Source organism: Pristiophorus japonicus, chromosome 3, assembly GCF_044704955.1.
Source record: "Pristiophorus japonicus isolate sPriJap1 chromosome 3, sPriJap1.hap1, whole genome shotgun sequence".
Classification (NCBI taxonomy): Eukaryota; Metazoa; Chordata; class Chondrichthyes; family Pristiophoridae; genus Pristiophorus; species Pristiophorus japonicus.
Genome location: NC_091979.1, coordinates 227,354,458 through 227,642,815, shown reverse-complemented (window position 1 = coordinate 227,642,815; position 288,358 = coordinate 227,354,458). Strand labels below are relative to the sequence as shown.

Sequence of the window (288,358 nt, the reverse complement as noted above, 5' to 3'; positions counted from 1 at the left end):
TGACAAATCTTCTAGAATTTTTTTGAGGATGTAACTAGTAGAGTGGACAAGGGAGAACCAGTGGATGTGGTGTATTTGGACTTTCAAAAGGCTTTTGACAAGGTCCCACACAAGAGATTAGTGTGCAAAATTAAAGCACATGGTATTGGGGGTAATGTATTGACGTGGATAGAGAACTGGTTGGCAGACAGGAAGCAGAGAGTCGGAATAAACGGATCCTTTTCAGAATGGCAGGCAGTGACCAGTGGGGTGTCGCAGGGTTCAGTGCTGGGACCCCAGCTATTTACAATATACATCAATGATTTAGATGAAGGAATTGAACGTAATATCTCCAAGTTTGCAAATGACACTAAGCTGGGTGACAGTGTGAGCTGTTAGGAGGATGCTGAGAGACTGCAGGGTGACTTGGATGGGTTAGGTGAGTGGGCAAATGCATGGCAGATGCAGTATAATGTGGATAAATGTGAGATTGTCCACTTTGGTGACAAAAACAGGAAGATAGATTATCTGAATGGTGACAGATTAGGAAAAGGGGGAGGTGCAACGAGACCTGGGTGTCATGGTACATCAGTCATTGAAGTTTGGCATGCAGGTACAGCAGGCGTTGAAGGCGTTCATAGCTAGAGGATTTGAGTATAGGAGCAGGGAGGTCTTTACTGCAGTTGTACAGGGCCTTAGTGAGGCCTCACCTGGAATATTGTGTTCAGTTTTGGTTTCCTAATTTGAGGAAGGACGTTCTTGCTATTGAGGGAGTACAGCGAAGGTTCACCAGATTGATTCCTGGGATGGCAGGACTGACATATGAGGAGAGACTGGATCAACTGGGCTTGTATCCACTGCAGTTTAGATGAATGAGAGGGGATCTCATAGAAACAAATAAAATTCTGACAGGATTGGACAGGTTAGAGGCAGGAAGAATGTTCCCGTTGCTGGGGAGTTTCAGAACCAGGGGTCACAGGCTAAGAATAAGGGGTAAGCCATTTAGGACCGAGATGAGGAGAAACTTCTTCACTCAGAAAGTGGTTAACCTGTGGAATTCTCTGCCGCAGAAAGTTGTTGAGGCCCGTTCGTTAGATATATTCAAAAGGGAGTTAGATATGGCCCTTACGGCCAAAGGGATCAAGGGGTATGGAGAGAAAGCAGGAAAGGGGTACTGAGGTTGAATGATCAGCCACGATCTTATTGAATGGCGGTGCAGGCTCGAAGGGCCGAATGGCCTGCTCCTGCACCTATTTTCTATGTTTGTATGTTAACATCTAAGAGCCGAGTGAATCTCAGAGGTGCCCTGTAATCATTCCATGTAGCTATTTATTTTAATATCTAATGCGAAGCGAATGAGCTGTTTAATCAGTTATCAGTAGCCTGGTTTATTTACAATCACCCCCTGCTCCTCCCGGCCCCTCCCTCCAAGAAACCTGCTGATACTCACTTGTACAGTTCAGCCAGAAACACATCCAGGCTCTGCAACTCCTCAAACAAAGCTGGAAAAGAAAGGAGAGTCACTGCTGGGCTACAGAAAACACGCGGGGAGGTCATGCAGGGCGGCGGGGTGGGGCCGCAGAGGGTGGGTTGTGGGGGGGCACAGTTCCCAGTGTCCCGAGGGGTCGCTGGTCTCAGGAGAGAAAACTGAAGGAAAACAGGCGCCAGATTGAGCGAGGACGACCCAGCACCGGCTCACCGGAAAGCCGAGGAGTTAATGTTAGTCGGTCTGTGCCGCACTTACTGCTCTTGTCGGTCCAGACATGCAGCTCCTGTGCGAGCTCTGGGATGACCAGGAACGTTCTCCAGCCCTGTCGCTTCTTCGATTTCAGGATGTCGCCAAAGATGTGATCGCCGATGTACAGAATGTCTTTGCCTTTCGCACCCAATAGGTCGCCCATAATATCCGAAGAACCTGAAAAACAGCCCGCCAGAAATCAGACGTCATCTCCCTTTCACCTTTGACCTGTCAGGTTCACTGACATTATTGGGTTCAGCATACTAGACATCTCTGTAGTGATTTCAGGCAACTCGGAGTCCCCTGAAGAGACAGTTAAAGGGAATCGCCACTCTCAGGCATCCCCCCTCCACAGCCCAGACCGCCCCGCCCCACCCTACCCCTCACCATTTCTCCCAGTCCGTTAGTCCCGGTTGGGGTACAGCTTTCCCTGGGATTAGTCACTCTCCAGGTGCTCATTCCTCACACTGATGGGGCTTTGCGGATTGGCTAATCCAGGCTGGAGAACCCAGCAATTAGCCTCCGCACCCTGACTGGGAGGGAAGGAGGGAAATTAAAGTGATTTATAGCGTCACCAAACTCTGGCCAGAGAGAGCAATGCCCCACACTGGCAGGACACAGGATGTAGTGTGGCACAGGTTCGTGCAGAGACCGATGAACACTCTCCCCTCGGTCCCTTCCAGTGGGCCCAAAGTCCGGCAACTGGTAACCGGGAGTGAAAGCAAAGTGCTGGACACTCACCTCCAGAGTACACAATCCCGTGCTGCAGAGGTCCCGTATGTGTCCCGATCTTCAGGTGGCCCGTCGACTGTACAAACAAACAAAAGTGAAATGCAAACTGGATCTCTGTCGGAGAATTCGCTCCCCCAACCCTGACACAGCCACCTCCCCTGGACGGAGGATGGCCAGATCTTTCCGTAACTAACCCAGCTTGTCAAAGATTGTCAGAGACGGATTGTCAGAGATCAGACTCGTATTCAGTCTCCACACCTGGAGAATGCAGTCAGTTTCACCGTAACAATACACAGAATCATGCGGCACAATTTCAAAGTTTGCAGATGACCACAAAACTCAGAAATGTAGTGAACAGTGAGGTGGACGGCGGAGGATAGAGACAGGCTGGTGGAATGGGCAGACACGTGGTAAATGAAATTTAACGCAGAAAAGTGTAAAGTGATACATTTTGGCAGGAAGAATGAGGAGAGGCAATATAAACTAAAGAGTACAATCCTAAAGGGGGTGCAGGAACAGAGAGACCGGGGGAATATGTGCACAAATCGTTGAAGGTGGCAGGGCAGGTTGAGAACTTTTTGTTTCCAGTGGCAAAAGGGCCGGTTATCAGCCTCTGGTTACCGATCCTCCTGCCACTGGGAACAGTGTCTTCCTATTTACGATCAAATAACCTCATGATTTTAAATACCTCCATCAAATCTCCTCTTAACCTTCTCTGCTCTAAGGCGAACAACCCCAGCTTCTCCATATAGCTGAAGTCCTGCATCCCTTGGTACCAGTCCCGTAAATCCCCCCTGCACCCTCTCCAAGGCCACGACATCCTTCCAATCCTTCCAGAATTGAACACAACACTCCAGTTGAGGCCTAACCAGTGTTTTAGAAAGGTTTAGCATAACTTCCTTGCCTTTGTACTCTCTGCTTTTGTGTATAAAGCCAAGGTTTTCGTGTCCGGCACAGTCATTCAATTTCGTTATCCTGAGCAAGAAAGAAATGGCCCAGAAATGTCGTCTGTTGCGGAGTCGTGTCCCTGCGTAGAGTCCCTGATCCCTATCCGACTGCTCGCTATCCTCACTGCACTGTGGATTCAGTGTGCGTGCTCATTCAACCCCCACCCAAAATAATAAACTGAGCTTTAATCCGCACTTACCTTGTCCACTTGTCGCAGGACCGTCCCCTCACTAAAAAACAGCGGCTTCCGAGCATCCACTACAACCAGGTCGAAGTACGACTGCCAGGGGCGGTGGGCAGTTCCGGGCTGCAACAAAACAAACAAAGTCAGCAAGTGCTGCGACCCACCGGGCCACACCACATCTAAAGAGCGAGGGGAGGAACAGACACACTGATCACACATGGAAACCCAGGGAATAGCAAACACGGCAGCCAACCTGCGCACAGCAAGCTCCCACAAACAACAGTGCGATACTCTATTTCAGCGATGCTGATCGACGCCGCTCTCCCGTCCTCCAACTTACAATAGAACTCAAATATCATTTATAAACCTACACTATTTAGTCGCCACATTTCCCTCAGATCCATCCCATCGGCTCCCCCACTTTGTTCTCCTGTAGTTTAACTTCACTAATGCTTCCTTTTATTTAAGGTGTCAGCCATGGCTCAGTGGGTAGCACTCTCGTCTCTGAGTCAGAAGGTTATGGGTTCAAGTCCCACTCCAGGGACCTGAGCACAAAAGTCCAGGCGGACGCTCCAGTGCAGTACTGAGGGCGCGCTGCACTGTCGGAGGGGCAGTACTGAGGGAGTGTTGCATTGTCGGAGAGGCAGTGCTGCATTGTCGGAGAGGCAGTGCTGCATTGTCGGAGGGGCAGTACTGAGGGCGCGCTGCACTGTCGGAGAGGCAGTACTGAGGCAGCGCTGCATTGTCGGAGAGGCAGTACTGAGGGCGCGCTGCACTGTCGGAGAGGCAGTACTGAGGCAGCGCTGCATTGTCGGAGGGGCAGTACTGAGGGCGCGCTGCACTGTCGGAGGGGCAGTACTGAGGCAGCGCTGCACTGTCGGATTAGATGTTAAACCAAAGCACTGTCTGCTCCCTCAGGTGGACGCAAAAGATCCTATGGCACTATTTTGAAGAGAGCAGGGGAGTTATCCCTGGTCTCCTGGCCAATATTTATCTCTCAATCAACATAAAAAAAACAGATTATCTGGTCATTGTCACATTTCTATTTGAGGGAGCTTGCTGTCGTGTTTCCTACAGTACAACAGTGACTATACTTCATTGGCTGTAAAGCACTTTGAGATGACCAGAGATATGAAAGGCGCTATAGAAATTCAAGTTCTTTCTTTCTGTCACTCATCTCACTTTTAATTTACCTCCTCCCCAAAATCCCGTTCTTTTGTAAACATAGTCCTGGTTAAATATCTGCTGCAAATTCCATGTATCCTCACTTAACTCAGTGTCCTCTCCCCCGGATTCCACCTAACATTTAACAATTCTCTTTTATACTGTACGAGTATTCTAAAATCTGTTTTTTTAATACTCAGATTTTCTCATTCTCCCTCCTTGATTTCCTCATCCCTTTCTTGACCATTTTCCTTAATTTATCATAATTTCTCTTATTTTCATACCTCTTGGCCCAGGTACCCTGTGTCTAATCTCATTTATCCATGGCATTCTGAAATTTGTAGTAGTCTTCATTTATTTTATATATATATTATATATTATATATATATAAAAATATATAATATATACATACATACAACAGCCCTGGGAGCCAATTTCTCTCCCCATCCCCGACTTTTCTAAAACCTGCCCTGTTCCCTGGTTTTTGGAGAATGAACGTTATGTGGTGGTCACCAATCCCAAGGTGCTTTACCTACATTTAACTTCTCTAACTGAATCAAGCTACGCCTCTCCTCCTGGACTCGAACAAACTGATCGAGAAAGGAGTCCTGAACAGATTTAAGGAATACCACTGCCGTTGTCCATTTACCGCCGCCCCGCCACACGCCCGGGTAAACACAATCTCCCAGAACAGTCATTGTTATTCCTACTCATCCACCCACTCGGCTGACAGATTGCTTTTCCCACTTCCCTGCTACAATTCCACACACACGTCACCTACCTTGGGGCCATGTGCAAAATCAAACATGTACGTCATGATTTTCTGTAAAAGAAAGAACGAACGAATCACCGAAACATCAGCAACACAGCTGGAACTGGAGAGTACCCAAGGTCGACACTTCCCAGGGGGGCGCAGGAAGAGAGATGGGGGGGGCGCGGGAAGAGAGAAGGGGGGGCGCGGGAAGAGGAAGAGGAGAGGGAGATTAGGTTGGGGGGGGGGGGGGGGGGGGAAGTGACGAGATAGGGAAAAGAGAGAGAGAGAGAGACTGGTGGAGGGGGGAGGGGGTTTGAAGAGAGAGACTGGGGATGCAGGGGGGGGGGGGGGGGGGGGGAAGACGGGCTGTCTCCATTCCGCACTGGTCTTGGGGCACTCGCAGACAGGCCACTGCACCACCTCAGACTGCGCCCAGTCAGGCTGCTGCCTGCAGAGGCCGATAGAAGCCATGAAAATTTGCCCATGTGCTGTTAGAAGAATAAGGATCATTCTATTAAAGGTTAAAACAACCTCAGCTTCCCATTGGAGACTGAAGGATGCTGGGCATCTCACTGCTTGATCGATGCAGTTATTTGCATTATGCTGCATGAATAAAATCTTGGTGTTAACATCAGTCTCCTTGCACATCTCGAGCTTGCTGAAAGGTGCTGTTCTGTGCCTCTGCTCAGTCACAAATTCTGGAATCCAACCAGTGCGGATTTGTTAATGCTGTCAGCCAAAGGAAAAATGGTTTAAAGATGGTAAATTGGCTAGTTCAGGAGCCAGCCCTGAATCCAGACTGTGAAGGAACATGCTGGGAACAGATGGAAAAGAAAGTTTTTTCATTTACAGCACGGATTCAAGGAATGTGCACAAAACTGATCAAAGAGGTAATTAACCCCTTCTGGACATTTCGCTCTGACACACTCACTGAGCTCCCTCTCAGAGTTTACACAGCCTCAGCTCTCGACAGCCTGGCGCCCCACTTCACAGGACAACAGCACTGGTGACAACCACAGCCCAGCGTTAGCACAAGGTACGTCACGCACAGCTCACGGATGGACAGGTCAGAGTGTGCCGTCACTAGTCCCAGTGAGCGAGTACTCACATTGGTGTAGGTGTAATCGCTGTTTGTGACCAAAAACACTTTGCCAACTTCGTTCATCCTGCTTAGCAGCAGCGCCAGCTTTGGCTGAAAGAGAAACAAAGCTTAGCGTCAAACACCGCCCGGCTCCCCCAAACCACCCCACCCACCCAGCTCTCCTTCTCCCCTCCCCAGCCCCGTCCGGCTCCCCCCACCCCTCAGGGATCTGTGCACCTGGGTGTCATGGTACATCATTCATTGAAGGTTGGCATGCAGGTACAGCAGGCGGTTAAGAAAGCAAATGGCATGTTGGCCTTCATAGCGAGGGGATTTGAGTACAGGGGCAGGGAGGTATTACTACAGTTGTACAGAGCCTTGGTGAGGCCACACCTGGAGTATTGTGTACAGTTTTGGTCTCCTAACTTGAGGAAGGACGTTATTGCTATTGAGGGAGTGCAGCGAAGGTTCACCAGACTGATTCCCGGGATGGCGGGACTGACATATCAAGAAAGACTGGGTCAACTGGGCTTGTATTCACTGGAGTTCAGAAGAATGAGAGGGGATCTCATAGAAACGTTTAAAATTCTGATGGGTTTAGACAGGTTAGATGCAGGAACATTGTTCCCAATGTTGGGGAAGTCCAGAACTAGGGATCACAGCCTAAGGATAAGGGGTAAGCCATTTAGGACCAAGATGAGGAGAAACTTCTTCACCCAGAGTGGTGAACCTGTGGAATTCTCTACCACAGAAAGTTATTGAGGCCAATTCACTAAATATATTCAAAAAGGAGTTAGATGTAGTCCTTACTACTAGGGGGATCAAGGGGTATGGCAAGAAAGCAGGAATGGGGTACTGAAGTTTCATGTTCAGCCATGAACTCATGAATGGCAGTGCAGGCTCGAAGTGCCAAATAGCCTACTCCTGCACCTATTTTCTATGTTTCTATGACCTGCACTCCAAGGTCCCCCTGTTCCTTGACACGTCTCAGTGTCCTAACATTTATTTTGTATTCCCTCGCCTTGTTAGAATCATAGAAATTTACAGCACGGAAGGAGGCTATTTCGGCCCATCGTGTCCGCACCAGCTGACCAAGAGCTATCCAGCCGAATCCCACTTTCCAGCTCTTGGTCCGTAGCCCTGTAGGTTTCGGCACTTCAAGTGCACATCCAAGTATCTTTTAAATGTGGTGAGGGTTTCTGCCTCTACCACCCTTTCAGGCAGTGAGTTCCAGACCCACACCACCCTCTGGGTGAAGAAATTTCCTTCATATCTCCTCTAAACCTCCCTCCAATTACTTTAAATCTATGTCCCTCTGCCAAGGGAAACAGGTCCTTCCTATCCACTCTATCCAGGCCCCTCATAATTTTATGCAGCTCAATCAGTTCTCCCCTCAGCATCCCTTGTTCCAACAAAAATAGACCAAGTATCTCCACTCTTCATAGCCAAAATTCTCCAGTCCAGGCAACATTCTTGTAAATCTCCTCCGCACCCTTTCCAGTGCAATCACATCTTTCCTGTAACTGGTGATCAGAACTACACACAGTACTCCAGCTGCAGCTTAAACCATGTTCAAGCATAACCTCCCTGCTCTTGTATTATATGCCTCGACTAATAAATATGCCTTCTTAACCACCTTATCTACCTGCCATGCACTCCAAGGTTCTTTTGTCCTCTGCACTTCAGTGTCTGACCATTTAATATGTGTATTCCCTTGCCTTGTTAGCCCTCCCCAAATGCATTACCCCACACTTCTCCGGACTGAATTCCATTTGCAATTGTTCTGCCCACCTGACCAGTTCATTGATATCTTCTTGCAGTCTGCAGCTTTCTTCATCATCAACCACATGGCCTATTTTTGTATCGTCTGCAAACTTCTTAACCATTCCCCTACATTAAAGTCTAAATCATTGGTATAGAAGGGATCGAGGGATATGGGGAGAAGGTGGGGATGTGGTCGATAAGTTCAGCGTCTCTTAGTGCAGTCCGTGGGGCAGTTGAGTCGGCGGTAACTACAGGCCACTGCTATTGGTCTATCTTCTCTTTCCTCCCCTCCCCTCCCCCCACCCCCCCACCCACACCATTGGAACGTGTCAGGAACCATTCCTGCCCTTGTGCAAACAAAAGCTGATCATACCATGGCCTGTGGGACTGCCTCTCTGCAGCCTGCCTTCAAATGATCCACTTCCTGAGACTTTTAACACACAGAAAGACAGAGAACCAACACAGCACACACACTAACTTACCTCTTTAACAACATAGCTCGCCAGGTTTTCCAAAGTCTTCTCTTTCAAAGACCCCTAAATAAAATGCGAGAGTCAGAAGATGGGTACTGCAATGCAGTCTGATGTGTGGAGAAAGCACCGCTCTAACAGAGTCACTTAACTGTAGATAGATGTAATTTATAAAACTGTTAAACATTAGATTGTGCTGCTAGATTTGGTACAAGTAATCATTCTCTTTGGTTATAAAGATCACCGGGGCAAGATCTACTTCACTACTGTAATATTCTGAAATGCTGCACTTCTCCTTTACACCACTTCATGGCAGCATTTGATTGTAGATCTGCATGTACAAGAGTGGATGTGTGCACAGCATATCTGTGGGAGACTGATTTAGGAGTGTGCGTGAGTGAGTGAGAGAGAGAGAGAGAGAGAGAGGTAAGAGTTGAGAGGTGAGAGTGAGTGAGAGGTGAGAGTGAGAGTGAGAGAGGTGAGAGTGAGAGTGAGTGAGGTGAGTGAGAGGAGAGAGAGCGAACGAACATGTGGATGTCAAATGAGTTCATCAACAGACGAGACCACGAAGCCTTGATCAAATAAATCTATTGATTATCCGGTGTCCTGGCCAATATATATCCCTCAACAAACATCACTAAAACAGTTTATCTGGTTATTTAATGCCTTGCTGTGCATAAATTGGTTGCCATGTTTCCATGATTACACTTTGCAAGTACTTCATTGCCTGTGAAGCACTTTGTGACACCCTGAGGTTGTAAAAAGGGTTGTATAAATGTAAGCCATTATACCCATCTCATCCAGGTTGCAGTTGATGATTTCTGGTCAACAATCAATCAGATACTGAATAGAATCTAGAAGTGTTTTAAACCAGATTAGTTACCTTGTAGTGGACCCAGTCAACAGCTTCCCGCACATCCTGGAACATACTCTTAAAGGACATGAAGAGATCGCCATCTTTAAATCCGGTTTCACAGCTGTGTGAAAAGAGCATCAGATGAGGCAAACTCCCTTAGACACCAGCATCCAGGAGAACACACAATAAGACATCTCGGAAATCAGCAAGCAGATTCCATTGCTAAACCCTGTACAATCTGCTTCATCATGGACTCCAGAAAGAGCGAGGGGGGGGGGGGGGTGCAGAGAGAGAGAAAGGGACAGAGAGAGAGAGAGCGCGCGCGAGGAAGAGAGAGAGCGAGAGAGCGCGCGCGCGAGGGAGAGAGAGAGAGAGAGAGAGCGCGCGCGAGGGAGAGAGAGAGAGAGAGAGCGCGCGCGAGAAAGTAAGAGAGAGAGAGAGAGAGCGCGAGCGAGGGAGAGGGAGAGGGGGGGAGGGAGAGAGGGAGAGGGAGGAACAGAGAGAGAGGAACAGAGAGAGAGAGGAACAGAGATAACAGAGAGAGAGGAAGAGAGAGAGAGAGACAGAGACAGAGACAGAGACAGAGACAGAGACAGAGACAGAGACAGAGACAGAGAGAGAGAGAGAGAGAGAGGAACAGAGAGAGAGAGGAAGAGAGAGAGACAGAGAGGAGAGGAAGAGAGAGAGAGAGGAGGAAGAGAGAGAGAGAGGAGGAAGAGAGAGAGAGAGGAGGAAGAGAGAGAGAGAGAGAGAGAGAGAGAGAGACACAGAGAGAGAGGGAGGGAGGGAGGGGGAGAGAGAGAGAGGGAGGGAGGGAGGGGGAGAGAGAGAGAGGGAGGGAGAGAGAGAGGGAGGGAGAGAGGGAGGAAGAGAGGGAGGGAAGAGAGGGAGGGAAGAGAGGGACAGACAGACGGACGGACACAGACGGGTGTGTGCTTGTTCCCGACCAGGCCGATGCTCACCTTGTGTATCGAGGGCAATTGGTGAAAAAATCAACCAGGCAAGCAAACAGGTAGGTCTCTGTGGAGAGAGACAGACAGTGAGAAATGAACTCAGAACAGACGCCCTTAGCACCTAAAACAGCAGCATAGAGCATCAGAAAGGAGGGATTCAAATTCCTGGAACATTGGAACCGGTTCTGGGGGAGGTGGGACCAGCACAAACCGGCCGGTCTGTACCTGGGCAAGACCGGAACCAATGTCCTAGGGGGAGTGTTTCCTAGTGCTGTAGGGGAGGGGTTAAACTAATAAGGCAGGGGGATGGGAACCTATGCAGGGAGACAGAGGTAAGTAGAATGGGGGCAGAAGCAAAAGATAGAAAGAAGAAAAGTAAAAGTGGAGGGCAGAGAAACCCAAGGCAAAAAGCAAAAAGGGCCACATTACAGCAAAATTCTAAAGGGGCAAAGTGTGTTAAAAAGACAAGCCTAAAGACTCTATGCCTCAATGCAATGAGTATTCGTAATAAGGTGGACGAATTAACTGTGCAGGCAGCAAGTAACGAATGATATAATTGGCATCACGGAGACATGGCTCCAGGGTGACCAAGGCTGGGAACTCAACATCCAGGAAGGATAGACAGAAAGGAAAAGGAGGGGTAGCGTTGCTGGTTAAAGAGGAAATTAATGCAATAGTAAGAAAGGACATTAGCTTGGATGATGCAGAATCAGTATGGGTGGAATACCAAAGGGCAGAAAACGATAGTGGGAGTTGTGTACAGACCACCAAACAGTAGTAGTGAGGTTGGGGATGGCATCGAACAAGAAATTAGGGATGTGTGCAATAAAGGTACAGCAGTTATCATGGGCGACTTTAATCTACATATTGATTGGGTTAACCAAGTTGATAGCAAAGCGGTGGAGGAGGATTTCCTGGAGTGTATTAGGGATGGTTTTGAGAGACCAATATGTCGAGGAACCAACTAGAGGGCTGGCCATCCTAGACTGGGTGATGTGTAATGAGAAAGGATTAATTAGCAATCTTGTTGTGCGATGCCCCTTGGGGAAGAGTGACCATAATATGGTAGAATTCTTTATTATGATGAAGAGTGACACAGTGAATTCAGAGACTAGGATCCTGAACTTAAGGAAAGGTAACTTCGATGGTATGAGACGTGGCTAGAACAGACTGGCGAATGATACTTAAAAGGTTGACGGTGGATAGGCAATAGCAAACATTTAAAGATCACATGGATGAACTTCAGCAATTGTACATCCCTGACTGGAGTAAAAATAAAACGGGGAAGGTGGCTCAACCATGGCTAACAAGGGAAATTAAGGATGGTGTTAAATCCAAGGAAGAGGCATATAAATTGGCCAGAAAAAGCAGCAAACCTGAGGACTGGGAGAAATTTATAATTCAGTAGAGGAGGATAACAGGTTTAATTAGGAGGGGGAAAAGAGAGTATGAGAGGAAGCTTGCTGGGAACATAAAAACTGACTGCAAAAGCTTCTATAGATATGTGAAGAGAAATAGATTAGTGAAGACAGACATAGGTCCCTTGCAGTCAGATTCAGGTGAATTTATAATGGGGAACAAAGAAATGGCAGACCAGTTGAACAAATACTTTGGTTCTGTCTTTACGAAGGAAGACACAAATAACCTGCCGGATGTACTAGGAGACAGAGGGTCTAGTGAGAAGGGTGAACTGAAGGAAATCCTTATTAAGCGGGAAATTGTGTTATGGAAATTGATGGGAATGATGGCCAATAAATCCCCGGGGCCTGATAGTCTGCATCCCAGAGTACTTAAGGAAGTGGCCCTAGAAATAGTGGATGCATTCCAACAGTCTATCGATTCTGGATCAGTTCCTATGGACTGGAGGGTTGCTAATGTAACACCACTTTTTAAGAAAGGAAGGAGAGAGAAAACGGGTAATTATAAACCAGTTAGCCTGACATCAGTAGTGGGGAAAATGTTGGAATCAATTATTAAAAGGTGAAATAGCAGCGCATTTGGAAAGCAGTGATAGGATAGGTCCAAGTCAGCATGGATTTATGAAAGGGAAATCATGCTTGACAAATCTTCTAGAATTTTTTGAGGATGTAACTAGTAGAGTGGACAAGGGAGAACCAGTGGATGTGGTGTATTTGGACTTTCAAAAGGCTTTTGACAAGGTCCCACACAAGAGATTGGTGTGCAAAATTAAAGCACATGGTATTGGGGGTAATGTACTGACGTGGATAGAGAACTGTTGGCAGACAGGAAGCAGAGAGTTGGGATAAATGGGTCCTTTTCAGTACGGCAGGCAGTGACTAGTGGGGTGCCGCAGGGCTCAGTGCTGGGACCCCAGCTATTTACAACATACATTAATGATTTAGATGAAGGAATTGAGTGCAATATCTCCAAGTTTGCAGATGACACTAAGCTGGGTAGCAGTGTGAGCTGTGAGAAGGACGCTAAGAGGCTGCAGGGTGACTTGGACAGGTTAGGTGAGTGGGCAAACGCATGGCAGATGCAGTATAATGTGGATAAATGGGAGGTTATCCATTTTGGGGGCAAAAACACAAAGGCAGAATATTATCTGAATGGCGGCAGATTAGGAAAAGGGGAGGTGCAACGAGACCTGGGTGTCATGGTACATCAGTCATTGAAAGCTGCATTGAAAGCAGGTACAGCATGTGGTGAAGAAGGCAAATGGTATGTTCGTCTTCATAGCTAGGGGTTTTGAGTATAGGAGCAGGGAGGTCTTACTGCAGTTGTACAGGGCCTTGGTGAGGCCTCACCTGGAATATTGTGTTCAGTTTTGGTCTCCTAATCTGAGGAAGGTCATTCTTGCTATTGAGGGAGTGCAGCAAAGGTTCACCAGACTGATTCCTGGGATGGCAGGACTGACATATGAGGAGAGATTGGATCGACTGGGCCTGTATTCACTGGAGTTTAGAAGGAGAGGGGATCTCATAGAAACATATAAAATTCTGACGGGACTGGACAGGTTAAATGCAGGAAGAATGTTTCCGATGTTGGGGAAGTCCAGAACCAAGGGATAAGGATAGGCCATTTAGGACTGAGATGAGGAGAAACTTCTTCACCTTGAGTTGTTAACCTGTGGAATTCCCGACCGCAGAGAGTTGTTGATGCCAGTTCATTGGATATATTCAAGAGAGAGTTAGATACGGCCCTTACGGCTAAAGGGATCAAGGGGTATGGAGAGAAAGCAGGAAAGGGATACTGAGGTGAACAATCAGCCATGATCTTATTGAATGGTGGTGCAGGCTCGAAGGGCCGAATGGCCTACTCCTGCACCTATTTTCTATGTTTCTATGAAAGGAAAGCAAGGGGGGAAATACTGTAAGATATTGAGTGATCAATATCCGTCACCAAGGAAAGCAGGGGGGAAATACTGAGAGATATTGAGTGATCAAAGGCTGGGGAAGCTTTTCATAGCCTTTGCCAGCATGGAACGGAAATGCTGAGAAGGCAGCTCGGATCAGTGGCTTATCATAGCATCGAGCTGGACACAAGCATGGGACTGTCCATTGGTCGCTAAAGTATGGTGTGTACCTTCAAGGCATCCTCCTATCTCCCAACAGCTGGTCAGAATGTCACTGACTGAAGTCTGCGGTACGGTGTGCTGCAAGAGGCAAAATGCCAACTCAAGAATGATACAGCTGTCTACCTGAAGGAGGTCTGTACAAGGGCCTGAATACAGAGCTCCTGTATCTTGCTGACAGCTCCAGCAATGAGCAGCTTGTGAAACATGAAGCAGTGGCCGTTCCCCACAAGACATCATCAGAGTCAGACCAACAGGATGCTGGGATTTCCCCCAGGATTTCTGGGACTGCGAGCTAGGATTCCACCAGTTTGTAATTAGGGTCACTGGTTTATAGTGAACTCTAAGCCAAATTTCACTTTACACGAGATTGCAGGATTTTTGTACATTTTGATATCACATTCCACGATTCCAGTCACACTTCTGTGAAACTGCCAACCAGTGACCTCAATAACTTTCACATCCTCCCCTCTCCTCTCGGGGCACTGATTGTGATTCACTCCAACTTACAAACATAACTTTGCTCCCTCTGCTTCCCTCAACACCCCAAGTCCTCCTCAAGACCTACTCTGCCCCCTCCCGCCCCCCCACATCTCCCCCCACCCAACCCCCAAATCCTCCTCCTCCTCCCCCCCTCAAAATCCTCCTCCTCCTCCCCCCCCCTCAAAGTCCTCTCCTCCCCCCCTCAAAGTCCTCCTCCTCCTCCCCCCCTCAAAGTCCTCCTCCTCCTTCCCCCCCTCAAAGTCCTCCTCCTCCTCCTCCCCCCCTCCCTCAAAGTCCTCCTCCTCCTCCTCCTCCTCCTCCCCCTCCCCCTCCTCAAAGTCCTCCTCCTCCTCCTCCTCCTCCCCCCCCTCAAAGTCCTCCTCCTCCTCCTCCTCTCCCAAACATCAGAAATGAGGAACATACCGGGCAGATTGAAAAGTGTGTTGAGGATGTAGAAGCGTTCGGTGTCATCCCGCTGAATAAATTTGTTTGGATACTGTTCCCTTATTTCTGGGCTGCAAGAAAAACACACGTCATAGAATACTATTTTCTGCTCACATACAATGACAGCACTCCCTCACCATCGTAAAAGCAGGCTTCACCTCCACCAGCTCTGCCTCCCCCACACAACCGCGCTTAGCCCAGGAGTGGCCATGAACAACACGGATACAAGATGGGCCAGAGGGAATGGGCTGTGGAAACGGCCCTGCCCAGTCTGTGCACACTGTCTTCACTGGGGTCAGAGTATATGCATGCGAGAGGGAATTATTACAGGAAATAATCACTCTCAACGTTGAAAGAGTTATTTAAAATCTCGTTTCAATGCTATAATTGGTTTATTTTTGTATATATTTTATTATTTTCTGATAACACCACAGGGCTTTGGCTCCCAGGCACTGTCCAGCACGCAGTGTAATAAAGGAACCAACAGATACTCGGCACTCACCCCTTCATGAAGTTGAAGCCATGGGCACAGACCAGGATGTTGCCGTATGCATCGACCTTCAGTAGGTTCCCATACAAGGTGTCAAAAATCAGGCCCCTGCACAATGAACAAGAAAAGATCGCTTTCAATATTCATAGAAATCAGACCGTGTAACTGAGGCACACAGGCAAGAGAGGATGTTACCTACTGTGGGCCGTGGTGGGGGTGCTTCAATTGGCTACAGTTTCCTAAGCTAGGAGGAGAGAATCAGCCAGAGTTGGCACTGGCAAGCCCTATACTGTTGAGCCTTGATTACCTGGACCACATGGGCCTTTGCCACTGAGCTGCAGCATGACAAGGTAATTCCTGCAGGAAATACTCTCCGTGCTGATATTCCTACAGTACTTCACCTCCTTCATAAACACTGCACATTATACATCGCTCTGACCTCGGAATCAGCACTAAATCCAGCTATGGTCACATCCCGACAACATGGACAGCAAATTTACAGCATCTGGTTAACGCTGCACTGCACACACTGCCTTTTTGCTCTTTGCAATATTAACTTGTATAAATCTACAGAACTCTCTCCTCCCCACCCCCTCCAGGCCCGTCTCTAGGGCTGTAGAGAGGGCTTTAAACTAAATAGTAGGGGGAAGGTTGAGGTGAGCACAAATTTAAAGAGTCAAAAAGAGAAAAGGACAAGGCAACAGTGCTGGGTAGCGATAGGGGCAATGATAACCAGAGTGTGACAGGAAGGGACAGAGCGTATAAACATTAGAGTGCATAAGAACGTGGGGTCAGAGTGGGGAAAAATGGTAAAAAGATCAAATTAAAAGCTCTTTATCTGAATGCACACAGCATTCATTCGTAACAAGATAGATGAGTTGACGGCACAAATAGAAATAAATGGGTATGATCTGATAGCCATTACAGAGACGTGGTTGCAAGGTGACCAAGGCTGGATGCTGCATATTCAGGGGTATTTGACTTTTCGGAAGGATAGGCAAAAAGGAAAAGGAATTGGGTATTTCTGTTAATAAAGGATGAGATCATTGCAGTAGTGAGAAATGATATTGGCTCAAAAGGTCAAGATGTAGAATCAATTTGGGAGGAGATAAGAAATAATAAGGAAAATAAGTCACTGGTGGGAGTGGTCTATAGGCCCCCTAACAGTAGCTACACTGTTGGACACAGTATAAATCAAGAAATAATGGAGACTTGTAAGAAAGGTACTGCAATAATCATGGGTGATTTTAATCTTCATATTGATTGGACAAATCAAATTGGCCAAGGTAACCTTGAGGACGAGTTCAGAGTGTATTCGGGATAGTTTCGGTTTCTTAGAACAGTACATTGTGGAACCAACCAGGGAGCAGACTATTTCAGATCTGGTAATGTGTAATGACACCAGATTAATTAATGATCGCTGAGCAAATGATCCTCCAGGAAAGAGTGATCATAGCATGGTAGAATTTCAAATTCAGTTTGAGAGTGAGAAACTTGGGTCTCAAACCGGTATCCTGAACTTAAATAAAGGCAATTACAAATGGATGAAGGCAGAGTTGGATAAAGTAGACTGGGAAAATAGATTAAAGTGTGGGACGGTTGATGAGCACTGGTAAACATTTAGGGTAATATTTCATAACTCTCAGCGAAGATATATTCTAGTGAGAAATAAAGACGCCAAGAGAAGGATGAACCATGGCTAATTAAGGAAGTAAAGGATGGTATCAAATTGAAAACAAAGGCATACAATGTTGTGAAGATTAGTGGTAGGCCAAAGGATTGGGAACTGTTTAGAAACCAGCAAAGGACAACTAAAGAAAAATGAGAGAGAGAAGACAGATTATTAAAGTAAACTAGCAGGGAATATAAAAACAGACAGTAAGAGCTTCTATAGGTATATAAAAAGAAAGAGACTAACTAAAGTAAACGTTGGTCCCTTAGAGGATGAGACTGTAGAATTAATAATGGGAAAGGACAGAGGTACATTGAACAAATATTTTGTATCGGTTTTAACGGTAGAAGACACTAAAAGCATTCCAATAATAGATAATCAAAGGACAATAGGGGAGGGAGAAACTTAAAACAATCACTATCACTAGAGAAAAAATACTCTGTAAAATAATGGGACTAAAGATGGACAAGTCCCTTGGGCCTGATGGCCTGCATTCCAGGGTCTTAAAAGAAGTGGCTGCAGAGATAGTGGATGCATTGTTTGCAATCTACCAAAATTCCCTGGATTCTGGAGGTCCCAGCGGTATGGAAAACTGCAAATGTCATACCCCTATTTGAGAGGGGGAGTCAGAAAGCAGGAAACAATAGACCAGTTAGCCTCGCATCTGTCATTGGGAAAATGCTGGAATCCATTATTAAGTAGCTGGACATTTAGAAAATCATAATACAGTCAAGCAGAGTCAGCATGGTTTTATGAAAGGGAAATCATGTTTACAAATTTGCTGGCGTTGTTTGAGGATGCAACACACAGGGTGGATAAAGGGGAACCAGTGGATGTGGTGTATTTGGATTTCTAGAAGGCATTCAATAAGGTGCTACACAAAAGGTTATTGTACAAGCGCTCACAGGGTTGGGGTAATATATTAGCATGGATAGAGGATTAGCTAACTAACAAAAAACAGTGAGTCAGGATAAACGGGTCATTTTCCAGTTGGCAAACTGTAATTAGCGGGGTGCCACAGGGATCAGTGCTGATACCTCAACTATGTACAATCTATATTAATGACTTGGATGAAGGGACTGAGCGTAATGTAGCCAAATTTGCTGATGATACAAAGATAGGAGAGAAAGCAAGTTGTGAAAAGGACACAAAGAGTCTGCAAAGGAATTATAGATAGGCTAAGTGAGTGGGCAAAAATTTGGCAGATGGAGTATAATGTGGGAAAATGAGGTTATCCACTTTGGTAAGGAAAAACAAAAAAGCGAATTATTATTTAAATGGAGGGAGATTACAAAATTCTGCGATACAGAGGGATCTGGGGGTCCTTGTACATGAAACCAAAAAGTTAGTATGCAGGTACAGTAAGTAATTAGGAAGGCAAATGGAATGTTAGCATTTATTGCAAGGGGGATAGAGTGTAAAAGCAGAGAAGTCCTGCTAAAACTGTACAGGGCATTGACAAGACCGCACCTGGATTACTGCGTAGAGTCTTGGCCTCCTTATTTAACGAGGGATATACTTGCATTAGAGGCAGTTCAGAGAAGGCTCACTAGGTCGATTCCGGAGATGAAGGGGTTGTCGTTTGAAGAAAGGTCGAGCAGGTTATGAGGGGCTTGACAGGGTAATGCAGAGAGGATGTTTCCCCTCGTGGGGGAATCTAGAACTAGCAGGCATAGTTTCAGAATAAGGGGCCTTCCATTTAAAACTGAGATGAGGAGGAATTTCTTCTTGGGCAGAACAGGGAAGTGGAGCTGAGCTCATGATCAGATCAGACATGATCTTATTGAATGGCGGAGCAGGCTCGAGGGGCCAAATGGCCGACTCCTGCTCCTATTTCTTATGTTCTTATGTTCCTACCTGGTAGGGAAAACGGGATCGTAGACAAAGTTGCAAAGCTCCTGAGGATACCCAATGGAGATCAAGCGTTCGACAGTCAGATCAAAGCCCAGGGCCTCATATTCTGGAGATTTGTAGACTGCACCAAAACAAAAGGAGAATGTTTAATCGGGAATCCGACAATATTTAGAGAGCCTCGTGTATAGAGACCCTTAATAGCCCAGCAATCAAAAGCCATGGTGCACATATATTCAGTACAGCTGCAATCAGATGTGAAGCACATATACCCTACAGCAGCAAAACACAAGTCCAACACACTGCACTGAAGCACTGACACCTGCCACAGTGCACACACAGTAATTCACTATTTACACGAGTGGGACTGACATATCAAGAAAGATTGGATCAACTGGGCTTGTATTCACAAGTTCAGAAGAATGAGAGGGGATCTCATAGAAACGTTTAAAATTCTGACGGGTTTAGACAGGTTAGATGCAGGAAGAATGTTCCCAATGTTGGGAAGTCCAGAACCAGGGGTCACAGTCTAAGGATAAGGGGTAAGCCATTTAGGACCGAGATGAGAGGAAACTTCTTCACCCAGAGAGTGGTGAACCTGTGGAATTCTCTACACAGAAAGTTGTTGAGGCCAATTCACTAAATATATGCAAAAAGGAGTTAGATGTAGTCCTTACTACTAGGGGGATCAAGGGGTATGGCGAGAAAGCAGGAATGGGGTACTGAAGTTGCATGTTCAGCCATGAACTCATTGAATGGTGGTGTAGGCTCGAAGGGCCAAATGGCCTACTCCTGCACCTATTTTCTATGTTTCTATGATCCCTTACGGTGGGACTTGGTAAGGCACATTGTACTCTACAATGATCTCCAGAATATCGGCGCTAACTAGGGTTGCCAACCCTCCTTGATTGGCCGGGAATCTGCCCGAATCAGCATCAATCTCCTGGTGACCATTAAATTTTAATAAAACCTGAGCGCTGCTTCCAGCAACCCGGGAGAGCAGAGATTAAAATTCCCCGCCCCAGGAGCGCCCACTCGAACAACAGATGCTGATGTGAGATGCTGTAAATGGTTAATAACTGTTAGCCTGGGGTTAGGAGTCAGAACGAGGTTAAACCGTCTTAATTTTAATCAATCATTTCCAAGCCTTTTCCAATGAGCGTGTCACCGGCTGCTGGTCAGTGCCAGCCCAACACAGAGTCCGGAATCAGGGAGCTCGAGAGTGGAGGGGAGAGACTGGGGAATGGGGGCTCGGGGCTCGGAATGAAAGAGTGTGTGGAACGGGGAGCGCGGGGGGGGGGGGGGGGGGGGCTGCGGGGGAGACTGACTGGGGAATGGGGTATGTGGTTTGCCAGAGAAGAGCAGGAGCAACAACAGCAAGGTGGCGAGTGCGAGCAGCACTGAGGACAAAAAAAATCTGCAAAAGGACTTAGATAGGCTAAGTGAGTGGGCAAAAATTTGGCAAATGGGGTATAATGTTGGAAAGTGTGAGGTCATGCACTTTGGCAGAAAAAAAAAATCAAAGAGCAAATTATTTTTTAAATGGAGAAAGATTGCAAAGTGCCACAGTACAGCGGGACCTGGGGGTGCTTGTACATGAAACACAAAAGGATAGTATGCAGGTACAGCAAGTGGTCAGGAAGGCCAATGGTATCTTGGCCTTTATTGCAAAGGGGATGGAGTATAAAAGCAGGAAAGTCTTGCTACAGTTATACAGGGTATTGGTGAGGCCACACCTGGAATACTGCGTGCAGTTTTGGTTTCCATATTTACGAAAGGATATACTTGCTTTGGAGGCAGTTCAGAGAAGGTTCACTCGGTTGATTCCAGAGATGAGGGAAGGTTGAGTAGGTTGGGCCTCTACTCATCAGAATACAGAAGAATGAGAGGTGATCTATCGAAACGTATAAGATTATGAGGGGGCTTGACAAGGTGAACACAGAGGATGTTTCCACTGATGGGGGAGACTGGAACTAGAGGTCATGATCTTAGAATAAGGGGCCACCCATTTAAAAACAGAGATGAGGAGAAATTTCTTCTCTGAGAGTTGTAAATCTGCCTCGGAGAGCTGTGGAAGCTGGGACATTGAATAAATTTAAGACAGAAATCGACAGTTTCTTAAACGATAAGGGGAAGTGGAGCTGAGTCCATGATCAGATCAGCCATGATCTTATTGAATGGCGGAGCAGGCTCAAGGGGCTGTATGACCTACTCCTGTTCCTATTTCTTATGTTCTTATGTAAAATTCTGAAAGAACTGCTGCCACACAACAGTGCATGTTGGGAATAGCGGAGGCACTCTGTTCCAGCCGCAAGGAGAAGCAAATGTCAAAGTCCCTAAAAACCCGCGGCCCCCCCCCTCACCCCCCCCCCCTCTCCTCACGCCCCCCCCTCTCCCCTGCCTCCCTCCACCCTCTCCTCATGCCCCCCCCCTCCACCCACCCCCCCGGCCGGGATCCCTGCGGTGCGTCCGTTCCCGCAGAAACTGCAATCACCATTTACCTCTTCAGGAAGCAAATCAATCTGGTTCTCCAGTCGCATCCAGACACAGAGACTGCAATACACAGAATGAGCGACATGTGGGCCTGAAGCCCCTGAACACACGGCGGCGCCACACCCCACCACCCCCGCCCAAAACAGGCACACGCGCGCCCCCCCCCCCCCCCCCCCAACCTCGCATGCCTCCTCTCTCTTCCTCCCCTGCCCCCGTGGAAAACATGCAGGAGAGGAACCAAGGGACACATATCAGGCAGAGGAAAGCTGGGGCCGGGCTCCCTGTGCAGAGTGGATGTTGTGGGACCAGGCTCACCTCTCCCTGATCCCACCACAACTATCAGTGCAGGGTCGACCCAGCCCAAACACAGGCCTCCGTGTACAGGGACTCCATGGAGCAGTGACCAGTGGTGAGGTCCGAGGGATTGTGATACAGCACACATTGCCGTGTTCACACTGGGGCTTGTTTTCAAGTTTGTGAGGAGGAGCTGAGGCCCCTCTCAGCACTGTCCCAAGGGTCAGCATGTGGACCCAATTGCTTAAACAAGCCTGGTTTCCACACATTCGCAGCTGTGCCCAAACCATCTGGGATTTGATCTGGCTGCTCCCATGGACGTTACTCATTGCATAATAGCTTCCAGCAGCCTGTAAACACCAGGAACACAGAGTAAATCCATACTGCACCCTCACACACAGAATAAACCCATACAGCACCCTCACACAGAGCAGTGTAATGTAGTCAAGTTTGCTGATGATACAAAGATGGGTGGGAAAGCAAATTGTGAGGAGGACACACAAAATGTGCAAAGGGATATAGACAGGCTAAGTAAGTGGGCAAATATTTGACAGATGGAGTATAATGTGGGAACGTGTGAGATTATTCACTTTGGCAGAAATAATAGAAAAGCAAATTATAATTTAAAATGAAGAAAAATTGCAAAGCGCTACAGTACAGAGGAACCTGGGGGTCCTTGTGCATGAAACACAAAGTTAGTATGCAGGTACAGCAAGTAATCAGGAAGGCAAATGGAATGTTGGCCTTTATTTCAAGGGGGATGGAGTATAAAAGCAAAGAAATCCTGCTACAACTGTAACAGGGTATAGGCGAGGCCACACATGGAGTACTGCGTACAGTTTTGGTCTCCGTATTTAAGGAAGGAGATGCTAGCATTGGAGGCTGTTCAGAGAAGGTTCACTAGGTTGATTCCGGAGATGAGGGGGTTGACTTATGAAGATAGGTTGAGTAGGTTGGACTGAAACTCATTGGATTTCAGAAGAATGAGAGGTGATCTTATCGAAGCATACAAGATAATGCGGAGGCTTGACAAGGTGGATGCAGAGAAGATATTTCCACTCATTGGGGAGACTAGCACTAGGGGACATAGAATAAGGGGCAGGCCATTTAAAAATGAGGAGTTTCTTCTCTCAGAGGGTTGTAAAATCTATGGAATTCTCTGCCCCAGAGAGCTGTGGAGGCTGGGTTATTGAATATATTTAAGGCGGAGATATACAGATTTTTGAGCGGTAAGGGAATAAAGGGTTATGGGGAGCGAGTAGGGACGTGAGCCGAGTCCATGATCAGATCAGCTATGATCTTATTAAATGGTGGAGCAGGCGCGAGGGGCCAGCTGGCTACTCCTATTTCTTATGTTCTTATATTCTTATATTCCTTCTCACTGGAATATATTTTTGTTGAGAGTTTATGAAATATCTCCTTAAATGTTTGACACTGCTTATCAACTGTCTCACACTTTAATCTATTTTCCCAATCCACTTTAGCCAACTCTGCCTTCATACCTTTGTCACACTGCTTGTCCAGCATCCAGTACTGGATGAACAGAAATTTCCTCCAACTAAATTGCCTCCACTGCGACAGTTCTGGTCACCACATTACAGCAAAGATGTGATTGCACGCAAGAGGGTACAGAGGAGATTTACAAGGGTGTTGCCAGGACTGGAGAATTTTGGCTATTAGGAAAGATTCGATAGGCTGGGGTTGTATTCTTTGCAAGAGAGGAGGCTGAGGGGAGACTAACTGAGGTGTATAAAATTGAGGGGCATAAAATTGAGGGGCCTAGATACAGTGGATAGGAAGGACCTATTTCCCTAAGTAGAGGGATCAAAAACCAGGGGGCATAGATTTAAAGTAATTGGTAGAAGGATTAGAGGGAAGTTGAGGGGAACATTTTTCACCCAGAGGGTGGTGAGAATCTGGAACTCACTGCCTGAAAGGGTGTTAGAGGCAGAAACCCTCACAACATTTAAAAAGTACCTGGATACGCACTTAAAATGTTGTAAACGGCAAGGCTATGGGCCAAGAGCTGGAAAGTGGGATTACGCTGGATCTCTCTTTTTCGGCTGGCGCAGACACGATGTGCTGAATGGCCTCCTTCTGTGCTGTACATTTTTATGATTCTACAATTAAACATTGCAAAAACTGAAGCCATTGTCTTTGGTCCCCACCACAAACTCCGTTCCCTAGCCACCGACTCCATTCCTCTCCCTGGCAAGTATCTGAGGCTGAACCAGACTGTTTGCAACCTTGGTTTGATTTAAAAAAAAATTTTTTAAATGATCCTCCCTACTTACGACATGAACTTCGGACCACACATCCGCTCCATCACCAAGGCCACCTACTTCCAGCTTCGTGATATTGCTCGACTCCAATCCTACCTCAGCTCATCTGCTGCTGAAACCCTAATCCATGCCTTTGCATCTTGTAGACTTGACTATTTTAACACACTCCTGGCCAGCCTCCCACCTTCCACCCTCCATGAACTTGTCATCCAAAACTCCGCTGCCCATATCCTAACTCGTGTCAAGTCCTATTCACCCATCACCCCTGTGCTCGCTGACCTACATTGGCTCCCAGTTATGCAACGCCTTGATTTTAAAATTCTCATCCTGGTGTTCAAATCTCTCCATAGCTTCGGTCTCCTACCTATCTCTGTAACCTCCTTCAACCCCGAGATTTCCGCGCTGTTCCAATTCTGGTCTTTTAAGCATCCCCGATTTTAATCGCTCCAACATTGGCGGTTGTGCCTTCAGCTGCCGAGGTCCTAAGCTCCGATTCCTTCCCAAACCGCTCTGCCTCTCTCTCCTCCTTTAAGACGTTCCTTAAAATCTATCTTTTTGACCAAGCTTTTCGTCATCTGTCCTAATATCTCCTTATTATGGCTCAGTGTCAAATTTTGTTTGATAATCGCTCCTGTGAAACACCTTCTATAGTGCCTTCAACATGTTTTACTATGTTGAAGGCGCTATAGAAATGCAAGTTATTGTTGTATGGGGGTTGTACACTGCGTGTTTGGGAGTTTGAGTTACGTGAGTCTCAGTGAGAAACAATGCAGTGTTGTTATTGATCACATATTTGGGGATTTTACCCAGCTCGGAGTCAAATGTGAAACTTAACACTTTGTTTTCCATGTTTACATTTCTAACGTGACGATGAATAGAAATATCCAACAGCCACAAACGCTGTGTGATTTAAGAGTGTTGCCAATGCTGAATCACCAACACCCTCATGTAGTCGTTTGCATTTCATGGCTATTCACAGTTCCTCGTTAAATTATTTGCAGCCACTTACAGTTGGTGGTTAGGCCCCGCTAAAATAGATTGGATACCCCAGGCCTTGGCCACAGCCCAGAATAGACAAGCTTGGCAGAGCTAGTGAGTGCAAACGTCATCTCTATAGATAAACAGGTCGTATGGCACTGAACCAAGGCATCAGTTTGTTGATTCAGGTATAAAGGCAAACAGCCACGTCTCCACTGCCTCACAACAGTCTCCATGAACCAAACTGAAGTACAGTTACAGACACCAGATTAGCAGGCAGGGAACAAGCAGTCTGAGGATTCAAACTCAAGGGCAGGAAGTCCGTGACTTCAAACCAGTCATTTCAAACAGTTTTGCATATGGATCCCCTGTAAATATTGACATACTCCTGGGGATCCTCCTGTAAATACTGAGACACTCCCAGGGACCCCCCCCGTAAACACTGACACACTCCTGAGGACCCCCCTGTAAACACAGACTCTCCCAGGGACCCCCGCTGCAAATACTGACACTCCTAGGGACCCCCCCTGTAAATACTGACACACTCCCAGGGACCCCGCTGCAAATACTGACACTCCCAGGGACCCCGCTGCAAATACTGACACACTCCCAGGGACCCCCCCCCCCCCCCCCCCCCGTAAACACTGACACACTCCTGAGGACCCCCCTGTAAACACTGACTCTCCCAGGGATCCCCGCTGCAAATACTGACACTCCCGGAGACCCCCCCTGTAAATACTGACACACTCCCAGGGACCCCGCTGCTAATACTGACACACTCCCGGTGACCCCCCCCTGTAAATACTGACACACTCACTATGCTGGTGGCAGAAGTATATTTAAACTGAACAAATCCCAAAATTCTTTGAGACTGCTGACCATGTGGAGCCCCTCGGGGAGGTGGGTCCTGTTGGGCAGCCTATGTTCAAACATCATCTCCCTCACACTCGGCATCCGCTTAATTCTCCACATTTGGTGAAACCTCAATTCTAGTCTCAACACCAAAGCGGAAACCTCAGGGTACTCACCTTCTAATAAAGATAAACACAGCAGCAGGAAGCAAGTGACGCACGCAATGTTACGGAGGTGCAGGATGTGGCGCACTTAGTCATCACCGACTCTCACAGGGCGGCTGAGGTTGGAGGAAAATGTTGTGGCATATTCTGCCCACTGGACAATGGCAGTGACCTTACCACATGCCACTAAATAAATGGACAAGAGGGGCCTACCATCAGGGGCTTGCTACCCCCTGATGTTCCAACAACTCTGGCTGTCATCTCCCTAACCTTTGCCCCAGAAAGACATTACACAACCTGGTTATCAAATTTATTTTGCAAGTTTCCTTCCTGGGTACAGTTGCACGGGCCCATTCGACCTCCACTACCTCACTCAGATGGTCCTTATTCCTGTGTCAGCATGGACAGCAACTGCTGTAAGCTAATTAACCACTGGGGCATCAGAGCTAATTAACCACTGGGGCAACCCGATCCTATACTCACCTGACAGGACAGCTACACACAGCTAACTTTGCCTTCCTTAATACAGGGCGTTGAAATTAACTGTACCACATGCCCAGCATCTATAGCTCACTCGCTAGACCATCAGGAGATCATCATAGAAACATAGAAAATAGTACAGTAGTAGGCCATTCGGCCCTTCGAGCCTGCACCACCATTCAATAAGATCATGACTGATCATTCCCTCAGTACCCCTTTCCTGCTTTCTCTCCATACCCCTTGATCCCTTTAGCTGCAGGGCCATATCCAACTCCCTCTTGAATATATCCAATGAACTGGCATCAACAACAGTGCGGCAGGGAATTCTACAGGTTAACAACTCTGATGAAGAAGTTTCTCATCTCAGTCCTAAATGGTCTACCCCTTATCCTAAGACTATGTCCCCTGGTTCTGGACTTCCCCAACATCGGGAACATTCTTCCCGCATCTAACCTGTCCAGTCCCGTCAGAATCTTACATGTTTCTGAGATCCACTCTCATCCTTCTAAACTCCAGTGAATAAAGGCCCAGTTGATCCGGTCTCTCCTCATGAGACAGCCCAGCCATCCCTGGAATCAGTCTGGTGAACCTTTGCTGCACTCCCTCAATAGCAAGAACTTCCTTCCTCAGGTTAGGAGACCAAAACGGAACACAATATTCCAGGTGAGGTCTCACCAAGGCCCTGTACAACTGCAGTAAGACATTCCTGTTCCTATACTCAAATCCCCTAGCTATGAAGGCCAACATACCATTTGCTTTCCTCACCGTCTGCTGTACCTGTATGCCAACTTTCAATGACTGATGAACCATGACACACCCAGGTCTCGTTGCACCTCCCCCTTTCCTAATCTGCCGCCATTCAGATAATATTCTGCCTTTGTATTTTTGCCAGCAAAGTGGATAACCTCACATTTATCCACATTATACTGCATCTGCCATGCATTTGCCCATTCACCTAACCTGTCCCAAGTCATCCTGCAGCCTTTTAACGTCCTCCTCACAGCTCACACCGCCACCCAGTTTAGTATCATCTGCAAACTTGGAAATATTACACTCAATTCCTTCATCTAAATCATTGATGTATATTGTAAAGAGTTGGGGTCCCAGCACTGAGCCCTGCAGCACTCCACTAGTCACTGCCTGCCATTCTGAAAAGGACCCGTTTATCCCGACTCTCTGCTTCCTGTCTGCCAACAAGTTCTCTACCCACGTCAGTACATTACCCCCAATACCATGTGCTTTGATTTTGCACACCAATCTCTTGTGAGGGACCTTGTCAAAAGCCTTTTGGTTCTCCCTCGTCCACTCTACTAGTTACATCCTCAAAAAATTCCAGAAGATTTTGTCAAGCATGATTTCCCATTCATAAATCCATGCTGACTTGGACCGATCCTGTCACTGCTTTCCAAATGCGCTGCTATTTCATCTTTAATAATTTATTCCAACATTTTCCCCACTACTGATGTCAGGCTAACCGGTCTATAATTACCTGTTTTCTCTCTCCCTCCTTTTTAAAACAGTGGTGTTACATTAGCTACCCTCCAGTCCATAGGAACTGATCCAGAATCGAGAGACTGTTGGAAAATGATCACTAATGTATCCACTATTTCTATGGCCACTTCCTTAAGTACTCTGGGATGCAGGCCCTGGGAATTTATCGGTCTTCAATCCCATCAATTTCCCACTTTATACGGATATCCTTCAGTTCCTCCTTCTCACAAGACCCTCGGTTCAGTTAAATGCACAAGGACCTCCCCCACCAGTAACAGGAACACAGCTGCCCGTCTGCAGGAGCTTGTTGGGATGTCCCTGAACAGAAATCCAGCTTTGGCTGCACTTTACAAGAGCTATTTCTGCCACTGTCGCTAACCTCATTCATCACCTTACACACCTCGCAGATTCAGCGCTCTGCGTACTCAGTTCCTGGAAAGATTAGTGCTCGTGTTGGAATGTCACAGCTGAACACAAACACAATCAACTTATTTGTGACCTTTCTAATGATCTAATTTTATCGCTAGCACTGGAGAGGCTCAGTGAACTACAGCAGGCTTAAAAAAAAATTCATTCATGGGATGTGGGCATTGCTGGCAAGACCAGCATTTATTGCCCATCCCTGATTGCGCTTGAGAAGGTGGCGGTGAGCCGCCTTTTTGAACCGCTGCAGTCCGTGTGATGAAGATGCTCTTACAGTGCTGTTAGGGAGGGAGTTCCAGGATTTTGACCCAGCGACGTTGAAGGAACAGCCGATATATTTCCAAGTCAGGATGGCGTGTGAGACTTAAGGTGATGGTGCTCCCATGCACCTGCTGCCCTTGTCCCTCTAGATGGTAGAGACTGGGTTTGGGAGCAGCTGTCAAAGACTCAGCCTGAGAGACACCTACTCCCCCCAACAAGCCACGGCCTAAAGGTGTCTCGCTTACATTACCCAACAAAACAGTGGATAATTACCCAGAGCGCCCCCCCCCGGCCCCGAACCCAGCTGAGCTGAGCCCCCACCCCCCCCCTCCCCAGGAGCTCAGCGGGGTCCCCAAGCATTCCCCCCCCCCCCCACTCCCAAGCCCAGTGGGGCCAAGCACCAGCGTGGATTTGTGAAAGGTAGATTATATCTGACAAACCGGATTGAATTTTTTTTGAGGTGACTAAAGTAGTGGACAGGGGAATGTCTATGGGTGTTATTTATATGGACTTCCAGAAGAGATGTGATAAAGTCCCTCATAAGAGACTAATTAATTTAAGTTGAATTCCATGGAATTGAAGGAAAATTATTGACCTGGTTAGGAAATTGTCTGAGCGGCAGGAGACAGAGTAGGTAGGGATAATGGGTAAGTACTCTAATTGGCAGGATGTAACTAGTGGTGTCCTGCAGGGATCTGTGTTGGGGCCTCAACTATATATATTATTTATTAACCACTTAGCTGATGACATATATAAGCAGTGTAAATGAATACATAACATTACAAAGGGATATCGATAGATTAAGTGAATGGGCAAAACTGTGGAAATGGATTACAATATAGGCAAATGGGAGGTCATCCACTTTGGACCCAAAAAGGATAGAACAGGGTACTTTCTAAATAGTGAAAAGCTAAAAAAAAAGTAGAGGTCGAAAGAGACTTGGGATCCAGGTACACAGATCATTAAAGTGTCATGGCCACAAGAACATAAGAAATAGGAGCAGGAGTAGGCCATATGGCCCCTCGAGCCTGCTCCGCCATTCAATGAGATCATGGCTGATCATCGACCTTAATTCCACTCTCTTGCCATATCTCCATGTCCCTTGATTCCCATAAAGTCTATAAATCTACCGATCTCAGCCAAATATACTCAGAAGACTCAGCATCCACAGCCCTCTGGGGCAGAGCGTTCCCCAAGTGAAGAAATTCTTCTTCATCTCAGTCTTAATTGGCCTATCCCTTATCCTGAGACTATGCTCCCTAGTTCTAGAGACTCCAGCCAGGGGAAACAAACTCTCAGCATCTACCCTGTCAATCCCCTTCAGAATCTTGCATGTTTCAATGAGATCACCTCTCATTCTTCTAAACTCCAGAGTAGAGGCCCATTCTACACAATCTCTACTCATCAGACAGCCCTCTCATCCCAGGAATCACTCTAGTGAACCTTTGTTGTACCACCTCCAAGGCAAGTATATCCTTCCTTAGATAAGGAGACCAAAACTGTGCACAGTACTCCAGGTGTGCTCTCACCTAGGCCCTGTACAATTGTAGAAAGATTTCCTCATTCTCGTACTCCAAACCCCTTGCAATAAAGGCCAACATGCCATTTGCTTTCCTCATTGCTTGCTGAACCTGCATGCTAGCTTTCTGCATTTCTTGCACGAGGACACCCAAATCTCTCTGAACATTTAAAAGTTTCTTACCATTTAAAATATATTCTGCTTTTCTATTCTTCCTACCCAAGTGAATAACCTCACGTGTCCCTACATTATACTCCATCTGCCACCTTACTGCCCACACACTTAGGCTATCTATATTCCTTTGCAGACTCTGTTCTCCTCACAGCTTACTGTCCCACTTGAACATGTCATGAACAGGTACAGAAAATGATCAAAAAGACTAGTGAAATGCTGGCCTTTATATCTAAAGGACAAGAACACAATGGGGTAGAAGTTATGCTACAGCTATACCATACCAGGAGTACCGTGAGCAGTTCTGGGCACCGCACTGCACCGTAGGAAGGATATATTGGCCTTGGAGGGAGTGCAGCATAGGTTTACCAGAATGATACCCGGATTCCAAGGGTTAAATTACGAGGAGAGGTTACACAAACTAGGGTTGTATTCCCTGGAATTTAGATGGTTAAGTAGTGATTTGATTGAAGTTTTCAAGATTTTAAAGGGAACAGATAGGGTAGAAAGAGAGAAACTATTCAACTGTTTGGGGATTCTAGGACCAGGGAGAAAAAAAGTCTAAAAAATTAGAGCCAGACCTTTCAGGAGTGAAATTAGGAAACATTTCAACACAAAAAGGGTGGTAGAAGTTTGGAACTCTCTTCCGCAAACGGCAATTGATGCTGTGTCAATTGTTAATTTTAAATTGGAGATTGATAGATCTTTGTTATCCAACGGTATTAAGGAATATGGAGCTAGGTAGCAGATCAGAAAGCAAAGACTTGCAATTATATAGCACCTTTCACAACCACCGGACGTCTCATAGCACTTTAAGACCAATTAAGTATTTTTGGAGTGTTGTCACTGTTGTAATATGACTGGCTCCTCATCCTCCCACAGTAACCAGGTGGAACAGGCTCGAAAGGCTCAATGGCCCCGCTCCTGTTCCTATGTTGCAGAGCCCCGAGCCTAGCAGGGTCTGATTCCAGAGGAGCAGGTGAGTGCAAGGTTAACAAGCTACTGCTTGCCAACGGTTTCAGATATGCATGGTTACCCAATAAAACCACAGGCGCTCTTGCAGAAAGGCAGCTCACAAAGCATTTCCTTGCACATTGTAACTAACTGTCAATCTGTGGTCCATAGGATCACAACTCCAGTCTGCATGGACACCACTGCAGGTCAAGGCTATAAATAGAGCTGGAGCGCTGGGCCCTGGAACATTGTGGGCGAAGGTGTGGCAAATGACGTAACGGGGCCCAGAAGAGCAGAGGGCCCAGGGGCAACACGGGCCTGCCCACACTGCGATATGTGTGTACACTAGGTTCGTGCAGCAGAGCAGGTCTTCAGTCGTCCTGGTTCAAGACTTGCCACTGGATAAAGGCCCAGCTCTGTCGAGCATGTGTGGTGGCTGATGTGCAACGGTTAACACACGTTTAAAAAAAAAAAAAACCACGTACAGGCATTTTCCACCCCCTCAATTGGAGGTCAGGACTCGAATATCTGGTCCTTCATTGAAGCATCTGTGAACTATTGTGGAAGCAAGTCATCCTCGTTCGAGGGACCGCCTATGATGATGCATGGGACACCGCTGTGTGCGCCACCATCATTATCAATGATCCTTTCAAGCAGTGCAGGGTTATAAAACACCTCTCAAATCGCTTACTCCCTCAAAGATCTATCCAATTATCATTTAATTTTCCCCCATTATCTGCCTCCACTCTATCCCCACCCCCAGCAAACAGTTCCACATTCTCCACTCTGCAAGTAGTTAATCTAACCAGTCTGTGAATCTCAAACTGAGCCTGTGTCTATTGTTCTCAAGCTTGTGGCAAACAACAAAAACAGTTCAACTTATTGATTCCCTGAATACTGGAACAACATTTGCCCAGAGCCTGCCCTCCCCAGAGTAACCAATCCCAGCTCCACCCCCCTCCCCAGAGTAACCAATCCTGGCTCCTCACCCTCCCCCAGTTACAACCCCGGCTCCTCACCCTCCCCAGTGGCCAATCCCAGCACTTTATCCTCTCCCCAGAGCTGAGATTTCATTGCCCTTTTCTGCACTGCCTCCAATAAATCCATACAGACCCCCTACGTAGCAAGCCCAACAAGAGAGCGGGGAGAATTCTTTTCACCCAGAGGGTGGTGGGGCTCTGCCTGAAAGGGTGGTAGAGGCAGAAACCCTACAGCATTTATAAAGTATTTGGATATGCACTTGAAGTGCCGTAACCTACAGGACTATGGACCAAGGGCTAGAACGTGGGATCAGGCTGGATAGCTCTTTGTCGGCTGGCATGGACACAATGGGCCGAATGACCTCCTTCTGTGCTGTAAATTTCTATGATTCTCTCACCATCCCTATCTAGGGGTTTAATTGCCCTCTCTAATATTTTACCCACAGTAAAAGTGAGGCTCCCTCCTCAGCAGCTCCCTGGGTTGTATTGAAGATCGGTTCTGTGTTAGTGACTTTACAATGCTCAGGCACTACTCCCATTTCTAATGATTCCTCAACGATAGCACTAAGGACATGACTGGATTCAAATATCACACTGGAGGTGAAATTGGTGCACCGATATTTGGCTCCACTACACTGGGAGCTCGGTGATCATGATGCAGTATTTACTAAATATCTGAGCGACAGCCCACAACAGAATCAACCCTACACTTCATTTCTAATCACAGCTGGAACATCAACTGAAGCACCACCGTATTCTCAATCTAACACTGGTGCAAACAACCCCTCACCGGGTGCAGAAACATCAGTGCCTGCTTTACTCTCATTCACTGAGCCCTGTGACACAGCACTGCTCCACTGTACACTCCATTCACATAAATTCAACCATCACTGAGCCCACACCAGCCTTGTATTCATTACTAACCATTACCGTATCCACCTCAATCCTCTCAATGGTTTCTCTGGCTCTGGTGCTTCGCGTTCCTGCCAAGCTTGCACCTGCTGTTTCTGAAACTACAAATCTATCGATCACTCCCCGACACTGACCTCCTTCCCTGACTGGCTCCATCACTTACCAAGTCCTCAGCATCACTCATTCACCCACCGCATGCAGCTTGTGAAATCAGAGCAACTACATGTGCCTCAATTTTAAGGGATGCAGAAGTTTGTGGACAGTTCCCAGACCCTGCTTTATCTGCACTTCATCATCATCATAAGCAGTCCCTCGGAATCGAGGAAAACTTACTTCCACTCCCAAAGTGAGTTCTTTGGTGGCTGAACAGTCCAATACGAGAGCCACGGACCCTGTTACAGGTGGGACAGATATTCTTCAAGGGAAGGGGTGGGTGGGGCTGGACTTACACTTACAGCTCACTCATCATGCAACCTCCTCCAGCAGGGCACAAATGAAGGGCTGCCGCACACTGCACCCAGTGCCCTCCAGCAGAGGACAGGCCAGGTGGGGCATAGTCTTCTCTTGCCCACAAACTGTAGGTGGAGAAGGGCAGTGACCCAATTGCAAATGCTTCAAAAAGACCCTGTTTACAAGGCAGCTGCACACAGCAGCTACAGCAATCTCCCAGTTTATTAATGCTGTCGGGGCGAGGGGGGGGGGGGGCAAGATCAGCTCCTCTGGGATGGAGAATCCTCACCTAAACCACGATGGTATCCCTTGGGGCTGATGGCCACCTGATGGGTCCCAAGCAAGAACTACTAGTTTATATAATTAGAATATTGTCTTGTTTCCTGGTCGGTCAGGGACTGTCTCCTAGCTGCACAACTCAGAATGGTTAAAACTGATCTCCATGAGCTAGCCAGAGCCAACGCTCTAACCTGCCCGGAGAGAGCTGGGAAGGGAGTTACCTCCCGCTGGAGAATTGGGTGCACAATTCCCGTTTCCCCACAAAGAATCACTTTTGTTTCTCCCGCTTACAGCAGTTGCCCTCCATCTTACCTCCTACACCTGGGAGGGGGAACGAGGCCGCAAACTCCTCCTCGAGTGCGACAGCAACCCTCCTTTCTCAGCCAACAGGAAGTGCGCTAGCTGTGGGGTGAAACAGATAAAGTGTTGGTCCCCTTCCACCAAGCCGGAACCGTAGTAGTGTGAAGCCAGCAGCTTAACCTTATTTCTTGGCTATCTAGTTTCCACTCATTCTGTGGTATCCAAGCTGCTGCTGAAGTCTCACCTTCTGACGTTGCTACTCCCATTGACTCACTGTTCTAAGGGCTGTGTCCTCTCTCCCACACTGCTCCTCCTTCATATCAATGGGCTCTTACACTTACAACCCACTCTTTTGCTGATGGTTCTACTCTACATTAATCTCTCACACTCCATGCACACAAGCACCAGTCATTTTGCAGCAACTGGCTGAATCCTGACCTGCTCGAAGCCCAGTAATGCAGCACAAAAATCTTCTTTACTACAATTCTTCAAGGGCACCATTTCTTCCCGTATCTCACATCCAACTGCTTCGTCCTCTTGTGCATCAACCCATAGTCCTTTTCCATCTAATGACATGCTTTGTCTCAACATGTCTTCCTAGCTCAAGTGAACTCCCACATTTCCACTGCTAAGGCTACTAAAAATGTCTTTACCCCACTCGACAACTCAATTTGCTATGAAGCACAAATCCATCCAAGAGACTGCTCCAAGCACCTCACACAGGCCTGGCCAGAATACCAGAAAAGGCTTGCTGTCTGATTGGTAATCCTTTTCTAGCCTCAACCTATTGCAATCTTGGTCTATATCTATCCCCACCAGGATTAATGCTCCCCTAAATTCCAAATGTTCCAGTCTATGAGCTATTCTACACTCCCTCCCATCTTCGGCAACATGTTGAAATCGAGATCCAGCATACTGTCTCCCATTCCAACTTCTTCTTTCCACAAACTCAAAACTATGAAGTTTCTTCCCTTCTATCACGTACAGGCTTTTGAAAACCAACTTGGCATCACCGAACCAATACTTCTCTATTTATCTCGCCTTCGCTCACTCTTTCCACACTTGCTAGTGTCCTAGACGGTGAGCTTTGGTCAGTCATCAAGATTTCTCAACTTAACAGAAAATGGGGCCACTTTGCAGCAGAGTAAAACCAGGGCCGCTGCCTTGCGCTCAGTCGGTCACAGGCTCGCTACACACGCAGGTTAACCACTCGACAGGTCAATGTGTCCCTCCGCTGACCTGTACGCACTAATCTGCTTCTTAGTGCAGCAGCTTCAACAAAGCAATAATGAATAAAATACATCAGCGAGGTTATCACACAAATGATTGCTTCTGCACAAAGTGAACCCCTCACTGCCACGAGACATTGTTACTTTAATATTCTTCTTGAAAAATAGGTGTTTTTTTTTTTATATAATTCATTCATTCTCGGGATGTGGGTGTCACTGGCAAGGCTGGCATTCATCACCCATCCCTAGTTCTCCTGGAAAGGTGATGGTGGGCCTTCTTGAACCACTGCAGTATTCTTTGTAGCGGGTTTGATACAATTTAGTGGCTTGCTGGGCCACTTCAGTGGGCAGTTAAGAGTCAACCACATTGGTGTGGGACTGGAGTCACATATAGGCCCAGACCGGGTAAGGACGGCAGGTTTCCTTCCTGTAAGGGCATTAGCGAACCAGTTGGGTTTTTAACAGGGTTAAGAGGATATCTGATAGCGGCGTTCACAATTACAAAGGGATTTTATGAGGTAAATTGGGGAATACTATTCCCAAAAGGAGCAAAGGATGACGTGAGGAGAATTATTTATTTGCAGAGGGTTAGAGGAAACAGTAGTGGAACAGAATTCATTACAGCTTTTAAAATAGAAGTGAATAAATATTTGAAAAAGAACATAAAAGGATATGGGGAAAGGGCAGGGTAATGGATTAAGAGGAGGGCTCTTTCAGAACTGGCACAGGCACGATGGTACGAATGGCCACCTTCTGTGGTGTAAAACGGCACGATTCTGCACAGCAGAGATGCTAACCAGTGCACTGATTTACAACAGTCAACACGAGACCTTCAAAACTTTCACTGGTCAGAACAAAGAAAACAAAAGAAAGATAGACTTGCATTTCTATGGCGTCTTTCACGATCTCAGGACATCCCAAAGCGCTTTACCGCCAATGAAGTACTTTTGAAGTGTAGTCACTGTTCTATCGTAGGAAAACATGGCAGCCAATCTGCACACAGCAAGCTCCCACACACCGCAGGAGATAAATGGTCAGATAATGTTTTTTTGGTGTTGGTTGAGGAAGGAATGTTGGGCCAGGACACTTCTTCCAAAAGTGCCAACTGGGTCTGTTACGTCTTCCTGAGAGGGCAGACAAGTAGGAGAATTAGGAGCTGCCCCAGCAGCCCACCTGGATCAGGCAGTGTGTACTTGAGCCAGAGAGCAGGCAGGTCCAAGGTTTGATCTCCACTCTGTGCTCTGTCAGCTGCAGGTTCAGTACACAACCAGGACTGGCTCTAACTCTGGCTCAGCATCTAACTCCTAGGGAGGGCAAAAGCAGATTAGCCAGGGTTTCCATGTGATTATTGTCCAGAAGCACATGTGTATCGATAGCAGAGGGAGACAAGATGGGGCTTGGCTGTGAAGCCATCACAATTGAATAGCCTGCCAACACTCAGTGTCTATGCCCTTTACACATTAAGAGTGGCCAGTTTGGTAAGGTACTGGAAGGACCCTAGTCCTATGGAACTCGGGCAAAGAGTCAACTGTTTCAAGAGAGGAGGAAGGGGAAGAGGTGAATAGAATGATGTGGAATCAGTGCAGTTGGCTTTATCTGGATGCGAACACGCTGTAAAACTAACTGCCTTAGTATATCACAGCCATGTACATTGTCCTTGCCATCAGGGCAGTGTACAGCGGGACCTCGATCACGTACCATCCTGCTCCCAGGAGATGGTCGCGAGCCCGCTCTCTCTCGGTGAAGCAGCACCTCGCCCATTTCGCACTTAAAAACAGTCACATGGTCCAGATTGGGAACTTGGAGTGAATGGAGAGCCAGTCTGGGACCAAAATGTTGCAAAACTGCACCTTAGAATCCAAAAGCTCTCAAATAGCTTTTCATTTCTTGCATCTTGATCACCCAAAACTCCAGCTTCAATAAAGGCACCATCAAGGCTTTTATACCAACTGTAGGCCCCTTCACCCCCTCCCAAAGACACTCAGCATACAACGCTCTATACATCCTAAGGCAGGCCGGAGGCATGGGGAGCACACCCCACCCCCGGCTGACCCCCTCCCACGGCAGGAGGCACAGGAAACACGCGCGCGCCCCCCCCCCCCCCAAAACCCCAGGTGGGAGGCACGGGGAATGGGCACCGCCTCCTGAACCCCGCCCCCGCCCCCCCCAGGTCAGAGGCACAGGGAACAAGCTCTCACTGCTGACGCCCAGGGCTAGCAAGGAACAATGGTAGTAAAACATGGAGCACAGCGCTCAGAGATCCGCCCGGTGCTCAGGGATCACTGGGATCCACCCCGTACTCGGGATCTGCCCTTTCACGAGAGCCCTGTTTCCCAGGGATCCCAACAAAATAGTAACAAAAAGTGCCTCAACAGCCAGTCCAGCGTTTGGCTGAGTTTTAACCCCTTCAATTCTGAGCAGAGCAGTCAGGGCCTTGACTCACACCAGGGCTCATCTCTGGATTAAATACTGCCCTTAATGTGGAATTGAGGTGCTTTCACTCAATAACGAGTACTGTGTAACTAGGGGACAGAAGAGTGGATTGGGTCGGTTTATTTTGTACACACTGTGGAGAGACACACCTTTGCCCTGCATTGAGTGTCTCAGCGGCTCCTCTAGTTGCACAATGAAGGGTACCTGGACACGTGGTGCCTGCCACTGAGGAGTGACGAGGCGTAAAGATACAATCTGCTCCTCTAACTCACGGACCCCACTGATCCTCCACCAGGCTTGGAGCACACTACATGCTTGCAGGAAAAACTTGCAGTAACCACATGCTGAGTGCTCAGATGGTGCTGGCAGCGTGCAAACAGCTGATTAATCATTAACACCTCATGTCTCCAGTTACTGGACGTTTGAAGCTAGCCACAGACGAAAGTTTTAATTTCCTCCAAAAAATGTTGACTTTGATATGAAGTTTTTTTCTATATGGCTTTGGCTGGGTACAGTTCCACAGGAACTAGCAGCCCACAATGCCCAATTCACCCGCCAGGCTCCATTTCTGAGCACAGACAGAGGGTATTCACAGGATGTGTAGAGAGAACAGAGTATAAACATGTCTTTACCAGCTACCCGCACTTTCCAGAAGAAGTCACTAAATACAGACACGGAGATACAGATCAACAAAATGGAGAGAGAGACTCACAGAGTGAGACAGACACAGAGAGACAAAGACATACACAGATAAAGGAGGGAAAACAGAGATAAAGAAATAAATGGAGATAGAGAAAGAGATGGGGAAAGAGACAGACAGACCGAGAGAGACAGACAGACAGACAGACAGAGAGACAGAGAGACAGAGAGACAGAGAGAGAGAGAGAGAGAGGAGAGAGAGAGAGACAGAGAGACAGAGAGAGAGACAGAGAGAGAGGAAAGATTACACAAAGTCTACAGCACAGCAACAGGGGATTCAGGCCAATAGGTCTATGCCGGTGTTTATGCTCCACACGAGCTTCCTCCCACCCCTCTTCATCTAACCCCATCAATATATCCTTCTATTCATTTCACCCGCATGTGTTTATCTAGCTTCCCCTTAAATGCATCTATGCTATTTACCTCAACCATTCCCTATGGTAGCGAGTTCCACAGTCTCACCAGTCTCTGGGTAAATAAGTTTCTCCCGAACTTCCTATTGGATTTATTAATGACCATCTTATATGTATGACCTCTTATTTTGGACACCCCCACAAGTGGAAACATTTGCTCTGCGTCTACCCTATCAAAACTGTCCCGTCCTGCGACAGTTGGAGCTGGTACTCTCCACTCTCCACTCTCCACTCTCCACTCTCCACTCTCCACTCTCCACTCTCCACTCTCCACTCTCCACTCTCCACTCTCCACTCTCCACTCTCCACTCTCCACTCTCCACTCTCCACTCTCCACTCTGTGTAGGAGGGAGGGCTTTAGTTTCCTGAACAATTGGGACCACTTCTGGGGAAGGTGGGAGTACAAGTCGGACAGGTTACACCTCAACAGAGATGGGACCAATGTTCTCGCGGGTGGTTTTGATAGTACGGTTGGGAGGGCTTTCAACTAGTTTGGCAGGGGGATGGGAACCCAGGAGAGGGCTCTGAGCTAGTTAGAGTGGGTGAGAGCTCAGATGAACAGAACCCCAAGAAAGAATGCAAAAGGCAGGAGGCAACAGAGCAGAGTAGCACTGGGGTAAGTGTAAACCACAAGGTGATAGGAAGGCACAATATGTATGAATATAAAGGGGCTGCAGGAGGGGTCAAAACTAAAAAGCATGGTTTAAAAACTCGTATTAAAACACTCTACCTAAACGCACACAGCATTCGAAATAAAGTAAATGAGTTGATAGCACAAATCATTACAAATGGGTATGATTTGGTGGCCATTACTGAAACGTGGTTGCAGGGTGGCCAAGACTGGGAATTAAACATACAGGGGTATCTGACAATTCGGAAAGATAGACAAGAAGGGAAAGGAGGTGAGGTAGCTCTGTTAATAAAGGATGATATCAGGGCAGTTGTGAGAGACGATATTGGCTCTAATGAACAAAATGTTGAATCATTGTGGGTGGAGATTCGAGATAGTAAGGGGGAAAAGTCACAGGTGGGTGTAGTTTATAGGCCCCCAAATAATAACTTCGCGGTGGGGCGGACAATAATCAAGGGAATAATGGAGGCATGTGAAAAAGGAACGGCAGTAATCATGGGGGATTTTAACCTACATATCGATTGGTCAAATCAAATCGCACGGGGTAGCCTTGAGGAGGAATTCATAGAATGCATACGGGATTGTTTCTTAGAACAGTATGTTACAGAACCTACAAGGGAGCAAGCTATCTTAGATCTGGTCCTGTGTAATGAGACAGGAATAATAAACGATCTCCTAGTAAAAGATCCTCTCGGAATGAGTGATCACAGTATGGTTGAATTTGTAATACAGATTGAGGGTGAGGAAGTAGTGTCTCAAACGAGCATACTATGCTTAAACAAAGGGGACTACAGTGGGATGAGGGCAGAGTTGGCTAAAGTAGACTGGGAACACAGACTAAACGGTGGCACAATTGAGGAACAGTGGAGGACTTTTAAAGGAGCTCTTTCATAGTGCTCAACAAAAATATATTCCAGTGAAAAAGAAGGGCAGTAAGAGAAGGGATAACCAGCCGTGGATAACTAAGGAAATAAAGGAGAGTATCAAATTAAAAACCAATGCTTATAAGGTAGCCAAAGTTACTGGGAAACTAGAAGATTGGGAAAATTTTAAACGACAGCAAAGAATGACTAAGAAAGCAATAAAGAAGGAGAAGATAGATTACGAATGTAAACTTGCGCAAAACATAAAAACAGATAGTAAAAGCTTTTACCGATATATAAAACGGAAGAGAGTGACTAAAGTAAATGTTGGTCCCTTAGAAGATGAGAAAGGGGATTTAATAATGGGAAATGTGGAAATGGCTGAGACCTTAAACAATTATTTTGCTTCGGTCTTCACAGTGGAAGACACAAAAACCATGCCAAAAATTGCTGGTCACGGGAATGTGGGAAGGGAGGACTTTGAGACAATCACTATCACTTGGGAGGTAGTGCTGGACAGGCTAATGGGACTCAAGGTAGACAAGTCCCCTGGTCCTGATGAAATGCATCCCAGGGTATTAAAAGAGATGGCGGAAGTTATAGCAGATGCATTCGTTATAATCTACCAAAATTCTCTGGACTCTGGGGAGGTACCAGCGGATTGGAAAGCAGTTAATGTAACACCTCTGTTTAAAAAAGGGGGCAGACAAAAGGCAGGTAACTATAGGCCGGTTAGTTTAACATCTGTAGTGGGGAAAATGCTTGAAGCTATCATTAAGGAAGAAATAGTGGGACATCTAGATAGGAATAGTGCAATCAAGCAGACACAACATGGATTCATGAAGGGGAAATCATGTGTAACTAATTTACTGGAATTCTTTGAGGATATAACGAGCATGGTGGATAGAGGTGTACCGATGGATGTGGTGTATTTAGATTTCCAAAAGGCATTCGATAAGGTGCCACACAAAAGGTTACTGCAGAAGATAAAGGTACACGGAGTCAGAGGAAATGTATTAGCATGGATAGAGAATTGGCTGGCTAACAGAAAGCAGAGAGTCGGGATAAATGGGTCCTTTTCGGGATGGAAATCGGTGGTTAGTGGTGTGCCACAGGGATCGGTGCTGGGACCACAACTGTTTACAATATACATAGATGACCTGGAAGAGAGGACAGAGTGTAGTGTAACAAAATTTGCAGATGACACAAAGATCAGTGGGAAAGCAGGTTGTGTAGAGGACACAGAGAGGCTACAAAGAGATTTAGATAGGTTAAGCGAATGGGCTAAGGTTTGGCAGATGGAATACAATGTCGGAAAATGTGAGGTCATCCACCTTGGGGGAAAAAAAAAACAGTAAAAGGGAATATTATTTGAATGGGGAGAAATTACAATATGCTGCAGTGCAGAGGGACCTGGGGGTGTGCATGAAACTCTTTTTGGAGTTTATCTGCAAAACAAAAAACATTAAACCGTGCCACCCGACCTGGGTGACACACCAGACATTTACAAGGCCCTTTTTTCCTTTTTTTGTTTTTTTTGTGTTTTTCTTTTTTTTTTTGTTTTTTTTTGGGCACTAAAATCACATGAATCCCAAAAAGTTAGTTTGCAGGTGCAGCAGGTAATCAGAAAGGCGAATGGAATATTGGCCTTCATTGCGAGAGGGATGGAGTACAAAAGCAGGATACAACTGCTGCAACTGTACAGGTTATTGGTGAGGCCGCACCTGGAATACTGCGTGCAGTTTTGGTCACCTTACTTAAGGAAGGATATACTAGCTTTGGAAAGGGTACAGGGAAGGGGACGATTCACTAGGCTGATTCCGGAGATGATAGATTGAGTAGACTGGGTCTTTACTCGTTGGAGTTCAGAAGGATGAGGGGTGATCTTATAGAAACATTTAAAATAATGAAAGGGATAGACAAGATAGAGGCGGAGAGGTTGTTTCCACTGGTCGGGGAGACTAGAACTAGGGGGCACAGCCTCAAAATAGGGGGGAGCCAATTTAAAACCGAGTTGAGAAGGAATTTCTTCTCCCAGAGGGTTGTGAATCTGTGGAATTCTCTGCCCAAGGAAGCAGTTGAGGCTAGCTCATTGAATATATTCAAATCACAGATAGATTTTTAACCAATAAGGGAATTAAGGGTTATGGGGAGCAGACGGGTAAGTGGAGCTGAGTCCACGGCCAGATCAGCCGTGATCGTGTTGGGTGGCGGAGCAGGCTCGAAGTGCTAGATGGCCTACTCCTGTTCTGATTCTTATGTTCTTATTAATGTTGGGGAAGTCCAGAACCAGGGGTCACAGTCTAAGGATTAGGGGTAAGCCATTAAGGACCGAGATGAGGAGACACTTCTTCACCCAGAGAGTGGTGAACCTGTGGAATTCTCTACCACAGAAAGTTGTTGAGGCCAATTCACTAAATATATTCAAAAAGGAGTTAGGTGTCGTCCTTACTACTAGGGGGATCAAGGGGTATGGAGAGAAAGCAGGAATGGGGTACTGAAGTTGCATGTTCAGCCATGAACTCATTGAATGGTGGTGCAGGCTCGAAGGGCCGAATGGCCTACTCCTGCACCTATTTTCTATGTTTCTATGTTTCTATAACCTCGAAGAGGTCACCCCTCAGCCTTCTCTTTGAGAAAAGCACCCCAGCATGTTCTGTCTTTCCTGGTAAGTATATCCTCTCGGTAAGTATATCTTGCTGTTCAGAGAAGGTTCACCAGGTTGATTCCGGAGATGAGGGGGTTGACTTATGAAGATAGGTTGAGTAGGTTGGGCCTATACTCAATGGAGCTCAGAAGAATGAGAGGTGATCTTATCGAAACATATAAGATAATGAAGGGGCTCGACAAGGTGGATGCAGAGGATATTTCCACTCAAATGGAAACTAAAACTAGGAGACATAGTCTCAGAATAACGGGCCACCCATTTAAAACTGAGATGAGGAGAAATTTCTTCTGAGGCTTGTAAATCTGTGGAATTCTCTATCCCAGAGAGCTGTGGAGGCTGAGTCATTGAATATATTTAAGGCAGAGATAGACAGATTTTTGAGCGATAGGGGAGTAAGGGGTTACGGGGAGCGGGCAGGGAAGTGGAGCCGAGTCGATGATCCGATCAGCCATGATCTTATTGAATGGTGGAGCAGGTTCGAGGGGCCAGGTGGCCTACTCCAGCTCCTATTTCTTATGTTCTTATCCTGAGATCATCCTGGTGAATCTTTTCTGAAACTTCTCGAGTGCCTATTTATCCTTTTTAGAACATGGAGACCAGAACTGTTCATAGTATGCCAATCTCTTCAATTTTCAATTCCAACCCTCTGGAAATGAACCCCAGAGCTTGGTTTGCTTTATTTACGGCCTTAAGCTGCTTTGTTACTTTCAATGATTTGTGTATCTGTATCCCCAGACCCTTCTGCTCCTCTACCGCAGTTACGCACTTACTTTCCAAGCAGTATGTGGTCTCCTTATTCTTCCTACTAAAATGCAACACCTCATTCATCTATATTGAACTTAATTTGCCAATTACACAGCCAATTTTAATCTAAAACAACAACGAAGCGTAAACAGGCATTCAACTCAAAACCACCCTGTAATCGGCACACACGCACATCGCAGTTATACAGCCCCTTATCACATTCCAAATCACTTTACAACCAGTTACTTTTGAAGTGCAATCACCATGTAGACAAATGCAACAGTCAATTTGGGCACAGCAAGGTCCCCAAACAGCAATTGAATCAGTAGCTTAGGTACTCTGGTTGGTTATGGTTGAGTGAAGAATGTTGGCCAGGACATCAGGGAACTCCCTGCTCTTTGAAGAATGCCATGGGATCTTTTACCCCCACCTGCACAGGCAGATGTAACCTCAATTTACCAACTCACCTGAAAGGCGGCACTTCCAACACTGCAATAATACTGCAGGAAATGAGTGTCTCAGAGCCAGAAGCTGAGCTCATTCAGAGATGCGGAGGCCAACTGTAAACCCCACCCCCCCCCCCCCGAAAATTGGTGTCCCAGCTAAGACAGCACAGGCTGTTATCAAACTGGGGACCCTCTATTCTGTACGGGTCTGTGCAGCTCAGTACAACCATTTACCCAGAGCCAGTGAGCTCAGTTTAGAATCATAGAATCTTGCAGCACAGGAGGCCATTTGGCCCATCGCGCCTGTGCTGGCTCTTTGAAAGAGCATTCCAATCAGTCCCACACAACGTTCCCACTGAGTTGCACAACCATGCAACAGTCTGGAGTCCTGCGCAGGCCTCACCGACTGGAAATAACCTCGCACCAGGAAACATTCAAGGGAACATTGGCTCCACACCCCAGCCTTTTCCCCATAACCCTGCAAATTAGTCCTCTTCAAGTACATGTCCAATTGCCTTTTAAAAGTTCATGTGGAATCTGCTTCCACCACTCTTTCAGGCCGTGCATTCCAGATCGCAATAAACCTCGGAAGAAATTTCCCTCATTTCCCCTCCAATTCTTCTGGCAATTATTTTAAAATCGATGACCTCTGGTTTTTCCTTTTGTCCTCGTTTTGTTCCTCGAGGAGCCATTCAGCTCCAATTCAGCTTTCCTCCTCCCAACAGAAAGGCTGAAGCAAGGTCACACCTGTTAGTTGCCCTCTCCGAGCATGAAGAGATAGCAGTGGAACAGGCAGCACCAGCTCCCAACCAAACACCTTTAGTTCCGCCCACTGCTCAAAACAGAAACACAGCCACAAACAGCAGGCAGACCACACACGTGAAGCTTCCACTCCCACTTTATAAACTCTGCCACACAGCTGCCCGTTCCCATCCTAATACTTCTTTGCCCAAGACATACCTGGAAATATCAGCCTATGCTCACTCCTCAGACATATCAAGCACAGTGTTAAATGGCACAGTGTAATAGCAGCATGAGATTGGACTGTGCCGAACTTAAGACCACTGCAATCCAACTGTATTTAATCTGTTACACCCCCTAATTCACCAAAAACTATCCGTTGCCTCCTGAATTTTCTCTCACAATCCACATATGCACCACTCTGGGAAGTAACTCTGAAGTTTGCTGTGTGGACAGTGGACACCCTCTCCACTCCAGTTAGTGACCACGCTGTATCAAAAAGAAAGACTTTCATTTCTATAGCACCTTTCACGGCCACTGGACGTCTCAAAGCGCTTTACAGCCAATGAACTTTTGGAGTGTAGTCACTGCTGTAATGTGGGAAACACGGCAGTCAATGTACGCACAGCAAGCTCCCACAAACAGAAATGTGATAACAAAAAAAAAAGATTATCTGGTTATTATGAGGATTTTAGGGATAAATATTGGCCAGGACTCCTGCTCTTCTTCGAAATAGTGCCATGGGATCGTTTGAGCGTGCAGACGGGGCCTCGGTTTAACATTGCACCTCCAACAGTGCAGCGCTCCCTCAGCACCGCACTGGAGTGTCAGCCTAGATTTGTGTGCTCAAGTCCCTGGAGTCGGACTTGAACCCACAACCCTCTGACTCAGGAGGGGAGTGTGCTACCCACTGAGCCACAGCTGACACAGTTAGTGAACACAGTGTATCACACACCCTGATCACACCCTTTCTACCTCCAGTTAGTGAACACACTATCACACTCCCCGATCACACACTTTCTACCCTCAGTTAGTGAACACACTGTATTCCACTCACCCCGCCTCATTACACTCCACTTGCGTCAGTCTGAGAGGCGGATTTGGAGTTATCGTGTTGCAACTCTCAGGTGTCAGTGCCAGGTTTCTGGCCAAAGTTCACAAAGGAAAATGATCTGCAAACATCCGCTGTGTTGTTGAGCTGGAGGACCTTGCTCGCCTTCAGTTTAGGGGTTGGCCCTTGGCTTAGTGACGAGCATGAACAGTGAGCAAATTGCACAGCTCTGGGCCACCTGCAACCTGAACTTCCCCCGTGGCTCAGTGCAGTCTTCCATTGAACCATATGAACCAGGATGCTTGATTAGCCGATCTCAGTTGGAGTATTACAATCGGGCTCAGTACTTCTGTGCCAGGAGATCCCAGGTGTCCCACACCGGATCAGTATCCAACAATTCCTGCTGGATTGCATCTGGCTGCGAGGCCAGCCACAGTTGAATATCCTGCATCCTGCCAACATTTACTATTGAGGCTCACACATTAATGATGGCAACAGCCACTTGGATGGGGTCAACAGGTCCCTGTGGAACTAAGATTCAGCAAAAGGCAGGCGAGGGGAAAACAGCAAACTGAACTGCAAATATGAACTCTGCTTTATGGGGCTTCCGGTGAGGTACTGCAGTTTGACTATGTTTATAAGCCAGCGAGTTTCAGGTTTTCAATTAGTTTCACTGTATAAATAAGGTGCAAATGCTGCAACGCGAAAAGGTAGCCTGCTGTAGAGAGGCAGTGCACGAGGACATGCAACTCCAGGCAGGGTATTTGACCCATACACACACAGTCATTGCAGACAGCGGCTGTGGGCCTTACACAGCCCCAAGGTCAGACAGATATTATTTTCTGTTGATTATTAAGAGATCTGCAAGCTGATAACGACAGGCTGCATCCTGAAAGCTAAATTACCCACCCAGCCGGACCCCGCAGTCAGCACCAGTCTGCCAGAAGCTGGCAAAGCCATTTCCTCCAGAGCAGGACCAAGCCAACAGGCACGTGCCTAATGCCAGCTCACCTTGACAGCCTCAATTTGAGAGAGAAAGAAAGACTTTGTATAGCACCTATCGTGATCAAAGCCCTTTAAGGCCAATGAAGTACCTTTAAAATGTAGTCACTATTGTAATGTATGAAACACAGCAGCCAATTATGCGCACAAGATCCCACAAACAGCAAGGAGATAAATGGCCAGATAATCTGTTGTTTAGTGATATTGGTTGGGGGATAAATATTGGCCCCAGGACACCAGGAAGAATGCCCCTGCTCTTCCTCAAACTAGTGCCGTGGGATCTTTTACACGCTATATGGCACAAACAGGCCATTTGGCCCAACCAGTCCATGTCGGCGTTTATGCTCCACTCGAGCCTCTTCCCATCTGTCCTCATCTAACTATCAGCATAACCCTCTATTCCCTTCTCCCTCAGGAGACCATTTCAGTCCATTGTGTCCACGCCGGCCAACAAGAGGCTATCCAGCCTAATCCCACTTTCCAGCTCTAGGTCCGTAACCCTGCAGGTTACGGCACTTCAAGTGCACATCCAAGTTCTTTTTAAATGTGGTGAGGGTTTCTGCCTCTACCACCCTTTCAGGCAGTGAGTTCCAGACCCCTCCCCCCCACCTCTGGGTGAAGAAATTTCCCCTCATTTCTCCTCTAAGCCTTCTAACTTACTTTAAATTTATGCCCATTGGTTGTTGGCCCCTCTGCTAAGGGAAGTAGGCCCGTTCTATCCACTATATCTAGGCCCCTCATAATGTTCTACACCTCAATGAGGTTTCCCTCAGCCTCCTCTGTTCCAAGGAAAACAAACCCAGCCCATCAAATCTGTCCCCATAGCTTAGATTCTCCACTCCTGGCAACATCCTCGTAAATCTCCTCTGTACCCTCTCCAGTGCAATCACATCCTTCCTGTAATGTGGTGACCAGAACTGCACACAGTATTCCAGCTGTGGCCTAACCAGTGTTTTATACAGTTCAAGCATAACCCACCTGCTCTTATATTCTATGCCTTGGCTAATAAAGGCAAGCATTCCGTATGCCTTCTTAACCACCTTATCCACTTGGCCTGCTACCTTCAGGGATCAATGAACATGCACTCCCAGGTCCCTTTGTTCCTCTACACTTCTCAATGTCCTACCATTTAATGTGCATTCCCTGTCCTTGTTCGCCCTCCCCAAATTCATTATCTCACACTTCCCTGGATTAAATTCCATTTGCCACTGTTCTGCCCACCCGACCAGTTGACTGATATCTTCGTGCCGTCCGCAGTTTTCTTCATCAACCACACAGTCTATTTTTGTATCATCTGCAAAACTTCTTAATCATACCCCCTATACTCAAGTTATATTAAATGCATCTATACTATACCCTGTGGTAGTGAGCTCCACATTCTCACCACCCTCTGGGTAAAGAAATGTCTTCTGAATTCCCTATTGGATTTCTTGGTGACTAACTTATATTGATGGCCTTTAGTTATGCTCTTCCCCACAAGTGGAATCTACCCCACCCAGACTCTCACCATCCAAGTAATAAGTGACTTCCCTATTCTTCCTACCAAATTGTAATACCTCACATTTATCTGTGTTGAACTTCATTTGCCATTGCCAATTATATACCCATTCTACAAATTTATTAATTTTCTCCTGTAATTTGTTGCAGTCCTCAATATTAACTATCCACCACAAATTTAGAATTTTCTATTCCACGTCTCCAAGGCGGCAGACAGGGCCTCAGTTTAACGTTTCATCCAAAAGACAGTCCCTCCAACAGTGCGGCGCTCCCTCAGTACTGCCCCTCCAACAGTGCGGCGCTCCCTCAGTACTGCCCCTCCAACAGTGCGGCGCTCCCTCAGTACTCAACCTCTGACAGTGCGGCGAGGCTCCCTCAGTACTGCACTAGAGGGTCAGCCTGGATTATGGGCTTAAGTCTCTGAAGTGGGGCTTGAACCCACAACCCTCTGACTCACAGGCAAGTGTGCTACCCACTAAGCTACAGCTGACACTTGGTTTAACCAATACCCATTCTCACGGGAGAGAAATTGTTCTTTTATACTGAGGTCGATCAAGTCAGGGCTGTGAAAAGCAACAGGGAGGGACTGCCATCCAATAGCAGTTATTCTGGGATGGTTGGTACTCCTGATCGCCACACACAATGTCAGATTTTCACCTTCTAAGCAAGATATTTGCCTAGGTTAAAGCTACGATGTTAGCACACAGAGTACAGGCCTGTACACAGCATCCTCCTATACAATTGTATAACTGTAGCTGGTTCTCTGCTGCTGCCAATAATGAGGCCCCTGCATTCCACGAGTTCCAAGAACTGAGTTTGAAATCCCCAGACACTGTACGAGACACTGTGTACTTTTTGTCTGCCTGGTTTTGGTGGGAAGAGATTAGGGAAGAGCACAGCTGGTGCTAGTGAATGCGAAGCAATCTGAATGGTTGGCAACTGGACTGGGGGCTGGAGTGGCCATTCCGATACAAACCCAGGGTGGCTGTATTGTGCAATCTATTCGGACTGTGACACTTGCATTGGCTATCGGAAGACAAGGAAGGAAAGAAAAGTTTTCAGCTCCTACAGTTTGCTCACTTATTTAGTTCCTTGTGTAGGACCAACTCATCACTCCCCCCTACTCTGGCCCACCCCACCCATCCCCGGGGCCCTGGCCCACCCCGCCCATCCCCTCACCGGGACCCTGGCCCACCCTCTGTCCCCTACACTGGGACCCGGGGCCCACCCCCTTTCTCCTACACTGGGACCTGAGGCCCCCATCTCCCCTACCCTCCAGGGCCCTGCCCCCTACCCTACCACACTGCCCCCCCCCCCCCTCCCCCTCCCCACCACACTTCCCATCCACACTGGGATCAGGCCGCCCACTGCCCTCTTAATTTAGGGAGCTATCTATTTAATTTCTGGGCAAGTCATTGCACTCCATTCCAGCTTAAGGTGGTCATCAAGGTGTCAGCTTCGACCGCAGTATGGGTTATTGTGCTCAGAGTCTCTGGGTTGGGGGGAAATCAGTCAGGGTTCCCGCCCTTGCTGGGAAGTGCCTGTGTGTAGATGTCACACGAGGACAGAACCGGCTCTGCTGTGATGCCCACTACAGGCGAGTAGCCAGTCACCGCCTAGCCTTATACATGAAGACTGGTCTGGTGAGGAGCAGCACTGGAGGCTCCCAGTGCTCCTAGAACCATGGAAGTGGGAACCCCTTCAGGAGGGAAGAAAGTTCGGGGAGAAATGTAGCAATAAACACACTGCATCTGATCAGCGTAAATCGGACAGAGCTTAGTACAGTAAATAATTGTGGAATTCCATTAGAACCAGCATTGCTCACCTGCTAAGGTGTAGTCCATGTCAAATCCAAAGCATTTAATCTTCTCCATCGCCAAACTACGGTTAACAAAGACTCTGAAAAAGGAAAAACAAACTCACCATCATTACCAGGGAAGCAAGAAAAAAAGGGAAGAGCGAGCGAGCGAAAAGGGGAAAGAGAAAGAAAGTATTAGAAAAGGGAAAAGAGATGTGAGCGAGAGAGTAGGGGAAAGAGAGAGAGATGGAAAAAGAGAGCGAGAGAGAAAGGTGAGTTCTGGCCACCTAGTCAGAGGGAAGATATTATTGCCCTATGAAGAGATGGAGGGGTAATAAAAACAATCCCAGATATCAGGAACCTGTTATGAGGGGGTTACGAATGTCAGGTTTGTGTTCTTTCAAAAAGAGGAGACTTGGATTTTTTACATAATGGAGGAGTAGGCGAATGCTGCCCAGGGAAATGATTGACTGTGGGGAAGGAGTCAAATCCCCGGTACACAAGTGGAAAATGAAGAGGTTCGGAGTAAAAAGGGCAGTCAGGCAGAGGTTTTCCACCCAGAGGGTCATAGGGAAGAATTGTGAAATATGTTGCCAAGAAGTATGTTGGAGCAAACAAGATAAATGAGGTTGAAAGATGAGTCGATGAAGAGGGTGGATGAAGGGACAGTGTGAGGGGAGTTGGAGGGGTTTGTGGGGACTATGTGCTTATGGAAGTCCAGGAAAACAACAGGCAGCAGGAAGCGGCGAAATTTGTGGAAGGATGATTATTCAATCTCTAAAGCGATGAAGCTGGTTCACCACGAGCATCATGAGGAGTTGGAGACAGTTAATGGAGTCTCTGAAAACTCTTTCAAAGCAGGAAATTAGTGGGATTTATAGTGACCTTGGATTGAAACGTCCTTCATTAAACTTCCACCAGCTCAACTGAAATGTGGTGAAACTCTCCTCAGGTAGTTCAGTTTCAGGCTTCACTACAACACCAGCTTGTTAGGAAAAATGTCGGGGAAGATATTTTCCAGGGCATCATTGGTGAAGCTTCCTGCATGGCCATTACAATGAGCACTGAACTATCAGCTTCCGGGAGACCCAGACTGCCGTGCGCTTCCTGGGGAATTGGCCAGGCGTGAGTCAGAACAGACCAAGGCTGGGATCAAGTACACCAGCTCCAAGTGAAGCTGCGCAAGTACTGAATAAAAGCTAGCCAATGAGTCGCGGAACCAAACAGTCCCGGTGAAGCTTCACGGCTGGTATTCAATCGAATGTTGGAAGTACAGCTGCAGCAACGCTCACATTCTTGGCCTTGCTCCTCCCCGAGCCAGCGGCCCTTGCGGTGCTGCTCCTACCCGAGCCAGCGGCCCTTGCGGTGCTGCTCCTACCCGAGCCAGCGGCGCTGCTGATGCCATGGTCATGATCAGGCTGACCTCCTGTCCATATCTCTGATGTTGTAGAAGTCAGACCCTGATGTGGACTGAGACACACATCCATTTGCTTTATATTGTCTGAAGACCTTTTATGTAATGTTGATGATCTGGGAATGTGACATTTTCCCTAACAAGCTGGTGTTGTAGTGAAGCCTGAAACTGAACTACCTGAGGAGTGTTTCACCACATTTCAGCTGAGCTGACTCAGGCTGGGGGAGGTTTAATGAAGGACATTTCAATCCAAGGTCACTGTAAATCCCACTAATCTCCTGCTTTGAAACAGAGTGTTCAGAGACTCCATTAACTGTCGGCTTTTCCCCACAACGCTCTCTTATTTGAAAGGTTTTTCAGACCTTGCATCCTGGGTACTAAACACACCACACTACCACATACACCGCATGGATTGCCTTCTCTCCTGGTTCTACAGCTGTCCTCCAGTAGCGCACCTCAGGCACTCATCCGGTGTGAGCCCAGACTGAGTGCAACTAGCAGGCCCAAACCTATCCTCGCACAACCGCCACACACACACCTGCATGGATAGTGATCAGGAGCAAGTAACCTCACCAAATTGTAGATCCCCAACCACTTCCATCCCTGCAAACAGAAATGACCTAATTCAGTGGATCCCAAGAGTGGAGTATGGCCCCTTCTAGTCTGTTTAAGTCAATGCAGCCCCAGGCAGTGCCTGTACATATAATGTTATCAGAGGAATGGTGCACCTGTATTTATCCCAGACCGGTTGGACCCACATCAGATGGGTGACTGGGAGATTACAATTCTTCTAATTTTTAAAAAATTCATTTAGGAGATGTGGGCGTTGTTGGCTAGGCCAGCATTTATTGCCCATCCCTAAACTGTCCTTGAGAAGGTGTTGATGAGTCACTTTCTTGACAACTGAGTGGCTTGCTAGGCCATTTCAGAGGGCAGTTAAGAGTTGACCACATTGCTGTGGGTCTGGAGTCACACAAGGACGGCAGATTTCCTTCCCTAAAAAGGACTTCAGTGAGCCAGATGGGATTTTATGACAATCTGGTAGTTACATGGTCACCATTACTGATACTAACTTTTTATTCCTGATTTACTTAACTGAATTTAAATTCCTCAGCTGCTGTGGTGGCATTTGAACTCTTGTCTCCAGATTTCCGGATTACTAGTCCAGTAGGATTTCTACTCCTACTGTTCCCTTAATTCTGTCCTCATTTGGTATCAAAAAGGCCAAATCCAATTGGATTTGTAAGCTGATTATATAACCAAATTCACAGAAGGGCTGTACAACAGAGCAGGCTCGAGGGGCCGTATGGCCTACTCCTGCTCCTATTTCTTATGTTATACACAAATCCCCAGGAATAGTTTGCAAATTTAAATTCAGATCAAGGTGAAAAACCATTTGTTCCAACAAATGTTTGACTATACAGCAGAGTGGATTAATCAGACTGCACTTTCCATCGCAAACACCACGCACAACTCACACTTCTATTCAAGCCGACACAACAGGGAGGCATTTTGCACAGAAGTTCACCGATCCCAGCCAGGGCTGCAGTAGCAGTTGGCCCCATCCATGGAATAGAGGGGAAAGGGTGTCTGATCGTTCACCAGTGACCCCCAGTAAGTGCGTGAGCACATTGGAAAGAGGACTGGATCAGGCTGGGCTGTGACTTTCTCCACAATCGAGTACCGTGCTGCCAGTGTCCAGACTCACCACAGGACTTTCAGCAACATGCCACCATATCCCAGCGAGACTCGGCGCCTTTGGGAGGAGAACGATGGCCGAAAAAACCACAACACATGTTCATATCATTCCAAGTTCCCTCCCTCCCACATCACTCAGTCTCTCGATGTTCCCTCCCTCCCTCCCACGTCACGCACAGTCTCTCGATGGAACTGACTAACCCTGGAACCAAATTATGTTCCTTTGAAGACCCAGGTTTAAGCCGGCTCAATCACAGAAACATAACCTTCAGATTCTGTTCACGTCTCTCCGACCACAATCTCTCACACACATACCTGAGTGCAATCAGTTACTTTACTCCAGATCACTCTCTTGGTTCAAGCTCATTTTTCTGCCTGATTAGCAGCTTCAATACTTGCACTGGAGAAACTAATCAGCAACCAATGCATTCTGATGAGCTGTTTCTTCTCACACAGTATTGACTGACCCGAGCTGAATGCTAACTGCAGCCCTGAGCATCCAATTGTTGCTGTGTCTACTGTCTGCACGCCCCTCGGTCACCCGCTGCCCAAATATCCCCAAGTGTCCCTGGCATCACCCGCTGCAATTCTCGCACCCACCCAGCTGCATTGTTTACTTCCTGTACTCGGATACAGTTAATGATGCTTGGTCTGGTCTGGCTTTAATCATCAATTATGTACAACTAGTCTCTGTGAGCCAATCCCCAGGCCCTACATATCTGGATAGGCTTCCCAAAGTCCCCCCCATCAGCCACTCGCATCTCCCCATAGACTAACCCCAACGCCTAGTCCCTCCGAATAGGCCTCTCTCCGTTACATACCGGTGGTAGGCCTCGCGTCGGTATTTCTTCATGGTACTGCCATCCATGGTCCCAGAAAGGTCAGCATTGAGTTTCTCGCTCCACGAAGACATGTTTGCTTCAGTAATCTGGAGAGAGAGAGAGAGAGAGAGAGAGAGAGAGAGAGAGAGAGAGAGAGAGAGAGAGAGAGAGAGAGAGAGAGAGAGAAAGAAAATGTAATTCCATGGCAGAAGCACCGCCGCAAATCACTAACCAACAGCCTCAAAGAACGAGAGACTGGGACTGGATTGGAGAAAGTAATCATTGTGCAGTATTTATAAAGGTTCGTCCAGTAACAAAGGTCCTTGTGGCACAATCTCGCCCATCTCCGTTTTACTGATAAGAACGAGGGCAGCGTCCGTTGAGCGGGGGCAGCCTCACTCCTACTCTGAAGATAAATCTTACTGATAGCTGGAAAATTAACAGTCACACAGCAGTGTTACACACCTCACATTAATCAGCCATTGTGGGCACAGCTGCTCGTTTCTGATGCGTGTTTACAATTGGAACGGTTTGGAGCACCGGCGCCGTTCTTGTAGTGGAGAGCAGTTCTGGTCACCAAGGGCCGGAGCACAGGACACCTAAACATCCAACTGTCGCTAACAGGACAAACTTATCGCCAACTCCAGCACATTGGCTGCTGGCATTATGGCTGCATCATCCTTTGAATGTGGAGTGAAACGCAGCACATCTGAAGGAGAATCTGCAGACTATCGGAGGAGCTGGGTCGAAGTGGGTGAGGCTCTCTCAGCAGTAACTAATGATCAGTTTCAAATGAGAAGATAACTCCAGAGGCTCACTGCTCTGACTCGGACTATGAAGGTTATAGCTGCTCTGAATTATTTTCATCACTGGCTTACTCCAATCAACTGCTGAGGCCAAGCCAGTGTGCAAGATGTGACTGCTGTACGATACCAGAGGTCACAGGCTCATCAATCACAATTCTATTCAATGATGGCCTTCTCCAAGTTTTTGGGAGTCATCCATTGCGCACAGGCCCACACACTTCCATTCAAATCATCGAGCAAGAGGTCTGCAATGCACAATGACGGACCAGGCACATGAGCCGGACAGAGAGCGCTAAGCTCCGTGAACCGGACAGAGCACGCTAAATTCCGTGACCAGTTGGAGACAGAGCGCGCTAAACTCCGTGACCAGCTGGACAGAGAGCGCTAAACTCCGTGACCAGCTGGACAGAGAGCGCTAAACTCCGTGACCAGCTGGACAGAGAGCGCTAAACTCCGTGACCAGCTGGACAGAGAGCGCTAAACTCCGTGACCAGCTGGACAGAGAGCGCTAAACTCCGTGACCAGCTGGACAGAGAGCGCTAAACTCCGTGACCAGCTGGACAGAGAGCGCTAAACTCCGTGACCAGCTGGACAGAGAGCGCTAAACTCCGTGACCAGCTGGACAGAGAGCGCTAAACTCCGTGACCAGATGAACAGAAAGTGCTAAACTCCGTGACCAGCTGGACAGAGAGCGCTAAACTACGTGAGCTGGACAGAGCGTACTAAGCTCCGTGACCAGATGAACAGAAAGTGCTAAACTACGTGACCAGCTGGTATCAGAGTGCTGCAGCATTCATAAACACTTGAAGTGTTTTCATTGCACAAACAATTTCTTGGTTAAAGACCCAAGTGGCCAACACCCAGAAGCTCATGCCAGGTGTCACAACTCTGATCATTTACAGGAGGACCTGAAACTAGCAGGGCAAGAATGCATCAGCCGACTGCAGCTGCTCAGCAGTTACAGACAGTAAGCAACAGGTGTATTTTAGTAAGATGAGGAGTTTTGCACGGTGTGATGTTCATTGTCTGTAAGGGGAAAGGTGGTGTGAATTTATACAGAGCCTGATCACATCTCAGAAACCCTCCAAAGCATTCACATGAATCACTTCGAAGTTTAATCACGTGGTAAATAGACAAACTTGCCAGCCACATTGCACACAGCGGCATGGTACAGGTAGATGAATGTCCAGTTAATCATATTTTGGTGATGACTGAGGGAGGAGTGTTGGCCAGGACACCAGGAGACTCCCTGCTCAATAGTGCCCTGGATCTTCAACATCCACCAGAATAAGCAGATGGGGATCCAGTATAAAGTCTGTATTTGCTCAATAACAACAACTTGTACTTAACCAGCACCTCTAAAGGAGTGAAACATCCCAAGGCGCTTCACAGGAGTATTACGAGACAACAATCTGACACTGAGTCACATAAGGAGAAATTAGGGCAGGAAGCTTGGTCAAAGAGGTAGGTTTTAAGGAGCATCTTGAAGGAGGATGGAGAGGTAGAGAGGCAGAGAGGTTTAGGGAGAGAGTTCCAGAGCTTGGCGCCCAGGCAACAGAAGGCACGGCCACCGATGGTTGAGCGATTATAATCAGGGATACTCAAGGGAGCAGAATTAGAGGGGGAGGGGAGGACTGGAGGAGATTAGAGAGCTAGGGAGGGGTGAGGCCATGGAGGGATTTGAAAACAAGGATGAGAATTTTGAAATTGAAGCATTGTTTAACCAGGAGCCACCTCAGTGCTGAAACTGAGATAGATCAAATGCTCAAGTTCTGGGGTAGGTTTGAATGGAACAACTGGCATCAAGTCAGTGCCAACATTCAACATTACTTTTTGGCCAGGACACTGGGGGAGTTCACTGCTCATCCTCCGATAGTGCCACTGGATATTGATCATCCACCGGAACGGACCACTTGATCCAGTGTCTTATCTAGAGGAACAGTAGCCCCTCAGGACTGCCCAAGTGTGTTTACTGAAGCCCTATATTGGGACTGGATCTCACAACCTTCCGACTCAGGGGTGAGAGGCCAAGCTGTCACTTGCATAATGACAGATATCATCGCACAATGAAAAGCCACATCTGACCTACTCCTCATCAGTGAGCAACTCACATAACATGAGCCACAATCACAAATATCCAGAATGCATTTACAAGTCTCCCAATGGATCGAATATCAGCTGCTCATCAAACATGGGTTCCAATGTACTCACTCATGTTACCAGCTCCTATTAATCTGTCAACAGAGTTTCCCCCTCCAAGATACATGGCTTCCACATCGCAACCGATCCCTCACTCGACACAAGCTCCGTTACAGCGCACTGGGGAAGAGTATTTACCTGTCCCGTCGCAGGATCTCAGCACAAACCTTTGCAGAGGCAGGTGGATGATTGCAGGCGATTGCATCGCCAAAAGAGCATAGACACTCAAACCAGGAGAGAGGGAAATAGCAGAGACACTCAAACCGGGAGAGAGGGAAATAGCAGAGAGAGGGAAATAGCAGAGGCACTCAAACCGGGAGAGAGGGAAATAGCAGACACACTCAAACCGGGAGAGAGGGAAACCTTGTTGTAATACTGTACCACACAATCATTACAAACTGATGGAGGAGGGGGGATGTGGTGTGGCAGGGAGCGGCGAAAGAGAAGGGAGGAAGAGAGAGAGGGGGGGTCTTGGGTCATAGCTGACCTGATGCCGAGCCCCCACGATTGTTGCAGGAAGGGCACAGGTTCAATCCAAGGATTATGCGGTGTTAGCAGACGCCAGCCAGGACAAGGGCAGCAATGCAACAATCGCCTCAGGGCCACTGCAGCTGTGTGTGTCAGATGGGAATAGGTTCAGGCTGGTCTGTGAAGCCCCCCCATGGTCAGATAGCCTGCCAACACTCACTGTCGGGAACACAAAGGAACAACAGTCACTCAGGAGAGGCACTGGAATATGGCTGGTGTCTGTGGAATCATATTCTAGCAAAGGTCAGCACTTTCTGGATGAGGGAGGGAGTAAAGAATGCTACAAGCTGGAATCTGCAGACAAGAGCCGGGTGGTCCTCACTATCAGATCCGTGACAAACAGCTGGTGGTGGGCGGCTGTGACACAGCAAAGCACAGCGGGTTTGAGAAAGTAAACCAGGAAATCTATTTCCACTGGTCTATGAGTAGAGTGCAACAATCTCATCTCCAAAAGATCAAAGGGAGGGGTCATGAGAACTATCTATTGATTACATTTTAGAGTTGTTGGAATGGCCGGCCAGAAACAGCGCGGGAAATAGAATCACAGCTGCTGGGCTCTTTTATCTGGAAAAGAGAAGTTGGAGGGGTGACCTGATCGAGGTCTTTAAAATTCTGAAAGGGTTTGATAGGGTAGAGGAAGTCCACTTATAAGATAGTCACTAATACATCCAATGGGGAATTCAGGAGAAACTTCTTTACCCAGAGAGCGGTGAGAATGTGGGACTCGCTGCTGCAGGGTATGGCTGAGGTGAATAGCAGAGATGCATTTAAGGGGAAGCTGGATAAACACGAGGGAGAAAGGAATAGGATATGCCTCCTCTAGCCCTGCAACCTCAGATCTCTGTACTCTGTCAATTCTGGCCTCATGCGCATCGCCGACTTTAAAATTGCTGCAACATTTATTGGTGGCTGTGCCTTCAGCTGCCAAGGACCTAAGCTCTGGAATTCCCTTCCTAAACCTCTGTGCCTCTTTCCTCCTTTAAGATGCTCCTTAAAACCTACCTCTGCATTAATATCCCCTTATGTGGCTCGGTATCGCTAATATGAAGTGCCTTGGAATGTTTTACTATATTAAAGGCGCTATATAAATACAAGTTGTTGTTGATAGGGTGAGATGAAGCAGGGTGGGAGGAGGCTAGTGTGGAGCATAAACACTGGCACGGAGCGGTTGGGATAAGTGGCCTGTTTCTGTGCTGTAAAGGTCAGCTGTGGCTCAGTGGGCAGCACTCTCACCTCTGAGTTAAAAGGTAGTGGGTTCAAATCACCCTCCAGGGACTTGAGCACAAAAATCCAGGCCGACACTCCATGCAGTACTGATGGAATGTTGTACTGTCGGAGGTGCAGTCTTTCAGATCAGACATAAAACCAAGACCCTGTCTGCTCTCTCAGGTGGATGTAAAAGATCCCATGGCACTATTTCAGGGGAATTATCCCTGGTGTCCTAGCCAATATTTATTCCTCAACCAACATCACTGAAACACATTATCCGATCATTATCACATTGCCATTTGTGGGAGTTTGCTGTGTGCAAATTGGCTGCTGCGTTTCCTACATTACAGCAGTGACTATCGTTCAACAGTACCTCATTGGCTATAAAGCACTGGGGTACATCTGGTGGTCGTAAAAGGAAATATATAAATGCAAGTCTTTCTTTTTTAATAAAAGACTGAAAAGGACCATCAAGTCAGGCACATATCATATCCCATGATACCTGATATCCCCCATCAATGGTTTCATCTATCAATGGTTTCATCAGGCACTTACCCACCTCTCTCAAATTTACTGATACAGCACAGGTCAGTTATAGAATAAAGTTCCCTCTACACTGTCCCATCAAACACTCCCAGGCCAGGTACAGCACGGGTCAGTTACATAGAAAATAGGAGCAGTAGTAGGTCATTCGGCCCTTCAAGTCTACACCGCCATTCAATTTGATCATGGCTGATCCTCTATCTCAACACCATATTCCCGCTTTTCCCTCATACCCCTTGATGCCTTTAAAAGCTCCCTCTACACTGTCCCATCAAACACTCCTTGGGCAGGTACAGCATAGGTTACATACAGAGTAAAGCTCCCTCTACACTGTCCCATCAAACATTCCCAGGGCAGGTGCAGGTACAGCACAGGTTAGATAGAGTAAAGCTCCCTCTATGCTGTCCCATCAAACACTCCCAGGGCAGGTACAGCACAGGTTAGATACAGAGTAAAGCTCTCTCTACACTGTCCCATCAAACACTCCCAGGGCAGGTACAACACAGGTTAGATACAGAGTAAAGCTCTCTCTACACTGTCCCATCAAACACTCCCAGGGCAGGTACAGCACAGGACTAGATACAGAGTCAGAGGCTGAACTCCAAGTCATAGTCAACATCTTCAGAGGCGTACGAAAGCATGGGCCTTACACTAAACATCCGTAAGACAAAGGTTCTCCACCAACCAGCCTGTCCCCACCAGACAGCACTACCCCCCCAGTCTTCAAGATCCATGGCGCGGCTCTAGACAACGTGATCCACTTTCCATACCTCGGGAGCCAGTTATCAACAAGAACAGACATCGACGACGAGATTCAACATCGCCTCCAGTGCGCCAACACAGCCTTTGCCCGCCTGAAGAAAAGTGTTCGAAGATCAGGCCCTCAAATCTGCCACCAAGCTTATGGTCTACAGGGCTGTTGTGATACCCACCCTTCTATATGGCTCAGAGACGTGGACCATATACAGTAGACACCTCAAATGGCTGTAGAAATACCACCAACGATGTCGCTGCAAGATCCTGCAAATCCCCTGGGAGGACAGATGCGTCCTCGATCAGGCCAACATCCCCAGCATCAAAGCACTGACCACACTCGACCAGCTCCGCTGGGCAGGTCACATTGTTTGGATGCCTGACACAAGACTCCCAAAGCAAGCGCTCTATTCTGAACTCCTACACGGCAGGCGAGCCCAAGATGGGCAGAGGAAACATTTCAAGGACACCCTCAAAGCCTCCTTGATAAAGTGCAACATCCCCATTGACACCTGGGAGTCCCTGGCCAAAGACCACCCTAAGTGCAGGAAATGCATCCGGGAGGGCGCTGAGCAGCTTGAGTCTTGTCGCCGAGAGCATGCAGAAAACAAGCACAGGCAGCGGAAGGAGCGTGCAGCAAACCAGTCCCACACACCCTTTCTTTCAACGACTGTCTGTCCCATCTGTGACAGAGACTGTAATGCCCACCTGTGAAGCTCCCTCTACACTGTCCCATCAAACACTCCCAGGACAGGTACAGCACGGGTTAGATACAGAGTAAAGCTCCCTCTACACTGTCCCATCAAACACTCCCAGGGCAGGTACATCACGGGTTAGACACACTGGGTCTGTTTTCTCCCACACGCCAGAAAGTTCACATAACAGAGTTTTTGTAGAGCCTGTTTTTATTTTTTTTGCTGTATAGACAGATAAAAGCTCAGCATCTGCAATAGAAAGTAGCAGCACTCTGAAAGGCAAAATAAACACTGTATTCTAGAGGGATGGCCTGTTCCAGAAATCAGTTGGAAACCCAGAGGCTTCCTCAGAGGATTAAACTTTTGAACGGCAACCGTGGCACAGACAGGGAAACTGGATTAAAGGGGCGAACAGCTGAGCTGTACAAACCAGGACGGCTCCTGGTTAGATCCCTGATCGGTGCCCAGGTAGCTGGGCAGCAATAATGGGTTATAACTGGCCCGGGAGCCCCAAGGTTGGGGAAGGAAATCAGGTAGGGTTCCTGTTCCTGATCATTATCCAACGACCCATGCTGCAATATGGGTGCTGTGGGCGGACAAGAGCATGCCCAGCTGCTGTCCCACCAACATGGCTGAATAGCGTGTTGCCACTCACTGTCAAGACTCTCGGATATAAAGGCTGGCCATTCAGGCCAGGTACCCTGGGATGCCTGTTGTGCATAAAACCCGCAGTCCGGCATTAGATCACATCCTCAGGAGCTGGGGAGGTTAAAGGAAACTACAAGGATAAAAATAGTAACTAAGTTTTTCACATGTCTCTTACTTTCTAAAAATAGAAAACTAAAAAAACAAAATAAACGCATCGCTGCAATTGAGAGAGGCTTGCAATCTAGGTCATAAAATTCCATTCCTGAAACCACAAGGACATTGGCAATCATCTCAATGACAAAGGAAATACAGGACAAATACTGACAGGCATGTGTGAGCGGGTCAGAGATGTTTCACCTCCACCAGTCGCCTTTCCCCTCCCTTGCAGTGAAGTCCTCTTTGCCCAGCTTGTACAGAACATGCCCTGACCATTCCCAAACTCCCTGCAGGATGATTTTGACTCTGACGGTGTAAAACGGGTAGTAGTCAGTCGGCAGCCCGCTTTACATCTCTTCATTATGGAACTAAAAATAGAGAAAGCTGTAAATCAGACTACTGACTCACTATCACCTGTTTTACACTAACGCTCAAAGTCAAAAAACCTCCTTGGAGTGAAGAGCGGGTAACCTTTGCTCTGCATCAGGGATCAGCTGCTCAGCAACTGATCAAGAATTGTGGCAGGAGGTTCAGAGGGAAAGTGAAAAAGAAAATAAATGAGGCAAAGAGAGGGTATGAAAATAGAATGGGAGCCAACATAAAAGGGAATCCAAAAGTCTTCTATGGGCATATAAATAGTAAACAAGTAAGGAGGGGTGGAGTCGATTAGGGACCAAAAAGGAGACTATGCATGGAGGCAGAGGGCATGGCTGAGGTACTAAATGAGTACTTTGCATTTGTCCTCACCGAGGAAGATGCTGCCATAGGCATAGTGAAGGAGGTGGTAGAGGAGATACTGAATGGGATAAGAATCGATAAAGACGAGGTACTAGAAAGGCTGGCTGTACTAAAAGTAGAGAAGTCACCAGGACCAGATGGGAGGCATCCTAGGATGCTGAGGGAAGTGAAGGAAAAAAAATCACAGAGGTACGGCCATACATAATCTTCCAATCCTCTTTAGGAACGGGGGTGGTGACAGAGGACTGGAGAATTGCAAATGTTACACACTTGTTCTAAAAAGGGTGTAAAGATAAACCCAGCAACTACAGACCAGTCAGTTTAACCTCGGTTGTGGAGAAGTTTTTAGAAACAATAATCAGGGACAAAATAACAGTCACTTGAATGTGTGGATTAATTAAGGAAAGCCAGCACGGATTTGTTAAAGGCAAATCGTATTCAACCAACTTGATCGAGTTTTTTGATGAGGTAACAGAGAGGGTTGATGAGGGCAATGCGGTTGATGTGATGTACATGGATTTCCAAAAGGCATTCGACAAAGTGCCACATAAATGGGCTTGGCAGCAAGGTTGAAGCCTAAGGAATAAAAGGGACAGTGGCAGCATGGCTAACGATAGGAAACAGAGAGTGGTGGTGAACGGTTGTTTTTCGGACTGGAGGGTATACAGTGGTGTTCCCCAGGGGTCGGTTCTAGGACCACTGCTTTTCTTGATATATATTAATGACTTGGATGTGGGTGTACAGGGCACAATTAAAAAATTTGCAGATGACACAAAACTTGGAAGTATAGTGAACTGTGAGGAGGATAGACTTCAGAAAGACATAGACCGGCTGGTGGAATGGGCAGACACGTGGCAGATGAAATTTAATGCAGGAAAGTGTGAAGTGATACATTTTGGTTGGAAGAATGAGGAGAGGCAATATAAACAAAAGGGTACAATCCTAAAGGGGGTGCATGATCAGAGAGACCTGGGGTATACGTGCACAATCATTGAAGGATAAGGGGTAAGCCACTAAGGATAAGGGGTAAGCCATTTAGGACCGAGATGCGGAGGAACTTCTTCACCCAGAGAGTGGTGAACCTGTGGAATTCTCTACCACAGAAAGTTGTTGAGGCCAATTCACTAAATATATTCAAAAAGGAGTTAGATGAGGTTCTTACTGCTAGGGGGATCAAGGGGTATGGCGAGAAAGCAGGAATGGGGTACTGAAGTTGAATGTTCAGCCATGAACTCATTGAATGGCGGTGCAGGCTAGAAGGGCCGAATGGCCTACTCCTGCACCTATTTTCTATATTTCTATGTTTCTATGTAAGGCAGGTTGAGAAAGTGGTTAAAAAAGCTTACGGGATCCTGGGCTTCATAAATAGAGGCATAGAGTACAAAAGCGTGGAAATGATGATGAACCTGTATAAAACGCTGGTTCAGCCTCAACTGGAGTATTGTGTCCAATTCTGGGCACCGCACTTTTAGGAAGGATGTGAAGACCTCAGAGAGGGTGCAGAAAAGATTTACGAGAATGGTCCCAGGGATGAGGGACTTCAGTTACGTGGATAGACACGAGAAGTTGGGGTTGTTCTCTTTGGAGCAGAGAGGATTGACAGGAGATTTGATAGAGGTGTTCAAAATCATGAGGAGTCTGGACAGGGTAGATACTGAGAAACTGTTCCCATTGGCAGAAGGGTCGAGAACCAGAGGACACAGATTTAAGGTGAGTGGCAGAAGAACCAAAGGCAACATAAGAATTATTTTTTTTTTTTTTAAACACAGCAAGTGGTTAGGATCTGGAACACACTGCCTGAGAGGGTAGTGGAGGCAGATTCAATTATGGCTTTCAAAAGGGAATTGGATAAGTACAAGAAAAAATTTGCAGGGCTGCGGGGAAAGGGCAGGGAGTGAGACTGGCTGAGAGTCAGCACAGGCTCGACAGGCCGAATGGTTACAACACAAGAGAAGGCTGTGGTTCCATGAGGCAGGGGGTCGGGCTCAGGGGGAAGGGCTCGAGGGAAGGGTGCTAGCAGCAATCCCCAATTAACAAGAATTAAAATGAGCATCAGTTATGATAAGCACTGTAATCTGAATGTGCTTTTGTTTAAATTGATTCTCGGGATGTGGGCATCGCTGGCAAGGCCAGCATTTATTGCCCATCCCTAGTTGCCTTGAGAAGATAGAGGCCTTCTTGAACCACTGGTAGCGGGTTTGATACAAACGGAGTGGCTCGCTGGGCCACTTTGGAGGACAGTTAAGAGTCAACCACATTGGTGTGGGACTGGAGTCACATATAAGCCCAGACCAGGTAAGGACAGCAGGTTTTCTTCCCTAAAGGACATAAGTGAACCCAATGGGTTTTTACAACAATCCCACAGCTTCATGGTCACTTTTTTCTGAGACCAGCTTTTTATTTGCAGATTTTTAAAACCGAATATAAATTCTCAAACTGCCCACAGTAGGATTTGAAGTCTACTCTCTGGATTATTAGTCCAGGCCCCTGGATTACCAGCCCAGTAACACATACCCACAAAACCCCTTTTTGGTGGTACTGAGACAACAGAATGACATTAACACAGCTCTGGATTCTTGCACCATCCCACAATAGAACCAGTGCAGCAAATAACCTGCGTGACAAACTGGCACACAGTTTATGACTGCTCAACCAACAATGAAAAGACTGAAAACACCCTACAATTATGCATAATATGATTGACTTTTTATGGCTCTATCATTACTGTCCTTGCAATGTTAATTACGCCATCTCATTATGTTTATGGTGCTGTATTGCAAAACCCTCTGTAAACCTCTCCTCTGTACAGTGCGCTTTTTGTACAACTCACAGGTTTCATTAACAGCCGCTACTGTATATCGAAGCTGGCACCACATTTGCTGCAGTGTGAACTGCTATTCCGTCACACTGTGCCAAAGTACATACACTCCTTATTGAACAGCCTGATCAGAGACTCTGCAATGCAGATCTGCAGCTGCTGCTCAGAGACATCGAGCGAGCTCAGGTGACTGCCCTCCAGTTTGGTCCTCCTCGGGGAATCTGTCTGCACACAGCCTCGAGATTAGAAAAGCACAGCAAGGGGAGTCACAGACCCAAATGTACCTTGCTGTTCTGTTCCAATGCTCCTCCCAATGACTGCTCTACCATCCGACCCTCTGATCAAGGGCCAACAAAAATGTTAATGGTCTCAGGCCCCGATTTGTAGAAAATTACTGGTCCTTGTATCTCTGGTTCAGAGACTCAAGAAAAGTTCAGCTGACTCATTGAGAATCAGGATTACCATCTTGCATAACAATTTTCAACTGTAATCTTAACCTCAGCTTCCATTTCCTTTTTTTAATTTCTGACACCCTCCTCTCCGGAGCTGCTGACTCTGGCTGGGGTACAGTTCCACAAGAGTCCGCAGTCCTCCAGTATCACACACATTCTTCACCTGCAAACCCAGACAGTGACGGACGAATCATTCATGAGGGCACTATAGCACAGCCTGATCATGTCCTCACTCATCCCCACTGGTCTCCCTCTCTCCCTCTCTCTCTCTGGAAATCAATCTTTGACCACAGTGATTGCACAAACACAAATTCATTGCATGGAAAGCACTTTGCAACATTCTGCAAGTTCTTTGTCAGGAGCAGAAACCCTTGCTGATTTACAACCTCCCTAATCATGCTGAAGGTGCTGAGACCAACTGCTCACATCAGGGATCAAACCCAGGGCCTTCCTGGGTTGTATGGCTTAGAATCACACCAGGCGTGCCATTAACCCCACCCCCCACATCCTGAGACTGTACCCCCTAGTTCTAGACTCTCCAGCCAGGGGGAAACAACCTGTCAGCATCTACCCTGTCAATTCCCTTCAGAATCTTGTATGTTTCAATGAGATCACTTCTCCTCCTTCTAAACTCCAGAGAGTATAGACCCAATCTACACAATCTCTCATCATAGGACAACACTCTCACCCAAGGGATCAATCTCGTGAACCTCTGTTGCACCACCTCCAAGGCAAGAATATCCTTCCTAAGATAAGGAGACCAAAACAGCACACAGTTCTCCAGGTGTGGTCTCACCAAGGCCCTGCACAAATGTAGCAAGACTTCCTTACTTTTATACTCCAACTCCCTTGCAATAAATGACAACATACCATTTTCCTTCCCTATTGCTTGCTGTACCTGCATGCTAGCTTTGTGTTTCTTGCACAAGGACACCCAAATTTCTCTGAACACCAACATTTAAAAGTTTCTCACTATTTAAAAAATATGGATTATTCTGGATTAGTAGTGCAGTAACACAACTGCTGCACCACGATACCTATATTTCTGTATCCTTGATAGATTACTTACTGCCGTCAGCAACAATAGAATCAAAAGTGAAAAGCTTAGAGTGTACCCCAAATAGTTCTTCCACTCCACCTGAATCCCAGCTGTGCATCAACAGCGAGCAACTCTTGGATATTGTCTCCCAGTCCCAGATTTAGGATCAGGAGTTGCATCAGATTCGGATTGCTGCAAATTTTTGCACAATCCAATCCGAGAATCTCCCTGCAGTGAAGTGAATACAGATCTTTCAAAGTTAAATCGAGGGGGGCACAGGAGATGAATGAGTTACACGGGCATTTATTCCCTCACTTTTCCTTCATTCCGATAAGCTTGGCATCACATACCCATCCACTTCTTGATACATCCCTTCTCCGCTGCGAACCCTTTTATCCCCCCATGGGGTTGTGCCCACAGACCGGGCCCCTTTCCCTGGGGCTTCTCGATAAGAAATGGAAAGGCTGAAAGATCTGTCAACCATTCAGTGATGCCTTGTGGGCACAGCAGCCTCCGCCAACAAAGTGCTGACCGAGGTATCATTGTGCCCAGGCCAGAGTCACAGTGGGGAGGAGGGGGGGAAGGAGAAATCACTTCAGGGGCCTGTAGAGACAGGGTGGAGGGGGCACAGGAAAAGCATGACAGGGACAGACAGGCCCGGGGGTGGGGATAGGGACTGACAGGGCCTGGAGACAGGGGTCTAGGAAAAGAGCCCAGGTTCAGGTATGGAAAGAGAGCCCATTGGTCAGGAAGGGGGGAAGGTTAAGGGGCTGGGGGGAGGCAGTCCGGGGGTCAGGGGTTGGGGTAGCTTAAGGAGGCGTCGGGGACAGTCCGGGGGGGGGGGGTAGGTTAAGGGGCCGGGGTGGGAGGTGGGGGTAGATTAAGCGGTGGAGGGGCGTAGATTAAGGGGTGGAGGGGGCCAGGGATGGGAGCCCAGGGGTCAGGAAGGGGGTTAGGTTAAGGGACCAGGCTGAGTCAGGGCCTGACGGGGCCAGGGATGGGAGGTCAGGGGTCAGGAAGGGGGGTAGGTTAAGGGGTCGAGGGTCAGGGTCCGGAGCCCAGGGGTCAGGAAGGGGGTTAGGTTAAGGTCAGGGGTGGGAGCCCGGGGGCCGGAGGTCAGGAAGGGGATTTAAGTGGTCAGGAAGGGGGGTCCGGGGGTGAGTCAGGGTCTGACGGGGCCGGGCTGTCATTTACCGCAGCGCACCTCTGTCAGAAGCAGCCCCGGGGCCGCCTGAACCCGGGTGGGGTTAGGCCTTGGGGACAGGTCCCGAAGGCCGGGCCCGGTGCCTCGGTTCCCGCAGTGGAGAAGAAGCCGCCGCTGTGCCGGAAGCGGGATCGGGGACCCGGCACAGGCGGCCTCAGTTCCCCCCGCGCTCCGGCCCGTACCCGTTACCCGGGTAACCGCCCCCCGGATCACCCCCGCACCGCAAACAGCGCAGGCGCCACCCGCAGGCCCGCAGGCCCTCTGACCCCGGAGACCCGTCCCCCTGGCAACCGCCGTTACCCGGAGACCCGCTGCCCGTGCGCGCGCTCACCCGCTGCCGCCAGGCCACTGAGCTCAGTGCGCACGCGCTGTGCTACATCTGCATACAGGCTGACGTCACCGGCCCGGCATTGGGAGCGTGAATTTAAAGAGACAGGCCCTCTTTTCCTTGCTAAAGGATTTAAAGAGACAGGCCCCCTTTCCCTTGCGAAAGGATTTAAAGAGACAGGCTCCCTTTCCCTTGCTAAAGGATTTAAAGAAACACGTCCCCCTTCCCTTGCTAAAGGATTTAAAGAGACAGCCCCCCCTTCCCTTGCTAAAGGATTTAAAGAGACAGTCCCCTTCCCTTACTAAAGGATTTAAAGAGACAGGCCCCCTTTCCCTTGCGAAAGGATTTAAAGAGACAGGCTCCCTTTCCCTTGCTAAAGGATTTAAAGAAACACGTCCCCCTTCCCTTGCTAAAGGATTTAAAGAGACAGCCCCCCCTTCCCTTGCTAAAGGATTTAAAGAGACAGTCCCCTTCCCTTGCTAAAGGATTTAAAGAGACAGGACCCCCTTCCCTTACTAAAGGATTTAAAGAGACAGGCTCCCCTTTCCCTTGCTAAAAGATTTAAAGAGACAGGACCCCACTCTTTCGTGCTCAATGATTTTAAGAGACAGGACCTCTTTCCCATGCTAACTGATTCAAAGAGACAGGCCCACTTTTCATTGCTGGCGGATTTAAAGTCACAGACCCTTTAAACTTGCTAAACTTAAAAAGCAGTGAAATGGGACCCTGTCTCTTTAAGGTGTTTAGCAAGGGAAAGGGGGCCTGTCTTTTTAAATCCTTTCCGTTGCTTTAAACTTGCTAAAGAGACAATAAATAAAGAAAAAAGAAAAAAAGAGACAATGGCAGCACAGGCAGTGTGTCAGGACTGCAGAATATGCAAAGTTGTGAACACCCAGATGAATACACATGTGGAAAATGTCTATCATAGTATCATACAATATAGAAGGAAGCCATTCGGCCCATCATGCCTCTGCTGGCTATCTGAAAAAGCTGTCCAATTCATCCCATCCACCTGCTTGTTTCCTGTGGTACTGTAATTTATTTGCCTTCAAGTATTTATACAATTCTGTTTCAAAAGTTACTGTTGAATTTACTTCTACTTCCAAGCAGTGTATCCCAAATCACAACAACTCACTGTGTATAAAAATATTTCCTCATGTTGCCTCTGATTCTTTTGCCATTCACCTTAAATCTGTGTGCTCCGACTACTGACCCTTCTGTCATTGGAAACAATTTCTCCTTATTTTCTCTATCAAAACCATTCATCATTTTGAACACCTCTATCAAATCTCCTCTCAACCTTCTATGCTCTAATGAAAACAACCCCAGCTTCTCCAGTCTCACCACATAACTGAAGTCCCTCATCCCTGGTACCATTCTAGTAAATCTCTTCTGCACCTTCTCCAAAGCCTTGACATCCTTCCTAAATTGTGGTGCCCAGAATTAAACCCAATACGCCAGCTGAGGCCTAACTATTGTTTTATAAAGGTTTAGCATAACTTCCTGCTTGTGTACTCATGGGATCCTTGCCTCTATTAATAAAGACAAGGATCCCATATGCTTTTTAGCAGCCTTTTCAACTTGTCCTGCCACTTTAAAGATTTAGGTACATACAACCCTGGTCTCTCTGTTCCTGCAGCCCATTTAAAATTGTACCATTAGTTTATATTGCTGCTCCTCATTCTTTCTACCAAGATGTATCACCACTCTTCTCTGTGTTAAATTTCGTCTGCCTTGTGTCTGCCCATTTCACCAGTCTGTCTGTGTCCTCCTGATAGGCTATAGGTGCACCAATGTTAGTGTTCTCGCTCAGGCTAACATCTCCAGCATCAAAGCATTGACCACACTCGATCAGCTCCGTTGTGCAGGCCACGTCATCCGCATGCCCAACACAAGACTCCCAAAACAAATGGTCCATGCGGAGCTCCAACACGGCAAGTGAGCTCCAGGTGGGCAAAGGAAATGCTTCAAGGACACCCTCAAAGCCTCCTTGAAAAAGTGCAACATCCCCACCAACACTTGGGAATCCCTGGCCCAAGACCGCATAAAATGGAGGAAAAACATCCAGGAAGGTGCCAAACACCTCAAGTCTCTACATCGAGAGCTTGCAGAAATCAAGCGTAAACAGCAGAAGGAGCGCACGGCAACCCAAGCACCCGACCCACCATTCCTTCAACCACCATCTGCCCCACCTGTGACAGAGACTGTAGATCCCGCATACGACTCATTAATCACATGAGAACTCATTTTAGCATGGAAACAAGTCATCCTCGACTCCGAGGGACTGCCTAAGAAGGAGAAGAGATGTCTGTTACTATCCGCCTCATTGTTTACTACATTTCTGAGTTTCATATCATCTGCAAACTTTGAAATTGTGCCCCCTATACCCAAGTCAAAGTCATTAATATATATCAAAAAGAGCAGTGGTCCAATACCAACCCCTGGGGAACACCACTGTATACTTCCCCCCCTCCCTGCCCCCTTCAGTCTGAAAAACAACCATTCACCTCTATGCTCTGCTTTCTGTCTTGCAGCCAATTTTGTATCCATGCTGCCACTGTCCCTTTAATCCCATGGGCTTTAATTTTGCTAACAAATCTATTATGTGGTACGTGGGAGTCAAGGGTTATGGGGAGCAGGCGAGGAAGTGGAGTTGAGTCCATGATCAGATCAGCCATGATCTAATTGAATGGCGAAACAGACTCGAGGGGCCAAATGGCCGACTCCTGCTCCTATTTCTTACGTTCTTTTTTTTTTCAAACGCCTTTTGAAAGTCCATATACACAACATCAATCGCACTACCCTCATCCACCCTCTCCACTACTTCGTCCAAGAACACAATCAAGTTAGCCAAACACAATTTGCCCTTAACAAATCCGTGCTGACTTTCATTTATTACCCCTTTCTTTTCCAAATTTTGTCCCATATTATTGTCTGTAAAAGTTTCTCTACCATTGACGTTAGGCTGACTGGCCTGTAGTTGCTGGGTTTATCACTCTCCCTTTTTGTAACAGGGGTGTAACATCTGCAACCCTCCAGGCCTCTGACACCACCTCTATATCCATAGTACCTCAGCCATGCCCTCTGTCTCCACAAGATCTCATTTTTGGTCCCTAATCAGCCCCACACTTCCTTTGATGACCCTTTTACTATTTATATGTTTATAAAATACTTTTGGGTTCCTTTTTATGTCAGCCGCTAATCTATTCTCAGACTCTCTCTCTGTCCCTCGTATTCCCTTTTTTAGATCTGCTCTGTTCTTTTTATATTCAGCATGGTTCTCTACAGTATTATGAGCCTGACATTAGTCATAAGCCTCCTTTTTCTCTCTCATTTTAATCTCTATATATTTAATCATCCAGGGAGCTCTAGCTTTGAATGCCCGTCCTTTCCCCTTCACAGGAATGTGGCTACTCTGAACTCGAACCATCTCATCTGTGAAAGCCTCCCATTGCTCAATTAATGTTTTACCTTCCAATGTTTGATTCCAAACCCCTTTTTAACTCAGTGAAGTTCACCCTCCTCTGGTGAAGTATTTTTATGCTTGATTGTTCCTCGTCCCTTTCCATAACTATTCTAAAGTTGATGATATGATCACTCTTCCCCAAATGCTCCCCCACTGAAACATGCTCCACTTGCCCCACTTCAGTCCCCAGAACTAGACCCAGCACTGCTTCCTTCCTCATTGGGCTGAAAACACACTTATCGAGACAATTCTGTAGTACACATTTCAGGAATTCCTCCCCCGCTTTGCCCTTTGCACTGTTACTATCCCAGGTTATATTAGGATAATTGAACCCCCATTATCACTACTCTGTGGTTCTTGCATCTTTCTGTAATTTAACTGAAAATTTGCTCCTCTATTTCCTTCCCATTATTTGGTGGCCTACAGTAAACGCCCAGCAGTGTAAGAGCTCCTCTAATGTTGCTTAATTCTAATAGATTCTGCATTTGGTCCCTCAACTACATCATCCCTCCCCAGTACAGGGACAGGCTGCACCTGAACCGGGCTATTCTGCTGGGACAGGCTGCACCTGAACCAGGCTATTCCGCTGCGACAGGCTGCACCTGAAATGGGCTATTCCGCTGGGAAGGTCTGCACCTGAACCAGACTATTCCGCTGCAACAGGCTGCACCTGAAATGGGCTATTCCGCTGGGAAGGGCTGCACCTGAACCAGACTATTTCACTGGGAAGGGTTGCACCTGAACGGGGCTGGGAGCAAGGTCCTTGTGGAAAGGATAAATAGAGTTGTCGATAGGACTTTAACCAATGAAGTGGGAGGAATGCCCGGGTGGGAATATAAAGTAACCTAAAGATAAGGAAAAAAGGGGGTAAGAGCGAAGGTCAGAGGGCAAGCAGTAATATAAATACTCCAGAAACAGGAAACATTATAATAAATAAAGCAAGAGCGATGAAAACTAAAAACATATTAAATTACCTGTTTAGCAATGTACAGAGTGTCAGCACATAAATCAACTCCAGCAGGACAGACAGGCAGGGTGGGTATTGTGTTCCTAACACAGATGAGACTGCACACAGGGAGGTTAAAGTAACAGTGACCTCAGTCCTTATTAAGACACTCCAGAGTGAGGAACAGGCCTTAGGGGCCCACTTATATACAGTGCTCCCAAGGGATGCTAGGATCCCTTGGGGCTTCAGAGGATGCATTCCCTGGTAGCGGAACATGGGAGTGCATGCTTTACAGATATACAACATCACTCCCCCCCCCAAAGTCAAAGTGAAAACTATTTACAACGTCGGGAGCCTTTCTTTCCCTGGTGGACCGCCTCGATACAAATGTCTGTTCTGGTGTGTTGGCTGTGCCCTCGCTGGGCTGGCATGTTGTTGCCCCTGCAGGGCTGCTGGGTGAGCCTGACCTTGCTGGGCTGTTGGGCGTGATGGGTTCAATTTCCTGGTCCGGGGTGGTGTCGTTGATCCTTTGGGTGTGTGTTCTGGGCTCGAAAAAGGTGGTGTCTGCTGTGGGTTGTTCAGGGCAGTCTGTGAACCGCAGCCTCGTTTGGTCCAGGTGCTTTCTGCAAATTTGTCCATTGTCTAGTTTGACGACAAACACCCTACTCCCTTCTTTAGCTATCACCGTGCCCGCGATCCATTTGGGACCATGTCCATAGTTTAGCACATACACAGGGTAAGTCAGATCAATTTCCCGTGACACAGTGGCGCGACCATCGTTTACATTTTGTTGCTGCCGCCGGCTCTCTACCTGATCATGCAGGTTGGGGTGAACCAGTGAGAGTCTGGTTTTAAGTGTCCTTTTCACGAGTAGCTCAGCTGGGGGCACCGCTGTGAGCGAGTGGGGTCTCGTGCGGTAGCTGAGCAGTACTCGGGTTTGGAGTGAGTCTTCTGTGACTGGTTTAGGGCTCTGTTTGATTATTTGTACTGCCCCCTCTGCCTGCCCATTGGAGGCTGGTTTAAACGGGGCCGAGGTGACATGTTTGATCCCATTGCGGGTCATGAATTCTTTAAATTCGGCACTGGTGAAACATGGCCCGTTGTCACTGACCAGTATGTCAGGCAGGCCGTGGGTGGCAAACATGGCCCTCAGGCTTTCAATGGTGGCGGTGGCGGTGCTTCCCGACATTATTTCACATTCAATCCATTTTGAAAAAGCATCCACCACTACCAGGAACATTTTACCGAGAAACGGGCCCACATAGTTGACATGGATCCTTGACCATGGTCTGGAAGGCCAGGACCACAAACTTAGTGATGCCTCTCTGGGTGCATTGCTCAATTGAGCACACACGCTGCATTGCCGTACACAGGACTATAAGTCAGAGTCGATACCAGGCTACCACACATGGGATCTAGCTATCGCTTTCATCATTACTATACCTGGGTGTGTGCTGTGGAGATCCGAGATGAACGTGTCCCTGCCCTTTTTGGGTAGCACTACGCAGTTACCCCACAACAGGCAGTCTGTCTGAATGGACAGCTCGTCCTTTCGCCGCTGGAACGGCTTGATTAGCTCTTGCATTTCAACGGGGATGCTGGCCCAGCTCCCATGCAGTACACAGTTTTTTACTAGGGACAGCAGAGGATCTTGGGTGGTCCAAATCCTAATCTGGCGGGCCATGACAGCTGATTTATCATTTTCAAACGCTTCCATGACCATCAACAAGTCTGCGGGCTGCGCCACCATCAACAAGTTTGCAGGCTGCGCCATTTCCACCCCCGTGGTGGGCAATGGTAGCCGACTGAGAGCATCCGCACAGTTCTCGGTGCCTGGCCTGTGGTGGATGGTATAGTTATATGCTGAAAGTGCGAGTGCCCACCTTTGTATGCGGGCTGAGGCATTAGTATTTATCCCCTTGTTTTCAGCGAACAGGGATATGAGGGGCTTGTGATCGGTTTCCAGCTCAAATTTGAGGCCAAACAGGTACTGATGCATTTTCTTTACCCCGAACACACATGCTAATGCCTCTTTCTCAATCATGCTGTCGTTCCCTCTCGGCTTTAGACAAGCTCCTGGAAGCATAGGTGACAGGTTGCAACTTCCCCGCAACGTTAGCTTGTTGTAATACACACCCGACTCTGTACGACAACACATCACATGCTAGCACAAGTCTTTTACACATGTTATACAATGCAAGCAGCTTGTTGGAGCATACAATGTTTCTGACTTTCTCAAAAGCAATTACTTGTTTTTTTCCCCATACCCAGTTCTCACCTTTACGCAATAACACATGTAGGGGCTCTAAGAGGGTGCTTAACCCCAGTAGGAAGTTACCAAAATAGTTGAGGAGTCCCAGGAACGACCGCAGCTCTGTGACGTTCTGTGGCCTGGGCGCGTTCCTGATAGCCTCTGACTTTGCGTCTGTGGGCCGAATGCCGTCAGCCGCGATCTTTCTCCCCAAAAACTCCACTTCTGTTGCCATGGAGATGCATTTCGACCTCTTCAGCCGCAGCCCTACGCGATCCAGTCGCTGGATGACCTCCTCCAGGTTTTGTAGGTGCTCGACGGTGTCCCGACCCGTGACCAATATGTCGTCCTGAAAAACTACCGTGTGTGGTACTGACTTGAGTAGGCTCTCCATGTTTCTCTGGAAGATTGCTGCAGCCGACCGAATTCCAAACGGGCATCTGTTGTAGATGAACAGTCCCTTGTGCGTGTTGATGCAGATGAGGCCCTTCAAAGACTCCTCCAGCTCCTGTGCCATGTAGGCCGAAGTCAGGTTGAGCTTGGTGAACGTCTTGCCTCCTGCCAGTGTCACAAATAGGTTGTCTGCCTTAGGTAGCGGGTATTGGTCCTGTAGCGAGAAATGATTAATAGTTACTTATAATCACCGCAAATCCTGACCGTGCCATCACTTTTGAGTACTGGAACAATCGGGCTGGCCCACTGGGGAGATGATGCCTCGCATTGCAGCCTGTCCAGCTCAATTTCCACTCTCTCTCTCATCATGTGAGGTACCGCTCGTGCCTTGTGGTGAATGGGTCGTGCCTCTGGGACCAAGTGGATCCGCACCTTCGCCCCGGAAAAGTTTCCAATGCCTGGCTCAAAAAGGGAAGGAAATTTGTTGAGAACCTGGGTACATGAGGCCTCATCGACATGTGATAGCGTTCGGATGTCATCCCAGTTCCAGTGGATTTTGCCCAGCCAGTTCCTTCCAAGCAGTGTGGGGCCATCGCCCGGGACAATCCAGAGAGACAGTTCATGCACCGTGCTCTCATAGGTGACCTTGACGATGGCGCTGCCCAGGACAGTGATGAGCTCTTTGGTGTACATTCTCAGTTTCGTGTGGATGGGGCTCAGGGCTGGTCTGACTGCCTTGTTGCACCACAGCCTCTCAAACATCTTTTTACTCATGCTGGATTGGCTAGCGCCAGTGTCCAGTTCCATGGCTACGGGTAAGCTATTCAATTTTACAATTAGCATTAGAGGTGGACATTTCATCGAAAATGTGTGCACCCCCTGTACTCCTCTTTCTGAGGCTCGAAATTGCTTTGATCCACCATGGACCGATCTTCCTCTGCCACGTGATGGTTAGCAGGTTTTGCAAAGCTTGCAGCTCGTCTGCAAGCTCGTTGGAGGTGCCCCATTGTTCCACATACCCTTTGAAGCGGCATGAATAGGCTGAATGAAAGCCTCCACAATGCCAACAAGGTGTGAATTGCCTTGCATTCATCCTTTGTTGCGGACTCTGAATCATCTGGGTCACCTGAGGCCTACCGGTTTCTGCCCTGTACATTTCTGCTTGCAAACACAGTTCCAGTTAATTTATGAATATTGCTAGCACTTGTGTGCTAAGAGATTTGTTTGGTGTTATCACTGGTGGACATAAACGCCTGTGCTATCGCAATGGCCTTACTGAGGGTCGGTGTCTCTACAGTCAAAAGTTTTCGTAGGATGGTCTCGTGGCCAATGCCCAGTACAAAAAAGTCTCTGAGCATTTGCTCTAGTTAGCCATCAAACTCACATTGTCCTGCAAGTCGCCTTAGCTCGGCGACGTAGCTCGCCATTTCCTGACCTTCAGATCGCTGGCACATGTAGAACCGATACCTCACCATCAGCACGCTCTCCCTCGAGTTAAGATGCTCCCGAACCAGTGTACACAGCTCCTCATACGACTTATCTGTGGGTTTCACCGGAGCCAGAAGATTCTTCATGAGGCTGTAGGTCGGTGCCCTGCAGACCGTGAGAAGGACCGCTCCCCTTTTTGCAGCGCTTCCTTCTCCATCCAGCTCGTTGGCTACAAAGTACTGGTCTAGCTGTTCAACATAGGCTTCCCAGTCCTCACACTCCGAGAACTTCTCCAGGATGTCCACAGTTTGCTGCATCTTTGTGTCGGATTCGTATACTCATCGCCAGTTATTGTGTTCCTAACACAGATGAGACTGCACACAGGGAGGTTAAAGTAACAGTGACCTCAGTCCTTATTAAGACACGCCAGAGTGAGGAACAGGCCTTAGGGGCCGGCTTATGTACAGTGCTCCCAAGGGATGCTGGGATCCCTTGGGACTTCAGGGGATGCACTCCCTGGTGACGGAACATGGGAGTGCATGCTTTGCAGATACACAACAGTGGGGACAGTTACCCAAGTGAGGGATCTGTACACAGCACATAGCATGAGAAATAAAACAATTGAGTTATAAACTCACATTCAGCTTAAAGGATTTGCTGTAGTAGTGATTCCAGCATCCTGGCTGCAAGCTGGATGTGACTGGGCGCTAAAGGTTTTATACAGATTCACTTAGCATCTCAATTTTAATATTCCATGCCTCTTGCCATAAAACCCAATGTTCCTATTTGCCAGGAACGGTAACATAGTGGTTATGTTGCTGGACTAGTAATCCAAAGGCCTGGACTAAAGAACCGGAGATGTAAGTTCCAATCCCACCAGGGCAGCTGGGGAATTTGAATTCAGTTAATCAAATAAATCAGGAATAAAAAGCCACTATCAGTAATGGTGAGCATAAAACTATTGCATTGTCGTAAAAACCCAACTGGTTCACGAAGGAAATCTAATACTGCCAGAGTGATCTCCTGGAGTAGTTTTGATTGCCTGGATGGGTCGGAGAGGAATTTTTCAGATTTATTTCCTCAATTGGCTTGGGTTTTTAATCTGGTTTTTTGCCTCTCCCAGGAGAACATATGGCTCCGGTTGGGGTGGAGTGTAAAATGTTGTGATGCATGGGGGTATCGCAGTTGTGTGGGGCGGACTGGTTGGGCTGGGTGCTCTTTACCTTTCTGCCAGTGTTCATTGTTCATAGGTTTCTATGTCACCTTCAGGGTTGCTGACTGAGGGCCGTGCGGCTCTTTGTCGGCCGGCGCGGACACAATGGGCCGAAATGGCCTCCTTCTGCACTGTAAATTTCGATGTTGCTAATGTCCTTAAGGGAAGGAAACCTGCTGTCCTTACTTGTTCTGGCCTACATGTGACTCCAGAACCACATCAATGTGGTTAACTCTTAACTGCCCCCCTGAAATGGCCCAGCGAGACAGTCAGGTGTACCAAACAGTTATACACAGAGTGCAGCGGCTCACTACTAGCTAGGTGGGCCCACAACCCAGGAACGAATGTTAAAACATTAGCTTTTTATGACCTTATCCATTTGAGGTGCTGCTTTTAATGTCCCGTGAACCTGTCCCCCAAATCCCTCTCCTTTTCCACATCACCCAACCTTCCCTCATTCACAGTATCATTACTGCTTTTATTTAACCAAATGAAACACTTCACACTAACTGACAATGAATTCCACCTGCCACTTTTTAGACAATTCCCCATCTTATCAATATCACTTTGTAGTTTCCTTTGGACTGAAGAATTAACTATATTTCCTATTTCAGTATTCTCTGCAAATTTCAACATCTCTCCCTCTAGCCCTATATCCACATCATTGATAGAAATAGCAAACAGAAGTGTTCCCAGACAGAACCACTGTACCACTTCCAACCACTCCAGAAAACTATCTTTAACTCCCACTCTCTGTTTCCTCCCTTCTAACCAGCTTTTAATCCAGTTGTCTAGCCACCTTCTAATTCCATACCCTGTAATCTTCTCCACTCGTCTCCCGCCTGGTATCTTGTCAAAAGGCTTTCTGAAAGTCCAGCTCATTCTGAAATCTGAAGTCGTTTCCCTTTTTAATGGAATATATTTATTCCGGACCTTTGCAATATTCTTTTCAAATACATCGCACTGTTGCTCTACAATCCTGGGAGCCAATTCCTCCCCCCTCACTCCTCATCTTCCTAAAACATCCCCCATTCCCATCTGGTGCCCTTGTTTTGGAACTTCCTTTGTCCCCTTATATTTGGACCTTAAAGCTTATCATGTTATAATCACTGCTCCCAAAAGTGCTCACCCACATTATATCTACCTCACCTATTTTATTACTCATAAATATATCAAGCAACGCCTCGCTCCTTGTAGGCTTAGGAACATGCTGATTAGGAGGGAGTCCTGTACTTAAAGAATTCTGCTGCCCTTTCTCCATTTACTTCCGCCCTGTCCCCCTCAACGTGCAGGCAATCAGAACAGTCATTGTTATTCCTACTCATCTGTCTGATGTATTGACAGATTGTTGACGGATTGCCCCTCCCGCCTCTGATTGATTTACCTTCCCTTTTCCCTTCCTTCCGAGTTTTAGTGATTCTTCACCACTAATTATCCATTTTGCCAGTTCTGACAAAGGGTCATCGACCTGAAACATTAACTCTGTCTCTCTCTCCATAGATCCTGCCTGACCTGCTGAGTGTTTCCATTCAGTGAAGCACATCCTTGCAGAATAGCTCCCATCTTCCCCAGAGCACGTACCAATGCTGATAAACACTAATTTGGCAGGGGGATGGGCACCAGGATGTAGCATTAGAAAGAAGAAACAAGGAGACAGATAGCACTAGAGGAAATAGTACAGTATTGAATGGGGTCAGACTAGGAGAGAATACAAGAAGGTCTAAGACTGGTTTACAGTGTATGTATGTGAATGCCGGTGTGATAAATAAAGTTGGTGAGCCGCAGGCGCAAATAGACACAGGGGAACATGATGTCGTGGTGATAGCAGAGCCCTGGCTCAAAAAGGGGCAGATTGGGTACTAAATATTCCCGGATATAAGGTGTTAAGAAAAAATAGGAGGTGGGGTGGCAGTATTGGTTAAGGAGAACGCTACAGTGCTGGAGAGAGAGAATGTCCTGGAGGGGTTAAGGACAGAAGCTAATTGGTTAGTTTGAGAAACAATAGAGGTGCCATTACACTACTAGGTTATTCTATAGGGCACCAACTAATGGGAAGGATATAGAGGAGCAAATTTTCAGGGAAATTACAGAGAGATGCAAGAACTATAGAGTAGTGATAATGGGGGGATTTCAACTATCCTAATATAGACTGGGATAGTAATAGTGTTAAGGGCAGAGAGGGGGAAGAATTTCTGAAATGTGTTCAGGAGAACTTTCTCAATCAGTATGTTTCTGGCCCAATGAGGAAGGAGGCATTGCTGGATCTGGTTCTGGGGAATGAGGTGGGTCAAGTGGAGCAAGTATCAGTAGGTGAACATTTAGGGAACAGTGATCACAGTATCATAAGGTTTAGATTAGCTATAGAAAAGGACGGAAAGCAATCTAGAGTAAAAATACTGAATTGGAGGAATGCCAATTTCAGTGGGTTGAGAATGGATCTGGCCCAGGTAAACTGGAATCAAAGATTGGCAGGCACAACTGTAATCAAACAAAAGAAAGGTATTATATAAGCAGACTATAGATATACTCTCTGTGTAGTCACTGTATAGTTGCATAAGATGGAGACTTGTTTACCTGATGTACTATCATTAAGGTTTACACTGTGTATATACAATGCTCGCACCTGGAGGGTGCAGCTGGTAGAGACCGGGGTTTCCTACCCTGGTGGCAGGGGCTGTATAAAAGGGTAGCCACCATGCGGCTGCCTCACTCTGGAGTTACAAGTAAAGAACCAAGGTCACTACACTTTGAGCACAACACATTGCCTTGTGGAGTCATTAATAAGTACACTACAGACATAATAAAAGGGGTAATGCAGATATTGCTATCGAGGAGGAGTGTGATATTCTGGATGAAATAAATATAGTGAGAGAGGAAGTATTAAGGGGTTTAGCAGCTTTGAAAGTAGATAAGTCCCCAGGCCCGGATGAAATGCTTCCCGGGCTGTTGAGCGAAATAAAGGAGGAAATAGCAGAGGCCTTGACCATTATTTTCCAATCCTCTTTGGATCTGGGCATGGTGCTGGAGGATTGGAGGACTGCTAATGTAGTACCCTTGTTTTAGAAGGGAAAAAGGGATAGCCCGAGTAATTACAGGCCTGTCAGCCTAACCTCAGTGGTGGGAAAATTATTGGAAAAAATCCTGAAAGACAGGATAAATCTGCATTTGGAAAGACAAGGATTAATTAGGGACAGTCAGCATGGATTTGTTAAGGGAAGATCGTGTTTGACTAACCTGATTTAATTTTTTGAGGATATAACTAAGAGGGTCGATGAGGGTAGTGCGTATGATGTAGTAAATATGGACTTTAGCAAGGCTTTTGATAAGATCCCACATAGTAGACTGGTCATGAAGATTAAAGCCCATGGGATACAGGGCAAAGCGGAAAGTTGGATCCAAAATTGGCTTGGAGGTAGGAAGCAAAGGATAATGATTGGTGGATGTTTTTGTGACTGGAAGGATGTTTCCAGCGGTGTTCCGCAGGGCTCAGTACTGGGTCCCTTGCTTTTTGTGGTATATAGCAATGATTTAGATTTGAATATTGGGAGTATGATTAAGAAGTTTGCAGACAACATTAAAATTGGCTGTGTGGTTGATAATGAAGAGGAAAGTCATGGGCTGCAGGAGGATATCAATCTACTGGTCAGGTGGGCAGAGCAGTGGCAAATGGAATTTAATTCAGAGAAGTGCGAGGTGATGCACTTTGGGAGGGCTAATAAGGAAAGGGTATACACATTAAGCGATAGGTCACTTAATAGTGTAGATGAACAAAGGGACCTTGGAGTGCTTGTCCACAGATCCCTGAAAGTAGCAGGCCAGGTGGATAAGGTGGTTAAGAAGGCATACGGAATGCTTGCTTTTATTGGCCGAGGCATAGAATATAAGGGCAGGGAGATTATGCTTAAATTGTATAATACTTTGGTTAGGCCACAGCTGGAGTATTGCGTGCAGTTCTGGTCGCCGTATTATAGGAAGGACGTGATTGCACTAGAGAGGGTGCAGAGGAGATTTACTAAGATGCTGCCTGGAATGGAGAATCTTAGTTATGAGGACAGATTGGAGAGGCTAGATTTGTTCTCATTGGAACAGAGGAGGTTGAAAGAAGACCTCATCGGGGTGTACAAAATATTGAGGAGCCTGGATATAGTGGATAGTAAGGGTCTATTTCCATTGGTGGAGGGGTCTATTACGAGGGGGCATAGTTTTAAGCTGGTTGGTGAAAGGTTCAGAGGGGATTTGATGGGGGGCTTCTTTACGCAGAGGGTTGCGGGGTTATGGAACTTGCTGCCTGGAAGAGTGGTGGATGCAGAAACCCTCACCACTTTTAAGAGATGGTTGGATGGGCACTTAAAGTGCAGTAACCTGCAGGGTTACGGACCTAGATCTGGTAATTGGGATTAGACTGGACAACCTTTTGTTGGATGGCACAGATATAATGGTAAGTACTGCAGGGAATAGAATGCGGCCAGGGTGATCTCCTGGACTAGTGTCGATCGACTAGATGGGTCAGAGAGGAATTTTCCCAGATTTTTTTCTCCCTAAATTGGCCTGGGTTTTTATCTGGTTTTTGCCTCTCTCAGGAGATCACATGGCTCCGGTTGGGGTGGAGTGCAGATGTTTTCAGTATAAGGGGTGTCGCAGTTGTGTGAGGCGGACTGGTTGGGCTGGGTGCTCTTTGCCTTTCCATCATTGTTCATAGGTTTATATGTAACTTTTATGGCTGCTGATTGAGGGCCTTGCGGCTCTTTGTTGGCCGGTGTGGACACAATGGGCCGAAATGGCCTCCTTCTGCTCTGTAAATTTCTATGTTTCTATGTTTCTAGGTGGTGTGTTTCTGCTGTTGCATTTGGGAGCTGGTGGACCCCATTGAGGTCCACGGCGACCACATCTGCAGCAAGTGTCCACGCTCGAGGAACTTCGGCTCTGGGTCGATGAGCTGGAGTCCGAGCTGCAGACACTGTGACACATCAGGGAGGGGGAGAGTTACCCGGACGCTGTGTTCCAAGAGGCAGTCACATCAATTAGATGAATTAACTCAAATTTGGTCCGTGGTCAGGGACAGGAACGTGTGACTACGAGCGAGCCAGGTATGGGGACCCAGGAGATAGTCACGGAGGAGCCTCAGCCCTTGCTCTTGTCCGATAGGTTCAAGGCTCTTACTCCCTGTGTGGACGAGAGCAGGGGCTGCAGGAAGGATGAGCAAACTGACCACAGCATCGTGGTACAGGGGGCCATTCAAGTAGGGGGAGTAAAAAGAAACATTGTAGTGGTAGGGGACAGTATAATAAGGGGGATAGATACTGTTCTCTGCAGCCGAGAGCGTGAGTCCTGAAGGCTATGTTGCCTGTCCGGTGCCAGGGTTTAAGGACATCTCCTCTAGGCTGGAGAGGAACTTGGCGTGGGAGGGGAAAGATTCAGTTGGCGTGGTCCATGTAGGTACTGTTATGTTCATAATAAAGTAATGTTACTGAGTGCTGTAGACGTGATTAAATGTGGCTTTAGTTCCTTTATTCTAACTCCAGGGATGCTGGGATCTCTTGGGACTCTGACAGATCCGCCCTCTGGTGGTGGTATAATACTGGTTAAATAGGGTTGCATACATAACATCACTCCCTCCCAAAGTCAATAGTACACTTATTTACAGGGTGAGACGATCTGGGGCCTTTCGCTCCCTCGTCAATCGTCTCGGTACAAATGTAGGTGTAGGTGAGTTGGTTGGTTCTTTGCTGGGCTGCTGGGCAGCTGACCTTGCTGGGCTGCTGGGGATGGTGAGTTCAGCTTTGTGGTCAACCGTGATGTCAGTTGCCACTTGTGTGTGTGTCGGAGGGTCGAAGTTGGTGGTGTCCTCTTCGGGTTGCTCGTGGCTATCTGTGAATCGCAGTTTGGTTTGGTCCAAATGCTTTCTGCAAGTTAGTCCATTTGCGAGTTTGACCTGAAATACCCTACTCCCTTCTTTGGCTATGACAGTTCCAGAAGCTATTTGGGACCATGTCCATAGTTGAGTACAAATACAGGGTCATTGACTTCAATATCGCGTGACAAATTTGCGCGATCATGGTACATGCTTTGTTGATGCCACCCGTCCGCGATGTGATCATGGAGATCAGAGTGGACAAGAGAGAGCCTTGCTTTGAGCGCCTTTTTCATGAGCAGCTTGGCTGAGGGAACCTCGGTGAGCGAGTGGGGTCTGGTGCGGTAGCTGAGCAGGATTAAGGACAGGTGGGTCTGCAGAGAGCCTTCCGACGCGCGTTTCAAGTTTTGCTTGATGGTTTGGTCTGCCCGTTCTGCCTGGCCGTTGGATGTGAGCTTGAACAGGGCAGATGTGATGTGCTTGATCCCATTGCGGGTCATGAATTCCTTGAATTCAGCACTGGTGAAGCATGGCCCATTGTCGCTGACAAGGACAGCAGGCAGGCTGTGCATGGCAAACATGGTTCATAGGCTTTCGATGGTGGCAGTGGACGTGCTTACCGACATTATTATACACTCAATCCATTTTGAATAAGCATCCACAACAACCAAAAACATTTTACCTAGAAACGGGCCAGCAAATTCATCGTGGATTCTAGACCACGGTTTGGAGGGCCATGACCACAAACTTAGTGGTGCCTCCCTGGGTGCATTGCTCAGTTGAGAGCAAGTGTTGCATTGGCGCATGCAAGACTCCAAATCTGAGTCGATGCCGGGCCGCCACACATGGGATCTGGCTATAGCTTTTCATCATTACTATGCCTGTGTGGGTAATGTGTAGGTCGCGTATGAATGTTTCCCTGCCTTTCTTAGGCAAAACCACATGATTACCCCACATAAGACAGTCCGCCTGTATGGACATTTCGTCTATGCGCCGCTGGAACACCTTGATCTCTTCATGCATCTCCACCAGGACAATGGACCAGCTCCCATGGAGGACACAGATTTTTACAAGGGACAGTAAAGGATCCTGGCTGGTCCAGGTTCTGATCTGGCAGGCCGTAACGGGTGACTTTTTGGTTTTAAATACATCCATCACCAAGAGCAAGTCTGCAGGTTGTGCCATTTCCACCCCGGTGAAGGGCAATGGTAGCCGACTGAGAGCACCAGCGGAGTTCTCTATGCCTGGTCTGTCGCGGATTACATAGTTATATGCAGACAGCATGAGCGCCCATCTTTGTATGCAAGCAGAGGCATTGGTATTAATCCCTTTGCCCTCTGAGAATAGCAATGAGTTGCTTATGGTCAGTTTCTAACTCAAACTTAAGACCAAACAGATATTGGTGCATTTTTTTTACCCCGTAAACGCATGCCAGATGCTGTAGGCCCTTTCAGCCTTGAACAAACTGCTGGACGCATAGGTGATCGGTTGCAATGTTCCTGATTCGTTTGCTTGTTGTGACTTGGTCTGTATGACCCATGTAAACCGACCCCGTACGAAGACGCATCGCAAGCTAGCACTAAACGTTTACATGGGTCACACAGAACAAGCAGTTTGTTGGAACATAACAGATTTCTGGCTTTCTCAAAAGCAGTCTCTTGTGGTTTCCCCCATACCCAGTCATCTCCCTTGCGTAGCAACACATGTCGAGGTTCTAGCAAGGTGCTTAACCCGGGTAGGAAATTACCAAAATAATTGAGGAGTCCCAGGAACGACCGCATCTCCGTCACGTTCTGTGGTCTCAGTGCATTCTTGATGGCCTCCGTCTTGGCGTTGGTGGGTCTGATGCCATCTGCCGCGATTCTTCTCCTTAAGAACTCGACCTCTGGTGCCAGGAAAACACACTTTGAGCATTTCAACCTGAGTCCTACGCGATATAGCCGACTTAGAACCTCTTCCAGGTTCTTCAAGTGTTCGATGGTGTCTTGACCTGTGTTCAATATGTCATCCTGGAAAACCACGGTGCGCGGGACCGACTTTAGCAGGCTCTCCATGTTCCTTTGAAAAATAGCCGCGGCCGATCGAATCCCAAACGGGCATCTATTGTAGATGAACAGACCTTTGTGCGTGTTGATGCAGGTGAGGCCTTTCGAAGATTCCGCCAGCTCCTGCGTCATGTAGGCCAAGGTCAGGTCCAACTTGGTGAACGTCTTCCCTCCTGCCAACATCACAAATAGGTCACCTGCCTTAGGTAGTGGGTACTGGTCCTGCAGCGAAAAACAGTTAATTGTTACTTTATAGTTCCCACAAATTCTGACCGTGCCATCGCCCTTGAGGACCGGAACAATCGGACTGGCCCACTCGTTGAACTCCACCGGCGTGATGATGCCCTCTCATTGCAGCCTGTCCAGCTCAATCTCCACTTTCTCTCGTTTCATATATGGCACCGCCCATGCTGTGTGGTGGATGGGTCATGTACCGGGAACCAGGTGGATCTGCATCTTCGCTCCCGAGAAACTTTCGATGACTGGCTCAAATAACGACGGAAACTTGCTCAGAACCTGGGCACATGAGGCGTCGTCGACGGGCGAGAGCGCTCGGATGTCGTCCCAGTTCCAACGGATGTTTCCCAGCCAGCTTCTGCCGAACAGTGTGGGGCCATCTCCTGGTACAATCCATAGTGGGAGTTCGTGCACTGCTCCATCATAGGAGACTTTACTGCTGCGCTGCCAATTACAGGGATCAACTCTTTAGTGTAAGTTCTCAGCTTGGTGTGAATAGGGCTCAGTTTGGGCCTGTGTGCCTTGTTGCACCACAGCCTGGCGAAGGCCTTTTTACTCATGATAGACTGACTCGCACCTGTATCCAGTTCCATGGATACTGGAATTCCGTTCGGTTCAACTTTTAACATGATCGATGGACATTTCGTGGTGAGGTTTGTACCCTGTACACTTCTGCCTCCTCGGTTTGTGTCTCTAGTTCAATTTGATCCACCATGGATCGGTCTTCCTCTGCAACGTGGTGGTTTGCAGGGTTTGCAGCTCGTCTGCACATTCGCTGGAGGTGTCCCATTGTTCCACAGCCTTTGCACGCATAGTGTTTGAAGCGGCATTGATGGGCTCGACGATCACAGCACCAACAAGGTGTCAACTGCCTCGCATTTACACTTGATGGCGGACTCTGGGTCATCTGAGATCGTGCAGCTGTAGGCGTGTACGTTCTGCCATATGCATTCCTGCCTGAAAACGTCATTACTTTGTGTACAGTACTTGCCCAAACCTCTTTATGCTGCGAAATTTGTTTGGCGTTATCGCTGATGGACATAAATGCCTGGACTATCGTTATGGCTTTGCTCAGGTTCGGTGTTTCAACAGTCAATAGTTTGCGAAGGATAACCTCATGGCCAATGGCAAGCACGAAAGAGACTCTTAGCATTTGCTCCAGGAATTCATTGAATTCGCAATGTCCTGCAAGGCGCCTTAGTTCGGCGATGTAGCTCGCCACTTCCTGGCCTTCAGACCGTTGACATGTGTAAAATCGATACCTTGCCATCAGAACACTCTCCTTCAGATTTAATTGCTCCCAGGCCAGCGTACTCAGATCTTCATATGATTTGGCTGTTGGTTTCATCGGAGCAAGAAGATTCTTCATGAGGCCATAGGTTGTTGCCCCGCAGACGGTGAGGAGGATCACCTTTCATTTCGCAGCGTTCTTGTCCCCTTCCAGCTCGTTGGCCACGAAGTATTGGTCGAGTCTCTCCACGAAGGCCTCCCAATCATCCCCTTCTGAGAATTTTTCCAGGATACCAACTGTTCTCTGCATTTTCACGTGATGGTTCGTTATCTCGTCGCCAGTTGTTATATTTATAATAAAGTAACGTAACTGAGTACTGTAGACATGAGTAAGTGTGACCTTAGTTCTTTTTTCTAACTCAAGAGTGCTCGTACAGCATGGGAGGCCTGCTTATATACCGTGTTCCTAAGGGATGCTGGGATCCCTTGGTACTCCGACAGGTACAAAGAAATATAGAATCATAGAAAGTAGTTGCAGGAGTAGGCCTTTTGACGCTTCGAGCCTGCACCACCATTCAATATGATCATGGCTGATCAAGTAACTTCAGTACGCCATTCCTGCTTTTGCTCCATACCCCTTGATCCCTTTAGCCGTAAGGGCCACATCGAACTCCCTTTTGAATATATCTAAAGAACTGGCCTCAACAACTTTCTGTGGTAGAGAATTCCACAGCTTCACAATTCTCTGAGTGAAGAAGTTTCTCCTCATCTTGGTCCTAAATGGCTTATCCTTTATCCTTAGACTGCGACCCCTGGTGGCGGTATAATACTGGTTACATAGGGTTGCATACATAACAGGGGTGGAAATGTATTTTTATCTAAGCTGTACCACACTGTATTTTTGTGCCCTTTTAATATAAAACAAAATGGAGTCCTGGTCCTTCCAGAAATTTCTGCAACAGACAGTCTGTTTGCATAAACAGCTAAATCTGGCTTGAAATGGCTGATAACTAATCAATGGCAACCAGGCAGCTAGGAGACAAGTCCTGTTGAGACAGGTACCACCCATGGTGCTCTCCTATTGTCCATACAACACCGGTTCCACTCCGCCCCACCCTTTTCGAGATACTCAAACCACCAGCCATTATCTCTTGTACAGACCGCATCCATTTGATGCAAAAAGATAACTGACCAGGAAACTGGACAATCCTGACACAATGCAATGCCAATAATAGCTCATTACCACACTCTCATCGAGTAATGGCCGACTAGCCAACTGACAACCCTGACAAAAGGAAATATTTGGAAACCATGTCAGGACAAGGATGTAGTAATTAACTCTTTATCTGTATTCACTGACTGCAAGACAGAGCCAATACACAGGAAGAGGCCATAACTTGGGTTTTTACTGTATAAATATCTTGTGAAATTGTACCATTTCGAAGGTGTTCACTTAGCCGTTGACTGAGTGTGACCTTTCCCTTGCTAGCAAATAAAATTAAAGGAATATCTGCCGGGCTGAAGGTGTCTGCATCGTATATTGTGAGTCGAGATTTGGACACAGGTACCAATGACATAGGTAGGACAAAGAAAGAGGTTCTGCTGAGGGAGTATGATCAGCTCGGGACTAAATTAAAAAGCAGTACCACAAAGATAATAATCTCAGGATTACTACCTGAGCCACGAGCAAATTTGCACAGGGTAAATAAGATCAGAGAGTTAAACACGTGGCTCAAAGATTGGTGTGGGAGGAATGGGTTTCAATTCATGGGACACTGCCACCAGTACTGGGCTAGGAGGGAGCTGTTCCGTCGGGACGGACTTCACTTGAACCAGGATGGGATCAGTGTCCTGGCGAATTGAATAACTAGGGCTATAGATGGGGCTTTAAACTAAATAGTGGGGAGGGGAGCGGAGGGGATCCGGTGAGCGGAAATTAAAAAAGTCAAAGAGAAAGGAGAAGGCAAAAGTGCAGGGTAGCAATAGGGGTAATGACAACCAGAGTGTGACAGGAAGGGACAGAGTGTATACACATAAGACAACATTAAAAGCTCTGCATCTGAACGCATGAAGCATTCGTAACAAGACAGATGAGTTGACGGCACAAATAGAAATATATGGGTATGATCTGATAGCTATTACAGAGATGTGGTTGCAAGGTGACCAAGGCTGGGAACTGAATAGTCAGGGGTATTTGCCATTTCGTAAGGATAGGCAGAAAGGAAAAGGAGGTGGGTTAGCTCTGTTAATAAAGGATGAGATCAATGCAGTAGTGAGAAATGATATTGGCTCAGAAGATCACAATGTAAAATCAGTTTGGGTGGAGATAAGAAATAATAAGGGAAATAAGTCACCGGTGGGCATAGTCTACAGGCCCCCAAACAGTAGACACACTGTTGGACAGAGTATAAATCAAGAAATAATGGTGGCTTGTAAGAAATGGTACAGCAATAATCATGGCCGATTTTAATCTTCATATTGATTGGACAAATCAAATTGACAAAGGGATCCTTGAGGAAGAGTTCATAGAGTGTATGTGGGATGGTTTCTTGGAACCCAGGGAGCAGGCTGTTTTAGATCTGGTAATGTGTAACGAGTCTGGATTAATTAATGATCTTGTAGTGAAGGATCCTCTTGGGATGAGAGAATTTCAAATTCAGTTTGAGGGTGAGAAAGCTAGGTTTCAAACTATAGTCCTGAACTTAAGTAAAGATAATTACAAAGGTATGAAATCAGAGTTGGTTAAAGGGGACTGGGAAAATATATTAAAGGCTAAGACTGTAGAAATGCAGTGGCAAACATTTAAGGAGATAATTCATAACTCTCAGCAAAGATTTATTCCAGTAAGAAAGAAAGATGCTAAGAGAAGGATGAACCATCCGTGGCTAACTAAGGAAGTAAAGGATGGTATCAAATTTCAAACAAAGGCATACAATGTTGCGAAGAATAGTAGAAAGCCAGAGGATTGGTAAACTTCAGAAACCAGCAAAGGATGACTAAAAAAATGATGAAGACAGAGAAGATAGCATATGAGAGTACACTAATTAGAAATATAAAAACAGACAGTCAGAGTTTCTACAGGTATATAAAAAGAAAATGAGTACTAAAGTGAATGTTGGTCCCTTAGAAGATGAAAAACAGGGAAATGGCAGAGACTTTGAACAAATATTTTGTATCGGTCTTCATGGTGGAAGACACTAAAAACATCCCAATAATTGATAATCAAGGAGCTATTGCAGGGTGAGGGGGGTAATTTACTATCACTATCACTATAAATAAAGTACTAGGCAAACTAATGGGATTAAAGGTGGACAAGTCCTATGGACCCGATGGCCTGCATTCTAGGGTCTTAAAAGAAGTGGCTGCACAGATAGTGGATACATTGGTTGTAATCTACCAAAATTCCCTGAATTCTGGAGAGGTCCTAGTGGACTGGAAAACCGCAAATGTAACAGGTGAAAGACAGATTTTTGAGTGATAAGGGAGTAAAGGGTTATGGGGAGCGGGCAGGGAAGTGGAGCTAAGTCCATGATCAGATCAGCCATGTTCAAGGGGTCAAATGGCCGACTCCTTCTCCTATTAATTATGTTCTTATGTTCTTAAATGGCCTAGCAAGCCACTCAGTTAAGGGCAATTAGGGATGGCAATACATTCTGGCCTTGCCAACGACGCCCACATCCTGTGATTGAATTTAAAAAGACTCCCCTTCCCGCAATATCTCCATATCCCTTAATTCACTTAGTTCCAAAAATCTATAGATCTCTGTCTTGAATATACTCAAAGACTGAGCCTCCACAGCCCTCTTGGGTAGAGATTTCCAAAGATTCACAACTCTGAGTGAAGAAATTTCTCCCCCTCTCGGTCCTAAATGGCCGACCCCTTATTCTGAAACTGTGACCACTGGTTCTAGATTCCTCAGCCAGGGCAAACATTTTCTCAGCATTAACCCTGTCAAGCCCCATAAGAATTTTGTATGTTTCAATGAGATCACCTCTCATTCTTCTAAAATCTAGAGAATATAAGTCTAGTCTACTCAATCTCTCCTCACAGGACAATCCTCCCATCCCAGGATCCTGTCTGGTGAACCTTTGTTACATTCCCTCCAAGCAGGTATGTCTTTCCTTAGGTAAGGAGACCAGAACTGTACGCAATACCCCAGGTGTGGCCACACCATTGCTCTATATAATTACAGTGACGTCTTGGCCAAGAAAGTCGGGTTATTTGCACCCCCAGGGGGCGCTAATGGGGCGCAAATGACTTTGCAACCAGATGCAGCTGCGCTAATGACTCCTAAATTAAGCGGGAGTTTAGTGGCGACAGTAACTGGTAGTGCCCCACTCCGCTGATGTTATCTGATAGAGAATTCAAGCTCTGCAGCCTGGCTGCAGTTTTGGAAAAACACAGACCGCATTGCATTAAGTCATCAATCAACTTGATATTTTAGGACCTTTGGGTAGCGAGCCAATTAAAGGTTAACAGACTATCAATTAGCCAATAAGGTCAAAGAAGGCGAGTTCTTTTCTGTAAATTGAACCAGGTATAAGTACAGCCATTTTGGCCATGTGGTCTCAGAAGGACAAAGGCTTGGCTTAAAGCCAAGAGCTTGTTGCTGCTGCCAGAATAAAATTACATTAAAACTACAACCGGAGTTTGTATTTCATTGGAAATTAAGAGATCTAACAATTTTGGCGTCACGAACACGATCGCTGAGGGAAGAAACTGAATTTTGGACATCGGACCTACATACTGAGGTAAGGACTCCTCATTATAAAAGTCCTCGGTCAAAAGTCTAAATTCGCCTCTCCTTCTACGCGATTCCGAAAGTCTCCGGTTTGCTAACCTCCGGTTGGTAGTCGGCTCGAAGTCCCATAGACGTCTAACTTCGGCGGTGTGTTAGTTAATTAATCACCGACCTACTGATCGGCTGGAAAGCCTACGACTCGAGACCCCAGCAAAGAAATCAGTATTAAGGCAGCAGGAGATAAGAGCAAAGAATTGCCTACAACTGTTAAAGGCGGGCGGGCACCACCTGAGGTTTCGATAGATGAAATCCTCCAACAGTTGAAAGAATACATAGAGCAACAATTCAACTTATCTCAAACCTGTATTAAGATCGAACAAAAATACGGTACCTCCAAAGGACAATGGTTCTTGGATGAGATTAAAAGGGTCTGGGGAAAAACGACTTGTATGAAAAATAAAGAGCGAACTAGATGGTCCCTAGCCGTTATGGGACAGATCCGAAAGCGGAACAAAATTATAATGCGTTCCCAACATGATCGAGAACTGACCAGTACAAAGGACCAATTGCAAGCTGTTTGTGCACAGCTGCGACAGACAAGACTTGAACTTGAAAAATCGGAAGTGGAAGTTAAAGATCTTAAAGGTGAAATTAAAGAATGGAAAAAATCATTAGGTCAAGAGACAGTAATAGGAAAAGGAAAATGTATCAGTCAATTCCCAGGGTACCCATGTTTGGATAAATTAAAAGTGCAAACCCGAAGACACGACCGAGGAATAGATACGGATTCTGAATCCTCTGACAATACAGGGTCGGAGGATGAAGAATTAGGGGTGCGCTTTGCTCCTTTTAAAAAAAGAAGAGTTGTAGTCAAATCAGAAGAGACTGCGGATAAGGGCGGAACCAAAAAAATGAAGAAAAGGGTGTATGCAGAATATTTAGTTCATGATCCGGCAGACCCAGGGAAAATTGATAAATGGTCCAAGGAGTTGCCCAATCCAAAGAAAGGGGGAGTGAAAACGTGGGACCAATTGGACCGCTTAAGAAATATATATCAACTTCATCCCTGGGACGGAGTGCAAATTTTGACCATAATGGTGCCAAAAACACAGGGAAGAAAATTGCACGACAAGGTAGAAGAAGCTTTGGGGCAGGATGAGCAAGAATTAAACGCAGGGTGGGAGGCGATTAAACACTGGCTGCAAGCCTTCAGTCCAGCTAAGACAGACTGGGGAAAAATTGCAGCCTGCCAACAGAAAGGAACAGAGGAGGTCCTGGAGTATGACGAGCGGTTTAGATGCGCGTGGCTAGAACATTCGGGTATGAATAATACGGATGAAGAAATGGATGAACAAGTGTTTGGACCCCTGAAAGCAGCTTTCGTGGCAGGTCTAAAGCCAGAACTGTCTAAAATGCTTAAGGTAGTGTTACCGGACTGGGAAGGTAGAGGAACTACCTTTGCAGCATTGGTGGATTGATGTAATCAATTAGATCGGGATATGGGAGCTAAAGTCCGAGCTGTACAGGCTATGGGATGGAAATCCCAGGATTCCGATAAACAGTTATTAGGAAAATTACCCGGAAAATGTCATCATTGTGGGAAAGAAGGTCACTGGGCCAAGACGTGCAGGGCAAAACAGCAAGGTCATGGCTGGGGAAGAGGACGCAGCCAGGGATACAATTCAGCCAACAAACCAGGCTTGTCACAAGATAACGACCTCATAGAAGCATTTAAGCGACTGACAATACAACAACAGAAGGAGTTACTTGGGATAGCAAAAAATGATTAGAGCCCACCCTGGCCCCACTCCTCGCACTAATACAACCGAGGGGAAATGGGCTATATATAACTGTGAGGGTGGGCGATAAGGATGTGGACTGTCTTTTAGACACAGGGGCGGAATTAACATGCTTACCCCTACAATATGGAGACTTTTTGCCTTTGGATGGTAGGGCACGTACAGCCTATGGAGTTGAGGGCCATAAAATGGAAATTAAAAGGACAACACCGGTACTTATAGGGCTGGGTCTACATGAACGAACCACGCCGGTCTGGATAGGCCCAGTAGATCAACCCCATTTGGGAATGGACATTCTAATCCAAGTAGATTCATCGTTGCATTTCGAGGATAGTCGGGTGACATGGTCAATTAGAACTTTGAAGAAAGAAGAATTGAAGGAACACCCGATATGGGCTAAAGATAAGAACGATTGTGGCCTACTCCAGATGGAGCCTGCGTCATTTACCGGGACCAAGCCTCCATGCACTAAACATTATCCCATTAGTCCAACTGCCATCGCGGTAATCTTACCGGTTATTTAGCAATTGGAGAAACAAGGGGTGCTTATTAAAACACATAGCTCCTCCAATAGCCCCGTGTGGCCGGTACAGAAATCTAATGAGACTTGGCGTTATACTGTCGATTATAGAAAAGCTAACCAGTGTATTGATCAAAAAGCTCCTTTGGTCGCAGATCCCTCCACCATTTTTAATGCCCTCAAACCGGAACATAAATATTTCTCGGTTATAGATACGGCCAACGGATTTTGGTCGGTGCCTCTGGCACCGGAGGTTCGACAGTGGTTTGCTTTCACGGTCCAAGGACAACAGTATACTTGGACCCGGTTACTGCAGGGTTTCCACAACAGCCCTACGGTATTCCACATGGCTTTACAAAGCCATTTGCGAGAATTACCTCCCCTGTCATCCACAGTCATCCAATATGTAGACGATATCCTGCTAGCTTCAAATACGGAAGAACAGCATGAACAAGATTTACGAGCTTTGCTGGACCACCTTCGGCTGAAAGGACATAAAGCCAGCATCGACAAAGCACAAATATCCCAAGAAGAGGTTGTATACCTGGGACAAAAGATTTCACAAGGAAAGAGAGAACTTACCCAGGATAGAACTGCAGCCATTCGGGCTGCTAAAAAACCCACCACTATTCAGGAACTAAGGTCCTTTTTGGGATTGTGTAACTTTAACAGAAAGTGGATTGACTCCTTCACACAGCTTGCTCAGCCACTGAATGATATCTTAAAGGGGAAACGTGCCTCTAAAGAAGCCATCACCCTCACTAAGGAACAGCAAGAGGCCTTCCTGAGTTTGAAAAAGGCTTTGTATTCGGCACCGGCTCTGGGAATCCCCGACAGTGGCAAGCCATTTACCCTGTTTGATGAGAAAGAAGGATATATGACAGCTATACTGACACAAGAACATGGGGATCGGCAAAGACCTATTGGCTATTATTCGGCAAAACTGGATGCGGTAGCCCTCGGATGGGGAAGTTGCCTAAGGGCCATGGAAGCTACATGTCGAGCGGTAATGACCACTGCGGGTCTAGTCCTCGACCAAAAGCTGATTGTCAAGTGTCCCCACACCGTATACGTTTTGCTGTCTATGAATAGAATGTCTCAGGTGACGGCAGCTAGATGGACCCGCTGGACAGCAGTTTTAGAAGCTCCTAATCTCCATATCGTCTGGGCCAGCCCGGTTAATCCCGCAACTATGCTCCCGATGTCAGAATCGAGGGAGCAAGAGGGGGGAGAATGTGAAGAGCATGACTGCGTGGAGATTTTAAAAGAAACAGAAGAAGCAGCCTTAGCAGCAGAGGAGCCTCTGCACAACCCAGACCTCATCCTGTTTACAGATGGTTCCTCCTTTGTTGACAATGGTACCAGAAAAGCAGGATGGGCAGTTACAACCTTATATGAGGTAGTGGCAAAAGGATGTTTACCCTCAGGAACGTCAGCACAACAGGCCGAGTTACGGGCCTGTCAGAAGCATGTCGAATAGCAGAAGGACAGACAGCTAATCTCTACACAGATTCGCGTTATGCTTTTGGAGTCGCTCACGACTTTGGTCTGTTATGGCGGAAAAGAGGATTCCTCACTGCTGCTGGTACACCTATCCGAAATGGAAAAGAAGTCCGAGACTTACTGGAGGTCATACAATTACCTCAGGAAGTGTCCATCCTGAAGTGTAAGGCCCATACCAAGGAAAATACCACAGAAGCTCAGGGAAATGCCCTAGCCGACCAGGCAGCTAAAGATGCCGCCTCACAAGGCGTTCCCCCAGAAGAACCAACACAGATGTGCAGATTGAAAGCACTCAGGACTCTGACACGAGACCTTCAAACAATGCAAGGCGAGTGCTCCCGAGAGGAAAAATGGACATGGATTGAGGCAGGAATTAAGCTATGTGAAGATGGTGTCTGGAGACAAAGAGTTACCGACAAGCCAGTCGCGCCACAAGCGCTTATGCCTTTTTTAGCCCAACAGATCCACTCGTGGGGCACTTGGCCTCACAACAGATGATGGCATGGTTACAGAAAAGCTGGTGGGGTCGGGGATTTAAAAAACACGCCCAGCTGGTAGTAGACCGCTGTGTGGTCTGCCAGAAAAATAATTCTGGACCCATCACGGTAATGCCCCAACTGAGGCCCCCTGCCCCTGTCGGACCATTCCAGCATCTGCAGGTTGATTATATATCTCTTCCTTCATGCCAAGGATACACTAACATTCTTGTCATGGTCGACAGATTCTCTAAATGGGTAGAAGCTGTCCCAACTAAAAGAGCCACAGCCAATCACACTGCAAAGGTCTTGTGTAAGGATTACATTCCCCGATGGGGAGTCCCGAGTAGCATTGACTCAGATCAGGGAACACACTTCACAGGTGCTGTCTGCCAAGAAGTCTGTAGGTTACTGAACATTACGTGGGATTTACACTGTCCTTATCATCCACAATCATCAGGACAAGTAGAACGAATAAATCGAACTCTGAAACAACGGCTTGCCAAATATCACCAAGAAGGAACACCATGGCCCCAGGCACTACCAATAGTGCTATGTAACATTAGGGCAACCCCGAACAGAACTACAGGTCTAAGCCCATTTGAAATTATAACAGGAAGACCCATGTCGCTGCCAAGAACTATTGATTTAAGGAAAGCTGATGTTCACTTAATGAGTGACACTTTGTTATCATACTGTCAGAACCTAACCAATGCTATTAGTTCTGTTTCCCGACAGGTATCTGCAGCTTGGGGTAATCCACCCGAAGGAGGACACGACATCATCCCGGGAGTCTGGATGTATGTGAAAAAGTTGCATAAAGAACCTTTGGGTGCCAAGTGGGAGGGACCTTATCAAGTGTTATTGACCACCCAGGCAGCTGTTAAAGTCTAAGGAAAGAAAGCCTGGATCCACGCTTCACACGTTTAACGAGCACCCGTAACTGAAGCTGAAATCTAATAAGGACAATTACTTTTTGCCAAAATGTATAAATTTACTGTATTACTGACTGTAGGTATTCTAGGCATAGGCCTACTTCTTACTAGCCGACCTTCTGCACCAAAGGGAAATAGTAGGGTAGCAAGGGAATTACATGTAAATACCTTTTTATATATGTCATACATTTATGCCAAACAGGTAACATTTCCAGTTGTTGGGTGTGTGCACATATTCCTATTCACTCAAAGGGAGGGATTCCCTTGAGGCCAGTTTCCCTTGAATATCTCGGAAATGGCTGAGTGGATAATTAATCAAAACAAAACAGGCAATGCGTTTCAGGATACGGAAAACTGGGCACATAAATGGAAGTCAGCAGGTTACAATCTGACTACCTTTGAAGGGGGATACCAACCGTGCTACAATAATTCAAAACGGCCCCCATTTTTTGTCATCACTAATACAACGGGAATAGGAAGACCGAGAGAATCGGTCTGTCTGATTAGAAACATCAAAGGAGGCCAAAATATGGGGTATAGTAACTGCTCCCGGAATTATAATGTAATCAAGCCACGGAACCGTCCAAACTGGGCTGATGTGGGAGTTTTTAACGCAACAGGGATTCTGAATAAAACAGATGGAAAAGCCTGGACAGGCCCTGGAGTGTTGCTGACAAAGAAACACCTAACCTTCATTGCCTATAATGGCACCTACTGGGTGTGTGGCCACAAGGCCTACCCTTGGCTGCCCCAGAATTGGATAGGATCCTGCTATTTAGCCTACATTGTGCCTTATATGTATCATATAAAGTCACTGTCGAAAAATTTACACTGTCCTAAGAGAGCTATCACAGAAACAGAGAGGTTCTTTGCCATTCTGATCCCCAGGTATGGGACCGCCAGACTGGCAAGGGAATCCATTGACATGGCATCCATTGTGGAATGGGTAGCCAATGATACCTCAGAGGCCCTAGTTAAAATCAATGCAGAAATGGTAGCAATCCGCACAGTAGCCCTACAGAATAGACTGGCCCTTGACTACATCCTGGCTGAAAAGGGAGGTACTTGCGCCCTACTCGGAACTGAGTGTTGCACGTATATCCCAGATAGCTCCGAAGAAATTACCCACTTAGCGGAGCATATCCAAAAGGAGGTAGAAAAACTTAAGCAACCCCCATCATTCACTTTATGGAGCGGAGCCACTGAATGGCGAGGTTCAATAGGAACTTCATTGGTGGAAGGTTTAATTCTATTCATTGTAATTATTTTACTTTTATATTGTTTGTTTATGTTGATTAAATGTTGTTGCGACCTGGTGGCTGCAGCTGCTGTCCCGCAGGTGAGATGCCTTGCAGGTCCCAGCAGAATGTCTGTACGTGGCACAGGGGGTATGTTATGCTTAAAGGAAGGTTGTTTACTGGTTGAATTAAGATATTGATTTGGATTAAATTGGAATAAGGTTAATTAACCTACTAAAATCAGACTTCCATTGTGGCCACGATGGAATTCGGGTTGGTGTAAGTTTGTGTGGAAGCTACTAGTCCGGACATGTGGCGAAACACATCAACAAATTTTAGAAGGAAACTCTATTAACATTTATGAAATGATTTTTTAGAATGTTTAACCAGTGACACCTGATGTTTTATGATTCAGTTTGTGAAAGAATCAAAGGGGGGATTGATAGAGAATTCAAGCCCAGCTGCAGTTTTGAAAAAACACAGACCACATTGCATTAAGTCATCAATCAACTTGACATTTTAGGACCTTTGGGTAGCGAGCCAATTAAAGGTTAACAGACTATCAATTGAGTCAATAAGGTCAAAGAAGGCAAGTTCTTTTCTGTAAATTGAACCAGGTATAAGTACGCCATTTTGGCCACGTGGTCTCAGAAGGACAAAGGCCTGGCTTAAAGCCAAGAGCTTGTTGCTGCTGCCAGAATAAAATTATATTAAAACTACAACCGGCGTTCGTATTTCATTGGAAATTAAGAGATCTAACATTATCACTGTGCGCAGCACCCCGTTAGTGGCCCGGACCCTAAACCTCCTGAAGCTGCAGCAGGCGATGTCAAGGGACGTGTACTGGGCAGCTGGCTGCTTGCGGGGCGAAACTTAAAGGGGAGGTGTGCTGCATTTTTTAAAAAACATTATCCGACTACTTCCTGCACCGCATTGGCGCTTTGAACGCGGGGTCCGTGCTGTGGTCGGTCAGCCCGGCACTCTGCTTGAATGGTGGGCTACTGGCGTGGCACCCCCGCTCTCCGGTGGTCCAGGTATGACCTTTTTTGGCTGCAGCGTTTGCAGCTTGGGCCCTTGCCTTTAATTAAGGGAAGATCCCCTCTGACACGGCAGCGCTACACGGCCCAGTGCGATGCGCTGTGCCCCACTCCAGCTCATCCATTCCGCTATCTCCCCAGAAAGGATATGGAGCCCTTCCTTTAGCTCCACTCCCTTTCGGGGGCAGTGACCCCAGTTTCTCGCGAATGGCGAGATTTCTGCACCTGGCGCAAAGTCTTGCATATCATGAGTGGTACTCCCTCCAAACTCAATTCCCCCCCACTTTACTCTTATACTCCAATCCCTTTGTAACTTGCCATTTGATTTCCAAATTGCTTGCTGTATCTGCACGTTAACTTTCTGTGACTCATGTACAAGGATACCTAGGTCCCTCTGAATGCAAACATTTCCCAGTCTCTCACCATTCAACAAATAGTCTGCTTTTGTGTTTTTCCTACCAAAGTGGATAACTTCACACTTCCCCACATTGTATTCCAATTGCCATGTTCTTGCCAACTCAGTCAACCTGTCTATATCTCTCTGCAGCCTCCTCACAGCTTACTTTCCCACCTAACTTTGTATCATCAGAAAACTTGGATACGTTGCACTCAGTCCCTTCATCTAAGTCATTAATATAGATTGTAAATAGCTGAGGCCCAAGCACTGATCCTTGTGGTACCCTGCTAGTTACAACTTGCCAATCCGAAAAAGTCCTGTTTATTCCTACTCTCTGTTTTCTGTCCATTAACCAATCCTCAATCCATGCTAGTGTATTAACCCAATCCCACAAGTCCTAATTTTGTGTAATAACCTCTTGTGTGGCACCTTATCGAATGCTTTTTGAAAATCCAAATACACCACATCCACTGGTTTTCCTTTATCCATCCTACTAGTTACATCTTCAATAGACTCCAACAGATTTGTCAAACACGTTTTCCCTTTCATAAAACCATGTTGACTCTGTCTAATCATATTATGATTTTCTAAGTGCCCTGTTACCATGTCCCTAATAATAGATTTGAGCATTTTGCCTGCTACTGATGTCAGGCTAACTGGCCTATAGTTCCCCATTTTTTCTCTTCCTCCTTTCTTAAATAGCGGGGTTATGTTTGCTACTTTCCAATCCTTGGGGACTGTTCGAGAATCTAAGGAATTCTGGGAGATTAATACCAATGTATCCAGTAGCTCTGCAGCTCCCTCTTTTAAAACCCTAGGATGCAGGCCTTCAGGTCCAAGGGATTTGTCGGCACTTAATCCCATTGATTTCTCCAGTATTATGGGCTGGATTTTCGGTTTTGATGTTTTCAGGATGGTAATGGCGACGGGGCAGTAAAGTTTGCGCCTCAGTCATCAAAATTGGGCAACTGGGCCCTGAGTTAGGGGGCGCAGCAAAAAGGGAGGCATTGTATACCTCTCTTGGGCGTTAGCACGGAAACTCCCGAGCTAAAGAGCCGGCCTGGGAGTGCTCCGAGAGACACTGGGAGAGAAAAAAAAACTTTTAAAAACTGGACAAAAACATTCCCGATACATTGCCCATGCACCATAACACAAATCACAAAAAAAAAATTAAAAGAAAACAATCACACTTACCTTAGGATGGCATTACTTACCTCTCTGCAGTTGGTTGTGTTGGACCACCCAATTTCCCCGGTGGTCACTGCGGGGCGGACGGGAGTCAAAAAGCACGCCGGTGTCGCAACCAGGGGCGTTACACACCGGGCGCAGTTCTTCCGGGCGGTGCTGCTCCACACCCCCGCAAAACCAGACCCGAAAATGCCCGCGGGGCACTGGAGGCTGACTCCCGCCCAGCAGACCTCACAGCCACCATTGCCGCCGTTCCAGGGTGAAAAACGGAGCGCAAAGGACCGTAAAATCCGCCCCATGTTTTTGCTTATACATAAGAACACATGAACATAAGAAATAGGAGCAGGATTAGACCATTCAGCCCCTCGAGCCTGCTCCGCCATTTAATAAGATCATGGCTGATCTGATCATTGACTCGGGTCCACTTTCCCACCTGCTCCCCATAATCCCTTATCCCCTTAGCGTCCAAAAATCTGTTTATCTCCGCCTTAAATATATTCAATGTCCCAGCCTCGAAAGCTCTCTGGGGCAGAGAATTCCACAGATTTAAATCCTCTGAGAGAAGAAATTCCTCCTCATCTCAGTTTTAAATGGGCAGCCCCTTATTCTGAGAGTATGTCCCCTAGTTTTAGTTTCCCCTATGAGTGGAAATATCCTCTCTGCATCCACCTTGTTGAGACCCCTCATTATCTTATATGTTTTGATAAGATCACCTCTCATTCTTCTGAACTCCAATGAGTATAGGCCCAACCTACTCAGCCTATCTTCGTAAGTCAACCCCCTCATCTCCGGAATCAACTTAGTGAACCTTCTCTGAACAGCCTCCAATGCAAGTATATCCTTCCTTAAATACAGAGACCAAAATGTATGCACTACTCTAGGTGTGGCCTCACCAATACCCTGTACAGTTGTAGCAGGACTTCTCTGATTTTACACTCTATCCCCCTTGCAATAAAGCCAACATTCCATTTGCCTTCCTGATTACTTGCTGTACCTGCATACTAACTTTTTGTGTTTCATACACAAGGACCCCCCAGGTCTCTCTGTAGTGCAGCACTTTGCAATTTTTCTCCATTTAAATTATAATTTGCTTTTCTATTTTTTTCTGCCAAAGTGGATAACCTCATATTTTCCCACATTATAGTCCATCTGCCAAATTTTTGCCCACTCACTTAGCCTGTCTATATCCCTTTGCAGATTTTTTGTGTCCTCCTCACAATTTGCTTTCTCATCCATCTTTGTATCTTCAGCAAACTTGGCTACATTGCACTGGGTCCCTTCATCCAAATCATTAATATAGATTGTAAATAGTTGAGGACCCAGCACCGATCCCCGCGGCACCCCACTAGTCACTGTTTGCCAACCGGAAAATGACCCATTTATCCCGACTCTCTGTTTTCTGTTAGTTAACCAATCTTCTATCCATGCTGTAAGGGATAAATTGTAAGAGTTGCAAATTGTAAGGGATAAGTTGTAGGAGTTGCAAATAGGTGGTCAGAACAATGCTGAAGATAGTGAACTAATCAGTATTAGGTCTGAGAAATTGCCTATGTATGTAACACTTGCTTATGTAGTTATAGCACAAAGCAATAACGCATTAAACTGTATCCTTAACCTTAGCAACACTTAAACAGCCGAAGTCAGCATTTTTTGATTAGAAGTCTCTGAGGAAAAGATAAGGAAGCCAGTATTTTGGTACAGTTCCTCCAGGCGACGTGCAGTCTGGGGTAGAGGGCAAATAATGGAACAACACAATGATGGGAGACGGACAGTTGTATATACCACTCAGCCAGTCTGGTAAGAGTCGACAAATCAATGTGACTCCGCTGATAGCAATAGACTTATTGATGATTTTGTAGGAGGGTAGCTCCTCTCCAAAACCTGTATAAATTATACTTGAAAACTCTTGTTGTATTTCGGCGGTTTAGACTGAACCTTCCCGTGCATTGCTCGTAAACCTGAGGTTTTGTTTGCTTACTTCCGTGGTCATTATACAGTGGGAGCTGGGCGAGGTATCGATTAACTATATCAGTTAGTCCACCCCGAGGAAGAGAAGCCTTCCTTTTACCCCAACAGACGGGAGAGATGTCGACTACCTATATCAGGTAGTCCGCCCCGAGGGAGCGAAGCCTCCTTTTTACCCCTACACATGCTAATATATTACCCCCAACCCTGTGAGCTTTTATCTTGTGCAGTAACCTCTTACGTGGCACCTTATCAAATGCCTCCTGGAAATCCAAATACACTATATCCACTGGTTCCCCCTTATCCACCCTGCTCGCGACATCCTCAAAGAACTCCGGCAAATTTGTCAAACATGATTTCCCTTTCATAAAACCACATTGACTCTGCTTGATTGAATCATGCTTTTCCAAATGTCCTGCTACTGCTTCCTTAATAATGGACTCTAACGTTTTCCCAATGACAGATGTTTGGCTAACTGGTCTATAGTTTCCTGCTTTTTGTCTGCCTCCTTTTTTCAGAGGGCAGTTAAGAGTCAACCACATGTGTCTGGAGTCACACGTAGGCCAGAGCAGGTAAGGACAGCATCTTTCCTTCCCTAAAAAGACATTAGTGAATCAGATGGGTTTTTACGACAATCCTGTAGTTTCATGGTCACCATTACTGATACTGTTTTATTTCTATTCCAGAATTATTACTTAATTGAATTTAAATTCCAAAGCTGCCTTGGGGGCATTTGAACGCATGTCTCTGGATCATTATTCAAGGCTTCTGGGTTGCTCGTCCAGTAACATAATCACAATGCTACTATACCCCAGAGTTGAGGTAGAAGATCAGCCACGATATTGCTGAATGGCGGAGCAGGCTCGAAGTACCAAACGGCCGACTCCTGCTCCTTTTTCTTCTTATTATTGTGCCTCACCTCACAAAAGTGCTTTTCAGTCCATCTTCCAGAAAGACCGGAGATGCACAATGTGGTATCTGCAGGATCTCAGTGTCCAGTACAGAGACAAAAGCTCAGTGTTACAACCTCCGACTCACGGTATTGTTTAACTAGATACTGGACAGTAATGGTGCTCTCCTACAGTTGCCATTGAGCCCGAGATGTACGCAAACACTTTCCACAGTGTAATATTCCTCTGATATGAGCAGTGCTACTGGGGGTTCGCTAACATACAAGAATGGATTTGACGGATCAGTGGCCAATCCTGTAGAACTCTGATACCCTCTGGTGGACACTGCACATAGTGCGGAGGATGACGGTTGTTTTTCTGCTGTACTAGTTTTTGGTTTGGATCACAACCAGTAAAATGGAAGTTTCTTAAATGAACTACACTGAGAAAAAAGAGTTAGACAAAGAAAGAGAGAAATGGAGAGAGAGACAGAAAGACAAAGAGAGAGAGAGACAGACGGGGAGAGAGAGAGAGAGAGCGACAGGCAGAGACAGGGCGAGAGAGGGATAGAGAGAGATGGGGAGAATGACAGAGAGAGAGACTGACAGACGGAGCAAGAGACTGACAGACAGAGAGAAAGAGATACAGAGAGGCAGGGAGAGAGACACAGATAGAGAGAGAGAGAGATAGAGAGAGAGAGAGACAGGCAGAGAGAGAGGGAGAGACAGAGAGTGAGATGGGGAGAGAGACAGAGAAATAAACATAGAAAACAGGTGCAGGAGTAGGCCATTCGGCCCTTCGAGCCTGCACCACCATTCAATAAGATCATGGCTGATCATTCCCTCAGTACCCCTTTCCTGCTTTCTCTCCATACACCTTGATCCCTTTAGTTGTAAGGGCCATATCTAACTCTCTTTTGAATATATCCAATGAACTGGCATCAACAACTCTCTGCGGCAGGGAATTCCACAGGTTAACAACTCTCTGAGTGAAGAAGTTTCTCCTCATCTCAGTCCTAAATGGCCTACCCCTTATCCTAAGACTGTGTCCCCTGGTTCTGGAATTCCCCAACATCGGGAACATTCTTCCCGCATCTAACCAGTCCAGTCCCGTCAGAATCTTACACGTTTCTATGAGATCCCCTCGCATCCTTCTAAACTCCAGTGTATAAAGGCCCAGTTGATCCAGTCTCTCCTCATATGTCAGTCCTGCCATCCCTGGAATCAGTCTGGTGAACCTTCGCTACACTCCCTCAATAGCAAGTATTTCCTTCCTCAGATTAGGAGACCAAAACTGAACACAATATTCCAGGTGAGGTCTCACCAAGGCCCTGTACAACTGCAGTAAGACCTCCCTGTTCCTATATTCAAATTACCTAGCTATGAAGGCCAACATACCATTTGCCTTTTCACCACCTGCTGTACCTGCATGCCAACTTTCAATGATTGATGAACCATGACATCCAGGTCTCATTGCCCCTCCCCTTTTCCTAATCTGCCGCCATTCAGATAATATTCTGCCTTCTTGTTTTTGCCACCAAAGTGGATAACCTCACATTTATCCACATTATACTGCATCTGCCATGCGTTTGCCCACTCACCTAACCTGTCCAAGTCACCCTGCAGCCTCTTAGCGTCCTCCTCACAGCTCACACCGCCACCCAGTTTAGTGTCATCTGCAAACTCGGAGATATTACATTCAATTCCTTCATCTAAATCATGAATGTATATTGTAAAGAGCTGCGGTCCCAGCACTGAGCTCTGCGGCACCCCACTAGTCACTGCCTGCCATTCTGAAAAGGATCCGTTCATCCCGACTCTCTGCTTCCCGTCTGCCAACCAGTTCTCTATCCATGTCAGTACATTACCCCCAATACCATGTGCTTTGATTTTGCACACCAATCTCTTGTGTGGGACCTTGTCAAAAGCCTTTTGTAAGTCCAAATACATCACATCCACTGGTTCTCCCTTGTCCACTCTGCTCGTTACATCCTCAAAAAATTCCAGAAGATTTGTCAAACATGATTTCCCCTTTATAAATACATGCTGACTTGGACCAATCCTGTCACTGCTTTCCAAATGAGCTGCTATTTTATCCTTAATGATTGATTCCAACATTTTCCCCACTACTGATGTCAGGCTAACCGGGCTATAATTACCCATTTTCTCTCAACCTCCTTTCTTAAAAAGTGGTGTTACATTAGCTACCCTCCAGCCCATAGGAACTGATCCAGAGTTGATAGACTGTTGGAAAATTATCACCAATGCATCCACAATTTCTAGGGCCACTTCCTTAAGTACTCTGGGATGCAGACGATCAGGCCCTGGGGATTTATTGGCCTTCAATCCCATCAATTTCCCGAACACAATTTCCCGCCTAATAAGGATATCCTTCAGTTCCTCCTTCTCACTAGATCCTCGGTCCCCTAGTACATCCGGAAGGTTATTCGTGTCTTCCTTCATGAAGACAGAACCAAAGTATTTGTTCAATTGGTCTGCCATTTCTTTGTTCCCCATTATAAATTTACCTGAATCCGACTGCAAGGGACCTACGTTTGTCTTCACTAATCTTTTTCTCTTCACATATCTATAGAAGCTTTTGCAGTCAGTTTTTATGTTCCTGGCAAGCTTCCTCTCATACTCTATTTCCCCCCTCTTAAGTAAACCCTTAGTCCTCCTCTGCTGAATTCTAAATTTCTCCCATTCCTCAGGTTTGCTGCTTTTTCTGGCCAATTTATATGCCTCTTCCTTGGAATTAACACTATCCTTAATTTCCCTTGTTAGCCACGGTTGAGCCACCTTCCCCGTTTTACTTTTACTCCAGACAGGGATGTACAATTGTTGAAGTTCATCCATGTGATCTTTAAATGTTTGCCATTGCCTATGCACCGTCAACCCTTTAAGTATCATTTGCCAGTCTATTGTAGCCAATTCACGCCTCATACCATCGAAGTTACCTTTCCTTAAGTTCAGGACCCTAGTTTCTGAATTAACTGTGTCACTCTCCATCTTAATAAAGAATTCTATCATATTATGATCACTCTTCCCCAAGGGGCCTCACACAACATGATTGCTAATTAGTCCTTTCTCATTACACATCACCCAGTCTAGGATGGCCAGCTCTTTAGTTGGTTTCTCGACATATTGGTCTAGAAAACCATCCCTAATACACTCCAGGAAATCCTCCTCCACTGCATTCATACCAGTTTGGTTAGCCCAGTCAATATGTAGATTAAAGTCGCCCATGATAACTGCTGTACTTTTATTGCACACATGCCTTATTTCTTGTTTGATGCTGTCCCCAACCTCACTACTACTGTTTGGTGGTCTGTACACAACTCCCACTAGTGTTTTCTGTCCTTTGCTATTCTGCAGCTCCACCCATACCGATTCCACATCATCCAAGCTAATGTCCCTCCTTACTATTGCATTAATTTCATCTTTAACCAGCCATGCCACCCTGCCTCCTTTTCCTTTCTGTCTATCCTTCCTAAATGTTGAATACCCCTGGATGTTGAGTTCCCAGCCTTGGTCACCCTGGAGCTGTGTCTCCGTGATGCCAATTACATCATATCCGTTAACTGCTATCTGCGCAGTTAATTCGCCCACCTTATTCCGAATACTCCTCGCATTGAGGCACAGAGCCTTCAGACTTGTCTTTTTAACACACTTTGCCCCTTTAGAATTTTGCTGTAATGTGGCCCTTTTTGTTTTTTTGCCTTGGGTTTCTCTGCCCTCAACTTTTACTATTCTCCTTTCTATCTTTTGCTTCTGTCTCCATTTTATTTCCCTCTGTCGCCCTGCATAGGTTCCCATCCCCCTGCCATATTAGTTGCTCCCCAACAGCACAAGCAAACACTCCCCCTAGGACATTGGTTCTGGTCCTGCCCAGGAGCAGAGCCACCGTCCGGTTTGTACTGGTCCCACCTCCCCCAGAACCGGTTCCAATGTCCCAGGAATTTGAATCCCTCCCTTCTGCACCACTCCTCAAACCACGTATTTATCTGAGCTATCCTACTCTGACTAGCACGTGGCACTGGTAGCAATCCTGAGATTACTACTTTTGAGGTCCTACTTTTCAATTTAGCTCCTAGCTCCCTAAATTCATCTTGTAGGACCTCATCTCGTTTTTTACCTATATCGTTGGTACCTATATGCACCACAACAACTGGCTGTTCACCCTCCCTTTTCAGAATGTCCTGCACCCGCTCTGAGACATCTTTGACCCTTGCACCAGGGAGGCAACATACCATCCTGGAGTCTCGGTTGCAGCCGCAGAAATGCCTATCTATTCCCCTTACAATCGAATCCCCTATCAAGAGAGAGACAGAGAGACAGAAAGAGAGACTGGGAGAGAGATAGACAGAGAGAGACAGAGGGAGAGAGAGACAGGGAGAGAGACAGTGAGAGAGAGAGAGGGAGACAGAGAGAGAGAGAGAGACAGGCAGAGACGGGGCGAGAGAGAGATAGAGGGAGATGGGGAGAAAGACATAGAGAAAGACTGACAGACAAAGATAGAGAGAGTGAGAGAGAGAGGTATAGAGAGACAAAGAGAGAGAGAGAGGGAGAGACAGAGAGGGCGAGACAGAGAGAAAGACAGAGAGAAAGAGAGAGCGAGATGGAGAGACAGAGAGACAGGGTGAGAGATAGAAAGAGTGATGGGGAGAAAGACAGAGAGAGACTGACAGACAGAGAGAGAGAGACAGAGAGAGACAAAAAAGAGAGAGGGTGAGACAGATAGGGTGAGACAGAGAGAGAGAGAGAGAGAGACAGACAGAGAGAGAGAGAGAGAGAGAAAGAGAAAGCGACAGAGAGAGAGACAGCGAGAGAGAGAGACAGGCAGAGATAGGGTAAGAGAGATAGAGAGAGTGTGATGGGGAGAATGACAGAGAGAGATAGACAGACAGAGGGACTGACAGACAGAGAGAGAGACAGAGAGATGGGGAGAAAGACAGAGAGAGACAAACAGTCAGCGAGACAGACAGAGAGACAGATAGAGACACAAAGATGTAGAGAGAGACAAAGTGAGACAGCGAGCGTGAGACAGAAAGAGAGAGCCAGAGAGAGACAGAGAGAGAGAGAGAGAGAGATGTAGAAATAGGGAGAGAGATAGAATGTCGAGAAAGATGTCGGGGGTGCAGTGCTAATAAGACACACCTGTTTGAAAGTCTGGATTTAGCACACAATTTTGGTCTTAATTCCTGATTGCCTTAATTTGAATTTGCCTGGAGTGCTAAACCAGAAAGCTACAGGTTGAGCACTCAAGCGTGGATTAGACACAATTTCCGTGGAGCAGTACAAGTGGGCTCCTCACACCCACTTCCACTGAAGGCGTGGCGTACTCTGGCTGGCAGACAGCAGTACATTGCAAATGGCTCGGGACCAAGGGAGAGGGAGAGGGAGCACAGGTTCTAGGATGTGGTACTGGAGGTCCTGGTGGAGGAGGTCCAGAGGAGGATGTCCTGTACCGGCCCGGGGTGGGGGTTGGGGGAAGGACACTAACTCGCCCTCCTTGCCCTCTCTCCTGCAGCAGCTGGTGCTACTCTGCCTGGCTTCATGTCCTCCTCCCATTCCTCATCCAGATCAAAGGGGACCCCTAGTAAGACGCCTCTGACCAAGCTCCCTTTCTCCCGGTAACCCCTACGAGGTGGGGTAGCATAGCACTGACTCAGAGAATTTCCAGAATAAATGTGGCTTGAGTGTTGGTGAAGTGTTGACAAAGTGTCTCTGAAAGTCTCCCGATGTGTTTCGGAGATTCTCTTCACAGCTCCAGTAGCGATTACCATGAAATGGTGAGTTTCCCTTTAAGTAGCACATAAAATCGACATCAATGCCGCCTTTACTCCCAAACAGCTGGCCGCTGTCAGGAGAGGGCATTAGTTGAAGCACTAGCCACAGAAATGCCATGTACCCTCATTAATGAAGGTAAGCAGGCATTTTGAGGCAAGCAGCTGTTAAACAAGGCTCTGGGCTGCCGTTCCTAAAGCTGGTTTCAACTCCTTTACCAAGATGGCGACTTGCGCTAAAGGTGGGCTAAACTGGCATTTCAGCTTAACACCCCAGCTTGGCCACCTCTTTCCCTCTTTAGCACCTAAAGTATTCGGCGAAAATTGCCCTGTAAACACTGGCACCTGGTGTATATTAGTGGAGTTGCAGCTGTATATTTCTGAAATCAAGCAGGGGATGTGAGTCTTGGTTCAGGGATAGTTTCGCATCTCTGGGTCAGAAGGTGAAGGGTTCGAGCCCCACTCCAGACAGCCCCGGCGAGTGGAGACCAGAGCGCAGGATCTGAGTACTGGACTGGTGTCGGGGGCGGGGGTTATTTGGGTCCGATGGATGCAGGTGGATTTCCCATTGTAAAGGGATGGTGGGGCTCGCTCGCCTAGGTAGCAGCCCACCCAAGGGAAGGGTCTCTGAGATACAAACCATGAGCTAGGCAATGGGAAACCACCTCAGTTACTCTTCCCCAGCGAGTGACTCCAGCTTGTCACGGGCACGACGTGTGTCGGACACAACGGACAAACAATAAACCAGCTCCCTGAATGTCTTCCATTCACCTCACTCATCTCACTTGGTCTTCAACCTTACGCTGGGTTCCATCGAAGCTAAGCTAGCCAGAATCGCGAGTGTGGAGAGTCCCTGCCCTGGGGACCGGTGCAGGGTGGAGGGAAATCACCAAGCTTTCTTGAAAAGTTATCAGTTGTTGTATATATCATAGTAAATGTGAATATAATTGTAAATAAACAGGTAATGCGGGCAGGTTACCTGCAGCCAATCTGTGGAGGGTTGGTTTTGAGCTCCACCACAATGACATAGGCACAACTGTACATCAGCCAACACCCCCCAACCACCACTCCCCCACAACCCCCACTCTCCACCCCACAACCCCCACTCCACCCCAACCCCCAGTCCCCCTACAACCACCACTACCCCCAGAACCCCCACTCCACCCAACCTCCACTCATCACCCCCCAACCCCCGCCCCCACTCTCCACCCCAACCCCCACTCCCCCAACCCCCACTCACCCCCCCCACCCCCATTCTCCACCCCAACCCCCACTCCCCCAACCCCCACGCTCCAACCCAACCCCCACCCCCCCCCACAATCCCCACTCTCCACCACAACCCCCCACTCTCCACCCCACAACCCACACTCACCCCCCGCAACACCCACTTCCCCCCCCAATCCCCACTCTCCCCCACAACCCCCCTCCCCCCATTCTTCCAACGAGGAAGACATCCTGGTCTTGAACTTAAAGCGGTGAAGCCGAGATCAGGATCTCCGCAACTGTGGCCGGGTGTCTGATTGAGGCATCCATTTCTTAGGATGCCACCGTGTTCCTTCACAGCCTTAAATCACTGAAATCCATTCCTGCGCTCAAAGGAAAACTCACTGGAGGAAACTGGGAATGCGGCCAAAGTAAGTGATGGCCTGTTTCAGAATGAGGAAGAGGCCCAACAATACGGGGTGTGTTCAGACGAACACCCAATGATGAGGTTTTTTCTCCAAAACACTATAATATTCCTTTAACTGACCTTGATTCTGCAGATGCTGAGATCCATATTTCATAAAACACTAACACTGCAGCCTGCAGAGAGCAGAATTCACCAGAACCCCCCATGTGTTTGGGCTCATTCGAAAGGAAATTTAATTTGGGACTATCTACCGAAAAGTTTGGAACTCTAAAGTGCTTATGGAAGAAACTACGAACTTTAATAGGATTATGAACTTTTACAAGACAAATTCAAGCCTGTGAGCGGTCCAAGGGAACAAAAGAACTTGATTATTGGAACTGTCTGGGTGTGAGGACTGAGTTAACCTGTCTGGAAGAATGAGTATTTGGAAATCTCCCTCCACAAGAGACATTACCATCACAGTATCACCCAAAGATAGCTCCCCATCAACCTGGGTCTGGACAAACCATTTTCAGCATATACATCACAAAGAGGCCCAATCCAGCCTGTCTGCGAAAGACTAAGCACAAAAAGACGTTGCAATTACCAAACTAATATTTCCATCAGGAAACAGTTTTCGAACATCAACCCACCCAAAACATATCAACTTTAACGAGCCCGACAAAATATTACAAAGAAGAACCAAGCCCGCCAAAATTACACAAAGGATTGTGAACAGATTGGGCGGCAAGATTAGAACACTGAAATCGTATAACTGTTTTCAACAGAGGTTAGAGAGAGGAGAGAGAAGAGAGAGAGGAGAGAGAGAGAGGGGAAATACTCTCCAGCCTCGAAGTCTTGAAGTCCTGAAGGAAGGAAGAACATCTACCATTAACTATCAAAAGGATTGGTAAGCATAAGTCCCTGACTGCACTGGAGTCTAACCTAGCTATAATTAGGTATTGGGAGGTGGGAGGTATAATTTTACTGCAACCCCCTTTGAATGTGTAGTGTATGGTACTTTATTAGAGTGATTATAAGTTTGCCCTTGTACCTTTCCTTGTACTGTTCTTTATTAGAGTGATTTTAAGTTTGACCGTGTATTTTCTTACTAGAGTACTAAGTCTGTATTACCTTGACTGTAATAAAACCAAAGTTCTTTGCATCAAACCAGCGTCCTCTGCACTTTTGTCACACCCCCCCAAATAAATCCAGAGTACAGATCCCAAGGGAGGGAGAGTGATTCGAAACCGCTCAAGTTGGTCAGAAGGGAACCTGACCCCCTCATAGAGACCACAAACCCCCCCCCCCCCCACCCCCCTTACAAGCCTGAAGGTTTACAATCGAAACTTTGGGATGTTTCTGGGAGCTGTGATAAGGCACAATACAAATGCAAGACTTTTGTTTCAAATAACACAAAGTAACTCAGTTGAACCCAGTCCTCGGGAACATGATCCCATCTTTGTCCCGAGTCATGAAGAAAACCTGTACTCCTCCTGATTATCATTTCTCACCAGAATCAGTGCCCTACCCTTTTGTAGTTGTTCTCTACTCACCCCTTGCCTTTCCGATGCCTTTTCATAATCCACGTCCGATGGCCCTCGTATGCAGTGAAGCCTCTTCCACCTCTTTCTGGGATTTTAGATGATCTTTCCAGCTGATTAAAGTCGCTGGCTGGTTTCTTGTAAAACTGTTATCTGTATATTCTTCATCTGGTCAGGCTCCAGCCTCACGGTGTCTGCCTAACGAACGGTCTCAGGCCTTACACAGATCTGTCAATTGTTCGCGGGCTGATCAGCTCACACTGGAATTTTGTGTAATTTCTGTTTTGTAACACAAGAAAACTCAGATTAATCATCAGGAGAAACAGGTGTTAAGATCGGAAGAGTCTGGGTCCCTGATATGTGAGGTGTCAGGTATTGAAAAGATTGGGAATTAAGTTATATAATTAGTCATGAGAGTGACAGTGTAAGTAAACAGACAGCCAAACACACAGCCCGAGACATTTTTAAATCCATTTTACAAAAACAACTTGCATTTATATAGTGTCTTTAACGCAGTAAAATATCCCACGGCTTTCACGGGTACATAATCAGACAAAAATTGACACCGAGCCAAAGAATAAGATATTAGGACAGATGACCAAAAGCTTGGTCAATAAGGTAGATTTTAAGGAGCAGCTTAAAGGAGAAGAGAGAGGTAGAGAGGTTTAGGGGCCCAGGCAGCTGAAGGCACGACCGCAAATGGTCAGGCGAACGGAGTGAGGGATGGCCACACTTGAAGGAACGCAGAGTTTTCGGAAGATTGTAGGGCTGGAGGTGATTACATATCAATACATATAATTTCTATTACTGTACACTGCTGCTCAAACAAGTAAACAACCAGTAATATAATAGAAAATGTAATATAATCGCCAATGTAATACTCTAATACAATATGCTCATTTCCCAATCCTGTATATAATCTCCAGTGTAACATAACACTATCCTGGTTTGTATATAAAATCATGTAATATTTTGCTTTCCTTGTCATATATACACACATATCTCTATTGTTATGCACCATTGCCCAAATCCTGTATCTAATCCCCAGTGTAACAGATATTGTCTAGTGCTGAAAAACCTTTATGACAATGTATTGTGCTCCCAGTCCTTATATAATCGGATGTAACATAGAATTTCCCCAGTCCTGTCTACAATCTCTAATTTAACACAGCAGAGCCTCGGTCGTGTGCACAATCGGGTGTAATGCTGCCGCTGTCCAGTACTGAAACAATGAAGTAACACAACACTGTCATAACTCACACTGTCTCAATGCTGCCTATAAACTCTGCTGTAAAACTGCGCTGTCCTGGGCCAGTTCATCAACTGCAATGTAACACAGTCGCTGTCCAGTGCTGAAACAACTCTGTGAGCAGTTTCGTCCCAGTCCTCAAATAACCTGCTGCAAGCCCGCTGCTGATAATCATTCCTGATGGAACACGGCTCCTACCCACTGCTGATTTTTTTCTCACAGGGTAATGCGAGACTAGCCCAGCCCTGCACCTACTCCCTGTGTGAAGCTGTTGTGTGCCAGCCTTACCGGGAGCTGTCCAGTGGTGAAATGGTCACTCGGTGACCCAGGAACAGGCGGCGCGGCCCCTTTAAACCCGGGAGCGGGGCGCCGACCGTTCCGGTTAATTTATTCTGGTTCAATTTAGTCGATTAATATTCATATGGAGCGTCAGAGCTAGCCGGGTCTAAGTGTGCGGGGTTTGAGAGGGGGGAACCGGGACCCCCGGAACCGTCATCGCCAGCTGGCCGGCTCCAGGCTCGGTGTGAAGCGGCTGCGAGTGGTGGAGAGCCCGGGACCGGGCCGGACTGGAGGAGCGGGGCTCGGAGGAGCCGCTGAGCGAGCCCCAGGGACGGGCCATGGAGCGGGTCCCCCCCCCGGCGGGATGGGCACGGCGGTCGGCTATAAAAGGGGCGCCCCTCCCCTTCAGCCCGGCACTCGGCCGCCGCCACCACCACCATGAGCTTCGGTTCCGACTTGTTCCCGTCCTCTTACCGCCGGGTGTTCGGGGAGAGCCCGCGGCCCCCGGCCCGCTCCCCGGCCTCCCGCAGCTCCCGCTCGCACTCGGTGCCGCGGGGCGGGGGCGCTCAGTACCGGCGCTCGGCCGACTTGGAGCTGAGCCTGAGCTTGGGCCCGGGCCTGGGCCTCGGTGCCGAGTTCCGTGCCAGCCGCACCAACGAGAAGGAGCAGCTGCAGGGCCTCAACGACCGCTTCGCCGGTTACATCGACAAGGTTCGCGGCCTGGAGCAGCAGAACCGGGCGCTGGAGGCCGAGCTGGGCCCGCTCCGCCAGCAGCACGCCGAGCCGTCGCGCCTGGCGCGGCTGTACGAGCGGGAGCTGCGGGAGCTGCGCGGCCTGGTGGAGGAGCTGAACGCCGGCCGGTGCCAGGCGCTGCTGGAGCGGGCCGGCCTGGAGCAGGAGCTGGCGGCCGCCCGCCTGCGGATGGAGGACGGGCAGCGCGGCAAGGCCGAGGCCGAGGCGGCGGCGCGGGCCTACCGCACGGACGTGGATGGCGCGACGCTGGCGCGGCTGGAGCTGGAGCAGAAGCTGGAGGCGCTGCGGGAGGAGCTGGGCTTCGAGCGGCGGCTGCACGGCGAGGAGATGGAGGAGCTACGGGGCCTGCTGCAGGCGGCGCAGGCGGCGGGCGAGGCGGCCCAGACCGAGGCCTCGGACTCGGCGGCGGCCAAGCCCGACCTGACGGCCGCGCTGCGCGACATCCGCGCCGAGTACGAGAGCCTGGCGGCCCGCAACACGCAGGCGGCCGAGGACTGGTACCGCGCCAAGGCGGCCGACCTGAGCCAGGCAGCGGCCAAGAGCAGCGAGGCGCTGCGGGCCCACCGCGAGGAGCTGGCCGAGTTCCGCCGCCAGCTGCAGGCCCGGACCCTCGAGGCCGAGGCGGCCCGCGGCACTAGCCAAACCCTGGAGCGGCAGCTGAGGGAGATGGAGGAGCGGCACGGCGCCGAGCTGGCCGGCTACCAGGTACCGAGGGAGGGGGAAGAGATAGAGAGGGGGCAGCGTCTGTCGGCTTCACAGCTTCAGCACCAGGGACAGCGACCCATCAAACACACCCAGGGCAGAAACAGCACGGGTTGGATACAGAGTAAAACTCCCTCTACACTGTCCCATCAAACACTCCCAGAGCAACTACACACAAAATATTTGAACTTTATCTGATCTAAGAAAACTAGATATGTCGCTATTCTGTCCTATATTACATCAGTGACTACACTTCAAAAGTATGTTGTTGGCTGTAAAGTGCTTTGGGGCAACTGAAATTATGAAAGGCGTTATAGAAACACATGTACAGCGGGATAGTATGCAGGTACAGCAAGTGATCAGGAAGGCCAATGGTATCTTGGCCTTTATTGCAAAGGGGATGGAGTATAAAAGCTGGTAAGTCTTGCTACAGCTATATAAGGTATTGGTGAGGCCACACTTGGAATACTGCGTGCAGTTTTGGTTTCCATATTTACGAAAGGATATACTTTGGAGGCAGTTCAGAGAAGGTTGATTCCGGGGATGAGGAGTTGACTTAGGAGGAAAGGTTGAGTAGGTTGGGCTTCAGAAGAATGAGGTGATCTTATCGAAACGTATAAAATTATGAGGGGGCTTGACAAGGTGGATGATGTTTCCACTGATGGGGGAGACTAGAACTAGAGGGCATGATCTTAGAATAAAGGGCCGTCCATTTAAAACAGAGATGAGGAGAAATTTCTTTCAGAGGGTTGTAAATCTGTGGAATTTGCTGCCTCGGAGAGCTGTGGAAGCTGTGACATTGAATAAATTTAAGACAGAAATAGACAGTTTCTTAAACAATAAGTGGTTATGGGGTGCGGGCAGGGAAGTGGAGCTGAGTCCATGATCAGATTTGCCATGATCTTATTGAGGGGCCGTATGGCCTACTCCTGTTCCTATGATTTCAGGGGCACCAACAGAACATAATAACACTCAAATCAACATTAATGGAAGGACAAAGCCTCGGGTGGGGAAATGAAAGGTTGTATGAAGACTAAGTTTTGTGTGTCGTTCAGTTGCTTCATTTGCCTACTTACCACTGTGAACAGACGGGATTGTCAGCTCCAGTACTGGAACTGGTCTTCAACCTACAGTCGTGAGTTGCCACCAACTGACACTGATTAGCAGGAGCCATAAATTGTAGAAGATTTACTGGGTTTTCATTAGTGAAAATATTTGGAATCTGGTTTGAAATGGTAAATTTTATGCCACTTGTATTTTTTTGTTTTTTATGTACTCTGTTTAATGGGCCCTGAGCAAAATATTTCATCACCTGACCATCAGTCTGAGCTGCCAGGTCTTCTACTGTGAAACATGGGCTGTATTTGCCTGTTGCAGCTGGTGAGGTCACTGCTGGGACTGAGGCTCCAGCTTTGATCCTGAATTGGTGGGTCTCAGCACAACTGTTGAGCCACTCCTGTTTACAGCCTCTGTGATTTTGGAGAAGAAAATCAGCCAGGCTCTTGGATGCTAATCAGCGCCTCTTGCTGAAAGTAGGTGCTGTGATGCCTTTTGCCAACACGTGCTACGAAGCCTCAGAGAGTGGGCAAGGTGCCAGGAGATAAGTTTATTCCAATGACTGATCAAGGAGGAAATATTTGTGGTGGGGAAGAGACAATATTGGAGTAAAGTTCGAAAACCATTGACTTCTACTTTCTTCCATCAGGATGCTATTGCTCAAGTGGAGGAGGAGCTGACGAACACAAAGTCTGAGATGGCCCGACACCTGCGGGAGTATCAGGACCTTCTCAATGTGAAAATGGCCTTAGACATAGAGATTGCAGCCTACAGGTAAGAGTTTGATTAACACAGTGCCTGGGTTAGTAACGTGAATCGTAAATCCCTTGGACTCCAATTGCAATCCTGTATTGGGCCCGCTGAGGGAGCGAGGTCAGACACTTCATTGAAGTGGGTCACTGGAAATAATGACCACACCGCCTCCTGAGGGGTGGGTTAAAGTGTCACTGGCAGCAGTCTCGCACCACACCCCTCTGCCCAGTGCCTCTGCTAATGGCAAAGGTCAGCACATGTGCTAGGGGTGTTGAAAGAAACATGTTGCAGAATTTGGATAGTATTTCTTGGACCTTTTGATTTTGGGCCAAAATGAAGTTTGACAAGAGCTTTGGTCTATTGATTGATGTCCAGTGACCTGATGCAACTTCAGGGAGGAGTTTGCAAAGGAACAAGGGGGACTGAAACTGGACAGTCTTACTGAATTGGGTGCCCTGTGGATATTGGGTTGTTCAGTGATCTGTCCCAATGCCTGTCTGAACAGCTGCCCCAGAGTGCAGTGATTACTGATTGGTGGGATTACTTTCTGTTTCCAACACCTCACTCTGATTCCATTTGTCGATTCTCCTATTCTGATTTCTGCTTCTGGATTTGTCTGGTCATGAAACACTTTGGGTAGGGGGTGGGTGGGGGGCATAACGGGGCATTACGGGCTCTGCCAATGCCCGCGAACTTCCATTGCAGGTTAGCGACGGCGGTAACCCCTAACGCCACAATCTCCTGCGCCCTGGAGATCGTGACGCCATCCGGTGCGCAGCGCCCCGGATGCGAACTTTGGTTCCGCCCCCTGCAGCATCGCCTGGGGTCAACACTACCAGCTGCAGGAGGTGCTGCTAGGGTGGCCGGGCGCTTGGAGAGCGCTATTTAAAGGGATTGTCACTAAGGCAAATGCAAAATTTGTATTGAGGCCTCGGGTCACTTTTTAAACATTTTGTTCAGCCGCGATTGATCAATCCTGGACTCTGTTAGAGCACTTGGGGCTGATTGTTGTGGATCCCAGGTGTCATCGACGAGCAAGGGATTAGATTTATTGCAGAGCCTGCAGCGATGGCCTTTCCCTTTGAGGGAGAGAAGGCGCCTCTGATCCTGGCAGTGCTGTAACGCTACCGCCCCTCTTGTCTGGTGTAGCGCTGCAAGGGAAGTGGTAGTCGTTGATTTAGTGTTCCATTTCCCTCTTGGAGCGCTAAATGTGAAGCTTGTGTCTGCAAGATTTGGGTAGTGCCTTGTGAAAGTGAACACTGAGTGTAGGACTATTTGACTAGGTAAATAATCCAATCCTGCCCTCGGCTGATTTTGACACTTGCCTTCCAGCAGCAGTCATCTTCCCTCCCACAGGGTGAGCGACTGCCAGTGCTGCTCTGGGTTGCCAACCAGCTGGCCGGTCTTGTGACCCAGAGTTACAGCCGAAATTCTGCATGTAGTGGGGGGGTCGCATATCACAGGTGCCACCTCGAGCCAGCTCACTGGCCCGAGGGGCGTTTGCGGAAAACTTTGCCCCGAGACCAGCAGGAGGGACCCCAATATAATCGCCTTGCTGCTTAAATGAATTGAGCGAAGAGCGGGGGGGAGGGAGATTGGGGTCTGCTACCAGGAACCCTGTACTGGTCAGGGAAGATGGGGAATCTGTCAGCAACTATTAATTCAGCAGACAACTAGTTTGTGTTTTTTTGATTGTCAATTTGTGGATTTGGCTCCCTGGTGACGGCCCATCACCTGGATCGCACTCAGACATGGGGCATCAGACATCTCTCGGCTGTTAACGGCACCTGCTGCTGGGTCTGGCAGTGCCACACCCCCTCGGGCAGCTGGTGGCCGTGAGCAGGCACGCAGTGGGTGATCCGTATTTAGTAGTTTAAGAAATGGTGACTGCTTAATGGGGAGACTGGGCTTGGAATTCTGGACAGAAATCAAATGGATGGAGGTTATCTTATGGCATTGGGTTTATACATTTTAAATCTTGAGAAATTGCACTGCCAAAGGGGAAGAGAAACATTGGGAACAATTGCTGGAGGAAGGGAAACGATCCCAAACCAAAAGCTCATGGTGTTCCCTTTCCACCTATTGGTGCAGTGGGTCAATCACAGAGCAGGTGGGATTGTGGAAATTCATTGAAACCTCCTTGTTTTATGTAATATTGGCTGTTTTTGTCCTTCTAACAGGAAGTTGCTGGAAGGTGAGGAGAGCAGGCTCAGCACCAGTATGGTCAACCTCCCACTCACCAACTCCAACCTTGGCCTATCATTCCCGATCCAGCCCCGATTTTCCACCTCCTCTACCACTACCTCCACCATCATCTCCTCCAAGAAAGAGCAGAAGGAAGAGGGGCCCAAAATGCCACCAAGACCATCCAAGCAAAAAGCAGAGGCTTATGAGGAGATCATTGAAGAAACCATCGTGTCCACCAAGAAGGTGGATCGGGAGGAGCAGAATACAGGTGGCCAGAAAATGGAAAAAGGCAACCCTCCAAAATAAGTCACTGGGCCTGAGTGTTTGTCCCCTTCCCTCCACCCGAGGTAGATTGAAAACCAACTGAGCTGATGGCAGAATTCCTTACCAGAGCTTCTGAAATGACCACCAACAATGGGTGGATTGTTCTGTCTGAAGCCCCTTTCTGCAGGGTCAGATTACCACCTCCCTGCTGGTGACTAAACCACACAGTTTAGTGAGTGACCTCATTTACTGGTCCAGTATCTCACTGATACAGAAAGCATTAGGCGTGTCAACCCTGTGCAGTGATTCTGGGCAGGAGGATTGACACTTGCTTCGATAACACAAGTGCACCCAGAAAGGGTCAGGGTGAAGGTTATGTAACTCCAAGCGTGGGATCCCGGGCACTGGCTCGTGTTCCTCCCCCATTTACCATAAGCACAGAAGAATTGCTGCTCTCAAGTTGGCCTTCCTGAGTGTTAGTTTATTCTGTCCGTGTTGCCTAGAGATTAGCTGCATGTGTCTGTCTGCATGTCCCTCACTCTGCTCATGACAGATTCTCACCTTCCACTGGACATTCTCCACAGATTTGCCTCAATGAAGCCAGCAGCTGTCTCGATGGAGGCTGTCTTGATGGAATTGGAGATGGCTGTTTGAGGAAGCAGAATGAAAATATTAGAATGTGTTTGTGTAGATGTGAATTTTAAAGGGTGGAGGGTCACATGTGGCCCTACTGCTGAATCTCAGTCAGTAAACAATTTCACTTACATTCCATTGTCTTAAATAAACCCAAAACTGAATCTAATTTGTCTGTCTCCTGAGGTTTTTAGTATTTTGGGTATGAGGAGATGTCAGTGTGTGGTGACTGTTCCATTGAGGTCTCTGGTTCCTGTAATGGTTCAGCAGCATGAAGCCAGTCAAATGAGTGTGTGTATGTTTGAAGTGGGACTGAAGGTGCCATCTCATCGGTCTCCAATAGCTTTAACAGTCTCTCATTTCATTTTTATTCCTTTCACTTTAATCCAAGACCAAAAAAAGCTAGAAAATTACACTATAAAAATTAATTTAAATTTATAGTACGAGAGAACTTGGATTCATATAGCTCCTTATGGGATGTCCAAGTGTAGTCACTGTTGTAATGAATACAGCAACCAATTTGTAAAGAGCAAGGTGCCACCAACAGCAATGAGATCAATGACCAGGTAATCTATTTTAGATATTGGTTGAGGAATTGGGAATAACTCCTGCTCATCTTCAAATAGTGCCATGAGATCTTTTATGTCCACCTGAGAGCAGACAGGGCCTCAGTTTAATGTCTCGGCCGAAAGACGACACCTCCGACAGTGCGGGGCTTCCTCAGCACTGCCCATGTGATAGCGGAGAACTCGCTCATCAATATCCCTCTGACAGTGCTGCGCTCTCAATATCTCCTCTCTACCAGTGCAGTGTTGGCCTAGGTTATAAAAGGGGTCAGAGGGTCTAGTAAGGAGGAGGAACTGAGGGAAATCCTTATTAGTCGGGAAATTGTGTTGGGGAAATTGATGGGATTGAAGGCTGATAAATCCCCAGGGCCTGATGGACTGCATCCCAGAGTACTTAAGGAGGTGGCCTTGGAAATAGCGGATGCATTGACAGTCATTTTCCAACATTCCATTGACTCTGGATCAGTTCCTATCGAGTGGAGGGTAGCTAATGTAATTCCACTTTTTAAAAAAGGAGGGAGAGAGAAAACAGAATTATAGACCGGTCAGCCTGACATCGGTAGTGGGTAAAATGATGGAATCAATTATTAAGGATGTCATAATAGTGCATTTGGAAAGAGGTGACATGATAGGTCCAAGTCAGCATGGATTTGTGAAAGGGAAATCATGCTTGACAAATCTTCTGGAATTTTTTGAAGATGTTTCCAGTAAAGTGGACAAGGGAGAACCAGTTGATGTGGTATATTTGGACTTTCAGAAGGCTTTCGACAAGGTCCCACACAAGAGATTAATGTGCAAAGTTAAAGCACATGGGATTGGGGGGTAGTGTGCTGACATGGGTGAGAACTGGTTGTCAGACAGGAAGCAAAGAGTAGGAGTAAACGGGTACTTTTCAGAATGGCAGGCAGTGACTAGTGGGGTACCGCAAGGTTCTGTGCTGGGGCCCCAGCTGTTTACACTACATTAATGATTTAGACGAGGGGATTAAATGTAGTATCTCCAAATTTGCGGATGACACTAAGTTGGGTGGCAGTGTGAGCTGCGAGGAGAATGCTATGAGGCTGCAGAGCGACTTGGATAGGTTAGGTGAGTGGGCAAATGCATGGCAGATGAAGTATAATGTGGATAAATGTGAGGTTATCCACTTTGGTGGTAAAAACAGAGACAGACTATTATCTGAAAGGTGACAGATTAGGAAAAGGGGCGGTGCAACGAGACCTGGGTGTCATGGTACATCAGTCATTGAAGGTTGGCATGCAGGTACAGCAGGCGGTTAAGAAAGCAAATGGCATGTTGGCCTTCATAGCAAGGGGATTTGAGTACAGGGGCAGGGAGGTATTACTACAGTTGTACAGGGCCTTGGTGAGGCCACACCTGGAGTATTGTGTACAGTTTTGGTCTCCTAACCTGAGGAAGGACATTCTTGCTATTGAGGGAGTGCAGCGAAGGTTCACCAGACTGATTCCCGGGATGGCGGGACTGACATATCAAGAAAGACTGGATCAACTGGGCTTGTATTCACTAGAGTTCAGAAGAATGAGAGGGGACCTTATAGAAACGTTTAAAATTCTGATGGGTTTAGACAGGTTAGATGCAGGAAGAATGTTCCCAATGTTGGGGAAGTCCAGAACCAGAGGTCACAGTCTAAGGATAAGGGGTAAGCCATTTAGGACCGAGATGAGGAGAAACTTCACCCAGAGAGTGGTGAACCTGTGGAATTCTCTACCACAGAAAGTTGTTGAGGCCAATTCACTAAATATATTCAAAAAGGAGTTAGATGAAGTCCTTACTACTAGGGGGATCAAGGGGTATGGCAAGAAAGCAGGAATGGGGTACTGAAGTTGCATGTTCAGCCATGAACTCATTGAATGGTGGTGCAGGCTCGAAGGGCCGAATGGCCTACTCCTGCACCTATTTTCTATGTTTCTATGTCTGTTTCTAGGTCTGGAGGAGGAGGCTCTATTGCTGAATTCTGGGCTGTCAGGATGATTGGACTCTACCTTGTGGATCACTGGGCAAGACAGTTAGTTGGGAAAGGTTATATTATAACAAGGTTCTGATTAAAAGTAGCCCCAACAATCCCATTACATGATTCTGATCAAGAATCCCACCTCACCATTACAGCACCAACTGATTTGTGGGTAAGCTGGTGTCTGGGCATGAGCTCCTTTCTGTTGATCAGCTGTGTGAAGAAATCATTCTCCATAATGGCCTTCAAGTTTTCTCTCTGAACCTGGATTGCAGGCGAGATGGATAGGTGTGGGGGATGGTCAGTCTGGGAGTGCTGTTTCAGGGGGATGGTCAGTCTGGGAGTGCTGTTTCAGGGGGATGGTCAGTCTGGGAGTGCTGTTTCGGGGGAGGTGGACAGGTGTGGAGGATGGTCAGTTTGGGAGCCCTGTTTCAGGGGGAGATGGACGGGAGGGGGGGATGCTCCATCTGGGAGCCCTGTTTCAGAGGGAGAGGTGAACAGGTCTGGGGGATTGTCAGTTTCTGTCTCTGGTTTCGGAGAGTGAATCCGTGCCGTATTCCATTAATTCGCCATGACTGATCTTGGGCTAATGCTGAATGCATGAAGTCTTATTGATTTCCTGCCTCTTCAATTGCTGAATTCTGCTGACTGCTTCAAAGGCAGTTAGTGTGGGTACAGTTTTACTGTTAAGGCGTAGATGGGGATAAAGGTGAATGGTTGAACTTTCCAGGCCTGTGATCAGAGTGCTCTGCAGCCCTGAGTGCACTTGTAGATTTAACCATTTCGGGAGCAGCTGCAGGCAGCACTCACAGCAGCTTCCTGAGCTGTGGGAAGACAGCGCTGAAAGTACACAAAGGAGATCCTTACGCCTTCTACGTAATTTATTAGTGACCAGACTAATAATCCAGAGAACGGGAGTTCAAATCCCATCATGGCAGTTTGACAATTTAATAAAAAATAAAAAGCTGGTCTCAGTAAAAGTGACCATGGAGCTGTTGGATTGTTGTAAACATCCAACTGGTTCAGTAATGTCCTTCAGGGAAGGAAACCTGCTGTCCTTACGTGGTTGGCTTTTAACTGCCTTCTGAAATGGCCTAACAAGACACTCAGTATCAAATGCAGGGTAATGCGGGATTGGCAATAAATGCTGGCCTTGCCAGCGACGCCCACATCCTGAGAATGAATTTTAAAAACTGCATGGAGGCTCACTCAGTCATAATCACAAGGCCTTCCCTCACTCCCTGCCAGCTCACTGCTTACTGTCCTTCACCACACAGTGCTTTAGAATAAGTACATGTTTCAGCAAAAATTCAGGTTGTGTAATTTAAGCCAGAACAAGGGGACGCAGGTACCAACTGGAATAGGGCAAATTCTGAAGTGATGAAGGAAGCCAGTCTTCACACAGAGTGATTAATATTTGGAACAGGCAGTGCAGCAAAAACTCAAAACATTTAAGAGGCACCTAGAGGCTGTGACGGGAAGGGTCTCGATGGAAGGGTGAAATTAGAGAGGAGAATAAAACTGAAAGACAGCTGGAGGGGGGAGATAGGGGGCAGATGCAGTTCAATGTGAAGTCACATATTTTGGAAGGAATAGGGAAAGAAAATACAACATAAATGGTGAGATTGTAAACTGGTAGAGGAGCAGGGGGACCTGGTGTGCAATTGCACAGGGCACTAAAGGGGGAGGCGCAAGTAGGTAAAAAGGGAAACAGAATCCTTGGTTTGGTATTGAGAGGGACAGAATACAAAAGCAAGGCATTAATGTTGAATGTGTGCAAGATCTTAGTGAGACCGCAGCGCAAGTATTGTGTAGAGTTTGGGCACCCCATTATCGGAATATAAAAGCAATGGGAAATAGATTCACTGTGATCTTACCAGGAATGAGCAGCTAGTTATGAAGTGGGACTTGTTGGGTTTGGATTTTTTTTAATGAGAGCTGAGAAGGTTAATGGTGGTTAGGGAGACCTTTTAAAAGGGAATCAGATAGTTGCTTGAAAAAGAGTATGGGGAGTGAGCAGGAGAGTGGGATTAGATTGGGTGATATATTAAAGGGTGCGGGGAGTGAGGGGGAGATTGGGATTAGACTGGATGGGATATTAAAGAGTACGGGAGTGGGATTAGACTGGGTGGGATATTAAAGGATGCGGGGAGTGAGGGGGATAGTGTGATTAGAATGGGTGGGTGGGATATTAAAGGGTACGGGCAGTGAGGGAGAGTGGGATTAGAGTGGGTGGGATATTAAAGGGTACGGGCAGTGAGAGAGTGGGATTAGAATGGGTGGGATATTAAAAGGTATGGGCAGTGAGGGAGAGTGGGATTAGAGTGGGTGGGATATTAAAGGATATGGGCAGTGAGAGAGAGTGGGATTTGAGTGGGTGGGATATTAAAGGGTATGGGCAGTGAGGGAGAGTGGGATTAGAGTGGGTGGGCTATTAAAGGATATGGGGAGTGAGGAGAGTGGGATTAAACTGGGTGGGATATTAAAGGGTATGGGGAGTGAGGCAGAGAGTGGGATTAGAGTGGGTGGCTCAAGTGGATAGAAACTGGTGCAGACTGGTTAGGCTGAACTGCCTGACTCTGTGCGGGGACATTCTGTGATTCTATTCCAGTGTGAGACAGAAGCAATAGCAAAGGGGAAACTGAGCAAAAATACAATCTGCCCTGGAGATAATGAGATGGCAGGTTTGCCTCCAGCTGGTGCCATCGATGACTGGTAAAGCTGGTCACAGCTGTAGTAAACACTTAACTGCTCAGCCTGGGACTCCAAATGTTCCAGCTGATTCTCTCAGGGATTCCTGGCTGTTTCTGTGGCGCTCTCTATATGATGTATGAGCCCAGGTAATATCCATGGTAACAGTATCAAAGGAATTGAACAGTTTGTTAAACAGGAAATATCAGTCGCTGCATGTTGAGGCTTCTTTCACATTCACATCGTCCCCTCATTCTCACATCTCCTTATCCCCATCTTTGCCCGCCCCAACCTCCAACCCTTCCAAACCCCACCCCACGCGACCCTTCCCCATCCTATATCCCACCCACAACCTTCTCCAACCTCCAACCCTTCCCCACCCCAAAACTCCATCCCACCCTTCCCCACCTCTATCCTTCCACACACTCCGACCCTTCCTCAATCCCATCTCCACCCCACCCACAACCTTCTTCATATCCCCAATCCATATTTAAATTTTCCTCATCTCCCTCACTCTATATTCCCTCTTTCTTGCGCCCACTCTCTCTCTTTCGAGTCACATGTGACATCGGCCATGTTAATGTGCGGTCTCTATCTTGAGATACTTTTGCAGACTAGTGCAGCTCCACATTAGAAACAGATGTTAAAGAAGAGCTTGGATGGGACCCAGTTCCTCCTTGGAAAGGTCTGTTTAGAATGGGAAGGATTTTATCCCCTTTGCCCTGTTGCTCTTTCAACCCCCAAACAGCACTTTCCATTGATGGCGGAGAGAGGGTGACATTGGGCAGAGGAGTCTTTCCAGAGGATGGCCTGTGTATAGCCGGTCTCACTGGTCCTGGCACACACGGATACAGGATGGCACTAACAGAAAGTTAAAAAAGGTCCACCACCACCATCTCAGGGCAACTAGGAATGGTCAATAAATGCCAGCATTGCCAACGGCACCCTCATCGTGAGAATAAGAACATAATAGGCGCAGTAGCTGGCCCTTTGAGCCTGCTCTGCCATTCAATAAGATCTTGGCTGATCTTCTACCTCAACTCCACCTTCCCCCACTATCCCTTAATATCCAAAAATCTATTGATCTCTGTCTTGAATATACTCAATGACTGAGCCTCCACAGCCCTCTGGGGGTAGAGAATTCCAAAGATTCATCATCCTCTGAATGAAGAAATTTCTCCTCATCTCAGTCCTAAATGGCCGACCTCTTATTCTGAGACTGTTCCCCCTGATTCTAGACTACCCAGCCAGGGGAAACATCCTCCCAGCATCTACCTTGTCAAACCCTGTAAGAATTTTATGTTTCAATGAGATCACCTCTTATTCTTCTAAATTCTAGGGAATATAAGCCCATTCTCCTCAATCTCTCCTCAAAGGTCAATCCCCTCATCCCGGGAATCAATCTGGTGAACCTTTGTTGCACCCCCTCTAAGGCAAGTATATCCTTCCTTAGGTAAAGGGACCAAAACTGTACACAATACTCCAGGTGCAGTCTCACCAAGGCCCTGTATAATTGTAGTAAGACGTCTTTCCTAAATGAATGAAAGCAAAGTTGGATTTGGGTTGCCTCAGACTCCTTAATGTGGAACAATGGTGTTGATGTGCAGTAAATGGGAGCAGTGCTTGGGGGAGGAGGATGATGGAAACATGTCCTACAGGCTCACAGTTACAGCTCCCCCCGTGCATCACTGCGATCTGTCATTCCACCTGGCACATCGACCAGCTCAGCTTCCCTTTTCTGTTTAAGAAAGTTTTACTAAAATGTGCTGGAATCAAGCTGGATATGGCCGGACTCCCAGAATCTACAGAAGAACAAGATTCTCCCAGGGCAATCTTAATATGAGGAGCATTAGGGATGAGAAGGTTCAGCAGACTGTGTACAATCTGCACTGTCAGGTGCTGTGCGCAGCTTCGGGCTGTGATGTTACACTGAAATCCTGGAGCTTTCAATCCATCCCTTCATTACGCAGAGGTACAAGAATGACTACATCCCACATAGTGTTTGATTGGACACGTTTATACCCATCTCGGCAATGCTCAAATCCATTTCCAACAAACTTCCTCTTAAAGCAATCAACCAACAGAACATATAACATAGAATTTACTGCACAGAAACAGGCCGTTCGGTCCAACTGATCCATGCCAGCGTTTATGTTCCATACAAGCTTCATCTCACCCTATCGGCAAATCCTTCTATTTCTTTCTCCCTTGTGTGCTTATCTAGCTTCCCATAAAAGACATCTCTTCTCTTCGCCTCAACTACAACAACTTGCATTTACACAGCACCTGTAACGTAGTAAAATGAACCAAGGTGCTTCACATAGAAATAGGAGCAAGATTAGGCCATTTGGCCCTTCGAGCCTGCTACGTCATTTAATAAGATCATGGCTGATCTGATTGTGTGCTCAGCTCCACTTCCCTGCCCGCTCCCCTTAACCCTTTATTCCCTTATTGCTCAAAAATCTGTCCATCTCCGCCTTAAATATATTCAATGACCCAATCTCTACATCTCTCTCGGGTAGAGAATTCCAGATTTCCGACCCTCTGAGAGAAGAAATTCCTCTTCATCTCAGTTCTAAATGGGCAACCCCTTATTCTTAAACCATGCTCCCTAGTTCTAGATTCCCCCACGAGTGGAAACATCCTCTCTGCATCTACCTTGTCGAGCCCCCTTATATATTTCAATATGATCACCTCATTCTTCTAAATTCTAATGAGTATAGGCCCAACCTACTCAATCTTTCTTCATAAGTCAACCCCCTCATCTCAGGAATCAACCTAGTGAACCTTCTCTGAACTGCCTCCAATGCAAGTATATCTCCTCAAATAAGGAGACCAAAACTGTATGCAGTACTCTAGGTGTGGCCTCACCAATACTCTGTACAGTTGTAGCTGGGCTTCTCTGCATTTATTCTCTATTCCCCTTGCATTAAAGGCCAACATTCCATTTGCCTTGCTGATTACTTGCTGTACCTGCAATCTAACTTTTTGTGTTTCATGCACAAGGACCCCAGGTCCCTCTGTACTGCAGCATTTTGTAATCTAGCTCTATTTAAATAATAATTTGCTTTTTAATTTTTTCTGCCAAAGTGGATAACCTCGCACTTTCCCACATTATACTCCTCTGCCAAATGTTTGCCCACTCACTTAACCTGTCTATATTCCTTTGCAGATTCTTTGTGTCCTCCTCGCAATTTGCTTTCCCACCCATCTTTGTATCATCAGCAAACTTGGCTACATTACACTCGGTCCCTTCATCCAAGTTATTAATATAGATTGGAAATAGTTGAGGCCCCACCACCAATCCCTGTGGCACCCCACTAGTTACCGTTGGCTAACCGGAAAAAGACCCACTTATCCTGACTCTCTGTTTTCTGTTAGTTAGCCAATCTGCTATCCATGCTAATATATTACCGCCAACCCAGTGAGCTTTTAGCTTGTGCACCTTTTATGTGGTACCTTATCAAATGCCATCTGGAAGTCCAAATACACCATCTACTGGTTCCCCTTTATCCACCCTGCTTGTTACATCCTCAAAGAACTCCAGCAAATTTGTGAAACATGATTTCCCTTTCATAAAACCATGCTGATGCTGCTTGACTGTATTATGCTTTTCCAAATGTCCTGCTACTGCTTCCTTAATAATGGTCTCCAGCATTTTCCCAATGACAGGTGTTAGGCTAACCTGTCTATAGTTTCCTGCTTTCTGTCTGTCTCCTTTTTTAAATCGCGGTGTTACATTTGCAGTTTTCCAATCCGCTGGGACCTCTCCAGAATCCAGGGAACTCTGGTAGATTACAACCAATGCATTCACTATCTCTGCAGCCACTTCTTTTATGACCCTGGGATGCAGGCCATCAGGTCCAGGGGACTTGTCCACCTTTAGTTCCATTATTTTAATGAGCACTTTTTCCTTTAGCAATAGTGATGGTTTTAAGTTCCTCCCTTCCTACAGCCCTTGATTATCCAGTGAAGCGCTCCCTCAGCACTGCACTTGAGTGATAGCCCAGATTTCGTGTTCAAGTCTCTGGAGTGGGGCTTGAACCTATAACCTTCTACCTAAGAGGCAAGTGTGTTACCCAGTGAGCCATGGCTGACACCTCATATAAAAGCATTGAAACATTGGGAATCATTTCCACTGGTCGATGAAGTGCAGAGTCACAGTTCTGGCACAGGTACGAAGAGCTGAAATTTTGGTGATATCTATAAAAGCTACAATAGTGGATAACATCAGATCAACACAATTTAAACCTCATTCGGACGTTTCCTGTCTGGTGGAGGGACTGAACTCCATGTGAAGAGGTGCGATTCACACCTTCACCTTAATGGACATGACTGACACAATCACTTCTCTCAAAATCAAGACAGATATCACGTGCTCCCCATTCACATAGTACCAGCTGTCCAAACTCTCCATTAACATCTGTTCTTAATGTGGAAACTGAAGTTTGCGGTTTTCTAATGGAGAGCAAACCCTGTACATATATAGCTCCAGGAGAGCGGCCCCATCCACACTGAGCCACCAAGCACTTTACTCAGAGCTATGGAGCAGCAAGAGCTGAAAAATAATTATCAGCAGCAGTTCCCAGCTCAGTGGCAACATTCCCAGCAGGACTGTCCAGCTCAGTGCCAACATTTCCAGCAGGACTGTCCAGCTCAGTGCCAACATTCCCAGCAGGACTGTCCAGCTAAGTACCAACATTCCCAGCTCACTGCCAGCATACCCGCTAATAGCTCTGACCTAGCACAATCCCAACATTCCTACTAACAGCTCCCTGGCCAGCAAAATAGGACCATTCAACCTGCCCTGGAAACAGCTACTTTCTGAATTCTGTTCATGATTTTATTTTCCTCTCACCTCCTGACCCCCAAATTAAATTTACCTTCTGTGCATAGAAACTGAATAAAGATTAACAGACAGAAGGAGCTGTGATATGGAATGGTATCGTCTGGATTTCACGCTCCAGTTGATTAAAGGACAGTCTCGGGACATTGACTGGAGCACTCTCCAGATAGAGCTGCAAGGATTGCTTGTGTGCAATAAATCTCTAGAGGGCTCTATATGTAGCTCTTTCTGTACAACTGGAAGATCAAGCTGACAAATCCATTCACTGCATATAAAAAAAACAGAACTATGAATGCTGGAAATGTACCAGAGGTCAATCTGCATTATGATAAACTGTTCTGTGGTACCTTGTAAATCTTTAGCTGCCTGTGATTGTTTCATTCAATATAATTTCTGGCTAAATATAGATTTTATATGGGTCCAACTGGTCCCTCAGGGTCTTCAGTCAAAACAATCCTGTTTCAGAGGAAGTGTAGCATAATGGAGCTGCATGTCAGTGTGAACATTATTGAATGGACAGAGAGCAGAGCAAGGCAATGGCAGCCTCAACACACTGTTGATGACCGCACCTAGGATTAAACCGACCCACACGCTAAAACCCCCGCTCTCACATTGTCACTGATAAGTTGCTCTTCATTTTTCTTTGGTTTGCTTTCCCACCCACATCACCCATCCGGTCACCTCCCTGACCAAGGCCGTCAATTACTGACAGTTTGGTGCTGTGGACCCTCATTCACTATAAACCACCAGTGTTGCCTCAACACATTCCACGCAGCACCCTCCCAATCGGCAGATTGCCAGCACGGTGGTTCGGCTCAATTCAAACCAGTTCCAGAGCTTTAACCCAATACAGAACGTCCCTAATGCTTGATGGGACAGTGTAGAGGGAGCTTTACTCTCTATCTAACCCCATGCTGTACCTGCCCTGGGAGTGTTTGATGGGACAGTATAGAGGGAGCTTTACTCTGTATCTAACCCGTGCTGTACCTGCCCTGGGAGTGTTTGATGGGACAGTGTAGAGAGAGCTTTACTCTGTATCTAACTCTATGCTGTACCTGCCCTAGGAGTGTGTGATGGGACAGTGTAGAGGGAGCTTTACGTGCCCTGGGAGTGTTTGATGGAGGATTTGATTGCAGGAATAATATTGTGAAGAACTGGACCATTATTGACGACTTGGATTGTAGCAGAATCAAGGCTTTTCCTTCAAAATAAAAATACTTTCATATTTTGTATAGTATAGAAAACAATTTCATTTGAATTTTATTAATCAGCAAAGAATTTTACAAACTGGTGAAAAATATCTATAAAGTCACCTGAACAGTTTAAAAAATGAGCAAAGTTCTCTGTACAAAGGCAAAAGTTCTGAGTGTCGGCATCAGCTCTGGTCATGGCAAACAGCTGGTGTCAGAGCAATCTCACCCGGATGTAGTGTCACAGCGGTCAGTACCAGGATGTGATGTCACAACGGTCAGTACCAGGATGTGATGTCACAGCGGTCAGCACCCAGAAGTGATGTCACAGCAACCAGTACCAGGATGTGATGTCACAGCAGCCAGTACCAGGATGTGATGTCACAGTCATTTCAAACCACAGTTGGTCAAGGTCAGCACTCCGAGGTGACATCACTGGCTCTACGTCACTAGTGGTCAGTTCCAGGGTGTAATGTCACAGCTCATTCCGTTGGACAGTGATATGGGGTACAGTTAAAGCTCTCCGTGTTGGTGCCACACAGATATTTGAAGTTACCTACAGTATAATGCAAGCTCGACAGGATGCGAGGCTATAGCCGTATAAATAACTAGAGCAGGAAGAGGCAGTGAGGTGCAGAGGATGAGGTCAGGGTAACTGACAGGATGTAATGTTGTGCAATGTAGCACTAGTAATCCATGAGTGGCCATTCTTTTCCCAACAGGCCATGCAGCCTCGGATTCCAGCCTCACATGGAGCTACTAGTGCAGTTTCCAATCAGAGTACAGGAAACATGGTCCTTTACATCTTGTTTGACATGAAATGAAGTCACAAGGAATCCCAATAACATTGCTGTTTGAAAATGGGAGGGCTTCCAGCATCATTTCTGGGATCGCACGAGTCCATAGTGCAGAATAAGTAGACCATCCTGAAACGCAGTAAAGAGAAATGTCATTTATCAAAACATGCACTCTCAATCCCCTCCTCCCCCGCCCCTCTCAACATCCATGAGCAACAATGGAAATAGTCCTAGAATAGGGAGGATTGGGAAATCAATGGTTGGCTAAAGGAGTGATGTCAGGGTTGTGAATCTTTGGAATTCTCTACCCCACAGGGCTGTGGAAGCTCAGTCGTTGAGTATATTCAAGACAGGAGATCGATAGATTTTTGGATATTAAGGGAATCAAGGGATATAGGGATAATGCAGGCAAGTGGAGTTGAGGTAGAAGATCAGCCATGATCTCATTGAATGGCAGAGCAGGCTCGACGGGCCGAATGGCCGACTTCTGCTTCTAATTCTTATGTTCTTATGTCAGGATGAGGGATTTCACTCTGTTGGGCATTAGCAGCAGTTCTGGCACAGCTGGAAGCTATTCTGCAAGGGTAGGACAGATCTGAACAGGGAGGATGCTGATGTACTGGCAAACGATGAATCAGGGAAGGGATGAGGTATTTAAACTAGGAATGGGGGTCCGGGAAAATAAAACCAACCAGGATCAGCCAGTAGAGACAAGAGTAATAGATGGGGATAATATTCTTGCAGAAAACAATTTAGCATGAAGGACATGAAGTAGAGGAATAAGAGCAAATGGATTATACAGAGTGAATAGATTGAAGTAAAGGTTGGGGAAAACTTAGAAAAAAATAATGGTAAAGGGATAGTGAGTGGTTTAAAAAAAGCCAAAAAAGATTTAAATGCACCCATTGCAATGCAGCATTTGGGAAATAAATTGGGGGCGGGGGGGGGAAAGGTGAAAACATTTACTTTACAGCAAGTGCTGGACTTAAAGACAGAGCTGCTCAAAGATAAAAAGGGCCATTAGTCAGGGATTATTACTGGTTTATGATCAGTATTACAGATTGACAAATTATGGGATGGAAATAGAAGAGGAAATTTGCTGTCAGATTAGAGATGGGCAGAAATAACAAACATTAATTTTAATGATGCCCCGATCGATTCGGACAGAGAGGGATCAATGAAGAAAGGGGAATGGGCCTCCTGCAATGTTACAGGATTCGCTCCTCGAGCAGCCAGTGAGCTGACCTGCAGGGGGGAGGTGTTGCTGGATCTGGTTCTCAGTAATGAAATAGATCAGGTCGATGGGCTCAATGGGTGAGCACCTGGGGAGTCGTGACCACAATAGGATAAGGTTTAAGATCAAACTGCAAAGGGAAATTGGCTCCCAGGACCATGGGGCAAGAGTGGGATGTGTTTAAAAGAGAGATTGCAAAGATACAGAGCAAGTATATTCCATGAAAAGGGAAAGCACTGCTATCAGGAAGCCAGGGATAAATAAAGAGGTTAGAAACCAATTAAAATTGAAGGAGAGAATCTATGAGGATTAAAGAACAATAATATAAAAACTAAAGAAGAATTCGAGAAAGTAAGGCAAAAGGTTGAGAGCAGGATAAGGAAAACTAAGAGAGTGTCTGAGGAAAAATTTCAGAAAGTATCAAAGGGAATGGGAAAGTATTTTACAAGTAGATCAGTAAAAAGAGAATTGTTAGAAGTGAGGTGAGTGACCTAAGAGGAGAGGATTGTTAATCTGTAAATGGTGATCAAACAATGGTGGAAGTATTTAATAAATACTTTGGATCAGACTTTGCTGAAGAGGATATCGGAGAGGAGATGATTCCTGATGTGGACGAGTGAGACGAGCGATGGGTAAAAGGATGTTTTTTTCCGGTAAGTTAGTTAGGCTAAAGGAAAATAAAGTGCTCGGGCCTGACAGGAGATGCTGGAAAAAACCGTGGCCTCAATTTGTGCCTGTCCGAACTGTCTCCAGGATGATGCTTGGTGGGAGCTGGGATCAAAGTCAACAGTATGTGGTCGATCCTGCAATCTGAGTTTTCCCATTCGGCTCCAGATAACCCTGCAAGCCAATCTCCCTAGACGGACAAACAGCGTGAAGCACACTGCTGGAAAGCTGTACAATTTCAGCTGGTTAAACTCGTGTTAGTTTTTCACACATTTGGAGATTCCTATACCTTGCACCTTGCCCCTTACCAATCTGAGCCTACCCTGTCTCAAGTGGGCTGTGTTCCTCAGGAGGCAGTCATTCCATCGCAACAGTGGACATCCAGCTGTGTGGGTTTCTCAGTAATCTGGTCGTTTGTGATGGGTTTGTGTGTGTGGCTGATATCGAGCTGACCAGATCAGCACTCGCCACAGGACGCAGTGCAGCTGGGAGTTCCAGCACGACCTCAGATCTCGTGTGCCCAAGCAGTGCTTCTCAAAGTTTTGCAGATCAGTTAGTGACATTAATTCACTGAATCCGAATTCATGAATGAGAAACTTGATGTTACATCGTGATGTTACATCGTAATGTAGCTCGTATTGTAAGCCCCTGGGTCACCACTTTGCCTGCTCCCAAATACAAACTGGGAGCTGGTTACCGAAGGCCTGGAGACAATCACTGAGTTACTGAGCTGGGCAGGGAATGGATTGCAGGGGCACGGAGAGAGGTGCAGAATTTCATCACAGATGCTCCCACTCTGCGACGCAACTTCACCAGAAGTGCAGTGGAAATCCTGATTTAGGTGTAAATGGGCATACCGCCACACTTCTGGTCTCAACCCTAAGGGAATTCCTGGCCAGAGGCTCGGAGGGGAAAACAGAGAGAGAGAGGGTGGGGGTGGGGAAGAAAGAGAGAGAGAGAGAGAGAGAGAGAGAGAGAGAGAGAGAGAGAGAGAGAGAGAGAGAGAGCGGGGGAGTGAATGAGATGGAGGCAGAGATTCAGCAGAGGTGGCAAGAGAGAAAAATAAGGCAAAGCTTGCCATTGCCTGCGAGCTGTCTGGTTTGACGGCCTTTATGTATGTGAGAAGCGGTGATTGAGGCATGACCTTCACGAGGTGTTCAACGTAGGCACTGGGTGACTCAGCTGCTATTCCCTGTCTGTTTTTTCTCCAGAGTACAATTTTTCCCCAGAAGAAATTTTACCTTCAAACAAAACAAATCCTTAGACGGAAAACAGAACAACATATTGAATCATGTAATTGTTCGCAGACACACCGGCTCGATCAATATGCTGCCTGTGCACATGGGAATGATAAAAATAGTGTGGAATCAGACAATGGTGATGGCTGTGCAGTCACTGACTACAGTGATAACCACCAGTAACCTGCACGGTTTATGCAGGGCACCGAGTAAGGGCCAGCGGACAAGATATAGGCAGTGTGCAGCATGGGTGAGAGATTTTCACAAGATTAGATGCAGTTTCCCATTTCCTTGCATCTGAAGACCTAGGACTCGCTTTGTCCAAGTGGCCTAAATCAAACCTACCCCAGGACAGGCACCTTTAGTACAGATATAAACAGGACAAACTTTGTTTACATCACTTGCAAAAGCCAGTAAGATTTCCTTGGTAGTTGAATAGTTCCACTGCTACACCACATGCACTCTCTGACATCAGGGTAGCTACACACGCAATGTACACCTTCCACCTTTGCCTTATGAGAATATTAGGAAAGGTTTCCAGTCCAGCTGGAAGCTGCGAACAGCAGCAGCTGACAGTGAAGCACTCTGAGAGCAGGCGGCTCTTATTTCAGACTGCCGGCTGTGCCCAATCTTAGCCTTGGACTCCTCCACAGTCGAATATCTTGTTCACTTTTCAACCCGCTCATAAGGCAAACCTACATTGTGTACCGGCCCATTCACATCGACCCAGGGGGTGATGGATGAGCAGGACTCGGTGTGAGTTAGGACATGGACAGCAGAGCTTTGCATGAGTTGAAGTTTATGGCAGGTCGAAGGTGGGTGGCTGGCCAGGAGAACACTGGAATAGTCGAATCTGGAGGTGACAAAAACACGGATGAGGGTTTCCACAGCAGATGAGCTGAGGCAGGGTGGTGACAAGTTGCAGAGTTGGAAATCGGTGGTCTTTGATACGGAGAGAATATGGCGTCGCAAGCTCAGCTCAGGGTCAGACAGGGTGCCGAAGTTGTTAACAGTCTGATTTAGCTTGCCAGGGATGATATCGATGGAAAGGAAACAGAGTTTGTCATGGAGGTTGAAGACGATGGCTTCGGTCTTCCCAATGTTTCCCTGGAGGAAATAGCTTCTCATTCAGGACTGGATGTCCGATGAAGAGTCTGACAACACCTCAATTTTCTTACACCCGTCACGGCTCATTTGAGCAGAATACTTTCAGCACATTCTAACGTGGAAGATTAAATATTGATGAAAATGGCTGTCTTTGTAACTTCACATAAATCCACAAGCCATGAAGCAGTCTGTCGTATCTCAGACTAATCTTTTCCTGTCTCCAGGGCTGGTGCGATTTATGAAAGGTTCAATTCTCATTTCTGTACAGCCAGTATAATCTCACCATTTGAACACTACATATAAAGCTGTTATAAAATCCGACACTGAATATTCACTATAACAGAAAATCCTCTCTTCTGGAACCTGTGCGAGTGTGTACATGAATAAACAAGTGCGTAAATGTGTATGAGAGGATTAGTGTGTAAATATGCATGGCAGAGGTTGAGTGAACGCAAGTGTAAGAGAAAGTGACTGGCACAAGCATCTGGGGGCAGTTGAGAGCGTAAAGTCAGTTTCATTAGCAGTGATACGGAATAGTACATTGAGAAACAACATCCATTTATATAGAGCCCTTAACATCGAATAACATCCCAAGGAGCATCACAGGGGGAAAATCAAAAGAAATGGATGCCTAGCGAAGGATGGGAATATTAGGAAGGATGATCAGAAGCTTAGTCAAAGAGGTGGCTTTTAAGGAGAATCTTTAAGGAGAAGGGAAGAGGGAGATGGAGAAGCAGAGAGGTTTAGGGAGCGAATTCCAGAGATCAGGCCGAGGCAGCAGAAGTCACGGCCACCAATGATGGGGCAAAGGATTTCGGGATGCACAAGAGGCCAGAATTGGAGGAACACAGAGATCTTGGAGAGTTGTTGGGCTGGAGAAGGTTACAAAGATAGGAATGGGTGAAGCCCTGGAGGGATATAACATGAGGCTGAGAATTGAAAATTTGAGGCATTTGGGGGACCCGGAGCCAACGTAGGTCAACAAGCAGAGGAATTCGGTGCGAGATAAGATACGGGCAACAGAGTTTTGGATGAGTTGAAAGTTATGGAGGATGGGAGACATGACAGTGTTGGAATAATCGAGTGTGGAGGTGACAATGGATGAAGCAGATGGGTGGAGGTAGGGTTCCAGATGGATATTATTAGAGTTAAAAGGAAGGTGGCCTTTGTGATGGAGGATAAGGGATCGGAAACTCAGCTCGGGGGCAGGGGTCGAGGCAGAGCTGGTGACAATAGTTAAGCTCCACAATAAACGGAGATAAATACTGAGCAGCACTTGAGCAGTTATGTGCCCAGAGAATATTCTTCCTCTTGTCTCATGCTGGTTCATCAGAGGTGAGGAAATGGATAAATGAAAATTGAGATGCAGCATTGGATAATAGTGGGTAGGGTGAGGTTGGCCACTGGAGTGGGCAGATGACATATCGCACATTGATGGATTTATTATGTGCCTGCAGTCAGCAGCCTGGCAGACATGATGTTACTGGTAGGCACCTGAAGAATCCAGACACAAAAAGCGAGGGCAGTGGTGCCCTTCACTGCCACTGGCAGTGGTGGGCCGATACTGGAGCACGGCTCGCAGTCTATGGCACAGGAGCGCAAATCAGACAAAATTTGGACCGAGCCACATAAGGAGATATTAGGAGCTCAAAAGCTTAGTCAAAGAGTAGGTTTAAGGAGCGTCTTAAAGGAGGAGAGGTGGAGTAGTTTCGGGAGGGAATTCCAGAGTTTAGGGCCCAGGCAGCTGAAGGCACGGCCACCAATGGTGGAGCGATTAAAATCGAGGATGGACAAGAGGCCAGAATTGGAGGTGTGCAGAGATCTCGGGGTGTTGTGGGGCTGGAGGAGATTACAGAGATAGGGAGGAGCGAGGCCATGGAGGGATTTGAACACAAGGATGAGAATTTTGAAATCGAGACATTGCCAGACCAGGAGCCATTGTAGGTCAGCCAGCGTGGGGGGTGGGAGGGATGAGCAGGACTTAGTGCGAGTTAGGACACGGGCAGCAGGGTGCACTTGCAGCGTAACCCATGGAGGTTACTACGATCAGGTATTTATTTTGTTTGTTATTAGACAGCTTCCCATTGGCTGTGGGGGGACCGCCTTATGCAAGTTCGAGTGGTCGCCGATATCTGCCTGTAATTCCGGCCCACAGCACGGTAATATCTTTCCAATATAGACAGAAATAATGATTCTGTAACGAAGGATGAGATCCATGACAATTTCCAGCATTTAAGAAGAACATAAGAAATAGGAGCAGGAATAGGCCATTTGACCCCTCGTGCCTGCTCCGCCATTCAATACGATTAGGTGTGCAGATCTGATTATGGACTCTGCTCCACTTCCCTGCCCACTCCCCATAACCCTTTATTCCCTTATTGCTCAAAAATCTATCAATCTCCGCCTTAAATATATTCAATGACTCAGCCTCCACAGCTCTCTGGAGCAGAGAATTCCACAGGTTTACAACTGTTGGAGAGAAGAAATTCCTCCTCGTCTCAGTTTTAAACTGCGGCCCCTTATTCTAAGACTATGTCCCCTAGTTCTAGTTTCCTCTGAGTGGAAATATCCTCTCTGCATCCACTTCGTCGATCCCCCTCATTATCTTATTCGTTCCAATGAGTAGAGGCTCAACTTACTCTACCTTTCTTCATAAGTCAACCCCCTCATCTCTGGAATCAACCTAATGAACCTTCTCTGAACAGCCTCCAATGCAAGTATAAAAAAGGAGGGAGAGAGAAAACGGGTAATTATAGACCGGTTAGCCTGACATCAGGAGTGGGGAAAATGTTGGAATCAATCATTAAGGATGAAATAGCAGGGCATTTGGAAAGCAGTGACAGGATCGGACCAAGTCAGCATGGATTTATGAAAGGGAAATCCTGCTTGACGAATCTTCTAGAATTTTTTGAGGATATAACTAGTAGAGTGGACAAGGGAGAACCAGTGGATGTGATGTATTTGGACTTTCAAAAGGCTTTTGACAAGGTTCCGCACAAGAGATTGGTGTGCAAAATTGGGCGTAATGTACTGACGTGGATAGAGAACTGGTTGGCAGACAGGAAGCAGAAAGTCGGGATAAACGGGTCCTTTTCAGAATGGCAGGCAGTGACTAGTGGAGTGCCGCAGGGCTCAGTGCTGGGACCCCAGCTCTTTACAATATACATTAACGATTTAGATGAAGGAATTAAGTATAATATCTCCAAGGTTGCGGATGACACTAAACTGGGTGGCAGTGTGAGCTGTGAGGAGGACGCTAAGAGGCTGCAGGGTGACTTGGACAGGTTGGGTAAGTGGGCAAATGCATGGCAGATGTAGTATAACGTGGATAAATGTGAGGTTATCCATTTTGGGGGCAAAAACACGAAGGCAGATTATTATCTAAATGGCGGCAGATCAGGAAAAGGGGAGGTGCAACGAGACCTGGGTGTCATGGTTCATCAGTCACTGAAAGTGGGCATGCAGGTACAGCAGGTAATGAAGAAGGCAAATGGTATGTTGGCCTTCATAGCTAGGGGATTTGAGTACAGAAGCAGGGAGGTCTTACAGCAGTTGTACAGGGCCTTAGTGAGGCCTCACTTGGAATATTGTGTTCAGTTTTGGTCTCCTAATCTGAGGAAGGACGTTCTTGCTATCGAGGGAGTGCAGCGAAGGTTCACCAGACTGATTCCAGGGATGGCTGGACTGTCATATGAGGAGAGACTGGATCAACTGGGCCTTTATTCACTGGAGTTTAGAAGGATGAGAGGGGATCTCATAGAAACATATAAGATTCTGACGGGACTGGAGAGGTTAGATGCGGGAAGAATGTTCCCGATGTTGGGGAAGTCCAGAACCAGGGGACATAGTCTTAGGATAAGGGGTAGGCCATTTAGGACTGAGATGAGGAGAAACTTCTTCACTCAGAAGGTTGTTAAACCTATGGAATTCCTTGCTGCAGGGAGTTGTTGATGCCAATTCATTGGATATATTCAAGTGGGAGTTAGATATGGCCCTTACGGCTAAGGGGATCAAGGGGTATGGAGAGAAATCAGAAAAGAGTTACTGAGGGAATGATCAGTCATGATCTTATTGAATGGCGGTGCAGGCTCGAAGGGCCAAGTGGCCTACTCCTGCATCTATTTTCTATGTTTCTATGCTTCCTTAAATACGGAGACCAAAAAAGTGTACGCAGTACTTCAGGTGTGGCCTCACCAATACCTAGTTAATAGTTCTACCGATAATCTTCAATTAATTTACTATATATATATATAAATATACAAATCCCCCCCACATCAGCTTTCATCACAAAAGACCAGAAATTGTACAAAACAAGGGCTCTGCCCACCTTTCCTTTGTCATGCTGCTTTGATAAAGTGAGTTCAGTGCCCTCTAGCCTTGCCGCACGGCTGTAAAAAAAGTTACCTCCAGAGAGCAGCCAGGCTCGCCCCAGTCCCTGAACATGCAGCATTTCACTCACTTTCCATTACAGTCACACTCCAGGGAGACGCTCCCATAGTCAAATTATCTTCGTACCTGTGCGACTGCAGGAACAAAAGGAGCTTTCACGTTACCGCTCGTGTTGAGAAGGGTGGTGGTCTCAAGGACAGACCACTGACTTCCAAGTCCAGTCTCCTTTTAGCATGTTCTACAACAACAACTGGCATTTATATACCGCCTTTAAAGTAGTAAAACATTATAAGGTGCTTCTGAGGATCAGAGGAAGGAACATGGAACAGGAGGAGGTCATTCAGCCAGCCACTTGAGGCTGTTCCACCATTCAATTAGGAGACGGCTGATCTATATCAACTCCATCCACCTGTCTTGAGCGTTAGCAAACAAAATTTGACACTGAGCCATATAAGGATATATTAGTACAGGCGACCAAAAGTTTGGTCAAAGAGCTAGGTTTTAAAGCGTGTTTTGAAGGAGGAGAGAGTGGAGAGGCAGAGGGGTTTAGGGAGGGAATTCCACAGCTTAGGGCCTAGGCAACAGAAGGCACAACTACCAATGGTGGAGTAATTAAAATCAGGGGTACGCAAAAGTCCAGAATTGGAGGAGCGCAGAGATCTTGGAGGGGGTGGGGGGGGTGTTATGGGGCTGGAGGGATTTGAAAACAGGATGAGACTGGGAGCCAATGTAGGGCAATGTTCTAGTTCCCATTGAAGAGGCAACAGAAACAGCCCTGATTTTACTGTGGCTTTCAGCTCCATTCTGGGGTTGCAGATGTTGTGAGAGGCACAGAGCTATACTGTAGCATGCTATCTGTGTTTGGAATACTACACTCCCCCACCAACAGCACACCATCAATACACCAACAGGAGAGGTAAAGAGGAGCATTTAAACAGACAAACTTAACCTGTTGTGGGAGGGACAGCAATCCTGGGTCAACAAATGTTGCTGCATGTTCGTGTTTAGAACCTCCTCCATGCCACACCAACAATATAGTCAGAGGAAGGGGACAGAAAATCTGCCTGAAGAAATTCATTGAGATAAAGAATAATGTAATTGAGGGTCATTCATTGCTCACCTGAAAGATTAACCCAACTCTTTGATTTTGTAAAAACTGAAAATGCTGGAAATCAGAAATAAAAACACATGCTAAACTCCACAGGTCCGTCTGTCTTAGAGAGGTCCTGCTCTAATCAAACGCTCCCAATCACTAGCCCTTCTTCTGCCTTTAATATTGACTTTAACTTTGCTCCCATTTTCTCTCAGCAGGAGGTGCTGCTGATGTGGGATGAGATGGGGCGGGGAGGGATGGGCACTGCCATGCTGGCCGATTGTTCCTCCTTGGTGTCGACTTGCTTCCTCCCCCAACACTCTGCAAAGCTGCATAGAATTGCTACTAATTTTTGCTTCCATTTCTACTTGCCACATGCAGAGTCATTCCTCTGCTCCGTCAGTGGGGGGGTTGTGTGTGTGTGTGTGTGTGTGTGTGTGTGTGTGGGGCGGGGGGGGGGGGGGGGGAGGGGGGAGGGGTCAGAGTTGAATCCATTCACCTGCACTATGGGGATGGGGACCAATGATTACAAATACAGAAACGGCCCAAAGTACTGAAGAGCGGGCTTGTAACCCGGACTCAGCGACGAGTCTTTGATGCCCCACCCAATAGTCTTGCCCTGTATCTCTCACATTATACATGAGCGAGCCAAGAATAGTCAGATATCCTCATTTCAACAGCAGCAATATCCAACCAGCTCCTGGCTTTTCACCCAGGTACAGACAGGTAGAGAGCTGGGCTGTTTTCTGTACAAAGTCCTTCCCGTTAGGTCTCCTGTGTTGAAGCTTGGGAGGAGGCACCTTCCTGTGTACGTGCGCACTCGGTCACTGATCTTTGCCCAGGAGAGGCTGAGCGCTTTCCTCGGGGATTAGGAAAAGAATGGGAAATTATCCAAGAACTGGACAGACAAAGGCTGCTGGTCACCCCCACACTCCCCAGGTGAGGTGCGGCCTCGGGTAACGAGGGGGATTGAGAGGAAGCAGGAGGGTCGGTAACCAGAGGACACAGATTTAAGGTGACTGGCAAAAGAACCAGAGGTGGCATTTGGAAACATTTTCTTTTAATGCAGCAAGTTATGATGATCTGGAATGGACTGTTTGCAAAGGCAGTGGAAGCAGATACAATAGTACCTTTCAAGAGTGAATTTGTCAAATCCGTTGATGTCCAGCTGAATTCTACTGAGAATTATCACCGATACGCTTTTATCGACACCAACACCTTGGCTCCCCGTGCTTGCAAACATCGCACCACCACACCTACGCCGTGAATATGCAGTCTCCAGAGAATACAACCACTACACCATCCTAATACGACAGAATTTTTCATTACGTTTTGAGTGATTTGCCTCAGTCCAAAACTAGAATCTTAAACTTAAATAAAGCCAATTACATAGGTAGGAAGGGCGAGTTGACGAAGGTAGATTGGAAAAATAGATGAAAAGATATGGCAGTAGATAAGAAGTGACTAGCATTTAAAGAAATATATCATAATTCTCAACAAAAATACATTCCAGAGAAACAAAAACTCCACAGGAAAAGTGATCCATCCATGACCAACTAAAGAAGTTAAGGATAGCATTAGATTGAAAGAAGCTTATAACTTTGCGAAGAATAGTAGTAAGCCTGAGGATTGGGAGAGTTTCAGAAACCAGCAAAGGATGACCAAAAAATTGATAAAAAGGAAAAAAATAGACGGAGCAAAAACTAGCAAGAAATATAAAAATAGATCGTAAGAGCTTCTACAAGTATGGAAAAAGGAAGAGAGTAAAGGAAAAGTAAACGTTGATCCCTTAGAGGTTGAGGCAGAAGAAATTATTTGGGGGAATAAGGAAATGGCAGAAACGTTAAACAAATATTTTGTATCTGTCTTCATTGTAGAAGATGCAAAAAGCATACCTAAAATGGTGAGAAACGAAAGGTCTAATAAGGGTGAAGAACTTAATGTAATTCATACAAGTAGAGAAAAAGTACTAGAGAAACTAATGGGACTAAAAGCCGACAAATCCCCTGGACCCACATCCTCGAGTTCTAAAAGAGGTGGCTGCAGAGATAGTGGATGCATTGGTTTTGATCTTACAAAATTCCCTAGATTTTAGAACGGTCCCAGGGGATTGGAAGGAAGCAAATGTAACACCGCTATTCAAGAAAGGAGGGAAACTACAGGCCAGTTAGCCTGACATCGGTCATCAGGAAAATGCTGGAATCCATCGTTAAGGAAGTGGTATCAGGGCACTTAGAAAATCATAACATAATTAGGAAGAGTCAACAAGGTTTTATGAAAATGAAATCTTCTTTGACAAATTTATTAGAGTTTTTTTGAGGATGTAACTAGCAGGGTAGATAAATAGAAACCAGTGGATGCAGTATATTTGGATTTCCAAAAGGCATTCGGTAAGGTGCCACATAAAAGATTATTACACAAGATAAGGTATCATGAGATTGGAGGTAATGGTATTAGCATAGATAGATGATTGTTTTTTGTCCATTAACCAGAGTAGGGGTAAACGGGTGATTTTCAGATTGTCAGGCTGTAACTAGTGGGGGTACCGCAAGGATCAGTGCTGGGGCCTCAGCTATTTACAATCTATATTAATGACCTAGATGAAAGGACCAGAATGTAATGTATTCAAGTTTGCTGACGATACAAAGCTAGGTGGGACAGTAAGCTGTGAGGAGAACACAAAGTGTCTGCAAAGTGATATAGATAGGCTAAGTGAGTGGGCAGCAAGGTGGCAGATGGAGTATAATGTAGAGAAATGTGTACCTTTCCACTCTGAAAGAAGAATAGAAAAACAGAATATATTTTAAATGGTGAGAAACTTTTAAATGTTGGTGTTCAGAGAGATTTGGGTGTCCTCATGCAAGAAACACAGAAAGCTAGCATGCAGGTACAGCAAGCAATAAGGCAAATGGCATGTTGGCCTTTATTGCAAGGGGGTTGGAGTATGAGAGTAAGGAAGTCTTGCTACAATTGTCCAGGGCCCTGGTGAGAGCACACCTGGAGGACTGTGCACAGTTTTGGTCTCCTTATCCAGCGAAGGATATACTTGTCTTGGAGATGGTGCAACAAAGGTTCACTAGATTGATTCCTGGGATGAGAGGGATGTCTTATGATGAGAGATTGTGTAAAATGGACTTATACTCTCTGGAGTTTAGAAGAATGAGAGGTGATCTCATTGAAACATATAAGATTCTGAAGAGGATTGACAGGGTAGATGCTGAGAGGTTGTTTTCCCCTGGCTGGAGTGTCTAGAACTAGGGGTTACAGTCTCAAGATAAGGGGTTTACGACAGAAATGAGGAGGAATTTCTTCACTCAGAGGGTTATGAATCTTTGGAATTCTCTGCCCTAGAGGGCTGTGGATGCTCAGTTGTTGAGTGTATTCAAGGCTGAGATCGCTAGATTTTTGGAGTCTAGGATAATCAAGGGATATAGAGATCGGGCGGGAAAGTGGAGTTGAGGTCGATGATCAGCCGTGATCTTACTGAATGGTGGAGCAGGCTCGAAGGGCTGTATGGCCTACTCCTGCTCCTATTTCATGTTCTTAAGACATGCTGATCCAGGCCGATGTGAACAACCTACCACCAACATGACTCAAATCTAGTAAACCATTTTGACCGATGATGAAATGCTTAGAAGAACTGTGACATACAGAATGGATTCCTTATAGAGGACCTCACAGGAAAACCTTCCTCACAAGCAGTAGATAACCATCAACTGCCTCAGAACTGGTCATGGCAGATGCTGCCACCTTTTCCATAGATGGAAGATTAACGCATCCCCATCATGTTACTGTGGAGCTCCTAATCAGACCCTGGAGCACATCATTGAGCACTGCCCTCAGGGGAAATTTGCAGGCAGCCTGCAAGATATTCACGCTGTTACACCGGAAGCTTTGGCTTAGATATTGACATTAGATTTGCTTTGCTACTACTGTACGAAAGGAGGAGTGAATTGGATAAATACTGGAAGGGGAAAACTTTAGAAGGCGATGGGGAAAGAGTAGGACTAATTGGATCGCTCTTTCAAACAGCCAGCACAGGCACAATGGGTCGAATGGCCTCAGAGATTCTATGGGCTCAAGTTTCGGCTTTCCCTTAGAACACCGCACCTCAGAGAGGCACGCCTATTTCGTATAACGAAAAGTGCGTCTATTACCTACCTTCGTTTTCTGTGATATTTTTTGGGCCCGTTCCAGGTCGGCGCGGCGCAGCGCAGCAGGTGCTGCTGGGGGTGGGGCCAAGGTGTCGCGCCGAAGAACTGCTGGCAGGGGGGAGGGGCTAGCTCACAGCAGCACATTTAGTGCCGGCAGCCCTGAGCATGCGCGCTGGAGCGTGCGCGCATGCACAGTGGGGCACAAACATTGGTACTCGGCCATTTTTAAAGGTAGACGAAGAACAGTGCCATTTGCTTTTGTGGAGCTGTGGAAAGGCTTGAGTGATTTTTTGTGCCTGAAGGAGTGGAAGAAATCGCCTGCTGAAATCAGTGAGTGCTGTTTGTTGCTGCTAAACTTCCAGAACAAGTGCTGCATAGGTGCATGCAAAATAAGGACTGTGTGCTTTGAAAAATCAGAGTGTCAATTCAATACAGCAATGGAACAACGTCCACCAAGAACAAAGAATTTCTTGCATGAGGAAGTGGAGACATTAGTTAACGTAATTGAGCAGAGATGGCAGGAGCTGGATACCAGCGACAGAGGTCGCACAAAAGTACCACCCAAAGAAATGAAGAAATGCTGGAACCAAGTTGCGGAAGATTACTGCTCAGTAGTGCATACCAGTGTAAAAAGAAATGGCACAACCTTGGTCAAGTAGTTAGTGTAAGTAATATTTTCATTTTTCAATAGAATCTTAATTGTAAATGTGACCATCTGTATATGTACCACCCTGCAGAAAGACACACTCTGTAAAAAGTTATATTTTAATCTTTGCAGAAGAAATTGGTCCACAACTAAAGGGAAAAAACTCGAACAGGAGGAGGCGTGCCAAATCTGCATCCACTGACACTCTTGGAACAGAGGGTCGCTGCTTTGATGAGTCGTACATGGAGAAAAGCAATCAGTACAGCACAAGCTGGGCCCACATGCGAGGGAGAGCGCAAGTCCTGAAAATGCATCGTGGCCCTTCAAATCAACCTGCTGCCTCGCCTGCTATGTGTGAGAGTACTCATGCCATCCATCCTGCCCCTCCTGTGCTGCTAAACATTTAACTGTTCTGATATATTTTGCAGAAGATGATGCCAATCCTGAAGATCTAGAAGAAGAACCAGAAGCGGATGATCCAGACCAAGGGTGGCTGCAGGCGTGGACTGAAATGTCTTCAGGGGAAACCTTAGAACTTAATATTTATGAGTCCACATCAACGGATATCAGTGTTTCAAACCCTTGCACAGGTTCTGGTTCCACTTTCCACGGTTTCACAGATTCTAACATTGCGGGTCCCAGGGGTGCTGCTGGAGTAATGCAGCAGTTTACACCCACTGCCCCACCGTCCCAGCCTGTGCCTCCCACTTCCATAAGGTTCTGGTTCCACCTTCCATGGTTTCACAGATTCCGACATTGCGGGTCCCAGTGGTGCTGCTGGTGTAATGCAGCAGTTTACACCCACTGCCCCAATGTCCCAGCCTGCACCTCCCACTGGAGTGGTGTCGCATGCAAGAGCCAGGGCCCCATCATCCCAGCCCGCGGCTCCCACTGAAGTGGTGCCGAATGCAAGACCCAGGGCCCCATCATCCCAGCCCGCGGCTCTCATGGGAGTGGTTGCGTTTGGAACACCCAGGGTCCCACCGTCCCAGCCTGCGCCTCCCGCTGGAGTGGTGCCGCGAGACAGACCCAGGCAGAGGAGAAGGAGATTGGAAACACACTCTCCTGAGATGCAGCGGCAACAGATGTGACTCAGGTTGTGGCATTGGGTGTGGAGAGCAATGACCTTACCCGATCAGTCGTGGGCAGCGTCAGTGCAGTGGGTGAAGAGGTAACGGTACTGACGGGAGAAATAGCAGTAATGACACGGGAAATGAGGGATGGAATGTCTGAGGGAGTGCAAGTGACGCCGCAGGTCATCAGGGAGGGGATGTAAGTGCCGGCACAGGCCGTCAGGGAGGGGATGCAAGTGACGGCTGGGAGGGCATGCAAGTGACGGCACAGGCCCTCATGGAGGTAGCTGCTGCAATAAGGGCACAAAGCCCGACCAATCAAATGACATCCCCATGATGAAGTGAACATTCACCGAGATGTGGATGAAAGTTGCAGCCTTTCTTTGCTGCTTTTGTTCTTGTTCTTGATGTAACTGTAGTAACTTTTTTCAAATTGAAATTGTTTTCTAAGTTTTGTAACTTTACAACTTAAGTGATCTTAGGGTTTTTAAGTGATCTTATAGTGTAAATGCTCTCACATTTTGTAACTTATTTAATTTTGCACCTAAAAAGTGATCTTGAAGTTTCAGTGATGTTAAGAGTCATATTTAAAAAGTAAAGTTTGATACAACAAATATTTTATTACATTAACGTGAACTTTTCAATAAAATATTTTTTCATTAAAACTGAATCATGTTCCATTAACACAACACAACATAGGAACAACTCCAAAATATAAACATGTCCATTCGCAACAGTTGTAGCAGAGCCCTCAGACATCAGTAATTGACGCGTTCACGGAGGAGCTGCTGGCGCAGAGCTCGAGCAATACTCAAAGGAGCATGACGGACTGCCCTTCTCCGACCTCGTGCTCCGGCATCAGGCACTTGCATGCTTTCCTGATCGTCGTCATCATCCTCATCCTGCTCTTCCAAATTACTATCATCAGGCACTCTCCCCTCATGTGGGTCTTCTGGTTCCACTACCAGCTCCTGCTGCCTCATGATGGCAAAGTTATGCAGTATGCAGCACACAACAGTGAACTGACCGACAATCTCAGGGGAGTATTGCAAGCGGCCTCCGGAATGGTCCAGGCATCGGAAACGCTGTTTCAAGATGCCAATGGTCCTCTCTATGATGCTGCGTATCGCAATGTGCGATATGTTGTATTGATGGTCAGCTTCCGTCCATGTTACATGTAGGGACGTCATGAGCCAGGTGGCGAGGCCGTACCCTTTGTCTCCCAGTAGCCAGCTCTGCCCTTCTGGCTGCTGTTGAAACATGTCAGACATAACGCTGTCGCGTAGGATGAACGCATCATGGGCGCTGCCAAGGTATCTCGCATCGACTGACATAATACGCTGCTTGTCATCACACACGAGCTGCACATTAATGGAGTGGAAATCTGTTCTATTCCTGTACTGCTCCGAATCCTCCACAGGTGCTCGCAAGACGATGTGGGTACAATCAATGCAACCCTGTACCTTTGGGAAGCCAGCAATCCTGGAGAAACCCACAGCCCTGTCATGTATTGCTTGGCCGGTCATTGGGAACTCGATGAAGTAATTCCTCCACGCATACAGTGCAGCCGTGACCTGGTAAACGCAGACATGTATTGCACGTTGAGAGATGGCGCACATATCTATAGTTGCAGCTTGAAACGATCCCGAGGCATAGAAGGAAAGTGCAGCTGTAACCTTCACTTAAACAGACAAGGCAGTTGGCGTTCTGCTTCTTGGCTATAAATCTGTTCTCAGCATATCACAGATCTCAACGACAATTTCTCTGCGGAAACGCAGCCTTTTGACACAATCAGCCTCGCACAGGTCCAGGTATGAACGCCTGGATCGATATTGCCGACGTGGGTTAGGCCTCCTGCCCATCAGCCTACGGGCTATGACGTTCCGGGTGCGGTGAGCTCTAAATCAATTCTCTCCTATGCAGTGAATTGATGGAGAACCATTGCATAATCCGTGGTGTTGATAATACAGCACCCATACTTGAAGAACAAATTAAACTTTTAAACTTGCTGGCTGGCTGGCTCTCCCTCCCGGTGCTTTGCACGCCACCCCTATCCCCTGGCCGAACGGCCAAACTCGTCTTCGCAGCTCGGAGCCTGCTGTTGCTGCCGGGCTGTTCTGAACTCGCTCTCGCCGCCTATATCCCCTGGCTGGACGGCCGAACTCGTCTTTGCAGCTTGGCGCCTGCTGCTGCCGGGCTGTACGGCCGTTGCTCTCGCCGCCCCTATCCCCTGGCTGAACGGCCAAACTCGCGGTACCTGCTGCTGCCGGGCTGTACGGCCGTTGCTCTCGCCGCCCCTATCCCCTGGCTGGACGGCCAAACTCGCGGTACCTGCTGCTGCCGGGCTATACGGCCGTTGCTCTCGCCGCCCCTATCCCCTGGCTGGACGGCCAAACTCGCGGTACCTGCTGCTGCTGCTTCAGACAGGTAGGAAAATTTAATTTATTTTTTATTTGATTTATTTATCATTTATTATTCACGATAGCTCTTTAGTTGTAGAAGTGAAGTGTTAAATGCTTGTAAAATTCCCTAACATCCCTTCACGCCACCCCCACCCCCCCAATCTCTCGTTCCCTGCGCCTAACTTATAAAATGTCGGCAAGGTTTTCTGAGCGCACAAAAATCTACACTTACTCTATTCTAAGTTAGTTTTGAGTAAGTTTTCACTGCCTAACTTGCAAAACAGGTGTAAGTGGCGGGACACGCCCCCTTTTGAAAAGAAAACTGTTCTAAAATGAAACTATTGTAACTCACTAGAATTGGAGCAAACTAAATGCCGAGAATTGCAATTTCTAAGATGCTCCATTCTAAACTAGTTGCTCCAAAAATAATAGGAGAAACTCGAGCCGAAACTTGAGCCCCAAGATTCTAATCAAGAAGGATTCTGACCTTCCAAAAAATACCCAAAACAATTCCACACCACAGTCCAGGGAACAGTGTGAATCAGAAAACAGTTCCTGTACAATGTGGGAATAAGCTGTGTGATTTCCCAGTAACGGTTTAAATCTGCAGAACATGCACACACGCACCTGCACAAAGCAATTCTGTAAATTGACCAGTTACCTCCAGTCTGCCTCCATCATCAAATAGGCAGGGCAGCGAACAGGTCACCCACTAATCAGGAAATAAGAATTAAATACATTTTCCATTTATCGGGCCTTGCCCCAGGAGACAGTTTCCTTGGTTACTGCACATGTACAGCTGACCTTTTTAAAGATCAGGCACAGTTCACACAGCAGGAGCATTCATTTATATGCAGCGTGACATTCAGAGCACACTCTTAACATCGCCAACAAAGACTTAACATCCCCCAAGCAGGGAGAAAGCTGAAAGTGTAACAGCTGAGATTCTCCCTTAATCCTTTAGTGATGAGCCAAAGCCCCAGACTAGAGGTAAATGGTGGAATGTGTAATAGTTATTTGATCGGAACTAGGCAGCGCTGTGACTCGGCACTTGTTTCCCGCTTGGGACTGCACGAGATTGACTCCCTCTCACTGCCATTCGCACTTAGCCCACCTCGAAGGGGAAGTGTGGCACTGCTAGCCTGTGGAACAGGACGTAGCCTGTGCTGCAGAAAGCCCATCTTGGTTGGACTCTTGGATGGAGCTCTATGCTACAGTAAGGCACTCGTGGCTGGGACACCATGAGGAGCATTTAGTCACAGAGTCGGGATGCTGTACGACGCCCTCCTCTGCAGCGAGGGGCTCTGCCCCAGGCTGCCCGCTGTTCCTTCTTATTGATTGTGGACTGTGTTTGATGCGAGTGAACAGTGAGCGATTGGATTCTTTAAATCGATTACCTGACAGAACAAGGTGATTCAACCTCAGCCAGTTATTGACCTTTTAATGAGGTCAGCTGTGGCTCAGCGGGTAGCACTCTCACCTCTGAGTCAGAAGGTTGTGGGCTCAAGTCCCACTGTAGAGACATAAGCACAAAAATCTAGGCTGACTGCAGTACTGAGAGAGCGCTGCACTGTCGGAGGGGCAGTACTGAGGGAATATTTGCTCTGTCAGAGGGGTAGTACTGAGGCAGTGTTGCACTGTTGGAAAGGCAGTACTAAGGTAGTGCTGCACTGTCAGAGTGGCCGTCTTTTGGATGAGACGTTAAACTGAGGCCCCATCTGTTCTCTCAGGTGGACGTAAAAGATCCCATAGCACCATTTTGAGGAAGAGCAGGGGTGGGTTATCCCCAGTGTCCTGGGCCAATATTTATCTCTCAACCAACATCACTGAAACAGATTATCTGGTCATTATCACATTGCAGTTTGTGGGAGCTTGCTGGGCGCAAACTGGCTGCCGCATTTCCTACATTACAGCAGTAACTACACTTCAAATGTACCTCACTGGCTGTAAAGCGCATTGAACGTGCTGAGTTGGTTACAGGCGCAAGTCTGTATTTCTTTGATACTGTGACCTGTAACGCACAAGATAATTCAGCAAACACCTTCATTGATCACAAGCTGCAGAGCAGGGTGTCCCGAGTGGAACAGTACATAAATACTGCGCATCAAACTCAGGACACAGAGCAGCTGGTTACCAGTGAAGCCCAAAGACAATGTTTTACAGCACACGTGTTCTGCATTCAGTCCCAGCACTGCACATCATGTGATGTTCATTCATCACTCATTTTAAAATCACACCTTTCCCCATTTAACCTCCTTATTTGCCACAAGCTGCTGCGGTGATCCACTCTACAAAGGCAGCTATGATTCAATTTTCCAGGTAAGATCACAATATGTATGAATGAGGGAGACCATTCAGTCCACCGTCGATCATCCAGACAGAGCCCACAGCCCTCCTTCCCCCCACCCTACATTTCCTAAATTATCCTAGTTCTTCATGCCACTACTGTGTCTGGAAGTCCATTGTGTGTGTCGATCGCTCACTTTGTGCAGAAACATTTCTTGATTTCAGCCCTAAGTTTGCTTTTTCCTCTTGTCCTACTCAAGGTGGGTCTGACCAGAGCCCTGTACAGTTTCATCATTACCCACTTCCAGTGCTCTGGGACAAGTACCACTTATCCCAGGGATTTAGTTATGTCTAGCCCTTTTCCAGGTCTAACATTTCCATCTCATTTACAGCAAAGTCAAAGCTTGAATTATTTTTTAGCTTGCTTGTAAATACTGCAAATAATTAATCATACAGAATATTTACCACTTTGTGCTCACCCTCAATTTCAAGTCAATTTGCAGCTCATGATCTCTCATTTCGCAGCCTTATTTTTGTCACTCCTGGTGCTGCCCACACTCACTACTCAATCTCAATCGGTCCGTTCCCATTCACAGCCCCACTGATACTCTTCTCATTCACACTCACTGTACTCAATCCCAATTACACTGTTCCCACTTACTGCTACAGTACAGAATCCCGCTACAACTCTCCCACTTGATTCCTATATACATTGTCTTTTTCACTCATTCCCACTGCATAGAATTTGTTTGATATTCCGTGAAGTAAGAAGCCCTTCACTAACCCGTATGCTGCTGTGGGTGACATTGCTTCGAATGTGCCTCAAGGTCTGGTGATGTTCTAAGATCTTGTTCCCGCAGATGATGTCTACCTGTCAATCACACGAAGAATGGCCTGTGATTAAACTTTTACTAACTAAATGTAAACCCGAAAAGTGACAGTTTCAAGTGCAATGACATCATTTTCAAGTGAAGGTTGCTCTTTACATAGTGTAGATAAAGCCTGATACACACTGGCAAAACCAGAGGAACCATCTTCCATAACGGTATCACCCAAACCAGCAGCTCCCCACCAAAACTACTCGCCTCTCCACTACTGAACCATCAAAACCAGTGCCCACCTCACCATCGCGCCTCCAATCCATCGATCCTTTATACCATGTGTGCAAAACACACTGACCCCGCCCCCCCCCACTGACCCTCCGCACCGCACTCTAACCCCCCCCCACTGACCCTCCGCACCGCACTCTGACCCCCCCACAACTGACCCTCCACACCGCACGCTGACCCCCCCACTGACCCTCTGCACCGCACTCTGAACCCCCCCCCACTGACCCTCCACACCGCACTCTGACCCTGCCCCCACTAACCCTCCACACCGCACTCTGACCCTGCCCCCACTGATCCTCCGCACCGCACTCTGAACCCCCCCCCCCCCCACACTGGCCCTCTGCACCGCACTCTGAACCCCACCCACTGACCCTGCCCCCACTGACCCTCCGCACCGCACTCTGACCACCCCCCATTGACCCTCTGCACCGCACGCTGACCCCCCCCCACTAACCCTCCGCACCGCACTCTGAACCCCCCCACTGACCCTCCGCAACGCACTTTGAACCCCCCCCACTGACCCTCCGCAACGCACCGATCCCCCCACTGACCCTCCGCACCGCACTCTGACCCCGCCCACTGACCCTCCGCACTCCCACCGCCCCCCCACTGACCCTCCGCACTCCCCCACCCCCCCCCCCACACCGCACTCTGACCCCCCCGACCCTCCACATTGCACTCTGGACCCCCCCCCCACACTGACCCTCCACACCGCACTCTGACCCCCCCCCCCAGTATTTTATAAAGGTTCATCATATTTCCACGCTTTTGTACTCTATACCTCCATTCATGAAGCCCAGGATCCTGTAAGCTTTTATAACTGCTTTCTCAATCTGCCCTGCCACCTTCAACGATTTGTGCACATATACCCCCCAGGTCTCTCTGTTCGTGCACCCTCTTTAGGATTGTACCATTTAGTTTATATTGCCTCTTCTCATTCTTGCTACCAAAATGTATCACTTCACACTTTTCTGCGTTAAATTTCATCTGCCACGCATCCGCCCATTCCACCAGCCTGTCTATGTCTTCCTGAAGTCTATCACTATCATTTCAAGTTTTGTGTCATCTGCAAATTTTGAAATTGTGTCCTGTACACCCACAATCAAATAATTTATATATATCATGAAAATCAATGGTCCTAGAATCGACCCCTGGGGAACACCACTGTATACTGTATACCTTCCTCTGAAAAACAACCGTTCATCACTCAAAAATCTGTCTATCTCCGCCTTAAATATATTTAATGACCCAGCCTCCACAACTCCTCTGGGGCAGAGAATTCCACAGATTTATAACCCTCAGAAGAAATTCCTCCTCATCTCAGTTTTAAATGGGTGGCCCCTTATTCTGAGACTATGCCCCCTAGTTCTAGTTTCCCTTATGAGTGGAAATATCCTCTTTGCATCCAGTTTGTCGAGACCCCTCATTATCTTATATGTTTGGATAAGATCACCTCTCATCCTTCTGAATTCCAATGAGTAGAGGCCCACTCAACCTATCCTCATAAGTCAATCCCCTCATCTCCGGAATCAACCCAGTGAACGTTTTCTGAACTGCCTCCAATGCAAGTATATCCTTTCTTAAATAAGGAGACCAAAAATATATGCAGTACTCTAGGTGTGGCCAAGTTGTAGCAAGACTTCTCTGCTTTTATACTCTATCCCCTTTGCAATAAAGGCCAACATTCCATTTGCCTTCCTGATTACTTGCTGTACCTGCATACTAACTTTTTGTGTTTCATGCACAAGGACCCCCAGGTCACGCCGCACTTGGCAATTGTTCTCCATTTAAATAATAATTTGCTTTTCTATTATTTCTGCCAAAGTGGATAACCTCACATTTTCCCACATTATACTCCATCTGCCAAATATTTGCCCACATACTTAGCCTGTCTATATCCCTTTGCAGATTTTTTGTGTCCTCACAATTTGCTCTCCCTTTGTATCATCAGCAAACTTGGCTACATTATACTCGGTCCCTTCATCCAAGTCATTAATATAGTTTGTAAATAGTTGAGGACCCAGCACCGATCCCTGCGGCACCCCACTAGTTACTGTTTGCCAACCTGAAAATGACTCATTTATCCTGACTCTGCTTTCTGTTAGTTAGCCAATCCTCTATCCATGCTAATATATTACCCCCAACCTCGTGAACTTTTATCTTGTGCAGTAACCTTTTATGTGGCACCTTATCGAATGCCTCTTGAAATCCAAATACACCACATCCACTGGTTCCCCTTTATCCACCCTGCTCGTTACATCCTCAAAGAACTCCAGCAAATTTGTCAAACATGATTTCCCTTTCATAAAACCATGCTGGCTCTGCTTAACTGAATTATGCTTTTCCAAATGTCCTGTTACTGCTTTCTTAATAATGGACTCCAGCATTTTACCAACAACAGATGTTAGGCTAACTGGTCTATAGTTTCCTGCTTTCTATCTGCCTCCTGCATTGGTGAGTAGGCTGCAGGAGTTGCTTCATGACTCCTTCCATCACTTTACTGCTGATTGGGAGGAGGCGGATAGTGTGGTAATTTTCCATGTTCAATTTATCCTGTTTTTTGGATAATAGAACATACCTGGACAATTTTCCACGTTGTTGGACAGATGCCAGTGTCAGTAGTACTGGCGGCTAAGGAACTGCGTGCTGTACACGGTCCAGGGGCTGACAGATCCGTGTCCGGCCAGCGGGCTGTTAGTTCCGTGTCCGGCCAGTCAGTGTCTGGCCCGTGGGCTGTTAGTTCAGGGACTGACCAGTCAGTGTCCGGCCCACGGGCAGTTAGTTCAGGGGCTGACCATTCAGTACCTGGCTGACACTCTGATATTTTGGGACTCAGTGCCATCATGTTGTTAATTCACAGTGACTGGAGCAACATTTCATGCGTTAAAAGATCATTCTTTTTATCTTTATCACACTCGGGGATGCCTGGATCTCTTGGGCCTTTAAGCAACCTTCAGATGTGTGATTTGTGCAGATAATTGCGAAGCAGCACAAGCTTGCAGATGAGGCAGCACTTAATCACCGAGCAAAATCGAAAGCTAATTACAAAAACCCACACGTGTTTACTGTAGAGGCTGCAAATGCCACCCGGAGGTTAGATGGGGGCCCATTGAATAATAAATATAGATCTTGTGATGGATAAATCGGGGAAATGTAGCTACCTGCCTCAATTAGAGAGACTCTCTCCATAAATAATGTGGAGAGAGAGGGAGAAGAAAGAAAGACAAAGAAAGGAGAGAAAAGGAGAAAAGAAACAGCGAGAAAGAGAAATGAAAGAGAAAACGGAGAAAGCTGAGAATGAGAAAAGAATGAGAAAGAAGGGAAGAATCGACAGAATCAAAGAGAGAAAAAATGTTGACAAAGAAAAATGAAGGAAGAGAAAATAGGAGAGAAAAGAGCGAGAAGGAGTAGAGAAAGAAAACAAAGCAATAGGAAAAAAAGGAAAGAAATAAAGAGGGAATAAAGAAAGAAAAGGGAATGAAAGGAGGGAGAGATAAAAGAAAATGAAACAAAGAGAAATAAAAGAGAAAGGGAGAGAATGGAAGTCAAAGGAAAGAGTGAAAGAAAAAAGGTATGAAATAAATAAAGAAAGGAGAGAGAGAAAAAGAGAAAGAGAAACTAAACACTGGCCCCACAAGCACCTACACTCCAGAAAACAACTCTGGCTCCTTCGATAGCACAATCCATGCAGGAACAACACAAATAATCGGATTCTTCCCGTGGGGGTGTGCTCCCTGACTCCTGTTGTTTATAAATTGGTCTGTGTGTCTGCAGCTCTCAGGCCTTGCATAAATTCATGTTCTGGGCAGCCCTCTCCTCCTCCCACATCTTCCCAGGGGATCCATCTGTCTCATGTTTAATTAGTGAAAAATGTTATGGACTGGAGTAGTTCAGTTTCCAACATGATTGGTTTCAGGTGCTGCTCCTACATTAATACATGTATACAGCCAAGTGTCAGCACTGGGATATAACACAGCACTGAGATATAACACAGCGCCTGTACCCTCACAGAGAGAGAGACAGATACAGAGAGACAGAGACAGAGGGCCCAAGTTTCGAGCCACGCCTAGAACAGCGCAGTCCCGACCTGGACGCCCGTTTTTCGCGCCACAAAGTGCGCCTAAAAAAACCCTCCAGATTCTCCACCTTTCTGCAGGTCCTCTGGCCCTCGGCGCAGCGCAGCAGGAGCTGTAGGGGGCGGAGCTAGGTCCCTGCGCTGAAAACAGTGCCGGGACCTCTGCACATGCACGCTACAGTGGGCGCGCAAGTGCAGTAGCTCCAGGCGCCCGAAACTGTGTGGGAGGGGCCCGAAGGACGCAGCCCCTAGCCCAGGCCGAATGGCCTCACTGGGGCAGCGTGAATAAGGCTCCTCCCACGGCCAACTCCTGCTTCCTCCCGACCCGACTCGACTCCCGCTTCCCGACCGGACCCGACCTGACTCCCGTTCCCCTCCGCCCCCCCCCCATCTCCTTTCCACCCCCCTTCTCCCATTCCCTCCCTCTGCTCCCCCCCTCTCGCTGTCAGAAACACAGACACTGACAGACAGAGAATGAGAGACACACACAGACAGACAGAGAGATAAAGACACTGACAGAGACACACTGGGGGCATCCCAGCACGCTGTTGGAGGACTCCCGGTGCTGCAGTCGGTGAGTAGAAAATGTTTTATTTATTGATTTTTTTCAAAAATTATTTATTAATTTTTTTTGATTGATTTATTGGTTGATTTATTGATGCATTTATCATTTATTATTGATGATGGCTCTTTATTTGTAAAACTGAAGTGTTTAATGTTTGTAAACTTCCCTTTAAACCCTTCCCCCCACCATTCCCTACGCCTGATTTTCTAAAGTGTAGATAAAGTTTTTTCGAGCGTACAAAAATCTTCACTTACTCCATTCTAAGTTAGTTTGGAGTAAGTTTTCACTGGCGAAACTTTGAAAACAGGCGTAAGTGGCCGGACATGCCCCCTTTTGAAAAAAAAATTCTGTTCCAAAGTGATACTGTTCTAACTGACTAGAACTGGAGCAAACTAAATGTCGAGAATTCCGATTTCTAAGATACTCCGTTCTACACCAGTTGCTCCTAAAAATCAGGAGCAAATCATGTGGAAACTTGGGGCCAGAGAGACAGAGACAGAGAGAGACAGAGAGAGACAGAGACAGAGACAGAGACAGAGAGAGAGAGAGAGAGAGAGACAGACAGACAGAGAGAGAGAGAGAGAGACAGACAGACAGACAGACAGACAGACAGAGAGAGACAGACAGACAGAGAGAGACAGACAGACAGAGAGAGACAGACAGACAGAGAGAGACAGACAGAGAGAGAGAGAGACAGACAGAGAGAGAGAGAGAGAGAGAGACAGACAGACAGAGCGCACTGGGATATACGGTACCCTCACTGTAACACAGAGAGCGAGAGACACAGAGCACTGGGACAGAACACTCCATCTATAACATACAGACAGGAGAGAGGTAGTTCTGGACTGAAGTTTTTGCGACCTGTCTTCATAATTTAACTTTTTGAATCTGGTATCATTTGGTGAATCTGCGCTGCAGCCCTCAGAGGCCAATATATCCTTCCTGACCAAGGCTTTGTACAGCTGAGGCATAACGTCTATCCCATTGTATTACAGACCCTTTGAGATCAAGGCCAACATTCTAAGTTGCCTTTCCGATGAGTTTTTATACTTGTCCAGTACTTTTCAGTGATTTGTGTACATGGACTCCCAAATTTCTTTGCTCCTCCACAGTTCCTAGTTTCTCATCATTCATTAGGGAGAACATCAGCAGGTTATAGGAATAACTATTGTCACAGGTAGGATATTGGGGCGTTATATCCTCTTACGACCAGTTACATATAGACTATGAATGAGTTATTGTATTATTGTCCATTGTGAGGGGAGTCTGAGAGTTACCAGTATTACTATTAGTTATTGGTGCAATCAAACTTCCTTTCACTTCCGGTATCGTCTCTTTCCCCGCCCGTGGTTTCCCTTCTTGACCAGAAATTGAACTGGAACAGCTATAGAGACGCTGTGGAAGGTCAGAGGCCGAGTATTCTGCAGGGAATGGCTCACATCATGACTTCCCAAAGCCTCACCATCACCTGCAAGGCACAAGTCAGGAGTGTGATGGAACACTTTCCACTTGCCTGGATGAGTGCAGCTCCAACAACATAAGGAGCTAGACACCATACAGGACAAAGCAGGCCACTTGATCGGCAGCGCTTCAGCCATCTTAAACATTCACTCCCTCCACCACCGGTGCACCGTGGCTGCAGTGTGTACCATTTACAAGATGCACTACAGCAACTTGCCAAGGCTTCCTTGACCTCTACCACCTAGAAGGACAAGGGCAGCAGGTGCACGGGAACACCATCACCTTCAAGTGCCCCTCCAAGTCACACATCATCCTGACTTGGAAATATATCGCCATTCCTTCATTGTCACTGGGTCAAAATCCCGGAACTCCCTCCCTAACAGCACTGAGAAAGCACCTTCACCACAAGGACTGCAACGGTTCAAGAAGAATGCCTACCACTCACAGCGATCGCATCTCTCCACTCTCAGACACACGGAGGATCAGAATGATGGTCCCTTCCGTGTGGACACTCAGATTTTGGATACTTTGCCAATCAGCTGTTTTTTGGAGCCTACCTGACAGATTGGGTCCAATTCCAGCTTCTTTCTAATGAACTTTTCAACATGTCGAACAGTTGCTTCTTCCGACACCCGGACATATTTCTTCTGCAGTGGCTGGAAGAAAACCAAAGATAATCAAGTGAGTAGTTGAAGGTGGAACAGGTTTGTGGGGCTGAATGGCCTACTCCGGTTCTTACATAGATAGGTGACACAGGCCCTCATTTCCTGATTAACACCCTGATTATCTGTGGGATTACACGTCACAACACGAGACTCAGTTTGAAACTGCTGTAAACTATCAGAGCCCCCCGGGCGCCTGTGAGCAGACCCCACCCCTGCCCCCCGCCCCGGTGCGTCCGTGAGCAGACCCCACCCCTGCCCCCCGCCCCGGTGCGTCCGTGAGCACACCCCTGCCCCCCGCCCCGGGGCGTCCGTGAGCAGACCCCTCCTGCCCCGGGGCGTCCGTGAGCAGACCCCTCCTGCCCCGGGGCGTCCGTGAGCAGACCCCTCCTGCCCCGGGGCGTCCGTGAGCAGACCCCTCCTGCCCCGGGGCGTCCGTGAGCAGACCCCTCCTGCCCCGGGGCGTCCGTGAGCAGACCCCTCCTGCCCCGGGGCGTCCGTGAGCAGACCCCTCCTGCCCCGGGGCGTCCGTGAGCAGACCCCTCCTGCCCCGGGGCGTCCGTGAGCAGATCTCCCCCTCCTCCTGCCCCGGGGCGTCCGTGAGCAGATCTCCCACCCCCCCCGCGCCCCCCGCCCCGGGGCGTCCGTGAGCAGATCCCTTCCGCCCCGGGGCGTTGGTTGTCTCTGTGAGGTGCCTGTGTGCTATTGTTCACAATGTGAGCAAGTGATCAGCTATTACGCAGCAGACTTTAATTACACGGCTGAAACGATTTCAAAAACTAAAGCAACCACACAGGGTATGAGCGTAAATCAGTGTCAGAAGAGCAATGGTGCAAGTGAGGAACAGGGCTGAAAGTGAGAAGTAGTATCTTGAATTTGATTGCCAGTGAGAGGGAGCCAGTGGACTGGCGAGGGCCAGGATAATGGAGACCGGAGGCTGAGTGGGTGAGGACACTGGCAGTACAGTCTTGAGTGAGTTGTGCTTTGTGTAAGATGGGTGTGGGGAACCTCGAGGTAATGATGGCCTGGATTAGAATCGAAGTGGCAATGGTGGAGAGGGGCTGAGGTCCTGGATGTTCTCCTCGGGGTTCAATGCTAAACACCAAGTTATTTACTAAGTAAGTGAGGTTAACGTTTCACTTATTTTAGCTGAAAATCTAAAAACCCAAGCTCTTACAATCACTAGGGAAACTTTCTAGAAATGTACCCGCCCTCCTGTATGGTTCAGAGACCTGGACCACGTACAGTAAACACCTCAAGTCGCTGGAGAAATACCACCAACGATGCCTCTGCAAGATCTTGCAAATCCCCTGGGAGGACAGACACACCAACATTAGCGTCCTCGACCAGGCCAATATCCCCAGCATTGAAACACTGACCACATTTGATCAGCTCCACTGGGCAGGCCACATTGTTCACATGCCTGACACGAGACTCCCAAAGCAAGCGCTCTACTCGGAACTCCTTCGCGGCAAATGAGCCAAAGGAGGACAGAGGAAATGTTTCAAGGACACCCTCAAAGCCTCCCTGATAAAGTGCAACATCCCCACCAACACCTGGGAGTCTTTGGCCAAAGACCGCCCTAAGTGGAGGAAGTGCATGCAGGAGGGCACGGAGCACCTCGAGTCTCATCGCTGAGAGCATGCAGAAATCAAGCGTGTGGCAAACCAGTCCCACCCACCCTTTTCCTCAACGACTATGTCCCACCTGTGACAGGGACTGTGGTTCTTGTATCAGTCACCTAAGAACTCATGTTTAGAGTGCAAGCAAGTCTTCCCCGATTCCAAGGGACTGCCTATGATGATGACAGGGCCCGAATTATACTTGAGATGCATCGATATATCTTAGTGTTGGGCAGTGCTGGATAAAAGCCAAACATCCAAGGGAATGCTAATTTCAAATCAGTGCAACACCAAACATCCAAAGCGCCCAGTTTCAACAGTCTATAAATAGTGCTACCACTACATGTCACTGGTCTATTGTCGCATTTTGCATCTGATTATATTTACAAAAACACACCAAGTACATCTAGTGTTGAACACCAACTGCTTCTCCTTAAATCCAACACTGGAATCGGAATGAAAGTTTCAGACTCCTAATTGAGTGGTGTTGTCACGTCCCAAACCCTTTTCTCTACCCCACCCCCACCTTCGCCCCCCACATTCATTTTATACCAGGAACTGGAGATGCAGCAGTGGAGGATGGGATTCTCGGCGTTTAACACTTTCTTTCACCGCTTCGACAGTGGGGAGAGGCAGGGGGATATTCAATCATCAGACAATAGGCTGAATGATTTTCCATTACGGATCCATTTGCTGCGCAGTGGATGTTTAAGAAACAAGAAATGACACTTCTCTGCCTTACAGAATGAAGTCCTGATCAATGGATTAGTGAGTCCAGCAGCTCAATGTGCTGTTTTTGCGCACCAGATTAAACCGCCAAGTCACGACACAAGAGTCACAGTACACATCCTAATCTGCTGCAGCTTTAGAATAAATCTAATAAATTCTGAAATAAAGAGTCACAAATGCACTCATTCATGCTCATCCTTCGCTCAGTATTAATCTTTCCATAGCTTTAAGCAAGTGGATGCTGAATCTTGGATAGTCTTCAGTTGCAACTTGTAAAACTGTCAGTAAATATTGAAGGCATACGCTGCTAAATCACAGTGCCAGGTATTAAATAGCCACAACCCAGTAAGTGACAAACTATGGAAATCCACAGATGAATTTCAAATTCAGTTGGAAGGTGAGAAAGTTGGATCTCAAACCAGTGTCCTGATCTTAAATAAAGGCAATTACAAAAGTATGAAGGCAGAGTTGGCTAAAGTGGACTGGGAAAATAGATTATAGTGCAAGATGGATGATAAACAGTGGCAGACATTTAAGGAGATATTTCATAACTCTCAACAAAAATATATTCCAGTGAGAAGGAAAGACTTTAAGAGAAGGGAGAACCATCCATGGCTAACTAAGGAAGTAAAGGATGGTATCAAATTGAAAACAATGGCATACAAAGTTGCCAAGGTTAGTGGGAGGCCGGAGGCCGAGTAAAAAAAATAAGAGCGAGAAAAGATAGATTATGAGAGTAAACTGCAAGAAATATAAAAAGAGAGAGCAAGTGCTTCTACAGATATATAAAAAGGAAAAGAGTAGCTAAAGTAAACGTTGGTCCCTTAGTGGATGAGACTGGGCAATTAATAATGGGAAACCGCAAAATGGCAGAGACTTTGAACAAATATTTTGTATCGGTCTTCATGGTAGAAGACACTAAAAACATCGCAATAACAGATAATCAAGGGGCTATAGGGAGGGAGTAACTTAAAACAATCACTATCACTAAAGAAAAAGTACTTAGTAAAATAATGGGACCAAAGGTGGACAAGTCCCTTGGATCTGATGGCCTGCATCCTAGGGTCTTAAAAGAAATGACTGCAGAGCTAGTGGATGCACTGGTTGCAATCTACCAAAATTCCTTGGATTCTGGAAGGGTCCCAGTGGATTGGAAAACCGCATATGTAACACCCCTATTTAAGAAAGGAGGGAGACAGAAAGCAGGAAACTATAGACCAGTTAGCCTAACACCTGTCATTGGGAAGATGTTGGAGTCCATTATTAAGGAAGCAGTAGCAGGACATTTGGAAAGACATAATACAGTCAAGCAGCATCAGCATGGTTTTATGAAAGGGAAATCATGTCTGACAAATTTGCTGGAACTTGTTGAGGATGCAACGAGCAGGGTGGATAAGAGGGACCCAGTGTAATGTAGCCAAGTTTGCTGATGATACAAAGATGGGTGGGAAAGCAAATTGTGAGGACACAAAAAATCTGCAAGGGGATATAGACAGTCTAAGTGAGTGGGCAAAACATTTGTCAGATGGAGTATAATGTGGGAAAGTGTGAGATTATCCATTTGGTTAAAAATAAAAAAGCAAGTTATTATTTAAATGGAGAGAGATTACAAAATGCTGCAGTACAGAGGGACCTGGGGGTCCTTGTTCATGAAACACAAAATGTTAGTATGCAGGTACAGCAAGTAATCAAGGCGGCAAATGGAATGTTGGCCTTTATTGCAAGGGGGATGGAGTATAAAAGCAGAGAAGTCCTGCTACAACTGTATAGGGTATTGGTGAGGCCACCCCTGGAGTACTGCGTACAGTTTTGGTCTCCTTAAGGGCTCAATTTTGGCCAGGAGTTGCTCCGTTTTTTTTTGGAGTAGGCTGCTTTTTCGGGCGCAACTAAAAAAGTCAGGGTCGCTTCCGGTTCCCTGACGACTACGTGTGCGGGAAGTGTATCTGCCTGCAGCTCCTGACGGACCGCATTGCAGCACTGGAGCTGCGGGTGGATTCACTCTGGAGCATGCACGATGTGAGAATGAAGTGAATAGCATGTTTAGTGAGTTGGTCTTACCGCAGGTAAAAGGCACACAGCCAGATTGGGAATGGATGACCAACAGGAAGAGCAGTGCAAGGAAGGTAGTGCAAGGGTTCCCTGCGGTCATCCCCCTGCAAAACAGATACACTGCTTTGGGTACTGTTGAGGGGGGATGACTCATCAGGGGAGGGCAGCAGCAGCCAAGTCCATGGCATTGTGGGTGGCTCTGCTGCACAGGAGGGCAGGAAAAAGAATGGGAGAGCAATAGTGATAGGGGAATAGATAGACGTTTCTGCGGCCGCAACCGAGACTCCAGGATGGTATGTTGCCTCCCTGGTGCAAGGGTCAAGGATGTCACGGAGTGGGTGCAGGGCATTCTGAAAAGGGAGGGTGAACAGCCAGTTGTCGTGGTGCATATAGGTACCAACGATATAGGTAAACAACAGGATGAAGTCCTACGAGACGAATTTAGGGAGCTAGGAGTTAAATTAAAAAGTAGGACCTCAAAAGTAGTAATCTCAGGATTGCTACCAGTGCCACGTGCTAGTCAGAGTAGGAATCGCAGGATAGCTCAGATGAATACGTGGCTTGAGGAGTGGTGCACAAGGGAGGGATTCAAATTCCGGGGACATTGGAACCGGTTCTGGGGGAGGTGGGACCAGTACAAACCGGACGGTCTGCACCTGGGCAGGACCGGAACCAATGTCCTAGGGGGAGTGTTTGCTAATGCTGTTGGGGAGGAGTTAAACTAATATGGCAGGGGGATGGGAACCTATGCAGGGAGACAGAGGGAAGTAGAATGGGGCAGAAGATAGAAAGAAGAAAAGTAAAAGTGGAGGGCAGAGAACCCCAAGGCAAAAAGCAAAAAGGGTCACATTATACCAAAATTGTAAAGGGGCAAAGTGTATTAGAAAGTCACGCCTGAAGGCTCTGTGTCTCAATGCGAGGAGTATTCGGAATAAGGTGGACGAATTAACTGCGCAGATAGCAATTAACGGGTATGATGTAATTGGCATTACGGAGACATGGCTCCAGGGTGACCAAGGCTGGGCAGAAAACGCTAGTGGGAGTTGTGTACAGACCACCAAACAGTAGTAGAAAGGTTGGGGACAGCATCAAACAAGAAATTAGGGATGCATGCAATAAAGGTACAGCAGTTATCATGGGTGACTTTAATTACATATTGATTGGGCTAACCAAACTGGTAGCAATGCGGTGGAGGAGGATTTCCTGGAGTGTATTAGGGATGGTTTTCTAGACCAATATGTCGAGGAACCAACGAGGGAGCTGCCATCCTAGACTGAGTTATGTGTAATGAGAAAGGATTAATTAGCAATCTTGTTGTGCGAGGCCCCTTGGGGAAGAGTGACCATAACATGGTAGAATTCTTTATTAAGGTGGAGAGTGACACAGTTAATTCAGAAACTAGGGTCCTGAACTTAAGGAAAGGTACCTTCAATGGTTTGAGGCGTGAATTGGCTAGAATAGACTGGTAAATGATACTTAAAGGGTTGACGGTGGATAGGCAATGGCAAACATTTAAAGATCACATGGATGAACTTCAGCAATTGTACTTCCCTGTCCGGAGTAAAAATAAAACTGGGAAGGTGGCTCAACCATGGCTAACAAGGGAAATTTAGGATAGTGTTAAATCCAAGGAAGAGGCATATAAATTGGCTAGAAAAAGCAACAAACCGGAGGACTGGGAGAAATTTAGAATTCAGCAGAGGAAGACAAAGGGTTTAATTATGGGGAGAAAAATAGAGTACGAGAAGAAGCTTGCCGGAAACATAAAAACTGACTGCAAAAACTTCTATAGATATGTGAAGAGAAAAAGATTAGTGAAGACAAACGTAGATCCCTTGCAGTAGGATTCAGGTGAATTTATAATGGGGAACAAAAAAATGGCAGACCAATTGAACAAATACTTTGGTTCTGTCTTCATGAAGGAAGACACAAATAACCTTCCGGAAGTACTAGGGGATCGAGGGTCTAGTGAGAAAGAGGAACTGAAGGATATCCTTATTAGGCGGGAAATTGTGTTAGGGAAATTGATGGGATTGAAGGCTGATAAATCCCCGGGGCCTGAAAGTCTGCATCCCAAGTGGCCCTAGAAATAGTGGATGCATTGGTGATCATTTTCCAATAGTCTATCGACTCTGGATCAGTTCCTATGGACTGGAGGGTAGCTAATGTAACACCACTTTTTAAAAAGGGAGAGAGAAAGCAGGCAATTATAGACCGGTTGCCTGACATCAGTAGTGGGGAAAATGTTGGAATCAATTATTAAGGATGAAATAGCAGCACATTTGGAAAGCAGTGACAGGATCGGTCCAAGTCAGCATGGATTTATGAAGGGGAAATCATGCTTGACAAATCTTCTGGAATTTTTTGAGGATGTAACTAGTAGAGTGGACAAGGGAGAATCAGTGGATGTGGTGTATTTGGACTTTCAAAAGGCTTTTGACAAGGTCCCACACAAGAGATTGGTGTGCAAAATCAAAGCACATGGTATCGGGGGTAATATACTGACGTGGATAGAGAATTGGTTGGCAGACAGGAAGCAGAGAGTTGGGATAAACGGGTCCTTTACAGAATGGCAGGCAGTGACTAGTGGAGTGCCGCAGGGCTCAGTGCTGGGACCCCAGCTCTTTACAATATACATCAATGATTTGGATGAAAGAATTGAGTGTAATATCTCCAAGTTTGCAGATGACACGAAACTGGGTGGCAGTGTGAGCTGTGAGGAGGATGTTAAAAGGCTGCAGGATGACTTGGGACAGGTTAGGTGAGTGGGCAAATGCATGGCAGATGCAGTATAATGTGGATAAATGTGAGGTTATCCACTTTGGGGGCAAAAATGCAAAGACAGAATATTATCTGAATGGCGGCAAATTAGGAAAAGGGGAAGTGCAACTTGACCTGGGTGTCATGGTTCATCAGTCATTGAAAGTTGTCATACAGGTACAGCAGGCGGTGAAGGCGGCAAATGGTACATTGGCCTTCATAGCTAGGGGATTTGAGTATAGGAGCAGTGAAGTCTTACTGCAGTTGTACAGGGCCTTGGTGAGGCCTCATCTGGAATATTGTGTTCAGTTTTGGTCTCCTAATCTGAGGAAGGACGTTCTTACTATTGAGGGAGTGCAGCGAAGGTTCACCAGACTAATTCTAGGGATGGCTGGACTGACATATGAGGAGAGACTGGATCAACTGGGCATCTATACATTGGAGTTTAGAAGGATGGGAGGAATCTCATAGAAACATATAAGATTCTGACGGAACGGGACAGGTTAGATGTGGGTGGAATGTTCCCGATGTTGGGGAAGTCCAGAACCAGGTGGCAGAGTCTTAGGATAAGGGGTAGGCCATTTAGGACTGAGATGAGGAGAAACTTCTTCACTCAGAGTTGTTAACCTGTGGAATTCCCTGCCGCAGAGAGTTGTTGATGCCAGTTCATTGGATATATTCAAGAGGGAGTTAGATATGGCCCTTACGGCTGAAGAGATCAAGGGGTATGGAGAGAAAGCAGGAAAGGGGTACTGAGGGAATGATCAGCCATGATCTTATTGAATGGTGTGCAGGCTCAAAGGGCCGAATGGCCTACTCCTGCACCTATTTTCTATGTTTCCCCAATCAATTTGCACTTAGTTACGTTTTTTTTACGTTCGTTTTTTTTCTCAAAAGGGGGCGTTACCAGCCACCTATGCCAGTTCTGGCCATTTAGGCAACTTTGGCCAGCTAATAGTTACTCCATTTCTACTTAGGCCAGCGTATGTGGCCGCTTGAGAAAATCCTTGAGGAGAGTTAAGGAAATCGGCGCAGGTAAGTGCAGCAGATGTCCAGACAGCAGAAGCAGGAAAGATAAGAGGGGGAGAGAGAGATGGGGGTGGAAGACAGAGGTGCGGGAGGGAGAGCGGGTGGGGGGGGGGAGCCTTTGACCAGGACGGAGGAGACCTCTCGGCCTGGGCTAGGGGCAGGGAGCAGACAGTGAGGCCACTCGGCCAGGGCTAGGGGCAGGCAGGAGAACTGACAGAACTCACCGGCAGGCAGGAGAACTCACAGGTTACCATGGCAGCCCGATCTTTTTGACGCAGATCAAGGCTCCACCCCCCTCAGGTTCGGCCACGCCAAAATGGAGAGATCCTAAGGGGAAACTTACAATGCATTTTTTTTTGCCATACTCGGGCCACAAAAAAAAATCGGGCGGAACTCTTCAAGTAAGCCAAAAAATGCTTTGGGGAAAATTAAGCCCTTAAGGAGGGATATACTTGTATTGGAGGCAATTCAGAGCAGGTTCACTGGGTTGATTCTTGAGATGAAGGGGTTGACTTAAGAAGAAAGGTTGAACAGGTTGGGCCTATGCTCATTGGAGTTTAGAAGAATGAGAGTGATCTTATTGAAACATATAAGATACTGAGGGGATAGGCAAGGTGGATGCAGAGAGGATGTTTGAGTTTCATGCACAAGGACCTCCAGGTCCCTCTGTACTGCAGCATTTTGTAATCTTTCTCCATTTAAATAATAATTTGCTTTTTTATTTTTCCTACCAAAGTGGATAATCTTACACTTTCCCACATTATACTCCACCTGGCAAATGTTTGCCCACTCACTTAGCCTGTCTATATCACAGTGCAGATTTTGTGTGTCCAACTTGCTTTCCCACCCATCTTTGTATCATCCTCATGGGGGAATCTAGAACTAGGAGACATAGTTTAAGAATAAGGAGTCACCCATTTAGAACTGAGATGAGGAGGAATTTCTTCGCTCAGAGGATCATAAATCTGTGGAATTCTCTGTCCAGAGAGCTGTGGAGGCTGGGTCATTGAATATATTTAAGGTGGAGACAGACAGATCTTTGAGCGATAAGGGAGTGAAGGGTTATGGGGAGAGGGCAGGGAAGTGGAGCTGAGCCCAAGATCAGATCAGCCATGATCTTATTAAATGGCGGAGCAAGCTCGCAGGGCCAAATGGCCAACTCCTGCTCCTATTTCTTATGTTCTTATTTTATCACCGCGCCCCAGCCTGCATCGACAAACAGCTCCCGAGAAAGAAATCTCAAGACGACCGGTGTTTCTATCTGGACACCAACGTTAACTCTCACCTCACCGAGGTTTATATGGCTGCTTGCTGCATCTTTTCTGTGCCAGTGGCATTAAGGGGAGGCTGACGGACTATACCCAATAGAGCTTACTCCATCCCTCTACTGAGAGCAGGCTCTATGGCAGCACTTTAACTCAAGCCGGAACTCTTTACAGAAGGATGTCTTAAAGGTAGAGGCGTTGATAGTGAACTGCTAGATACCTGGATTGTGGGGCTCAGTCATTTTGCACAAATGCCTGGTCTGTGCTGAGTCAGCTAATAGCTCAGGTGCCATTGAAGGTGTTACTGCTACAATCAGTGGCAATGGGTACTGAGGGGTGGGGGTAAGGGCAAGAAAATGCAGCCAGGTTTCTTGCTCCTGATCACAAGCAGTCATTTTTCACACTGTGTGACACAGAGCCAGCATTCAGAGGCTTCAGAGAAGCAACCGAAGTATAACATTTATTGAAATGTACACAGTACAAATTGTTAAATAGTGCATGCGGGGACGCCACATGGCTCGGGGTACATGCACTGCCTAGTGTGGTCTGGACCGTAACACTTGGAAGGTACCAAGCCGGATTCCGCTAACTTAACTGATCTCAGGCAGGGAATACTACAATTGCCTTTGGTTGGGAGAGGATGGAGGCAAAAATCCAGCCATGATTCCAACTCCTGATCAGTATCCAGTGATTCCTGGAAAGAGCTGTGTGCAGGGACATGAGGTGAGAGCAGGATCAGCCTTGGGCTGGGCCTCCCATGCTCGAATATTTGCTAGCACTTCGTCAAGGTTCCCACATGAAGATTGGGCAGTTTGTGAAGTACGTCAGGGGCTGCCACAGATGCCACCGTACCCAGGCAACAGTGAGCCTCAGGGAAGAGGGGAGAAAAGTAAAAGAAACACACACAAACTCTCAACTGCAATTTAATGTCAAAGCCTGAGCCCCAAAATGCCTCTCAGTGCTGATCACTTACCATCGATCGATCGATCTCACGCTCCATCACGATTGCTCACTCACTCACTATTGATTAGTGATCAGCAACATTCCCTCTATAATTTTGTTTTGGGTGCGCGGCCCATTCAAATTCCCACGCACGCGCAGTTCTTCCGTTGTAAAGCCGGCAAGCAGCCTGCGCGGGACCTCCAGACAGCCGCGCAGCTTACCGGGAACATTGCTCACTGTGGATCGTTCACTGTCCTTCCTATAATGGGAACGTTTACAGGGCCTAGCTTGTACATGTCCCCCAGCATCAATCCCGCATAGATGACCCCCTCTCCCACCACCAATCCCGCGTGGATGACCTCTTCCCCCCCCACCCCCCCCCCCAACACCAATCCCGCGTGGATGACCTCTCCCCCCCAACACCAATCCCGCATGAATGATCCCCCCCACCACCAATCCTGAGTGGATGACCCCTCCCCCAATCCCACGTGGATGTATCCCCTGCCCAGCAGAGCTATTGCTAGGGAACCCCTTCTTCATTGCTGATGCCTTCCTCTAAACTAGATGCCTCACTCCTCAGTCCTTGTATCCACCACGTCCCCAGTCTGCACAGCCTCCCTTTACACTGATGCCCTTTTCTAACCCACTGCAATCCCCCATCTAGACGGCAGGCTCCAGCTCGCAGAAGTGCCTTGTTTCCAGCTGGTAGACAGCTTGCTGACAGCTCAATACTGCAAATAATCCAGTCTGCTTCTCCTTCACACACCAGTGCATGTAGATTTTTTTTTAAATTGAAGTCGGCAGCTTTGCAAGGCTTGAGAGATCTGCTGCTGACTCCACTTATTACTGTGAATAATTCTCAGTTTATAATTATTACTCAGCACCATGTCTCGATCCAAACAGACTCTCCAGCACTGAGGACCCATTTCTATATCAAGTGCTTCTACTCCTCTTCCACCCCTGATTACAGTAAATGTAGCTGTTCAGCAGGTGCATGAAACTAAAATAATGTTGTTGCAAAAATCACAGGGAGCTTGGTGGGAGAGCAGCGAGCAGACACCGGTCAGTGTGTCCATGATTTAATGCCAATGCCAATGTCATTGGTAGGTGAACAGTTTGAGAGTTTCTATTGTTCCAGGAATGCTCGGATTCACAGGACACCAGCTGGATTTTAGCAAGGAGGTGGTGCAATATTGGATTTTAAAATCCTGTCAAGTTTCAGGCCTAAGTAAAAGATGTGCGACACCTCAGACAGATGGCACAGGGCAATGTATAGCCTGCTCCCTTGCAATGATGCAGAATAAATCCATATCCTCAGCTGCAAGTTAGCGGACATCAGCACTTCTAACAAATACAAAATGGAGAATTGACTGTGGGGTAGTGGCTTCATGAATGACCTTTCCACGCGGCTCTCCCCGCCCTACACCCCCGTTCCCCGCCCCTCACCCCCGCTCCCTGCCCTGCACCACACCCCTGCTCCCTGCCCCGCACCGCACCCCACCCCACCCGGCACCGCACCCCTGCTCGGCTCCCCGCCGTACACCCCTGCTCCCCCGCCGTACACCCCCCCCCCCCCCACCCCGGCCTGGCTCCCCCCGCTGTACACCGCCCGGTGTACACCCCCACTCCTCGCCCTACACCCCCGCCCCCCCGCACGGCTTCCCCCGCTGTACACTCCCGCTCCCCACCCCGCTGTACACCCCCGTTCCCCGCCCGACTCCCCACGCCATACACCCCCGCCTGGCTCCCCCCGCCGTACACCCCCATTCCCCACCCCGCCATACACACCCGCTCCCCGCTGTACAGCCCCACGATATAACCCCCTCCTCGCGATATAAGTATTAATCGTCATTTAGAAAGGCACATATTAATCAAGAACAGTTAGCATGAATTTGTTAAGGGAAGAGTGTATCTGACTAACTTGATTGAATATTTTGAGGAAGTAACAAGGAGGATCGATGAGGGTAGTGCGTTTGATGTAGTGGATATGGATTTCAGCAAGGCTTTTGGCAAGGCCCCAAATGGCAGACTGGTCAGAAAGATAAAAGCCCATGGGATCCAGACAAAGTGGCAAACTAGATCCAAATTTGGCTCAGTGGCAGGAAGCAAATGGTAATGATCGATGGGTGTTTCGGTGACTGCTTCTAGTGGGGTTCCACAGGGCTCAGTGCTGGGTCCCTTCCTTTTTGTGGTATATATCAATGATTTAGACTTCAATGTTTGGGACATGATTAAGAAGCTTCAGATGATATAAAAATTGGCCGTGGGGTTGATAATGAGGAAGAAAGCTGTAGACTGCAAGAAGAAATCAATGGACTGGTCAGCTGGGCAGAAAAATGGCAAATGGAATTAAATCCAGAGAAGTGAGTGGTAATGCATTTGGGGAGAGCTAACAAGGCAAAGGAATACACAATAAATGATAGGACACTGAGAAATGTGGAGGAACAAATGGGCCTTGGAGTGCATGTCCACAGATCCCTGAAGGTAGCAGGACAGGTAGATAAGGTGGTTAAGAAGGCATACAGGAAACTTTCCTTCATTAGCTAAGGCATAGAATATAGAGCAGGGATGTTATGCTTGAACTGTATAAAACACTAGCTAGGCCACAGCTAGAGTACTATGTGCAGTTCTGGTCGCCGATTTACAGGAAAAATGTGATTGCACTAAAGAGGGTACAGAGAAAATTTATGAGGATGTTGCCTGGACTGGATAATTTTAGCTGTGAGGAAAGATTGGAGATGCTGGGATTGTTTTCTTTGGAACAGAGGGGGCTGAACGGAGACTTATTGAGGTGTATAAAATTATGAGAGGCCTAGTGAGAGTTGATAGGAAGGATCCGTTTCCCTTAGCAGAGGGGTCAACAACCAGGGCACATAGATTTAAAGTAACTGGTAGAATGATTAGAGGGGAGTTGAGGAGAATTATTTTTACCCAGAGGGTGATGGGAGTCTGGAACTCACTACCTGAAAGGGTGTTAGAGGCAGAAACCCTCATCGCATTTAGAAAGTACTTGGATATGCACCTGAAGTGCCATAACCTACAGGGCTATGGACCGAGAGCTGGAAAGTGGGATTCGGCTAGATAGCCCCTTTTCCGCTGCCGCAGACCCGAATGGCCTCCTGTGCTGTAAATTTCTATGATTCTATAAGCGCCCCCCACCCCACATAGAGTAACCCAAAGTTCCACAGTTGCTGCAGCAGCAGATTGGCCTGAAAGGAAATGTCTCTCCAAACGTGATGCCGTCCATAGCTGAGAATTCTGAGCAATTGGCCAATAGACCTCAACAAACCTTTCCTTCCCAGAATGAAATGAAGTTATCAACTGGAGCCACCAACACTGCCCATTGCAACGGCCCTAATGTATCTGCAGCTGACCCAGCAATAACTGTGCAAATCCAACGGCCAGTGCAGTGCACCGGCTTTAGAAAAAGGATCTTAATGAGTTTATTTTGCTTACAATGCACCTACCTTATAATCGCCAACTCCAAGATCAGCTCTGCAAAAACAGAACAACAACCATTAGCTTGTGACAGCCCAGGACCGAGACCACCTCAGCTGAAGCAGAAAATTCCAGAAACATACAGCAGGTTCGGGTGCGACCCTTCCTCAGGTTTGGAGTGTTTACTCGAGAAGCCAAGGTGAAGGGTCAACATTCACCGATTCTTTTCCCTCTAAACTCGGAACGAATAACCAAGCAGCTCGAGATACCCTCACATGCAGCAGACCTTGCCATTGGACACGTCCAAACTACTAACCAGATCAGATTACTCCATGGCTCAGTTGGCAAGATTCTCAACTCCAAATCAGGAGGTCGTGGGTTCAAGTCCCACTACAAGATTTCAGCACAAAATCCAGGCTGACACTCAGGTGCATTACCAGAAGTACCATTCGTTGGATGAGATTACAAAGTATTACATCGAATTTTCTTTATCTCTCTTCTCTTATTTCTTCGAAGAATTCAGCATAATTGATCAAGCATAACCAGCCCTTTAGCAATCTGTGCTGAATGGCCCATTAACGCAGGTGAATGCTAAAGATCCCATAGCACAATCCCAAGAAGAGCAGTGAGTTTCCCAGTGTCTTGACCAACATTCCCCTCAGCTACCATCACCAAAAACACATCAATTGGTCAGTGATCTCATTGCTGTTTGTGGAATCTGATCTACATTACAACTATGGCACACATTGCAAGTGGAGCCATTTGAGAGATGCTGATAGGGTGTTAAATAAATGTAAATGCGGGATCAATATCAGCAGTACATATGCCCACTCCCAGACTAAGCAGTAACAATACAGTCTATTGATTGTCTTGAAAATGTTATTTCATTTGAAGTAAAAATGCCTGACTAGTCTCCCAGATCTCAGGAACACAGGAACAGGTGGTCATTCAGCCCCTTGAGCCTGCTCTACCATTCATGGCTGATCTGCACCTCAACTCCATTTACCTGCCTTTGTTCCATAGCCCTTGATGCTCTTATCCAACAAAAATTCATTGATCTCAGTCTTGAAAATCTAAATAGATCCCCAGCATCCAGTCTTTTGGGGCGGGTGGTGGGGGGGTTCATTAACAAAGGTCAGCTGGGAACATGGAAAATCTCCGCACTAGAACAAACTGCAGGCAAAGAAGCAAAGAACGATAAATGGCCGACTAATCCTCTAGAGCAGCGCAGGCATAAATTGAGACACTTAAAGCGCACCTGGATTCCAGGCTGGGAGCTTCGGAACACTGGACACCGGCTATGATCGGGCAACCAGCCTCTTCTTTCCTTGACTTTTCTTATGTTCTTCCACTGGTTTTCTGGCCCTGTGACTGATCCCCAGTCACAATAGATGTTCCCTGACCCTGGGACTGGTTCCCAGAGTAACAATGGATGGTTCCTGCAGGCTAGTCTGGAGATCTGTAGTTTAACTACATTTACTTCAGAAGCCAGTTCAGTCTATTGGGGGAAGATCCCTGCTCAGTGCACCAATAGGCCCAGGTGAGTCGCCTGATCTGTGCCCCGTTGGTTGAACTGATCAGAGGCAGCTTCCGGGTTTGCTACTCAACCTCATTCCTCTAGGTTAGGGAGAATTAAAAAAATCAGCTGAGTCCCACTTCTGGTCACAATGCAGCGACTCCTGTGGGAAAGTACATGGGATGAGGACATTTTGGTGATGCCTGCTCAGTGAATAGCTAGCCATCACTCGCCACCTAGATTCACACCTAAAGAAATGGGTGAAGTAGAGGGAGGGAGGCGGACAGTAAGGATTAACACTCTCAGGAGTGGTGGGGAGAAAACGGGGTTGGAAGGAGTGACGAAACTGATTCTGTAACAATCTGCAGCAAAATTCCCCAATTAGTGACAATCCAAATGCAAAAGGAGCGCAGTCTCAGAATCCTCAACAATAGAGAGTGCGAATAGTTACAGTCTGAGGGCCGGGTCACAGAGGCTTAAAAACAGAAGCCAGCATCAAACCCAAGGCACGTTAGGTTGGGCGCTGTGCTCTGCCCACAAGGCTGACTGGGACTGAGACACTTAAGTGACAAATTAACTCGATCCATTAAACCTGCAGCATCATCCAGTGTCAGTGAGGATTCTCTACTCAAAGAACTTCACATCTTCTTACAAATAAACTACAGGCAACGAAACATCGTGACTTTCAGAACTAAACCTTTTGTATTCAGGAAAATCAGTGTTGTGACAACCCAGCCTCCTTCATAATTATCATCTCAGGCTTAAAAGTGCAGAGAGCACTCGCTCCAACACACAACTCCCGCGGCACCCCCCCCCACCCTCCCCTCACATTACACTGACCACACAAACACACAGCCCTACCTCAGCCCATTACACTGACCACACCCACCCCCCTCCAGCCCATTACACTGATCACACAACCCCAACTCTCTCCCTCCCCCCCCCCCCCAATTACACTGACCACACAAACACACACCCCTCCCCCAGCCCAGTACACTAACCACAGCCCCCCACCTCCAGCCCAGTACACTGACCACACAACCCCCCCCCCCCAGCCCATTACAATGACCACACAACTCCCCCCCCCAGCCCATTACACTGATCATACAACCCCCCCCCCCTCAGCTCATTACACTGACCACACAACCCCTCGCCCAGCCCATTACACTGACCAACACAGACCACCCCCCACCCCCCCTTGCAGCCAATATGCTGACCACCATCACAGAAGCCAGTCTACAGCTAATTCAATTCATTCCATGTGATATCAAGAAACAGCTGAGGGCACTGGATAAAGAACGGCTGCGGGCCCCGACAACAGCCCGGCTGCAGTGCTGAAGATTTGTGCTCCAGAACTTGCCGTGCATCTAAGTTCTTTGAGGATGTATCAAGCAGGGTGGATAAAGGGGAAACAGTAGATGTCGTGTACTTGGAGTTCCAGAAAACATTCGATCAGGTGCCACATAAAAGGTTACTGCACGAGATAAGGACTCACGAGGTTGGGGGTAATATATTAGCATGGAGAGAGGATTGGCTAAATAACAGAAAACAAAGTATTGGGATAAATGGGCCATTTTCCAGTTGGCAAACTGTAACTAGTGGGGTGCCACAGGGATCAGTGCTGGGTCCTTAACTATTTACAATCCATATCAAAGACTTGGATGAAGGGACCGAATGTAATGTAGCCAAATTTGCTGATGATACAAAGATAGATGGGAAAGCAAGCTGTGAGGACGCAAAGAATCTGCTAAGGGATATAGACAGCCTAAGTGAGTGGGCAAGAATTTGGCAGATGGAGTATATGAGAAAATGTGGGGTTATCCACTTTGGTAGGAAAAATAAAAAAGCAAATTATTTAAATGGTGAGAGATTACAAAATGCTACGGTAGAAGGATTTGGGGGTCCCTGTACATGAAACACAAAAAGTTCGTATGCAGGTACAGCAAGTAATTAGGAAGGCAAATGGAATGTTGGTCTTTATTCCAAGGGGAATAGAGTATAAAAGAAGGGAAATCTTGCTACAACTGTGAAGGGCGTTGGTGAGATCACACCTGGAGTAATGCGTACAGTTTTGGTGTCCTTATTTAAGGAGGGATATACTTGCATTGGAGGCAGTTCAGATAAGGTTCATGAGGTTGATTCCAGAGATGAAAGGGTTGTCATATAAAGAAAGGTTGAGCTGGTTGGGCCTATACTCATTGGAGTTTAGAAGAATTATAGGTGATCTTATTGAAAGATCCTGAAAGGGCTTGACAGGGTAGATGCAGAGAGGATGTTTCCAATCGTGGGAGAGTCTGGAATTAGGGGGCATAGTTTCAGAATAAGGGGTCGCCCATTTAAAACAGAAATGAGGAGGAATTTCTTCCCTCAGAGTATCGTGAATCTTTGGAATTCTCTGCCCTAGAAAGCTGTGGAGGCTGGGTCATTTAAGGTGGAAATAGACAGATTTTTGAACAATAAGGGAGTCAAGGGTTATAGGGAGCGGGCAGGGAAGTGGAGCGGAGGCCAAGATCAGATCAGCCATGATCTTATTAAAAGGCGGAGCAGGTACGAGGGACCCAATGGCTGACTCCTTTTCCTATTTCTTACGTTCTTAAAAATTGTACCATTTAGACATGTATTGTCTCTCCTCATTCTTCCTACCAAAATGTATAACTCACACTTTTCTGTGTTGAATTCCATTTGCCACGTGTCTGCCTATTCCACCAGCCTGTCTATGTCCTCTTGAATTATATTACTATCTTCCTCACTGTTTACTACACTTCCAAGTTTCCTGTCATCTGTAAATTTTAAAATTGTGCCCTGTACCCGCAAGTCCAAGTCATCGTAGTGTTCAGCTCCATTTGCAATTCCTCAGGTAATGAAGTAGTCCATGCCTGCATGCAGCAAGACCTGGACAACATCGAGGCTTGGGCTAATGAGCGGTAAATTCTGAAAGATTTTGATAGAGTAGACAGAGAGCGTGCGAGACAGAGAGCGAGCGAGAGACAGAGAGACAGAGACAGAGAGACTGAGACAGAGAGACTGAGACAGAGAGAAATCAAATAGGGAATTCAGAAGAAACTTCTTTACCCAAGAATACGGTTGAAGCGAATAGTATAGATGCATTTAAGGGGGGTTAGATAAGCAGATGAGGGAGAAGGGAATAGAGGGTTATGCTGATAAATTTAGATGAAGAAAGATGGGAGGAGACTCGAGTGGAGCATAAACGCCGGCATGGACTGGTTGGGCCGCCTGTTTCTGTGCCGTATAAACTATGTAATCCTATGTAAATAACATTCGTCCACACAAGTATCAGGCAATGACCATCTCCAACAAGAGAGTCGAACCACTTCCCCATGACATTCAATGGCATTACCATCGCCGAATCCCCCACCATCAACATCCTGGGAGGGGGAAGGTCACCATTGACTAGAAACTTAACTGGACCAGCCACAAATACTGTGGCTACAAGCGCAGGACAAGGCGGCGGCTCCCAATACCTTCCCAAGGGCAATTAGGGATGCACAATAAATGCTGGCCTTGCCAACGACACCGACATCACGACAACAAAAACACATTAAGCTTTGATGCTCTCCTTTCTTCTGTCATACTCTGCAAAGTTCTGAGGTACATCTGAGTCTTTCAATACAACTTTCTATTCGTCTTGGCCTCAGATACCCTGCTGCAGTACACCCTGGGAGTCAGACTGCTATATTCACTTTGTGCACCATTGAGCAGACTGATTGATCTGTGTAGACAGTGCAATAGGACAGTGCAGAGCCACCCATCCATCTGCACCCCAGGCACCGGGAAGCTGGCCAGCACAGTGCAGACATGTCTATAACACGGAAGGCAAAGTCAATCTGATTAAGAGAGATCTGTTCCTTACTGAGACTTAAGCTAAAGTAGCAAAGCAAACCATCGACAGACAAACACTCGAACTCATGGCTACTACAGGCGACAGTGGGCAGCAGATACAACTGAACCCACTCCCCCAGACCCGGATACAACTGAACCCCCTCCTCCAGACCCGGATACAACTGAACCCCCTCCCCCAGACCCAGATATAACTGAACCCCCCCTCCCCTAGACCCGGATACAATTGAACCCCCTCTCCCAGACACAGCTGAACCCCCTCCCCCAGACCCGGATACAATTGAACCCCCTCTCCCAGACACAGCTGAACCCCCTCCCCCAGACCCGGATACAACTGAACCCCCTCCCCCAGACCCGGATACAACTGAACCCCCTCCCCCAGACCCGGATACAACTGAACCCCCTCCCCCAGACCCGGATACAACTGAACCCCCTCCCCCAGACCCGGATACAACTGAACCCCCTCCCCCAGACCCGGATACAACTGAACCCTCTCCCCCAGACCTGGATACAGCTGAACCCCCTCCCCCAGACACAGCTGAACCCCCCCCCAGACACAACTGAACCCCCCCCCGACACAACTGAACCCCCCCCCCCAGACACAACTGAACACCCCCCCCCCCCAGACACAACTGAACCCCCCCCCCCCAGACACAACTGAACCCCCCCCCCCAGACACAACTGAACCCCCCCCCCCCCCCCCAGACACAACTGAACCCCCCACCCCCCGGAGGACCCCATGATCCAGTTTCAGGGACAGATGTGATTTGAGAAGGCACCGGTGAAATGGAGCAAATGCAGCAATATGCCCAGTAACTCCGGTGCATGGAGTTTACCCTGGTACCGTAGTGAGCTCAGTATAAGGTTACCACCTGTAATGAGCACCATACAGGGCAGGGCTTATACAAGGCTGTGACACGCCGAGATCCACAGGGACCCCGAAATGGGACAGTGAAGAAAAAGGCAGCCGGGGAGTTTCACAAGGAATTTATTGACTACTGATGAAGTGATTCTGTTCTTTACATTACCCAAAGGACTGAAACTACTCCCTGTTCCCAGATAAACATCCAAGTCTCAAATCCACAGAATGGGCCACGTGGAAAATGTGTGTGAGAGTCACTCACAAACACTGTGATCTCTGCAGCCATCCACTGGCACAGAGTATAACTGCATCTAGGAATCTGAACAAGGCTCGCAACCAGCAAGAGTTAGACAGGACTTGTTAGCCCAATAGGATGAAAGAATCTAGATCTTGAGGTGCAATGGTTACAAAGTTATGAAAGTCTCAATCTGTTTCTAATCCCCGACGTTAATTTGTCTTTGACCCAGAATCCATTTGCAACACGGGCAGAGTCACTCGTCGCAGGCACATTAGGAACACTAGCCAGGCGGAGACACCGCGCAGCCTGGCAAGCTGGAACATCAAACACCAGCCCTGATCGGATCGCACTCTCTGAACCGCTGCATTACTGTCGCCAAAATTACTCAAATAACAAACCGACTGCAGAGGCCCCAGTGGGAATTGACACTACACAAGGCAAGTGTCTGATGCCTAAACTCAGTGTAAAGTAAAAGAACTTCTGACATTGAAACTCCATCTTAAAGAAACCACAGTAAGTCTGTAAACGAAAGTCAGAGAAAAGGCCACTTGACCCATTAGAGGTCATCCCTCCAGTACTCTGGTTATCACAGTGCAGCATCCAACTGCATCCTGAATGTCCCCGCTTGCAAACAATTCTCAGCATTCCTCACCCTGGGGTGAAGAAGCTCTCCCGAATATTGATTTTAAATTTAAGCTGATGTCCTCTGCTCCTACAATCCTGAATTGATTGGAAGTAATATTCTGGGTTTGCATTATCTACCGTGGTCAGGGCCATGCCTTGTTTCCGGACTGGACTGAATGAGCTGCCTTGGGAGCGTGTGCTGTTACACACACAACTCCTTACTCGCACACTGTGGGCTGAGGAGTTTTATTTCATTGCATCATACAATGAGTGATCACAGCCCAGGATATCGCTTTGCTGCATCATTAAGCAGAAGGCCAATAGCTTATCCAGCCCGAGCTCCTGTCTGAGCGATACCTCCATTTATGCACATTCACCTGCCCAGGCTTTGAACAACCAGGCAGGTAACCAGTCAGCAGAAAGCAAGGAGTCTCACTCAAAATAGGACCAGTCTCCGCAGATACCGACACACAGCTATTTCCAACATTTTCTGGTTTTATTTCATATTTCCAGAATGTTTCGAATATATATGTATAAAGACAGAACTTGCATTTATATATAGCTCCTTTCACAACCTCGACATCCCAAAGCGCTTCACAGTCATTGAGGTACTTTTGAAGTAGTCACTGTTGTAATGTAGGAAACGTGGCAGGCAATTTGTGCACAGCAAGCTCCCACAATCAGCAATGTGATAATGACCACATAATCTGTTTTGTTAGTGTTGGATGAGGGATCAATGTTGGCCAGCATACTGGGGAAAACTCTCTGCTCTTCAGACAAAAATAGTGACATGGGCTCATTTATGTCCACCTGAGGGACAGTTTAACGACTCATCCGAAAGATGGCACCTCCAACAGTGCAGCACTCCCTCAGCACTGCACTGAGGCTTAAATCCACAACCATGTGACTCAGAGGCTAGAGTGCTGCCCACTGAGCCAAGCTGACACTAAGCAACTTATTGGTTTAAAATGTCTCAAGGCGTTTCACACAATGAATGACTGGGAGCTGAGCTGGCTTCGATACACAGGCAATAATCTGTGACAAGTTACTCACCCAATGAACTCGAGCACCAACGAGATGTCGAGATGAGGCGATGGATCCTCCAGGGGAGCCATGGGCAGTGCCAGCTTCTTACCCAGTGATCGGATACGGCTCACTTTACCATTACTGGGCACCTGGACAACTGAATAGCCACAGAACAGGAGAGAAACCTTCAATGGTCAGGAGAAACGTGCACACAACAGCTTGCATTTATATAGCACCTTTAATGCAGTAAAACATCCCAAGACGCTTCACAGGAGCGTCAAACAAAATTTGACACAGAACCACATAAGGAGATCAGCCATGATCTTTTTGAATGGCGGAGCAGGCTCGAGGGGCTAGATGGCCTACTCCTGTTCCATGTTCTTATGTTCTTATGAGATATTAGGACATGTGACCAAAAACTTGGTCAAAGAGCTAGGTTTTAAGCAGCATCTTAAAGGAGGAGAGAGGTAGCGAGGCAGAGAAGTTTAGGAAGGGAATTCCAGAGCTTAGGACCTAGGCAGCTCAAGGAACAGCCAGGAATGGTGGACCGATGGAAATCAGGGATGCGCGAGAGGCCAGAATTGGAAAGGTGCAGAAATCTCAGGACGGTAGGAGATTGCAAAGATAGGGAAAGAAAGACTTACATTTATATAGCGCCTTTCATGACCACCGGACATCTCAAAGCAATTTATAGCCAATTAAGAACTTTTGGAGTGTAGTCACTGTTGTAATGTGGGAAACGTGGCAACCAATTTGCACAGCAAGCTCCCACAAAGATATATGTGATAATGACCAGATAATCTGTTTTGTTATGTTGATTGAGGGATAAATATTGGCCAGGACACCTGGGCTAACTCCCCTGCTCTTCTTCAAAATAGTGCCATGGGATCTTTTACGTCCACCTGAGAGCGCAGATGGGGACTCGGTTTAACGTCTCATCCGAAAGACGGCACTTCCAACAGTGCAGCGCTCCCTCAGCACAGCACTGGAGTGTCAGCCAGTATTTATGTGCTCAAGTCCCTGGATTGGGACTTGAACCCACAACCATCTGACTCGGAGGCGAGTCTGAGGCATCCACTGAGCCACAGCTGAGGCAAGGCAATGGAGGAATTTGAAAACAAGGATGAGAATTTTTAAATTGAGGCATTGCCGGACCAGCGAGCATGGGGTTATGAGTGAACGGGACTTGGTGCAAGTTAGGAAACGGGCAGCTGGGTTTTGGAGGACCTCAAGTTTTTGTAGGGTGAAAGATGGGAGGCAGGCCAGGAGAGCACTGGAATAGTCGGAGTCTGGTAGTGACAAAGGCATAGATAGGGATTTCAGCAGCAGATGAGCTGAGGGAGGGGCAGAGACGGATGATGTTACGGAGGTGGAAGTAGGCAGACTTGGTAATGGAGTGGATGTGTGGTCAGAAGCTCATCTCGGGGTCCAAATACAACACCAAGGTTGGGCAACGGTCTGGTCCAGCCTCAGACAATTGCCAGGAGGATGGAGTTGGTGGCGAATGAACGGAGTTTGTGGCGGGTCCGAAGACAATGGCTTCGATCTTCTCACTATTTAGTTGGAGGAAATTTCTGCACATCCAGTACTGGATGTCGGACAAACAATGTGACAAATCAGAGACAGTGAAAGGGTCGAGAGAGGTTGTGGTGAGGTGGAGAGCTGGGTGTTGTCAGCGTATATTTTGAACCTGATGCTGTGTTTTCGGATGATTTCGCCGAGGGGCAGCATGTAGATGAGAAATAGGAGGGGGCCAAGGATAGATCCTTGGGGGCTCCTGAAGTAATGGTGCAGGAGCAGGAAGAGAAGCCATTGCAGGAGATTCTCTTGCTACGACTGTATAAGAATGGAATGAGGAGAGTTCAGTCCCACTCCAGCAAAGTGCAGTTACAGGGAAATGAATGGGCCGAGTGAGATCCAGCTCCGCACTAACTGGTCCCTCTGATCAATGTGAAATCTCCCCAGCGGGATTGGTGGCAGCCATACAATGAATGGAATGCACTGGGCTATGGAGCAGTCGGGTCTGGGTCTACATCATTAACCCCCTGCCTGGTCAATGCAACAGTCACAGAATGTGGGGAAGGAACCAATGACCGGATCTGCAGGGTGAGATTCAATCACCTTACTGTGGGCAGGGAGCCTGTGCATCTGGCTGAAGGGTGAGGAGCTGCTGGACCTCAGAGAGGGAACCAGAAGAAGTGAAAAGTAAGGTTTAAGGCTGCCCACTTTCTAGTTGAAACATTGAAATTCTCCTCCCTGTTGCAGCACACATCCCAATCCACAGAGCAGTCAGGTTCACCACTGCACCCAGACCGCACTTGGCTTCTTCACAGCATCAATACCCCAGAGACCAGCCTGGAGCTAGTGTCTGCCAATTACAGAGCCAGTGTGGTGACACAGCAGAGGGTAATGGTGTCCTAATGCTAAGGAAACACTTGCTGCTGCAATCATTTATGCTGATCACCAAATATTATAATTCTGCCACGGGTTGGTCCATGGATTGTTACATGGAGCAGGGTTTGAGGCACCAAAGGGACAAGGATCTAATTGACTGACAATAGGCGCAGGGACTCTCCCAGCTGCCCATGCAGTCAGAGTTACACACTTCAGTCTATTGAAGATCAGGGAGAACCAGTATCTCCTGGAGAGGTTTGACTGCCAGCGCCACTTGGAAGAGAGGAGAAACTCGGCACCAGCTGAGCTTAGTTTTTGAGGTCCCCACAAAGACTATTACACAACGAGTGCAACGGGCGGAATCCCGCACAGTACCCGCTCCCAGTGCCAGCGAGCCGAGCGAGTACAGGTGGGTTTTTTACGTGGCTTCTGCACCTTGAGGTGGAAAATCCACGGTCCTTCCGATACCCTTCGCATTACCCGGGGCCGCGACGGCCAGCGCTACCCCGGGCCGCGACGGAGATGGTGACTCACCGCACCACGAGACACATGTTCCATCAGCAGGCAGATGGCACTTTACGTTTAGCATTCCAAGTCACCGAACAATGAACCCAGTGCAGCAGATTCTACAGACAGAGCATGGTACCACAATCCCAGCACAGAGCGATGCAACAGCAAGAACTGGCCACCCGGAGTCTTTAGAACTCACCTGGTTTAGGAACCTCGAGCCCCCTCTCTCTGTAAAAATCATGGAGCCGTCTTTTCTCACCTGAAAACAAAGAAGCTCGCGTCACTCACTGACTTAACGTGGCAATAGAAAAATAATCTTTTAACCCATCAAAGGTCACAGTGCTAACCACAGCTGGCTGCTGAGATGATTAATCCAACAGACTCCAGCAGTGAGGGTTCGAGGGCCAAAGCCACCTCAAGCTCTTACTGGAACATTGAGGGTTAACTCCCCCTGTCCATCGCTCCCAGACAGGGCACTGAGGGTTAATTTCCCATCGCTCCCAGACTGAGGCAGTGAGGGTTAATTCCCCATCGCTCCAAGACTGGGGCAGTGAGGGTTAATTCCCCATCGCTCCCAGACTGGGGCAGTGAGGGTTAATTCCCCATCGCTCCCAGACTGGGGCAGTGAGGGTTAATTCCCCATCGCTCCCAGACTGGGGCAGTGAGGGTTAATTCCCCATCGCTCCCAGACTGGGGCAGTGAGGGTTAATTTCCCATCGCTCCCAGACTGGGGCAGTGAGGGTTAATTTCCCATCGCTCCCATACTGGGGCAGTGAGGGTTAATTTCCCATTGCTTCCAGACTGGGGCAGTGAAGGTTAATTTCCCATTGCTCCCAGACTGGAGCAGTGAGGGTTAATTCCCCAACGCTCCCATACTGGGGCAGCGAGGGTTAATTCCCCAACGCTCCCATACTGGGGCAGTGAGGGTTAATTCCCCATCGCTCCCAGACTGGGGCAGTGAGGGTTAATTCCCCATCGCTCCCAGACTGGGGCAGTGAGGGTTAATTCCCCATCGCTCCCAGACTGGAGCATGGCGGATACCCACTCCACACTCCCGCTGCCAAGCTAAATTACTCACTCTCTCACTTTAGGTTTTGATAATTAGTCATTCTTTACCAAAGCCTTCACATGCAGTGAGACCTATTCCCAAAGGGCACCTACAGGGAGCAATGAGGATATGAGAGGATGAGACTGGGCAATTAATAATGGGGAACAGGGAAATGGCAGAGACATTGAACAAATATTTTGCATCAGTCTTCACAGTAGAAGACACTAAAAACATCCCAATAGTGGATAATCAAGGGGCTATAGAAGGGAGGAACTTAATATAATGACTAAATAAGTTGTACTCAGTAAATTAATGGGACTAAGGGCGGACAAGTCCCCTGGACCTGATGGCCTGCATCCTAGAGTCTTAAAAGAAGTAGCTGCAGAGATAGTGGATGCATTGGTTGTAATCTACCAAAATTCCCTAGATTCTGGGGAGATCCCAGCGGATTGAAAAACCGCACATGTAAAGCCCCTATTTAAAAAAGGGAGACAGAAAGCAGGGAACTATAGACCAGTTAGCCTAACATCTGTCATTGGGAAAATGCTGGAGTCTATTATTAAGGAAGCAGTAGCAGCACATTTGGAAAAGCATAATTCATTCAAGCTGAGTCAGCATGGTATTATGAAAGGGAAATCATGTTTGACAAATTTGCTGGAGGATGTAACGAGCAGGGTGGATAAGGGGGACCAGTTGATGTGGTGTATTTGGATTTCCAGAAGGCATTCGATAAGGTGCCACATAAAAAGTTATTGAAAAAGATAAAAGTTCACGGGGTTGGGGGCAATATATTAGCATGGATAGAAGATTGGCTAACTAACAGAAAACAGAGAGTCGGGATGAATGGGTGATTTTCCAGTTAGCAAACAGTAACTAGTGGGGTGCCGCAGGGATCGGTGCTGGGGCCTCAACTATTTACAATCTATATTAATGACTTGATGAAGGCAACGAGTGCAAGGTCTGCAAAGGGATATAGACAGGCTAAGTGAGTGGGCAAAGATTTGGCAAATGGAGTATAATGTGGGAAAGTGTGAGATTATCCACTTCGGCAGAAAAAAATAGGAAAGCAAATTATAATTTAAAAGGAGAACAATTGCAAAGTGCTGCAGTACAGAGGGACCTGGGGGTTCTTGTGCATGAAACACAAAAAGTTAGTATGCAGGTACAGCAAGTAATCAAGAAAGGCAAATGGAACGTTGGCCTTTATTGCAAGGGGGATAGAGTATAAAAGCAGAGAAGTCCTGCTACAACTGTACAGGGTATTGGTAAGGCCACACCTAGAGTACTGTGTACAGTTTTGGTCTCCGTATTTAAGGAAGGATATACTTGCATTGGAGATTGTTCAGAGAAGGCTCGCTAGTTTGATTTCAGAGATGAGGGGGTTGACATGAAGATAGGTTGAGCCGATACACATTGGAGTTCAGAAGAATGAGGGGTAACTTATCGAAACATAAAAGATAATGAGGGGGCTCAACAAGGTGGATGCAGAGAGGATATTTCCACTCATAGGGGAAACTAAAACTAGGAGACATAGTCTCAGAATAAGGGGCCGCCCATTTAAAACTGAGATGAGGAGGAATTTCTTCTCTGAGGGTTGTAAATCTGTAAAATTTTCTGCCCCAGAGAGCTGTGGAGGCTGGGTCATTGAATATATTTACAGCAGAGATAGACAGATTTTTGAGAGATAAGGGAATAAAGGGTGATGGGGAGCAGGCAGGGAAGTGGAACTGAGTCCATGATCAGATCAGCCATGATATTATTAAATGGCGGAGCAGGCTCGAGCAGCCAAATGGCCCACTCCTGCTCCTATTTCTTATGTTCCTAAAATCAGCCTGGGAACCCGGACAGGGTGTTTAGCTCGTGAGATTAGTAAATTGGAGATTAGTTCAGCAGAACCCATTCTTTGTGCAAAAGCGGGCCACAACCAGGCTGGGTGATTCCGGCCCCATTGTAGCCCAAGGGCGGAGAGCTCCATCGCTCAGGGACGTGCCCCAGCAGACCCCCAGGCCCAACTCCTGCACCACCGCCACCCCTCACAGCTCCAGTATATGACCCCAGGGCTGGCGGACCCTCCCCCCCAACATTGAAACTCAAGGGTCAGCCTGGCTTTTGCTGAAGATGTGGAGCACGGGATGACTGCAGTGCAGGGGGAAGTCGAGCTTCATTCCCGTTATATCGATCGCAATATCATCGCACCCACATCCAGGGAGACACTGTGTGGAGACAATGCAAAGCTTCTATGTTGTTTATTCTGGCAACGCAGCCTCGAACCTAACCAGACAGTAACGAGCACTTTTACTGCATCGTTCTGACATTTCCATTTCCCACAGTGAGCTTGCTAAATCAGAGAACTCTTCTGTCCTGTGTGTGCGCTCAGTGAGGACTGTGGCTGGAAGCACTCAGTCTGCCCTTGACTGTCAGAGAAACCAGGCTATGTTCATGACAGCACGTTCAGTGTGATCAACATCACTTACTGCTTTCTAAGTTGGGCACAAGCTTGTAAACAATATCTTGTAATTTTCTGTCCAGCCTAGAAAAAAACAAAAACACATTAATCACAAAAGTGGGCAAAATTCTGGCAGGTCGAGTGCAATGTGGGCACGTGTGAGGCCACCCACTTTCGATCCGAGAAAGACAAATCGGAACATAAGAAATAGGAGCAGGAGTCGGCCAATCGGACCCTTGAGCCTGCTCCGCCATTCAGTAAGATCAAGGCTGATCATCTACCTCAACTCCATTTTCATGCACTATCCCCATATCCCTTCATTCCCTTAATATCCAAAAATCCATCGACCTCTGTTTTGAATATACTCAATGACTGAGCCTCCACAGACCGCTGGGATAGAGAATTCTAAAGATTCACCACCCTGAGTGAAGAAATTTCTCCTCATCTCAGTCCTAAATGGCTGACCCTTTATTCTGAGATTGTGACCCCTGGTTCTTGACTCCACAGCCAGAGGAAACATCCTCCCTGCATCTACCCTGTCAAGCCCTGTAAGAATGCTGTATAGAAACATAGAAAATAGCAGTAATAGGCCATTCAGTCCTTCGAGTCTGCACCGCCATTCAATATGATCATGGCTGATCCTCTATCTCAACATCATATTCCCGCTTTTCCCCCATACCCCTTGATGCCTTTTGTTTCTTGAAATCCATCTCTCTCCCTCTTAAATATATTCAGTGACTTGGCCTCCACAGCCTTCTGTGGTAGAGAATTCCACAGGTTCACCACCCTCAGTGAAAAAATGCCTCCTCATCTCAGTCCTAAATTTCCTACAACCTGCATCCTGAGACTGTGACCCCCTTGTTCTACACTTTCCAGCCAGTGGAAACATCCTCCCCGCATCCAGCCTATCCAACCCACAGAATTTTATACGTTTCAATGAGAGCACCTCTCATTCTTCTAAACTCTAGAGAATATAGGCCTAGTCTACTCAATCTCTTGTCATAGGACAATCCCCCCATCCCAGGAATCAGTCTGGTGAACCTTTATGGCACTCCCTCTATGGCAAGTATATCCGTCCTTGGGTAAGGAGACCAAAACTGTACACAGTACTTAATGGAGAGAGACTCGGAGTTGTGGAAGTGTGAAGGGATTTAGGTGCCCATGTGCACAAATCACTAAACGTTAGTGCACAGGTACAAAAGTAATCAAAAAGGCTGGTGGAATGTTGGCCTTTAATTCAAGAAGAGTTAAATTCAAATGGGAACTGATGCTTCAGTTGTACAGAGCCTCGGTCAAACCCCATCTGGAGTACGGAGAATAGTTTTAGGAAAGGAACCTCAGGAAGGATATATTGGTCGTGGAGGGGGAGCAGCATAGAGTCACCAGAATGATACCGGGACTCAAAGGTTTACACTATGAGGACAGGTTCCATAGACTAGGCTTGTATTCCCTTGAATATAGAAGATTATGGGGTGATCTAATTGAAGAATGATGATTAAAGAATATTTGGGGGTAGAATTAGAGCTAGGCCGTTCAGGGTGATGTCAGGAAACACAAAGGGCAGTGGAAATCTGGAACTCTCTCCCCCAAAAAGATGTTGTCTATCAAATGAAGTTTCTAGACTGAGATTGATAGATTTTTGTTGGGTAAGGGTCACGTAATCAAGGTGGGTAGATGAGAGTTAAGATACAGATCAGCCGTAATCAAACTTAATGGTGGAACAGGCTCTAGGGGCAGAATGGGGCTACACAGCCTCCTCCTGCTCCGATGTAATGCACATTAGAAGCAGTTTCTGCATCTCCGCCACCAACAATATCAGCAAGGGAGCGAAGAGCAACACTCGTCCACAGACACAGGACTTTGTCTTCTTCCCAACCCTTGAGACAGATTCCTGCTGGGGTTCCACAGCTCCTTCTGTGTGAATCAAGACAGTGAGTGATGTAAGGCTATTTGACTGCAGGTGGCATCATCCAGTCCTCACCCGGAATTCACATACAGCAGGAGTCACTGGATAGTGATCAGGAACAGGAACACTGGCTGATTACCCCCTTCCGAACCCAGCGGCACTAAAGTAAATTGTATCAGCCTGAAAAGCTGCCCGATTCAGACTAGCCCCCCCACCCCCGCCTTCTCACCTTATGTTGTACAGCGGCTGTGTCTGATGGACAATAACGTTGCACTTTGGACAGCGGTTGCTGTAGTCGAAATGTTTCACGATACAGCTCTTACAGACTGCAGAGACACAAGGGAGGAATTCGCAATGAAATATAGTCTGTACTGAATAATTTACTGACAATCAAAATACTAAGTCCCAGCGACACAGATACAGAGAGAGAAAAATTCAGTGCTCCTCAGACAGTGACCCCGAAATACGGGGTAAAATAGGAGAAACTATTTCCTCTGGTGGGGAATCCAAAACAAGAGGACATCACCTTAAAAGTGGAGCTTGGCCATTCAGCAGTGAAATCAGGAAGCCCTTCTTCACACAAAGGGTAGTGGAGATCTGGAACACCCCCCCCCAAAAAAAAAAAGCTGTGGATGTCTGGGGGGTGGTCAATTGGAGCTTTCTAGACTGAGATTGATAGATATTTTGTTTGGGTGAGGGTATCAAAGGATATGGAGCAAAGGCGGGTAAATTAAGTTGAGGTGCAGATCAGCCAAAATCGAACTGAATGCCGGAGCAGACTCGAGGGACTGAATGGCCTCTTTCTGCTCCTGTGTGTGATCTTGGTGTGTGCAAAATCACTGGATAATTACCCATATAATAGTCACAACACAATTCATTCCATCTCAAGCGCTTTGGGATGTATTTGAAACTTAAAATGGTGCAACATAACTGCAGGAGCTTCCCTTTTCCCATCACAGCAGGCCATATCAGGTTAACAGGTGAAGGTAAACGGCCTCCACATAGCAGCACACTCTGAGTCTAATTGTACTTACACGTGTGCAGGCATTCTGTGATGGTGGTTGCATCAATAAAGTAGCCTCCGCAGATGGGACACAGGATGTACGGATTCACGTCAGCCAGACAAATACTCTGCTGTAAAGAAAACAGATCCCCTCAGTGCTTCCCTCACAGCCTGGTAAATGCTATTGCTGAAATTAAAATTCCACTGCCCAGATCATCTGCTACTTAGCAAAAGCCTTGTGGTGCAGTACTTGTCCAGCGCCAGAGGCTATACCAGCTCAGTCTGAAGCATTTAATTTGCAGCGTGTGAACCAAGATAGTTACTCCTGGTTTGCTGTGGGTTAGAGAGCCGTCCGACACTGGCTCGAGCTAAACCTGCTCTCACTCCAGCAGTTCAAATCGCTCAAAGTCTTGCTGATGTTGTTACAGCGTCAAAATACTCCAAAATATTTAATTCATTGTCCCTGGATGGGGCATCCAATTATTTAATGATTTGTTTCATTAAATTTCCAATTTTACCTGCCTTGCTGCCATAATTACAGACACGCCCCTCGATCCACTGTGGACTTCTCAATATGAAAGGCAGAAACTGCATTGATACCGTGATGTGTGTGTGAGCCTCACCTCCAGGTCCAAGGGGTTGCACCTCTGCAGATGGTGAGACCCCAGGCACTCCCCTGTCCCCAGTGACCCCCTCATCACTTTCCCAGTCAGTGCTAGAATATATGGAGCACTACTCGTCTGCTATTATATTCAGAGTGTGATTGTTCCATATTATAGTCTTGTGTCTGTCCACACTTTCAGGCAGCCAGTCCACATTTATAATGGAAATGACCTATGTAAACTGGTCACTCTGTCATTACACCCGCTCACCAATGGAGGCACTGCAGCACCACTACTGATGGGAGGATGCAATTAGTGTGATAACTTTAGACAATTCCTATTATTCCATGTGTGTGTCAGCTGTGGCTCAGTGGATAGCACACTCGCCTCTGAGTCAGAAGGTTGGGGGTTCAAGTCCCACTCGAGACTTCAGCACAAAATCCAGGCTGACACTCCCAGTGCAGTACTGAGGGAGTGCTACACTGTCGCACATGCCGTCTTTTGGATGACGTGTTAAACACGTCTGCTCACTCAGGTGGACGTAAAAGATCCCATGGCACTATTTCGAAGGCAGTGTCGTGGCCAATATTTATCCCTTAACCAATATCACTAAAAACAGGTCATCATCACATTGAGGTTTCTGTGAGCTTGCTGTGCGCAAATTGCCTGCTGCGTTTCCTACATTACAACAGTGACTACACTACAAAATACCTCATTAGCTGTAAAGCGTTTTTGGTGGTCGTGAAAGGTGCTATATAAAGGCAAGTCTTTTTTTTTAAATACAGGACGAAAAAAGATCATCAGGTCAGGCCCATATCATATCCCATGATACCTCTGATACTCTCAATCAATGGTTTCATCGCCCACCTCTCTCTCAAATTTACTGATACAGCACGGGTTCGATACAGAGTAAAGCTCTCTCTACACTGTCCCATCAAACACTCCCAGGGCAGGTACAGCATGGGTTAGATACATGTGGTAAATAAGGCCGGGGACAAGTAGCCACATGGGAATATGAACAGGGGATAATGGAGACCTGGCTCAAAAAAGGACAGGATTGGATACTAAATATTCCTGGATGTAAGGTGTTCAGGAAAGATAGGGAAGGAAAGAAAGGAGGTGGGGTGGCAGCATTGATTAAGGAGACTGTTAGTGCTGGAGAGAGAGGATGGCCTGGAGGGGTCAAGGACAGAATCGATTTGGATAGAGCGAAGAAACAATCGAGATGCCATTACACTACTAGGTGTATCTCTAGGCTACCACTAATGGGAAAGATATAGAGGAGTAAGAGGTGCAAGAACTATAGAGTAGTGATAATGGGGGACTTCATCTATCCTAATATAGACTGAGATAGTAATAGTGTAAGGGGCAGAAAAGGGGAAGAATTTCTGAAGTGTGTGCAGGAGAACTTTCTCGATCAGTATGTTTCCAGTCCAATGAGGGAGGAGGCAATGCTTGATTCTGACGAATAAAGTGGGTCAAGTAGGGGAACATTTAGGGAACAGTGATCATAGTACCATAACAACAACTTGTATTTATATAGAGCCTTTAACGTAGTGAAAAGTCCCAAGGCACTTCAGAGGGAGCAATCTAGAGCAAAAATACTTAATTGGAGGAAAGTCAATTTCAGCAGGTTGAGAATGATTCTGGAAATTGGAATCAAAAATTGGCAGGCAAAACTGTAATCGAACAATGGGCTGCCTTTAAGGAGACGGTTTGGGTACAGTAGAGGTACATGCCCACTAGGGGAAATGTAAGGCAACCAAAACCAGAGCTCCCTGGATGATGAAAGGGATAGAGAGTAAGATGAAGCAGAAAAAGGGGGCATATGACAGATGTCAGGTTGAGAATACAAGTGAGAACCAGATTGAATATAGAAAGTTCAGAGGGGAAGTGAAAAAGGAAATAAAAGGGCAGAGAGAGAGTATGAGAACAGATTGGCAGCTAACAGAAAAGGGAATCCAAAAGTCTTCTGTAGGCATATAAATAGCAAACAGGTAGTAAGAAGGATGGGGCCGATTAAGGACCAAAATGGAAACCCACGCATGGAGGCAGAGGGCATGGCTGAGGTCCTAAATGAGTTCTTTGCATCTGTCTTTACCAAGGAAGATGCTGCCAAAGTCATCGCGAAAAAGAGGTAATTGAGATGTTGGATGGGATAAAAATTGATAGAGGCATTAGAAAGGCTGATTGTACTTAAAAGTAGATAAGTCACCAGGACCGGATGGGATGCATCCTAGGATGCGGAGGGAAGTAAAAATGAAAATCGCAGTGGTAATGGCCATAATATTCCAATCCTCCTTAGATACGGGGTGGTGCCAGAGGACTGGAGAATTGCAAATATCACGCCCTTGTTCAAAAAAGGGTGCAAAAAAAAAACAGCAACTACAGGCCAGTTAACTTAACCTCAGTAGTGGGGAAGCTTTTAGAAACAATAATCAGGGACAAAATTAACAGTTACTTGGTCAAGCATGGATTAATTAAGGAAAGCCAGCACAGATTTGTTGAAGGCAAATCGTTATTAACCAATTCCCTTTCCAGAAGGTGGTGTAACCTCCATCATGTTCCTTCAACTGGCCTTCCCTTGCCCGCCGGGTCTCGCTTAGGGCGTCGATGTCAATGTCAAAACGTCTGAGTTCCCGGGCAACTATCACGGTGCGGCGATCCGGCCTGTTGCTGTTGGGATTGTCCATTACGGTCCTGACGTTCCAGGTCCCGAACTTCATACTGACGAAGTGGAAGATGCCTGTGCGTGAGTTCTTTTAACATGGGGTGGCCGCTGCACACCGCCAACTACACGGGCTTAGGTGAACAAGGTCTTGATCCAGTGGCAAGGGGGTCCAAGACAACTGGAGACGAGGCACAGCTCTATAAGCCTAATTGCCTACGGCGAAGTGTTGGCTGCAAGCTCGGCCATCAAAGAACTCATTTAGGGAGTGGAAGCAAGTCTTCCTCGATTCCAAGGGACTGCCTATGATGATGATTAACCAATTTTATTGAGTTTTTTGATGAGGCAACAGAGAAAGTTGATGGCAATACAGTTGACATGTGCATGGATTTCCAAAAGGCATTTGATAAAGTGCCACATAATAGGCTTACCAACAATGTTGAAGCCAATGGAATAAAAGGGACAGTGGCAGCGTGGATACAAAATTGGCTAAGCGACAGGAAACAGAGTAGTGGTGAACGATTGTTTTTCAGACCGGAGGAAGGTACACAGTGGTGTTTCCCAGGGGTCGGTACCAAGACCACTGCTTTTCTTGATGTATATTAATGACTTGGACCTACAGAGCACAATTTCAAAATTTGTGAATGACACAAAACTTGGAAGCATAATGAAGTGAGGAGGATTGTGATAGACTTCAAGACAGACAGACAGGCTGGTGAAATGGGCGGACACGTGGCAGATGAAATTTAACCCAGAAAAGTGCCATGTGATACATTTTGGCAGGAAGAACGAGACGACACAATATGTTTCCAGTAGAGTGGATGTTTCCAGTAGAGTGGATAAGGGAGAACCAGTTGATGTGGTATATTTGGACTTTCAGAAGGCGTTCGACAAGGTCCCACACAAGAGATTGATGTGCAAAGTTAGAGCACATGGGATTGGGGGTAGTGTACTGACATGGATTGAGAACTGGTTGTCAGACAGGAAGCAAAGAGTAGGAGTAAATGGGTACTTTTCAGAATGGCAGGCAGTGACTAGTGGGGTACCGCAAGGTTCTGTGCTGGGGCCCCAGCTGTTTACACTGTACATTAATGATTTAGATGAGGGGATTAAATGTAGTATCTCCAAATTTGCGGATGACACTAAGTTGGGTGGCAGTGTGAGCTGCGAGGAGGATGCTGTGAGGCTGCAGAGCGACTTGGATAGGTTAGGTGAGTGGGCAAATGCATGGCAGATGAAGTATAATGTGGATAAATGTGAGGTTATCCACTTTGGTGGTAAAAACAGAGAGACAGACTATTATCTGAATGGTGACAGATTAGGAAAAGGGGAGGTGCAAAGAGACCTGGGTGTCATGGTACATCAGTCATTGAAGGTTGGCATGCAGGTGCAGCAGGCGGTTAAGAAAGCAAATGGCATGTTGGCCTTCATAGCAAGGGGATTTGAGTACAGGGGCAGGGAGGTGTTGCTACAGTTGTACAGGGCATTGGTGAGGCCACACCTGGAGTATTGTGTACAGTTTTGGTCTCCTAACCTGAGGAAGGACATTCTTGCTATTGAGGGAGTGCAACGAAGGTTCACCAGACTGATTCCCGGGATGGCGGGACTGACCTATCAAGAAAGACTGGATCAACTGGGCTTGTATTCACTGGAGTTCAGAAGAATGAGAGGGGACCTCATAGAAACATTTAAAATTCTGACGGGGTTAGACAGGTTAGATGCAGGAAGAATGTTCCCAATGTTGGCGAAGTCCAGAACCAGAGGTCACAGTCTAAGGATAAGGGGTAAGCCATTTAGGACCGAGATGCGGAGGAACTTCTTCACCCAGAGAGTGGTGAACCTGTGGAATTCTCTACCACAGAAAGTTGTTGAGGCCAATTCACTAAATATATTCAAAAAGGAGTTAGATGAGGTCCTTACTACTAGGGGGATCAAGGGGTATGGCGAGAAAGCAGGAATGGGGTACTGAAGTTTCATGTTCAGCCATGAACTCATTGAATGGCGGTGCAGGCTAGAAGGGCCGAATGGCCTACTCCTGCACCTATTTTCTATGTTTCTATGTTTCTATGTAAACTAAAGGGTACAATCCTAAAGGGGATGCATGAACAGAGAGATTTAAGGGTATATGAACACAAATCGTTGAAGGTGGCAGGGCAGGTGGAGAAAGCGGTTAAAAAAGCATATGGGATCCTAGGCTTCATAAATAGAGACAGAGTACAAAAGCGTGGAAGTTATGATGAACCTGTATAAAACACTGGTTTATCCTCAACTGAAGTAGTGTGTCCAATTCTGGGCACCTCATTTAGGGAAGGATGTGGAGGCCTTAGCGAGGGTGCAGAAAAGATTTACAAGATTGGTTCCAGGGAGTTATGTGGACAGACTGGAGAAGCTGGGGTTGTTCACCTTAGAGCAGAGAAGGTTGAGAGGAGATTTGAGAGGTGTTCAAAATCAGGAGGGGTCTGGACAGAGTAGATAGAGAGAAACTGTTCCCTTTGGCAGAAGGGTCCAGAACCAGAGCTCACAAATTTAAGGTGATGGCAGAATAACCAAAGGCGACATGAGGAAAAACTTTTTTACGCAGTGAGTGGTTAGGATGTGGAATGCTGCGCTGCCTGAGAGGGTGGTGGAGGCAGACTCAATCGTGGCTTTCAGCCGGGAGTTGGAGAAGTACCTGAAGGACAACAATGTGCGGGGAAAGGGCGGGTGCGCTCTTACTGAGCCGGCAAGGGCCGGACGGGCCGAAGGGCCGCCCTGTGTGCTGTGATTCTGCCTCACTTTACCTCAGCTTGTCCCGCTGCTCCCTCCGAGGATTCGTCGTCCTCCTCCTCGTCCTGCCAGGACTCCGCCTCACTGTCCCCGGCCGAGCTGCTGCGGCTGCCCGGCCCTATGAGTCCGCCCAGCTCCATCTGACCGGCCCCGGCCATCACTCCCGCCGCGCCGGCACCAGGGGCCGTCCGCCCGTACTGCGCCTGCGCGCGCCCCGACCTGCCGGGAACTGGAGTTCTCGCGGAGCTCGTGGACTGCAACTCCCGGCAACGCCCGGGCTCAGCACTGCACCTGCGCGCGCCCCCGGCCTGCTGGGAACTCGAGTTTTCGCGGGGCCTGCCGACCACAGCTCCCGGCAGCCCGTGGGGCAGCACTGCGCAGGCGCGTGCCCCCGGCCTGCCGGGAACTGGAGTTCATGCATAGCCGGCGGACTACAACTCCCGGTAGTCCTCGCGACAGCAGCGCCTCCTGCTGGTGCACTGTGCACACGACAGGAGTTAGCAGGGGCAGAATGTTGGTTTAATGCTGAATCCTGTAGCACCCTTGCCGCCCCAGCCCACTGGACCCAGGCACAGCTCTGGGCCAGAGCCAACTGCACGGCTGCTGTAAAGCCAGATCCGGCTGTACTCCTGCCCCCCCCCAAACCAAACCAATCCAATAACTTGTATTTATATAATGCCTTTAACGTAGGGAAAAGTCCCAAGGCGCTTCACAGGAGTATTAAAGGACAAAAAATTTAATATCGAGCTACAAAAGGAGAAATTAGGGTAGGTGACCAAAAGCTTGGTCAGAGGACAGTCAGCATGGATTTGTTAAGGGAAGGTGGTGTTTGACTAACTTGATTGAATTTTTCGAGGAGGTAACCAGGAGGGTCGATGAAGGCAGTGCGTCGATGTAGTGTATATGGATTTTAGCAAAGCGTTTGATAAGGGACCACATGGCAGACTGGTCACAAAAGTAAAAGCCCATGGGATCCAGGGCAAAGTGACAAGTTGGATCCAAAACTGGCTCAGAGGCAGGAAACAAAGGGTAATGGTTGATGTGTGTTTTTATGACCTGGAAGGCTGTATCCAGTGGGGTTTCACGGGGTTCAGTCCCTTGATTTTCGTGGTTATATATCAATAACTTGGACTTAAATGTTGAGGTATGATTAAGAAGTTTGCAGATGACACTAACATGTGGTTGATAATGAAGAAGAAAGCTGTGGACTGCAGGAAGATATCAATGTACTGGTCAGGTGGGGAGAACAGTGGCAAATAGAATTCAATCCGGTCAAGTGTGAGGTCTAACAAGGCAAGGGAATACACAGTAAATGGTATGACACTGAAGTGTAGTGAAACAAAGGGACCTTGGAGTGCATGTCCACCTTATCTACCTGGCCTGAAGATAGCAGGCCAGGTAGATAAGGTGGTTAAAAAGGCATACGGAATGCTTGCCTTTATTAGACGAGGAATAGAATATTAGAGCAGGGAAGTAATGCTTGAACTGTATAAAACACTGGTTAGGCCGTAGCTGGAGTACTATGTGCAGTTCTGGTCACATTACAGGAACGATGTGATTGCATGGGAAAAAGTGCAGAGGAGATTTACAAGAATGTTGCCTAGACTGGAAAATTTTGTCTATGAGGAAAGATTGGAGATGCTGGGTCTGTTTTTCTTGGAACATAGGAGTCTGAGGGGAGACCTGATTGAGGTGTATAAAATTATGAGGGCCTTGGATAGAGTGGATAGGAAGGACGTGTTTCCCTTGGCAGAGGGGTTAACAATAAGGGGGCATAGATTTAAAGTAATTAGGGGGAAGTTAGAGGAGATTTGAGGGAAAATGTTTTTACCCAGAGGATGGTGAGTCTGGGACCAGCAGCAGGGTGTTAAGATGGACGTCAGGAGAGCAGCTTCCTAGGCAGCTCCCCTGCTAAACAGCTCCTCGGCTCTCAACCTCCCTCTCCCACTGTCTAAACTTCCCCAAGCTGCATTCCTAGTCCTAATAGACCCCAACAGGGGGTCTTAAAGACAAATCCCCACCCTAACCTCAACCCCACGAATCCCAAAAGTTTGGGCCTACCTCAGGCCTTCCGCCACACCGCACATCAGCGACTCCCGGCTGGACCTCCTGTGGCGACTCTACGCGACCTGGGCCTCCCGGCTGGACCTCCTGTGGCGACTGGATCTGGCTATCGGGCCTCCATCTCCTCCTCCTGGACCTGTCCTTCCCCACTGATGGCCTGCCTCCTCTCCTCCTCAAGCACGTAGTGAGTACAATGGCTGTGACCCCCCTGCCCCCCCATTCTGAAGCCCAGTGCACCGCAGGCTCCCCCAATGTCTGCCCCCAAGACCACCTACCACCAAGGGCGCTATCCAGCACCGAGCCTGCGGTCAACACCTCGCTGTAAGCAATTAGGCCCATACAGCAGTGCCTGGTCTCCAGTCGTCCTGGACCCCCTTGCCACTGGACCAAGACCTCGCTCAGCTAAGCCCGTGTGGTAGCCGGCGTGCAACGATCACCCCATGTTAAAAGAAATCACGCACAGGCATCTTCCACTCCTCTAACATGAAGTTCGGGACCTGGAATGTCAGGACCCTCATGGGCAACCCCAACAGCGACAGACCGGAACGCCGCACCACCATAATTGCCTGGGAACTTAGACGCTTTGATATCGACGTCGCAGCCCTAAGCGAGACCCGACGAGCAGGAGAAGGCCAGCTCAAGGAACAAGGTGGAGGTTACACCTTCTTCTGGAAAGCGAAACCAGAGGCAGAACGCTGCCTCCACGGAGTCGGCTTCACCAGCAAAACAGAGCTGGTCTGCCGCCTCAAAGACTCCCCCTGTGGCTCATGTCGCTTTGACTCACCCTATACCAGAACCAGTGCACCACAGTCATCAGTGCTTATGCCCCAACACTCGATGCAACAAATGAGGCCAAAGAGGGTTTTTACTCCAACTTCGAAAAATCCCTGACCTGCGTCCCCGCGGGCGACAAACTGACTTCAACGGCAGGGACACAGACCTCTGGGGAGGCAGAGAGGGGGTAGGGAAAGCAGTACCCTACTCCTGACAAAGTGTCTAGAGCATGAACTTGTCATCACCAACACCTTGTCCCGCCAGAGAGACAAATACAAGGCATCGAGGCAACACCCTCGTTCTAAGCACTGGCACCTGCTCGACTATGTCATCGTCTGAGCCAGGGATCGCAGGGATGTGCACATCACCCGCGCAATGACAGGCGCTGATGACTGCTGGACGGACCATCGCCTAATCAGATCCATCATTGACATCAACATAGCCCCAAAGCGGAGGGGGCAGCAGAAGCAGTGTCGCAAAAAAGTCAATGCCGGGGCACTTAAAAACCCAGCTAAGAGAGCCCTTTACAGTCTGCGCCTCACAGCTAACCTGGTGTGCCTTGATGACCCCGAGACACAGAATGCGCACAGTGCTTGGTCTGCCCTCCAGGCCTCCATAAGGAGACGCTCGGTCACTCAACCAGGAAACACCAGGTTTGGTTTCATGAGAATGATCAGGAGATTCAAGAGCGAATAGACTGCGAGCACAGGGCATTTCTGAACCTTAAACAGCAACCCAACTTTGGAGCACCAAAGCAGCATTACAGACGGTTAAAGACTGAGGTCCAACAAAAAACCCGGGATCTAAAGAACAGATGGTGGATGGAGAAAGCACAGGAGACACAGCAGCTGGCCGACAGCCATGATATGCAAGGATTTTTCACCGCAGTCAAGGCCACATACGGACCAAACTCCCAAGGCCCCACCCCACTCCTGGCCAAGAACAGGGAAACACTCATCAAGGACACCGAGGCAGTCAGGGCCCGCTGGAATGAACACTTCGAAGATCTCCTCAACCGAGACTCTGCCTTTGACTTGAGTGTTCTCGACTCCATTCTGCTGCATGCTACCCACCACCACCTCAGTAAGACCCCAACACTGCATGAGAGAGAAAAGGCCATAAGACAGCTTAAAAACAACAAGGCTATGGGAGCGGATGGAATCCCTGCTGAGGCACTGAAGTATGGTGGAGAGGCACTACTGGCGCGAATACACAACCTCATCCCTCTCATCTGGAGGGAGGAGAGCATGTCGGGAGAGCTCAGAGATGCAATGATCATGAGCATCTTTAAAAAAAGGGGACAAGTCCGACTGCGGCAGCTACAGAGGAATCTCCCTGCTATCAACCACCGGGAAAGTTGTCGCTAGAGTCCTCCTCAATCGTCTTCTCCCCGTGTCCGAGGAGCTCCTCCCGGAGTCACAGTGCGGATTTCGTCCCCTCCGGGGCACAATGGACATGATTTTTGCAACACGACAGCTGCAGGAAAAATGCAGAGAACAGCACCAGCCCTTTTATACATGGCCTTCTTCGACCTTACTAAGGCCTTTGACCCTGTCAACCGCGAGGGTCTATGGAGCGTCCTCCTCCGTTTCGGATGCCCCCAAAAGTACGTCATTATACACCGCCTGCTCCACGACGACATGCAGGCCGTGATCCTTACCAACGGAACCATGACAAATCTAATTCATGTCCGGACCAGGTTCAAGCAGGGCTGTGTCATCGCCCCAACCCTCTTAATCTTCCTTGCTGCCATGCTCCACCTCACAGTTAATAAGCTCCCCGCTGGAGTGGAGCTAAATTATAGAACCAATGGGAACGTTACAAGGACACCCTCAAAGCCTCCCTGATAAAATGCGACATCCCCACTGACACCTGGGAGTCCTTGGCCATAGACCGCCCTAAGTGGAGGAAGTACATTCGGGAGGGCGCTGAGCTCCTCGAGTATCGTCGCCGAGAGCATGCAGACATCAAGCGCAGGCAGTGGAAGGAGCGTGCGGCAAACCAGGCTCCCTGCCCACCCTTTCCCTCAACGACTATCTGTCCCACCTGTGACAGGTATTGGACTGTTCAGCCACCTAAGATCTCATGTTAAGAGTGGAAGCAAGTCTTCCTCGATCCCGAGGGACTGTCTATGATGATTGATTGGTGAGTCTGGAACTCACTGCCTGAAAGAGTGGTAGAGGCAGAAAGCCCCACCACATTTGAAAAATACTTGGATGTGCACTTAAAATGGCATAACCTACAGGGCTATAGACCAAGAGCTGGAAAGTGGGATTAGGCTGGATAGTTCTTGGTTGGCCGGATTCGGACATGATAGGTCGGAATGGCCTCCTTCCATGCTGTAAATTTCTATGATAAAAGGTGGTTTTAAGGAGCGTCTTAAAAGAAGAAACAGAGGTAGAGAGGCGGAGCGGTTTAGGCAGGGAGTTCCAGAGCTTGGGGCGAAGACAACATGTGGCATGGCCACCAATGGTTGAGTGATTATAATCAGGGTTGCTCAAGAGGGCAGAATTCGAGGAGCACAGACATCTCGGGGTTGTGAGGCTGGAGGAGATTACAGAGATAGAGAGGGGTGAGGCCATTGAGGCATTTGAAAACTAGGATGAAAATTTTGAAATCGAGGCGTTGCTTAACCTGGAGCCAATATAGGTCAGTGGGCACAGGAGTGATGGGCGAGCAGGACTTGGTGCGAGTTAGGACATGGGCAGCCGAGTTTTGGCTCACCTCTAGTTTATGTAGGGTCGTCATCATCATCATAGGCAGTCCCTCGGAATCGAGGAAGACTTGCTTCCACTCCTGAAGTGAGTTCTTTGGTGGCTGAACAGTCCAATACGAGAGCCACTGACTCTGTCACAGGTGGGACAGACATTCGCTGAGGGAAGGGGTGGGTGGGACTGATTTGCCACTTGCTCCTTCCACTGCCTGTGCTTGACCTCTTCACGCTCTCGGCGTTGAGATTCGAAGAGCTCAACGCCCTCCCGGATGCACATTCTCCACCTAGGGCGGTCTTCGGCCAAGGACTCCCAGATGTCAGTGGTGATGTCGCACTTTACCAGGGAGGCTTTGAGGGTGACCTTGTAACGTTTCCGCTGCCCACCTTTGGCTCGTTTGCCTTGAAGAAGCTCCGCCTAAAGCTGAGGGAGTCTCGTGCCCTGTAGAATGTGCCAGTCAGGAGTGCATTGGAATAGTCAAATCTAGAGGTAACAAAGGCATGGATGAGGGCTTCAGCAGCGGATGAGCTGAGGCAAGGGGCGGAGACAGGCGATGTTACGGAGGTGGAAATAGGCGGTCTTAGTTATGCTGCAAATATGTGGTCAAAAGCTCAATTCAGGGTTACATATGACACCATAATCACACTCCCACTCCTCCCGCAGCACCGAAATGGCCCCAAATAATGTCACGAGCGACATCTTCTGTGCCTGTGGGTCATTTTCCCTTTGTCCCCCTCAACCGCTCTGTAGCCTTTGAGCGTGTCGACCATACGATCCTGCTCCAACGCCTCTCTTCCATTGTCCAGCTGGGTGGGACTACTCTTGCTTAGCTTTACCTTTACCTTATCTGATCAGAGAGAACAGAGATAGGTATCAAATACACTAAAGGAAACGAAAGCTGTTATCAGAACAGCCAAAGGAGCACTATCAAGTAGGACAGTAGATCCTGGTTAGGAGGCAGAGCTTCATTAACAGCTGTATAGGGCCATTGAAGAACTCTTCATGGCTCCTAACAATAACAGCCCTACAACCCTCCGAGATCTCTGCGCTCCTCCCTTTCTGGCCTTTGACGTATTGACTCCCCTTCCTTTGCTCCACCATTGGCGGCCGTGCCTTCAGCTGCCTGGGCCCTAAGCTCTGGAATTCCCTCCCTAAACCTCTCAGTATCTCCCACTCTTTTAAGACGCTCCTTAGAACCTACCTCTTTAATCAAGCGTTTGTTCATCTGTCCTAATAAACATAGAAGCATAGAAAATAGGAGTAGTAGGCCATTCGGCCCTTCGAGTCTGCACTGCCATTCAATATGATCATGGCTGATCCTCTATCTCAACACCTTCCCGCTTTTTCCTTATACCCCTTGATGCCTTTTGTTTCTAGAAATCTATCTGTCTCCCTCTTAAATATATTCCGTGACTTGGCCTCCACAGCTTCTGTGGTAAAGAATTCCACAGGTTCACCACCCTCAGAGAAAAAATTTTGGTCCTAAATTTCCTACCCCGTATCCTGAGACTGTGACCCCTTGTTCTAGACTTCCCAGCCAGGGGAAACATTCTCCCCACATCCAGTCTATCCAACCCAGTCAGAACTTTATATGTTTTATCTGCTTATGTAGCTTGGTGTCAATTTTTGTCTGATTACGCTCCTGGAAGCACCTTGAGACATATCACTATGTTAAATCGCTATATAAATGCAAGTTGTTTTTGTAGTCCAACGACCATGAACCACTTTATTTATTTGGGGGCCCATTGCAAGCCTTTAGTGTCAATCCTGACAACTGCAGATACTGGACTATCAAAAAGCAGAGTTGTGTAATTTAACACGTACAGCTGATCCACATTTATCAAAAAGTTTATTCTGTAACATATACAAAATATTTTAAAACCATTTGTTTCCACAATCTAGACAGAGTGGAAATGCCACCATGTCTAAAACACACAGAGCCATAACAGTAATCACCTAAAGTCAGTCCATGACCATCCGGAGGGTGCAGAACAGGCCACCCAGACACTGCTGAGGGGCAGTTGGCTGGTTAAATGATCTGGGGAAAGTTGGTTCCAGTTGATGGGAAGCTTCTTGAAGCTCGGATAGACGAGGTACACTTGGTGCCATGTACTGATGCAAACTCAGGTCAATGGAGAAATTCAAACCCAGCTTCACAAAATGAAAAATATTCCACCATTGACATCAGAAACTCAAGTCTGATGTCCCATACATCACATCAATCCTACAAGATTCGGTAAACAACTCCTTACCACAATGTCCCGAGAGACTTGACTGCTGGGTCTGTATTGAAATGCGTGAGTACGAAAGAGATTTTCCCTTTGGATGCTGTGGAGTTGTGTCTTTGGGAAACCGTCACAAAATCAGGCTGATGGTCTGCTGCTTCTGAATGGGAGAGCCAGTGGGCGAGATAGAAATACTCATCCTGTTTCCTGCACTCTCACAGATGGATTTGTGCATCACAGTGCCTGTTGCACAAGTAAGTCCCCTGTTACCAGAGTAAATTCTTCCATGTTTGGAACAGTTGTGGGTTGTGTAGGACGAGGTTGTGTCCTTCTGGAGCCACATTTAACTGTGTGTCCTCTCTCTGCTTCAATACCCTGGATATTTAACGATGTCCACTCACCCCTTCAATACCCTGGATATTTAACTGTGTCCACTCACCCCTTCAATACCCTGGATATTTAACTGTGTCCACTCACCCCTTCAATACTCTGGATATTTAACTGTGTCCACTCACCCCTTCAATACCCTGGATATTTAACTGTGTCCACTCACCCCTTCAATACCCTGGATATTTAACTGTGTCCACTCACCCCTTCAATACCCTGGATATTTAATTGTGTCCACTCACCCCTTCAATACCCTGGATATTTAACTGTGTCCACTCACCCCTTCAATACCCTGGATATTTAAGTGTGTCCACTCACCCCTTCAATACTCTGGATATTTAACTGTGTCCACTCACCCCTTCAATACCCTGAATATTTAACTGTGTCCACTCACCCCTTCAATACTCTGGATATTTAATTGTGTCCACTCACCCCTTCAATACCCTGGATATTTAATTGTGTCCACTCACCCCTTCAATACCCTGGATATTTAACTGTGTCCACTCACCCCTTCAATACCCTGGATATTTAACTGTGTCCACTCACCCCTTCAATACCCTGGATATTTAACTGTGTCCACTCACCCCTTCAATACCCTGGATATTTAACTGTGTCCACTCACCCCTTCAATACCCTGGATATTTAACTGTGTCCACTCACCCCTTCAATACCCTGGATATTTAACTGTGTCCACTCACCCCTTCAATACTCTGGATATTTAACTGTGTCCACTCACCCCTTCAATACCCTGGATATTTAACTGTGTCCACTCACCCCTTCAATACCCTGGATATTTAATTGTGTCCACTCACCCCTTCAATACTCTGGATATTTAACTGTGTCCACTCACCCCTTCAATACTCTGGATATTTAACTGTGTCCACTCACCCCTTCAATACCCTGGATATTTAACGATGTCCACTCACCCCTTCAATACCCTGAATATTTAACTGTGTCCACTCACCCCTTCAATACTCTGGATATTTAACTGTGTCCACTCACCCCTTCAATACCCTGGATATTTAACTGTGTCCACTCACCCCTTCAATACCCTGGATATTTAACTGTGTCCACTCACCCCTTCAATACCCTGGATATTTAACTGTGTCCACTCACCCCTTCAATACTCTGAATATTTAACTGTGTCCACTCACCCCTTCAATACTCTGGATATTTAACTGTGTCCACTCACCCCTTCAATACCCTGGATATGCTGAGGTCTCTTCCCATTGTATGACTAATGCAGCAAATCTAGCGAGATATTTATTTGTACTTTGTTCTTTCTCTCTGCCTCTAATAACTGGGATATCCCGCTCCCTCCACAATGAATGGCTGAATAACTTCCTGAGCTTAAGGGTTTAATGCACTTGTCCCAGATTTAGGGGAATCGGGCCATAAGTTGCAGAGTACCCCCACCTGCTGGAGACTTTCCAAACTGCTTTTTCCAGGTACATCAGCTTCTGAGTTACACCTGAATTAAGCACAGCTTTCTGCCCTCACCGACACTGGCAGACTATTTACTTTCTATCCCTCTGATACAGGACTTCGGTCTGCCTTACACTCCAACTTCATGTCTATGAATCCCGTCAGCATCTGCCCAGTGTGAGACATGGAACCATGAATTTGATTCGCCCCCGCCCTGTGTCAGTGTGAAGAATGGAACCATGAATTTGATTCGCCCCCGCCCTGTGACAGTGTGAGGAATGGAACCATGAATTTGATTCGCCCCTGCCCTGTGTCAGGGAGATCCTGCTCAGCATCCTGCGAGTACATGGCTGGAACACCTTCTTCTCCAATTTATGTCAGAAAGCTTGTGTGTATGATGATCTTTTCCACATTTTTTGGATTGTCTCCCAAGCCCAGGCTTACTGCCTTCTCCTGCCAAATCAGTCCACGTCATTATTGATACCTCAATCACCCGTAGCCTCCTGCACTGTTTATTCAGTCCTCGGTCTCAGTATAGGCCACCTAAAATGAATGATGGTTTGCTCTATACTGAGCATTGTGGTCAGGTCGACCCAGGTGGGCCTGACTTCAGTCTGCTCGGGTTCTGCTGACCTGGAAAGTAGCCCAGTCAGAGTTAATAGTATTTATATTTTGGTTGCAACATAATAAATTTCTCTCTAACACAGTACCACCAGAGCTTTCAGCCCCCTCCCTGGAGCAGGGTCGGACCTGTGCCCATCTAACCACAAGCTCTCAGTCTCTTGCTGCCAGGTTGGAGACATGTGGCTTCCTTTTGTGATCTCTCCAGGGTTCACGAGGTCACGCTGTTCACCAAAGTGGGAGAAAGCCTAGTTCAGATGATACGACAGACCCACTGATGGCAAGCACCGTTACCACAGGCTGAATAAGGGAAGCAATTTATTCACATCAGTGCGATATGTGGAGCCAGTTCACGATGGCTTCGGAAGGAGTGCCACTGTAGTGATCCATCTGATGGGTGCTATTTGGTATTTACTCTTTGATTCCTGCCTTGATGCTTTTGTTGAAGCTGTAATTCTCTGGCTTTTCACACGTGGACTGATTGTTGGATGAACCTTGTCCTGGATATCATTATATTGCACAATAACCAATTCACTTGTCCCTTCAAAGAGAAGATAGCTCAGCAGGTAAACAATATGACAAGCAGCAGGCTGGAGTATTCAGAGTCAGGGGGAGGGGAGTGAGATGGGTCTCAAGAAAACCAACAAAGTGTGGTGCTTGGAGACTCCCCCACACCTGATACGCAGGCACCCAGAGTTCCATCTGTACATCTGTGATAGGAAGAAACTGTAGCCAGAAGACAATGAGTGACGGTCACAGAACATTGTTGGGAACATGAGAGGGATGTGATTGAGCTACTCACGACTCTGCTTACAGTAAGTGATACCTCCTCGGTGAAAGGGTTTATATTCTGTGGGGTACAGGTAGGTTTTCATGGATGTAGCTCATGGTGCCTTGCTCTGCAAAGTCACACACCGCCTGCCCCTCCCCGCGGAGCAGCCACTTGGTGGTCAGCAGCCCCTCCAGTCCCACCGGCCCACGGGCGTGGATACGCGCGGTACTGATTCCGACCTCCGCACCTGAAATAGAAAAAAATAATGCAGCTTTGCACTCGAGATTTATGTCTTCCCGCTTAGCGTTACGAAAATGCAGCTCCCAATGGCTCAGGCAGTGTACAACTGTGCCATACACTGCAGGCCTGTACCAAGCTGGACTCAGCAGGAGCCTTCAACTGGCTTCCTGATCGCTACCCAGGGTCCCCTGCTCAAAGTGCGTGCGGGGCACTCAACTGTGATGGCCCTCATGGTCAAGTAACTAGGACGTGCACAGCTCAGGCTCACTCAGGAGGAAGGAGCAGGTACCAGAGGGTGCTCAGAAACTGGAGGTAGAACCCAGCAAGGAGGCAACTCCTTCAGAAGAGAAGATTGGCAGAGAGAGGATATCTAGGCCTTCTCTTTATAGTCCAGTGATTACATTTTTGTACACTGAAAATATTACTGAAGGACACTCATTTTCCAAGGTTCCTGTATAAATATTGACTGATTAAAAAACAACACACTAGTCATTCAATAGGATGAGTCGGAGAACAAGGATTGATGTAGCAGTTGTCCAAATGTATTTTCTGTGCATGGTGCCAGTTACACAAGCAACTACAGGCTCTTACACTGGTGCAGGAGCACTGAGAAAAAGAGAGAGAGAGAGAGAGAAGTACTGAGAGAGAGAGAGAGAAGCACAGAGAGAGAGAGAGAGAAGCACTGAGAGAGGGAGAGAAGCACAGAGAGAGAGAGAGAGAGAAGCACTGAGAGAGGGAGAGAAGCACAGAGAGAGAGAGAGAGAGAGGCACAGAGAGAGAGAAGCACTGAGAGAGGGAAAGAGAAACACTGAGAGAGAAGCACTGAGAGAGAGAGAGAGGCACAGAGAGAGAGAAGCACTGAGAGAGGGAAAGAGAAACACTGAGAGAGAAGCACTGAGAGAGAGAGAGAGGCACAGAGAGAGAGAAGCACTGAGAGAGGGAAAGAGAAACACAGAGAGAAGCACTGAGAGAGAGAGAAGCACAGAGGGAGAGAGAAAGACACAGAGAGAGAGAGAAAGACAGAGAGAGAGAGAGAAAGACAGAGAGAGAGACAGAGATACAGGGAGAGAAGCACTGAGCGAGAGAGAGGGAGGGAGAGAGAGAAGCAGTGAGAGAGAGCGCGAGAGAGAGAAGCACAGAGGAGAGAGAGAGAGAGAGAAGCAGTGAGAGAGAGCGCGAGAGAGAGAAGCACAGAGAGAGAGAGAGAGAGAGAGGGTGCAGCCACTCCTGACCGAAGCTCTCCCCTTTATAGTTTACCAGATTAGGAGGACGGCATGCTGTGCTGCCTCTCACACCCACTCTTTGGACCCAGGTACAATCGTACCCCAGATGATATCAGGCAGGCAGTTTGCAGACGAGTGCATTCTGAATGCAAAAGCACCTTAAAATGTCACGTTAGGGATCGGTGATGTTATGTATGTAACTATGTAATACTTGCCACCAGACGGCGCGATTGTTGGAGTCCTAATGGTCACCTGCACTCACGTGCAGGGCCTGTATAAAAGGTTAGCTGCCATGTTGTTTAGGCACTCTGGAGTTGTAATAAAGAAGACTAAGGTTACACCAAGTTTAGTTCACAGTACTCAGCCTCGTGGAGTTCTTCTATACATAACAGGTGATGTAGTGGTTCTGTTACTGGACTAATAATCCAGAGAATGAGAGTTCAAATCCCACCACATGCCGTTTTTAGAATTGGAGTTCAGTTTAAAAAAAAATCTGGAATAAAAATCTGGTGTCAGTAAAAGTGACCATGAAGCTGTCAGATTGTCGTAAAAACCCAACCAGTTCATTGATGTCCTTTAGGAAAGGAAACCTGCCGTCCTTACCCGGTCTGGGCCTACACGTGACTCCAGTCTCACACCAACTCTGAAGTGGCCCAGCAAACCACTCAGTCAAGGCAACTAGGAATGGGCAATAAATTCTGTCCTTGCCAGTGACATCCCAAGAATGAATTTAATAAAGAACCCCATGAAATGATGCCAACACCAGGGCACTGTGCCCAGACCCACAACATGGAGATGCTGAAGCAGTGCAACGAGTCAGGCAAGGGCAGCATCGGTGGTTCCAGGTATATTAGCCACTGAGCTGTGAAGACAGGCTGAGGAAGCACAATCTATTCTTGGGTTTGAGGGAGGGATACCATAGAAGTAGTGCAAGGAATTCTCCTGGAGTCCTGGTCAACATTCCTCCCTCAACGCCACAAAAAAACCACACTGATTGTGGGATGTTGCTGTGAGCAGCTCAAGTATCAAAGTGTGGATGTCAGAAAGAAAGATTTGCATTTACACAGGACACCTCTCAAGCATCCCAAAACTTCACATACCACAAACACCATTGTGCAGTTACCGTTATGTGGGAAAATACGGCAGTTACCGTTATGTGGGAAAATACAGCAGTGATTTTGTACACAATAAGATCCCATAAACAGCGGTGAGATAAATGACCTACTTTTGGTCTAGTTGGGAAGAGGGATGCTCTGGAGAACTCCCTTCTCGTGGGTCTTTACCATTCACCTAACCACTGGAATGGGAACACGGGGCCTTGCTTTAAAAGGTAGGCTATGCAGCACACTCAGTATTGGTCTGGAACATCAGTCCAGATTATGTGCTCGGGTCCCGGATTGGGGCTTGAACCCACAACTTGCTGACTCACAGGAGAGAGTGAAACCAACTTAGGATGAACCTTTACATCCTCGTACAGCCTGAAGTTCCGAACATAAATCTACATATTCTCTGTGTACAACTTACCAAGTCCAAACCGGTACCCATCGGAGAACCGGGAGCTCGCATTCCAGAAGACACAGGCACTGTCAACATGCTGCATGAAGTATTCAGCTGTCTCCTCTAAAAACAGAATAAGTTTTCAATCACTAGTTTAGCTCAGCTCAATGTCAGGATAACAATGTAAGCTTGTCCAAATCCAGACCAAGCACTGCTAGGGCCTGGAAATGTTTCATTACTAACTGCATTTCTTCCTCATTCTTTGAATGCAATTCAGCGCTACGTACAAGTGAATACTTTACTATTAAACACAGGAAACCCACTTGGAATGCGGAGAGTTTGATGCACACATGAGCCACCTGGTGTTAAACATTGATTTGAGTAATGCAGCCTGCTGTGTGTTCCGAGTGGGGGTGTTGGCAATGCGGATGGGACTGTTGGGTTGATGCCTGGGTGAAGTGGAGACGAGGGAGACCCCCGTTGTTGGAATGGAGGAGTCTGCACCCTAGGTGTTGGGCCTGCTTTCCTCCTTGAACTGTCGGTCGGCTTATCGGCTTCTCCTGGTGTAATGTCACATGTGATTTACAGGGTTTCTGGCCCTCGCTTCATCCCTGCACCTCAGTCACCCCAACTTCTGCTTTTCTTTGGGGCAGGTGACAGAGCATTCCATACTTACTCCCTCTCGTGCTTTTTAAAATCGCTGCCTCTACTTGGTTCTGATTCTATTAAAGTGCTTGTTCGTTTTTCAGTTCTTCTCATGGAAGCCCAGTGACGTGCTGCGTGCCTTAGCATTCTCGGTTTGTGTTTCAGGTTTCCAGTGTTTGCTAGTTTACTAAATAGAAAATGCTGGAAATACTCAGCAGGTCAGGCAGCATCTGTGGAGAGGGAAACAGAGTTTCAGATGCTGCCTGACTTTCTGCGTGTTTCCAGCACTTTCTGTTTATATTTCAGAATTCTAGCATCCACAGTATTTGCCTTTTTCTGGTTTCGTGTTGGGCACGAGGAATAAAGCAATATCAAAACGAAGTGACGACACCTACCGTTCTCTGTAACAATGACTTCGGTGTGGGAGCTGCCATATTTGTGAATGTGTCCGATTGCATCCTGTACACTGTCAACAACCTCAATGCAGCACTCCAGATCTCCATACTCTGTGCGGAGCGACTTCACTTCCGAGGGGCTGAATGTCAGGTACGATGCAAACCTGGGTCCAGCGTGGATTTTCACCTGAAAATACCAAGCATCGCCATTCATAAGAACATAAGAAATAGGAGCTGGAGTCGGCCATCTGGCCCCTCGAGCCTGCTCCGCCATTCAGCAAGACTATGGCTGATAACGGGGTCTCAACTATTCACAGTATTTACTAACATCATATATCCAAATTTGCTGATGACACAAAGATAGGCGACATTGTAGGCAGTGTAGATGATAGAATAAAATTACAAATGGATATCGACAGATTAAGTGAATGGGAAAAACTGGCAAATGGATTTCAATGTAGGCAAATGTGAGGTCATCCACTTCTGACCTAAAAGGAATAGAACAGGGTACTTTCTAAATGATGAAATACTAAAAACAGTGGAGGTCCAAAGTGATTTGGGAGTCCAGGTACATAGATCATTAAAATATCGTGACAGGTGCAGAAAATAATCAAAAAGGCTAATGGGATGCTGGCCTTTATATCTAAAGGACTAGAATACAAGGGGTAGAAGTTATGCTGCAGCTATACAAAACCCTGGATAGACCACACCTGGAGCACTGTGAGCAGTTCTGGGCACCACACTTTAGGAAGGATATATTGGCCTTGGCGGGAGTGCAGCGTAGGTTTACCAGAATGATACCCGGACTCCAAGGAATGCGATTTCACAAACTAGCATTGTATTCCCTGGAATTTAGGCAGTTAAGGGGTGTTCTGATTGAAGTTTTCAGGATATTAAGGGGAAGATAGAGAGAAACTATTTCTGCTGGTTGAGTATTCTAGGACGAGGGGGCAGTTTCGAAAAATTAGAGCCAGACCCCACAGGAGTGAAATTAGGAAACACCTATACACACAAAGAGTGGGAGAAATTTAGAACTCTGTTCCACAAATGGCAATTGAGACTAGATCAATAGTTAATTTTAAATAGGAGATTTATAGATTTCTGTTAACCAAAGGTATTAAGGGATATAGGCCAAAGGCAGGTATATGGAGTTAGATCACAGATCAGCCATGATCTCACTGAATGGCGGAGCAGGCTCGAGGGGTTGAATGGCCTACTCCTGTTTCTATGTTCCTATGTTTAGAATGATATCATTACCTGTTCAATTCTCAGCATGTCAATTATCTGATCAAAGAAGGGTGTCCTCAGCAGCTCTCTGTGGACTAACAGCGTCTCCAGAGCATTACATGCTGCCGGGTAGTCACATTTGGAATCTCGAACTGAAACAGAAACCGGATTATTAAACATCTGAAATACGACAGGTAATGACATACCTGGCCCCAGGCTGTGACCAAGCTGGTTATACAGGAGCAGTAGCTTTCTACAATCACGAACAATTCACTAAGTGCTGAGCAGAACTCCGCAGTTCTCTGGGAACTGCGCTCTATATAAAGGGCCTTAGTTTAGGCTATTGTAGCTGCAATAGACGCATCACTGTTCACTCAATGGGCTGGATTTTCGGTCTTTTGCCGCCCCTCTTAACACCCCGGAGGGATGGCAATGGCAGTGGAAAGCACTTGCACCCGGTTGGCCAGCTTCCAGCGCCCGCCGGGATATTCGGTGCTGGGTTTGCGGGGGCGCGGAGCAGGACCACCCGGGAGAGGCCAGCCGGTGTGCAATGCCCCTGGTTGCGACATCAGCTCGATATTTGGATCGCGCCTGTTCCATAGTGCCCTAGTGGGAACACCAGTGAAAGCTGGAGTCCAAGCTGTATCGGCTGAGGTGACTGAAGAATTGTTACCTCAGGGAAATGTGGTTGTTTTCATTTTTTTTATTTTTGCGATTTATTTTGGTGTCGCATCAGTATTGAATTGGGAATGTTTTTGGTGGGTTTTTTTTCTCCACGGAAGCCTGTTAGGGCGCTCCCAGGCCGGCTGTTTAGCTGGGGATTTTCAGTGGCTCAGCCGGCCGAGCACCCAAAAGAGGTGTGGAACTCCTCCTGTAGTGCCGCGCTCCAAACTCCGGGCCCAGCTGATGAATTTTGCGGCGGCAGTCGCAAGCCGTTTGCTGGCGCTAAATGTACTGCCCCGCCCGGATAACGCGCAACAGAGGCGCGGCCAAATCCCTCCCCCAATAGGTGAATGCTACACATTCCAATAACACAGCATCTGAAATGAATGAGTTAAGATGCTCGTTGAATTAATTCAAATATTATAGCCTTAAGGACAGATGCAGTGATTAAATATTTGCAAAAGGATTTCGATCGATTATCGAACTGAGCAGAGAAAATGCAAAAGAAATTCAACACTAATCAATGTGAAATATTGTATATTCAGAAAAAAACTCAGGACTGGAGCCTGCACTGGCACATCACCCAGCCCTGTACCTCACCCGGCCCGGCCCTGGCACATCACTGGATCCCCCTCTGAGGTAGAAGGTATTCAAAACATATCTGAGAGAACCTCAACAGGAGACAGCTAAGAACTTAAGAATTAGGAGCAGGAGTATGCCATTCGGCCCTTCGAGCCTGCTCTACCATTCAACAATCATGGCTAATCTTCTACCTCAACACCACCTTCCTGCACTATCCCCATATCCCTTAATATCCCGTACAGCAACTCTCTTCCCATATCCCTTAATTCCCCAAAATTTATTGACCACTGTCTTGAACATACTCAACAACTGAGCATCCACAGCTCTCTGGGGTAGAGAATTCCAAAGCTTCACAACCCTTTGAGTGAAGACATTTCTCCTCATCTCAGTCCTAAATGGCCGACCCCTTATTCTGTGACCCTGTGTTGTAGATTCCCCAGCCAGGGGAAACATTTTCTCAACATTAACCCTGTCAAGCCCCTTTAGAATTTCATATGTTTCAATTAGATCACCTCTAATTCTTCTAAACTCTAGGGAATATAGGTCTAGTGTACTCAATCTCTCCTTATAGGACAATCCCCCCATCCCAGGAACCAGCCTAGTGAAACTTTGTTGCACTCTTTCTGAGCAAGTATGTCTTTCCTTAGGTAAGGAGACCAGAACTGTACACAGTACTCCAGGTGTGGCCTCTCCAATGCCCTGTATAATTGCAGTAGGACTTCTTTATTCTTATACACCAATCCCTTTGTAACAAATGCTAACATGCCATTTGGTTTCCTAATTGCTTGCTGTACCTGCATGTTAACTTTCTGTGACTCATGTACAAGGACACCCAGGTCCCTCTGAATGCTATCATTTCCCCAGTCTCTCACCATTCAACAAATATTCTACTTCTTTGTTTTTCCGACCAAAGTGGATAACTTCACACTTCCCCACATTGTATTCCATTTGCCATGTTCTTGCCCACTCAGTCAACCTGTCTATATCTCTCTGTAGCCTCCTCACAGCTTACTTTCCCACCTAACTTTGTATCATCAGCAAACTTGGAAAAATTACGCGCAGTCCCTTCATCTAAGTCATTAATATAGATGGTGAATAGCTGAGACCCCAGCACTGATCCTTGTGGTTCATCATTATCATCATAGGCAGTCCCTCGGAATCGAGAAAGACTTGCTTCCACTCTTAGCATGAGTTCTTAGGTGGCTGTACAGTCCAATACGAGAACCACAGTCTCTGTCACAGGTGGGACAGACAGTGGTTGAAGGAAAGGGTGGGTGGGGAGTCTGGTTTGCCGCATGCTCCTTCCGCTGTCTGCGCTTGATTTCTGTATGCTCTCGGCGACGAGACTTGAGCTCAGCGCCCTCCCGGATGCACTTCCTCCACTTAGGTGGTCTTTGGTCAGGGACTCCCAGGTGTTAGTGGGGATGTCGCACTTTATCAGGTTGGCTTTGAGGGTGTCCTTGTAACGTTTCCGCTGCCCGCCTTTGGCTCGTTTGCCATGGACGAGTTCCGAGTAGAGCGCTTGCTTTGGGAATCTTGTGTCTGGCATGCAAACTATGTGGCCTGCCCAACGGAGCTGATCAACAGTCTGTCTACTCTCTGTTTTCTGTCCATTAACCAATCCTCAATCCATGCTACTATATTACCCCCAATCCCACGAGTCCTAATTTTGTGCAATAACCTCGTGTGGCACCTTATCGAATGCTTTTTGAAAATCCAAATATACCACATCCACTGGTCTCCCCTTATCCATCCTACCCATCACATTTTCTAAAAACTCGAATGGTTTGTCAAACACAATTTCTCTTTCGTAAAACCATGTTGACCCTGCCTAATCATGTTGCGATTTTCTAAGTGATATTGACTCTGATTCCCCAATTATTATCCCAGAGCCTGCTAGATGAGGGATTATGTGTGTCTCACTGAGCCATTGACAATAGCCATGCCTGTGAGCATGTAAGAGCCACCCAGAGGTACAATGTTACTTTGCACAGTGCCAAGTAAATAGGTTGCAGCACCATTCTACTCTCTCACTACACTGTGCATAACCAGCAATCCTCCGCCATGCTGCTCAGAGACTTTGCCATCCAGTGGGCCGCGGGGTTTAGTGAAAGGCTTTCTGTGGAGGCAGGCGATGGTGTTGTGGGACAAACTCCAAACATTCTGTGACAAGGTGCCCTCTGTGCCATGGAACGATAACCTTTATCCGTACAAATTCCCAGCCCTGCTCTACTACCAGTCCTGACTCACCAATCTTGATGGCCTTTTCTACATTAGCATTGGAATCCAGAAACACGTGGCAGATCCCCTCACTGTGCCCGAGAACTGGAATGCCTTTCGATGCTTTCTGGATGTCTCGAACCAATTGGGAGGAGCCACGAGGGATGATCAGATCGATGAGTTTATCCAGTCTACAGAGATCTTCCACTTCCTCTCGTGTGTTGACCTGAAACAGTAAACATAACCCTTGGAAGAAATCCTTGTCAGAATCAATAACTAAATCAACAAGCTAAAAACAGTGAAGGTCAAAATAGACTTGGGGATCCAGGTACACAGATCATTAAACTATCAGGTGTAGAAAATAATCATAAAGGCTATTGGGATGCTGGCTTTTTTTATCTAGAGGACTAGAATACAAAGGGGTAGACGTTATGCTCCAGCTATACAAAACCCTGGATAGACCACAGCTGGAGAGTGAGCAGTTTTGGGCACCATACCTTAGGAAGGCTATATTTCCCTTGAAGGGAGTGCAGCGTAGGTTTACCAGAATGATAACTGGACTCCGAAGGTTAAATTCCGAGGATAGAATACACTAACTAGGGTTGTATTCCCTGGAATTTAGATGGCTAAGGGGTAATTTGATTGAAGTTTTCAAGATATTAAAGAGGACCTTTCAGGAGTGAAATTAGGAAAAACTTCAACACTTAAAGGGTGGTAGATGTTTGAAACACTCTTCCGTAAACAGCAATTGATGCTAGAACAATTATTAATTTTAAATATGAGATTGATAGAATTATTGATGGATATGGGGCAAAGGGTATATGGAGTTAGGTCACTGATCAGTCATGATCTCATTGAATGGCAGAACAGGCTCTTGGGGCTAAATAGTCTACTCCTGTTCCTATGCTCCTAGTATATTAGCCCAGTGATTACACAGAATGTTAGAATGCTCCAAACAGAAAGAGGCCACTCGACCCAGCAACTCGGTGCTGGTGTTTCTCTCCATGAGTTACCCAGTCTAATCCCACTCTCTCACTCCCCTTACCCTTTAATATCCCACCCAGTCTAATCCCACTCTCCCCCTCACTCCCTGTACCCTTTAATATCCCACCCAGCCTAATCCCACTCTCCCACTCATTCCCCTTATCCTTTAATATCCCACCCAGTCTAATCCCACTCTCTCACTCACTCCCCTTACCCTTTAATATCCCACCCAGCCTAATCCCACTCATTCCCCTTACCCTTTAATATCCCACCCAGTCTAATCCCATTCTCCCCTTCACTGCCCCCCCACCCCTCCGTAATCTTTAATTTTCCCATTATTCAAGCAACTCGCTAACTCCCTTTCAAAAATAATCCATAGACTTAACTTCAACAATGCTTTGTGGGAGAGAATTCCACATTCTAACCACCCTCTGTATAAAGGCATTTCTCCTAAAATTTCCGACAATCCTTTGAGTGATTATCTTCAATTTGTGCCCTCTCGTTATCTTCTTACCGACTGTTCACAACCTCACCATCCTAGTCAACCTCAAGCTGAGTTTTGACGCCATATCCTAAGAAAGACCGCCTACTTCCACTTACGGTACATTACCCACCTCAGCCAAGATTCTGCAGAAATCCTCATCAATACCATTGGCACTTCCACATTCTACAGTTCCAATGTTCTCCTGGCTGGCCTCCCATATTCCATCTTCTGTAAACTTCAGCTTATCCAGAAGTCTGCTGCCCATGTCCTAACTCGCACCAAGTCCCGTTCACCCATCACCCCTGTGCTCAATGACCTACATTGGTTCTTGGGCCAGCAACATCTCGAATGTGAGTGTGGGTCCTAAATGCGATAGAGTGAGTACTTGAGTCAGTACCTACCAACTGAACTGCATCCTTGACACCATGAATAGAAAGTGCTTCCTGAGTCAAATGGTGCAGGATTTGGTTGCTGTAAGTTGCTTCTTTCCCTCCTTTCAGTAACAGGCCATTTCCACTCGCTATTGCCAGTGCAGAAACCTATAAAATGAAAATATGCACTCTGATTTCAAACCATTTTTAATTCAGTTTTATTTAGTATGATGTGATCAATCCATACACATGACTGGACTGTTTACCAATACAAAGTTGCTCTGTTTGTTACAATCATTCAACTGGAACCTCATCTCCAAAGAGAACAAGCCCAGCTCCTGTTGGGTACACAGCAAGCGGCTTGGGATGTTTTACTATGTTGAAGGTGCAAAATAAATGCAAGTTGTTGTTATGTTGTTCACCTGCTTCTCAAACCTCTTAAATATTATTTGGCTAAATAACAAGCACGAGTACAGTTCAAAAATCATTCGGATGTGAAGGGCTTTGAGACACGCTGGGGAGCTATATAATTATACATTCTCTCTTATTTCTTCCATTCCTCACTGTTAAGTTCCTAATATCTAGAACAATCCTTGCTGCTCTATGTACCTTGGATGACCACATAGTATACCAGATAGAGTCTGATCAATGTCAGAAACAGTACACTACTCTATCTCTCTGTTAAAAGCTTGCTACTGAAAATAAATCTTCCAAAAACAAAAGCTCTAACCCTAAGGGACCAAAATTTCCCCTCTCAGAAAGGCCCGTTAACACCTTCTGGATGCGCTAACGGTTTTTGCCCGGGCGTGCCCCCCTCCCCGCCCCCCCGCTGGCGAAAAGTGGTTTGCGCCGCGCCCCGCAATTTGTGCACTGACGTCATCACCTTGCGCGCAACCCTTTTGCGTCCCGGGGGTGAATTTGCCCCGCAGGGCGCGAGGTCGTCATGGGGCGATGCCATCGACACCTTCTGTGGTGGCTGTGGCGCCCCGCGGGGCCTGACAATGGGAGCCACTGGTGTGGCCGGGCCGCCAACATGCTGACCGGCCCACCTCTTGAGTGCCAGGCCACTGGCCCAGCCGACACTCTTCCTGGTGGCCCAATAGGCGCCACTAAACAGGCTGAAGAGTTTGCAAAGGGAAGGGACTTTGTGATGCGTATGCGTTGCGCTGATGTGCTAAGCGCAGCCCACAGCGTTGCGCAACGCAAGCACAACAAACATTTGTTTTTTTAATCAAAGAGGTCAATTCTGCTCCGGGGCCAGTGCAAAACAAAATCACATAAATCGAATTGGCCGCCCCAAACCCAGCGCGGGGCAATCTCGGCCCTTAAATGTTTTCCAGCTCACATTTTTGGGACCTCAGAATCTGTCCATGTTGGATGTGAACTAAAGGTTTACATTGCAAATGAGGCTGATAGAGAATTCAAGCTCTGCAGCCTGGCTGCAGTTTTGAGAAAACACAGACCACATTGCATTAAGTCATCAATCAACTTGACATTTTAGGACCTTGGGTAGCAAGCCAATTAAAGGTTAACAGACTATCTATTGAGCTAATAAGGTCAAAGGCGGCGAGTTCTTTTCTGTAAATTGAACCAGGTATAAGTACAGCCATTTTGGCCATGTGGTCTCAGAAGGACAACGAGAAAGAAGGATACATGACAGCTATACTGACACAAGAACATGGGGATCGGCAAAGACCTATTGGCTATTATTCCGCAAAACTGCATGCGGTAGCCCTCGGATGGGGAAGTTGCCTAAGGGCCATGGAAGCTACATGTCGAGCGGTAATGATCACTGCGGGTCTAGTCCTCGACCAAAAGCTGATTGTCAAGTGTCCCCACACCGTACACGCTTTGCTGTCTATGAATAGAATGTCTCAGGTGACGGCAGCTAGATGGACCCGCTGGACAGCAGTTTTGGAAGCTCCTAATCTCCATATCGTCCGGGCCAGCCCGGTTAATCCCACAACTATGCTCCCGATGTCAGAATCGAGGGAGCAAGAGGGAGGAGAATGTGAAGAGCATGACTGCGTGGAGATTTTAAAAGAAACAGAAGAAGCAGCCTAAGCAGCAGAGGAGCCTCTGCACAACCCAGACCTCATCCTGTTTACAGATGGTTCCTCCTTTGTTGACAATGGTACCAGAAAAGCAGGATGGGCAGTTACAACCTTATATGAGGTAGTGGCAAAAGGATGTTTACCCTCAGGAACGTCAGCACAACAGGCCCAGTTACGGGCCCTGTCAGAAGCATGTCGAATAGCAGAAGGACAGACAGCTAATGCCTACACAGATTCACGTTATGCTTTTGGAGTCGCTCACGACTTTGGTCTGTTATGGCGGAAAAGGGGATTCCTCACTGCTGCTGGTACACCTATCCGAAATGGAAAAGTAGTCCGAGACTTACTAGAGGCCATACAATTATCTCAGGAAGTGTCCATCCTGAAGTGTAAGGCCATACCAAGGAAAATACCTCAGAAGCACAGGGAAATGCCCAAGCCGACCAGGCAGCTAAAGATGCCGCCTCACAGGGCGTTCCCCCAGAAGAACCAACACAGATGTGCAGATTGAAAGCACTCAGGACTCTGACACGAGACCTTCAAACAATGCAAGGCGAGTGCTCCCGAGAGGAAAAATGGACATGGTTTGAGGCAGGAATTAAGCTATGCGAAGATGGTGTCTGGAGACAAAGAGTTACCGACAAGCCAGTCGCGCCACAAGCGCTTATGCCTTTTTTAGCCCAACAGATCCACTCGTGGGGACACTTGGCCTCACAACAGATGATGGCACGGTTCCAGAAAAGCTGGTGGGGTCGGGGATTTAAAAAATATGGTAGCAGACCGCTGTGTGGTCTGCCAGAAAAATAATTCTGGATCCATCACGGTAATGCCCCAACTGAGGCCCCCTGCCCCTGTCGGACCATTCCAGCATCTGCGGGTTGATTATATATCTCTTCCTTCATGCCAAGGATACACTAACATTCTTGTCATGGTCGACAGATTCTCTAGATGGGTAGAAGCTGTCCCAACTAAAAGAGCCACAGCCAATCACACTGCAAAGGTCTTGTGTAAGGATTACATTCCCCGATGGGGAGTCCCGAGTAGCATTGACTCAGATCAGGGAACACACTTCACAGGTGCTGTCTGCCAAGAAGTCTGTAGGTTACTGAACATTACATGGGATTTACACTGTCCTTATCATCCACAATCATCAGGACAAGTAGAACGAATGAATCGAACTCTGAAACAACAGCTTGCCAAATATCACCAAGAAGGAACACCATGGCCCCAGGCACTACCAATAGTGCTATGTAGCATTAGGGCAACCCCGAACAGAACTACAGGTCTAAGCCCATTTGAAATTATAACAGGAAGACCCATGTCGTTGCCAAGAACTATTGATTTAAGGAAAGCTGATGCTCACTTAATGAGTGACACTTTGTTATCATACTGTCAGAACCTAACCAATGCTATTAGTTCTGTTTCCCGACAGGTATTGGCAGCTTGGGGTAATCCACCCGAAGGAGGACACGACATCATCCCGGGAGTCTGGGTGTATGTGAAAAAGTTGCATAAAGAACCTTTGGGTGCCAAGTGGGAGGGACCATCTAGGCAGCTGTTAAAGTCCAAGGAAAGGAAGCCTGGATCCACGCTTCACATGTTACGAGCACCCATAACTGAAGCTGAAATCTAATAAGGACAATTACTTTTTGCCAAAATGTATAAATTTACTGTATTACTGATTGTAGGTATTCTAGGCATAGGCCTACTTCTTATTAGCCGACCCTCTGCACCAAAGGGAAATAGTAGAGTACCAAGGGAATTACATGTAAATATCTTTTTATATATGTCATACATTTATGCCAAACAAGGTAACATTTCTAGTTGTTGGGTGTGTGCGCATATTCCTATTCACTCAAAGGGAGGGATTCCCTTGAGGCCAGTTTCCCTTGAATATCTCGGAAATGGCTGAGTGGATAATTAATCAAAACAAAACAGGCAAGGCGTTTCAGGATATGGAAAACTGGGCACGTAAATGGAAGTCAGCAGGTTACAATCTGACTACCTTTGAATGGGGATACCAACCATGCTACAATAATTCAAAACGGCCCCCATTTTTTGATATCACTAATACAACGGGAATAGGAAGACCGGGGGAATCGGTCTGTCTGATTAGAAACATCAAAGGAGGCCAAAATATGGGGTATAGTAACTGCTCCCGGAATTATAATATAATCAAGCCACGGAACCGTCCAAACTGGGCCGATATGGGAATTTTTAACATAACGGGGATTCTAAATAAAACAGATGGAAAAGCTTGGACAGGCCCCAGAGTGTTGCTGACAAAGAAACAGCTAACCTTCATTGCCCATAATGGCACCTATTGGGTGTGTGGCCACAAGGCCTACCCTTGGCTGCCCCAGAATTGGACGGGATCCTGCTATTTAGCCTACATTGTGCCTTAAATGTATCATATAAAGTCACTGTCGGAACATTTACACCGTCCTAAGAGAGCTATCACAGAAACAGAGAGGTCCTTTGCCATTCTGATCCCCAGGTATGGGACCGTCAGACTGGCAAGGGAATCCATTAACATGGCATCCGTTGTGGAACGGGTAGCCAATGATACCTCAGAGGCCCTAGTTAAAATCAATGCAGAAATGGTAGCAATCCGCACAGTAGCCCTACAGAATAGACTGGCCCTTGATTATATCCTGGCTGAAAAGGGAGGTACTTGCGCCCTACTCGGAACTGAATGTTGCACATATATCCCAGATAGCTCCGAAGAAATTACCCACTTAGCGGAGCATATCCAAAAGGAGATAGAAAAACTTAAGCAACCCCCATCATTCACTTTGTGGAGCGGAGCCACTGAATGGCTAGGTTCAATAGGAACTTCATTGGTGGAAGGTTTAATTCTAGTCGTTGTAATTATTTTACTTTTATATTGTTTGTTTATGTTGATAAAATGTTGTTGCAACCAGGTGGCTGTAGCTGCTATCCCACATGTGAGATACCTTGCAGGTCCCAGCAGACTGTCTGTACGTGGCACAGGGGTATGTTATGCTTAAGGGAAGGTTGTTTACTGGTTGAATTAAGATATTGATTTGGATTAAATTGGAATAAGGTTAATTAACCTACTAAAACCAGACTTGCATTATGGCCACGATGGAACTCGGGTTGGTGTAAATTTGTGTAGAAGCTACTCGTCCGGACATGTGGCAAAACACATCAACAAATTTTCGAAGGAAACTTTATTAACATGTATGAAATTATTTTTTAGAATGTGATTTTTTAGAACCAGTGATACCTGATGTTTTATGATTCAGTTTGTGAAAGAATCAAAGGGGGGATTGATAGAAAATTCAAGCTCTGCAGCCTGGCTGCAGTTTTGAGAAAGCACAGAGCACATTGCATTAAGTCATCAATCAACTTGACATTGTAGGACCTTGGGTAGCGAGCCAATTAAAGGTTAACAGACTATCAATTGAGCCAATAAGGTCAAAGGCGGCGAGTTCTTTTCTGTAAATTGAACCAGGTATAAGTACAACCATTTTGGCCATGTGGTCACAGAAGGACAAAGGCTTGGCTTAAAGCCAGAAGCTTGTTGCTGCTGCCAGAATAAAGTTACATTAAAACTACAACCGGAGTTCGTATTTCATTGGAAATTAAGAGATCTAACAGAGGCCATTCAGCCGGTCTGCGTCTGTACCTGTGTCAGCTCTGTGCCAACGCAGTACCCTGCGTTCCCCCCATAACTTTGTATCTTTTCGGCTTCAAAATAATTATGCAATTTCCACTGAAGAAATACAGCACTCCCTGCGACAAAGTATTTCATGTTTCAATAACCCACTGTGTAAAAGCAAATTGCGTCTAACCTCATTCCGTGACAATCTTAAATTGATGACATCTTCACCACCCCTCCCACCCCAAAAGTCATTTTCTACTCTTTAGCAAAACCTTTCATAATTTAAAAACCTCAATTAAATCTCCTCTCAGCCTTCTCTGTCCCAGTGCAAACAGTTCCAGTATCTCCTGTCTCTCATCACTATAGTTTCCCATCCCTGGCATCATCCTGGTGAATCTGTGCTGTACGCTCTCTAACTTCAATGTGCTTTCTATAATGAGGTACCCAAAAATTGCACACAGTCTCTAACTGGTCTAATAATCGTCTTGTTTAAATTTATCATTACTTCTTTACTCTTGTACTCTTTTATAATACCCAAATTATTCCTGGCGTTATATGCCTGCACTCACACTTTCAGGGAATCTTGTATTGGAACCCTAGGTTTCCTTGTTCGACCACATCCATCAGTGTCTTTCCATTGAGTCTGTGCTCCCATTCCTTGTTTCTTCTCCCAAAATGTATTACCTCTCATCTGCCCACATTAAACTGCATCAACATAGGAACCGGCCACCCAACATCCATTCTGCTGAACTGTGACTTTCTGAAGTCCTTTACAATCCTCTGTTTGTCAAACCTCCCAGTTTTCTATTGTCAACAAATTTCCTGTACCCAAGTCCAAATCATCTACATTTACACCGAGAACAAAAGACCAGCACTGATCCCTGCCATACACCACTTCAACCCTTCCCTAGACTGAGCAACACCAGTTTACCCTAACACTTTATTTCCTGTCAATTAACTAACTTTCTATCCATGTTGCTACACTTCCTGTTATACCTCATTCAATTTTTCTAACAAATCTGTTGTGAGACACTTTATCGAACACCTTCTGAAAATCCACATAGACCACTTTATCGATTCAATCCCTTCACAAAAACGGCATTGAATTTGTCAAACATTGTCAAACGATGTTGGTAATCCTTGATTAACCCATCTAGTTCTAAATGATTACTAATTTGCTCTTGAATTATGGGTAAGCAAGACACTCAGTTGTATCAAACCGCTACCAGCGATTCAAGGCAGAGATAGATTTTTGGTGTCATGGGGAATCAAGCGATATGGAGATCAGGCACGAAAGTGGAGTTGAGGTCAATGATCAGCTGTGATCTTATTGAATGGTGGAGCAGGCTCGAGGGGCTGGAGGGCCGACTCCTGCTCCAATTTCTTATGTTCTTACCACTTTCTCAGGGCAACTAGGGATGGGCAATATATGCCAACATCATGAGAACTATTGTAAGTTTTTTCTTCAGATTTGTTCTTGGGATGGAGGCAACACTGGCAAGGCTGGCATTTATTGCCCTCCCTTGGTTTTCAGTATCTCTACACAAGCCACCAGAGCAAATCTTCCACTATATCTCCTTGTGACCTACACTACCATACTGTTTAACTCTCCTGTGTGATATTCCTTTATTTTGGTTTTACTGCTTGGTCCCTGACCAATTCTTTACCCCTCCCACCATCCCTCCCGTACCGGGTCGCTTGTTACCTGGGACCCTCCCACCATCCCTCCCGTACCGAGTAGCTTGTTACCTGGGACCCTCCCACCATCCCTCCCGTACCGGGTCGCTTGTTACCTGGGACCCTCCCACCATCCCTCCCGTACCGGGTCGCTTGTTACCTGGGACCCTCCCACCATCCCTCCCGTACCGGGTCGCTTGTTACCTGGGACCCTCCCACCATCCCTCCCGTACCGGGTCGCTTTTTACCTGGGACCCTCCCACCATCCCTCCCGTACCGAGTAGCTTGTTACCTGGGACCCTCCCACCATCCCTCCCGTACCGAGTAGCTTGTTACCTGGGACCCTCCCACCATCCCTCCCGTACCGAGTAGCTTGTTACCTGGGACCCTCCCACCATCCCTCCTGTACCGGGTCGCTTGTTACCTGGGACCCTCCCACCATCCCTCCCGTACCGAGTCGCTTTTTACCTGGGACCCTCCCACCATCCCTCCCGTACCGAGTAGCTTGTTACCTGGGACCCTCCCACCATCCCTCCCGTACTGGGTCGCTTGTTACCTGGGACCCTCCCACAATCCCTCCCGTACCGGGTCGCTTGTTACCTGGGACCCTCCCACCATCCCTCCCGTACCGGGTCGCTTGTTACCTGGGACCCTCCCACCATCCCTCCCGTACCGGGTCGCTTGTTACCTGGGACCCTCCCACCATCCCTCCCGTACCGAGTAGCTTGTTACCTGGGACCCTCCCACCATCCCTCCCGTACCGAGTAGCTTTTTACCTGGGACCCTCCCACCATCCCTCTTGTACGGGTCGCTTGTTACCTGGGACCCTCCCACCATCCCTCCCGTACCGGGTCGCTTGTTACCTGGGACCCTCCCACCATCCCTCCCGTACCGGGTCGCTTGTTACCTGGGACCCTCCCACCATCCCTCCCGTACCGAGTAGTTTGTTACCTGGGGGAGACAGTCTGGACGAGATTCAAAAATCACCAACAGGACACCAATGGGAACAGTGATTTGCTCCAAGTCTAGTCCGTTTGCAACTCTGATCCTGCGGATCAGCCGGCCCACACTGTCCTGAGCGGATGCTGCGATCTGATGCAGACCTATGGCCAGGCTGTTTAACTTCGCTGTAGTGAGGGACAATCGTTTCATCAGCGGTTGGGAAAGTCGTCCTGCTCCACAGAAAGAAAAACAAATGTGTAGGTCATCTTCTGTTATATTTCTCATCACCGCTTTGCGACTATCAGTTATTAGTAGTGAGGGTCAGCAAGGAGCCGATTCACTCTCAGCGAGGATGGACAAGGGGCCGATTCACTCCCAGCGAGGGTGGGCAAGGGGCCGATTCACTCCCAGCGAGGGTGGGCAAGGGGCCGATTCACTCCCAGCGAGGGTGGGCGATGGGCCAATTCACTCCCAGCGAGGGTGGGCGATAGGCCAATTCACTCCCAGCGAGGGTGGGCAAGGGGCCAATTCACTCCCAGCGAGGGTGGGCAAGGGGTCAATTCACTCCCAGCGAGGGTGGGCGATGAGCAGATTCACTCCCAGCGAAATTGGGCAAGGGGCCGATTCACTCCCAGCGAGGGTGGGCAAGGAGCCGATTCACTCCCAGCGAGGGTGGGCAAGGGGCTGATTCACTCCCAGCGAGGGTGGGCAAGGGGCCGATTCACTCCCAGCGAGGGTGGGCAAGGGGCCGATTCGCTCCCAGCGAGGGTGGGCAAGGAGATGATTCACTCCCAGCGAGGGTGGGCAAGGAGCCGATTCACTCCCAGCGAGGGTGGGCAAGGAGCCAATTCACTCCCAGCGAGGGTGGGCAAGGAGCCAATTCACTCCCAGCGAGGGTGGGCAAGGAGCCAATTCACTCCCAGCGAGGGTGGGCAAGGGGCTGATTCACTCCCAGCAAGGGTGGGCAAGGGGCTGATTCACTCCCAGCGAGGGTGGGCAAGGGTTCGATTCACTCCCAGCGAGGGTGGGCAAGGAGCCGAATCACTCCCAGCGAGGGTGGGCAAGGGGCTGATTCACTCCCAGCGAGGGTGGGCAAGGGGCTGATTCACTCCCAGCGAGGGTGGGCAAGGGTTCGATTCACTCCCAGCGAGGGTGGGCAAGGAGTTGATTCACTCCCAACGAGGGTGGGCAAGAAGTTTATTTACTCCCAGTGATTGTGGGCAAGGGGCCGATTCATTCTCAGCGAGGGTGGGCAAGGAGTTGATTCACTCCCAGCAAGGGTGGGCAAGGGTTCGATTCACTCCCAGCAAGGGTGGGCAAGGAGTTGATTCACTCCCAGCGAGGGTGGGCAAGGAGTTGATTCACTCCCAGTGAGTGTGGGCAAGGGGTCGATTCACTCCCAGCGAGGGTGGGCGATGGGCTGATTCACTCCCAGCGAGGGTGGGCAAGGAACTGATTCACTCCCAGCGAGGTTGGGCAAGGAACTGATTCACTCCCAGCGAGGGTGGGCAAGGAACTGATTCACTCCCAGTGAGGGTGGGCGATGAGCCGATTCACTCCCAGCAAGGGTGGGCGACGAGCCGATTCACTGCTCCCAGCGAGCAACTCTCGGTGCAGATGGTGTCAGAGCTCCCTGATCAGTCTGGCAGGCCATCAGTCAAGTTAAAGTTCAATACACTAGGAAAATATTGCTGCAGATTGGCACAAGGGGGAAGTGCACTGTTTGAGATTTGTCAGAGGAACCTGGTTCCACATCACGTTTCAATAAGTTAAACCCCTGGCTTGTACTGTACTGACTTGCAGACTATAGGGACAAGTCTGCCACGATTGTTCTGAACAAACATGTTATGCGCTGGCTCACAGTTTAATAGTTAAGAAAGCGCTGGTGAAGGGCCAGGAACTACACAAGTCACCTATTTTATATGTTGCCATTGTTGGATACTGACTCCAATGAGATAACTCACTAGAATTGCCCAGATTCTCCTTAATTATATTGAGATAAACTCCTCCAGACTTGGGCTCCCTTCTGGGAATGCTCAGAGTGATGGATACACATGGGCCCCTTCTCGCCCAGAGATCCTCTGTAGACACTAGGCCACTCAAACACTTCTGACCTGTAAATAACATTGTATAGTACACAACAACCCATGTCATAGATAGCCCAGATAATAAAGCCCAAAGTAAGATGTTTGCTCTCACCCAAAGCCACTGCTTTCTCCATGTCTCTTTTGCTAGCACTCAGGATCTCGTCTCGATTGTCTGTCAGGAGGTCAGCGAGCCGGTGGATAATGTCAGCCCTCTGGACAAAAGCAAGAAAGGAATCACAATACAGATAAACACAAGGCACACCATCAAGCTCAGGATTGTATCTGTGACCCCAGCGTCTCATCCATCCCAAGCAGAGGGGCCCTCACCTTGGTCTTCAGTCAAGGTGGAGAAACACAGCAGAGGCCAAGTACTGCCCTGAAGCAACACGGCTCGACTCCAAGCACTTCATTTACAAACAGCAGCCAATCCTGTGTGGATGATGCCAGGCCAGCAACAGACTGAAGGTTGGCCATGAGTTGGAGTCTGATGCAGAATGTAGGTCAGCTAATGTTTTCTCATTCCTGAGCGTCCTTCCTGCTAACCCTCAACCCCAATCAGACATGGAAATGGGGGTGGGGTGGGGGAATGTTTCTGTGCCACAACAGATCTTGTGATCTTTCTGCATCTGAAGGAATCGAGCTACACCTCCCCCCCCCCACCCCCAAATAGCCAAGGTCACCTTCCAGCCAACAAGTTGCGGCAAGTCCTAGTGCTGAGGCCAGAACAGGCTTCACAGTGTGAAACATTGAGAGACAATGGAAGGAGAGTCTGGGAAAAGAAACCGGTGGTCATACAAAAGCCACAACAGGCCTAAGTTTAAAAATAATTCTAAGCTTCTAGAAAAGTAGCTGTTGACTACGGACTTCAGGTTCCAGAAATGAAATCAGAACTTTGCAGTTAAGCACAGTTGGTGCCTGCCATAGACTGGTAAACAAAGAATTCAGTAACCCACTAACTTGGTCTGGTTGTAGCGAAGCCATGATCCTTCCATCAGTCCGTGCCATCTCTGCCTGTTGTTCAACAGTGGGACCTAGCAGAGAGAACAGGGACCACGATTACTAATCCCCTCAGAAGATTCTTGAATTAAGCATCTCATGTAATACATCCAGGTCCAGTATCAGCACAGCACTGTATTATACAGCAGCAAATCTCTCAAACTCGATTACCAGTTCCTGCAGCTTGAGGTCGGGATTGGACGCTGGCCGTCACTACAGCCCATTGAATCATAGAAATTTACAGCATAGAAAGAGACCATTTCAGCTCATCATGTCCGTGCCAGCCAACAAAGAGCTATCCAGCCTAATCCCACTTTCCAGCAGTTGGTCCATAGCCCTGTAGGTTGCGGCACTTCAAGTGCATATCCAAGTACTTTTTAAATATGGTGAGGGTTTCTGCCTCTACCACCCTTTCAGCAGTGAGTTCCAGACCCCCACCAATGTTTGGGTAAAGACATTTCCCCTCAAATCCCTTCTAAACGCCCTACCAACTTCTTTAAATCTATGCCCCCTGGTTGTTGAACCCTCTTCTAAGGGAAATAGATCCTTCCTAACCACTCTATCTAGGCCCCTCATAATTTTATATACCTCAATAAGGTCTCCCCTCAGCCTCCTCTGTTCCAAAGAAAATAAACCCAGCGTATCTAATATTTCCTCATAGCTAAAATTCTCCAGTCCAAGCAACATCCTCGGAAATCTCCTCTGTACCCTCTCTAATGCAATCACATCTTTCCTGTAATTTGGTGACCAGAAATGCACGTAGTCCTCTAGCTGTGGCCTAACTACTGTTTTATACAGTTCAAGCATAACCTCCCTGCTCTTGTATTCTATGCCTCGGCTAATAAAGGCAAGTATTCCGTAAGCCTTCTTTACCACCTTATCTACCTGGCCTGCTAACTTCAGGGATTTGTGGACATACACTCCACGGTCCCTTTGTTCCTCTACACTTCTCAGTGTCCTACCGTTTATAACTATATTCCCTTGTCTTGTTTTCCCTCCTCACACTTCACCAGATTAAATTTAATTTGCTACTGTTCTGCCCACCTGACCAGTTCATTGATATCTTCCTGCAGTCTATAGCTTTCTTCTTCATTATCAACCACATAGCCGATTTCAGTAGCATCTGTAAACTTCTTAATCCTACCCCCTACGTTCATGTCTAAATTATTGATATATACCACAAAAAGCAAGGGACCTAGTACTGAGCCCTGTGGAACCCTGCTGGAAACAGCCTTCCAGTCACAAAAACACCCATCAACCATTAATCTTTGCTTCCTGCCTCAGCCAATTTTGGATCCAACTTGCCACTTTGCCCTGGAAGTCACTGATCACGCTCAGGTGAGGCAGTTGACTCTGCAGCCCAATATAACTCACCACCTCAGGAATGGAGGGACGAGAAGCCACGGTGGAAAGGATAAACATTTACTACATCCCACTTCAGAGACGGAGCCCATAATCCAGGCTGACACTCCCAGTACAGTACTGAGGGAGTACTGAGGGGGGGGGGCATCTTTCAGATGAGACGTTAAACCGAGGTCCTGTCTGCCCTCTCAGGTGGACAGAAAAGATCCCACGGCTACAAAAATCAAAATACTGCAGATGCTGGAAATCTGAAATAGCAGAAAATGCTGGAAATACTCAGCAGGTCAGACAGCATCTGTGGAGAGAGAAACAGAGTTAACATTTCAGGTTGATTACCTTTCATCAGATAGTTCTGATGAAAGGTCATCAACCTAAAACATTAACATCTCATCAACCTAAAACATTAATATTTGAAGAACAGGGGAGTTCTTCTTGGTGTTTTGGACAATATTTATCTCTCAACCAACATCAGTAAAATAGATTATCTGGTCATTGTCTCATTATCTTGCTGGTATCTTGCTGTGTGCAAATTGGCTGTTGCGTTTCCTACATTTTAACAGTGACTACACTAGTACCTCATTGGCTGTAAAGTGCATTGGGACATCCTGAGGTCATGAAAGGCACTATAGGAATGCAAGTCATTCGTTTGCTCCAGTAACATTCCTAGACCCCGGTGTGACTGTTATAAAGGTAGTGTCTGCCGAAACATGCAACAAGTTTCTTATCGCTCATTAAATATGTGTAGTCTGTCTTTTCCTACTTTCTAATTTGTTACTTTCTATATTTGTTCACTCAGTTTGGGTGGAGATAAGAAATAATAAGGGAAAGAAGAAATAATAAGGGAAAGAAGAAATAATAAGGGAAAGAAGTCACTGGTGGGAGTAGTCTACAGGCCCCCTAACAGTAGCCACACTGTTGGACAGAGTATAAATTAAGAAATAATGGAGGCCCGTAAGAAAGGAACGGCAATAACCATGGGTGATTTTAATCTTCATATTGATTGGACAAATCAAATTGGCAAAGGTAGCCTTGAGGAAGAGTTCATATAACCATCGATGGTTTCTTAGAATACGTTGCAGAACCAACCAGGCAGCAGGCTATTCTAGATGCGGTAATGTGTAATAAGATGGGATTAATTAATGATCTCATAGCAAAGGATCCTCTTGGGAAGAGTGATCATGCCTGGTAGAATTTCAAATTCAGTTTGAGAGTGAGAAAGCTAGGTCTCAAACTAGTGTCTTGACATTAAACAATGGTAATTATAAAGGTATGAAGGCAGAGTTGGCTAAAGTGAACTGGGAAAATAAATTAAAGGGTAAGATGGTAGATAACCAGTGGCAAACATTTAAGGAGATATTTCATAACTCTAAGCAAAGATATATTCCAGTGAGAAAGAAAGATTCTAAGAGAAAGATGAACCATCCGTGGCTAACTAAGGAAGTAAAGGATGGTATCAAATTGAAAACAAAGACATATAATGTTGTGAAGAATATTGGAACATTTTTAGAAACTAGCAAAGGACGACTACAAAAATGATAAAGAGAGAGCAGATAGTTTATGAGAGTAAACTAGCAAGAAATATAATAACAGACAGTAAGAGCTTCTACAGGTATATAAAAAGGAAGAGAGTAGCTAAAGTAAATGTTTTTCCCTTAGAGGATGAAACTGGGGAATTACTAATGGGAAACAGGGAAATGGCAGGAACTTTGAACATATATTTTGTATTGGTCTTCACGGTAGAGGACACTAAAACATCCCAAAAATTGATAATCTAGGGGCTATTGTGGTGGGGGGGGGAGGGAAACGGGTGGGGAACTTAAAACAATCACTATCACTAGAGAAAAAGTACTAGGCAAACTAATGGGACTAAAGGTGGACAAGTCCCCTGGACCTGATGGTCTGCATCCTTAGACTCTTAAAAGAAGTGGCTGGATAGATAGCGGATGCACTAGCTGTAATCTAACAAAATTCCCTGGATTCTGGAGGGGTCCCAGTGGATTGGAAAACCGCAAATGTAACACTCCTATTTAAGAAAGGAGGGAGACAGAAAGCAGTTAGCCTAGCATCAGTCATTGCGAAAATGCTGGAGTCCATTATTAAGGAAGTAGTAGCAAGACATTAGAAAATCATAATAGAAACATAGAAAATAGATGCAGGAGCAGGCCATTCAGCCCTTCAAGCCTGCACCACCATTCAATGTGATCATGGTTGATCATGCAACTTCAATACCCCATTCTGCTTTCTCTCCATACCCCTTGATCCCTTTAGCCATAAGGGCCACATCTAATTCCCTTTTGAATATATCTAACGAACTGGCCTCAACAACTTTCTGTGGTAGAGAATTCCACAGGTTCACAATTCTCTGAGTGAAGAAGTTTCTCCTCATCTCGGTCCTAAATGGCTTACCCCTTATCCTTAGACTGTGACCCCTGGTTCTGGACTTCCCCAACATCGGGAACATTCGTCCTGCATCTAACCTGTCCAATCCCGTCAAAATTTTATATGTTTCTATGAGATCCCCTCTCATTCTTCTAAATTCCAGTGATTATAAGCCTAGTCGATCCAGTCTTTCTTCATATGTCAGTCCTGCCATCTCGGGAATCAGTCTGGTGAACCTTCACTGCACTCCCTCAATAGCAAGAATGTCCTTCCTCAGATTACGAGATCAAAACTGTCACCAAGGCCCTGTACAACTGCAGTAAGACCTCCCTGCTCCTATACTCAAATCCTCTCGCTATGAAGGCCAACATGCCATTTGCCTTCTTCACCGCCTGTTGTACCTGCATGCCAACTTTCAATGACTGATGTACCATGACACCTCGTTGCACCTCCCCTTTTCCTAATCTGTCACCATTCAGATAGTATTCTGCCTTCCTGTTTTTGCCACCAAAGTAGATAACCTCACATTTATCCACATTATACTGCATCTGCCATGCATTTGCCCACTCACCTAACCTGTCCAAGTCACCCTGCAGCCTCTTAGCATCCTCCTCACAGCTCACACCACCACCCAGCTTAGTGTCATCTGCAAACTTGGAGATATTACATTCAATTCCTTTGTCCAAATCATTGGCAGACCAATTGAACACTACTACTGTTTGGTGGTCTGTACAGAACTCCCACTAGCGATTTCTGCCCTTTGGTGTTTTGCAGCTCTACCCATACAGATTCCACATCATCCAAGCTAATGCAGTCAAGTATTATGCATGGTTTTATGAAAGGGAAATCATGTTTGACAAATTTGTTGGAGTTCTTCTCGGGAGGTAACGAGCAGGGTGGATAAGGGGGAACCAGTAGATGTTATATATTTGGATTTCCAGAAGGCATTCGATAAGGTGCCACATAAAAGGTTACTGCACAAGAGCTCACGGGGTTGGAGGTAATATATTAGCATGGATAGAGGATTGGCTAACTAACTGAAAATAGAGTTGGGATAAATGGGTAATTTTTAGGTTGGTAAACAGTAACTAGTGGGGTGCCACAGGGATCAGTGCTGGGGCCTCAACTATTTACAATCTATATAAATGACTTGGATGAAGGGACCGAGTGTAATGTAGCCAAATTTGCTGATGATACAAAGATAGGTGGGAAAGCAAGTTGTGAGGGGGACGCAAAGAATCTGCAAAGGGATATAGATAGGCTAAGTGAGTGGGCAAAAATTTGGTAGATAGAATACAATGTGGGAAAATGTGAGCTTATCCACTTTGGTCGGAAAAATAAAAAAGCAAATTATTATTTGAATGGGGAGAGATTACAAAATGCTGTGGTACAAAGGGATCTGGGGGTCCTTGTACATGAAACTCTTTTGAGTTTACCTGCGAAAACATAAAACATGTATCCGTGCCACCCGACCTGGATGACACACACAAGACATTTACAAGGCCCTTTTTTGTTTTTTTTTGGGGGGTTTTTTTTGTGGTTTTTTTTTTGGGCACTAAAATCAAATTTTTCCTTTTCCGGTGCCCCCTATAAAAGGAGAGGGGGACACTAAAAGCACCGGCAATTAAAACAAATTAAACTTTAAAACGTAAAATCAAATTAAAATTTGGTTGCCGGGCGTGATGATGCACTCCAGTCCCTCCGGTGCCCACCTCTTCCTTGTACATGAAACTCTTTTGAGTTAACCTGCAAAACATAAAACATGTATCCGTGCCACCCGACCTGGATGACACACACAAGACATTTACAAGGCCCTTTTTTGTTTTTTTTGGTTTTTTTTTTGGGCACTAAAATCAAATTTTTCCTTTTTCCAGTGCCCCCTATAAAAGGAGAGGGGGACACTAAAAGCACCGGCAATTAAAACAAAATAAACTTTAAAACGTAAAATCAAATTAAAATTTGGTTGCCGGGCGTGATGATGCACTCCAGTCCCTCCGGTGCCCACCTCTCGCGGAAGGCCGCGAGCGTACCGGTGGACACCGCGTGCTCCATCTCCAAGGACACCCTGGACCGGATGTAAGAGCGGAAGAGAGGCAGGCAGTCAGGTTGAACGACCCCCTCGACCGCCCGCTGCCTGGACCGGCTGATGGCACCCTTGGCCGTGCCCAGGAGCAGTCCTACGAGGAGGCCCTCGGACCTACCCGCTCCCCTCCGCACAGGGTGCCCAAAGATCAGGAGAGTGGGACTGAAGTGCAGCCAGAATTTCAGGAGCAGCCCCTTCAAATAATGGAACAGGGGCTGCAACCTTGTGCACTCAATAAAAACATGGAACACGGACTCCTCCTTGTACATGAAACTCAAAACATTAGTATGCAGGTGCAGCAAGTAATTAGGAAAGCAAATGGAATGTTGGCCTTTATTGCAAGGGGGATAGAGTATTAAAGTAAGGAAGTCTTGCTCCAACTGTACAGGGTATTGGTGAGACCATACCTGGAGTACTGCATACAGTTTTGGTCTCCTTATTTAACGAGGGATATACTTGCATTAGAGGCAGTTCAGAAAAGGTTCACTAGATTGATTCCTGAGATGATGGGGTTGTCCTATGAAGAAAGGTTGAGCAGATTGGGCCTATACTCCTTGATATTCAGAAGGATGAGAAGTGATCTTATTGAAACGTGTAAGATTCTGAGGGGCTTGACAGGGTGGATGCAGAGAGGATGTTTTCTCTCGTGGGGGAATCTAGAACTAGGGGGCCTAGTCTCACAATAAGGGGTCACCCATTTAAAATGGAAATGAGGAAGAATTTCTTCTCTCAGAGGGACGTGAATCTTTGGAATTCTCTACCCCAGAGAGTGTGGAGGCTGAGTCATTGAATAATTTTAAGGTGGAGATAGAAAGATTTTTGAACAATAAAGGAGTCAAGGGTTATGGGGAGAGGGCAGGGACGTGGAGTTGAGGCCAAGATCAGATCAGCCATGATCTTATTGAATGGGGGAGCAGGCCCGAGGGGCCAGATGGCCTACTCCTGCTCCTATTTCTTATGTTCTTATGTTCTTATGTTCAATGATCATTTTGCAGAAACCCGAGACGAATAGGGTGTCTGGGGAAGCACATGTTCTTTTCTTGTGTCTGTGGGTAAGACCCCAGCGGATCCACTACTAGTAGCTGATAAAGTTGTAAATTAAACCTACTTCCACTTTTCACCACTCATTCCACACCCACCTGCGGGTTTGACCTCGGAGAAGAACGTTCCGACCTTCTTGCCCTCGACTATGTCCGTGATCACATGAGCAGACACCTTTGGATGGGTCCCACTTGCAATGACCACAGAAGTTCCTCCTTGGAGAGCCCAAAGTGCTGCTTTTAACTATAACACACAAACACGTGCTGAATTGTACACGTTGCATGAAACATACGTCAGGATGTTACCATAAACTGCCCGAGTGAAGCAGAAACAGGTTACAGACATATGATATTTTAGAGACAAGATGGATTGCTCAAATTTCTTCCCGACTGGTGATCCTGTACTCGCACATCCATCTCTGACATGCCTTCCCCTCTCCTGGGTGACCAGATGGAAAGCAAATCCCTTTTACTGTACAGCACACCCGACTGAGCTGAGCTGAGCTACAGGAGCAGTAGCCAGTATTTGTCAAATTCAGCCCGTAGTCCACACACAATGAGAAAAGCAAGACATACAGCAGAGGAAGAAAAATAAGATCATAGCCGTGCCTCCTGTTCCATTCCAGCCCGGAGGCTTTTGCTGCACAACCTTCATTTCTCAGCCAGTTAGAATCATGGTCTGTGGTTCAGGAGACAGTCAGAACCCCAATCAGTCACCAACAACAAGGGGACCTAGTTACACTGCAATTCAATCCACAGCAATGATGGTTAGAAAATCACTTCATTCCTCATTCCAAGACACTAAAAACATCCCAAAAATAGATAATCAAGGGTCTATAGGGAGAGGGGAACTTGAAACAACCACTGTCACTAAAGAAAAAGTACTTGGTAAAATAATAGGACTATAGGTGGACAAGTCCCCTGGACCTGATGGCCTGCATCCTAGGGTCTTAAAAGAAGTGATTGCAGAGATAGCGGATGCATTGGTTGAAATCAACCAAAATTCCCTGGATTCTGGAGAGGTCCCAGCATGGAAAACCACAAATGTAATGCCCCTGTTTAAAAAAGGAGACAGATAGAAAGCAAGAAACTATAGCCTAACCTCTGTCGTTGGGAAAATGCTGGAGTCCATTATTAAGGAAGCAGTAGCAGGACGTTTGGAAAAGCATAATTTAGTCAAGCAGAGTCAGCATGGCTTTATGAAATCATGTTTGACAAATTTGCAGGAGTTCTTTGAGGATGTAACGAGCAGGGTGGATAAGGGGGAACCAGTAGATATTGTGTATTTGGATTTCCAGAAGGCATTCGATAAGGTGCCACATAAAAGGTTACTGCACAAGATAAAAGCTCACGGGGTTGGGGGTAGTAGATTAGCATGGATAGAGGATTGGCTAACTAACAGAAAACAGAGAGTCGGGATAAATGGATAATTTTCCAGTTGGCAAACGGTAACTAGTGGGGTGCCACAGGGATCGGTGCTGGGTCCTCAACTATTTATAATCTATACTAATGACTTGGATGAATGGACCGAGTGTAATGTAGCCAAGTTTGCTGATGATACAAAGATGAGTGGGAAAGCAAGTTGTGAGGACACAAAGAATATGCAAAGGGATATAGACAGGCTAAATGAGTGGGCAAACATTTGACAGATGGAGTATAATGTGGGAAAGTGTGAGATTATCCACTTTGGTAGGAAAAATAAAAAAGCTAATTATTATTTAAATAGAGAAAGATTACAAAATGCTGCAGTATAGAGGGACCTGGGGGTCCTTGTGCATGAAATACAAAAAGTTAGTATGTAGGTACAGAAAGTAATCAGGAAGGCAAATGGAATGTTGGCTTTTATTGAAAGGGGGATGGAGTATAAAAGAAGAGAAGTCCTGCTACAACTTACAGGCCACACCTAGAGTACTGCGTACAATTTTGGTCTCCTTATTTAAGAAGGGATATACTTGCATTGGAGGCAGTAATGAGGGGGCTCGACAAACTAGATGCAGAGAGGATGTTTCCACTTGTGGGGGAATTTAGAACTGGGGGCATAATTTAAGAATAAGCAGTCACCCATTTAGAACTGAGATGAGGAGGAATTTCTTCTCTCAGAGGGTTGTAAATCTATGGAATTCTCCAGCACAGAGAGTTGTGGAGGCTGGGTCTTTGAATAGATTTAAGATGGAGGTAGACAGATTTTTGAACAATGATGGAGTGAAGGGTTATGGGGAGCGGGCAGGGAAGTGGAGCTGAGCCATATTGAATGGCAGAGCAGGCTCGAGAGGCCAAATGGCTGACTCCTGCTCCTATTTCATATGTTATTATGTCATTTCATGTTTGGCTGTAGAGCAGTTCCAGCACTCAGTATGTGTACTGGATGGGGAGGGAGGAGACTGAACAATTGCTTGAAATTACCTAGATATATCCAAATATCTCTCTGCAGAGTCTGCTGTGGTGCCTGGTTACAAGTTCCAGCTGTGGGTTCCCTATAATCACTGTGCACCATGCTCCGGGACAGCCATACACTGCCAATCCTACTCTCTTCACATCCTCACTCCCTGCTAGGCCAATCAGTATTGACTCATTGAAAAAAGATTATCGGAAAGAGGGAATATGATTCAAGGAGAATGATTCTAGGGCTTAAAGAGTTAAATTATAAGGACAGGCTCCAAGAATAACTGGATAAATAAATACACTGAAACCTTGAAGCTGAGGAGGGAGCAGGGACAGACAAAACAGAAGATGAGGTTCTTGTGTGTGGATGATGCGGCATATTGAGCACAGCACAAACACATGCACTGAAAGAAACAAACGTTGAAAGTTCACTATCTCTCCTGACTCCCATTCCAATCACTCTCAGTTTGCAGCCTTTCTCCCACCTTAGCCTCCATGCCTCCAGTGCCCACTCTGGATTTTGTACCAAAAGTGATAGACTGCTGATCTCCAGGATAAAAGGTATCAATGTGTTTAGCATCATCCAATCCAGGAGGACTATCGAAAAGGCCTGAAACAAAGAAAAGCCCTTTTACTAACAAATTCTCCAATACATCGACAAACACAAATGATCCTTCTTCTTCTTAGGCAGTTCCTCGTATCGAGGATTACTTGCTTCCACGCAAAAAGGGATGAGTTCACAGGTGTTTCAATAAAGGACCTAATATTCTAGGTCCCGAACTACATGTTGAAGGGTGGAAGGTGCCTGTGCGTGGATTTTTTTTAACGTGTGGTGGCCGTTGCACACCAGCCACCACATGGGCTTGACAGAGCTAGGTCTTGGTCCAGTGGCAAGGATTAACCAGGACGACTGGTGACCAGCTCTGCTGCACGGACCTAGTGCGCACACATATCACAGTGTGGGCTGGCCCTTGCTGCCCCGGGCCCTCGCCTCTTCTGGGCTCCAAACTCATGCCTCTCCTGCACCCAACCTCGCCGCTTCTGCTGTGCCTGGGTAGCCACCAACAACTGAAAATTGTATTCAACATGCATAATATGGAAACTAGAACAGCCTAGATGCAAATAGATATTACATCTATCAACACATCCTGAGAATGATTCTCATTTTGCAGAATGCGACAGGCTTACATTCCCCACTGTTTATGGGAGATCAGTGTTGAGAATGGAAACATTGGAAACCGGGTTTCTATGCTGATTTCAAGCTCTTTTGAGTAGAACAGAAAACAAGAAGGCTACAATTCTGCGGATACAAAAATGGAAAGGGAAAAGGACAGTACATAGGTAAACTACCAAGTGAAACTCCTAGTGATAAATTAACTAAAAGGATAACTATAGAATTCTTTGTAACAGATCTTAAAAAGGTGTTCGGATAGCGCATCTCACTCCTTTAGCTGCAGATAATCTTTGATAGCCCTTGGAAATGCATCCTCCCTACACAAGGGACAATTTAGTCTGTGTGCTGTGGGTAGCAAAAATCAGGGAGCTGCTCTTTATAATGAGCCTATGAAAAATGTTAAATGCAAAATAAAAACATACATGGTTTAATTTTACCTACATAAAAGCACAGTATTTAGCTAAAACAAAATATACTCGAGATTAAATGAGAGTTCTAAATCCATTTTTGTGTGGCAATGATTAAATTATAGGTACTGTATTTTAAATAAATCGATCTTGCAAGTTTCAGTAGATATAAGAGATCAAAAGTCTACAATAGACCACTATTACAAGCAGCAAAGACCAACATTAGCATTGGATAAATGGGTCTTGACTCTTGCAGACAACGCTCTAAAGAAAGAAAGAAGACTTCTATTTCTACAGCACCTTTCACGACCACCGGATGTCCCAAAGCACTTTACAGACAATGAAGCACTTTTTTGTTCCAAATGTAGTACTGTTGCAATGCAGGAAATGCGTCAGCCAACCATGCACAGCAAGCTCCCAAAAACAGCAATGTGATAATGACCAGACCATTTCTTTTAGTGGTGCTGATTGAGGGATAAATATTGACCAGGACACCGGGGATAACGCGTCCTGCTCTTTCTCAAAGTAGTGCCATGGGATCACCTACTGAAGATGACATGGCTCTGGAAGCAGGAGCAAATGTTGGAGTGAGATTTTAAAATACTCATCCTTGTGTTCAAACTCCACCATAGCTTCACCCCTCCCTATCTCTGTAACCTCCTCCAGCCCCACAACCCTCCAAGATCTCTGTAAACTCCTCCAATCCCACAATCCTTCCTATCTCTGTAACCACCTCCAGCCCCTACAACCCTCCAAGACCTTTGCGCTCCTCCAATTCTGGCTTCTTGTGCATCCCCAATTTTCATGTCTCCACCAATGGTGGCCGTGCCTTCACCTACCAAGGTTCCAATCTCTGGAATTCCCTCCTTAAACATCTCCCCCCTCCTTTAAGACGCTCTTTAAAACCTACCTCTTTGACCAAGCTTTTGGTCACCTGTCCTAATATCTCCTTATGTGGCTCGGTGTCAATTATTGTTTGATAATCGCTCCTGTGCAGTGCCTTGGGACATTTTACTACGTTAAAGGCACTGTATAAATGCAAGTTGTTGTTGAGCCCTTTTGTAGCTTTCCCTAACTCCCAAATATTAACTCCCAGTCGCAATGTATGGATAGCAGCTCCCGACAGTAACACAGGAACTAACCCCTGCTCTTCGAATGATCATGCTCCAGGCAGTTTCCATGTCTAAGTCTTGCCTCACTAATTAAACTGGAACGCCACATTGTTAGAACAAGTGCTGTGCTAGCACTTTATAAAAACACCAAGACACACCCTGGCTTTGCTAAATTATATAATGGTATATTTGCAAAACACTGTGCTGCTCACCAGGCTCTGTGTAGGATCCAAACAGATCTGCACTTTCTTTTTAAATTCATAATTAGCAGTTACCAAAGTTAAGCAGAGTCTGCCGAATTCAGTTTCAAAATCCCAATTATAGTGATGTGAGTGTCTGGGAGCCAATTTAAGACCGGATGGCCCTTCAGCTATCTCTGCAGGTCAGACACCATACCACCAATTACACCTGCTCGTGCTTTCACCCTCTGTTCTCGCTAACTTCCCCCTCATCTCCTTGGAGGGTAGAGTTCCACCACACGGGCTATCGCCATCCCCCAATATGTTACTAGTGTCCATTATTCAAGTGTGAACCTTCGCTGCCCATGTTGGCGGCCCATTTGACCACAGGGGGAGGGAAGCATAAATTACCGCCAACAAAAGCCCGTCTTCACCAGACGTGTACAGAGGAGATCGGTACTGGGATCGCCTCCCCTCCCTAACTGTTTCTCACTCAGTTTGTCAGCTGTAGCTCAGTGGGTAGCACTCTCACCTCTGAGCCAGAAGGTTGAGTTCAAGACCCACTCCAGGGACTTCAGCACATAAATCTAGGCTGACACTCCACTGCAGTGCTGAGGGAGCGGGTGCCGTCTTTCGGATGAGACATTAAACCGAGAGGCCCAGTCTACTCTCTCAAGTGTACATAAAAGATCCCATGGCACTATTTCGAAGAAGAGCAGGGGAGTTATCCCCGGTGTTCTGGCCAATATTTATCCCTCAATCAACTTAACAAAAAAACAGATTATCTGGTCATTATCACATTGCTGTTTGTGGGAGCTTGCTGTGTACAAATTGGCTTCCAAGGTTCCTACATTACAACAGTGCCTACATTCCAAAACTACTTCATTTGCTGTAAAGCACTTTGAGAAGTCCGGTGGTCGTGAAAGGCGCTATATAAATGCAAGTCTTTCTTTTAACTGGAAAAGTTTAATCCACGGAATCATATTAACAGAATTCAACCTACTGCTGTACCACACAGGAGATTATTAGAGATGATTAAGGGGTATGGAATTAGGGGGAGGATAGCAAACTGGATTAAAAATTGGTTAGAAGGGAGGAAGAGTTAAAGGCAGTTTTTCAGAGTGGTTGGAAGTGAGTAGTGGTGTCCCACAGGGCTCAGTTGGGGCCAATCCGATCACTGTGCACGTCAATGACTTGGATACAGGGCTAGAGGGAGAGGTATCTGCACATGATACAAAAATAAGAGGTATAGTTAATTGATTGATAAGGTGGGAGAATGGGCTAAAATGTGGCAGACGGAATTCAATGTCAGTAAGTGTGAGGTCTTGCATTTTGGCTAAAATAAATAAAAGCAGTAATGATACTGTGAATGTGAGTAGGTTCAGGGCTGGGGGAGAGCAGAGGGAATTGGGGGACAGGTTCACAGGACATTAACAAAATCATAGAATGGTGCAGCACAGAAGGAGAGCAATCCAGTTAATCCTACTCCCCGTGCTCTTTCCCCATATCACTGCAATTTTTTTCTCCTTCAAGTATCTATCCAATTCCCTTTTATAAATATAATTTATTTTATTTATATAGCTGCACAATAAAAACACATTTCACAGCTGAAGAACGAAACTGAATTGCAGAATAGGATCTTCGGGCCACAGTCTGATTGCACAGTGACTTGTGTGTCGACAATTGCACTCAGCGTTGTACCCATTTCAGCTACACCCCCCTGTCTATTTTCATATCAAGAAACCAAAACACATTGTACAAGACATAAGAACACAAGAAATAGGAACAGGAGTAGGCCATACGGCCCCTCGAGCCTGCTTCGCCATTCAATAAGATCATGGCTGATCTGATCATGGACTCAGCTTCACTTCCCTGCCCGCTCCCCAAATCCCCTTATCGGTTAAGAAACTGTCTATTTCTGTCTTAAATTTATTCAATGTCCCAGCTTCCACAGCTCTCTGAGGCAGCGAATTCCACAGATTTACAATCCTCAGAGAAGGAATTTCTCCTCATCTCAGTTCTAAATGCACTGCCCCTTATTCTAAGATCATGCCCTCTAGTTCTAGTCTCCCTCATCAGTGGAAACATCCTCTCTGCATCCACCTTGTCAAGCCCCCTCATAATCGTATATGTTTCGATAAGATCACCTCTCATTCTTCTGAATTCCAATGAGTAGAGGTCTAACCTATTCAACCTTTCCTCATAAGTCTACCCCCTCATCCCCGGAATCAACCTAGTGAACCTTCTCTGAACTGCCTCCAAAGCAAATATATCCTTTCGTAAATATGGAAACCAAAACTGCACCCAGTATTCCAGGTGTGGCCTCCCAATACCTTATATAGCTGTAGCAAGACTTCCCTACTTTTTTACTCCATCCCCTTTGCAATAAAGGCCAAGATACCATTGGTCTTCCTGATCACTTGCTGTACCTGCAAACTATCCTTTAGTGTTTCATGCACAAGTACCCCAGGTCCCGCTGTACTGCGGCACTTTGCAATCTTTCTCCATTTAAATAATAACTTGCTCTTTGATTTTTTTTCTGCCAAAGTGCATGACCTCACACTTTCCAACATTATACTCCATCTGCCAAATTTTTGCCCACTCACTTCGCCTGTCTATGTCCTTTTGCAGATTTTTTGTGTCCTCCTCACACATTGCTTTTCCTCCCATCTTTGTATCATCAGCAAACGTGGCTACGTTACACTCAGTCCCTTCTTCCAAGTCGTTAATATAGATTGTAAATAGTTGAGGTCCCAGCACTGATCCCTGCGGCACCCCACTAGTTACTGGTTGCCAACCAGAGAATGAACCATTTATCCCGACTCTCTGTTCTCTGTTAGTTAGTCAATCCTCTATCCATGCTAATATATTACCCCCAACCCCGTGAACTTTTATCTTGTGCAGCAACCTTTTATGTGGCACCTTGTCAAATGCCTTCTGGAAGTCCAAATACACCACATCCACTGGTTCCCCTTTATCCACCCTGTTAGTTACATCCTCAAAGAATTCCAGCAAATTTGTCAAACATGACTTGCCCTTCATAAATCCATGCTGACCCTGCCTGACCAAATTTTGCTTTTCCAAATGTCCTGCTACTGCTTCTTTAATAATGGACTCCAACATCTTCCCAACCACAGATGTTAGGCTAACCGGTCTATAGTTTCCTGCTTTTTGTCTGCCTCCTTTTTTAAATAGGGACATTACATTTGCAGTTTTCTAATCTGCTGGAAACTCCCCAGAATCCAGGGAATTTTGGTAAATTACAACCAATGCATCCACAATCCCTGCCTCTACTTCTCTTAAGACCCTAGGTTGGAAACATTTAAGATAAGATGAGGAAAATCAGAATATAGTGGCTTGGATACCACTAAGCCTAGATTTTAAAAGCCATGTCAGAGGTCTAGTGTCTCCTATAGAAAGGTGGGCGGGAGTGGGGTGGGGAAAGAGACTTGTGAAAGGCAGCACCTCAGGTGATAAGGCTGTAAACAAAAAGCTAATGGAATGCTAGGTTCTTTCACAAGAGTTATGGAATATGAAAGCCAAGAGGTAATGATGGGCCGTTATAAAACCTTAGCAAGATCTCAGTTACAGGACTGTGCACAGTGTGGGTCCACACCGCAGGAAGGATACTGGGGCTTTAGAGAGGGTACTGAGATTCACTCGGGTGCTGTCTGGTATGAGGAAACAGGGTAAACAGGGTAACTGTTTTCAGTGGTTGAGGGTTTAGAATGAGGGGCCACTGATACACGATTAAATGTAAAAGATTTAGAACAGGGAGCAGGAGAGACTTCTTCACACAGAGTTGTGAGGCTATGGGATTCAACCCCAGGGTTCGCGGTTGAGGCACAAACTGTGTCAACATTGAAGATTAGATTGGAGAGATAAAGCAAAAGGGGATAAAGGGACATGGGAACAGAGTGGGTAAATGTGATCAAAACAGATTCAAAAGCAAATTTCAAAAGGGAATTAAATAAATACTTAAAAAGAAAAAATTTGCAGGGCCACAGGGAAAGAGAGGGGAGTGGGATTAATTGGATCGCTCTTTCAAAAGAGCCGGCACGGGCACGACGGGCTGAGTGGCCTCCTTTTATTCTTTGAGGTTCTAAATGTACTTCAATGTTGAAATGGTCTCTGCTTCAATTACTAACTTCAGTAGTGCATTCCAGAGTAAACTTTGCCCTAAATTCCTTACATTTAATCTTATATCTATGACCTCGTATTCTTCACCCGTCAACCACTGGCAACAGTCTGTTTCTAATATTATGTCCCATCCATCATAATTTTAAACAGCACTATCAAATCAGCCTATAATCGGTTCATTTCACACAGACTATGACCTTCCCGGCCCACATAGTCCAGCGACTCGCCAGCTGTGCTTACTGAGCCACTGACATTGCCTCAACGGGCATTACCACTCAGACCAGCAATTCTTACCCACCTTCCACGTCAGAAAGGACAATCAGCATGTCCGCTCTCATCTCCACAGCGAGTCTTGCTGCCAGACTGTCATTGTCCTTGATACTGATCACCTGCTGGAACACGGAGAACTCAGAATGAGGAACGCACGCTCCCAAATAAACCAACTGAAGCACGGACTGACAAACTCAAACAGAAAGAAAAACTGTTCCAAGAGCCTCAACCCTCTCCCACTGTTTGACCGGGAACGGTAGCATCGTAGTTAAGTTACGGGACTAGTAATCCAGATGCCAGGACTAATAATCCAGAGATGCAAGTTCAAATCTCACCTCGGCAGCTGTGGAATTTAAATTAAAAAATAAAATAAAATCTGGAATAAAAAACAAGTGACCATGAAACTACCAGATTGTTGTAAAAAACCCATCTGGTTCACTAATGTCCTTTAGGGAAGGAAATCTGCCGTCCTTACCCAATCTGGTCTATGTGTACTCCAGACCCACAGCAATGTGGTTGACTCTTAATTGCCCTCTGAAATAATGTAGCAAGCCACTCAGTTGTAACAAACCGCTACAGAAAACAATAATGAGAATAAAACCAGACGAACCACCCGGCATCGACCTCGGCATCGGCTTCGGACACAGAACGGCACACCCAGCCCGGTCGACCCGGCAAAGTCCTCCTCACTTTTGTGCCAAAATTGGGAGAGCTGTCCCACAGACTAGTCAAGCAACAGTCTGACAGTCATACTCACAGAACCATACCTTTCAGCCAATGTCCCAGACTCTTCCATCACCATCCCTGGATATGTCCTGTCCCACTGGCAGGCAAACTCACCAGGGGTGGTGACAGTGGTAATGGGCCCAAGTTTCGGCCTCAGTTGCTCCTGATTTTTTGGAGCAACTGGTGTAGAACGGAGTATCTTAGAAATTCAAATTCTCGGCATTTAGTTTGCTCCAGTTCTAGTCAGTTAGAACAGTTTCACTTTGGAACAGAATTTTTTTCCAAAAGGGGGCGTGCCACTTACGCCTGTTTTCAAAGTTTCGGCAGTGAAAACTTACTCCAAACTAACTTAGAATGGAGTAAGTGAAGATTTTTGTACGCTCGAAAAAACCTTGTCTACACTTTAGAAAATCAGGCGTAGGTTACAAATCAGGCGTAGGGAATGGTGGGGGGTTTAAAGAGAAGTTTACAAACATTAAATACTTCAGTTTTACAAATAAAGAGCCATCATCAATAATAAATGATAAAAACATCAATAAATCAACCAATAAATCAATCAAAAAAAATTAATCAGAAATAATTTTTTTTTAAATCAATAAATAAAACATTTTCTACTTACCGACTGCAGCACCGGGAGCCCTCCAACAGCATGCTGGGATACCCCCCCGCCCCTCCCCCAGTGTGTCTCTGTTAGTGTCTCTATCTCTCTGTCTGTGTGTGTCTCTCACTCTCTGTCTGTCTGTGTTTCTGACAGTGAAGGGAGGGGGAGGAGGGGGGCAGAGGGAGAGAGTTGGGGGGGCAGGGGGAGGGGAGGGAGGGAGGGAGGCAGAGGTGAAGAGGGGGAGGGGGAGAAGGGGGAGGGGGAGAGGGGAGGGGGAGAGGGGAGGGGGAGAGGGGAGGGGGAGAGAAGGGGGGGAGAGAATGGGGGGGAGAGAAGGGGGGGAGAGAAGGGGGGGAGAGAAGGGGGGAGAGGAAGGGGAAGGGAAAGGAGAAGGGGGAGGGGAAAGGAGAAGGGGGAGGGGAAAGGAGAAGGGGAGGGGAAAGGAGAAGGGGGAGGGGAAAGGAGAAGGGGGAGGGGAAAGGAGAAGGGGGGAAAGGAGAAGGGGGGAAAGGAGAAGGGGGGGAAAGGAGAAGGGGGGGAAAGGAGAAGGGGGGAAAGGAGAAGGGGGGGAAGGAGAAGGGGGGAAAGGAGAAGGGGGGAAAGGAGAAGGGGGGAAAGGAGAGGGGGGGAAGGAGAAGGGGGAAAGGAGAGGGGGGGAAAGGAGAAGGAGGGGAAAAGGAGAGGGGGGAAAGGAGAAGGGGGGAAAGGAGAGTGGGGGGAAAGGAGAAGGGGGAAAAGGGGAGGAGGGAAAAGGAGAAGGGGGGAAAAGGAGAAGGGGGGAAAGGAGAGGGGGAAAGGAGAAGGGGGGAAAGGAGGGGGGGAAGGAAAAGGGGGGAAAAAGAGAGGTGGGGAAGGAGAAGGGGGGAAAGGAGAAGGGGGGAATGAAAGGAGAGGGGTGGAGGAAAGGAGAGGGGGAAGAGGGGGGGAAAGGGGAGGAAAGGAGAGGCGGGGGGGGGAAGGAGAGGGGGGGTGTGTGAAGGAGAAGGGGGAGGGAGGCTGAATGGGCCGGGCCCGGCCGGGCCCAAGACTTCGGGCAGGGCCCGTTCCCAGCACCGGATTTACAGGTAGGTGGCGTTGGGTCGGGTTGGGTCCAGGGTCCAGGGTCGGGATCACGGGTCGGGTCGGGGGGAGCGCGGGTCAGGGCGGTGGGGTCGGGAGCTTGGGTCGGGGGGGGGTGGTGGGGGAGGAGGGAGGTCGGGTTGGTTCGGGTAGGGGGGAGGGAGGGAGCGCGGGTCGGGTCGGGTCGGTTCGGTTCGGGCGGGGGGAGGGGGGGCAGTGAGAGGTCGGGTGGGGGGGTGGGGGGAGCGGGGGTCGGTGTTGGGGACGGGTCCGGTCCGGGGGTGGTGGGCGGGGTGGAGGGGGAGAGCAGGAGTCGGGTCGGTGTCGGATCCGGTCCGGGGGCGGGGGGGGGTAGCGGGAGTCGAGTTGGGTCCGGAGGAAGCAGGAGCTGGGCGTGGGAGGCAGCCTTATGCACGCAGCCCCAGTGAGGCCATTCGGCCAGGGCTAGGGGCTGCGTGCTTTGGGCCCCTCCCACACAGTTTTGGGCGCCTGGAGCTACTGCACATGCACGCCCATTGTAGCGCGCATGTGCAGAGGTCCCGGCACTGTTTTCAGCGCAAGGACCTAGCTCCGCCCCCCCCACAGCTCGTGCTGCACCGCGCCGAGCTGCAAACGACCTGCAGGGAGCTGAAGAATCTGTAAGTTTTTTTTCAGGCGCACTTTGTGGTGCAAAAAACGGGCGTCCAGGTCGGGGCTGCGCCGTTCTAGGCGCGACCCGAAACTTGGGCCCATACAGTCAGGAGAGAGTGACCCTGGGGTCCTCAACTTTGACTCTGGACCCAATGAAGTCTCGTGGCTTCAGGTCAAGCATGAGCAAGGAAACCTCCGGCTGATCACTATCTACCGCCCTCCCTCAGCTGATGAATCAGTACTCCTCCATGTTGAACACCACTTGGAAGAAGCACTGAGGGTAGCAAGGGCACAGAATGTACTCTGGGTGGGGGACTTCAATGTCCATCACCAAGAATGGCTCAGCAGCACCACTACTGACCGAGCTGGCCAAGTCCTGAAGGACATAGCTGCTAGACTGGGCCTGCGGCAGGTGGTGAGAGTAAAACCTACTTGACCTCGTCCTCACCAATCTACCTGTCGCAGATGCATCTGTCCATGACAGCACTGGTAACAGTGATCACCGCACAGTCACTGTGGAGACAAAATCCAGTCTTCACACTGAAGACACCCTCCATCGGATTGTGTGGCACTACCATTGAGCTAAATGGGATAAATTCAGAATAGATCTAGTAGCTCAAAATTGGGCATCCATGAGGCGCTGTGGGCCATCAGCAGCAACAGAATTAGTATTCCACCACAATCTGCAACCTCATGACCCGGCACATCCCTCACTTTACCAAACCATCAAGCCAGAGAACCAGCCCTGGTTCAATGAGGAGTGCAGAATAGCATGCCAGGAGCAGCACCAGACGTACCTAGAACTGAGGTACCAACCTGGGGAAGGTGCAACATAGGACTAGCATGCTATAGACAGTGCTAAGTCATCCCACAATCACCAGATCAGATCAAAGCTCTGCAGTCCTGCCACATCCAGTTGTGAATGGTGGTGGACAATTAAACAACTAACGGGAGGAGGAAGCTCCATGAATATCCCCATCCTCAATGACGGCGGAGCCCAGCACGTGAGTGCAACAAACATGGCTGAAGTGTTTGTAACCATCTTCAGCCATAAGTGCCGAATGGATGATTCATATCAGCCTCTTCCTGAAGTTCCCACCATCACAGAAGCTAGTCTTCAGCCAAATCGATTCACTCCACGTGATATCAAGAAATGGCTGAGCACACTGGACACAGCAAAGACTATGGGCCCTGACAACATAGCGGCTGTCATGCTGAAGACTTGTGCTCCAGAACGAGCCATGCCTCTAGCCAAGCAGTTCCAGTATAGCTACAACACTGGCATTTACCCAACAATGTGGAAAACTGCTCAGGTATGTCCTGTCCAACAAAAAGCAGGACAAACCCAATCCGGCCAATTACCGCCCCATCAGTCTGCTCTCAATCATCAACAAAGTGATGGAAGGTGTCGTTGACAGTGCTATCCAGCGGCACTTACTCACCAATAACCTGCTCACCGATGCTCAGTTCGGGTTCTGTCAAAACCACTCGGCTCCAGACCTAATTACAGCCTTAGTCCAAACATGGACAAAAGAGCTGAATTCCAGAGGTTAGGCGAGAGTGACTGCCCTTACATCAAGGCAGCATTTGACCGAGTTTGGCATCAAAGAGCCCTAGTAAAATTGATCGGAATCAGGGGGAAAACTCCACTGGCTGGAGTCATACCTGGCACAAAGGAAGATGGTTGTGGTTGTTGGAGGTCAATCATCCCAGCTGCAGGAGTTCCTCAGGGCAGTGTCCTAGGTCCAACAATGTTCAGCTGCTTCATCAATAATCTTCCCTCCATCATAAGATCAGAAGTGGGGATGTTTGCTGATGATTGCAGTGTTCAGTTCCATTCACAACTCCTCAGAAAACGAAGCAGTCCATGCCTGCATGCAGCAAGACCTGGGCAACTTCAGGCTTGGGCTGATAAGTGGCAAGTAACATTTGTGCCACACAAGTGCCAGGCAATGACTATCTCCAACAAGCGAGAGTCTAACCACCTCTCCTTGATATTCAACGGCAATACTATCGCCGAATCCCAGAAACTTAACTGGATCAGCCACATAAATACCGTGGCAACAATAGCAGGTCAGAGGCTGGGTATTCTGCAACGAGTGTCTCACCTCCTGACTCCCCAAAGCCTTTTCACCATCTACAAGGCACAAGTCAGGAGTATGATGGAATACTCTCCACTTGCCTGGATGAATGCAGCTCCAACAACACTCAGGAAGCTCAACACCATTCAGGACAAGGCAGCTCGCTTGATTGGCTCCCCATCCACCACCTTCAACATTCACTCCCTCCACCACAGGCGCACCGTGGCTGCAGTGTATACCATCTACAAGATGCACTGCTGCAACTCGCCAAGGCTTCTTCAGCAGTACCTCCCAAACCCGCGACCTCCAGCACCTTGAAGGACAAGGGCAGCAGACACATCGGTGCATCATCACATGCGAGTTCCCCTCCAAATTGCACACAATCCTGACTTGGAAATATATCGCTGTTACTTCATCATCGCTGGGCCAAAATCCTGGTACTCCCTCCCTAACAGCATTGTTGGAGCATCTTCACCACACGGACAGCAGTGGTTCAAGAAGATGGCTCACCACCACTTTCTCAAGGGCAATTAGCGATGGGCAATAAATGCCGGCCTTGCTAGCAACGCCCACATCCCGAAACAAATTAAAAAAAACAACCTTGTTGAACTCTGGTCTCGACTCCTTAAGAACATAGCAGCAACTCGTGCTCTCATCAGGATTCTCTGTCAGGACCTAGTCAGACCATAACCCCACGGAAAGGTATTGTCCACTGAATCCAAGCAACTGAGTTCCATTTGCACAATTATGCCAATGAGATTTACTACCTATTAACAACGTGACTCTTTGAATACAAGAATCCTTCATACACTAGAGTAATGGGCCTGGTTTAACTACAGGGAGGTCCATGGAGGCCAGAATTTTTAAAACCGTTTGCACTGGGATGTCACCATGTGGCAGCGTCTTCCCAAATTGCATAATAGCACCTCTCTCTTGCTCATTGGTTACTTTGCTGGGGGTGTACAATATTAATGAGATAACTTCTCGCACATTTACAGAACCTCAGCAATTGCAGGCTGGTTAGTGGCATCATGTTGCCCGGGGCGGGAGAGGGACAGTAATTAACTTTCTTCTACATTCCAGCACCTTTCACACGCTGCACAAGACTGACGCAGCGGTACCAAGGAAGATTGAGCAATCCGCTTGTTATAGAAAGAAACACTTGCATTTCTATAGCATCTTGCACAACCTTGGGACATTCCAAGGCGCTTCACAATCAATGAAGTGCACAGATGGAGCAGCGGCATCTATAAAGACCTGCCCAAACACAGTTCACCCTTGGCTGGCAACTCGAAGAAACACTGCTCAGTAAAAGTGAGTAGGCTGCTCCAAGCAGTAGCTCTGCTCGCGCTTTCCCAAAGGAATTTCCAAGATTAGCCAGTGAAGTACATCTAGTGCAATAATCTCACTCAAAGTAGTAACAATGCAGTATGTCCAATCACTGTCTCAGGCTCCCATAAACTTCACAGTACTCTAATGCCAGGTTAAAGTCTGTTTTTGCAACCATTATAGAATCTGTGCACCAATTTTAATCTGTGGGGAAGGAGGGGGAATGAATTACTTTGCATCTGGGGTCTCCTCTGGTGGGAGGTATGGTTAGTGCATAGGCAAGACACCAGCTGTAGGAGAGTCTTCCTCGCTTTTCACCATGATTCAAGATGCTCCTGGGTGAGCAGCTCCCTCGTGAGCCCCTTTGCTGTGCAACTCTATCCTTGGCCGATTGTTGCCACCCTTTGCTCTTTCACCCACAATCTCCTTTTTTCCACTGTTTCCCTGGCTCTACCAGTGGGTGCATTTTAGCCCTAGTTATAAGTTAACTGCTAGTTTATAATTACCTGGGCCCGGTGCCCATCACTCGACCTTGCCTGCTCTTTGCTTATCATCAGTGAGCACTGGACCTTTGCTCAAATTTGGCTTTCAAATTCCCAGACTTCTCTGGGCATTAAGTCAACGCTTCTCCACTGGACTGCACTGCAAGACTCAGCTGCTGTGTCTCTGATCTGCTATTCAGTTGCAAGTTTTACTGTAACTTTATCTAGCCTACAGTCACCCTCTGCTGCTGTTACCTGCTGAGCTTATGCCTGTCCTACTGGATTTTCAACTTCAGCCTGGTTCCTGGCCAGAGATTCACACTCCTGGGCCGAAGTCCATTTCTCTGCCACCCGTGGATCTTATGATGCCCTCCAACTTTGCCACTGTTTGTGCTGAGCAATCGATTCTGCACACCTCCTGGCTCTTCATTCCCACAGAAATACCTCCAATGGCTCATCCTCCAAACTTCAACTCTTCAAATAGCCTCTGGACTCACTCACCTGCCACACCAATCTCCAAACCTGGACTTTAGTTCGTCGATGCTCCAAGCTGACTCCACCATACCTACATCGACCTTATCCCATCACTTCCTTATGTTATTTCTAACTCTGTCTCTCCCAGTCCTCTGTGCATCTTGTTTCTACTTTTTAATAGTACATCCTGGTGCCCAACACCCTGGTGAATTAGTTTAAACCGACCCCACAGCACTAGTTAACCGGATCGCAAAGACATTGGTCCCAGCTCTGTTCAAGTGTAACCCATCCATCTTGAACAGGTCCCTCCTGCCACAGAATTGGTCCCAATGTCCCAGGAATCTGAAGCCCTCCCTCCTGCACCATGTCTCTAGCCAAGCATTAACGGCCACATCTTCCCATTTCTACTCACACCAGCACATGGCACTCGGAGTAATCTAGAGATTATTACTTTTGAAATCCTGCTTTTTAACTTCCTCCCTAGCTCCTTAAACTCTAACTGCAGGAACTCAGCCCTCTTCCTGGATCACATCTTCTGGCTCTTCCTCTTCCCCCCACAGAATCTTCTGCACCCTCTCCGTGATGTCCCTTACACTGGCACATCATACGGATCTTACATAGCAGAACTGTCTGTCTGTCCCCCTGACTATCGAATCCCCAATTACTACTGCATGCTGACACTGTTTTGTAGCCCCTGTGCAGTTCTTCCACTATACATAAAATTGAGCTCATCCAAAACTTTGCTGTCCGTATCCTAACTTGCACCAAGTCCCGTTCACCCATCACCCCTGTGCTCACTGACCTACATTGACTCCAGGTCCAGCAATTCTGGCCTCTTGCACATCCCCGATTTTAATCGCTCCACCATTGGCGGCCGTGCCTTCAGGCCTAAGCTCTGGAATTCCCTCACTAAACCTCTCCGCCTCTTTTAAGACGCTCCTTAAAACCTACCTCTTTGACCATCTGTCCTTATATCTCCTTATGTGGCTCGGTGTCAAATTTTGTTTGATTGCACTCCTGTGAAGTGCTTTGGGATGTTTTACGAAGTTAAAGGAGCTATATAAATGCAAGTAGTTGTTGTTGTTGTTGTAAGGAATGTTGCCTTCTTGAACCTTCCCCGCCAGATCTCAGGATTCTGTCTCTACTTACCCCCTGCAGGTCACTGTTGGGTTCAGGAGGTGGAACAACAGCATCATTGGTATTGATGATTGGAACGATGTTCATTCGGAGAAGCTCGTGCAGTGTGCTGCTTAAGTTCCGTCGCTTTTGATCATCATGGAAATCCAAGTTTGTGACAAGAATCTGGGGACGAAAAGAAAGGTGTAATGTTGAACCGAGATTTCCATTGCTCACGTTCAATTCTGATCATTTGAAAGGAACTAATCCAAATTGCTAAAGTTATTCAACCACAGCTTAGACAGGAACAGTGGTTAAAAAGTGTGCTCCCAGTTATAACACAGAGAGGATTACAGGAAATACAAGGATAAAACAGCAACAGACCTGAGCAGCACAAATACTGTACTGTGTGAACATTGCTTCATACAGAGCCATCAAGCCACTCTGTCCAGCCGCAGCACAGGCTCGAGCTTCCAGCACGGGAACCGTCTGCAAAGTTGAAACAAAACTTTTCATACACACAATACATAGGAATTAAAACACGGAAAAGGCTGTTTGGCCCAACCAGTCCGTGTTGATATCTATTCCCTACACATGCAGCATCCTAACCCCATGTGTTTGCCTGTACCCGTATCCCTTCAGATCACCTATCTAAGCTCCTCATCGATGTTAATGTGGTCTCTGCTTGAATCACTTACTCCAGTTCTGCTTTCCATAGCCTCATTACCCTGAGTTAATAAATTCATTCCTATACTCTTCCCTAAATCTCTTGCATTTAATCTTATATTCCCCGAGATTCCTCAATCAGTGGTCTGTTTCTTCTACTTTTTCCCATCCCTTCATAATTTTAAACATCTTCTGTCAAATCACCCCTTAATCTCCTCTGTTCTAACAAAAAACATTATACAGCTGATCCAATTGAATGATGGAGCAGGCCCAAGGGGCTGAATGGCCTCCTCTTGTTCCAAATGCTCCTATGAATGTAGTTCAAATATCTACAAGAACCTGCATTAATAGAGCGCCTTTAAGGTAGAAAATGACAGGTATCAAAAAATGGGTGTTGAGACAAAGGAGTTATTAGGTGGGGCAACCAAATGCTTGCCCAAAGAGGTGGGTCTTAAAGGTGGAGGGGTTTAGGGAACAAATTCCAGAGTGGTTGAAGGCACGGCCACCAATGCTGGGGTGTAGGGAGGAGGGATGCACAAGAGACAAGAGTCAGAGGACTGAAGAGTTCTGTGGGGGGGGGGGTGTGGGGGGATGGTGTTGTAGCACTGGGTTACAGAGATAGGGTGGGTAAAGGACATGTAAGGATTTAAATCCGTGGGTGAGGATTTACAATTTGAGTTGTTGGGGGACCAAAAGACAGGGGTGATGGGTGAGCTGGACTTGGTCTGGGATAGAATACAGGCAGCAGAGGTCTGGATGAACTAAAATTTACAGAGGGTGGAGGATGGGAGGCCATCCAAGAGAGTATTGGAATAGTCAAGTCTTGATGTGACAAAAGCATAGATCAGAGTTTCAGCAGCAGATGGATTGTGGTGGGGGTGCAGACGGGCGATGTTACGGTGTTGGATGTCGGCGGCCTTTATGATGGCGAGAATAAGAGATCAGTAGCTATGCTCGGTGTTGAACAGGATGCCGAGGTTGCGAACAGTCTGGTGCAGACGGAGACAATGGCCAGGACGGGAAATGGAATCGGTGACCAGGGTATGGAGTCTGTTACAGAGGCCAAACAATGTCTTCGGTCTTCCTGAAGTTTAGCTGGAGGAAACTGTGGCTCATCCAAGACTGGATGTCAGACAAGCAGTCTGACAACACAGAGACAGTGAAGGGGTCAAGAGAGATGGTGGAGAGGTAAAGCTGGGTGTCTGTTGTCAGCGTACATGTGAAGCTGACCCCATGTTCGCAGGAGGATGTCGCCGAGGGGTAGCATGTAGACGAGGAAGAGGGGACCAAGGATGGATCCTGGGGGAACAGCTGAGCTTATGATGTAACAACGAGGCAAGGTTTTACCATCCATCAGCCACATTTCAGTAAAAGCCATGACATTAATACAATCATCCACACTGAGGCCATGCGTGGCAAGGGCCTTGTTTGCAACTAAATGGACATTCTGGAAGGAAATGCGGAGAAGGGAAACCATTGATAATTTGCTGCAGCATGGTTGGGTGAGAAGAAGGTAAAGAGACAGGGGAGAAGGGCCCGAGAGAGGCCAAGAGCAGGAAGAAAAAAGAATATACAAGTAATTTTTTTTGCTTTTTGTGGTAAACATCAATGATTTAGACTTCAATGTAGGGGGTATGATTAAAAAGTTTGCAGATGATACAAACATTGACCGTGTGGTTGATAATGAGGAAGATAACTGTAGACAGCAGGAAGATATCAATGGACTGGTCAGGTGGGCAGAAAAGTGGCAAATGGAATCAATCCGGCGAAGTATGAGGTAATGCATTTGGGGAGGGCTAACAAGGAAAGGGAACACACAATAAATGGTAGGATACTCAGAAGTGTAGATAAGGTGGTTAAGAAGGCATACAGGATACTTTCCTTACAGGATTTATCAATCGAGGCAGAGAATATAAGAACAAGGAGGTTATGCTTGAACTGTATAAAACAGTAGTTAGGCCACTAGAGTACTGCGTGCAGTTCTGGTGGCCACATCACACGGAAGATGTGATTGCACTAGAGAAGGTAGAGAGGAGATTTACAAGAATGTTGCCAGGATTGGAGAATTTTAGCTATGAGGAAAGATTGGATAGGATGGTGTTATTTTCTTTGGAACAGAGGAGGCTGAGGGGAAATTTGAATGAGGTGTATAAAATTAAGAGGGGCTTTGATATAGTGGATAGGAAGGACCTATTCCACTTAGCAGAGAGATTAATAACCGGGGGCATAGATTAAAAGTAATTGGTAGAAGGATTAGAGGGGAGTTGAAGAGAATCTTTTTTAACCAGAGGATGGTGGGGGGTCTGAAACTCACTGCCTGAAAGGGTGGTAGAGGCAGAAACCCTCATTGCATTTAAACAGTATGTGGACATGCACCTGAAGTGCCGTAACCTACAGGGCTACTGACCAAGAGCTGGAAAGTGGATTAGGCTGGATAGCTCTTTTTCGGCCAGCACAGACACGATGGGTCAAATGGCCTCCTTCAGTACCATAAATTTCCATGATTCTATGAATTGGCTTGGATCTGGAGCAGAAGCCAAAACATGCACATGAACAGAAACAGGGAATCGAGTTACATGGGCATGGCAGTGATTAGAGGAATCATGGCCTGGTGTAAACAGGGAGGAGGCAATATGAAAGTGTTCATTAACCACTGCTCTCTGTCTTGTACGAACTTCCAATCCACGCGGTTACAATCCTTTTAATAGGGGGCCAGCAGTTACTTGTTAAAGCCCCATGTCTATCCTCCCCTGGATCCTGCAGAAATCAAGTGAAATATATCTGGGGCCTCCTTTTGTCTCCGCTCAGCCATGCGCAATGACAAGAACCCCTCAACCCCCACCCCTCCTGGTTACGGGGCCTGTAAACTGTAGCTCCAGCTCATCCTGCTGCCTTTGCGCAACTCATTCCAACTCTGACATCAAGTATGCAAAAGGAGTTCACCCTTTCTCTAAAGGGCTGGTCCTGACTGCATGCAGCAGGTCAAACATTGCCATAATACTCTGCTCATGTTTCTCAAAACTCCTTAGTGAGCTTAGAGACAAAATAAAATCTAAACTGTCCGAGAGAAGTCAACACTGTTCCTCACATTTCTCCGCGAACTAAAGTTGCTTTGAGTTGTAACTCTTCTCCACATCTCACCATGTCTTTCAGCTGGTTCTGTCCTGAATGCAGTGCTTGTCGCACACTCTGTGAAAGCAGGATTTCATGTCGAAGGCGTTGCTTGCCAAAAGCCACAGCTCCACTTGTTACAATCATCATCTCCCGACCTTGGTTCTGCAGCACAGACACCTTAAGGAACAACATACAGAAAGTTATAAACTCTTATCCTTCATGCCTAGATCATTATATAAATTGCATTTATATAGCGCCTTTAACACAGTAATACATCCCAAGGCGCTTCACGGGAACGTTATCAGAAAGAAATTGACACCAAGCCAAAGGAGATAATAGGACCAGTGGCTAACAGCTTGGTCAAAGTGGTAGGTTTTAAGGAGGGTCTAAAGGAAGAGAGAGAGAGAGGTGGAGTCTAGTCTCCAATAATTCTTTTGTAGCACTCGTTACCAATTGTCCTGCCCTCCGGGCAACATTTAGACATTTGCCCTCAGCCATTTCTGCAATTCTCCTCGCCCCTCTGAACACTGGAACCAGCAGCAAAAGCTTCTCCTCCTGGTTTTTTGCATGAGTTCTCTTATACCACACTCATACGCCAAGCACAATTCCCTGGCCCCATCACAGTGCACTGACTCTCACCTGCTCAACAATGGAAGCCAGTCGGCCAAGAGCAAGGCCGCACTCGTCACCTCGGGTCACCACCGCACTGCCCAGTTTTACCACGATGCGCTTGGCTTGCTTCAGCTCACTGCGATGGGCAAATGGTATCCCTGGAGTGCGACTTAGGGGAACACCGAGAAATGGAACATTGCTCCAGTGGCGGGCAGGTGGTTTGAACGATGCTGATCCATAAGTCGGCCGACCTACAGAAAATAGGGAGAAAGATTCAGATCATAAACTGGAAACAGGAACCAAGAATCAAAATCAGAATCTTCAGAGTGAAACAAAGGTTTTGGTCCACTCCTTTCACTGTAACACCCAAAACTGCCATCTGAAAATGAATTTTACAACTCATTGTTGAACTGGAAGAAAGAATTTAATGGAAACCAAACCACCCGCCCAGGTCTGATTGGGCCTTTGATGTTCAGAAGCTCTTACCTGAGCAATTGCCCAGGTAGTATCATTGTGACAGGAAAAGAAAATCAAAATATTGGAAATCAACAGGTTTGGAAACCATAATTTAGTGTTCTGAGGGGCACTTCATCACAATTGGCACAGTGAGGCTGGAGAACTTGTTTAGAGGTTGACCGACAAAGAGGGAACAGAGAATAAGTAGAGACCAAGAATGAAAGTGTGCACCATCACCTCCTTTTACACAGTGGTTTAATAAAAGAAACCTCGTACCAGCAACACTGATCTGAAATTAGACTCTGCAGCCAATAAACAGCACACTCCAAACTCAACAATGGTCTGATTTCAAACCAACCTCCGACCCTTCTTACATAAGAAGTAGGATTGTTATCCTAGGACATTTGCACCTGGTCGACAAGGAAGTGGCTCGAGAAACTGCTCAAACTGATTTCATGTAGGACTCTTGCAGCCATCAGACAGAGGAGGACATCACATAAGGAAATCTAATTGAAAACAAAGGCATATAATGTGGCCAAGACTAGTGGGAGGCCAGAGGATTGGGACATTTTAAAAAGCCAGCAGAGAACGACTAAAAAAATGATAAAGGGAGGGAAGACAGATTGTGAAAGTAAACTAGCATGAGATCTAAAAACAGATAATAAGAGTTTCTACAGGCACATAAAAAGGAAAAAAAGAGTGTGGCTAAAATAAATGATGGTCCCCTGAGGATGAGACTGGGCAATTAATAATGGAGAACAGGGAAATGGCAGAGACGTTGAACAAATATTTTGTATCGGTCTTCACAGTAGAAGACATTAAAAACATCCTAATAGTGGATAATGAAGGGGCTACAGGTTGGGATACAATCACTATCACTAATGAAGTAGTACTAGGTAAAATAATGGGACTAAAGGCAGACAAGTCCCCTGGACCTGATGGCTTACATACTAGGGTCTTAAAAGAAGTGCTGCAGAGATAGTGGATGCATTGGTTGTAATCTACCAAAATTTGGAAAGTGTGAGGTCATGCACTTTGGCAGAAAAAAATCAAAGAGCAAGTTATTATTTAAATGGAGAAAGATTGCAAAGTGCCGCAGTACAGTGGGACCTGGGGTACTTGTGCATGAAACACAAAAGGATAGTATGCAGGTACAGCAAGTGATCAGGAAGGCCAATGGTATCTTGGCCTTTATTGCAAAGGAGATGGAGTATAAAAGCAGGGAAGTCTTGCTATAGCTATATAAGGTATTGGGAGGCCACACCTGGAATACTGCGTTCAGTTTTGGTTTCCATATTTATGAAAAGATAAACTTGCTTTGGAGGCTGTTCAGAGAAGGTTCACTAGGTTGGTTCCGAGGATGAGGGGGTTGACATATGAGGAAAGGTTGAGTAGGTTGGGCCTCTACTCATTGGAATTCAGAAGAATGAGAGGTGATCTTATCAAAACATATAAGATTATGAGGGAGCTTGACAAGGTGGATGCAGAGAGGATGTTTCTCCTGATGGGGGAGACTAGAACTAGAGGGCATAACCTTAGAATAAAGGACCGCCCATTTAAAACTGAGATGAGGAGAAAGTTCTTCTCTCAGAGGGTTGTAAATCTGTGGAATTTGCTGGCTCAGAGAGCTGTGGAAGCTGGGACATTGAATAAATTTAAGACAGAAATAGACAGTTTCTTAAACGATAAGGCGATAAGGGATTATGGGGAGCGGGCGTGGAAGTGGAGCTGAGTCCATGATCAGATCAGCCATGATCTTGTTGAATAGCGGAATAGGCTCGAAGGGCCACATGGCCTACTCCTATTCCTATTTCTTATGTTCTTATGTAAAGTTCCCTGGATTCTGGGGCGGTCCCAGCAGATTGGAAATCCGCAAATGTAACTTTTCATTTAAAAAAGGAGGCAGACAAAAAGCAGAAAACTATAGACCAGTTAGCCTAACATCTGTCGTTGGGAAAATGCTGGAGTCCATTATTAAGGAAGCAGTAGCAGGACATTTGGAAAAGCATGATTCAATCAAGCAGAGTCAGCATGGTTTTATGAAAGGAAAATCATGTTTGACAAATTTGCTGGAGTTCTTTGAGGATGTAATGAGCAGGGTGGATAAGGGGGAACCAGTGGATGTGGTGTATTTGGATTTCCAGAAGGCATTCGATAAGGTGCCACATAAGAAGTTACTGCACAACATAAAAGCTCACGGGGTTGGGGGTAATATATTAGCATGGATAGAGGATTGACTAACGAACAGAAAATAGAGAGTCGGGATAAATGGGTCATTTTCCGGTTGGCAAACAGTGATTAGCGGGGTGCCGCAGGGATCGGTGCTGGGTCCTCAACTATTTACAATCTATATTAATGACTTGGATGAAGGGACCGAGTGTAATGTAGCCAAGTTTGCTGATAATACAAAGATGGGTGGGAAAGCAAATTGTGAGGAGGACACATAAAATCTGCAAAGGGATATAGACAGGCTAAATGAGTGGGCAAAAATTTGGCAGATGGAGTATAATGTGGGAAAGTGTGAGGTTATCCACGTTGGCAGAAATAATAGAAAAGCAAATTATAATTTAAATGGAGAAAAATTGCAAAGTGCTGCAGTACAGAGACCTGGGGATCCTTGTGCATGAAACACAAAAAAGTTAGCAAGTAATCAGGAAGGCAAATGGAATTTTGGCCTTTATTGCAAGGGGGACAGAGTATAAAAGCAGAGAAGTCCTGCTATAACTATACAGGGTATTGGTGAGGCCACACCTGGAGTACTGCTTACAGTTTTGGTCTCCATATTTAAGGAAGTATATACTTGCTTTGGAGAAGGTTCACTAGGTTGATTCCGGAGTTGAGGCGGTTGACTAATGAGGATAGGTTGAGTAGGTTGAGCCTATACACATTGGAATTCAGAAGAATTAGAGGCAACCTTATTGAAACATAAGATAATGAGGGAGCTCGACAAGGTGGATGCAGAGAGGATATTTCCACTCATAAGGAAACTAAAACTAGGGGACATAGGCTCATAATAAGAGGCCGCCCATTTAAAACTGAGATGAGGAGAAATATCTTCTCTTAGAGGGTTGTAAATCCATCGAATTCTCTGTCCCAGAGAGCTGTAGAGGCTGGGTCATTGAATATATTTAAGGTGGAGATAGACAGATTTTTGAGTGATAAGGGAGTAAAGGGTTATGGGGAGCAGGCAGGGAAGTGGAACTGAGTCCATGATCAGATCAGCCATGATCTTATGGAATGGTGGAGCAGGCTCGAGGGGCCAAATGGCCAACTCCTGTTCCTATTTCTTAAGTTCTTATGAAATAAAACTAAAAAGACAAAAAGTTCTGGAAACACACAGCAGGTCCTTCAGCTTCTGTAGAGAGAAAACACAGCTTATTGTTGAGTACAGACCCTCTGTCAGCAATCTGAGGACTCTGTCACCCATCGTCTGGATTAGAACCAAGGTCCTCGCAATGAAATGCCAGCATCTAACTCACTGCAACACTCACTTCCCAGGTTTTTATTAACATATCTGTGAGTTGTATTAATTTACTTTGCGCAGCTGAGAGTCACGAATCGGATCAATGTTCACAGCTGATATATAGAAACATAGAAACATAGAAAATAGGTGCAGGAGTAGGCCATTCGGCCCTTCGAGCCTGCACCACCATTCAATGAGTTCATGGCTGATCATGCAACTTCAGTACCCCATTCCTGCTTTTTCTCCATACCCCTTGGTCCCTTTAGCCGTAAGGGCCGCATCTAATTCCCTTTTGAATATATCTAACGAACTGGCCTCAACAACTTTCTGTGGTAGAGAATTCCACAGGTTCACAATTCTCTGAGTGAAGATGTTTCTCCTCATCTCGGTCCTAAATGGCTTACCCTTATCCTTAGACTGTGACCCCTGGTTCTGGACTTCTCCAACATTGGGAACATTCTTCCTGTATCTAACCTGTCCAATCCCGTCAGAATTTTATATGTTTCTATGAGATCCCCTCTCATTCTTCTAAATTCCAGTGAATATAAGCCTAGTCTATCCAGTCTTTCTTCATATGTCAGTCCTGCCATCCCGGGAATCAGTCTGGTGAACTTTCGCTGCACTCCCTCAATAACAAGAATGTCCTTCCTCAGATTAGGAGACCAAAACTGTACACAATATTCAAGGTGTGGCCTCACCAAGGCCCTGTACAACTGCAGTAAGCCCTCCCTGCTCCTATACTCAAATCCTCTCGCTATGAAGGCCAACATGCCATTTGCCTTCTTCACCGCCTGTTGTACCTGCATGCCAACCTTCAATGACTGATGTACCATGACACCCAGGTCTCGTTGCACTTCCCCTTTTCCTAATCTGCCACCATTCAGATAATATTCTGCCTTCCTGTTTTTGCCACCAAAGTGGACAACCTCACATTTATCTACATTATACTGCATCTGCCATGCATTTGCCCACTCACCTAACCTGTCCAAGTCACCCTGCAGCCTCTTAGCATCCTCCTCCCAGCTCTCACTGCCACCCAGCTTAACGTCACCTGCAAACTTGAAGATATTACATTCAATTCCTTCGTCTAAATCATTAATGTATATTGTAAATAGCTGGAGTCCCAGCACTGAACCTTGTGGTACCCCACTAGTTACTGCCTGCCGTTCTGAAAAGGATCCCTTTATCCCGACTCTCTGCTTCCTGTCTGCCAACCAGTTCTCTATCCACGCCAATACATTACCCTCAATACCATGTGCTTTAATTTTTCACACAAATCTCTTGTGTGGGACCTTGTCAAAAGCCTTTTGAAAGTCCAAATACACCACATTCACTGGCTCTCCCTTGTCCACTCTACTAGTTACACCCTCAAAAAATTCTAGAAGATTTGTCAAGCATGATTTCCCTTTCATAAATCCATGCTGACTTGGACCGATCCTGTCCCTGCTTTCCAAATGTGCTGCTATTACATCTTTAATAATTGATTCCAACAATTTCCCTACTATCAATGTCAGGGCACCGGCCTTTAATTCCCTGTTTTCTCTCTCCCTCCTTTTTTAAAAAGTGGGGTTACATTAGCTACCCTCCAATCCATAGGAACTGATCCAGAGTCGATAGAATGTTGGAAACTGACTACCAATGCATCCACTATTTCTAGGGCCACTTCCTTAAGTACTCTGGGATGCAGACTATCAGGCTCTGGGGACTTATCAGCCTTCAATCCCATCAAGTTCCCTAACACAATTTCCTGACAATAAGGATTTCCTTCAGTTCCTCCTTCTCGCTAGACCCTCAGTCCCCTAGTATTTCCGGAAGGTTATTTGTATCTTCCTTCGTGAAGACAGAACCAAAGTACTTGTTCAATTGGTCTGCCATTTCTTTGTTCCCCAATATAAATTCACCTAATTCTGACTGCAAGTGACCTACATTTGTCTTCACTAATCTTTTTCTCTTCACATAGCTATAGAAGCTTTTGCAGTCATTTTTTATGCTGCCTGCAAGCTTACTCTCATATTCTATTTTCCCCCTCCGAATTAAACCCTTTGTCCTCCTCTGCTGACTTCTAAATTCTCCCAGTTCTCAGGTTTTCTGCTTTTTCTGGACAATTTATATGCCTCTTCCTTGGTTTTAACCCTAATTTTATCCCTAATTTCCCTTGTTAGCCACGGTTGAACTACATTCGTTATATTTTTATGCCAGACATGGATGTACAATTGTTGAAGTTCATCCATGTGATCTTTAAATGTTTGCCATTGCCTATCCACCGTCAACCCTTTAAGTATCATTCGCCAGTCTATCCTAGCCAATTCACGTCTCATACCATCGAAGATACCTTTCTTTAAGTTCAGGACCCTAGTCTCTGAATTAACTGTGTCACTCTCCATCTTAAATGAAGAATTCTACCATATTATGGTCACTCTTCCCCAAGGGGCCTCGCACAACAAGATTGCTAATTAATCCTCTCTCATTACACAACACCCAGTCTAGCTCTCGAGTTGGTTCCTCGACATATTGGTCAAGAAAATAATTCCTTATGCACTCCAGGAAATCCTCCTCTACCGTATTGCTACCAGTTTGGTTACCCCAATCTATATACAGATTAAAGTCACCCATGATAACGGCTGTACCTTTGTTGCACGCATCCCTAATTTCTTGTTTGATGCCATCCCCAACCTTAGTACCGTTGTATGGTGGTCTGTACACAACCCCCAATTGCGTTTTCTGCCCTTTGGATTCCACATCATCCTTCCTAATGTCCTTCCTTACTATTGTGTTAATCTCCTCTTTAACCAGCAACGCTACCCCACCCCCTTTTCCTTTCTGTCTATCCTCCCTGAATATTGAATACCCCTGAATGTTGAGTTCCCAGCCTTGGTCACCCTGGAGTCATGTCTCCGTAATCCCAATGACATCATATCCGTTAATAGCTATCTATGCAGTTAATTCATCCACCTTATTATGAAGGCTCCTCGCATTGAGATAGAGCCTTCAGGCTTGTTTTTTTTAAACACTCTTAGTCCTTTTAGAATTATGTTGTACTGTGGTCCTTTTTGATTTTTGCCTTTGATTTCTCTGCCCTCCACCGTTCCTTATCTCCTTTCTATCTTTTGCTTCTGCCCCCATTTTACTTCTCTCTGTCTCGTTGCATAGATTCCCATCCCCCTACCATATTAGTTTAAACCCTCCCCAACAGCACTAATAAACACTCACCATAGGACATCGGTTCCGGTCCTGCCCAGGTGCTGACCGTCCAGTTTGTACTGTCCCACCTCCCCCAGAACTGGTTCCAAAGTCCCAGGAAATTGAATCCCTCCCTCTTGCACCATTCCTCAAGCCACGTATTCATCTTAACTTGAGAATGTGTAAAGAAGGGTTGCGAATGTGGTAGATGGATAGAGAATGTGGCAAAAGGATGGAGATAGGGAATCATGGGAAAATAGCTAAAGAAATGTCAAGATGCAGATTCTGTGGAAATGAAACTATAAGTCTATACCAGAACCTGGCACAACGGATCCTTGAAGGCCCGGAACCCACTATCCTGAGATTTAATGTCAGAAATGGAACATCGCAAGATCGAACAAAAAGGGGAATACTGGAAACACTAGGCACGGGTTATGCGGCAGGGGTTACGATGATGAATCCCATAGGCCTGTATGCAATATACGACTGGGTTAACAACTTAATGGCGTAGTCTTGAGTGGTTTAGTGGGGAGGGACTTGGATAACCAAGCCCTACATGCGTGGTGGGGAGATGGTGCGGAAGGGGAACTGTTACAAGTGGCCTATACATTACAGAAACATGCCAAGACAATAAAATTGATCCACGCAATGGGGAAAGATATAAGTAAACGATTACAGGCTGAGATAGTTTGCTCCGGGTATGGGGCCTGGATATTAAGTGAGGTACAACATAATTTGGAGCAACTCCAGAATGGAGACATACCAGATTGGATTCCGAACAGCATACTTAACAATTGGACTCTAGAAAAAAAAATGAATAACACATGCGAGGTACGAAGGAATAGTCATGCATGGGTGCCGAAATTCAGATGTATTACTGAGCGGGTGAATATGATCGGATTTGTGTTGTCCATACCACAGTATGATGTAACAAAGGGAGACCCCTTATATCAGATCGATAATATTGGTGAAGTGAGAAACCAAACTCAGTTACGTTACCATCAGCCTGCCAGACGGGTGGTTAAAATTAACTATTGTACCAAAGGCATTGACATAACTGACTGCGTAATGTGTAAAGAAGGGTTGCGAATGTGATAGATGGATAGAGAATGTGGCAAAAGGATGGAGATAGGGAATCATGGGAAAATAGCTAAATAAATGTCAAGATGCAGGCAACTGCAGAATCGACAGAAAAAAAAGGGATTACCAAGAGTCGAGGTTGAGGTTAAACACGGGTCATGAGAAAGACGCAAGACGGCACAAAGAAAGAAAAAGCAATCACAGATAGGAGAAGGTAACGTAATGGTTTTCACTAATAAGGAGGGGAGAATAATGTAATACTTTTTACTGATAAGAGGGAAATAGGTTTTACTGATAAAGAAGAAGAATTTAATGAGGATATAAACAAGCTGACCTCGGGGCCAGCTCTAATTAGGAGACCTCCTCGCCTGCCATTGGACATACTCAGGGGGGGAGGGAGGAAGAAAGGGAGTGGACAGACCAAGTGCTAATCAAATGTGTTATGTTTTGAAAATGTATAACTACTGTGCTTTTCGCACTGAAAAGGGGCTTGTCCAGAAGAAGGTAAACAGGCTCTGATTGAGAGTGTTCCTTTGTCTTGACAAGTCCCGGCTGGAGAATCTTCAATAAAGGTCTTTTACAGAAAAGGCAAGAAGGTGTTCGCTTCAGTGTATTCGCTGAAACAAATTGAGGGAAAAAGAATCCGTATTAACAAACTATCCTGCTTTTTCTACTCTGACTAGCACATGGCACTGGTAGCAATCCTGAGATTACTACCTTTGAGTCCTACTTTTTAATTTAACTCCTAGCTCCCTAAATTCAGCTTGTAGGACCTCATCCCCTTTTTTACCTATATCGTTGGTACCTATATGCACCACGACAACTGGCTGTTCACCCTCCCCCTCCAGAATGCCCTGCAGCCGCTTCAAGACATCCTTGACCCTTGCACCAAGGAGGCAACATACCATCCTGGAGTCTCGATTGCGGCTGTAGAATTACCTATCTATTTCCCTTACAATAGAATCCCCTACCACTATAGCTCTCCCACTCTTTTTTCTGCCCTCCTCTGCAGCAAAGCCACCCATGGTGCCATGAACTTGGTTGCTGCTGCCTTCCCCTAATGAGCCAGCTCCCCCATCAGTATCCAAAGTGGATCATCTGTTTTGGAGGGAGATGACCATAGGTGACCCCTGCACTACCTTCCTACTCCTGCCCTGCCTGATGGTCACTCATTCCCTATCTGCTTTTGTAACCTTTAACTGCGGTGTGTCCAACTCACACGTGCTATTCACGACAACCGCTGCATCCAGAGTGAATCCATGCGCAGCTCCAATGCCGCAATGCGGTCTGACAGGAGCTGCAGCTGGATACACTTCCCGCACACATAGTAGTCGGGGACATTGGAAGTGCAAGTGTCCCTGATTTCCCACATAGCACAGGAGGAGCGTGACATGGGTCTGGGCTCTCTTGCCATGACTTAACCCTTAAATTAACTTAATTTGGCAACAATGCCAAAGGTTTCCTACTGATAAGAATGATCCTGAAGGTGAACAAATAGCTCAAACATTAGATTCTGGAGATACTGTAATGCAGCTGTTTTAAGTTAAATGTTTTAGAATTTTTAAACATTCTGATACCACAAAATCGGGGTTGTACAGAGCACTGAATCAAAATTCATCTTCCAAGGTGAATGTGACTAATCCCAACCATCATGCCCAAAAACAAAGCAATATTATCAACAACTTAACACTCACATTTAGTTGGCCGAGAGCCCACTTTAGACAAGGCTGAGCTGACTGTGACACCTCTGAAGCGATGGGTCAGGCCGGCTTTACACAGCATGGTGCGCAATGGGCAGCAACTTCAATACCTGCAACAGAGCAAAAGCACAGAGCGTGAACTCAAACTAGCCCACAGTAAACTGTCCAACTATCATCACTGTATTAACACACAATTTGTGATTAAAACTTCTAACTCCAATGGTTTTTCTGCAAACAGTTGCAGTATTCCAGTATCGCAGAGTATTTAATGTGAATTTCACCAGGAGGCCGTCCAGTTCCCATTTCCTTTTTGGCAGGGGCGGCTGTAGTAAGGGAGGTTTCACAGAGAAGCCTCCCAGTACCAAGCAGATGCCTCAGAGTGGGCAATAAAGAAATATACAAGATGTGCAATGGGATTGAGACAGTAAACTCAAACAATAAGATGTTTCTAATTCGGCACGGGCTCGATGGGCCGGGTGGACTTCTTCTGTGCTGCAACCAGTCTATAATACTTTCCAATACATCAGAGTGAGAAAGCACAGGTTCAGGGCAAGTTTCGGACAGAGGTGGTCAACAGTACCTGGGCTTATTTAACAATCAGCTAGCTGCTATGGTGGGGAGACAATAGGATTGGTATTCAATAAGGATGAGATTGAACAGGCCAAACAGCCTTCTTCATCTTGCAATCTGTATATTGTTCCAAATATTATACAGCAGTGATTCTCACAGAACCTGTGCACTCTTTCTTCACATGCAGTACTTAAAAATTACTGTACATTCTAATGGCTTTTTATTGACTGTATCAGCATTTTTAGAAAGCAATTCTACATCAATCACCCACCATACCTACCAGAGGTTTGGCCTAAAAACTGTTTTTTTCTTCTGCAAAGATTTCTCCAATAATAATGTTACAAAAAATGAACAGAACCCAGCTAATAACCTTCTTCTGCTGAATATTTGAGACTGTAGCTGTTTGATGGGGTCGTGTTTGCTCCAAACCCACACAAGGAAACTCAAAACCAGAAAGCACAAGGAAACGCCTGTTAATCTATGCAGCCAATCAGACTGCACCTCCGAGCTGTTTCCTGTGTGCCAGGGTGGAAGTGATGTGTGAGCCCACCCACTGCCCAGTCAGCAGCTGATGAAATCCAGCAACTGAATTGCAAGCACAGCCACGTGGACCTCTTGGAAAAAGGGCAGCTGGCAGAGTTCACCAAGTTTTATACAAATATCTACAATAAATAATTTTTTCTTCAATCACACAGTGTGCAAGCTGATCTTTTCTCATGTGCAAGACTATTCCTGATAAAAAGACAATTCTCTCACTTAATTGAGTTCATGCTGTGTTTATGAAGTTCTTATTATATCAATTCGGCCTCAAAGTCCAATCTATTCCTCTCCAAAAACAGCACTGAGAAAAGACAAATTTGTGTTCTGGGTCGATACCCTTCACCCCGTGAGTTTTTGCTTTAGTCAGACATTCTATGCAGAACCCGCCCCAAATTCATTTTCTAAGTCAAGATAGATAATACCCCCTCTACTTTTTTCAACCAGCTTAAATGTTTGTTTATCTTCCAATTTACAGTTCGGATAAAGAATTTCATCAAAAGCTAACCTGTCTTTAATCCTTACCGGTGCTGACTAACCTGTGTATTTCCAGCATCTTCTGTTTTTATGCAGTTTTGTTCCTATTTTTAATTTGTTCCTGCTCTAAATCTGTAGATGGCGCCCTAGTTCTATTCCTCGTCTAACCCAACCAAAAGCTCCACATGTTTATCCCAGCTCACTCGAATAGCTATCTGGCCAGTTTTGGACCAGACAGTCATGACATTTTTAAATTGGAAACCAGACATAAACAGATTTTTTTTTTAAGGGGTCGTTTCTCCTCTTACTCCTTATGATATGCATGCACTAGTTACTCAGGATATTTACAGTCTTTTATTGTAGCATCTTTAACGTAGTAAAACATCCCATGTCACTACACAGGAGCATTATCAACAAAAAAAATATTATCAAGTCAAAGGAGATATTCGGACAGAATTGGAGGAACACAGAGTTTGCAGAGGGTTATAGGGCTGGAGGAAGTTACAAAGATGGGGAGGAGTGAGGCCATGATGGGATTGGAACATCAGGATCAGAATTTTGGTGGAGCGGGAGCCGATGTAGGTCAGTGAGCACGGGGCGATGGGCAGCAAAGGTTTCCATGAGCTTAAGTTCATGGAGGGTGGAGGATTGGAGGCCAGCCAGGAGAGCGTTGGAATAGTCGAGTCTGGGCGTGACAAAGGCATGGAGGAGGGTTTCAGCAGCAGATGGGCTGAGGTAGTGTCGGAGTCGGGCGATGTTACGGAAGTACATAAGAACATAAGAAATAGGAGCAGGAGTCGGCCATTTGGCCCCTCGAGCCTGCTCCGCCATTTAATAAGATCATGGCTGATCTGATCATGGACTCAGCTCCCTTCCCTGCCTGCTCCCCATAACCCTTTATTCCCTTATCACTCAAAAATCTGTCTATCTCCGCCTCAATGACCCAGCCTCCACCGCTCTCGGGGGCAGAGAATTCCATAGATTTAAAACCCTCTGAGAGAAGAAATTCCTCCTCATCTCAGTTTTAAATGGGCGGCCCCTTATTCTGAGACTATGTTTCCCCAATGAGTGGAAATACCCTGTACAGTTGTAGCAGGACTTCTCTGCTTTTATACTCTATCCTCCTTGCAGGTGAAAACAGGCGATCTTGGTGATGGAGAGGTTACGGAGTCAGAATCTCAGATCAGGGTCAAATAAGACAGTGAGGGTGTGGCCAGGGAGGGGGATGGGAACTCACTTTGTGGCAAAGCTGAAAGATAATTGATTATGATGATCAAATTCAGTAACAAGCAAGAGAACTTGTATTAATTATAGTGCCTTATCATGTTTTCATGATGTCCCAAGGTGCTTCACATCCAATTTATTTATTTCAAGTGCAGTCACTGGTATGTAGACAAATGTAGCCACCAGTTTGCACAAAGTATTACTACGTTAAATGAGATGAATGACTAGTTACTCAGCATTTTGTGGTGCTGGTTAATGGAGAAATTTTGGAGTCTAGAACTCCCTGCATTTTGAATATGTCATGGAACCTTTAATATCTTCCTGAACAGGACGATGGGGTCTCGCTTTAACGTCTGATTGGAAATACAGTACCTCCAACAATGTAGTACTCCCTCAGGACTATACTGATTGACAAGCTGATGCGCTCTCATCCTAGAGCGGAGATTGAACCCACAACCTTCTGACTCAGGAGGTAAGATTGCAGCCACCCGAGTTAAGCTGACACTTAGCAAAGAAAACATCACAACTCAAACCAGGAGTACGGCCTTAGCCTGCAATCAGTAAACAGTGGCATCATCGTCAAACTAAGATTTATACCCATTTAATAAATATTATTCATTAAAATAGAAAAGCTATTAAGTTTATTTTACTTTGAATTTGCAATGATTAATACATCACCACCTGACCTCCCATAGTGTTACTCATGGTAAGCCAGATGATACACAAATATTAGAAGGACAGGAGTATACTAAAATGTAATATATTATTTTGCTAAAGTCCAGCTATAGATAGCCCTTTAAAGTAATGAAGTCTAATTGTAAAACACAAGGGTAGGTCACTCAGAATGTCAGAGTTGTTTGATCAGGAACTTTACATACTGTAAATTGATGGTTAGTTTCAGCTCCCAGTCAGAAAAACCCAGCATGAAGTAACGGTTTATTCCCTTTTGCTTGTGTGACAAGGTGCAATGTCTGCTCACAATTACGTGTCTTTTAACATATCCTTCTTGTTGCTCATGATGTTATGTACAAGGGCCATGTTATAACATGCAATGCAGAATATATTATTCACCTGCTAAGCAGAAGTTATTTCCATGCAAGGCCATAAAATCTAATTGCTGTTAAGTAACTACAGGGTGAACTCAGAGTTTAATTGCTATCGAGGCTTAAGGGCACTCTAGGACAATCTCGATGGTCCCTAAACTTAGATTATTTCCCACATTACAACAGTAACTACACTTCAAAAAATACTTTATTGGCTGTAAAGCGCTTTGAGATGTCCGGTGGCCGTGAAAGGTGCGATATAAATGCAATATACATTAATGATTTAGACAAAGGAATTGAGTGTAATATCTCCAAGTTTGCAGATGACACTAAGCTGGCTGGCAGTGTGAGCTGCAAGTAGGATGCTAGGAGGCTGCATGGAGACTTAGACAGGTTAAATGAATGGGCAAATGCATGGCAGATGCAATATAATGTGGATAAGTGTGAGGTTGTCCACTTTGATGGCATAAACATAAAGGCAGATTATTATCTGAATGGTGACAGATTAGGAAAAGGGGAGGTGCAATGAGACCTGGGTGTCATGGTACATCAGTCATTGAAGATATGCATGCAGGTACAGCAGGCAGTAAAGAAAGCAAATAGCATGCTGGCCTTCATAGCGAGGGGATTTGAGTATAGGAGCAGGGAGGTCTTACTGCAGTTGTACAGGGCCTTGGGGAGACCACACCTTAAATATCGTGTGCAGTTTTGGTCTCCTAATCTGAGGAAGGACATTCTTGCTATTGAGGGAGTGCAGTGAAGTTTCACCAGACTGATTCCCAGGATGGCAGGACTGACATATGAAGAAAGACTGGATCGACTAGACTTATATTCACTGGAATTTAGAAGAATGAGAGGGGATCTCATAGAAACATATAAAATTCTGACGGGATTGGACAGGGTTAGATGCAGGAAGAACGTTCCCGATGTTGGGGAAGTCCAGAACCAGTGGTCACAGTCTAAGGATAAGGGGTAAGCCATTTAGGACCGAGATGAGGAGAAACTTTTTCACTCAGAGAATTGTGAACCTGTGGAATTCTCTATCACAGAAAGTTGTTGAGGCCAGTTCGTTAGATATATTCAAAAGGGAATTAGATGTGGCCCTTATAGCTAAAGGGACCAAGGGGTATGGAGAGAAAGCAGGAATGGGGTACTGAAGTTGAATGATCAGCCATGATCATATTGAATGGTGGTGCAGGCTCGAAGGGCCAAATGGCCTACTCCTGCACCTATTTTCTATGTTTCTATGTTATGTCTTTCCTTCTTTGGCTCTTTTCTCTGCCACTATTTCTCCACTTTCTCCATTTCTCGTTCTTTATTTTCACCTTAAATCTGTGTCCTCTGGCTAGTGACCCTTCTGCCACTAGAAACAGTTTCTCCTTATTTACCCGATTAAAACCCTTCATGATTTTGAACACGTCTATCAAATCTCCCCTTAAGTTTCTCTGCTCCAAGGGGAACCCCAGCTTCTCTATCGGACATTTCTACATCATATTACATTTGTTTGTGTACATCTCTCTTGCTGTCTGTGTTGGAGAGGCACACTTAATGTCTTTCACACTCTCCAGCTCTAGCTGTGTGCTTGTATTGTTTAAGGTCACTCTCTCTCTCTCTCTCTCTCTCTCTTTCTCCACCAGCCACTTACATTCCTATACTGGTCTCTCTCTTATTCAATCATTTGCCAGATTCTGTTTATTGAAGTATGTGATTTGATTCTGCAAGTCTGTCGTTCTCCAGGTTTTTGCTCTTGTTCTGCTCTCAGTTTGCTCAGGTCCATACCACTGCCCTCTGTCTGTCAAGGGCAATATTCCAACAACTTGCATTTACATAGTACCATTAAAATAGTAAAATGTCCCAAGGCGCTTCACGGGAGCATTAGCAAACAACATTTGACACCAAGTCACAAGGAGATATTAGGGCAGGTGGCTTCCAAAAGGCGTTTGATAAAGTGCCACATAATAGGCTTGCCAACAAAGTTACAGCCCATTGAATAAAAGGGACAGTGGCAGCATGGATACGACATTGGCTAATGACAGGAAACAGTGAGTAGTGGTGAACGGTTATTTCTCGGACTGGAGGAAGGTATACAGTGGTGGTCCACAGGGGATGGTATTAGGACCACTGCTTTTGATATATAAAAATGACTTGGATGTGGGTGTGCAGTGCACAATTTCAAATTTTGAAGGTGACACAAAAGTTGGAAATATAGTGAACAGTGAGGAGGATAGTGACAAACTTCAAGAAGACATAGACAGGCTGGTGAAATGGGCAGACACGTGGCAGATGAAATTTAACACAGAAAAGTGTAAAGTGACACATTTTGGTAGGAAGAATGAGGAGATGCACTATAAACTAAAGGGTACAATCCTAAAGAGGGTGCATGAACAGAGAGACCTGGGGAATATGTGTAGAAATCGTTGAAGGTGACAGGGTAAGTTGAGAAAGCGGTTAAAAAAGTATACGGGATCCTGGGCTTTATAAATAGAGGCATAGATTTCAAAAGCAAGGAATGCACTGCCTGATAGGGTGGTGGAGGCAGATACAATCATGGCTTTCAAAAGGGAACATAAGAAATAGAAGCAGCAGCAGGCCATTTGGGCCCTCGAGCCTGCTCTGCCATTCAATGAGATCATGGCTGCTCTTCAAACTCAACTTCACTTTCCCGCACTGTCCCCATATCACTTGATTCCCAAATATCCAAAAGTCTATCCATCTCAGCCTTGAATATACTCAACGCCTGATCCTACACAGCCCTCTGGGAAAGATAATTCCAAAGATTCACTACCCTCTGAATGAAGAAATTTCTCCTCATCTCAGTCCTAAATGGCAGACCCCTTATTCTGAGACTGTGACCACTTGGTTCTGGACACCCCAGCCAGGGGAAACATCCTCCCTGCATCTACCCTGTCAAGCCCTGTAGGAACTTTGTATGTATAGGCCACGTCTACTCAATCTCTCCTCATAGTACAATCCACCCCCCCGCGCCCCCCATCCCAGGAATCAGTCTGGTGAACCTTTGTTGCACTCCATCAATGGCAAGTACAGTATACTCTTCCTTAGGTAAGGAGACCAAAACTGGACCAATACGTCGAGGGACCAACTAGAGAGCTGGCCATCCTAGACTGGGTGATGTGTAATGAGAGAGGATTAATTAGCAATCTTGTTGTGCGAGGCCCCTTGGGGAAGAGTGACCATTATATGGTAGAATTCTTCATTAAGATGGAGAGTGACACTGTTAATTCAGAGACTAGGGTCCTGAACTTAATGAAAGGTAACTTCGATGCTATGAGACGTGAATTGGCTAGGATAGACTGGCAAATGATACTTAAAGGGTTGACAGTGGATAGGCAATGGCAGACATTTAAAGATCACATGGATGAACTACAACAATTGTACATCCCTGTCTGGCGTAAAAATAAAATGGGGAAGGTAGCTCAACCGTGGCTAACAAGGGAAATTAGGGATAGTGTTAAAACCAAGGAAGAGGCATATAAATTGACCAGAAAAAGCAGCAAACCTGAGGACTGGGAGAATTTAGAAGTCAGCAGAGGAGGACAAAGGGTTTAATTAGGAGGGGGAAAATAGAGTATGAGAGGAAGCCAAAAGGCAACATAAAAACTGACTGCAAAAGCTTCTATAGCTATGTGAAGAGAAAAAGATTAGTGAAGACAAATGTAGGTCACTTGCAGTCAGAATTAGTTGAATTTATAATGGGGAACAAAGAAATGGCAGACCAATTGAACAAATACTTTGGTTCTGTCTTCACGAAGGAAGACACAAATAACCTTCCGGAAATACTAGGGGACTGAGGGTCTAGCGAGAACGAGGAACTGAAGGAAATCCTTATTAGTCAGGAAATTGTGTTAGGGAACTTGATGGAATTGAAAGCCAATAAATCCCCAGAGCCTGATAGTATGCATCCCAGAGTACTTAAGGAAATGGCCCTCGAAATAGTGGATGCATCGGTGGTCATTTTCCAACATTCTATCGATTCTGGATCAGTTCCTATGGATTGGAGGGTAGCTAATGTAACCCCACTTTTTAAAAAAGGAGGGAGAGAGAAAACAGGGAATAATAGATCGGTTAGCCTGACATTGGTAGTGGGGAAATTGTTGGAATCAATTATTAAAGATATAATAGCAGCACATTTGGAAAGCAGTGACAGGATCGGTCCAAGTCAGCATGGATTTATGAAAGGGAAATCATGCTTGACAAATCTTCTAGAATTTTTTGAGGATGTAACTAGTAGAATGGATAAGGGAGAACCGGTGGATGTGGTGTATTTGGACTTTCAAAAGGCTTTTGACAAGGTCCCACACAAGAGATTAGTGTGAAAAATTAAAGCACATGGTATTAGGGGTAATGTATTGACGTAGCTAGAGAACTGGTTGGCAGACAGGAAGCAAAGAGTAGGAATAAACGGATACTTTTCAGAATGGCAGGCAGTGACTAGTGGGGTGCCGCAAGGCTCAGTGCTGGGACCCCAGCTATTTACAATATACATTAATGATTTAGACAAAGGAATTGAATGTAATATCTCCAAGTTTGCAGATGACACTAAGCTGGGTGGCAATGAAAGCTGTGAGGAGGATGCTAAGAGGCTGCAGGGTGACTTGGACAGTTTAGGTGAGTGGGCAAATGCATGACAGATGCAGTATAATGTAACTAAATGTGAGGTTATCTACTTTGGTGGCAAAAACAGGAAGGCAGAATACTATCTGAATGGTGACAGATTAGGAAAAGGGGAGGTGCAACAAGACCTGGGTGTCATGGTACATCAGTCATTGAAAGTTGGCATGCAGGTACAACAGGCGGTGAAGAAGGCAAATGGCATGTTGGCCTTCATAGCGAGAGGATTTGAGTATAGGAGCAGGGAGGTCTTACTGCAGTTGTACAGGGCCTTGGTGAGGCCACACCTTGAATATTGTGTACAGTTTTGGTCTCCTAATCTGAGGAAGGATGTTCTTGCTATTGAGGGAGTGCAGTGAAGGTTCACCAGATTGATTCCCGGGATGGCAGACTGACATATGAAGAACGACTGGATCGACTAGGCTTATATTCACTGGAATTTAGAAGAATGAGAGGGGACCTCATGGAAACATATACAATTCTGACGGGATTGGACAGGTTAGATATAGGAAGAATGTTCCCGATGTTGGAGAAGTCCAGAACCAGGGGGTCACTGTCTAAGGATAAGGGGTAAGCCATTTAGGACCAAGATGATGAGAAACTTCTTCACCCAGAGAGTGGTGAACCTGTGGAATTCTCTACCACAGAAAGTTGTTGAGGTCAGTGCGTTAGATATATTCAAAAGGGAGTTAGATGTGGTCCTTACGGCTAAAGGGATCAAGGGATATGGAGAGAAAGCAGGAATGGGGTACTGAAGTTGCATGATCAGCCATGATCATATTGAATGGTGGTGCAGGCTCGAAGGGCCGAATGGCCTACTCCTGCACCTATTTTGTTTCTATGTTTCTATGTACACAATACTCCAGGTGCAGTCTCACCAGGGCCCGATATAATTGCAGTAAGACATCTTGGGCCCCGAAATTCAGTACCGCTGGAAGCTGGTGCTCCCCCCACCTTTTTGTGGCCATTAGCATCAAAATTTTTTCGTGGCTGGGCCACCCCATATTCAACTCCAAAAGTGAACAAGTGGGTTCCAGTGCGAATGAACCCTTCCAAAGTGGATTTTTCAGTGCTGTGGCTGTCTTAATTTGAGCGTTATCACCACTGAGAAAATCAGCATGCAGGTAAGGGTTTCTAATGAGTTAGCTGCTCCCTGGCCTTTTTAAAGGCCAGGATTTGCAGCAAGGTCCTGAGGGGGGAAGGAGGTTGGAAGGCTGGCTGGTGTAAGAGGTGCAAGGAGAGCCAACAGGTTCACTGATATGGAGCTGGAGACACTGACGGGCGGTGTGCAGGACAGAAGAAGAATACTGTTTCCGACATGGGGAGACCTGGCAGACCGCCAGTACATAATGCATGGAGGGAGATTGCAGGGGAGGTGTCAGGCACCTCCAAATATGTGAGGACGCCCCCTCCCAGGAGCGCGCTGGTCAGTCTGTACCCAGCCCTTCCAGGGTGGCGATGGGTCGACGCCTCCTTGCTCTGGGGCGACGGGGGAACCTCCTCCTCCTGCGCCTCCTCCTCCTCCTCAGGTGGTACTGCTGGCTCGACCTCCAGCGGCTGTCCCCTCATGATGGCCAGTTTGTGCAGCATGCAGCAGACCACGATAATAATGAAGATCCACTGAGGAGAGTACTGCAAGGTGCTACCAGAGCGGTTCAGGCACCGGAATCTCTGCTTAAGGATTCCTATGCACTGCTCGATGATGCACGATGCGTGTCATTGTATGCATGCTCTGGCGCTGTCCTGGGGTTGCACAGAGGAGTGAGCAGCCAAGTGTACAGGGGATATCCCTTGTCCCAAAGCAGCCAACCGCAATCCTGATTCGGGCCGGTGAAGACGGCGGGCACACTGGTCTGGTGCAGAATGAACGAATTATGGCTGCTGCTTCCCTTGCCCGCTGCCTGTCTGCATGGTGCTGACGGCAATGCTTTCTGCTGTGTGCCGCCTGTTTCTGAGCAGGTGTACCAGGTGTCGCCCTCCCAATACTCCTCCCATCCTCAGGGCGAACACTGCCAAGCAGGTCTCTGCAGCCCACAGGACTCCACTAAAGAGTCAGACCTTAAAGTTGTACAAGAGTATGAGTGTATGTGCAAACCTCTGAGCAGCACTCAGCAGGTTGAATGGAGCCAAAACAATTAATAAAACTATTAAAAGATAAATACAGTGGATGCTGTAATTTTAAATAAAAACACTAATAATTAATAAAACTATTAAAAGATAAATACAATGGATGCTGTAATCTTAAATAAAAATATTAAAATTAATAAAACTATTTCCCTACCAAAGGGCCCCGATTGCGGCAACACTCCAGCGGTGTCCCGTTCGAGCAGCGACTTGAATACCTCGTGGGGGCACTGCTGGGAAATGTTGTACCTTTTTGCAGCTGAAAATCCCTGTCCTTGCCGCTTTCCAGCGACCCGCACGCTGCAGAGCTCTCCGCTGGAATGTCACCTTTACAGCGGCTTCACCGCGCCATTTCTGGCGGAAGTGCACACTGCTCAAATCCCCCCCGAGCTGAATATGGCTCGGGGAGGGAAAATCATCCGACTGCGGCGGCCGATCGATTTCGGCCCCCTTTACTATTATACTCAAATCCTCTTGTAATAAAGGCCAACATACCATTTGCTTTCTTAATTGCTTGCTGTATCAGCATAATGTTGGTGCGTCTGTCCTCCCAGGGGATTTGTAGGATCTTGCGGAGGCATCGTTGGTGGTATTTCTCCAGCGACTTGAGGTGTCTACTGTAATGGCACTGTATTCGACCAGGCCAACATCCCCAGCATTGAAGCACTGACCACACTTGATCAGCTCCACTGGGCAGACCACATCGTTCACATGCCAGACACGAGACTCCTTCACGGCAAACGCGCCAAAGGTGGGCAGAGGAAACGTTACAGGGACACCCTCAAAGCCTCCCTGAAAAAGTGCAACATCCCCACTGACATCTGGGAGTCCCTGACCAAAGACGGCCCTAAGTGGAGGAAGTGCATCCGGGAGGGCGCTGAGCACCTCAAGTCTCATCGCCGAGAGCATGCAGAGGTCAAGCGCAGGCAACAGAAAGAGCGTGCGGCAAACCTGTCCCTGCCACCCTTACCCTCAACGACTGTCTGTCCCACCTGTGACAGGGACTGTGGTTCTCATATTGGACTGTTCAGCCACCTAATGACTCATTTTAAGAGTGGAAGCAAGTCTTCCTCGATTGCGAGGGACTGCCTATGATGATGATGTACCTGCATGTTAACTTTCAGTGATTCATGTACAAGGACACCCAGGTCCCTCTGAACACTAACATTTCCCAATATCTCACCATTTAATAAATACTCTGCAGTTCTATTTTTCTTACCAAAGTGGATAACCTCGCATTTCTCCACATTATATTCTATTTGCCATGTGGTTGCCCACTCACTTAGCCTGTCTCTATCCCCTTGTAGCCTCTTTGCACCCTCCTCACAACTTATATTCCCATCTAGCTTTGTATCATCAGCAAATTTGGATACATTATATTTGGTCCCATCATCCAAATCAATGATATAAATTGTGAATAGCTGGGGCCCAAGCACTGATCCTTGCGGTACCCCACTAGTTACAGCCTGCCAACCCGAAAATGACCCGTTTATTCCTACTCTCTGTTTTCTGTCCGTTAACCAATCCTCAATCCATGCAAGTATATTACCCCCAATCCCATGAGCCCTAATTTTGTTTAATAATCTCTTGTTGGCACCATATTGAATGCCTTTTGAAAATTAACACATACATCCACTGGTTCCCCCTTATCTACTCTACTAGTTACAACCTCAAAAAACGCGAACAGATTTATCAAGCGTGATGTACCTTTAATAAATCCATGTTGACTCTGCCCAATCCTATTATTATTTTCTAAGTGCCCTGTTACCACATCCTTAATAATAGATCCTAGCATTTTTCCCTGCTACTGATGTCAGACTAGCTGGTCTGTAGTTCCCCGTTTTCTCTCTCCCTCCTTTCTTAAATAGCGGGGTTACATTAGCTACCTTCCAATCTGCGGGAACCGTTCTAGAATCTATGGAATTTTGGAAGATGACAACCAATGCATTTTTATAGCTCTATATCTCGATAGTCACATCTTTCAAAAAAGCATAGGAATTGGATAAGTACCCGAAGGAAACAAAATTGCAGGGCTAAAGGGAAAGGGCAGGGTAGTGGGACTGGCTGAAGTGCTCTTGCTGAGAGCCGGCATGGGCTCAACGGGCTGAATGGCCTCCTGTGCTACAACCATTCTATGATTCAGTGACCAAAAGCTTTTTAAAGAGGTAGGTTTTAAGAAGCGTCTTCAAGGAGAGAGAGGAAGAAATATTTAGGCAGCTGAAGGCCGCTTTTGCTGGAGAGATGAAAATCAGGGATGTGCAAGAGGCCAGAACTGGAGGAGCGCAGAGATCTCAGAGGATAGTAGGGCTGGAGGAAGTTACAGATAGTGAGGGACAAGGACCGGGAAGAATTTGAAAACAAGGATGAGCTCCTGCTATCTGGAGGTAATGACTGTGCCCCAACTTTGGATGAGTGCCAATTCATAGGCCCTGATTTTAAGGAGGTGGGGTATGGGGGGAGGGCAGTATGGTTAGCATGAGCCCCACAGTGAGCAGCGATCCCGGGTGTCCGAGGAAATGGAGGCACAGCTGATTTTAACTAAAGGGCCACATTTGAATAATTGAGATGAGTGTCTCGCTCGAAGCCGATGGGAATGAAGACAAGGCCAGCGGGTGGAAGTGAGAAGTGAGAATTGAAGTGGAAGCTGGCTGTAAATGGGGACCTCAGGGAATGAGCCCCGGCAGAGGGTAAGTGCTGAGAGGAGAGAGAGGGCGGGATGCGGCAAGAGAGGCCCAAGGATTTCTTCCTGATCCTCCTGACGCCCAATGCTTATCTTGGCCTCCCTCTGGCCACTCTGCTGTCTCTGCAGGGTTTCTCTGGCACATTTGACACCAGGCAAGTCTCCCCGAGTTGGGGAGTCAGAGGCGGTCCCTCGTATCGAAGATGACTTGCTTCCACGCCAAAAGGGATGAGTTTCAACGAAGGACCTAATATTCCAGGTCCCGAACTACATGTTGAAGGGTGGAAGATGCCTGTGCGTGGATTTTTTTAATGTGTGGTGGCCGTTGCACACCAGCCACCACATGGGCTTGACAGTTTTGGTCCGGTGGCAAGGATTAACCAAGATGACTGGAAACCAGCTCTGCTGCACGGACCTAGTGCGCACACATATCGCAATGTGGGCTGGCCCGTGCTGCCCCTGGGCCCTCGCCTTTCCTGGGCCCCGATCACGTCGCTCCACAAAAACTCGCCCCTCCTGCTATACCTACCCACGCTCCAATCAACGACCGGTCCAGTCCAGTCGCCCTCTTCATAGCCGACACCCTCCTGAACCCTCAAGCTTGGTGTTCGATTCCTACCAACAATTAAACACAACTCTCTCCAGAATCTAATATACATTCCAAGAAGCTCAGCCCATTTTACCAACACAATGGATGATTCATTAACTGGTTCAGGAAATGGGATCATTGTTATTTGTTGTAATGTGGCTATTAGCAGCAAGTCAGCAACCTTGGACACAAGAGTCACCGGAGTTACTTTTTATGGAATTTCTCATCTGGTTGATGGGGCTTAAACAGATGCTGGAGTCGCAAGGGTGGCTGTGGTGAAACTGTTTCCACAATGGCCGAGTCTAGAACAAGGGGCATAAACATAAGACAGTCACTAACTGATCAAAAGAGAGATGAGGAGCAATTTCTTTAGAGAGTGGTGAGAATCACATGGAGTGGCTGAAGCAGAAAACATCGACACATTTGCATTGCAGAAGCTGGTTGTTTCCCAGAGGGAGAAGGGCGGGTGTGAAGAGGGAATTAAAGGATAATCTTGCATTCCTGTAGTGCCTTTCTCACCTCAGGCCGCCCCACAGCGCTGCAGGGCTGGGGAGTGGGGAGGCGGTCAGCACAGACCGGGGGCCCGAAAGGCCGACCCCTGGGTTCCGCTCACCCGGCTGAAGGGGACGGGGGTGTCCCTACTCCATCCATTCAGGGCAAGGCTTTCTGTACGGGCCCCTCAGCCTCGCCTCACATCAGGGGCGAGTGTCCCCCGTCCCCCTGCCCCACGGGGGCTGGGCGCCCAGGCCTCCCTCCCTTCCCCTCCCCTCCCTGGCCTGTGCCGTGCCCCCGAGCCTCCCTCCCGTCCCTGGTCTGTGCCGGGCCCTCGGTCCTCCCTCCCCTCCCTGGCCTGTGTCGGGCCCCCAGGTCTCCCTCCCGTCCCTGGCCTGTGCCAGGCCCCCGGGCCTCCCTTCCCAGGCCTGTGCTGGGCCCCCAGGTCTCAATCCCCGGCCTGTCCCGGGCCCCCCTCCCCGGCCTGTGCCAAGCTCCCCTTCCCCGACCTGTGCCGGGCCCTCGGGCCTCAATCCCCGGCCTGTGCCGAACCTCCCCTCCCCGGCCTGTACCGGGTCCCCCTCCCTGGCCTGTGCCGGTCCCCCGGGCCTCCGTCTCGTGTCTCTGGAGCCAAGCCTGGCCGCGCACCTGGGGAAAGGAGGGAACTCCGCGAAATAATGGACACCGGGGGCAAAAGTCAGGGCGGGGTCACGACCCAGCCTGGGGGGAGGGAGGGAGGGAGGGGCAGCGGACACCTTGGGAAGAGTTCCGGGCATGGAGAAGGCATTGCTCCCCCAATCCCCCGGCATCTGAGCCTGGAGGGATGCGGGGTGAGGGGCTGAGGCGGTGAAAGAGCTGTCCCATGAGGAGAGATTGAGCAGATTGGGCCTGTACTCTCTAGAGTTTTGAAGAATGAGAGGTGATCTCATTGAATCATGCAAGATTCTGAGGGGGGCTGACAGGGTAGATGCTGAGAGGTTGTTTGCCCCTGGCTGGAGTGTCTAGAACTCGGGGGCACAGTCTCAGAATAAGGGGTCGGCCTTTTAGGACTAAGATGAGGAGAAATGTCTTCACTCAGAGGGGCTTTGGAATTCTCTGCCCCAGAGGGCTGTCGATGCTGAGTGGTTGGATATATTGAAGGGTGAGAATCGATTTTTGGATTCTGGGGAAATCAAGGGGTAAGGAGATTGGGCGGGAATGTGAAGTTGAGGTAGAGGATCAGCCATGCAGGCTCGAGGGGCTGCATGGCCTATTCCTGCTCCTAATTCTTATGAGGGGGTGGGGCTGAGGGGACGGGACGGGGGGGGGGGGGTGGGTGAGGTGAGTGGAGGGGGTGAGGGTCTGAGAGAACAGTGGGGGTGGGGCTGAGGAGACAGGGCGAGGGGGGGCTGAGGGGATGGGGTTGGGGTCAGCAGGGCTGGTGAGTGTGGTGCTGGCCCGTCACATCCTGAAAATATTTAGAAAATGATCGTCGGCACTAACTGCAGTTTCCAGGCAGGGCCAGTTCAGTGTGCAGGCTTTAGGTAACCCTGGCATCTGCCTGGGGCATCACAGAAAACAGGACCCAACATTGACTTGTCATCTCACCATGTTAGGCAATCAGTGAGTTCCTGCACCTCCTTCATCCATTTGCTTCCAGTTCCTCTGCCTCCACGTGGCTGGGCTTCTGCTAACCTATTTGCTTCTGGTCCTTCAGATACCGTCAGCAACATCAAAACAACAGTAAGCACGAGTCCTTTGCTGGCTGGGTCTGCAATTTCACAACTGTTCTGGTATCAAATAGTTTAATGACTGCAAGTGTTGCCCATCTCTGATTGCTGAAACCCACATCTGTCCATGATCAATGCTTTAGCCTCCCACAATCAATGGTCTCTGACCAACTCAATAAGGTACATGTTGTTTAAATCAAATAAGGAGAGACAATATAAACTAAATGGTATAATTTTAAAGGGGGTGCAAGAAGAGAGACCTGGGGGTGTTTGTGCACAAATCTTTGAAGGTGGCAGAACAGGTTAACAAAGAGGTTAATAAAGCACACTGGATCCTGGGCTTTATAAATAGAGGCATAGAATACAAAAGCCAGGAAATTGTGCTAAATCTGTATAAAACACCAGTTCGGCCCCAGCTGGAGTATCGTGCCCAATTCAGGGCACCACACTTTAGGATGGACGCGAAGGCTTTGGAGGGGGTACAGAAGAGTTTACTAGAATGGTTCCAGGGATGAGGGGTTACAGTTACGTGGAGAAGCTGGAGAAGCTCTGGGCTTGTTCTCCTTAGAGCAGAGAAGGCCAAGAAGAGGTTTGATAGAGGTGTTTAATTTCACAATGGGATTAGACAGTAAATAAAGAGAAACAGTTACCAATGGTTGAAGGGTCGATAACAAGAGGGCACAGATGCAAGGTGATTGGTAAACATGAGGCGACATGAGGGAGAACTTTTTTACACAACGAGTGGTTAGGATTTAGAATGCATTGCCTGATAGGGTGGTGGATACAGATTCAATAGAAGCCTTCAAAAGGGAATTGGATAAATACTTGAAGAAGACAAATTGGAGGGATTATGTGGAAAGAGCAGGAGAGTGGGACTAACTGGATTGCTCTTCGAAAGAGCCGGCGCAGACTCGATGGGCCGAATGGCCTCCTTCGATGCTGTACTATTATATAATTTTATAACTGGTTCATACTGATAAGAAAAGGCGTTCTATAAATACACAAATTTTTTGCAGATAAAGCTCGTTGTCGTAAAGTGATAGACTTATTGGTTCTCATTGCCTTTTCCCAAATGTCTTACTGTTTGCAAACAAGAGGTACTTATTTATGAGGATTAAAGCGATGCATAAAATGAGGATAAAGGATAGGGCCTTGCCAGCTGGCTGATGACCCCACTGCGTAATCCTGTTACTGAAACCAAGAAGCGTTACATCGAAAGCCACATAGCTACACGCAACATCGTCGAAAAGACAATTAACATCGTCGAAAAGACAATTGGAGTCCTAAAGGAGCGCTTCAGATGCGTGGACCACTCTGGTGGCAGCCTACAGTACCACCCTGACCAGGTCGCTGAGTTTATTGTGG

The 288,358-nt window shown here is 47.0% G+C and overlaps 4 protein-coding genes across 11 annotated transcripts in view; 1 reads left to right on the top strand and 3 right to left on the bottom strand.

The window, feature by feature from the left end:
- nt5c2a (5'-nucleotidase, cytosolic IIa) overlaps positions 1–113,607 on the bottom strand; it is a 125,874-nt gene extending 12,267 nt beyond the window's left edge. Inside the window, exons 1-15 of one of the 5 annotated variants that reach the window (XM_070876355.1) lie at positions 113,345–113,607; positions 54,530–54,636; positions 50,624–50,697; positions 19,105–19,222; positions 15,588–15,683; positions 15,065–15,156; positions 10,633–10,690; positions 9,698–9,791; positions 8,827–8,880; positions 6,608–6,691; positions 5,527–5,568; positions 3,597–3,704; positions 2,459–2,525; positions 1,724–1,894; positions 1,430–1,481 (exon numbers count right to left, since the gene is read on the bottom strand). In XM_070876355.1, the coding sequence (XP_070732456.1) occupies positions 1,430–1,481; positions 1,724–1,894; positions 2,459–2,525; positions 3,597–3,704; positions 5,527–5,568; positions 6,608–6,691; positions 8,827–8,880; positions 9,698–9,791; positions 10,633–10,690; positions 15,065–15,156; positions 15,588–15,683; positions 19,105–19,222; positions 50,624–50,697; positions 54,530–54,621 (1,202 nt within the window). In that variant the 5' untranslated portion in view covers positions 54,622–54,636; positions 113,345–113,607. Of the gene's footprint in view, positions 1–1,429; positions 1,482–1,723; positions 1,895–2,458; positions 2,526–3,596; positions 3,705–5,526; positions 5,569–6,607; positions 6,692–8,826; positions 8,881–9,697; positions 9,792–10,632; positions 10,691–15,064; positions 15,157–15,587; positions 15,684–19,104; positions 19,223–50,623; positions 50,698–54,529; positions 54,637–54,994; positions 55,682–67,189; positions 68,595–113,344 lie in introns of those variants that run through there. The other 4 variants (XM_070876357.1, XM_070876353.1, XM_070876354.1 and 1 more) reach the window with 4 other exon arrangements.
- A 1,658-nt stretch (positions 113,608–115,265) lies between these two features.
- On the top strand, positions 115,266–121,377 carry LOC139260146 (alpha-internexin-like). Its single transcript, XM_070876351.1, has 3 exons — positions 115,266–116,318; positions 118,021–118,145; positions 120,305–121,377. The coding sequence occupies exons 1-3, from the start codon at positions 115,299–115,301 to the stop codon at positions 120,615–120,617; spliced, it is 1,458 nt and encodes a 485-aa protein (XP_070732452.1). The 5' UTR covers positions 115,266–115,298; the 3' UTR covers positions 120,618–121,377.
- Positions 121,378–132,530: 11,153 nt separating this feature from the next.
- Positions 132,531–198,923, bottom strand: pcgf6 (polycomb group ring finger 6). 2 transcript variants are annotated; one of them, XM_070874929.1, is made up of 10 exons: positions 198,743–198,923; positions 192,724–192,823; positions 191,919–192,015; positions 189,812–189,867; positions 186,489–186,548; positions 183,413–183,542; positions 175,291–175,318; positions 161,323–161,421; positions 154,340–154,426; positions 132,532–133,396 (listed from the first exon to the last, which is right to left on the bottom strand). In XM_070874929.1, exons 1-10 carry the CDS (start codon positions 198,884–198,886, stop codon positions 133,349–133,351), a joined length of 849 nt encoding a protein of 282 aa, XP_070731030.1. In that variant the 5' UTR covers positions 198,887–198,923; the 3' UTR covers positions 132,532–133,348. The 2 variants fall into 2 exon arrangements, with proteins under 2 accessions (XP_070731031.1, XP_070731030.1); XM_070874930.1 differs by lacking the exon at positions 154,340–154,426 and having other exon boundaries at positions 132,531–133,396.
- Positions 198,924–206,116: 7,193 nt separating this feature from the next.
- On the bottom strand, positions 206,117–272,594 carry aldh18a1 (aldehyde dehydrogenase 18 family, member A1). Of its 3 annotated transcripts, none has more exons than XM_070876349.1 (18): positions 272,566–272,594; positions 270,914–271,029; positions 261,068–261,291; positions 260,456–260,605; positions 257,033–257,137; positions 256,682–256,834; positions 248,179–248,272; positions 241,354–241,478; positions 238,586–238,730; positions 231,584–231,657; positions 230,739–230,838; positions 228,549–228,769; positions 220,269–220,406; positions 218,430–218,625; positions 214,965–215,086; positions 213,708–213,894; positions 212,695–212,790; positions 206,117–209,954 (listed from the first exon to the last, which is right to left on the bottom strand). In XM_070876349.1, exons 2-18 carry the CDS (start codon positions 270,999–271,001, stop codon positions 209,779–209,781), a joined length of 2,394 nt encoding a protein of 797 aa, XP_070732450.1. In that variant the 5' UTR covers positions 271,002–271,029; positions 272,566–272,594; the 3' UTR covers positions 206,117–209,778. The 3 variants fall into 3 exon arrangements, with proteins under 3 accessions (XP_070732450.1, XP_070732449.1, XP_070732451.1); XM_070876348.1 differs by lacking the exon at positions 272,566–272,594 and adding an exon at positions 271,770–271,910; XM_070876350.1 differs by lacking the exon at positions 272,566–272,594 and adding an exon at positions 271,770–271,910 and having other exon boundaries at positions 248,179–248,269.
- Positions 272,595–288,358: the final 15,764 nt, after the last annotated feature.

Bases quoted from the DNA above. Each gene is read 5' to 3' on its own strand.
- LOC139260146 (XM_070876351.1), top strand. From the start codon at position 115,299: ATGAGCTTCGGTTCCGACTTGTTCCCGTCCTCTTACCGCCGGGTGTTC. The intron at 116,319-118,020 runs GTACCGAGGGAG...TTCTTCCATCAG, and splicing joins CCGAGCTGGCCGGCTACCAG to GATGCTATTGCTCAAGTGGA. The intron at 118,146-120,304 runs GTAAGAGTTTGA...TCCTTCTAACAG, and splicing joins ATAGAGATTGCAGCCTACAG to GAAGTTGCTGGAAGGTGAGG.
- pcgf6 (XM_070874929.1), bottom strand. From the start codon at position 198,886: ATGGCCGGGGCCGGTCAGATGGAGCTGGGCGGACTCATAGGGCCGGGC. The intron at 161,422-175,290 runs GTAGGTGCATTG...GTTTTCTTCCAG, and splicing joins TTGGAGTTGGCGATTATAAG to CCACTGCAGAAGAAATATGT. The intron at 154,427-161,322 runs GTAGGCTCCAAA...TGTGATTGACAG, and splicing joins AATTGGACCCAATCTGTCAG to GTAGACATCATCTGCGGGAA.
- aldh18a1 (XM_070876349.1), bottom strand. From the start codon at position 271,001: ATGCTGTGTAAAGCCGGCCTGACCCATCGCTTCAGAGGTGTCACAGTC. The intron at 260,606-261,067 runs GTGAGAGTCAGT...TTGTTCCTTAAG, and splicing joins TGGCTTCCATTGTTGAGCAG to GTGTCTGTGCTGCAGAACCA. The intron at 256,835-257,032 runs GTCTGTTGCTGT...TTTCGTCCCCAG, and splicing joins ACAGTATTTGTGCTGCTCAG to ATTCTTGTCACAAACTTGGA.